This window comes from Accipiter gentilis, chromosome 25 (genome assembly GCF_929443795.1).
Source record: "Accipiter gentilis chromosome 25, bAccGen1.1, whole genome shotgun sequence".
Classification (NCBI taxonomy): domain Eukaryota; kingdom Metazoa; phylum Chordata; class Aves; order Accipitriformes; family Accipitridae; genus Astur; species Astur gentilis.
This window is the reverse complement of record NC_064904.1, coordinates 14,669,613-14,926,549: the sequence shown is the minus strand read 5'-3', so window position 1 is coordinate 14,926,549 and position 256,937 is coordinate 14,669,613. Positions and strand designations below refer to the sequence as shown.

Here is a 256,937-nt window from a genome sequence, read left to right as displayed (position 1 = left end):
GGGAAAGCAGAGAGAGGTGAGTAGCAGGACAATGACTCTGGGTTTAGGAGAGCAGACTTTGGCTTGTTCAGGGAACTAGTAAGCAGCTTCCCTTGGGATATTGCTGTGAAGAGTAAAGGGACAGGGAGTGTTATGCGATCTTTGAGGACCATCTCCTCAAAGCCCAAGAATAGTCCATACTGTTATGCAGGAGGCTAAGCAGGCAGTGCATGAAGCCAGTTTGGGTGTATAGAGAACTACTGACTGAACTCAAACATAAAAAGAAAACATGTAATAGGGGGAAGCAGGGACAGGCAATCAAGGAGCAGTGTAGAACTACGCAGGCATGCAGGGATGGGATTAAGAAAGCCAAAGCTGGGACTGAGCTGATAGCTGGTGATGATGTGAAGAGCAACAGGAAGGGCTTCTACAGGTACGTTAGTAGTGAAAGGAAGACCAAGAATATGTGAATCCACTACTGAATAGGGCAGGTGATCTAATGACGAAGGACACACAAAAGTCTGAGGTTCTCAGCATTTTATTTGCCTCAGTCTTAACTGGCAGAGTCTGCTCCCAGGCATCCACGTCTAATGGCAGAGTTTGGAAGAGAGAGGTACTACCCACAGTTGAAGAGGGTGATGCTGAGATCACTTAAGTAAGTTGGACATGTATAAATCCATGGGACCAGATGTGATGCAGTCCAGATAGGCATAAGGAAGAAGACTCTTCATAGTGAGGGTTGTCAGACACTAGAGCAAGTTGCCCAGAAAGTGTTTGCAATTTCTATTCTTGGAGGCATTCAAAACTTGGCTAGATGAGGCCTTGAGAAACCTTATGCTTCATTAATCAGAAGACTGCATTAGAGTCCTGCAGAAGTCCTTTCCAACACGATTTTTTTCTATGATTCTCAGTAAGCATCTGAATATAAACAGAAGATCCCCTGGAAATGTGCCTTAAATGGTGCAACATTGAATGTAGCATGGCCTAAATGCCACACAGCCCCCAAATGGCCCACGAGACATGGAAATCCAGAGGAGAGGGTAATAGTTGTGGTACAGGGACTACAGCTGCCAGGAAGGTCTCTAACCTGTGGTCGTGAGGATTAGCAGGGTTTAAACAGCACTCTCTGCTGCTCCACTCTAATCTGTCACCCTTTAGGTGTGCTATAGGTACTCCAGGACTTCCCATCCTGAACCTCCTAGTGCTCAAGGTGTTAGTGTCACAGTCTCCAAAGAATTCGTGACTCCCTAACAGATTGTTCTCCAAGAGTCCTAGGTAGGCTGAGACCTCTCTGAGACGGTGTTAACATCAGCGTGAGCAACTGTGGCAGCTGATAGTGGATCTGTTCTTGTTTCACTGAGCTGGAAGAGGTTTCAATAGCAGTAGAGTGCAGTGAAGGTCTTGCCATGGAGTAATCACCAGCAGGCAAGCTCTCTGAGATCCCATGGCACATATTCAAGTTCCTAGGGTGGGCTGGCACCTATGCTACTGTATCTTCACAGGTCTTGGTACCTCCCCTAGGAGCTTGCACTGTGCACACCTCCAGTGCACAGCGCAAACGTCCCCTGAGAGGACCTTGGTTTTCTTGTTATGCTTTTACCTTGTCCCTGAATGGCTGCTGCTTCAGATGTTGCACAGCTGCTGGTTCAGCAGGTTCACACCCACAGAAAGGCTACTGTAAGTACTTCAGGTTTAATTTAGGTTTAATCAGTGTTTTGGACATGTTAACATTCTTTATTTCAACAGTATTTCAAAAGGGCTGCCTTGGAGGTTACTTAATCCTATGGAGACTTCTGGTTGGAAGCATGAGCAGATTTTCCAGGCCTGTAGCAGCAGACTGCGTATCTCGACAAGCGAGACACTCTGTCCCCTGCTGACTGACTACTTGGAGCCATGAACGTCCTGGAGCAAAACTCAGAAAGTTTCTGAAGCCTCTCTGCGGATGATGAAATCTTGGGGAGCAAAATCCTACAAGAATTGAGCTTAACTTTGCAGTAAGGATGTAACTTTAAACAGGACAACATTGCATGTGCCTATTAGCAATTAAGTAGACAATTTATACCATCTCTTTGAACAGTAGTCCTTCTTATTGATGTTGAGTCTGAACTATTGGCTGATGAAAGTCCAAATGTCAGTCCCATGTATAATCTTTCAGCAGAAGTTGTGTGACTGTGGAAATGTGAGAAACCTCGCTGAGGGTGTATCTGAATTAAAATAATAGGTTTCTGTGCAATTCTAAGTGTTAATTTCCAAACAGGGTTTGATTGCTGTGTTACTGTCCACTTGGCATGAGTAGAACTATATTCTTTTTTAGTTTTAGACCTTCTCTCCATGGTCAGGAACACCTGATTGTTGTGACCAGAATACCACTCAAGAGGGGGCATTCTCTTCAAAGAAGGGAAAACTGATGTACAACACTGAGCAGAAGGTTGGTGCCAAAGTAGGGAATTCAGGTAAAAATCCAGGAATCTAGCTTTAATATCAAGAGTCATTTACCGCTTAAATGGGCTTACATGTAATGCAATAAGCACTGCAGTATAAGAGTTGTCTCTGGATTTTTTTTTTTTTTTTTTTTTTGAGCAAAGATCACTGAAAGATTGCTTTTAAATTAAACATCACTGTACCCAGGAGAGCAAAAGAGTTATCGAGTGAGAACAAACAGATGAATTGGCTCTGAGTTTTGGATTTCTTCATAATGTTCTCATTTAAAACAGAATAAGCAAAGAAAAAAGGAAACAGTGGAATAGTAACTTTGTAGCGTAAAAGAACAGAATTCAAGTGTTAAGAGGACATTTACAAACACTATTATTAATGCCAAGACATTGTTTTACCTTTCCAATAAGTTCTAGATGTGAGTCTTTGTCAGTTACATTGAAGATGAGAAAGTTGGCCCTATATTGTATTTTGACAGAATACTTTTCTGTGGTTTCACGTTCTCATCTGAGGTATCATCCAAGCCAAGCTCATCCCTGATGAATTAATATCAATGGAGTGACACGCCAGGAGTGTGGCTCTTGCAGTACCCATTAGTCTGGGATCAAATTTAATTCGTCCAGTTTGCAGAACAGACCCCTGGCTCTCACTCAAGCCACCCACTGCAACAAAACATGGGCATTCTGGACCTGTCGCAGCCTTCTCTCACCTCCCTTTCCCAAGCACCCACAGACCTTCTCACCCAAATTGGTGAGATACATTCAGGCAAAATATGCCACTTGGCTTAGCCCAAATCTTTCTGTCATCCTTCTGCATCTCTATGAGATCAGCCATTTGTATGTTTTAGTTTATTTGTGCTATCCATAAACCTCCTCTGGGGGTACAGAGCATGGCTGAAACCCCCAAATGGGGCCCTGCGAGCGGGAGCTGCTGAAGAGACCCTGTGGCTGAAAGGGAGGGAGAGAGACAGAAGAGACCATACGGGTGCTGGTATTTTGCTTGGGATCTTCACAGCCCTGAGAACGTCGGCAGATTTTGGAGACAGAGCCCTGTTACTTAGAGTCTACTTACAAGTGGGTCCCAGCTTCTCAGTGTCACCAACTTGGAGGGAGAGAAAGGAGCCCCATGGCTTTTGAAGTCACACATGTTTTTTGCCTTTCAGGGAAAGACAAGGACCTTGGCTGGTCACAGCAGGTACACGACAGCCAGTGGAAGGTACTTTCAGTGCACAGCATGGAGTTATTTTGGTCTCACAAAATGCAGTACATTTGCTATTTATCCTTGAGTGTCTTTTACTAGCACTGCTTTATTTATACTCACGCAACTATAGCACCCTCCGTAACAACATCAATAATTCTCAGTGCAATGGCATTTGTAGTGGTGAGCAAAATGCAGGAGCCGGCCCCTGTCAGGGGCAGACTGTCCAGTGACGACGGCAGTATATCACAGAGAACTCGGTAATTCTTGGCTTACTCTCACCTGGAAAAGGAACGGGAAGAGGGAGATGGAGCTCAAAAAGGCAAGTCGCAAAGGCATCTCCATAAAGGCCTAGTGGTTTTGCCACGACAATTACAAATGTTTTTCAAGGAATCCAGTAGGTTTATAGGAAACTTGGAGATCTATGAATGTCAAGAGCTTCTCATCCTTACAAGGCAAAGCACTGTGCTTCTTATAGTTACTTGCTGAGGTATCCCATGCTTAGCAAGTTCCTGAACTCACTCAATTCATGCTCTAGTGACAGTATTCTAGTCTGGCAAAAGGGAAATTTATTGTGTCCAACAACATGCCATTTTACTCTCTTCAGGAAAGAAGTGGTACCTGGAGAGAGCAGTTTCAACATACTCATTAGTTAACATTTACAATAAAAAAATGACCTGGTCTTTTGGCTGACCTCTGAAAAAGGAAGCTAAATTTGTTTGAGCAGGGCATTTTAAAGGTTTTAAAAAGTCCCATTTGATAATATTATGCAATAATTGAGGCACACATAGCAACTGGACCTACATGCTCTGTTGGTAAGTGTGCCTGCCTGTTCAGAGGGCCACAAATTTCCTGGCACTGACAAGAGTGATTCATCAGGGCTTTTTGAGGATTAAGCCTTGGTTCCCTGTGCTGACATTCTCTGTAAAGGTCAGTTAGCCTTTCCCGTGTCCCCTGTCAAACTCACTGACACTGAGCTCCTTTCCTTTGCTAAAGATGATTCAAGCCTTGGAATATGCCCTTGACTAATGAGCTATTTTGGTTTCAGAGCCAGCTGTGTCTCTGGTGCAAATTGGTGTAGCTCTAATTTGAAGTAAAAGGAGACAACTTTGGCTTTGACAACCTCAGCTGCTTTGCCAGTATATCTGTTTTGGCAAACCCTCCAAGCAGAAACACAGCTTATATCCACAAGAGAGTGCTTTGAGAGGTGGGTCTGATTCCAGCTCCCTGCATGAAGGGACGTAGAGCAGCAGAGGCTGCTTGGCTGCTGTAACGGTATCAGTACAAGCGAGGCTTTAGCTGTCATGGCTATGAGCATGATTCTTTTGCAATCATGATGGAAAAGGCTAGTCTGACAAATCTCTTTCAGATTTGAGCGTGAGCCAGGCCTGAGGACCTGGCTGTATATTTAGATGCCCCCTACTGTCATTTTCAGTCTGCTTGCTGAAAGATCTGTGGGCTCCTCCGTTCATCAGCATCTCCTTGATGTGAGGTATCTTAAAAACTTCCCCCTTCTCTCCCTGCCCTCTGTTCCTTCCCAGCATGCCAGCCGCAGGGCCATGCTGTCAGCCGTGGCTTTGCCCAGTGAAACGTGTGCCTTCCTCCCAGGCAGGTCTTTCCTCCCCACAGTGCTAATGCTCCTGACAGCTCAACAACAACCCCTATCCCACCAGCTCACCACCATGCCATCTGTGCGGATGAAGCCTCTCCTTTAGCCCCCAGGCTTGCCAAACCTGTGCTTTGCTTGTTTCTTGGATCAGGTCGCATTCATCTTTGAGGGGATCCTTCCACCTCATCCTTCTCTTCCTTCATGGTCAAAGAAATCTCTCTCTCGGTCTATGTCTCTATGTAAGAACACAGGAGAGCCAACCAAAAAAGAGTAAGGGGCTTTAAGTAACCATATCTCCATTGTATAGGTAGATAACTTGGGGCCAGCAATATCTGATGGTTAGCCCAAGGTCGTAAAGAAAGTCTGTGCCAGAGCCTGCAATTATACCCAGTTTTCCTGAATCCCAGACCCTTATCTTAGTAATCAGAGCACCCACAACAACTCTTTTCTACACTTCTCCTTGCATGTACTAATGAATATTTTTCCTTCCATGTTTAACAATTTCTGTCATGAACTCCTTATTGAGTACTCAGAAGCAGTCTGACAAAACCATGTTTTCCCTTCACTAAAGCGATGGAAGCATATACTTCTGAAGAGATTTGGCTTCTTCAGCTAATGGACCAGCAAAATTTTTTCTGTTGCTGAATTCTCCTTAATTCTTGAAATCGATGCTGAGACAAGTCCCTCTGCATGACATTTATCTTCTGATAAATTGGGATCATGAATATAAAATCCAGACTTCTTACATCAGTCCAAACATACCAGACATTCTCTAGGTCAATATTTGGAAAAAGCTATCACAGGCAGCTTATGGGGCAAGAGTGGATTTTATACATATGACTTATACTCTAGTTTTAGCATAGGAATATCTGAAGCATGTATCAGTGACTCATTTGTTAAAATATTGAATCTTGAAGCAAGGAAATCATCTTGCTGATTGTGTTTCTGTGCTTTCTAGTGTGTGTCATGGAAAAAATTGGCTGTCATGCCAGACTTTCCTCTGAGGAAGGTCATATTCCTTTAGCACCTGTTGATTAACACAATACCTGAAACTCCTCTCCTTGCTTTTAATTATTAAGCATGATTGAAACCTCTGTGGGTATTTCTAATAGTTGCTGGAATGCTGAGATAGTAGATATTTACCTGTTCTGGCCTGCTGAGCTGGAGGAACCCAGAAGTAGTAATTTGTTTACATTAAGATTCCCATTCTGATGAAGTTTGCCCCAGAAGACTCCACAGCTGGAGGGTGCTATATCTGCTAACACCCTGATCAGTGCTGCGCTGCTCTTCCAGACCTCCTTCAGGGTTGGCTAGTTTTTGCAATTTGGGTCTCTCAGGCACCCTTTTTTAGTACAGAGATAATGCAAAGCCTCTTACACCCTGGAGGACATGTCAACTAGGTGGGATTTTGTGACAGTGAAGGGCCAAAGTGGCAGAGTTGTGGACGGTGGGAGACTCTGATGGGTCATGTAACAGGTTGAAAAGAACGTGTGAGATACTCAGTGGAATTGCATGGAGTTAGATGACACCTCCTTAAAGTCACCTAGATGACACCTCTGAGACCCTGTAGGGCAGAGGTAGCCATCCCACGGATCGTGGTGCAGGAGGGCACTCATGCAGAAGGAAAGAGGCCACAGTGCAGTACCATGGGTATGTGCACTATGATCTCGTCTGCAGAGGAGTTTGGCTGAGAAGGCTTCATCTTCACGTCACGGGATTTGATGGATTGGATTGGGCTGATGAAGACATGTGAGGGGCCCAGGGTACGTTACGCCCTTTTACTCACCTTGCAGATGCTGCGTGTTAGCATCCCCCCATGTCACTAAAGGAAAGCAAGAGCTCTGTTGATGTGGAGAATATATATCTCTGAAGCCAGTTACATCAGCTCTGTCCCAGCTGCCAAGCATGTTGTAGCAGAAATGCAGGATTTCAGCAATGCTGTTCAAGGTTCATAGGCTTTTCAAGAGAATTGTCAACCCAGGCCAGTGCTGTTTGCATTACAACTGAGTGAAAAATGGTGTGGAGGGAACCTAAATCAGCAGGTTAGAATTTTATTTCTGGACTGGAAAAAGAACATTTGCCTTGTGATTTCTCAGCTCAAACTCTATGTGGACATTGCTCAATTTTTTTTCATTATTCCTATAATTTAATTGTGGGTTTTACTCTTTGAACAAAACCAAAACACCATAACAACATTTCAGTTCTGTTATTCAAAAGAAAATTTGTTAGCAGGATATGTGCACTTATTAAATTAGAATGCTTATTAGTTGCTCATTTATTCCTTAAACTATGAGAGGAAGTTTTCTCTTTCTCATCTTTCCCAACCTGGTTCTGTCTGGGAAAGCTGATAAAATCTCACTTTTTAACTGTAATTTCTCATCCTGTTTTTAGCAGACATGATGGTTGCAAATGAAAGGTGACCGCAGAGGGAGTGGCTAAAATGTCATTGTTGTACTTGTTGTATGGGCTGATGATTATTAGTCACGGTATATATTGGGAAAGGCTCTTCATAATTTTATATGCCACAAAAATAGTTTGGTTTTGCTCTGAGCCCACTAAATTGCTGTTTCAGCTGGATATTTGTTGCAGCTTGTTTCATTACAAAATCTTTGGTCATCTGGATAGTATTTCTGTATCACGGGTGAGAAGTCACGGTAGGAGCTCTAAAGCTTTATTAGGATGAAAGCTCTACTGTTACTGTTTAGCATAGGATAGACTATGAAGGAAAGATAGGGTATTTGTTAGAAATGCCAACACTATTATTTTATTCTTTTTTGGACATCCTTTCTACTCACATCATATATAAAGCCCCTTTCAGTAGGGGCTCTTTATATGTAAAATATCATAGGCAAAGAATGTATGGGAATATCCTCTTCCAGCTTTCCCTTCCAAAGGAAATCATATAGTAGTTAAGCTTAACATTTTCTGAAATGCTGTGTGCATATGGGTGTGGAATTGGACATGCTTAGAGCTCTCTGAAATGCTTCTCATGCTGCTATTAATATACGCACTTTACTAACAACTTGCATTATTGACAACATTGTTGTCTACTGTACTCATTTCAAAAATATTGGTTTTGTGTAATTCTCAGCAATATGATACAAACATAACTCATGTAATGAAAACTGGTTCAAAAAGGGACTGAAGACCTCATTGTTCAGTGGAATACATAATCTGCTGACTGCTCTGTTCAATTTGGGCTTCAGACTGTAAACTCCTGGGTCAGGTTTTTTATAATCTTGGTGTGAGCTGACTGATTGAAGCACAGACAATGGAAGGGCAAGCCAAAGGCTCCAGATCTTACTGGCATATTGTTATATCAGATTCCCAATTTTAATTTACTGAAAAAAAAAAAAGTGTTTATCCCATGAGATGGGGAAGAATAACTCAAAATTGTGATTTTAATGGTGACAGGTGGTAGTCTGAATCTGCAGCACCTTGAAACAGAGAGCTAAGAGATGTGAACCAACTGATCCTCCCAGGGTACTGCTAATTTCCAAACCTGTCCCTCAGTTAGACCACCAGTGTCTCAGCTCCCAATTCCCATCTAAGAGGGTGCACTGTAAAATACAGGAGAGAGAGATGATCCCAGCCCTTTCCAACTAAAGCAGACTGGCACGGCCATGGTGACAGCATTCCCCCTTTGGATCACTGATGTGGCCTTTTTTCTGAAGAAATGGCAAGATTTACTGCTTTAGGGACAGATCCTGTTTTGCTTCTGGAGGTGTAAAAGAGACTCCCTACCTTGGGGTAAGAGTGGGGAAGGAAAGATGTGGTTTGAACAGTACTAGAATTTTTCTTTTAGACTATTTTTTTAGTAAAAAAAAAAGTTGACACACTCACAGAGACCTGAACTGATTATAAATGTCTCATTTTGAAAATTGTGGCAGATGTTACCCTTTTGATAATGTCACATTTAAAGAAAATATTTAAATTTTTTAAGTGATTTTCTTCTTTTTTTTTTTTTCTTTTTTTTTTTTTTGTAATTTAGGCTAATGCAAATTATTGGTATACCATAGCTTGATTTACTTCAGCATTTTTTATGGCTGCCCTCTGAAAAATGTTAGTCATCCTATTTATTCAACTAATTCAAACTAGGAAATCTGCCAAATTCTTGAAAATTCTCCACCGACAGGAAAGGATTATACTGTGGCTTCTCTAAAGTCTAGTGTTGTTTTCATTTAGCCTGCTCATAGCTTTAGATAGTGGACAACAACTTGTAGTATTGACTGATGGTTTCTTCAGTACTGGGTTAACTTTGGCGTATTTGAAGTACTGGGACTCTCCCAGCAGAAAAGCAGGCAATGACACTCAACTCATTGAAAGGATAATTCTTTGATGTCTTTTACGACCCAAACAGGAGAGAACTGGCCTCACCCACAGGCCAACCCGTACTTATCCAAGCTGCTTGCTTCATCGTACATTTTCCTGGTGTTAACGGGCTGTGTGAAGGAGGACACTGTGTTCCTCACCCTGCTTCCAGCCTTTCTTCTGCATTGGCAAAGGCAGAGGCTGCAGCAAAGTTCTCTCTTATCTCTGCAGGTTTCGGTCTGAAGGGGGCCCCTGGTGACCAAAGGAGTCGTGACATTATCTTAGATAAATACCCATTTTTGACTCTATGTTGACATACAGATGTTTCATGTTCTTAAATAAAACTTGACTGGCATATTCGTCTTTGATGCTAGCACAGTCATTCTGATTATGGCAGACTTCTGCCCATGCAATGCCAATAAAGACAGTTTGGACTATTAATACTGCCTGGTGACAGTAGGATTTTTAATATCCTGCTCTAATGTAGCTAGCAAATTCCTGTTTAAGAGGCTATCTTTTCTCCTAATCCTATTTATGACTTGTTAGGTATAATTTGTAAATGGCCAACACTATCTTAGGCACTTTACAGACATAGTTTATAGCATTATTTTTTAACTGCATTGAATTTACCTTGACGCTAAGGAGATAAGCCACTATTGTGCAACTACTTTTCCAAACTTATTCTTCAAAACTAAAGGAGACTCATATTTATTTTCGATGTGCTTCTACAGCTTCCCACTCGCTGGTCTGAATTTCTGGCTTGTAGTTCCAAATTTGGAAAAAAAATGGGAACTATCAGTAAGATGCATGGTTTCCTGCTGCATTTGAGTGTGCAGATCCATCTAGTGTAATGTCGCTGTTTTTTTCCCTTGCACGCGAATATTAACATTTAGTGAAAGCCTCATTTTCAGTGTATATAGAAAAAGTATTTTCACCAAAATACCCACTCATCCAGTGTGCACACAAAAATGCTGCTTATAACCAGGCATTTGCTCACTTCAGTTCAATTTGTGGGTACACAGACAGTTGCTTAAGTAGGCAGTTAGCTGACTGGAATGGTTCTCTGATGGTGAGTGATGAATTCATTAATGTTTGAACGAACAAGTCTCAGAATACAAGAGCTGCAGACATGCAGAGTTGTGTTTTCACAGGAATATTCACCTGTGCTTACATCCCCAAGTGATGGAGGCCTTTAGTTATTCAGTGCAGAATATAAGCAATGCTCCATTAAAAAGGGTTTCCTCTTCAATGACTTCCCTGAACAGATTATTTTGTGTTCAGACTGTGGCTCATTAGCATTGCACTACCTATCTGGAAGAAGAGTTGCTCTTGTGAAGTGATCCTGATTAAGAGAAGCTGTAAAACAGGCATAAAGAATCCCGACTGACATGAAAGAGGTGCGATGGGGCAACTATTCACCACTGTATAGCACAAGAACTCAGGATTGCCAGCTGAAACGTTCAGGCCATTTTTAAACTTTTTCACTTGCTACCTACCCAACTAAGTTGATACACCCCAAACTACCGGATATTGTGGATCTTGAAAGCATACCCAGATCAGAAACTGATTAAACAAACAGATAAAAAGTCTGCTAGTGTGTATGAACCTTTGGCTGATAAAATCCTTAAGTTGCAGATTGCTGGAAACGAGGAGGGCACATGTATTTTTACCTTGCTTACATCCTTCCTAAAAGCACTCACTGGTCAGCCGTGCATCTTCAAGTGGTGTGTTGGCAGGGGGAGATGTTAAGAACAGAATAGCTGCTCACAGCTTCCAGCGATTTGCTGATGAGAGACTTCCTCAACTGGCGGTGGCTTCTGGATCTTTGTACTCAATATCCTTGGACATCCCCTCCGCTGATTTCTTGGTGGATTTTCTAAGCTACAGTATTTGTGCTTTCTGCTGTCCTCAGGTACTAAGAATCATACCAGGCACAGATCCTGGGAGGGTAACTGGGAAAGCCACGGGGTCTTTGCCACTTGCTCAGGGATCAAGGCTCAGCTGCAAAGTGCTGTCTCTGAGCAGCAGGGATGTGACTGCACAGAGATATAAGTTCAAATGTTTGCTAAACTGGCTTACCACATGATTTAATAGATGCCAAAACCTTTTATTCTCAGAATGTTCTTCCCAAAGATTTTTAAATTACCATTTATTGATGAATGTAATGAAAACAATGTCAGGAAATAATTAGAAAAGACGCAGGCCAAAAAAAAAAAAAAAAAAAAAAAAAAAAAGAGCGAAAACAGATGGAAAATCAGCCTAACCTGTGGGAGCACTGCAGGTCCTCGACAATTTCATTTTCCTTGGGTGCCCCCTCGTGTTCATCACTAGTGTAGCCAAATGCATTTGGACTGGCACAGACAAAAAAAGAAGTATCCACTTGGCATCACCTTATAAGGTTCGTCCATTTCAAAATCCTTCGTTCCCCCCCTCTATTTAGTATCTCTATGACTTTATCTCCAAAGAATCCATGTGCAAATTTGCAGGTTGAATGCATACTTTATGCCCTATCTTGGACAGTCTAAAACCAAAGAAGTCTTCCTCTGCTTCTGTTTTGTCCCAAGTTATGTGCATATTCAAACTTCTTGAGAGACTTCATCAATGCTCTTAGGCCTGATTTTAAGAGGAGAAATTCCAGCTGAAATGCCAGAGAGCTGAAGGTGCTCACGGCAGCTGATCAAATCAAGGGATTAAACTTTGTGCCTCTAACAGAAAATATTTCCCACAGGGGCTGGTGTGTTGTAAGGCTCAGTACCCAGAAGGTTGAGCTATGTCCAAAAAGTCAGAGAGTCTCTGGCTTTTCTGTCATATGACACTTAAGCATCTACTTAAAATAATTTTATTTATAGAAGAGGATTCATCTCTTATGGAAGTATGGTAATGTGTCATCAGCTTGCTCTAGTATATTCCTTGCCGTGCTGATCAGTGTTTGGAGGAGCAGAGTGGGATTCTCTCAAACTCCAGTCTGGATTTGTGCAGTCCATTTGCATTCTTTCTACTGTTGTATGAGCAGTAGGAAAAAAAAAATAAATAAAAATCTAATTTTTAAGCACATGAGAACAGTTCCTCTCTCTGAAACCTCAGCAACCGAATGCCAAATGCGCACACCCACGGGTGGGTTATATTCGGGGCTCCTGGAGACACAGCAGGAAGGAAGTTGGTCGGTCTGGGCTAACAGACATCCTGATCACCACTTTGTGTCACACTTAGGAGTGAAAATAGGAGGTATGCAATATGAGGGTAGGTGAAATGGAGAACAGGTCCTTTCCACCTCTTAACTAAAAGGGCAAAATATTGCGGGGAATGGAGTTTTGTCAATACAATTTTTTGAAATCGATCGGTTCTTACTGTGATGCAGGTTTCAGACCATTTACTGAAAGGTTATTATTTTGTTAGCCTAAGTGAACTGAGTTATGGGTTATTCATTCAGCAGGCTGAATGTTATTGGTCAAAAAGGTTTTAGTTAACCCTCTTGCAAGCAGAAAGGACAAAGTTCTTACAGAGGTGAAAAATGACTGACAATTTGGCTGGTAAAAAACAATCCTACAGAAATGTTTGAAATATTTACAGGGTATTGTGTCAGAAAGCTTTCATGAGTGGGAGGTAAAGGACTTCAGTCTTCAGGACTGGGAACCCATTTTCTTTCATCAGCACTAACCTCACCTTATAAGAAGATAAAAGTTAAAACACACTTCCTTCTTCAGTATGACATTAAATGAGCTTTTTTTTTTTGCAGAGCAGCTGTATATCGTACTCTCACTAGGGCCCTCTGCTGCTCACACTCAAAGTGAAAAACTCCAAACTTGTTTGGGACTCCCAGAAAAGGCTCATAATGCTTAAACCAATCAAAACTCCAATAATTTTGGAAGGGATGTAAAACTTAAGCCCTCATGGATCAGGACTACACTAGTATCTACCTAAGAAGAAACTTTTTAATGGAAAGGTATTCCAAAACTGCTTGCTACAGTTTCTTGTGTTCATGCTGGCCTCTGTCAGAGGCACAGTATACGACGCAGAAGCTGATCTGGGTTGTCTTAATTAAAATATTCTGATATTCAAGGGACTTTGCTGAGAGATGAAAATTATTTATTTCGTTGGCTTTTCTCTTCCTATTATTGCTAAAAATGTTTGTCTATCAGGGATATAATTTTCCCGATACTATCTACTCAGTGTGTAATTTTGTGATACCACACTTGGCTGCTGTGGCAGTCATTACCTCACAAACTCCAGAAGCAGAAGGAACCTGAAGAAACCAAAAGTTCTTATTTTCACAAATACATCTCTGAGAACAGAATAAAAAGGACAGTAAGAAAGAAGCCAAACTGTTTATACAGTGGCATGGTCTCTATTATGATACTGCTATTTTCCTTTTGTAAAAGCCCAGAAACTGCAAATTTTTTAGGCATATGACATAATTTCATGCTTATGAGATGCTCAGCTTTCTGGATAGAAGAATATATCTTTAGTATGTGCCCCAGTGTGCCTCTAAACGTGCTACAGCTAGTCATTTTGTACCACTGTCTGGTCAGTTCATAGAGATCTGTATGTGATACCTGGCTGCATCAGAGTCACTTGGTGGAAGATGAATACTGATAGCAGTGAGTTTGTAAGAAGGTGAAAGTTTCTGCTTCTGCATTAACTGACTTGTGTATTTTGAAGAAAGTCTATACAAACATTCAGCTACTGTACCTATTCTGCTCAGTTTCCTTCCCATTTGTGGCATGGGACCTAATTTACTACATGTGGGTTGAGTGCTAAAGTGAGCAGTAACTTTCTTGGATGAAAACTGAGTTCTTTGATTCAGGAATTAATAACCCGAAGAGTTACAAAGCACGTTATGGCACCTTTGTTAAGCAGAGCTCAAAGTGCTTTACTGAAACTGATTCATTATGCCTCATGAAAGTTTTACCTATGTACTACAGAATGATTGATTAGATTTGATTGATGAATTAATCAATTTTTGAAGCATAACAAGTATTATACTTTTGAAATTCAAATGTGAGTGTTGTAGCCCCAATTTTATTTTCAGGGAACACTGGAATTGGCACACGGAAGAGGAGAACACGAGGCCCGCATTTTTCACTGTATACCATGTGTTTTTACACAACTTTTAATTATAGTCTTCATAGGGTGTCAGAAATAATGTACCACAGAGCAAATTGTGTTAGTGATACTCTTTTCCGTACAAATCAAACCACCTAAATTGGGAGGAAGGACAAGGATTGGCAGGAGGGAAGTGTTACCACCCTTGTTTTATCATACAGAAACCATGACATGAATTTATTGACTTACATAAGGTTAGGTAAGAAGTCTGTGGTGCAATGAATGAATCCTGGGGAAAACTGTAAGGAAACCTCATGATCTGCCTTAAGCACAAGACACATCACTTGATCTGAAACACTGCAGGCCCAGTTTTGCAGTGATAGCATATTTCCATACATTCTGTATGGCATGTCTAAATATTTTGATGATTTTAATATTTTGTACCAGCCGTGGAAACTGATTTGCTGCTAGGTGACTGTAAAAGTGAGATTTGGTAAATAATTGTTAGAAATCTTATACTAACACCATGATGGAAACAATAGACAAAAGTACAGCCAAGCAATTAACTAGTAGAGGTAGTTACTCATAAGTTTTGCAGTTCTTTGCTCTTACAACTAGATGCTCCTGTACGCCAGATGAGAACAATGTTGAAACCGACCACACATGATTGAAACCGCGTTAAGCTTCAAGATCAAAGAACAAGGACAAGAATAAAGAGTTCAAGGACAGCCAACGAGAACTTCAAATGGGTCGGTGGTCGCAAAAGCAGCCCTTCGACTCAAATGGATCCTTCATTGCGCACGATCGGATGTAGGCAGTACTAAGATAATCAGTTGCAATCATTTTTATGCATATGTATACTAATCTGATTAATACGCAAATAGTTATTCTATATAACCTGTTTGTGCTAAAGCTGTGGCGTGTGGAATGTGGAACTATCCCCCGTGCATCCAGCGCTGCAAGAAAGAAACTCCAAAACGAGTCCTAGAGAGTTTCTTCGACCGGCCTTCCGGTATCAGCAGGACTGCGAATACCCAAGCGCGTTGCCTGGTGCTGGCAGACGCTCACCACCGGCAGGAGAACACCCTAAAATGGAGGGCCGCAAACATAATTCCCCTTTTTGAGAGCGGGGCCCGCAGCTGCTCCTCAAGAAGCACCTCCAGAGCCGTCCCTGGCCTCCCCAAGACCTGGCTGGCAGGGCGCCTTCCCGCCGCCTCAGCGAGGCCGCAGGAGCTCAGCGCTGCGCTGACAGACGCCAGCGCCTTCCCGCCCCCGGCCGGGCCGCGGGAGCCGCCTCAGTAACGGCCGCCCGGGCCGCAGGCGCGGTTCGCGGTCGTTTCCCCGGGGATGGCGAAGGGAACCCGCCCCACGGCGCTGAGGGAAGGAGGGAGGGGCGGGGAGCGGCAGGCGAAGTCTCGCGAGAGCGGGCGAGGGCGGCCGCCGCCGCGCTCCTCCCCTTGCCGGTCCCGGCGAGCGAGGCCTGTGCCGAGGCCGGGCCGCGCCGCGGCGGTAGCGGCAGGGAGGAGGCGGCGGCGGCGGCGGCGGACCGGCCGGGGCCGGCGCCCGGGCCCGGCTCCGGGACGGTGGGCAAGATGCCGGGCGGACGGGTGTGCGCCGCTTGCGGCTGCTCGGAGATCGAGGTGGACGCGGCGCGCGGGGACGCGGTGTGCACGGGCTGCGGCTCGGTGCTGGAGGACAACATCATCGTCTCCGAGGTGCAGTTCGTGGAGAACAGCGGCGGCGGATCCTCCGCCGTGGGGCAGTTCGTGTCGCTGGACGGTGAGCGCCGGGGCCGGGCCGGGGCGGCCTCCCTGTGAGGGAGGACAGGGGCAGGGCGGGGGGGGGGGGTGGGTGAGGGTGCTGTGCCGAAGGGTATGGGGGAGCGGGGACTGGGGGGGGTATGGACAACGTATAGGGGAAAAGGTGCTGTGCGAGGGGGGTGCGGGGTCGGTGCGTGGGGGAGAGGGCGCGTGGAGAAGGGTGCTGTGCGAGGGAGGGGCGGGGAGGGTGCGTGGGGGAGCCAGCGCTGCACAGAGTGGAAATGGGAGACGGTGGGGAGGGCAGCGCGCTGTGCAAGGCGAGGCGGGGAGGCCGGGATGAACGGGGAGGGAGATTTGGGGGAGATGCTCTGTGTGTGGTGGGAGCGAGTGCGTGAGGGTCTGGGGCTCTGCGTGGGGTGGGGTGGGGGCAGGAGGGAAGGTTTGGGGCTCTGCGTGGAAGGGCTGGGTGCCCGGGGAGTGGGGAGGGATGGGAAATTGTTTGGGGTGGAGGACGGGGGGGTTGGGTGTGTGATGGGTAGAGGGAGTACAGGGAGCCACAGGGGCGGTGTGGTGGAGGAGAAGGAGGCTGGAAGTGAAAGGATCAAGAGTCTCCTCCTGTAAATGGGTGGGTTGGGGTGTTCGTGTGAATGCCCTGGAGCATGAGGAACTGTGTGCCTGGAAAAAGGCCGTGTGAAGAGGGCATAGTGTTTGGAAGGGGAGAGAAGGAAGACGCGTATGGGGAATGTGTATAAGGAGAAAGAAGCATAGGCAAGAAGCATGGGAAGGAGCTTAGCAGTGAAATAAGGAGGACTGATGGATTGTGTGTCTGTGGTGGAGAGGGCAGCACTTGCATATTGGAGTCTGGGAGTTTACTGTAGACTAGGATTTGTCTGATGCTGTTCCTGTCTTCCAACTCAGGGTACTGGCATTATGTTTTTTTATAGCTCATGAGCAGCTCTTGTATCCTTCACTTTGTCCTGTAGTGATGTGGAGACTACTTTTTTAAGGGCTTGGATTGCTTTTTCCCTCCCACCCAAAATAATGCAGGACAGATGGCATGCAAGCAAGAGCTCATTTTGGGATGCCTTTATCCTATGAAAAAAATATCACAAAGAAAAGAGAGTAGTCTACCATACTAAGGCTTTTTCTTCTGAATGAATGAATTTCACAGTAGTTTCCTAAGTTCCTTTAAGGGACTTTTCCCCTTTTCTGCAAATCCTGAGGTGCTGTTGTTGGCTGATCTTTTTTGATGGATAGTGCATTAACTCCTTGATCTTCTGTAGCTGTCATATGTGACTGAAAAATAATTCTAGCACCCATGAAGACAGATAAACTCTGTGGTGACAGGTGGGTGTGTAAAAGTGAAAATGTAACTGGAGCACATTCTAGCGTGCTTATGGTGGCTTTATCTGGCTGGCACAAGATGTGGTGCAGAGGCATCACTCTGGGTTCATACTGTGATCTTCTAGCAAGTCCCCATGTGCATTAATGTATGTAGTTTGGTGAGGTGTTGTTTGAGGAAACAATAGAACAGGACGTTCAAAACAATGCTGTTTGTAGATTTGCTAAGTTACTGCAAGGATGAGAGCGGGCCCTGTTTCACACAGTAAATACTTTAAGGAAATTTGGATATGGGTTCTTTATGCTGTTATAATTCTTTACGTTCCAAAACAGATGCTTCTGTTGGAAATAATTTTTTTTTGCTTGACTTAAATGGAGTGATGCAAGCTAATCTGAAAAGATGTATTTGTGCTGTAATAACAGTGTCTTCATGATGTGTGCTTGTCTATTATGCTTGTATGACACTGATCTAAGTATTTGGGAATGGGGAGAAAAGTCCCTTCCTGTGTAAGCAAGGTAGAATTTGTATCTCTGAGTGCTGTGCTGGCTGGGGAGCTTCCAATGGAACATACATTTCTTTTAAGTCAGAAAACACGTACTTGCTGAAAGCGACGTTTTTTGGTAAGCTATAGCTTTCAGTGACTTCTCATTACGTGAGCAGATTTCTATCAAAGTTGCCTGTTTTTAACACCTTCTCCTGTTTTTGTTGGCTCTTTAGGTCTGTGGCTCCAAGGGATTCCCTGTGTATGAAATGCCTTGGGCTGAGGCTCCTTGGACTGCAGTCTGGTGTTCACAGGCGGCCCTAATGTGTGGGGCTTTTGCAGTGTCAGAGATGCCTGGGCTACTGTTTTTGAGACCTTGGCTTGTGGTCAGGAGGGCTGTGTGACTCTGAGACTGTTGTCTATGTATGAGGGCTGTCAGGTTCTTTGTTGCAGAGCTGGGAGTTGAATGAGGCTCTTGGTGTCTATGGAGTTCAGAGCTCCTGTTGTACAGTAAGATTCCCCAGACCCTTCCAAGATTCATGAAGGCTTCTGTTTGTGTGCTAATATGTGTCGAATGGTTATAGATGCCTTTATTTGTAATTTATTTTCATTTTCATCATAAAGAAGCAAAAGGGAATGGAAAGCTCTGAGATACTGTTACTGACTTCTCTTTGGTACATCTAGCAAAACCTTTTATTTTTTGCCAAGCTGTTTGTTAAGGTTTCAGAATCTTGCAGTTGTTTGCTGAAGGAGGAAGAAGAGTCCTGCACTTCTCTAATGTTAATATGAAGTGGCCTGTCTAGATCATGCCAAGTCCTTGCTAGTAAGCCCAGCAACCTCACTGTAAAACATGGGAAATCCCCTTTTTTGGTTCTCTCAGGTTTGGAAGAAGGTGTGAGATCACAGTTAGGTTTTCCCAGGCAGTATTTATATTCAGCTATCAATGCGCCTAGTGTAGGAAGCCCCAGCCTCAACACTGATGCCTTTCACAAGGAAGCTTGCTATAGCCAGTGTTTTCCAGTGCAGGTGTGTGAGTGTTTCTTTCCATTGTTTTGACAGTTTTAAAGCTGAGCATTAGTGTGCTGAGAAAGAGTGGGCTTGTGCTTGAATATGACTGAAAGCTCTCGCTTTGCTACTGTAGTGAGGTTTGGGGAAATGCAGTCTAGTAAGTCTGTTGGGCAAAAGGGCAGAAGCAGCGAAGGACGGAATAGATGGATGTGCAGGTAAATATGGGGGAAGAAGGTTTTTTGGCAAAGTGAAGGCATGCCTTGCAGATCTTTTGGAGTTTTCTGAAGAAGTCAGTAAGTGGACAAAGCAGATGGTTGGATTTGAAAAAGGAGGTTGGCAAGATCCTTCACCAGAAGCTTTTTGAGAATCTGAGCTGTCATGGGTAAGGGAAAGTCCTTACAGAGCAGAGTAACTACTCAAATTATAAGAAATGTAGACTAGAAATAAATAATAAGTCTCCTGAAGGAGGTGCCAGTGAGATTCCATAAAATCTGTGCTGATGATCTGGAAAACAGGTGAATGGTGAGTTAATGAGGTTTGCTGGTAATGCCAAATTATTTGGGGTGGTAAAGACTGTAGAAGGACCTGTTGCTCTTGGTAGCTGGATAGTAGGATAGCAGGCGGGATGGAGAGTTGCAGTGAGAGTTGGGATTGTTACTTTCTTCCACCTGTGGGATGGCAGCATCTGGACTGGCTAGTATAACTTGGGAAGGAGATCACTAGGTCTTAACGGAGAGCTCTGTAAAAACATTTAGCTTAGCGTTCATTCGCAGTACAAAAAAACAGAATGGGGAGGGGAATGTTAGAAGTTATCAGGAGACTATGACAGCATATACATACACTGTTACATATTCATAGCACTATCTGCAATTTAAATATTGTGTACAGTTCTGGTGTGTTTCTCTCTTTTCTTCTTCCTCCTCAAGAAAACCTCTAATAGAACTAGAAAAGATACAGAGAGGGAGATGGGCTGATTAAGAGTAGGGCTTCTTGAAGAGCTGCTCAGTTAGAATGGCTGAATAGACTCAGCCTCTTCAGAATGGAAAAGAGATGATTGAATGGGGATATAGTAGAGGTCTGTAAATACAGTAGAATAACATGAACAAGGATGAGCAATTGTTCAGTATCACATAATGCAAAAACTAGGGATTGCTAAGAAATCTAGCAGCTAGCTTATTTTAAAGGTAGCAAGTAGGAGGTTCAGAAGCATTAGGAGGTTTTTTGTTTGTTCATTTTTTTTTTTCAGAAAAAAATTTATTGTGAATCTTAAGTTGTGGATGTTAAAAGTTCACGAGTCAAAAAATGATTGGGCAAACAGAATAAAAAATGTGTCATGGCCATTAAAAAAAAGATACTATTTCTGGCTCAGGAAATCCTTGAGCCACAGGTCTCTAGACTCTGGGAGATTATACGAGAGAAGCATCATGACAAACTTTCCTCCTATGTTTTGTGTTCACTTGTAGGCATGTATATTAATGGACTCTATCATACAGAGGTAGGATACTGGACTAGACAGTCCTTCGATCTGACTTGGCACAGCTGTTCTTGTGAGTCTTCAGGGGAAGATCATGTTCTTAGAGCTCTACAAAGATGCTTTTGAGGGTTTTGGCCATTCTTTTAAAGCTGGTCTAAGAATCAGGGGGCTATGGCTTTGCAGCATGAAGTGTAGGTGTCCCTAGATATTCATACTTGGGTTTTTTTAGCTTGTATTTTGGGAAGTGGTGAGCACAAAACTCCTCTGACTTTGACAGTTATATAGGTATACTGTCTCTTAAAAATGCTTAGCTAATTCTTCTGATCTCCTCGTGAGAAGTGGTGGTAGAGATATTTACAATTGTGAGATTCTGTGATAAGGTGTCCAGGAATCCAGGCTACAAGGTGAAGATTTATTTGGAGTAAGGTTTATGACGTTGCGCATGCAGTACTTTGTAATAAGGACTATGAAATCTTCCCTGATGTTAGCTGGGCAATATAAAAGGAGATAGTGTGCTTATGTAAAGATGCAAAGAGAGAGCTAGGCCATCCCAGTCCTGATGAGATGCCCTTTGGAGATGGGCATGACCTGTCTGTCTCAGCATAATAACGCTGATGCTCTTCATTGCCATGGTCTTGATGGAGGATATGATTGCAGGTTAGCCTGATCCCACAATTCTTACTAATGCTGTCTGTCTTGGGTGGTGACATCATCACTTCTTGTGAGGTACCTGTTGCTTGCTGTGTCATGAGCTGGTAATTTCTTTCACTAGCAAGGGGATACCCTCTTCATACTCTGGAAGGGAGTTATTGTGTATCTAGAAAGATACGATTGATCTTCTGGTAGGAAAGTCCTCACGAAGCACAAGCTAGTGAAAGCATTGATGGTCTCCGTACTGATCCAGTTAATTATAATTCCTAGTTCTGTTGTAAGTGGTCACAGCCAGGTAAGAGTCCATCGTGATGCTTAACCCTGGACATGTTTTACTCTTGGAGCTTGTGAAGGCTGTGTGTTGAAATTGAGTTTCTGAGCTAAACTGATTTGACCCTGGAAAAGTCTGCAGATACTAGTGGGAAGGGGTTGTCATGCACATTTGAGCTCAAGGGAACTCTTGTTATTTGCACAGAAAATGTTTGAGGCATGTGCTTTTCCTGGCTGAGTCTAGTTTTGAGGAATAATTATCCACATTATAATTGATAGCCAGTTCAGACTGTCTCAAACTAGCCAAAAGAGGTTGCTCTCTGTGGCTTCTTGTCAAATTTGGGGAGCATTTGAATTAAAATTCCTCATTTTGCTAATTGGAATGAATGCATCCTACTTTTTTTTTTTCTTCATACCCAAGTTCTTAACAGACTCCTATCAGTCATAACATTTGAACTCATCCCAGCGTGAAGTACAGCAATACAGGGTCTAAGAATGAGCTAAGTTTCTCCCTCTCTGTTGTTATACTGTAATTGCATCCTGGAAAATGGAGCTCCATCGAGCACATCTGCATTGGTTTTATGGCAGCTGCTTTTGCAGAAAGGCAAGTTGCAAGTTGTGTGCCACATTTGAAGGCAGCAAATTGTCTGATCACTCTTTCATTGTGTCTGGTTGGGAGTCCTCTGTCTTGTGGTACTTGTTGGGAGAAACCGTTTTCACAAGTATTTACCCTTAGGCTGACAGGAGAAAAACAGAGTACAAAGCTGAAGAGAGTGAGGGGAGGAAAGCTCAACATGGTGCAAAAACTGATAGTCCAGGTCTCTCATCAGGTTTTTCTTTAAAGAAGCTGAGAAAGTGGAAATCTGAGACTAATTAAAGGAGGAGAAAACAGACCCACCTTAGAGACCTGGTGTGCAGGCAGTGTAGGGGCAAGCTGGAAGACACAACTGAGAAAATACAGCATGAGAAAAGGGCACTGCAAGGCATACTGAGCTTGTGATCCTGAAACATACAGTGTCTGGGGAAGCTCAGCTTCTTTTGTTCCAGAAATCACCTTTAAATGCTTGGTAGTAAGTTGAGAAAAATAGCATCTGATAAGCTTCTTGGGCGCAAACCATAAGGCAGTCTGGAAACCTGCCCTTTAGAAATTCTGGGGATCTCGTGTGTGTGTGCTGTCCAGTGGCAGAAGGGCTGTCTGCTTTGCCAGGTGCTCTTGGCCCTTGCTGTTCCTGACCAGCTTCTCCCTGGGGCTCCCCCAACCCTGTGCACAGCCCCGGACCCCACGTCAGACCCCCAGGGATGTCCGCCCCTGCCCCAGCAACTCCTCAGCAGGGCCGGTCTCCAGCTCCCCACAGCCCTGCCCTGCCTGCCTGTGGGCCCTGCTGAGCCAGGCCCACATCCTGCCTGGCCTTAGCCCGTCCCTACGGTCCTGCCTGGCCATCCCGGGAACATGTCTGACCCTGTTTCCTTCCCCTTGCTGGGCCTGATCCTGATCCCCACATGCAGGCTGACATCCCACCTGGCCTCAGCCCATCCCTGCACCCACAGAGGTGCCTGATGCCCTGGGCCATGGCTGCCCCATGCCTGCTACAGAGTTTGGGGTCACATCTCTAGTAAAAACTTATATCAGAATTATTTTTCAGAAGCTTTTAGCTAGCCCTTAGTGTGTGTCTTCCCCAACCAGCTGCCTATTTTTACAAAACTGACAGAAACCGTGTGGTTTTGAGACCTCTGTCCCCCTCTCAGGTTTGTTTGCAACTGGGCAGGGAGAGGAGAGCAGTGGGCAGGGCTGCTGTGGGCACTGTTTTCCCTGGGGAAAACAGGATAAAAAAATGGAGGTTAGCATAATGAAATGCAGCCTCTGTAGTTGGAGGCAACAGAACTGTGGGATGGAGAAGACAAGTTGGTGGAGCTAAGGGCATTTTCAACTTCAGATAAGACCTACAGGATTGTGGTGGGTTGACTCTGGCTTGACACCAGGTGCCCACCAAAGCTGTACTGTCACTCCCCCTCCTCAGCTGGACAGGGGAGAGAAAAATATAACAAAGGGCTTGTGGGTCGAGATAAGGACAGGTAGAGATCACTCACCAATTACCGTCATGGGCAAAACAGACTCAGCTTGGGGAAAATTAACTCAATTTATTACCAATCAACCAGAGTAGGGTAATGAGAAATGAAACCAAACCTCAAAACACCTTCCCTCCACCCCTCCCTTCTTCCTGGGCACAACTTCACTCCCGGATTCTCTACCTACCCCCTGCAGCGGCACAGGGGGATGGGGAATAGGGTTTACGGTGAGTTCATCACACGTTATTTCTGCTGCTTCATCCTCAGGGGCAGGACTCATCACACTCTTCCCCTGCTCCAGTGTGAGCTTTCCATGGGGTCACAGCCTCCTTTGGGCATCTCCCTGCTCCGGCGTGGGGTCCTCCCCGGCCACAGGTGGATATCTGCTCCACTGTGGACCTCCCTGGGCTGCAGGGGGACAGCCTGCCTCACCCAGGGTCTTCCCCACGGACTGCAGGGAAATCTGTGCTCTGGCACCTGGAGCACCTCCTCTCCCTCCTCCTTCACTGACCCTGGGGGTCTGCAGGGTTTCTCTTACATGTTCTCACTCTCTCTGGCTGCTGTTTGTGTCCCAGCAACTTTTTTTCCTTCTTAAATATGTTATCACAGAGGCACTGCCACTGACGCTGATGGGCTCAGCCTTGGCTGGCAGCAGGTCCATCCTAGAGCCGGCTGGTATTGGCTCTGTCGGACACAGGGGAAACTTCCAGCAGCTTCTTACAGAAGCCACCCCTGTAACTGTCCCCGCTACCAAAAACCTTGCCACACAAAGCCAATACAAGGTTACTACTTCAGTAGGAGGGTTATGGAGTAATTGTTGGCTGGCCACCAAAGTGGGATTCTTGCCACACAGGACTTGCTCTGCCTCTGGGATCTCGGGTGAATGGGCATCACTGGTGTGTCCATGTGAGATTGAACGGTGTGACTGTCTTGACTCAGCTGTACTGTTTTATGGTTGATTGCTTGGAATTTCTATTTGTTTTGGTGGCTTTTGATTAAAAATACATAATAAATTACTAATGCTTGTTCTCTTCTTTAAATGCTAGGTTGGCATTTATTATTTGAGATTTACAATAACTGGTGTGAATTAAAGTCTTTTAACTTACTCTTACATAGTGACTAGGCCAGGAGGTTTTAGGATGGTGACAACTATACAGACATAGTCATAGAAATGGGAGGCTGCAAGGGGCATTGACAGTATTAATCCAACTTCAGCACCGAGTCAGGATCACGCAGAGCTCATGGCTCTTGTGCAGTATACATACACTATGACTCTCCATCTCCAAATGTACATGAGTTTGCAAGATACTAATTTGAGGCTGGTGGGAAGAATGTTGCTTGTGGAAAGATACCTGCTTGCTTTTGCTCATAGGGAGAAAGGAAAGTTGTGAACTAGTAGCCCTTAACACACCAACAAGTGTTCGTTAAAACTTCTAGTGTAGGAGGCTCCACAATGGCTGTTTCAAATATTAGAATATCAAGGAAAAGTTTCTTCCTGCTAATACAATTTTTTTTTTGGTTGCAAGTAAATTATAAGCAACTTACTACAGTGACCCACTTGTACTGCCATAAATGCTGAACGTCTACCCTTACTCTGCAGTGTCCTTTGACAAATCTAATGTAGCTTACCCTTTAGTAAAGCTGTGGTATGTTCAATTTTTCAGGTGTGCCTATGAAAGTTTACTAAAGGGTTTTGCATGTACTATTTTATCCTTAAAAACTTCATGATGGTTTTCCATCTAGGAGTGTGAGCTACATCGACCTCAAATGTAGAACTTGACTGGTGTTTGAATTGATTGAAGTATTTCACTCTTTTGGGGTTTGTGGAAGTGGAAAGTTACAGTCAGCAAACTGGAAAGAAGGGAGAGATTATATACAGGGAGGAAAAGCTTTCATAAAATTCAAGCTAAGCTTACTAGCCATTCATCTTCTATGCCTTTTTTTTCTTCTGATACTTTGTAAGATGGACAATTACTGTCACAGTAAGTGCTAGTGAGACAGTAAAGAGGATGACTCTATGTTTGTATCAGATCATGTGTTTTTTGTCTGGTCAGTTATGTACAATAAAGGATTTTTCTGTATTTTTCAATATTACAAAAGTGGAAGGAGTAGCAGTTTTGTTTTTACTTGGTAGTTGTTAATTGGTTCCCTTGTAGGATATATTGATAGACCAAATCCTGACATAAAATATTTCTTACAGTGCAGCCTCAAACAGTCCTGAAGTGGGTTCCACCAGTAATACACACACTAAACTTGAAATGAAACCGCTGGATACTGAAAAGTGAAAATAATGTTATCAGCAAAATTCCTCTTACTTGTGGTCCAGATTTCTAGAGATGACACTAATTCACAGTTAATTTTAAATTATGTAGAGTGGTCATGATGTAATTTGCAACACAGACGAAAGTATGGATGTGCTGGATTTGCAGGCCTTTTTGGGAAATCCTGAAGAGTATTTACCTGTTACACTTTGTTCTAGGTTTTCTCATTACAAAACCAATTCATAATCATGTTATGTTGTTAAGGAAGAGGGGAAACCTGCATCTACTTCATGCAAAAAATAATTATCTGCTATATGTTTTAGTGAGATAAACTGAATCAATTTTTGCTTCTCTTCTGAAATCCTCCAGGTGGCAATCTTGCATCAGTTAAGTGTATAGTGGGTTTTTTTTCTGGCATTGAGTCTTTTATATGCTGTCCTTGTGATGGCAACAAATGCTTGCTTGGAGTGCTGCAGAGTATAATGCTGTCAGTTGTGAAAATGCTGAATTGTGCACATAACTTGGATGCAGACCGGTTTCATAGACTTGTGCAGCCCTTAACTCGGGTGTTGCGAACATAACAGTATGTTTGGTTGGTAGTTATGAAAATAAGCCCATAGATAGTTAGCTGTGATGGAGTAGATTAAAAGTCTGTCTATGTAAGTTATTCAGCAGTACCATTTCAGCAGGCTGTGGTGCATGCAGGTCCATCAACTTCCCTGTAAAAATGGCTGAGAAAAGAATTATTTTGGTTACAGACTTAAGTAGTTTTCTGTGTTCAGAAAATGTTAATCACATCATTTTGCTATTGTAGGCATGAATTGTGATGGGACATTTACTTGAGTAGGAAGCTCATTAATTTTTCTTAGATTATTTAGTCTACCCTGATTATGAAACTGTTGGTGTGATACAGTCTGCATTCTTTACCAGACCCAGATTTTATGCTGGGTCTGTAAATACGTGGGTTTTAAACTGAAGGTTTTTCTCCTACCTTGTCCTGAAGAAAGGGCTGGTATTTTTTTTGTTTTAATTTCACAGGGAAGGATTTTGGTAGGACTGGTCCTATCAAATAGCAGATACACTTCAGGTCAAGTTGCAAGCAGCTTCATTCTCTGTCTTCGCTTGCTCATTTATGTAGAGGAAACAAAATCCATAATGCTGGGACTGAATCTATTTCTTCCCCAGGTGTTAAATCTGAAACTCAGCATGTCACTAGCTCTCAGAACAATGCCCTTAAAGCTGGAGATGCACGAGTGGCTGCTCTTTGTCCCCTCTGTGTGGAGGGACGTGATAAGTGCTCTTCCTGCTATCTGTCGTCTCTTTATTGCTGTTCAAGGTTACCACAGACTTCAAGCTTTGCTTGCTCCTTTTACTGCTTGAGGAAGATTTTTGTAGAGAAGCAGGGTGACATGTCTTCCTTCGTCAGTGGGTCGGTGGAGCAAAACAGAAACAGCCAAGGTGCCTGGGTTTGACTCTGCGCACAGCAGCTGTGCCCTCAATTGTGCTGCACAGAGCAGACGTGGGGATGGCTTGAGGGATGGTCACTGTAGTTAAGTACTTGAGTAATGCAGGGTTATGGGCTGGGTCTGGACCTGTGTAAGCTTTGACTGAGTATTGTCAAGTTTTCAGGTGTTTCTCCTTCATCTTCAATTTTCTTTTGGTGTCTTGGGGGACTGTAGCCCACTGAGAGGACCACAAAAAAGTTGAGTAGTTGTACTTTTGAGCTGCATAACACATCTCTCCACACCTTCTGTTGTCCAAAATTTCATGTAAACATCCAAAGCTAACTTGGAGAGGAGGCTTCAGTTACGCAAAGCTGAGAATCTGAGTTAGTTTCTAAAAATAATCAGTAGATGACAATGTACCTTGGGAGGTGCCACTTTATGAAGAAGGGTATTTGAGCTGGCTTAGGGAAATATTAGTGTTAATGTTGAAGATTTGAAGATTTGGCAGGCAGTACTTGAAGACACCAAATACTTCTTGGATATATTTTTGTATGTCTTGAAAGCTGAATGTGAAAAACCTAAAGCTTGTTTAATTCGCTTTTGAAGTTGTAGAGGGAAAAATGGAAAAAGGTCAAGAAATGTAAAAATTTCAGTTAAGCTGGGATGTTAATTTGGTTGCGTCTAGTGATTGCTGTTCCTTTCCTTTGTACTTTTTAAATGACTAGCTTTGTAGGGATTTTTGTCTTTAAATGAATTTGATGATTTCACAGTTTTCTTTTTTAAGAGTTTATCTTTTTATTACCCAGCTGAACAGTTACGTTAATGAGTTTGGTTTGCATTCTGCATGTAAAGATGAAAGCTGATGGTGAGACTTCATAGTCAATGGCAACATTAGTTTGCAGTTCTGAGAGTGTAAGTGCTCAACAGACTAGTTTTCTGACAGTTTTCAAAGCCAAATGCTAATTAGAGATGTACAGTCCTTCCAGTTAACTCGCTGAGAAATGGGCACATCAACTCTGATAGCAGAATTTGTCTTTCTGATAGCTCTGCTAGTATCTGCTGCAGACTGTATAGCTTGGAAAGAAATTACTTTTATGTACAATGTTATATCTCGATGTCTAATGAAGAAGAATCTTAAAGAACAAAACCACTGAAGTCTCAGCTTAATTTTATTTTGTTTTTATTCTTTCTGGAGTTTAGCTTCTGAGTAAGTTAAATTATTTTGTTAATAGTATTGCTTATCACTACTCTAAGATTGCTTTTGCGCAGGCTTTTTAGTAGTGACAGGGAAACCTGTAAAAGAGTAAGGTAGCTGTTTTGACAATAATGGTCCAGTAGAGTTCAGTATTTTGGTTTATTCAAAGATAGAGGGGACTGAAAAGTGGAGCCTTTGTTCTCAGGAGAGGGCAACGGTGCCTTTGATGCAAGTGCTGGATGTGCCTGCTACCTCCAGCCTGCCCTGCAGTTTGTTCCTGCTCTTGCCCTACAGCTTATGGCCTCCTCCACTGTACATCATGATACTTGTCTGATTTGCAGCAGGAGAGCACACACTCAAGTGAGGTAGCCTGTGGTAAAGCAAACCCCAAAACAACAAAAAAAAGGAGGGTAGGAGGTAGAATTCCTGAAGTTAGATTTGCTACTGAAGAAAAGGAACATAAAACTATTGCCACTGTTGATATAATTTTTGCCAGGTAATCCATTCTTATTAAATGTACACCAAAAATGTTATGTGCGCTAGGGTAGTTTGGTAACCTCTCTCTGTTTTGCCTCATTGGTTTGTTTCAGAGCATTTGTGGAAATATGAGACTGTACCTATAAGAATAGCAAGGAGACAGTGCTGTCTATAATAGTCTGGAGTAAATAGAGTTGGGAGGGTTACCTCTGTATCTAGTGAGGAGGTCACTTGAATATTTTTCATTTCTAATTAAGATGTTGAACTGAAGTACTTAAGCTGTGGAGCATTTATGTGGGAGCTTCCAATTATTGTTTGTTGAAAGGATCTGTTAATAAAGTGTTGTGGATAGCACCGTGAACCTAATTTAAAGGTTGTATGGAAAATTAAGCTTCGAAGACTTATAGACAATAATTCTGCAGGAATATTAGCTTTTCTGTTTGTTTTTTTTTCTTCAACATGGATGAACATTAAATACAGCTGAGAGGAGACTAGACAAGAAAGTTTACTAAGAGTGAACAATTTATGTCACAGTTTCTCATCATTTGTACCTGCTTTGGAAGTATCTTATTCAGGTGTGTAGGAGAAATGTCCTCAACTGCTTTCAAGTAAAACTTCACTCCTCTATGTTTCTATTCCAAAGCCATTCTAGTTTGTTCTAGAGAACTGGTGTAAGATGAGAAAACGTAGCTACAAGAACTTGAGGAAAAACTGTAGGCATCATAGGCAACAAGATGACTTTTTTCCGTATTCTGAAGAGCAGACTACTTGAATTAAGAAGTCCCATTACTAACAAATTACTTGTTTTAAGTCCTGTGCAATTTAGCTTTTTGGTCTCACTTGCTGTTAGGCTGATAGATTAGAATATCCTGCTTGAGGTAGCCTGATTGTTTTTAAAAAAACTTCCTGCTTTAGTGGCAGACTATTTCTGTCCTTGGTAGTTTAATTACCTGTTCTGTGAGATTGGTTTGCATGAGTAGTTCCATTGACTCCCAGCAGACTCTGCATTCAGGCTTCTCAGCATTGGCATGGATGCATAAACCAGCCTCTAGTTTATGCTAATTTATAACTCAACTTATTTTAGTCTCCAGCCTTTCAGGGTATAAAAGTAGCAGTTCCAGACTTGGATTTTTTGTAGCCTAGGTGTCACTGTGTGTGCCTAATGTTAAACTGAAGTTATTTTAAAGTAAATGTTACATCTGTAGTAGCCAATACAGTCATTATTGAATGCTAAACATGTTTTATGTTCTGTAGTGCCAGTAATTAGCTATTAAAATTCTGTATTGAATATTCTTCAGACCAAAAATATTAACTAGGCAATTGTTTCATCATTTACTTTGAGAAATATTTTACAATATTGATTTTCATGTTCTACCTAAAATAGGGGTTGCGACATTTTTGTACTTTCTTTGGAGCTGAGATTTGGAGGGTTTATGGAGCCATGTAATTCTTATGGTATCCCAAGGAAGAAATAAATTGCACAGGATTTGTACTCAATGACTTAAGCACTTCTGTTGTCCTTCTTAATGTAATCTGGCATGTTGTAGATTATACAGATACTGAATATAGTGCACAATAAGTTTTCTTTTAATACTTGAATTCAGTTACTGCATTTGACATGTCTGTCTGTCTGTTTTTTTGTTTTTTTTTCTTTCTCCCCTAATAGGTGCAGGCAAAACACCAACCTTAGGAGGAGGATTCCATGCCAATCTGGGAAAGGAGTCACGAGCACAAACTCTACAGAATGGTACTTGCAAGCTTTAGTCTTGTTGCCATGACTTTTTTTATCAATATGGTTGATTACAATTAATTTTTAGTTTTGAATGTGACCTCAAAACCTTGGCAGGCCACTCGTTATTCAGTCGACAAGTCTGCCTAGTGCTGATTTTACATTGTGCTCTCATTTGGTTGTTATACCTGATTTATGAGGTCAGGTAGCTGGCTGGCAAAAAGGGTAATGGTACCTGACAATACTATTGTAGTTTAAAGGGGCCTTTTCAAGGTTGACATGCACATTGCACCTTTTCATTATTTGTTAACCTATTGTGGCTTTTTATTTTATCAGTTTTCAGGGTTCTTGAAATGCTTTATGCATGTTTATTTTTAAGTATAATTGTTCAAATGCTTTTGTTTTTATGCAGTAGAAGTGTGAGACAATGCATATATTTACGCACACTTTGTAGTAATTGTGCTTAATATGTGACTGTTGAATAGAGAGGGGGAAAAATGGAAAAGAGATTTTAGCGTCCAGAGGATATTTAAATAAATACTCTCATTACATGCTATACATTCTAATTTAGTTCTATATAATCTACACTCTTTAAAGAGAGTGAATGCAACCAGCTTTTATTCCAGAAATAGAATGGTCTTCCTGTTTCAATTGCTGTTACTCGTATCAATGGACAGGAGTTGTCATTTTTTGGCTAATTAATACTCTTGTCTCATGACTTTTCGAGATGACAGCTGATGGACTGTCATATCAAAGACTCAGAAGCTGACATGTAATTAACCAAGGGACGTAGATGGGATTTACTGATATGGTGCTCATTTTGGGGGAATATTTTAGGCAAAGGTATTTTCTTAAATTAAAGTATTATATGTGCAACTCACAGAAAATCTTATCTGATACTATGCCTGCATAGGTATACAAAGGATAAGATTGATCTGATGATATATCTCCATAGGTACAGAAAGGTTAATATTGATCTGTGTTACTGAAATATAGCCAGGTTGCTTTACTTGGCATTATTCGGCTGATTTATATACAGAATGTTTTATTCAGCTGTTTGTACTGAACAGTATTGAGCCCTGCTTGTTTGGCAGAGTAAAGCTTGCACTTTACGTGAGCTAGTTTTAGAGTCAGGTCCAAAGTTACTATCTTAAAAGTTTTACAAATGCCTGTATAAAGTTAACCTATATAAGCAGTAGAAAAAGACCACTACAATACTTTTTATGGTTAGTGAAGTTTGGTTTTGGATGAAGGCACTTTAATCAAAACTCTAATTTTGCACAGGCACTTTAAAAATAAACTGGCTTGTTGTGCATAAGGACTGCTCAGTTCCTTGTCTTTAATTGTAGAAAAGTAAAATGCTGAGGAGGAAAAATGCTGTCCTATTGCTTCTTGGAGTGTTTGAATTCTTCAAAAGCCCTTTTGGTTATGCTGAAAGGTAATCACAATTAAAGACAGCGTAGGCGTTTTTCTGGAATCTAAACATGGCTTCTTTCTTGTATGAGTGTTTGCTGGGGAATATGTCTGAGCATCTTCCTTCACCACAGCTTTTGTGTGGAGGGGCCCACCTAATCATACACAATGATTCTGACTTGTATATGATGCTGATAGACTGTAGCCAAGAAATTATAGTTGCTTTAAATGAAATTATCTCCCAAACAGTTTTGAAACAGGAACATAATTTGTCTTTTTACCTGTATCTGTCTGAGGCTTTTTACGGGTTTTCTTGTCTTTTTTGTGGCTATCCTTTTGGTCTTTGATTTCTGTAGCCAACCTGCATTTGTCATGCTGCCAATCTGTCTCTGGGAAAGTTCTTTTCAATGAGCTAAGTGATGTTCTTGCTCACTCCCAGGCATGACAACAGCAGCTGATATTTCAGGTAGAGCAATTGGTGTTTGAAAGGCTTTTTCTCTCTGCTGCTGTATAATGAGCTGGTTGTCTGCTGCATTTAATCACACTTTTAGCTTTACATAGTTTTTAATTGCAAATTGAGCTATGGCAGTAAGCTTACAAAATCTCAGCCTGCCACTGTATGCCCATGATCATGGCTGTTTTTTTTGGTGAAACTATGTTAATATCTATTGTATTTAGACTTGAAAGTGTAACAAGGTAAATGAACTTACTGTATATATTTTAAAGAAAAAGTGTGGGGTTGTTCATTGAGTGAGACTGAAGTGCACTGATAGTTGACTGTATTAAAAATGAACAGTTATCCTTGGAGCACTACGCTGTCTGATCAGAAAAAATGCTAAGCTACTTATTTATTTATTTGCTGGTACTACTACGTTTGCATTTCCAAAGTTAACTGAGTTGCAAATGAACTGCTGAAATTAGCTTCCATCAGGATGCTGGTGCAGCACAGCTTGTGAGCACGCTTCAGGAGGCCTACTTGCTGATGGCTCTTACGTCAAGGCTGCCTGCTACCTTCAGTAGTGTAAGCATACGATTTTCTCATATATGGTGCTCTATACACGCTATTGCCAAAGGGAAGAACCAGACTCTGGAAAGCAGGGATGGGTGGCGGAGCCCAGATTGCTCTGGAGGTCGTCCCCAGTGTGTTAGAGAGCAGCTGAGAGCATGTTTGTGTGTGGTCTGAGAGTGCTGGCAGGTCTCGCACAGTGCCTGTTCTGCTTGCCAGCAACCTGCAGGCTTGACATGATGCAGGGAAAAGTCCAGCAACGGAGCAGGGACTTGCTGTTTTTTTAAAAAAAACAACCCAACAACCTTCCTCTGCTTTCCCGTCCCTCCCCCATGTAGTTTGGGCCAAATTCTTCCTTGCTGTAATGTCTGTCTTTTGAGGGGAGGTGAAAGGGAGGTGGTCTGGGCTCGCTGTCTCTTACTTAATCACTAGCTAAGCAGCTGGGGTTGGCTGAATGTATGATGCTGCTATATTTTGAGGCTTTTAATGAAAAGATATTCAGAGTTAGATGAAAAACAGTTTTTTACTAGAATACCTAAGGTAATAATTTTACAATTTTTTTGTTTTCCTCCATTCTAAAGTGAAGAAATGCAGAAGTAAAATCTCCCAACAACTGCTCAACAGTTCTGGACTGTTCTACAAAATCATTATTTTGTGCATTGGTGTTTATATATATATATGTATATGCTCTAAACAAAGCCATGGGCAAACCCTGAAGGTTTTATAGTTTCCAGGTTTGTAAGAATATCTAATACACAGAACTAGTCTCCCTTATCACACATGCCTTTGCTGTATGTTTCCTCGCTATTTATAATGTGGTGGTGCATGGCAGTTCATAGTCTCTGCCTTTCTTTGCTGAACCAGCTGATGTTTGTGGGTGTTCGTTTGGGAATTGGCTGCTTATAAAAACTGGAGTCTTGTTTACACTTGCTAAAATATTTATGCAGAAAAGACTTAATACTGTTGTATTAGTTCATAATCAGTTTCAGTGTGTGGTACTGTGCTAACTGAGCATGCTAAGCTCCACAGGTTCAATGAGCTCAGGTCCACAAAATGCTTCCTATCTCTCCATAGAGCTCATTTTTTGTAGTGAAAACCTGGACATGTATGCAATGATGTGAAGAGGTGTTTTAACTTTGTTTCAAAGGATTAGACAAAAGAGCCAAACAGTACTGTTTTTGTGAGAAAGAATTATGAACACAATACTAGCTCAGAGAGGGGACCCTTTGACAAGACTTCTTCCTCTGTTGTCTGAGCCTCTTCAAATTGCTACAGTATTGCCTAACTTTTATGGTTACTTACAGGGCTGAAATGCAGAGTTCTGTCTCTTTAAATCTCATTTTACAGCTCTGCTGCATTGCATAATCTCTCTAAATAGCCAGTTTATTCTTGTTTCTTTGCAGGCAATCTGCTCTCACTATATCCATGTCGGAGTCGTAGTTACAAGGGAGTTGTTCTTGCCTTGGAGCTCTGATACTTTCAATAGTCTTCAGTGGCCAAAAAGAAAAGGGAGAGGGGAAGGAAGGTCAATGGCATGATTATAACTTGAAAGCTTCAGTTGCAGATATTCAAATTTGGTTTAAACTAAGTTTGAAGATTGCAGCTGCATCTAGCTTAATCCAATTTCTGAACTGTTGTGCTGTGTTTTTAATCATTTCTTTAAATGAATGTGTTTTCCCTCAGTCCTCTTAAATACCAAAACATAGCTAACAGTATTTTAATGCTAAATGGAAGGCATTTCTGAAGATGTTCTCTAATGCATTTTTGACTGTTTACATTTAAACGATTTGCTTAATTCTTTAACCTTCGTTGTCATCACTAATTTCATAGCTGGTTTATTACAAGTGATTGTGGAGGGCTCTACTTCCTGCTAGAACTATACAGCGTGAATTAGACCAGGACAATATATTATACGCTTGAAGAGCACAAGTATCCAAAGAAGAGGAATGGAGAACACTATTTAACAAAACTAAAACAACAAGGGAGGAGAGCATAGTAGAATCCTAGAATAATTTAGGTTGGAAGGGACCTCTGGAGGTCCACAAAGGGGTGGCTTTGAAGTTGCATTAAGCTGCTCAGGGCCTAGAGCAGCTGAGCTTTGGGTATCTCCAAGGAAGGGTATGATACAGTCTCTCTGGACTACCTGTTCTCTAATGCTTGACCACCCTCACCATGAAGAATTTTTTCCTTGTATCTAGTCAGAACTTATTTTGATGAAATGTGACTCTTGCCTCTTGTCCTTTTGCTGTGCGTCTCTGGCAGTTCTGGCTCCATCTTCTCTACAACCTCCCGCTGAGTAGCTGAAGACACCAATGAGACCTTCCCCTTAGCTTTGTTGTCTTAAGACTGAGCAAATTCAGCTCTCAGCCTCACGCCATGTGCTCCAATCTCCTAATCATCTTAGCGGCTCTCTGCTGGACTTGCTCCAATATGTCAATGCCTTGTCTTGTGCAGGGGACTCCTGAACTGGACAAAGTACTCTAAATATAGTCTCACAGGTGCGGAACAGGGGATAATTATCACTTCCCTTGACCTACTGGCGACAGTCTTAATAATGCAGCTCCAGGATGCAGTTAGCCTTCATCACTGCAGTTGGGTGCTGCTAAGTCATGTTTGGTTTTTTGTCCATGAGGAATCTAGATCCTTGTCTGCAAAGCTACTCCCTCCCGAACAGTTCCCAGCCTGTTTTGTTGCCCTGCAGTTCTTCTGTCCCAGGTGCAAAAAAATTGCATTTGCCTTGTTGAACTTCATGAGGTCTCTGTCAGCTCATTTCTGCAGTATCTTAAGATTCTTCTGAATAGCAGCTCTGCCCATCAGTGTATTGGCCATTGTCCCAGTGTGATGACTGCAGGCTGGCAAAGGGAACCTTGTGTCCCATTGTCCATATCGTTAATGACGGCATTAAACAGTATTGACCTCAGTATTAATCCCACTCGTAAGTCTGATGGTTAAAGTGCTGACCACTACCCTTTGAACCTGGCCAGTTTTTCACACAACTTGCAGTTCACCCGTTTAGTCTGTACGTCCTCAATTTGGCTGCCAGGGTGCCTAGGCAGAATGATGAAATGGGACGAAGGAAGAGCAGTGGTTACTATTTACCTTGACTGCAGTGTGGCTTTTATTGCAGTCAGGCATGATCTGCCCTCATTAAATCTGTGCTGGTGGTTCCTGGTAACTTTCTTGCCTTTTGTGTGTTTGGAAATGGTTTCCAGTTAGACTTCTTCCATAGCTTTCCAACAGGCTGAGGGGAGGCTGACTTGCCTATAGTGTCCTACTTCCCCCTCTGGAAGAAAAAGCCTGATGCTTGCTGCCTTCTAGTCATAGACAACTTCCCCCGACTCCTACAACTTTTTAAAGATGGCAAAGATGCGTCTTTTTTCCAGCTCCCTTAGCATCCTCAAATGTATCCCATCCAGTCCAATTGACCTGTGTATGTAGATTTTGCTTAAGTGAGTCCTTGATCAGTCTTTCTCTACCATGGGTAATGCTCCATTTCCTCCAAACTCACATAGAGACACCTGTGAGACCTGAAAACAGACATTGCAACAGAAGGCCAAGGAGACTCATGAGCTGTTATAAAGCCAAGCTGCCATGTGCTCTGCCTGCTCAACTTACTGTACATCAGTATGGAGTGTCCTTCTGCTTTGGGGAGACAGTACTTGAAGACTGAGCAGTCCTCCTGGCCCCTTTGGCCTTCATGGCAGTACTTCAAGGGGTCCTGCTTACCTGCTTACTTCTCTGAACAAACTGAAGCCTGCCCTCTGAAAGCCAGTGTTGTCGTTATGGTACCCATCTTCCTCACACCCCTCAAGATCTCAGGGTTGCTGTAACCAAGCTTGCCATCAAACTTTACATTCTCCACTACTTCTTCCTTTCTAGAGAATGGTAGGTGTATCACAGTGCTTCTCCTACTCGACCTGTTCCTGACATGCTCTAGAAGTCCACTGTATTGCTTGTGCCCCACTATGATTCCCTTCCAGCAGATGCTGGGGCATTCACCATGAGAGCCAGGACATCTTCCTGTTGCCTAAAGAAGGCTTCGTCTTCGAGATCAGGTGGTCTGTAGCAGGTGCTCATGACAGTGTTTCCTTTGGCCTTGCCTCTCATGTAGACCCATTAACTTTTTATTGGCCTGTCACTTGTTTTTCAGCAGAGCTTCACACATTCAAGCTGTTCCTTTGTGTAAAATGAGGCCCCTGTCACCTTCCCTTTTTGTCCTTCTTGTGGAGCCTGTAACCATCCATTTCATGACTCCAGTCACTTGAGCTGTTCCACCATGTCTGTCACCCCCCAGCGAATTTGTAGTTTTGCAGCTGTGCATAGACTTTGAATTCTTCCAGATTGTCTCCTTTGCTGGATGCCACCTTTTCTTTGACCCTTCCTCCTGTATCAACCCCTGTCTCTGGCTTTAATTTCAGTAATGAAACTTCTAGTCTAGTCTCTGCCATTTTCTTGTCCTTCTTGCTTTCATTTCTGTTGGGATAGAAGCTAATCCTAATCCTCCCATCTCCAGTTTCAGTTAGTAGCCCATTGGGTTTTCTCTTGCTGTCCTTTAAACTAACCATTGCTTAAAGTTCTCCTTCTCTGGTTTTGTCTTGTATCCTCCTAAATTTCTTTACTCACTAAGGCTTTGAAAGACGTCCTCTTCTGGTCAGACCATTGCTTCAGTTTTACCCTCTTTGATCTGTCTACTGCCTTGTCCCTTATGAGTCCTTTGTTATCATTAACAATTTCTATCTCATTCATTTCCTTTGTCTTTCTATTTGATGTGTTTACTTTCTCCATCTCTCCTTGAAAGAGAATAAAGGGCATCTTGCACTTTTCATTTGGGATGATCTTGCATGGTTTTTGTGTGGGGGTTTGTGGGTTGTTTTTTTCTGGTGTGTTCTTTTTTGTTGGTTTGGTTTGGTTTTGTTGTTGTTGTTGTTTGAAGTGCAACCTTTTCCTTTGGTAAACTACTTCATTCTCAATATACCTCTTCCATCTAGTCCCATGTCATGGCTTGAGCTAGGGTGGCAAGGTTTAGATGTCTGTGTGAGCTCATCATCCTGAACTCCTTTCAGGGTCCCTGTATAGAGACAGACAGATTTAGGGTGTTATTAATTGAATCTGAAGGGAAATCAAATGACTCATTCTCTTAAGTGTCTGTTTCTCTTCACTTAACGAAAAGAAGTCTAGATTGACTTAAGCTCAGATGCTCATCTCTGAAGATAAGGGTGATGAATCCTAAGCTTTTGTGTCTGTATTTGTGTATCTCCTTGTTGACACAGACTTAACTACCAAAACTGAACTACTGAATTGCATCCTACTGCTCTTCCCTTTTGCATGTTAACAAATTTAAGCTTCCTCCCTTTGAGGCCACTCACAGCTTTCTCTCCTCTTGTCTTATAGATCTGTCCTCTCCAGTGTCTGCTAAAACATGGCTGTGCCATAATGCTTGCATGTTTATTTCTTGCACAAGTGTCTCTTGACTTTCTTTGCTCTTCCTCTCTGATCAGAACATGCTCCAGAGCCAGGAAAGCAGAAAAGTTGTGACCTGGGATGTTAAATCTGGTATCTTAACATGTTCATCAAAGAATTTTAAATGGAATGTTATTTTTCCAACCTGTTTGCCCTTTCACATTTGTGATCACTGTTACTTATCACATAACAGTTCAACAGGGAACTTGTCTGGTGTTACTAGGCTGTTGTGTTTGTGTTCCATCTTGCTGGACCTTTGTCCTTCTGAGGCTTGCTTGAGTGTCAGCAGGTAGAGGCTTTCCTGGTCCTCTGCTTTGATGCAGGTTCTGCTAAGTCGCGGAAGCATAAGGCACAGTTAGATGCTGGAGTCCCTGATGACTGACCTTCAGGGTATCTCAGTAGCTTACACACCTTTCTCAGAACTTCAGCTTTCAGGGTTTGCAGGGAACTTCACTAATCAGCAGAGACTTGAAGAGACAGACAAACAACTTATTTAAGAAAAACAAACAAAAAAACCCCTCAGAGGCAGAAAACCCACTTCTCAGCCAGCATAAGTTATTCCAAGAATTTGGGTAAAAGCAGCAGAAGAATGCATTTCCCTGCCTGTTTCCTTCTTACTCTTGGGGACCCATGGAGTTTGATTTAGAGGCATCTGAGGAAGCTGGGATCCTTCTGGTACTGTGGCTTCTCCTTCAGCACATGGAGAATCTCTTCTTTCTTAGATGGCTAATGAGACCCTGTGCTTCATGATTTCCAGTTATCTTTGTTAAAAGACCAGTCAAGTTCATCAGCTGATTTGGGACAACCTTTTGTTTATGAATTGATTAATTATGTCCTACTTGAGTTCAGATTTAAAAATTTTTATTGTCTTAACCCTTGGCCATCTTTGTGTTTTGATAGGGAATAATGAATAAAGTACCTGTCTCGGGTGCTTTTGATGCACTGCTTGTCCTTACAGTGACGGTATCAGGGGAGAAGAATCCATGTCTCCTATAATGAGGTCTGTTACATTTCTAATGAAGAGGGTCTGGGATCCTTCAAGTAAAGAGTAGTAGATCTGCTGAAGGTAATGTAATGGTAGGACTTTGCCAAGAAACTGACGGGCAACTTAAAATTTTGAGCACAGCATCCCACCTAGTTGAAATACGTGAGTCAAGCTTTGCTGGTCTTCCTTATCCTGTTCCCGTGTTTGCTTATCCAGAAAAGGGAAAAATTAGAAAAGGCACTTCCAAAATTCCTTGGAGGTATTGGTTCAGTCTGTATGTGGACTCAGGACGATCTCTGTTGTTACTTTTAATTTTTAAGATTGCTCTTGAAGTTGAAAAAGTAAAGAAAAGAAAAATTGAAGTCTTAATCAAATGAGTTAACAGATGACTTCTGTTGTCTTAACTAATAACAAAAAATGTTTGCATGTTCCACTGCTTTGAATTGGTCTGTTTGTGACTGGAGATAAAGGCGTCTTTCATGATTCCTTTGCTCTGTCTCCTCTCCTGTCTCTGCTCTGTCTCTTAGTTTATTAATTGGCTGTGGGCAAGTAGACTGTTGTGCCAGGGAAGTGCAAATCTCTGCTTTATGCCTTCTAAAACTCTGCATGCTTGTGAAAATTCTTGCTCTGATATTAAAGTTTTGGCCTCTCATATCTTAAAACTTCTCCCTGTTAACTTTGACAATTTCTGTGTGACATAGAGTAGGACAATATGTATCACGTTCGTGGAATTCACTGACGGAGATTTATCTCCCTACAGCCTAGTGTAGGTAATTGGAACCTGTCATTTCTCTTGAGAGCAATCCTTTACTTAAAGACAGTTTACCTAGCGGGCAAATGTTTTTTAAAACATTCGCTTTTTATAGTGCCATTCACAAGGAGATGAACTTGGATATTAGTAGGTCTACCTTCCCTCTTGTACAGTGGCAGAGAATAGGCAACTGCCTCTCTCCTCCTTCCTCCCCCTCTAGTAATGTCTATAAAATTCTGTGCTAGTAATCTGCCTCTTCCAACAAGCTTCTGGATTAAACCGTTTTAGCTTTGGAATGTTGTTAGACAAGCTTAAAATATACTTCAGGTAACATAGCTTTGCTTTGAGTTCCATTTAGCTGCTGCTCTCTTTTTTTGGTAGTGGAAAATATATATGCCACTTATATGGCGTAGGACTGTCTTTTAAACATTCAAATGTGACCTTTGAAGTGTTTGTGTCATTTCACGTGCACTATGGTTCAAAACCTGGGAGGGACAATATTGTTGCTTTTTAATGCTGTGTTCTCTGATAGTGCCTAGTTATTTTTTCATGTGTTGAAAGTGCCTTCTTTTTTTTGCTCTATGAAATAAATTGGAGAGCTGGTGATGTGACACTGCAGGGAAGCATTCCCTAAGTCTGAGGGTCTGCAAGTGTGATTTGCTGGTGGAGCTATTGCAGTTTTCTTGGAAGATGGCTTCTCTTAAGTAATGGCCACAGCATTAAACTTCTGGGCCCTCAACAGGATTAACAAATAACAGAAAAAATTCAGTGCCTGTATATACTGTTTTTATAAGGAAGACTATGATTTATTTGCTTGCATTCTTGCAGACACACTTGTACTCATTTCACCTACGCTTTGCAGCTGGACACAGTTAACTGTGATCCCAAGCTGCTTTCATCCTGTTGTGGCTGATGGTCTTGGAGGAATCAGCATGCATCTGTTGGTGTGGCATACAGGTGGCATCAGCTCAAGTGTGTCTGCGAAAGGATGTGCAGGCGTTGTATTCCTATTGCAGGGCTGTAAAAACACCTGCCCAGGCACATCTGGCACCGTATCTGTCACAGGCATCCAGCAGTGGCTGAGGGAGCAGTATCAGAGCAGTGCATGTGGTGATGCTTCTCCACAACATTATCACCTCATTCCTTGTGCAGAAGTGCAGGTGTAGCTTTGATTGTTCTCGTTGCCTTCCCAGTTGTGTGATATGTCCTCCCAGATGGACGAGCACTGCTATTGCATATGCTATTCAAAAGTCACTCAGGGAAAGACTTTGGCTCCTGCTCAATGCCATTGCTACTGCAGCCTTTCTCAGGCAAATACAGTGCACTGGTGGAAGACCCAAATGTAAACATAGGTAGTAAATACAAAGGAATAGAAACTACAGCGTTCTGTACCGGATATGAAATGTGTGTTCAGTGGGAGGGTCCTGTGTCCAATACAGCCACACCAGCAAATTTATCAGCAGAATGACCTATGTCAGCCCCCTGCTTAAAAAAAGAAACCAACAAAAACCTCAAAACCTAACCCTGGTCCCAGCCTGAACCAGAACAACTCTGCGCACACAAGCAAGGTATTTTTAACCTGGATGATTGCTGTGCTGGGGTTTGCTGTGCTCCCAGTAGGTAGCTGTGTCAGCCCAGAGAGCTAACATGCTGCAGTGTGCGGGTGGGAATGAGATGTTGTGTAAAGGGTTGGAAACTCCTTTGAGTAGTATTGCCATCAGAGGCCTTTGTCTCGTAGAGCTGCATCTCTGGAGTCCAGTTCCACTATAAGCATCTCGTAACAGCAAAGCCAGTTTGATCCTGGCCTTTCCCATCCCTCAGCTGCCCTTTCCCATTCCCCTCATCCAAATATGCTGGGCCTTAGCTTGGGCAATGCATCTGTTTACGAGGACAGTGAAAAAATCTGGGTTTCAAAAGCAAAATAAATAAATAATAAAAAAGAACCAACCTGTTTCTTTTCTTTTCCTGTTTCTCTTTGATCATTTCACTCCTCCACATGCCACCACAGAGTGGAGGAGGGAATAGATGATGTAGAGATGAGCAGGAGCCTCTTAAACCAGCTTTGCAGCAGGAGAGGCTGAACGCAGAAGTGCATTGTGAGCTTCTCTCCCTTTTTTTTTTTTAAAAAACATATTTTATAACCCACTGTCCTGTTATGTTCAGTCCTGCACAGTCAGAGTGAAGGAAGGTGTTTTCTGTTCTTTTGGCTTGACTTAATATGAGTGGGAAGCTTTTTAGAAACGTTCTGTTCATTGACTGCTGCTAGCAGATGGATGCTCTCTGCTTGAAGTGCCTCAGGCCTTTATATCTTCCGTTTTCTCCCCTTCCCTCCTCCCAGCACACACCCTGGAGTGTGCAGGCTGTGCTAATTTAGTCACAACTTAAAAAGGAGTGATGAAGAAGAAATGTTCAACTCTATTAGAATTCTTGTCGCTTGCGACATCTTTAGGGAGTACTTTTTCATTTTGGGATCCCTAAGGATTTTTGCAGCAACGTGTAGTAGATGTTCCGCAATACTTTGCTGGAACACCAGTAAAATTCTTATTGCATTAGGACCAAAATGCTAATTCTGTTTATGTATTAATCAATTCAGAATGTCCAGCATACATGACATCCAGTTAGATTTTTTTCAAGTGATTTCAATAACCGAGGCTTGACTGTTTCTAATTCTGAGGTGGCCTTTCCATCCGTGGGAACTAGGAACGAAACCTTTAAACAAACAGTTCATTAACCTAGTATGTTAAAACATTTGAACCAATTACTGAATTTTAGTAAACTGTCTGTTGCTATGTCAAGAGCTTTTGCTTCTTACTAGTAGAAGTCGACTGATGCTAGCTCTGAGGAGTTTGATCCATTTTTTAACAGAATCACAAAGTGTTACTATTTACAGGTACAAATTGCACGTATTTTTAACGGAAAAAATGAAAAATTATACACAAGTAGATTTAAAATCTGTTCTATGCCGATTACTATGCCTTAACTTAATGGATGTCTTAAAAATACTGTACAGCTACGATCACCAGGTGGTGCTGTTACACACTGCTTAAAACACTTTTTGACCGTAAGTTTAAATTCTGCCATTGTCATAGTTATTCAACTGTAATTTCATGGGAGGAGTGGTGAGGGAGAGAATTTCTTTCTTCAGTCATGTTTTTAACGTAGAGCTTTTCCTGAAAATTTTGGGTTTGCTCTTCTGCTAGCTGCTCAGTTTGGAATTTGCCACGCATAGTTTATGACCATCTCTGATGTAAAAATGGTATATGGGATAATTTAGGAGGTTGGATGTTGGGTGTGGGACCTTATCTGGGCTGTAGCCTGTGTGATTCCTTCTTGGGTGATGAGTTTATGAAGGCTTGCATTAAGTAATGAAGGAGGATAACATGCAGGTACTGCATGTTTTATCAAAGGTAGAAGGTTGAAGAGTGATGTCTCCTCATAAGCTGAACATAACCTGTTTCGTGAATGACATTTAATTAAACCTTGCATCTTTTGAAAGGCAAGAACTCCAGCCTGCTCTGGAAGGAGGCTTTTTAAAAAAACAACATCCAGGCTCCTAATACAGAACTGCTTTTTAATGTCTTCAATGAATGTAATACTTATTCCTCTTATTTAGAAAAATCTTTACATCATCCGTATAAAATAGTAATTTTTTTCCCACAACAGTTGTACAGCAATTACAGTTGTAAAGAAAGTTGCTTTTTTCCTACTGCTTTACGGAACTGGCTATTTATGGATAAACTGTGGATGGGAAATCATGAGTTTAAAGTCGTAAACTATTCCTTTAGATGAAGATTATTTTTTTCCCCCTCTTTGTACTCAAATAATTGAATCATTTTGGACAATAAGGACAACTAAGTACTAGTCTGCCTAGACTAAACATAAGTACAATCAACCATATAGGTAGAAATGAAGGAAGCTTGAGGAATTGTGGGACTGGGGTAGAGTTGTCAAATGCATACCTCTCCTAAAAGCATTATTATTGCTATAATTTTAGATGTAACTTCCTACACTGAGCATGTAACACTTGAAAAAAGAATTTGTTCCCTACATAGTGATTTTTTTTAAACTTTATTTTCTAATGGAAATTATAAGCAAATGACACTTATAAAGTAGAGACAGAAGTACAGCATGGTGTCCTTGAACACAGGCTCCAGTGTGGGTAAGGACTGCCAGCAGTGTGGCAAGGAGTTGGGTTCAGCATGCTTAAACCTGTTTTTGAGCTATGCTGTTTGGACCTACTCTGGATGTCAGTGGGAGCTGTGTTTGCTTGGCATTATTGTTTGGGGTCCCAAATATGTACCTAGAAATCTGGCTTTAATCACCTAGACTTAAAGCCTTCATGCTGTTATTAACAAAGCTGTCCCAAACAAACACAGCATAAATTAAGTGAAAAGGTAATTGATTGCTTAGCTGTTTAAAGTCAGTTCAGAGGATTCCTGCATTTTCAACCCAAAGAGGCTACTCTTAAGTTTGAACAATAGAAGAATCAAACATGGATCTTTCTTCAAAGAAAGGTTTAGCACTGAATGCAATAAAACAAATGGCTAATTATAGTCAACAGTGTGACTCCCTAAGAAATTATATTATGCTAATGAGCATATAAATAATTTTTTAGTAAAATCAATTAGGAATGGGATTTTTAGAAGAAAGCTGTATGTAATTTCTTTATGTGCTCTAAAACCACACAGTTGATTAGTAGTACTTCTGAGTAGTATATTATGAAATGTATAACATTAAGAAAGCAGTTACAGGATCATAGTTCCAGTTTCTGGAGGTATACACAGAGCTGGGTTCATGTACAGTAATTAGACACACATGTTCTCCTGTATGATTGTCATTCATTAGAGAGAATGTATATGAGTAGTATTTACATTGTACCCTAGATATGCTATTTGATTGCTTTTATAAATCGATATTCAGGGAAAGCATTCCATGCATTTTTACGGTAGGAATCATGAACTTAGTATTGCCACAAAGGGAGCTGTATATGGTTCAGTAGTTTGCACTTTGCTTTGTAGTCCATTTAGGATGAATTTCTGAGAATGGGTTACTCTCCAGACACTGGCCATTAGGTCTGGTCTGAGGGTTGTTTTTGTGTTTTGTTTTTTTTTCTGATAGCATTATAGAACATAGTGAACCCAAAGGCTGCTTGTTTCCTATCCTTGCAAAATTGATGTGTAAGACACAGCCATCTTTGATGTTCTTCCTTTTTAGAAAGCGTCATGTTATCTTCCCTAAAAGGGGGATATAAACACTACAGATTCTCCAGCCACACTCTCATGGGGTATCACGGGTGCTAAAGCCTGGGTGATCATCCTTAGTAGTCATCCTGGTACTTATTTTCAGGGTTTTGCAGAGCCACTTGATGGAGAAAGGCATTTCTGATTCCTTTGGGCATGTGTGTGTATACATGTAAGCTTAGACACATCCATAGAAATCCTTTTACATAGGAAAAGACACTTTCTAAATCAGGTTAGGAGATTGATGTCTTTGCTCATGGAATATGTATACTGTATGTTTTGAGGGAGTGTGTGGACAGGTGTAAACTTCTGCTTCCAAGCTCTTTGTAGCATCTTAGACAAATCAGGAGTTGCATGTTACTGATGAACTGCTCTCAAGGCTTGCTGCTGTACTTCTTGCCAGTGCTTGTCTTCTCTTGCTTGCTCTGGCTGATGATGCCTGTAGAAAACTGACTGCTTTTTCTTTTTGACTTAGTTTGCGGCTCAGCACAAAATCTGAAGAGCACTAGGAGCTGGTGCAAGGGGTGGTGGTGGGATGGATGGGGAATGTTGGATTTCCCGTTTCAACTGTCTCTGGTAACTTTATCCTCTGATATATTACCTGATTTGTTATAAAACAAGAAAGTAGATTTCTTCTAATCAGTAAAAGATTAGGAAAATGCTCTTACAAAATAAAAAAATGTTGAAAAGTACAGCCCCAGCTGCTCCAGTGGTACCTAGTCTTCAGGCTGAGGTTTTTGTGTGTTCACTCCTGCTTCTTACCCTGGGTTTGCTCTGGACTGAAAAGGAAAGCAGACTTTATATGAAAAAGCAATAAATCAGTAATAGCTCTTAGTTTATCATTCATTTCTCTCTAACTACCAGCCTCCATTTTAAATGTGAGATGAATCTTCAGTATTTGCTAATCCAAACTCATCCTCATTTCCAAAGGTGAGCATAGCTATCTTCCTATTGTCAGCAAATTGGCATCTGTAAATGAGGGAGATTTTAGAGGGCTTGCCTTATTATTCTGAGCCCCATACAGCTTGCCAAATCCAAGCAGGTGTTATGTTTGCTTACTTCCCTGGCCATGAAAGCTCTGTGAGCTCAGGGAAATAGCTAGAAATAAAATTATTGAATGTCAGCTGAAATCTTGTAAGTGATTTCGTAGCAGTACAAATGTGGGTGAATAGCTTTGCAAATACACTCCCTTTCCACCTTAAAAAATATATTTCTATATCTAAAGGCTTCTTTCTTTTGGGAGGTGGGGGAATAATCTGACATGAAAACTTTGTTTTTAAGCTTAAATACAAGGAAAATAATTTACAAGCTTGCTTAGTGATACTGTGGGAAAATGTGTATCCTGAGACTATTCAAAATCATCTCAAAGTAGATTTAGAAACTATGGTTCCTAACATGTACTGGGGCGGGGGGGGGGGGGGGGGGGTGGGGGGGGAAGTACTGCTTCTGGTGCAAGCTGAATCAGTCCTTGAGCGTGTCAAGAAAGAATACCACTTTTCAAGTGATTTTTGGAACAAATCCAGGGTGCTTGTGAGGTGACGTTTGTTGTCTGAGTGGTCTGTGTTATTCCAGCTGGCCCTATACTAAAAGTTAACTCTTGCTTGCTGCCAGCTTCTTTCTTGAGAGCAAATGGATATCTGTAACTTTGGTCAAAATAAAGTTGTTAGACATCCTGTGGATCATAAACATACTTCTGTCTCTTTCCATTCTTGGTCCATGGTGAGTCTACCATGCATTGATGGCAGATGGTTGTCTCAAGGGTAGTTTCCACCCTATTTCAGATCTTGGAGAACTGAGAATAGAAATAATGTTCTTTTTGAAGGGTTACAGTGGTGCTCATATGCTCTTTTTGCCATTGACTAGGCAGTTTTCCTACTGTATGTGTGGGTAGTTTTGTTTCCCCCCAATTCTGCTCTTTACTTTTTGATCTGACATATACAACAAATTTCATTCTGAGATCATTGCAGTGTTTGATACCAGCTTTAAGAAGAAAAGGAAACATGATGTTGATCAAGGTCTTTGACACAGAGGAAGAAAAAAGCTTTGAGGTTGTTTTGGATTTCTGAGAAACATTGATTTGTCGTGCCAGGAAAGTCAAGTTGTGGGATTACAGTGACACTGAATATTAAACAGCAAATATAATCCTAAGAAAACGCAGAAGATAAAGATGAGCATAAGGGAGTGTAAGCAGTGACATGGAAACAAAAATCAAGTTCTTCAAAGAGTACATTTGGAGTGGTTTGTCTCCTCTGCATCTCACAGCAGACGTGAAGGATTGCCACCTGCCTCCATGGTTCAATGTGGAGAATTGTGTGTGGTTTTCTATCTTCTCCAGACACACTTGCTCGCTGTTAAGCTAAGAAGAAGGATCCTTATGTCAGATACCCATTCCTGATTTAGTCTGTAGAAAGCTTAAAAGGGAGACAACATAGTAACAGCCACTTGGAACAAAATGTTGTTGAAGTTTGAGTGCTGTGATTTCAAAACGATAAGAGGCACAGCTACCAGAAGCTAAAACCACAATTGATTTGGGGCTCTCAGAAATGTTTGGTTGTGCCAAGTTCAGCTTCCCATCTGTAGGAGCATGGCTTTCAATAGGAATTGAATGCTTATGGTAATTAAAGCTGGATTAAACAAAGTAGCACATATACTTCTTGTTGTATGGTGATGTAGTAGGATAGCGTTTGACCATACAGAAATGCTAACTTCAGTGTGTCCTGTTGCTCCTGTAGCTGCCAGGGCCATGGATATGTGGACTTAAGGTCATCTTGCACAAAGCTAGGCAGAATTTTATCTGCCTATCTGCTTTTCCTAACACTCTTACGGTAAAATACAAAAGGCAGGAAGGAGGAAGGGCCAGATTGTAATTGTTTTGTGGAGGAAAAGCATGGTCCTTGATGTTGATTAATGTAGCTTTAGAACTTCTGAGGCCTTCAGCGAGGAGCTGCTTGTAGCATAAACAGGTCTGAGGCAAGCAGTTGATTCAAGTGTTTGTTTATTGTGATCTTAAGAGGTCAGTAAATAGAATTTACTCTACAGACTCACCGAAGCAATATGTTAGTTGGGTTCGAGATGATGCTGATGTTAAGCGATTCCTTAGGGCAGCTTCCCTGATCGCAGCTCCACAAAGTCAGAGGACAACAGTAAAAACTAATTTTGGTGCTTACAGCACCTGCCTAATTGAAATGCTGAGGCAGGTAGTGTTTTATAACCAATTTACTTTAAAAAAGAGATTTTCCAAACACTGTTACTAATCAGAAAAATGCTATAAAGTTGAGACCTGTCTGTAGTCAAGACTCAGGCAATATTTAGTCAAGATAGATCATTCTCACAACTGGTGTAAGAACTGTTTCTGGGGTATGTTGCAATCAATATTCTTCCTTGTGTTGAACATCAGCATCTGCTCTGTAGGAGCAGTGACTGTATCAAGGGAGAAGAATCCATGTCTCCTTTAATGAGATCTGTTAGGTTGCTGCATAGCAATCATCACATAAATCCACTGATTTCTGTTTAAGTCTTTAGTCAGTATGTTCTCTGGTAGCTATTTTTCACCATGCCATATTACCTAGGGGAAAATGAATTAATAATGCATCTAGTCTTGGATATGTATGTTTAATGGATGATCTCACATCTTATCTTGGAGTCATACTGCACAGAAAAAACCCTGTTGTAATTGATCTTTGAGGTTTAGCACATAGAGAACAGAAAAATGTAATTGTGCTTACCCAAAATTTTCTTTTAACTACTAAGGACTGGCACACTGGAGGCAAGTGGATTGTTTTGAAGAGCAAACAAGTTGGTATCTAAAGATTTGGTTATGGACAGAATTTCTCAGACTTTTAGATGAACAAGTGTTGAGGTTTGGTTGGTTTTTTTTGTGGAGTGTTGTTAATACAATGTTTACTTTAGGAAAACTAGATGGAATGGTGACTATGGAAAAAAATTAAGAGGTGGGAACTTGAGTAGGTGGATCTTTGCTGTACAGGTCAGGTTGGTCTGTCTGGCGTTGGGTCTGTATTGCTCTGCTGCCAAACGGTGAGCAGGCTGGAGGCTGTACGAGTCAGCAGAGATGGCTCTTTGGGGAGGAAAGGGTGAGGGAATTTTTTCCCCTGTTCTGTACACTCAGAATACAGAATGATTCTGTCATGCAAAGCAGCCTCTCTCTTAAGCTTACAGTTTTGCAAAAGCATAAGAACTTACTTTAGCCTAGTAAATCATCTCAGCCCATTTTTCTTATACAGGATCATTTCATATCATGCATTTTTCTTGTGTTTTGCCCTTCCTGGATTCATATGTTCCAAGCAGTGGGAGTTTCCACCAGTACCCTTGGGAAACTATTATGAGGTCCAATGAGTTTGCTGTAAGTTCCCATTAACCATGGTGCTTACATTTTCCTTTAATTTTATGTTTTTAGTCCTTAGGCATGAACTCATGCTTATATCTATTTATGGCTTAAACTTCCATTGTCTTCCAGAAATCTAGTGATCTTCTGCTCTTCTCTTAACAAAGCATGTTTGGTAATTTGGTGAAGGCTGTAAATTCAGTCTCTGTGTCTTTAAACACCCACCCCTTGTTCCCCCTGCTGTGCTCACCATCTTTAATTCTAGGGTGATCAGGGTTCCTGAGGAGAACAAAGTCTAGTGAAAATTCCCTCCTCCCAGAGTAGTTGCTGATGACATCCTGTATGTAAAGAGTAGCTTTTTATAAATGGAAGGGATCACAAACAGACAGATAGAATATATTTGGCATATTCAAATAATATCTAAGAGGGTCACGTTGGCTCTGTAGAAATACATAGATGGCATTGTAATTTTAATTCTTTACTGGACAATCTGTACATCTGACTTATATAAATGTTATTGTTTAAAGAAATATAAGGCTGTTCCTGAAATATGTACGTGCATTCTCTTTTTAAACATAAATCTCCTTTCAACTCCAAGCTGAAGTATATAGCACAAGAGACTGGCTTGATAAATAGCTTCACTGATTCACTACATCATTTAGCTGAGATTTGTGGCAACCTTCACTTATTTTTAGTTTAAAAAGGAAGGAAATGCAAAAGTTGAGGCTCAAGCTCCGTCCATAACTTCTTCCATCGTCCATGGGCAGTGCACAGATAAAACTAAGAGGAACAGTTGTAGCTCTGATCTAAATAGGCCTTTTGTAGTGGTAAAGGAGAGCAGCCCCCTTAGATTCATTCTCCTTGTTATCTGTAGCTGATGGACTCAGCTGCCAGGGACAAACTAAGGGCAGAATTTCATTCTTTAGTTGCAACCTGGATAAAGACTGATGCTGTCTTACCTAACTACCAGGTTTTTTATCCCTTCCATATGAAGGAAGAAGTATTTGACCACTCTTGTCAGCTTCATATAAAAATACCTTAAATAAGTATTAACCTAATACAGTCTTTCTTGCTTTTGTAACGTCTCTGTGCCTTTCCCAGCTTAATTTTGCTGCTTCTGTCTTTCTGCTTCCATTTTTAGATCATGTTTTATCTCTTATCCCTTTGATATCTTTAATAACTGCCTCTTTTTCTTCACCCCCCTCAACTACTTCTCTCTGCATCCTTTTTCCCTTGATGCTTTCTCACCATATTTCCATTTTTTTGAGGTAATTTAAGAGATTTGCCAATTAGTTGATATTTATGAAATGTTTACTTTTGGAATTACTCTGTCATACATCATCTTTGACTGTCAGTTGGGTAAGGTCTGGATGAGGAGAGAGTGCCCTTTGTTAGATTTGCATGTAGAATTAAGGGGGAAGAAAAGAAAAGAAAAAAAAACACCCCACCAACCCACAACCCAGAGCCTGAGACTAGCTTTGGGCTCACAGGCCTTTTTCAGTCCTGAAGAAGAAGCAGCAACCTTAAGTCAAGTACAGGTTGAGAGCAGAGTATTGGTATTAGTCTCTGTCAGTAAGGTCTTTCCTGCCTACACAGTCGGATGATGGAGAGTGGAAATAACGTAGCTCTAACAGTTGTATTTTGACAGAACAACTGGCGTGCAGAGGAGCACGGCTGAACTCTAGGGGAGGAAAATTGTTCTGCATGTGTCTGAGGACAAGTAAATTCTCAGACATGTTATAGAAAGTAAGTATTACAGGTGGACAAGGAAAGTAGGGAAGGTTCGCAGAAGCCTCTTGGCAAAAAAAGGGAAAGGCTGGACTGGTTTGTATAGCAGGGAAGGTGGATTAAACAGGAACATTATTATTTTTTTTTATTATTTTTGAAACAATCTTAGTATGTGTGACCTTAGCTAACAGTCACTGCAGCGCAGCTGAGAAGTGGTAATTGTTCAGCTGTGGTAACTCAATTACTTCTGCTCTTGTCCCTGTCCCCTTGGCCTTAGTGGCAGTTCTGGACAGGGGGATGCCTTCAGCTCCTGCATCCTCCTCATCCATGCGAAGCACCTTGACTCCCAGGGCTCCTGTCTGCTTCAGTGGTGTCTGCAAGACTCTGAAAAATGGCTCCTGTCAGTTTTCACTCTGCCTTGCAAAAGCCCTGATCTGCAGGGAAGGCACTAGAACTTGCTGTCAGCAAGCAGATAACGCTGCACTGATGTCCATGCTGTTTGCATCTGTAAAGTTTTCTATTGCAGCAATGGATCCATTTGTGTTTAGTCTTCATATTTGTTTTGTGTTAAAGATTTTGATAACTTTTACCAATACGCAACAGAATTTTTTTCCTATATTGTGCTGTATTCTTGAATTTTTCTAGCTGTGTAGATTGGTACTTGTTAGTTAAATGCTTTTTGCTTTGTAGGTATGAAACAAATTCTGATCTCTCTCATAATGCTAGAATTATGGGGTTTTAAAACTTAAAAAAAGTGATCTTTTCAAAACTGTCAGATTATGTAATGAGCAAATCTTTTGCCTTTTTTTTTCCCTTGCAGTGATGTAGAAATGATTTTGGATGGTTGAAGGTGGTGTTTGGATCAGCAGTAATGCTGTGTGACAGCAGAAATGTTTCATTTCTTGTTGTGACAAGAGTAACAATTGGTAATTGATAAGTGTGGGGAAAAAGCTTTACGTGTATATAGATACAGAAAAATCTCTAAGAATAACTGTCATTTAAACTGTAATTTAAAAAAAAAAAAAAAAAAAAAATCACTGTCCAAACAAAACAGAGGAAGATTAAAGCAAAGCCTAACTGATGGTGCTTTCAGAAGTAAATCTTGCATTCTCAAAAGCTACCACTACCTAAAAGTTCTTTGTATCTTAAATTTTTCTTTCTAATTCCCTTAATGTCAGATAGGTAAGGGCTGTGCTACATTAATCGTACATGTGCCTACAGTTCTTGCCAGTAGTGCAGTCTTCCAGCTGTTTTGACTTTGAAACAGCTGCAAATCTTATACGGGCAAAAAATTCAGCTGACAAAACTTTGGGATATGAAATAGTCCATATTTGCTTGCTTCCAAAATTAATCTTAAACGACCTGAAGCATTCTAATATGCAAACAACTAATGAACATATTAGCATTTGTTTAAACTGTGATAAGTCAGACTTTTATGTAAGCTTACTTGTATGAGAGGAGTGGCAAGGGCTGGGAGCAGTAGCAGGGAAGCAGGAGGAAGCATAGGGATAGTGTGTATTTTTCTCTTTGACCCATTTAGGCTGCAGTCTCATGTTCGCTTTAAGTTGATTCACATGTACGCTGCTGCTGACAGCATTTCTCCTCGCCCTAGCCACATTCTGCTGCCGTTAGTGCTTGGGAGGCTGCTTGTTGAGTTATATGAGGGAACTGGTCCAAATGAACATTTAACTTCTTGTTGTTTGAGCTGATTTTCAGCAGAGCAAGTTCCCTCATCTGTATCAGCATGCGGCCACGTAAATGTCGTGCCGGAGGTGGGAATGCTGTCTGCAGCAACAGCTTGGGCTTTAGCTTGACTTAAAACAATCATAATCCAATACCTTCAGATGCTAGTGAATCAACAGACTGGGTTTTTTGTTGTTGGCTTTTTTTTTTTTAATGTCAGCATTGGCTGTGGTTTTCCAACTCTTGACACCAGAAGTGAAGTTCAGTAAGGACTTCATTAGCATGAAGTTCTTTAGCTATATTAAGAAGAAAATTAAGCAAGGGTAAGAAGCAAGCAAGCAAACTGCTGCCTAAGGATGACAGGACAAGGTTAGCAATAGTTTAGGTGCAGTGCATGAATAAACTGTATGGCTTCTGTCTGTTGCTGAAGCAGGGGTAGCAGTTAGATGGATAATGGGAATGAAATGGCAGCAGTAGAACTACCACCTGTGAGGGAAGCAGAATTCCAGGAACTGAATGCAAGAAGTCAGAGGAACTGCTCACAATGCCAAATGTTTCAGAGTGGGTAAGGCAAATTAATTCAAATGGCCAGTTGCTGTATATGCAAAGAGGCTGCCCATGTGGGAGTGGTATCATACAATTGGGGAATGGAAAAAATGTTTGGGAGGAGGGAGCGGGAAAGTTATGTGGGCGCTTTATTTTGAGGGAATGAATACTTTCAGAGGTAAAGATAAGTGCTGGGAAGAGATGTTAACAGCAGATTTTCTAGGTGAAAGAAAAGTAGCTTAGTATCAAATATTTAAGAAGTGGTTGGAGTAGTGACCACGGTCTGGATTTTTAAGCTATCAATCTTAAAGATGCATGCAAGTCCTCTTTAGCTGAATGAATGAACATTTGACATGCAATGGAAGGGCTTTACCAGGAGAGACAGGGAGCTGCACCTGGTAATTGGGGCACTCTCATGGGAGGCAAAATGGATGGATTGGATTGTTGTCAGCAGGCAGAGAAATTGAATACAGGTCTCTGTGCTGAGATAGTCTGGTTCTGGCCCTAAGAAGATAAAGTGGAGGCATCAATCCTTCAGTAAACAGGTCTGGATTAAGTCCTTTTTTTTTATTTCACAAGGTTATTTTTAACAAGGATCAGTTTACTGGTTTGATTTTTCTGTGCATCCCCACAAACAGTTGTGCTGGCGCAGCTGGTGGAATATCACAGGGAAAGGGGCAGGAACTGTTTTACTCTGCTGAGATAACAGGAACAGAGCGTACCCTTGGGCTGTCCCCAAAGCAGGTCTGCCAGGTGACGCAGGCACAGGGATGCATCAGCTGGAGGAGGGCTGAGTGTGCACGGACTCGGTTGCTCAGTCCTGGGACTGACACATCCAGTGGAGAAACTGGGGAGTTCTCGTGTGGGACAGCATGGGTCTGGGGACGTGGGGTGCACCCACAATTAGGTGGTGGCAAAGTGGGGGTTTGGGGCTAGGCTGAAGTTAGGCAGGGTATGGGAATGAAGCCAGCATGTTTATCACATTCCTCGTAGGCAATTAGGTGTTACTGGGAATAACTCTTGGCTATGCTTAATAAAATTAAAGTTGGTATTGTGCTGTGTCAGCACTGCTGTAATGTCCTGCCGTGCTTCTACTTTTACTGTTCATCTGCCTTTTTCATTACAGGCTCACGGAGATAAAGCTGCTTCTCATTCACAGTATTGTGCATGTTGCTGGAAATGCTCGGTGTGATCGCTACAGCCATCGCCTTGGTTTCCTCCCTGCCTCCCCCCATTGTTTGGGCTTTAAATGTTTTCTTGTCTTTGATCATGGGACTCTACCCTTGATTAGGCTTCTGGGACCAGCCTTCATAAGAGTAGCCCTACTGATACTCCAGGACTTTCCCTGTTGTGGCTTTGTTTGTTTTACTTATTTGTAATACAAACAACATAGAAGCCTGGCATGGAGCAAAGAGCAGGAAATTCATTCAGGCTTTGAGCTGGGACTTGCTGAAATTGAAAGATATGACAAAGCATGCAGGGATGTCCACACATAAAAACTGCTTTGGGGTGTGGGGGAGGAGGAGTTCTTTTGGGGAGCCTTTTCAAAGAAAGAAAAGGAGTGAAAACCCAAATGCAGAATAAGGTCTGCACATAAAATTTAGTCAGTAAAGTAATTCAAATTCTGGAAATGAATACCCAAGCAAAACCCATCCAAAATGTTTCCTTTAATAGAATCTAGTGTTTGTTACCATAACAATCCTTTTTGCAAAAAAAGGATTAGTGCTGTTAACATGACTCCATTGCCTGATTCAGGTAGTGCTAGCTTCCAGGCCCCCTCGAGCAAATTGCAGAAAGGGGGGAAAATCTGTATGCCTGGATTTTGATGATGCAGTTTAGTATTGTAATAACAATTCATTTAAGCTCTGGCTGTGTACTGCTTGTCATTTCCCTGGAAACTTATGCTTCCTACTGAAAAGTACTACTTTGAAATAGCAGTGTTACAGTCTCTGTCAGTCTGAGGGGAGGGTTGCAGATGAGCAGGCAGAAGCCAGATGAGAGTAATATATAGCTGTAGCTGGTTGACATTACTGACTTTTAAGGGATCCAAAAAAAGGTATGATTCCTCTTGAATAGGGGAAGAGAACAAGATGTTTCTGTAGTAACGAGATCATAAAAGAAAGAAAATTGCTTGTAAAGAATGGGTCTGATTTTCCCCCCTTTTCTATTTTGCTTCTATTATAACTTAAGCTGCAGTTTTGCTATCAACTGCCTGTTGTGTAAGCATTTAATATTACCAAGATTTTCTGCAAATCTATTTTTGTGACAGTGATTGCTAGCCTACGCATTTTTTTTTGTAATAACCACTGTTTCCTCCATCAAAAGAATAGAAATTTTCTGAAATAAAAGGATAGTAGCATTCAGCGGTCTTATGTGCCAGTTCAAAGCATTGAGATTGGCATCGGTTGAGAAGATGATGGTGTTTCTTTCAGCATGCTGGGAGTAGATGGGTAGAAACACTTTTTTTAGTAGGCTTGGAACTAAAAACTGAAAAGCATCTTTTGTTTCTAGATGCAGATTCAGGAGTGTGATAAACTTTACTACTTGGTAGCCTGGGAACTTGATTTTGTGTATTGCTTACACAAGTGCAAGCTCCCCCCCCCCCCCCCCCCCCGCTGCCCCCCTGCCCTTGGTTCCCTCCACCCCAATGGTATGATGAGCCTTTGAGAAATAAATGGAAACTGCCTGGTATGTGTCCTATATGTTGCGAAATTTCTGTAGTTTATAGACTTTTGTTCTTTTGCTTTTTAAAGGAAAAAATTTAATGTTTTACTGGTGAGGGTAGGGGGAGGATTTTTGTAACCTTTCTGATGAGCTTCTGCTGCCTTTTTAAAAAGACATTATTCCTTGTCCTTCTCCCAAAGATACTTAGACACCACTTTAATGCTATCGCTAAATTGCAAGGGCAGCATGAAATGTAAGCTTTGACCTTAAAGGCTCTATTTATTTTGATTTAAAATAAGAATCCCAGGATCTGTCAAAAACCTGTAAGGCCCAAAAGAGGCAACTCTTTTTGCAAGTTACTAATAAAAGATGAACCTACTAAGAGACTTGTTTTACCCCTGTATATTTTGTTTATGTGTTGTACTGTCGCCTAGTAATTTAGAAAAAAATGCAATATTTATTTCTGACTGTTCCACATAATGATATTCTTTTATAGTACTGAGATAGTAGTAAGTTTTTAGAGTATCGTCCCACTCAAACTTTTTAAAAAAACTGTTCTACTGCATAAAATGGATCAGAAAGTCAGAAGGCTGTTGTCCTGAGTTTTGTTTTATAACCCAGAGCACGACAGGGTTTAAAGGTGTGGCAGCTCTTTTCTTTTTATTTTCTTTTCTATCCAGTAGAGCAGTTCAATTCGTTTGAGTTTCTAACACTGTGATGTAATTCGGTGAATACAGAGTTGAGCAGATTACTAATAAATTGCTTTGTAATGTCGGATATTCCCACTGTTTTGGCTGAGATCATAAGGCTTGTTGCATTCTTCCAGATAGCTGGACCAGCTCACTGCACACTGGGACCATATGGTCAAACTGGCGGAAAGGGCATTAGCCAGCCATTGGGGCTGATTGAAGCCATGCTGGTAGTCTAGAGCAAATGATAGAGACAGTCAGGAGATAAACAGCAAATGGAAGGTTATAAAATGCCACCCAGCTAGCAAGGAGCAGTGGGAGTGGGAGTACGTTCAAGGGCTGATAGACACAATGTGGTATTGTAGGTTTGCTGGAGGGAATTGTTCATCTTCCCAGCCCTGTAGCTTGGCAGCTGCTCTGCAGCTTCTCCCTGCACTGGCCATACTGCTGGGGGAGCAGTCACTCACGTAAGAAGGTATCTGAATGCTTAGCAAGGTTTGTGGCTACCATTGCACAGTTAGGAGGACTTTTCATGATGAGGACTGGCAGTATGAATGGGTATTTGGTCTCTGTTCACGTTTGTCAACAGTAACTGGAGCATTGGATAGAGAATTTATTTTGATCAGTTATTTTCTTATGCCCAGTTTCTCCAAGTATGAACATCTGCTTTTCAGATACCAACAGATTAAGTTGCTGTATTTATAGTTAAATATTATGGAGACACATTTTTCAACTCTGGAAATGTCAGATTGGTGAGATTGGCAGAAAAGGTTGGAAGTCACAAAATTACATGCTTTTGATTGTCATCTGACTGGGATGAGGGCACTGTACAATAGTTTGGTACTGAGGTACTGGGCCAGTAGCCATTTAGTCCATACCTGCCTTTTCTTGAAGTTACCTTTTGAATGGAGATGCTTCTTGCATCTGTGAAGGAGCCAGAAGGGCTAGTATCTTCTGTTCCCTGTGGAGAAATCTAGAAGCATGATTGCTAATGCTGGCTTTTCTAGCTTTTTTTTTTTTTTTTTAGTGTTACATAAGATACCAGAAAAAAAGAATTTTGTTGTCATGTTAAATTCAAGGGGCGGGGGTGGTGGTGGAGGAACAACAAAGCTTTTGATCTTTCTTTAGTAAATAGGAAACTGGTTACAGAATGCAAGTATCTTAGATGATGCTATAAACAGTACATTTTTTTCTCTCTCGTAACAGATAAGGACAAAACCAAGTTAGTTATCAAGATGCACATAATTTCTAAGACACTTCTTGTCCTGTGTTAGGTTTTTCATTTTGGGGATCAATGGCAGTGTAACAGTTGCCTTATTTTTCCACAAACTGTATGACTGACGTAATACTACAAAGCAACTTTAAGGGAGTACTAGCACACAGAATTAAAGCCTTCACTGGTCTGCTGAAGGTTGATTAAAACATTCAAAGAAACAGCATTTCCTAAGTGGACAAGCACCTTTCTGTGCTCTTAGATCTCTTTGGTATTTGTCAGTAGACAAAGACTGGTCACCCCTAAAGTAATTGCATTTTAAAATATTGATGCTGGATGAGGAGCTCAGCTAAAAAAGCATATATTACTCAAACAGGCATGCTGTTTACCTAGGATGGATTATGATGAATTGTATTTCAACATTTGAAATTAAGAAAAGGTTAAATACTCAGAGAATATTAATAGTACCTTGTGGATGGGACCAGCTCAGTGGGAAGAATAGCCTGTGAAAGAAATGAATTTCAAATATCTTCCTCAATACGATTTTTTTCTCTTCTGGTGTGTTCTTTGTTTCTGAAGTGCCCTCTGAGGTGCGGAGCCCTGAATGAGAGTGGTGTTCTTGATGGAAGGTTTATCTCATAACGGGGACGGGCCAGGGGAGTGTTTGGGGGGGGGGGGAAGTCCCATGGTTGGTTGTCCTGTTCTTACTTTGCATCTCCAGCTCTTTTGGGCTGTTCTCTTGTGTGTGCCCAGGACCACATCAAATGCTGCTGTGCTGGTGGCATGGGAAGCTTCCTCATCACCTCTTCTTGCTTGGTGGCTTGCACCAACCTGGTCCTTGTGGAGCCAGGTGGGCCCTGCGTACTGGTTCCACCAGTAGCCCAAGAAGCATTCAGGAGCGCATGTAGTTCTTTCTTGGCATAGGAGCCACTGTTCTCTTTATGTTTTCAGAAAAGCTTTACTTAAAAGAAAAATTGAGGCAACACTTAAAACTGTTGAAGTTGTTTCTTGTTACCAGCTGCCTTTGAGGACATTGAATTGGACCATCTTACTTAAAGGGAATGCTGCCCACTTGCTGCTGCAGTGATTCCAGTCTGGATCTCCCTGTAGCTGAGGGAGAGGTAGATGGGCATGATCATGGCTAATTTTTTGATTTTTTTTTTTTTTTTTTTTTAAATGATGGTACATCTGCATGTACTGCCTAAAATCTCTAAAGATGACAGTTCTTTGTGTCCTCAACTCGAGAGCTGTGTGTGGCAAAATACAAGCAGATAAAATAGGAAGCTTAGGTGATAGGAAGAGGCGGCTTTCCATAGCCTTGCTGATCCACGCTGGCCTCTGCGGTGGACTTGTTTGGGGAGGGGTTGATCAGGGAAGCTGCTTTGCTGCCACTGCAAAAATGAGTTTTAGTACTCAAGGCTAAGTGCAATTTCCGCCCCCCCCCCCCCCCCCCCCCCCCCCGCCTCCGATGAGTACAAACTGATTCTTTCTTAGGGACGTAAGTCTTGATCCAGCTTTGGTGTACAGGTTGTAGAGTGTGAAATAAAATTCAGGGGAGGGTGAGTGCTAGTTAGTAGCTTAATTTTGGGGTGATGTAGTATTTTTATTTGAGGCTGGTGAGTGCCAGTCCAGGGCCTGCTGATGGCAGTGGAAAAGCTATTCGCTTAACGGGCTTTGGATTACTCTTGAGTAGCTTATTGTACCCACGCCTCCTGCGGAAGGTGACATATCCTTCCTCTGTCGTTACTTCTTCATCCAGATGTGTTACACCTACAACAAGGAGATCTTGTTGGTGAGTGCACTAATTGCCACTTGTGCAGGAAGGACAAGCTGTTGCTTTGTGACAGCTCCTGTTTGGCCGGAGTCTCGCTGGCCCTGGCTGTGTGTCTGGAGTCACTTTTTATTAAAGCGGAATTGAAGCAGCGTCTTTGGCAGAAGGTTGTTCGGAGGTTAAGCATTTTTACTCTGTTATTAGTGATGATGGTGTAGGGGTTTGCGTAAAATTAAGACGAGCAGTCTGTGCAGGTGTTCTAGTAAGCATCGCGTGGTCGCCATCACTTTTTGTGAGTAATGGTGGCTGAGGCACACGGCAGGTGTCGTCCCCCCTTCAGCAAAGCCACTTGCGGTATCTCTGAAGGGAACAGACGAGCGTTTCCTGTAAATACACGTACTGGAAACATCTGCCCGGCACATTGAATTAAAGGATTTTTCTTGATGTGCCATCTGACCCCGTATGCTGAGGAACTTCAGCGCTCTGTTTTCCTCATGACTTCCCCCACCCATCTTTTTCTTAAGCTGTGTTTTCGGCACACTCTTCCAAAGCTGGAGCTGTGAGGACAGACCGGACCTCGTTTCCCGCATCTGTCCCAGCAGCTGTACCGCTTCCTGCCATGAATCATCTGAAACACACTTTTAAAAAATTGTTTTATTTAAGGGTGAAGGCACATTTGTTTTCCTGAAGCCACAGACTAATCTCAGCAGTCTGGCAGCCAAGCCTTAAATGAAGGCTCGGGTGCGAAAGTGTTCGGAGGAAGGAAGTGCCTCCCGTCGGTGGTGATCACGGGCAAGCCGGAGCAGAGCTGCTTTCCTTGTGGGCTTTGGTTGTGGTCAGAGGAACTGCAAGCTTCATCACTTCTTGGAGAGCTGCAACAAAATGTCTCCTCTGTTTGCACGTCGGTGTCAAATACGCCACGACCTCCAGTTTTCAGAAGTTCATCGCTACAGCTAACCAAATGCTAATTGTCAAGCGATGTTAAGGGAGGCGGGCATAATCTTTTGTCTGAGCAGTCTTGGCTATGTTTTGGATCCTCTCTGGGGCAGATGTTTGTGGCTTTGTTTTCCAGGGCTCATTGATTGCAGGTATTTCAATTCTGACAGTCCGAAACGAGACCTTTTTTTGTCCTGAGGAGCTGAGGATATATAGTTCCTGAAACTTGAGAGGTTATTGTATTTCACACAGAGATGAAATCCAAAATCCACCCCCTCAGTTTTGTCTTTAAAAAAAGAAAAAGAAAAAAAAAACCCCAAAACCAAAAAAATACCCCAAAGCCCCAACCCAAAAGCACATTAACTATAAAGTTGTTAAGCATTTTCTTTTTTTTTTTTTTTTTCCTCCCCCTTGTTAATTTTTCTAGGGAAACGTCAGATTCACCACTTGGGAAACCAGCTTCAACTCAATCAACATTGTCTGGATACTGCCTTTAATTTTTTCAAGATGGCTGTGAGCAAACATCTAACCCGGGGGAGAAAGATGACCCACGTAATTGCTGCATGTCTCTACCTGGTGTGTAGGACAGAAGGAACTCCTCGTATCCTTTTGCATTTAAAAAATAAAAATAAGTAAATAAAAGACATACTTTTAGAAAGTCAACTATCCCAGTTAGACCTTGTTCCAAAATTTGAAAAGGTAAGTGGTTAGGAGCTGACTTTGTCACTGTTGGTTTTATATAATGAAGTGAATAGGAGTTTTTCCTGTGGTTCAAGTAAAATTTTTCCCTTTCGAAATGTACAATACTTAGTATTTACAAGCTATAGAGTCACTCTGCCTCCCATCGATAACTCTGAATTTCTTCTTTCTCAACATTCTCTTGTAGTATAAAATTGCACTTTTCCTGTGCCTTGCTAGGGATTACTTGTTTGTGGTGTATTTTATTTGTTTGGTTTGTTTTTTTTAAAGCAAATGAAAATTAACCCCAAGTCTCCTGCAGTGTCAGCATTAAAGATTAGCATTCAGTGAGTTTTCCATCAAGTTATTTGGATTTCCGTCTTTTAATGATTGCTGGAACGACAGTATCCCTCCTGTTTCAGTTTTGAGGAAGAAGGCATTTGATAAATTCTGAAATTTGCTCAAAGATTATACAGGAAATCAGTGGCTGGAGGTGGGACTGCACACAGGCCAGATTTGCAAATGGGTACTCCTTGCTCTACACCATCCCTATTTTTGTTTAGTAGAACTTCATTAAAATCCATGTAAACTTTAAATACTGATGACCATCCAAATTTATTTGTTGTATATATTTTTATTTCTTTTATGTTGTGTTTCAGTTGCTGGAATTTGGAGTTTAGTATCAAGCAATTACTTCTGTGTCACTTTAGTTCTTTTCTACTTTAAAACAGTATGTGCATATCAGTATTCTATTTGATTTGATGCTTTTTCTAAATTGCTGTTCTCATTCTATATTTTAGCAGTTGAACAGCTTAGCTTTCCTTTTAAGATTGAGGCTATTGGTTTTTTTAGTTTCAGAAACTACATTCATTATTCTAAAATTAGTGCTTTCTGATAGTGTTGTAGTCATTGCATTTGCATGTTTAAAAAACATGGTTTTGCAGGAATAATGGGATTAAAAGGAAGGCATGCCTATTACTCTGGTCTCTTCTAATGTAAAGTCTCTGAACTTTTGAACAGTATAACTCTATCATTACCATAAAGACAGTGTTGATTTAAAAGCATTACCAATATTTCTTTTATGCCTGTGTCACATTTTTAAAGTAATTTATTTACAGTTGTTATTTGATACTACTGAATGGTAGTCTAGCCATAATATGCAAATCTATTTTTCCCCACTGGTAGTGATAAAAAAACATTCGAAGCAGTATAAGCTGTAAGAAGCAAATAGATATGTTGTAATGTAGCAGCCATCTGTGGAGCAAGTGTGGCTAAGTTTTCTAGCAAAAAAAAAAAATAAATCCATTGCTTCTTTTACATCCTCCTTTAAAGTATTGCAGCAGGTATCTTGGTTATATGCAAGATATATTGGTCTAGTTGACACTTCATAAATACCTAAATTCATTCCCCAACTTTTTTTGTTAAATGGAGATAATATCCCATGTGAAACTTCATGTAATATACTAGGAGTAAAGTACGAATAAGACTGCAAAGATGGGCTCTGTCTTTCTATATCAATATCACAAAGCACTCCATCTTCGTTTGCATGGTTACTGTGCTACCTGGGAATCAAGAAGTGGTAGTGCATGACTGTATGGCTCAATTTGTTAGTGTTGACTTTTTTAAAAAATCCATTAGATAAACTTTATTTTGTAGTTGAAAGTAAGAATTTAACTGTGTTACTTTGGGAGAGAGCGTTCAGCTTCTGCCTGGGTTCTGCTGGTTTGTTGTTGGTTTTTGTTTGGGTTTTTTTTGTTTGGTTGGGTTTTTTTGCATTTGAAGTCCAGTGTAGTTGAAAAACAAACCCCAAATAAATTATGGATTCTGAACACTGAAATACAATTTCCTTTTCTGGTATCTTACTCTTTCTTTAGAAACTTGAAAACCTGAGAGCCACAGGTGCCTATTGCTGACCTTTGAAATTAAAATATGTTCGAGCCTCCATAGATTAAGTATTATGATCATTATCAATGTGCGATATTTGTTTCCAGCCTAGATCTGGCAATATAGGAATGTGCTACAGGAGGCAGGCGTGTTCCCAGGGCCTTTGGTCCAGAGGGACCAAGAGCAGGTGTAGAGGATGGCCGTGTGACAAGCTGCTTTGGCGAGAATGAAGATGCACATTCAGGGTAAAAAGCTTGCAGTTGATTTTGGTGTTCTGGAGAAGCCAGCAGAGGATGGCATGCAAAGAGGAGAAATATGCTGTATAATATACTGTACAAAGGACATACAGTATTTGTAACACATGAAGATTTATGTACACTCCTAAGTAGATTTACCGAGTTTAAAGTGTTCACTGTCATTGTGTTGGTTATAGAACTCTTATGAAGAAATCTGGGAGAAATTTAGAAAAGGAAGTTAAAGACTGGAGATCAGTGAACATATTTTAGAGGAAAGAGATAACATGGAAGAAGTAGTGAAGGGCAGCCAGCATACTTAGAGCTCAAAGGCAGCACCTTGGTTTTGGGTTTTGCCCAAATGAATTAGTGGGGTGACTCGGGAGTCATAGAGGCAAGAGATGTTATCTAGGAACAAATTAGTCTCTGAAGTAGAAGGCAACATGTTTCTTAAAAAATTTTATGGTAGAAGGAGCAAAGTATGTATGTGGCCTGGAGAGCTACAGGAGCAGATGTACTGGGATGTAGTAAGGGGCTGAAGCAGCAAGAAATGTTGTATTCTCTCCAGCGGCAGAACCAAAGGAGTGGGAAGCATTTGGAGAGGGAAAACAGGATTTAATTGTGTCTGCATTGAGTTCAGTTTGAGGGAGTGGAATGTATTTATCTGACATGGATATCTGCTTATTCTTCTTTTTTCATAATGTACATGTCGCCAGTGAGCCTCTGTGAAAATGTGAGGAAAATTGTAGCCAAGTCTACTAGTGCAGTCTGAATTATGCCTGAATAAACCTCAGCCTGAAATGGGAAAACATTAAGTTCTACTTGGTTCTTATACGTTGATTCATTAATGAAAAAATGCAAAATAGTTCAGTAACACAATTTTTTTTAATCTGAAGAAATAGTTCTAGAACTTGGAGAACATAAAATGTTATTTATCTAAAGTGCAGGTTTTATTTATAGTTCTTTAGAAAGTGTAATATATTGTTTGAGGTCTGAATTGAATTTACATCAGTTTATGGTTTTTATTAGCTTATTTGACACAAAACCCTACAATGCAGGAACTTTGACATAGCTTTTCATCTGCCTTGCTTATATTACTTGTCAGCATTAATGTTTTAAAGGGAAGATGGCTTACTATCTATTTGCTGAATTTGGGAGGTGTTTCATCCTTTTGATGAGCTAGCTATAAAACCTGAAATTCTCTTTATAAAATGTGTCTATATTATCAGTGTCAGAAGTAAAGGTATAATGCAAAAAATACACCTAAAGAAGATAGTGATTTTTAAATCCTCAGGTTTGATGGAACCAGTTGTCCTCCTTCCAGAGGCTGAGTGATGCTGAGCATTTCCATTGACATCTGACTTTAGCTGGCACTGCCAGCACTCTGGGCATTTCAGACTCTGGCTCCTAATTTATTTCTTGGAATAGTAACAGTCCTTGGTTGTTTCTCTTTAATGTTTTGAACAGCTTTTCCACCCCTACATATGTTTGAATGGAAACAAAGGGCTCTTTAGCTGGTCCTGCCTTCCTGAGAGAGAGAACTTGGGAAGAGCTGGGCAGGGTGTTTGAGTGACTTATGGGCTCGGCTGTAACCTGTGGCTGCGCTAGGGTCACTCGGGAACAATGAGAGCCTGGCCAGGATTTTTCAGGTGGGATATTGGCTTGTTTTAATCAAGGAACATTTCATTCTGTTTGCAATCCTTTTTATTGTACACAACTGTTAGAAAGACGGTACAACTGTCCACTGTTTTGTTTGTAATATTTTCCAATGCTACCACCTGTTGTTTTTTTTTTTTTACAGCAACACTTTACATGGTAAATGTCTTTTATCCCCCATACACTCACCTTTTTTTTTTTTTTTTAATTTATTTATTTTCCTTTGAAGCTCTCTGGAAAATGCACCCTTAGTTGTAAACCAAATCCTGTCTTGTTAAAGCATAGTAAATAAAACCTCTTCCACATGAGAAGAGTCCTTGCAAAGTTCTCTCATCAACTATCTTGTGTAAATATCCCTCTGTTTGCCTCTGGAGGTAAATTCAGGGCAGGTCCGTCCCCCGCCCCGTAAAGCTGATCAGTCTTGATGTCGGGGGGCTTGCTGAGCCCTTTTCACCACCTGGGACTGGGGCAGCCTCCTGAGACTGAGGTTGCCCAAGTTATTCAGGTGGTCTTCAGCAGCTTTGTGTGTAGTCAGAAGAAAGAGATGGGGTCCTCCTGGGGTCAGTCCAAGGCAGCCAAGTGAGGCCTCTCTTCCAAGTTGTTTGCAGAAGAACCTTTCTGCTAAATGTCTAAGAAAAATAACCTCTTCAGTTTGAGCATTGGGAGCAGAAGGATGACGGGAGAAAGTTTGGTGCCTTGGGTGTCTTTTGCATGTAAACTTGTGCTGGCTGGGAAAGCATAAGGCGCTTTTCCTCCCCTGCTTCCTCTGCCCTGTGAACCTCCCTTTTCTTTGAGGAAAGATCACAAAGGCATTGCAGGATCCCAGCAGGCAAGAAAGATTTGGAAAAAAAAAAAGGGCATCTCCTCACTGAATGGGGCAGTACTTTGTTATTTCCTATTTGTCTGCAGTACTTGTACTTTATTGCCAAGCTATTTGAATGCCTCCTGGTTTAATGTGTTTATTTTCATATCACAGTAAGGGAAGTTGAGAGTATTTATCTTCATTTCCAGGTGCAGAACTGAGGCTAAGTGACACATTCAAAGTTACCCAGAAAATCTGTGATGGAGTAAGGAACTGGTCTCTCTAATCCTAGATTAGGCAGCAGCTACTGAGCCTTTCTGCCTTGTTGGTCTTTGCAAGAGAACTTCAGCTAATTTCCTCTCAAGCATTAGCAGGCTCTTGTTGGCTTCCATACTGTATTGGGAAGCTTTGTATAACCTCACCATGAGACCCTTTGATGGATACATTCTTTGTTTCCCTACTAACACTTAAAGGTCTATCTTTGCAAGGAAAAGGCCAATACTTCCTTTTTTATTAGAAATGAAAAAGTAGATCTCCAGCAATCTTTTGACCTCTACTGAAACTTCCTGGAGCCAGCAGGCCCAAGTGTTCCCAATTAAAAAGTTAACTTTTGAAATTAGGCTTTAATCAACAAAATTTTAGACCTCTAGTTAGGGAAGTTAATAAAACCAGTTTCTATTTCTCTTTGGTTAAGGACTTTCTTTTTAGTAACTGACCTTTTACTTTTGATGAAATACAGTTGCATTCAAAATGTGTTTTGTTCAAGGGGTGAGTGTGACAAGGACAGAAGAGATTAGAAATGGATTTTAAATTGCACAGTTAAAAAAAATATATTTACAAAAGCAAATTATTTCATTTCACTAGATTTTTTTTTTTTTTTTTTTTTTTTACATGTGTGGTAAAGGATGCTAAGATCTCATTTCACAGAAAGTTGAGTAGAACCATGTTTTCAGTTGGACGGGAGCTCGACTGGAGGCATTATTGCCTAGTCCAACTGTCTGACCATTTCAGGGCTGACCAAAAGTTAAAGCATGTTATTAAGGGCATTGTCTAAATGCCTCTTAAACGCTGACAGGCATGGGGCATCAACCACCTCTCTAGGAAGCCTGTTCCAGTGTTTGACCACACTCTTGGTAAAGAAATGCTTCCTAATGAAGCATTTGCTTTGACTTGAAGTCTTGGAAAAGCCTTGTCCACTTGATTTCAAAATGAAGTTTTAAAATTAGCATGCTTTTGAGTGGATGGATTTTAGCTGGGAGAGTTTCAATCTATTAATAAAAACCTGCCACCTTAAATAGGGTGCGGCTAATGTTGCCCCATGTTATTTGCATCTATTTCCAAATTGTTTGTGTGTTTTGATAATGCTTGGCTTGTGTGATCATTCCTATTTCGTACCACAGGAGAAAATGCTGGAGATGTAGGGAAGAGGGCAGCCAGGGACAGCAATAGAAATTTAATTTCTGCACCTCAATTTTTTCCTGTCTCCTGCTCCTCCAGCCAGGGTTTGGACTGCTGAATTTCAACAGCAGGGCTCATGACCTGAAGCCAGCATATGCAGTCTCCTTTTTCCATGGAGTGAAGGAGAATCATTATTTTTCACTCACAGTACTGCCTTGCACTTTTTTGCCATACAAAGAGATATGTATAAAGCAATATGTTTCTGGGAGAATGAGGTGTTTCATGTTTCCTGTTGGTGGGAAAGTAAAATTTTCCTCTCCCTGTGCTCGCTGACGTTGTACGCTCCGTTGTGTGGCTCTGTTCTCTTCCCCGCTGCATCCCCTTACTGCAAGGGCTGCTCCTGGCTGCTGCCCTGTGCTCGTGGATGGGTGGCAGTGGGGCAGCAAGGCAGGAGGAGTCGTGTCTATGTCACTCTCTGGTATCTTGCCTGGCCTCCAGCTGTGTTGCAGAAGAGCATGTGTTTCCCTAGGTCCTGTGTCATATCTGTCAGTCCTCTATGGATGTCTTTGTAGTATCTGAAGTGATTCTGGGTCCTTGAATTGTTCCACTTGAATCTGGTGATTTGCAGTGTCTTTTAAAGAGAATTCCCTCTTGAGAAGAAAATAAAACCTGAAGCCTTTCAAACTGGTTGTATGGCCCTGCACCTGGGGGACAGGGCTGGGGAGATGGTTAGTGGCCCTCAGGTTCTCCTTTTGTCCATTGGGGGTAAGTCATAAACCTTACTTGTACGTGACTCAGATGTGGTAGGAAAACAGTGAGTGTGATTGCTGACTAGCATTATCCTGCAGGGTGCCCTGTTGTGGAGAGTCATTGAAGCTTTCCACAGGGAGACCATAATTTTAATGTGGAGATTCTGTACTTGGGTGATTTTCTTTGTTCCTTTAAGATTCTGAAAATACAAAAGGGGAAGGGAACTTTACATTGTGGTGTATGTCAACTCAACATCTTACTGTTTAAATCCTTGTGCTAAATGCCCATTATGGATGCTGCAGGGAGGGAGGGGAAAAGCTGCTCTAAGTGCAGTAGTGATAATTGACCCACTTAAGAGAGCTGCTCTAATTTTGCATGTTACAGCATCCTGGAAATTCAGATAAGAATGTTGATCTCTCCAGCTAATAGGATTTCTAAATATATCATGCAAAAGAAGCAGGAGGACTCTAATTTTGTGCGTGCGTGTGTGTGTTCAGGCTAATGTTTTGTTTAAGAATTGCACACTCTGAAAATCTGCTTTTCTGTTAACCTATTATTAACTCAGGATAAAATAGTATTTGACCTCTGGTGCTGGCAAGGGGAGACCCGGTCCTGCCGCGTTGAATTCGCTGATGAAATTCTCACCAGCTTTTGTGTAGACAAGTGACCAACTTTTTTCCCCTCAGGATGTTGGCACCCAGCAGGTGGCTCAAATTGTCAACTTTTCCATAATGCAGCTTTAAACATAGTATCTGCAGAGATAGAGATGGGGAAAGGGTCACAAGATGGCCTGTTGAGATTACAGATTTTGGCTGGTTTTGATAGCTTTGTTGTATGTTTTCCTCATTTAAGGGAAATTTTTAATAGTAAAGGTCAAAATAACCCTCTTCTGAAATTTGACTGCAGAAATACTTTATTGCTTTACAGAGCAGAGTGTTTCAAGTTCTCTCTAGGCAATTCTTTCTCAATGATGGGTACAGCTGCTGAAAACCATGGGGTTTGTACTGAATAGAGCTATTGCACCTGGATTGTTTTAATTTTGGAGATCCTTTGCCCTTGCCCATCGTACATTTCTGTGTTTGGACAAAACAAGTCATCGCTGTCCCTCTTTGAAAGTAGGGGACAGGCTTTACTCTGTAGGCTTCTGTATTAGGTCCACTAAAGCCCTTGTCACTGTGGGCTTGGATTCCACTGTGGGCAGGTAGAAGTGTTTATTCTTTGGCAGTCCTGTGCTCTGTCACCATGTCGGGCCTTGTGTAATGCAGTAGAACAAAAGCATCTGAGCCAGATTTTTAATGCATATAATAGTGGTCTGTTATTGCATGCATAAAAATAATAAAATTCATTGCATGGTCTGTCCTCTTAGTAATTAAGTTCCAGTTTGGGGTTTCTGAACTGATGAAACATTCTCATGGTAAACGCGAAACAATGAAAGAAACAGAAGCAAGGAACAGGAAAGCTATGAAGGCATCAATAATACTAGGATAAAAATACGAGGGGCAGCCCTTGCTTACCAGCAGCACTGAGAAGGGGTGATGCTTTGAAAGATGGTGGCAGAGACATGGGAACTAATGAGGGGAATGAAGGCAGGATGAGTTCTGGGTGATGGATGAAGGGAGGGAAATGTGATGGCAGAGAGGCCTCCTTCCAGTGAAATAAATACAAAGGAAGGACGATAAGGAAGGGGATCACACCTCTGATGTCTTTGACCTTCAGCGATCCTTGCATGCTTGTGAAAATAAATATTTAACAATCTTCTTAAAGCTTGTTTAAAAGAGGAAATGATTAGGTTGGCTCTCTACTTAAATCTGAAGTTTATCTCTGCATCTGAATTTTGGTGCTTATGTCAGCAAAACCAGCATTATAACTGGGTGGTGTTTTGACCTGATGGGAGCTAATACATTGCAAACACCAGCTAAATAAAAAAAAGTGTGGTTCAGCCGGTCATTGTGTAGCACATTCTTGCTTTTGTTAGAGGATATGCTAGATGTGGTGTGGGATGTGGAGGAGATGCTTCCCCTTCCTTCCCTGCACGCCCACCCTGCTTAAGAAAAGGGGGAAAAAAAAAAAAAAAAAGGTGTGTGTGGGGAGTGTTACCTGATGCTTTGTTTAAATAAATCCTGGCAGCAAACATGATCAATTATGGTCATTGTTTTTGATCCGGTCACTGAAAAAGTTTCCTAGTTGTAGCCATCACTAATGTTTTCTGGATTTTAATACTTCAGAAGTCAATTAGAAAATTAAATGCTCTCCTTCATTAAAATAATTTTGAAGATTGTGTATTTGCATTTTAATGCAGAAAGAATGATGCCTTAGAAGACAAATTCATGTTATTAAATAGTTTAATTAAGATCAGTAGGGCAAAATAAGGTGAATAAAAGCCAGTGCATTGAGACCTATACGCACTTCTGTGCTTGCTATCTGCAAATATTATTTTAGCTTGAGGTCTTCTAAAACTGTGTCCACTTTCATTGTATTCTTAAGTCTTATGCAGCTTTTTTTGTCTTGCACTTTTTGATGTTATAAAAACAAAGTGAAGGTATATCAGAGAAACAATATTACCTTTCAAATTTGTTTTGGAAAAATAAGATTCTCATACCTGGCCTGTCATCATATCTTGAAAGTCATCTTGATGATGATTTCTTGCATCCTAATAAAGTGTAAGTCTTTTAAAAATTGGTAAAAGTACTTTTCAAGAGCTGTCTTATTTCTTCAGATGTTTGTCACTAGGGTTTTGTTTGCATGACAGTCTTCATACATAAACTTCATACTGGAAATGCTTGTCCGTGAAAGATTTTTAGGATTTTGTAATCTTATGCCAAGTAGAATTGTAAGCTGCGCCTTTTCTAACCTTTTCACTGTTAGCCTGCCTTTATAGCAAGTCCATGTCCTTCCTTGAAGGCAAAAGAAAATGTCTTTTAAGTTTAATTGCCAGACTGGCTCAGTATTGTTGTAAGTACGAATGATGTAATACTCAATCACATGGTGGTATGTCTGCTATTTTCCCCCCTTCGAGAGAGAGAGAATAATCTTTCCATCTTATCCCGTTTCAGCAGTTTGGGAAAATAGCAGCTTTAAATGAGACTCAAAACAACCAAAATCTTGATTTCTTCCAGAGCTCTGCTTTTGAAGCCAAATGTTCCCTATGCCTTCTTTATTTTGACTTGCTAATTGGAAATAAGATGTTGAAGATAATGTTTGCTTTGAAGCTTGTGTATTGTGTATTTTATTTAGATTTAATCCTTTAAACATTTGACAATAAAACATAAATTGCAGAGCTCTCATCTTTAGATCAGCTGTAAGTGAATCATTTAAGTTTTCAACATCCTTCCAGTTTGGGAAGAACACAGTAGTCTCAGTGATGTTTTGACTGCATGTTTTGGTGAAGTGCTATGAGATTTTCTAATCAGTATTTTTAAATGGAGATATATAACTGTTTCTTCAATGAAGGAGTGGCTTGTCTGCCAAAAATAAAGTCTTAGATTATGCCTTGACAGGGAGTAGAAATCAGAGTGCTCTTCAGATTCCTTTTGTATTGGTAAGCAGAGAGGAATGGTGAACGATATATTTTATGTTATCATATATGAAACTACTCATGATGGAAAGCAAAGTCTGAAAGAGGGGAACGATATAGACTGAAAAAAAAATCCTTTTAGTGTGGACAAAAAATTGTGCCTAACTTACAGTATGCTAAAACATTTTAATATGAAGAGAAAATTGTGCAGTAAAAATACATATTCAGCAACATGACGTACTAACTGAATTGTGAAAGTCTTTATTACATAAAAAACAGAACTCCAAACAGTGCCTCTGTCTTACTGTCAGGAGAATTTCTCACCTTATCTGTTTTACAGTATTTTTTCCTTCTATAATTGGTCCTTTTAACTTTTTATTGGGCTTGTAGAGAGCCTTTTGGCCTTGCAGTTTCCAAGGGAAAACAAAGTTGTTATTGTCATTTCAGGTACTTTAATGTGTGGCACAATTCTAGGACAAAGAAAGAGCTGGTGTTTCAAGTTAGACTCCAGAAAATTCAGGAGGTTACCTGAACTTGCTAGTTTCTGAGAAAGCACCACATTGTCCTTGCTTTGCAAGGATTTTGTCCCCTTCTAGCTAACTTGCATGAAAAAATACGCTTCCCCCCACCACGCCTAATGAAGCCATGGCTTCAGAGTGATGAAGTTCTGCCTATTCAGCTCCAAAGGCTGTGAGATTATAGGTGATTTTCTGTGACTTTTCCTGTTGGGCAAAAGAGCTGGGCTCTCTGAATTGAGAATATTTCTTTTGAAATTTGCCATTGAAATCACAAGTGGACCATCCTTGATCTCCAGGGAAATGAGGAAAGAAATGTAAAATAATTGTAAGTCATTACTGAAGAAGTCATCTTTTAAAGAAACATCTGGAGGTTTCAGCTGCTGCGTCTCAGTTGATACCTGAAATCAGAGAACACTCTATTCTGTATCTGGAGTTGAAAGTTTGGTTTTCCCACATGAGTACTGTTAACTCTGTAGAATCTAAGTTGAATTTTCTTTTCCATAAGAAAATTTCTGGTCCTTAAAGGATCAGTCTTCTAGAGAATGCAACAGATGGATTGCATCTGTGCTGCTGTCTCTGAGGGACTCCCAAATCACTGCATTCTTGTCACATCTGGAGGACCCAGTTCATTGCCAATAATTATTTCCAGCACATAATCAGATTGTAGTTTTTCAGTTGAAAAACATTTTTGTCAATGTTCAGTTTAATATTTGTTATCTTCCACCTAGACTCTAAGCTCTTACGGTGGCAGAGGAAAGCAACCGAAGTATTAGTTGCTGCTGTACTCATTCCTCAGTGTTTGAACTGGTGGCTTCAGCGTCTCAGCTGTTTCTCATAGTCATTCAATAATGAAACAGGAGAATGCTCCAGCCCTTGGTTTTTGCTGATAACATTGGCAGCCCTCCCAGCAGAGCTGTGAACTGGTAACTTTCCTCCTGTTGCAACTGGAGAAGTTGGGAGCACAATCAGGAGCCAAGAACGTTGGCTGAGAGGTAGTATCCAGAACATGAGGACGGCATCAAAAAAAGAAGCTGCAAAAAAAAGTAGCTTGACAGAAGTGTTTCATCACAACAGTCTTTCCTACTGACAGGTTCTAGGATGGGAGGAGAGAGAATACAGACCATTTTCTACCAGCTCTCCAGCAGTCTCAGAAGGTGTGGTACATACACAGAAATGTTTATATTGGCAATGTATCTGAAGGTGATGAAATATGCAGGAAACAATCCAGAAAGCCTGTGCCCTATGTAGGATTGTAGAACAATTTAGATTAGAAGGGGCCTTTGGAAGTAATTTCTCCAATTCCCTGCTCACATCCTCAGTAGATTGCTGAAGACCTACTCTGGTTGAGTGTTGGTTGTCTCTAGCAATGGAAATGTCATACTCTCTCTGGATTTTATTACCTTCATGGCAAAGATTTTTTTTTTTTCTCTCTAATATCTAATCAGATTTTCTCTTGCTGCAACTTGCATCTGTTACCTTTTATTTTGTCTGTGTGTGTCTGAGAAGAATTTGGCTCCATATTCTCTATACCCCCTCATTAGGTAGTTAAGACAGCATTCGATCTCCTCTAAAGCCTTCTCTTCTCTGGGCTGAGCAAGCCCAGCTCTCTCAGCTTTTCCTTGTATATCACATGCTCCAGCCCCTCAACCATCTCAGTGGCCCTCCACTGTAGTTACTCCAGAGTATTGATGTTGTACTTAAGAACCTAGGCGTGAATATGGCTTTCCAGATGCAGCCTTGTAGGTAGTGAATAGAGAGGAATAACCACTTCCCTCGACTGCTGGCTGCACTTTTGCTAATACAACTCAGTAAGTGTTTGGCCCTTCTTGATGCAAGAGCGTGCTGCTGACTCCTGCTCAACTTGTCCGTGGGGACCTTCAGCTCCTTTTGTGCAAGCAGTTCCTTAGCTGGTTAGTCCCAGCCTGTACTGTAGCAAGGGGTTACTAATCTGTTTTAGGTGTGAGACTTTTCGAGAAATGCAAAACCAGATGCAGCTCCTGTCAGCCTGGTTCTCCAACTTGCTAAGATCCTTCTAAATGGCAACCCCACCTTCTGATGTATTGACTGCTCTCCCAGCTTGGTGTCATCTGCATACTTGCCTAGGGTGCCCTCTGCCTTGGTGTCTGATTGCTAATCAAGACAGTGTTGCCCCCCCCGAGGGATGCTTGTAGTAACTATCTGCTAGTTGGACTTTGTACTATTAATCACAGCCCTTCAAACTTGGCAGTCCAGCCATTTTTATGCTTACCTTCTAGGCCAACTAGCCAAACCACGATGTTTCAGCAATTTAAGAACACCATGGCAGTCCACGTCTTCAGCTTTGCTGAAGTCAAAATAAGCAGCATCCACTGCAGTGCCAGTTTCCCCTGAGCCCTTGTCCGTTAGAGTGCCCTGTAAAACTGATGGGTAGGTGACACTTTGCTAGGGGTGCAGCTGAACTGTCTTTCCACTTGGCAGTTTAAGTATTTGGCTAGTACTCTGTATGGAGAATTTCTCTCTGCTCAGAATCCAGAGCGATCTGTCTTCTGATGGGCGACATAATGACAGGTGCTTACTTATTCCTTTTTTTTTTTTTTTTTTTTTTTTTTTTTTTTTTGAGGCTGGTGACTAAAGCCTCTTCCTGACTTGCAGAAACTCCAGATTTGCTTCTGTAAGGGAAGTTAAAAGCCAAGAGGGTAGTCAGGGCCAAATGCTGCCTGTTCTCCTTTTGAAGCTGCTGTTGCTGTGCAATCTGGAACGCAAGAATTGCGGGGTCAGGAGAACAGCAAACAAAAAGAAGCTTTTGTAGGTGAATGGCCAAGCTTTGAGCGGGTATATACCTACTTCAGCTTCTTTCTCTCAGGTTATTTCTGTTGTTTCTTTATTTTTTTAACTATCGTATTTATTGTATATGATTATATTGACTTAATATGTAAACAGTTCTGGCATCAGGACTGTAACTCCATTTGCTTCCTCCTAGCTGAGAGTCCTGGTGATGGAGCTGTAGAATTTACAGCATTTTATGGAGAAGGTCAGTATTACAATCCCCATCTTCTGGTTGGAGAAGCTGAGGCACAGAAGGGAAACAGAATGACTTCCTCATCAAGGCAGTAATATGATGTAGATATGTTTGTGTCCCATGTGCATCTATACCTCATACTGCTGCCTCCCACGTATAGGAGTCCTGTTCTACATACTACTCTCCTATTTGATTTTGCTAAGACCCTGGAATATACTTTTCCAAATATATTGGCCAAAACCCTTGGAATTTTTAGCTAAAATTGTGAAGAGGAGCAAGTTCTGCAGGCTCACTAGCTCTGGTGTTATACTGAGCTTGTTATCAAAATCCTAGGCTGAATTTGTAAGTCTCAGTGGTGGGGGAAAAAAAGTTATCATTTTTCTTGAAAGCTTTGCAAATATGACACAATCAGTGAGCAGCTGTAAACACGAGACCCACAATAGCATTCTTGGTTCTTGTTCAGAGCAGAGCTGTATTTTAGGAGCTTGCTGTCAGCACAGTAGAATATTTGAAATTACACTTCTAGGTTACAATAAAACTACTGCAAGACTGTGTGAAAGGAGTCTAAGGAGATCTTTCCCAGCATATCACTGGCAGTTTTTATTTTCCCAGAGGCAGATGATATGTACATCATTACTGATTTTTTTTTTCTTTCTCTCATAAAGAATTCCAGCAGCTGAGATAAGTTTACAGCTTCTTAAAAACTGATAATGAAAGAGCAGTCTCTGTGCTGTAAGAGAGACAGGAGATAAGTGCTTGCCATTGCTACAGCATTCAGAAGAAGATAATACAGGGATAAAAGTTTAAAATGACACTTCAGGAAAATATTCCTCATTTTCCATCTCGATTAAAACCATTTAATGAAGGTTGTTAACTTTTAAGAATGTGAGAAATGCCATTTGCAAGTAAATAAACTTCACTGTGTTCGCTAACTGATGCTGTGCAACATCGTCTTGTGATGCTTTGGGAGTTCCTACTTATGTGAAGTAAATATTGACAGTAATACCAACAGAATCGCGGTATCTGTGACAAATGGACAATTGCAGCAGATTGCTTAGCAAAGACCTGAGTTTTCATGAGGATATTGGTATGTGTATTCTGGGCCCTTCCTACCCCCCTCTCCCTGCCCCACACCTTGCCCCAGTAAAGGGTTTTCCTTTTGCTCCTTAAGGATCCCTTCATAAAGATGAGTAACCAATAAACAAGGAGTTGACACTTGCTTTATCTTTTGTAACACTGAGAATTGATATGTGTATTTACAAAGTGATTTTAGAGCAAATTGGTGCAAAATTGAATTAAATATTAAACTGAATAAAGGATTTTAAAGTTACTATAGGAGCTTCTTAGCCATGTGTTTTAGATAATAGAGGCATGAAAGTTAGAACTGGCATACTTGAAAGGAGGGACTGAATCTGTGATATGCATTGCATTTCTTTCTTATAAGGAGCTCAGGATGTCATTTAGCTCTTAAGCCCTTTTTGCAGGTTTTGGTCAGGGGGACAAGTTTCTATGTTGATTTGCATATCATAAACCCACTTGTTGGATCAGGATGTTGCATTAAGACAGGATGTAGCTTGGGCCTTTCAAAGGCAGGGAGATGGTCTGAAAAATAATTGTTGGCCATAAAGTTACCTACTGGGAGATTACAGCTGAAATACATTTGTTTCTCTGACCCTTTAGAAAGACTTGGGAACCCCAGAGTCAAAATGTGTATTATAATAGTAAGATGATCAGAAGATTTCAGAGCATTTTACCAAGGATGGGGAAACTATTGTTTTCATTATAAAAACATGATAAAGAAGGATGAAATGTTTTTTGTGGGACAGTGGCAAAAATGGAAACAGAAACCCAGTGTCCTGAGGCACAGCCTGGAGTCCCTCTGGGCTATGCATTTCAATTTCTTGGGAAAAACTGATTCCCAAAGTGAAGCATTTATTTCCTACCCTTTCGTGTAGCTAAAATACAAAGTGTATCGAATGCCTGTGACTGTATTTTCCCTGCTCAATAGATCATCTCAAAGATTTATTCTCATAATTGAACCCTCAGAAAAGTTAGCTACCTTAAAATCTCAGATAGGTTGTCTTTCTTTCCTGCTGTGTAAACTCTTCCCTCCACCTGCTGTATTATATTGTTCAAGGACCAAATTTAATTTCTTTCTAGGGGCAGCTTTTCAAGATGTAAATTTGTTTTAAATTTAAAAACCAGTGTATTATGTCGTTGAAGGGGAATGTGTCATGTTGAGAATTGCATCCATTTGTCTCTAGCCCTGAAAGGTATTTAAAATTGGTATTTGATATTTTTAAAGTTAAAAAAGCTATTGCAGTTCTCTTTTGTTGTTGTTGCTTGTTTGTTTTTGGTTTTGTTCTTCTTGAGTCCTGTTCAGTTGGGCTCTCAGGAGGTGAAGGTATCTTCTCACCCTGCCAGTGAGAGCTAAAGGTAATCTCTCCTTTGTGCATTGCTGCAAAGTAGAAGTGAAGACATGGTTGCATATTGCATCTTGTCCATGGGCTGGTAAATTCAAATGTGCCAACTCAGTTGATTCTGGGTCTTATTGTATCCCAAGATACCTGCATAACTGTCCAAGGAGGTAATGCAAGTTTTCTACTCCCATACTGCTAAGTAAATCTCCCTTGGTCTTACAGTGGTACTCTAAAGCATAGCCTGTGCAAGATGCATTATTCTATATTTGGTAAAACACTTTATTAGTAACTCATTAGGGATAAGCTGCTATTTATGAACCATAAGGCAAGCCAAGTTTAGAAAATGTAATTCTCTTTAATAAAAAAAAATTCCGTATACCTCTGTGCTCTTATGACTTATGTAGGTTTCTGCTACAATGAACTTGTAGAAATCTTTTTTATATTTAGTGTAGGCATTTCTTAAAGTGAAAGCATGGGTTGAGGATTTTTCAACCCACCAATGTGGTGCATCAGTTTAGCTCTATGTTTTCCTGTTTATTTTATTAAAAATGACTAAACCAGACTGCTTTGAGGAGTTCAGCCAGTTTAAAAGTGGTGTGTTATACTGACTTCCAAGCACTGCTGATAAACTAGTCCTAAGCACCCAGTTTTCAGGCTCCATGCCGCCCTTAAGTTCTGTAACAAAGATAGGTGACTGGGGAAGTTATCGTGAGTTACTGTAATGCCTTTAATCAAACTTGCTTTGGTTACTTCAAGACTAGTAATTAACAGTTTGGTAGCATTTGTGAAAGTGTTGCTCCCTCCGTGTCCCAGGAGAGAGCTGGCCACATCCATGAAGCCGTTACGCCTGGTGTTTTCCAATGGAGTGCTGTAGGTGTGAGGGCGGGTGGGAATGCAGAGAGCTCTCCTGCCTGCCGAGGTGAGGTTTTCTGATCAACAGGAATACACCACGAGGGGGAAAGGTATTCCTGTACTGCCTGCTTTCTGAATACAAGGGCTGCCTTTGGTGCATGGCAGTTAAGTATCCAGTTCCAGTAATGAAAGAGGTTTCTACAGGTATCTGCCTACAGGCAACTGATACAGAAGGGTTTATTCTGTCATTGTGTTATATGACATACGCTGATATGATTCTCTTAAAGGCCTTTGAGAATGGGAAATTTAACACATCCAATTGTTGTACTTCCCACCAAAGGCCATTAAGGAGTCAGCAGCCTCAGAATGGCAGGGATTCAATTCAGTTTTTTCAAGCTATACTTTTTCTGAAAATAAAGGCTCTAGTGTCAGAAATTTTCTGCTAAATGAGTGGCACTGTTTTACATGTAAGATATTAGATAATGCCTATGCACGGATAAATTGAGTTCACTTATACTGACAGGAAAGCAGCATCTGAGCTTCTGTGCAAACTCCGCCATGTCCCAGCGCTGGGTACAGCAGCTGCCATGCTCCCATCCCAGCAATGGTCTGTTGAGATAATTCTCCAAGGAGCACTTAATACCAGTGCATTAGACTCTGTATGGGTATGAAAGCAAAGACGTAACGCTTGGCTTCTAACATGGAAAATGTAAAACATTCTGTATCTGCAGAATTTGGGTTTGTTCTGGTTTAATTGAGCACTGTAATGCTACTTTTTGAAAAGTATAGCTGGGTGTTTACTGTGGGTAAACCAGAGCAGTAGGATGATGAACTTTGGCACAGGAACTGTGTATGTACTTAAAACAAGGAAGGTGTTACCAGTTTTGTAAGGTTTTAGTTTACTATAAAGCAGTTACTCTGCAGTCTTTTGCTCCTTATTTATTTTAAGGTTTCTTTTTCAGATAAGGTAGGTCTTTGTGTTTTGGAGCAAGCTGGGGAGAACTTTGCAAACAGTGTTTCTTTAAAGAGAAATTTGAGAAGGTGGGATGGGTGACTGAGAGATTGTCTCAGGCTCTAGTTTTGATGAGTGCTTTAAGCCAGTGTGAGCTGCCGCAGCTTCAGAAAGAAGTCATCTTGCTCTGCCCTTGCCTGCTCGGTCCTCCCCCAGTCATCCCCTGCCTTCTGTCAGCCCAGGTGTTGGTGCAGTTACATGTGAACTGGGGAGTTAATTCAGCTGAAAGGGGGGGAGAAGAAAATATTTATTTTGGACAGTTCCCTACGCTGGTTTGCCATGTTACTACACAAATAGCAGCCCAGGGAAGGGGGTGGTAGTGGGCCAGAATCAAGCCAGTTTGGGGCAGGCTGGATGAGATTTTTCTGTTTGGGGTGTGGGGTTCTTTTGGGTTGGGTTGTTTTTTTTGGTGTTGTGTTTTTTTTTCCTTTTTTTTTTCATCTTTACCTTTTTCTTTCTTTCTTTTTTTTTTTTTCCCCCATCTTTATTAACTCTTCCATTTGGAGTTTTCTGAAAAGCACAGTGTCAAGCTCATGACAGTGCTGGTTTTCCTTTGCCACCTCTAAGCAGGCAGTGATTTTTCTCTGCTTCTAGTTCCTGTCACTTCTCTCAGCCAGCTGCTTCATGTTTCCAAATGTGCGTGTTGCTGCTGTGCTGAATACCCGATTGTCATCTCAGAATAGTTCTTCCAAATCTGCACCTCTGAGTTCTGTGAAAGTTTTCTTTCACTGTTGGTACAATAGTCATAACCTTTACAGACTTGGACACAGGGAAAAGAGAGCGAACTGAACTCCTTTATGTTTACTTAAATCTTTACTGTTGGTATCCTCCTTCCCAGATGCTTTTTTTTAATGTCCACTTTATCAAATGTTCATTCTGTGCAGATTTTTGGACTGTGCAATTTCGTACCTGCTTATGTGTTTGAACTCTTTTCAGATACAGGATGTTTTCTGCAATGATTTTACTATTTACTCTTGTTTCTTTTTTCCTTGCAGCTTGAGCTTTGCTCCTTTCCGGGTGCCTCTCCCATTCTTGTCTGCCAGCCCCACTCTTCTTTCAAGTTCTTCCTTAAACCTTGCTTCTCCTAGCAACCTCTCTTGTTTTCACTCACCAGCGCTTGTTCAATTTACTGTTCAGGGGACAGGGTCTCTCTTTCTTATTTGGAGACTTTTTGTTGTTTGGATATAGCCAACTGTTATTTATACATGGTCACATCATTGAGGTTGAAGATTAACCTCACAACTCTCAAAACTTTAAAATTAATATTTACATTTTCATTCTATTCCTGAATTTTCTTCTCCCAAAGTAAATATACTAACTAGATTATCTTTCAGTAGCTTAGTATGAATATTCTTTGCATGTTTTATCCATCTGATATCATGAATAATTACGAGTTGACTGTACAAGCACTTTGGGACAAGAAATGTATTAATTTTTTTTACCTTTTTTTTGGTTGTGTTGCGCCGTGTTGTAAATTTACATGTGACTATGTAAATACTTTGCAATATCCCACAAAGCAGTGGGATATTTACTTAAAGTCAGTAACACTAGGAATACAGCCTAGTCCCAATCCTTTGAAGACCATATTCTCTAAGGGCAGTGTTTTCAGAAGTGCTGAACGCTCTCTGCATATTCAGCTAGCCTGACATGCTTTTGAAAATGTTCCTCTAAATGGGAATGACTGTGAAGACAATTATTAAGAAGAGCTACAGCATTAATTTAGTAAAGACTGAACTGTACGTGCATTGGGGAGTCTGAAGGTTAATGTAGCTCTCAGGCTTTGGATCCATCCAGCCTAACCGGCTGTGGCGCCAGTCAGCAGCCCAGTTGCCCTAGATTTTGTCTGCAGTCACTGCAGATGGAGAAAGGGAGGACTGGTGTCAGAGGCTAATTCAGATCTTAGGTGAGCCAGAAAGCTACACTTCTAACCCTTTCAGTTAACAGCATGAAATCAGGCCAGCTGAATGCAGCCCGAAATGCCTGTCTTCTTTTTAATAATCTGCCTAGGTGGTTGTATGATGCTTAATTACTGCCACTGACTTTGTCTTAACTATGAAGATAGTGATGTTCCACATGTTGAAAGGGAACTGCTAGAGAACATCCTGATTTACCTGGGGAAGAAGTGCAGCACTGTTTTTGTCTTTAAGTTGGGGATTTTAGAGTACGGAATATAGAAAAATACAGTTTAACGAAACACAGATATGCAGCTGTGTGCAAAGAAGGAAAAAATTCCCACAGACCAAAATGCAATTCTTTTTTTTATCATGCATTGATCTACACATAAATAAAGATAGCTTTTTATAAAAATGGCATTTGTGCTTACCTGTTTGATTTGTTAAATGCTGTTTTTATTTGTATACTCGAGTGCAGCCTGTGCTATGTGGACTTCTTTGCATAGACAAAATTGCAAATTTAAGAAACTTTGGAAACTGGCTCTGTAGGATTTCAGCCTCAAGGCAAAGCTTTTATCAGAGTTATCAGAAATGAGTTTTCCACAAAAGAATTGGTTTTGGTTATTTTCTAATTGTTTTAGCTCAGTGTCATTGGGAACAGAAATGTTTACTTTAAACAATTAGTGCTCTCAGTTTTAATTAATTGCTAATTAAAATGGTGAAAGTTTGTAAAGCAGCAGAGATATAATCATGATAAATCATAATCAGAAATCATTTGGTATATGAAAGTATGGAAAGGGAAGTTTGTGAATTGGGTGTTGAGCTGAAAGGTGGAAAACTGGGTTCAGGGCCAGCCAAATGCTGTCGCTAGTTTTTCCTCCTGGTATCACTCCACTTCTATATCCACCCTCTCTTTTGTCTATTTCCATATGTTTGTTATTGTAGGTGCTTCTGGGAAATTCCCATCTCTCACAGAGCTTATACAGAACCCTAACATTGAAAGTGAAAATATTTCATTTCATTTAGAACTTGAGAAAAATTTGTTTTAATATTCAGAAATGTTTTTTTGCTTTTCAGTCAGATTTCCTGTTAAGCTTTGCTTTTTTGTTTGCAGCCAACTGAATTGCTCTTGTTGAGTACAGAGAGTGACTTTATGTTTACCTGTTTTGTATATTTAATGGATCTGGTTTTAGTTTTTGTTAGAAAGCATTTTAGCTTCATGAAAAAGGTAATGCTTCATTAGTGGACAGTCTGGCTTTATGGATGTCAGATTTCTGCTGAGTGGCTTGTAGTCATGATTCCTTGGCATTAGTCCTCTTTCTGTGGTACAGCTGATTTTGTAGTAAGCTTGTACAAATAAGTAAAAAAAGTTCTGAGGGTAACTTATGAAAACTAACTAAAATAAATACTAGATTTCTGTATTCTCCATGCTGCTTATATGTGCCTGTATCTCCCACATATGACGTGGTACATAATGGAATAATTTTGAGTCAGTAGCAAGAAATGATCTGTTTGAAGGTTTACTGATTATTGTAGATTATCATACACTAAAATAAAGGTGGGTTGTTTTTTTTTTCTTTAGGAGGGTTAACAACTCTATTGTAAATTATTGTTATTTTAAAAGCATCTTGCACAATTTGTTCCTGCTTCTCTACGTACAACTTTGGCAAACAGCAGTTTTGACTCCTGCTAAATGTTAATATTGAAAACCATGGGGATTTTGCTGCATGTAAGTACTTTATGATTGCTGGAATATGTAAAATGTAGGTTTGTCTGAAGGACAAATGCATGCTTGTTTTGGTATTTTAGGTTTTAGGTTTCCAGTACTATTCATTTCACCATGAACTTTTGTTTCCTCTGGTGCCGAGAATGAGATCATTATTGCTGTGATTCATGGTGCTCTCACATTATCCACAGATTACTAGATTATAAAGGCAGAAAGGGAGCATTCTGGCCACTCGGTCTGACCTCTTGCATCACGTTGGTCAAAGGATTCCCTTGAATTAAATCTTTTGAAGTAAAGCCTTTAGACTCATCTCATTTTGATTTAAAAGTTTTTAGTGATGGAAGTCAATTGCATACCTTGATGAAATCAGTTTAAAAAATGAACAGCAAAGGAAAAACAGTTGAAACTGTTACTGCTTTTTTCTCCGCCCCCCCCCCCCCCCCTTTTTTTAAATTGGGTGTGTTTATAACTTAAGTCCTCTTGTGTTTATGTCCTGTTATTTTGTATATCTACAATATCAGTATCTTTCTATCCCTTTGAGAACTTTTGCATGTGCTAGCAGTCTCCATATGTAAAATTATCATTGTTTTCTTTCAACCTCAAAGAAGACATTTATCTTATGATTGTATAATTTTTGAATACATATTAAGTATTATCTGCTGTTTTCAGCTGTTGTTGTATGTTCTCCTGAACTGTTCCAACTCTGAAAAGGAGTTTGAAAACAACTGCCTGTTTTTACAACTACTTCCTGCTGATAATTGTGCTCACAATATTCACAGTAAAGGCCAACCCATTGCTACTGAATGACTCAAATTTCCCCTTTGCTTTTGCTTTGCTGTAGCAGCTACACATCTAATCAGGGAGAGAGATTGCTGGAGGCTACCTTAAATGAAATCCAGAAATGCCACATTTTTACTGTGACCTTTGCTTACAATTTCAGTGGACACTTGAGCTAACTTCTCTAAGGAGCAAAGCAACCGTATGTTAAAGCATCTATAGTGTAGCTCTAAACTGCTTCACAGTTGCTCAAACCCTGCAAGTGGATTTCCCAGCTTCTTAGCTCTAATCTTGTGTCGTTATAAATGCATGCAGTGCTCTCTATTTCTTCTTACTTGGACAAAGAGGTGTTGATTTTTGTTTTTTGTTGTTTTGAGGTGTTCTTTTTTCCTAGTAATAAAGCCTGAGCATTTGTAATGTGTTATTAAGTTTAGGTCTTCCACCAAAGTGTTTTTAACATTTTGCGGAAGATGAAGAATACTTTGGTGTACAGATTTCATGACTGTAACTGAAATGCCTAGGTAGGAAAAGCAGCATTCTGGCTCACCTAAGATCTGAATTAGCATTTGGGACTGATGCTCTCTTTCTGACTCGTCCTCTGCCTCCAGTGACAGCAGACAGACTCTAGGACCACTCAGTTGCTCCCTTTGGTGCCTCAGGAATCTATGAGCTGCTTTTCTTCTGGTAGTTTGGTGGTGGTGTTTTGGGGTCTTTTTTGGTGTGGCGTTTTTGGTGGGTGTTTTTTTATTTTTTTTTTTTTTTTTCCTAAATTGTGATGAAATCTACTAGATACGAGTGATAATTTTAGTTTATCTCAGTGGTGAAGGTGTCTCAGGGTGGGCATAGAGTAACCAGACACTTCAAGTCAGTATCAAGCTAGGAACATTTTCAGACCTAGAATATTTCTCAAGCATAAAATTAGTGTAGCTATTTCTTCCTAGATCTGTTTGATGAGCTGACAGCTATTATGGTTCCTTGGCAATTGCATTGTTAAAGTCTTCCCAATTTTCTCCTTCCTCACTACTTTGACCAAACAGTTACATTGAATTCAGTATTGTTCTGTGTAGGTTTCTAAACTGTATATTTTACAGACTGTGTTAAAATTTAAGATTACTTTAATGTCTTGCATAATATTATCTATAATGGATTTTGGATTTTTTTCAGAGACATACTGAGTTTTCAGCTAATTAAATATCCAGCTATGCTGTGGTTTTTTTAAATGCTAAAATTAACTATCACCAAATAATATTAACATAATGTATTGAATTTTGTAACAAATTTGGAGTACTAAATTCATACAATTTCAAATGCAAACTAAGGCTAGAAATGCTCAAGGATAAAAATTCTTAGCAAGGCCAATGTTTATGCATAAATGGATTACATTATCTGAATTATTCTCCTTCCATGACTGATAATATTTGGGAGAAACGTAGTGTATTACTCTGGCATACTTATAAGAACATACGCTGATACTTGTCACCACCATGTACCAAACTATACTGACTTCCCTATATGTTTTTTTTTAATACTGGATTTCATAATACATTGCTACTTACACAAATGCACGTACACCCCTGCATACATGTTTTCTTTGCCTGCCTCACTCTGTCTGTCTGTCTGTCTCTCTCTCTCCTTCTCTCACACTTTACTTTGACACTCCTTTTATTGGTAAAACCAGAACCCTTTTACGATGTTTAAGCCACACCTGAGTAGCTGATAGGAGATCCGGCATGTGTTCATTACTTTGATAGCAGTGAGAAGGCTACCTTCGCACCTTAAGCTTAATGGTTTTCGGTGTTTTTTTTCTTTTTCTTTTATTGTTAAGACAATATATTTATAAGTGTGCTCTACGTTCAGTAAAATCTAATGGAAACTTGTAGCGGTTTTGGCTTGTTTTTAGCTATTATGAGTTCCAACTGTGTCCATGACGCGTAGTAGACAGTGACCTAATGTTTTTGTAGCAGCATAGGATGTGATGGAGGGAGTGAAAACTCAAAGGTAACAGCTGATTTTCTTGGTCAGAGAAGAGAGGAGCCAAAGTGGCTTTCTCTTCCGAGCTCTTTGACAGGTCCTTAAAGAAGAGGACAGAAGAAACTTATTGCAGTTTTCTTAGTTTGCTCTTCCATCCGTTTTTCTGGGATCCTGGGCTCCTAAGCTGACATAGGAGACTGATGACGCTTTATGTTCTTAAATGAAGTGTAATAAGAGTATTCTATCTTGCTGCTATTATTGTTCTTTATTATCATTGGGTCTTTCTTAGGCTGTAGTATATGGTGAGTATTCTAAGTCACGCAAGATGTTGGCTTTTTCTTTGAGACCATCACTCCCTATAGACAACTTATACAGTAAATGCAGTTGGTGCTGGCAGGATTTTCTGGGGAGCTGAACTGTTAGGTGGATGCTGGCTGTTAGCAGAAGTGGTGCATCCAAGTACCTAGTCTGTATTTGGTTTCTTTGACAGTTAAACCTGGGTTTATTTCTTCCTTTTATTGTGTTGCTAATGAAGTTAAGAAACAATGTCACATTCAACAAGCATGTGTATTCCTTGACTTCTTCACAGACATGTTACTTGACCTCAGTGACCTTCTTCAGGTATTGTATCTTTTTTGTTTTAAACTTTTGCTGTAATGTTAAACTGTAATTGCAAGGAAAGAGCTGTCATGGGCCATTTGGGATGTTTTAATTTCTCTTTAAAAATTCTGAGTTGGAAAACTACTGGGTTTGTATGTCAGAATAATTGTTTAGTGAAATTAAATGTAAAACAAATACTTTTTGCTTTTAATGTTGCAAATAATGTATCAAGAGTTACATCAGGATTCAGAGTCACTGCAATGGCAGAGGGTCATTTTTAAAACAACAGTTGTTGAAGACAAATAACTTTCTTTGGTAGGTAATACTGTGTAAATGGATTAGTGTACTACAGAGAACTGTTTTATAAAATGTATTTTGAGAGGAATATGTACTTCCTCTCTATGTGGAAATAGAAATCTCTACTGACATATGCTGTCTTACGCTCATTCTCCATGTTACAACTGTTTTACATACAATGCGAGTAGGTTAGTTGCATCTATTTTTGTCCTCCCAGCTGTCCTGGTAAATGGCATCCCCCTGAAGACTATTTATTGCTTGAAGCAATCTGCTGGAATTGCAATAATGAAATGAATCTTTAATTCTTAAAATTAGTAACTTTGTTCTCTTTTCTAAATTCTTATTCAATTACTTTGATTACTTCTAACCAAATACTGCATGTGTAGAATGGAAGGTTTATTTCCTTTAAACATGGGTGGTTTTTCATGGTGATTGTTATGAAATAGAATGATCACACTAATATGAAGAATAGCCACACAATATGAAGAAGAAGAGGTATTGTATCTGTAAAAGAAAAAAAAAAAGTATTGTCAGCAGGAACAGACAAGAAAGGCTGAATGATTTGTCTTTTCCCCTTTATATGTTCCAGCCAGAAAAGGTGTTGAGATGGGGCATGTGAGGACCAAAAGGTTAAAGAGGGGTAACTGAAGAGATGGGAAAGGCAGAAATAGCTTAGTAGTAGGGAAATATTCAACCCTGGAAAGAGGAAAAATTCAAAATTTCAGTAGCAGGATCTGTGTTATGTATTTAATTGTGTGAAGACTTCAGATATGCTCTACTTTAAGGTGAATCTGAGCAAGCAGGAATCTTAAATGTTATTGTTTACTGTAGCTAGCCAGAAAGTTCTGTTTAAGAACAGATATTGAGCTTTTCAGGTCCTAGCTTGATTTCTCACCCACCCTGAGTTTGTTTTTAAAAAAACCCCACCACACAACGAAAAAAAAACCCCAAACCAAACAAAAAAAAACTTGGTGGCAAAACATTTATGGCCCAGGCAGAAACCTTCAGTACATTCTGGTTTAGATCTTCCTTTGCCCACAGATTATGTGCCTAAAAAAGAAAAGCAATTAGTTCATTAGATTGTACTATATTACCTTGAAGTGCTTTTTTTCATGGACAGCTCTCCCATCCTGAAGCTGGGATGTGAATATCATTAAAGAAAGGTGGTTAGCAGTAGTAGTAGCGGCAGTGGTATTATCTTTCCAAAATACATAACTTGTTCAGACTTACCTGTACAAAATATATCATACTGTTTCAGGTAACTGTTTTTCTTGGTAAAATGAGAATGGTGTCAATCTTATGTCAGAAAAAAAAAAAGTCACATCTGAAAGTCTAAAAAATGAGCTACTGCTGACCTTCTCCAACTCTTGCTTAGATGCTAATAGAAAATTTTGAGATTTTTTTCTTCAGAATTTTCTACTTGATGCAGCTCAGTTGCTATGGGAGGTGGAGTGATCTGCAGGGCTGCTAATCATCTGACCACAGGAATTTTTTGAAGAAATTTACCAAATGAAACATCCTTATGGAATGTCTTCGTGGAGGCTACTGAGTTACAGAACACTTTGAAATAGGTTTCAGTACATCTGAGGGGGAAAGAAAAAGGCATAACAGCCTTTTGTGTATTGCTTCATCTAAAAGCAAAACAAAAAGTAAGCTTTCTAACTCCAGCTACCAGCAAAAAAGATAAATGAAAGCCTGTGAAAAAGGCCATCCATTGCTTCCTTTTGCCATCTTGCAGCTAGAAACAATATTAGCTGTACCATTCTGCATCCCACTTAAGGCACCCTCTGCATCAGTGACCTTCAACCAGTGTCTTGCAAGCGCTGGGAGAGCTAACACTCTCTGTAGCTCACAACATAAGAAAGGTGGTAGCTAAAAGTAAGAGTAATATGAAGAAGATTAGAATCTGCTGTTACCTGCAACTCAGTATTTGTTTAATGACCTATCACATTTGTGTACTTTCTCTGTGGTTGCTCTGTTTAGCTTTTTAAAAAAAAATAAAAAAATATGGGGGGTGGAAATCCTAAGTGTGGCCTCTTAGGCTCTGCTCTGTACTTGGACAACCTCTCTTCCTGTCTTTATTGAGTTGCTTTGGGATTTGGTCACTCATTCTCCATAAAAAAAAATAAAAAAGCTGTCCCATGTAGTGTAATATGCTTTTAGAATAGTATTACGCTGCTAAAACTTAGCAATAGAGAAGACTAATTTTCACTGTTAATGGCAGTCTGTTTAAGAAGTCGTATCAGTTTTCCTCTTATACTGCTGACTGAGATGTGGGGGTTTGTCATGTTCCACTGGAGAACTGCTACATTTCTGGAGCTTCAAAATTGCTGTCATCTTGGAAAAACCAAAAATGTCATGGTTGTGGATTGGGTTTTTTCCTCTTTTTTTATTATTTTTGTTTTCGGGTGGTTTTTTTGTTTGTTTAATTGGAAAGGCAATTTCTTTGGTATTTTTTCTCCTGTTTTATCTTCAGGTGAAATAAGTCCTGTGCCTTGGGAACCTCCTGTTGAAAGTTGTGTCAGATTCAGTATGCCTCTGGTACATTTAGACTTTAAAGCATTATCTGAAATGAACTGAAAATGTCCAGACTGCTGCTACAAATCAGGCTCCTTCCTTGTGCAGAGCAGAGTCATGCTGCATGTTGATTGAGTTGGAAGGACGATCAGTCATCAGTCTCTGACAGGGAAAGTACTTGCTTATATTTTCAAATACTGCATTTTACTTGCAAATACAGTCTTTAGAGAGGTCTGTAATCAGGCCTTTTGTTTGCTTTTTTGCTAGTCCAATCTAAGTGACAGGCCTTGCTTGTTTAGGAGAGTTGCGAAGCTTGTCTAGCCTTGGCCCAACTTTTGAACAGTTTAGGTTTGCTCACCTGTTTCAGAGCACCTCATTCCTTGCACCTGGAGAACCATTTGGCTAAAGTTTTGATCTCAGTGTGGTGAAATGTTGCCTTTCTCATCCTTGGAAATCGCAGTTTCTTTTTTAGTCTCTTTTAAATCTCCACTGTCATGGTCTTTGCCATGTGGTCATAATATTTGGGAAGAGGTGTTGGCAGTGCTTTGATCTCCAATTTCAGCCTAGTAGAATACAATTTTTAGTGTGCTTTGTGGTGTGTCCTGCTGTTAAATAAGGCTAATGCTTACTGAAGAGATGTTAGGCAGAGCCAGGCTCTTTACAGGCGTGCGTAGCAGGAGGATTAGCAGCAACAGACGTAATTAATTAAAATGAGATGTTCTGACTTGATAACAAGAAATATTGATATCAGAGCGGTTTTGAAGTCTGTGTCCATCAAGGGTTTTAAGATCCTGAGCAACCTGGTCTTTCTTGTAGCTGACCCTGCTTTGAGCAGGAGGTTGGGCTGGAGACCTGCTGAGATCCATTCCAACCTGAACTATACTACGGTTCTAGACAAGGGAAGAGCGAGCACAAGAAGTGAAAATCAGTAACTAGTACTTGCTTGGTCTAGTCCTCCTTAGGTCTCTTTTCCACTTAAAAACACAACTCTTGCCCCCTATTTCTTTATCTTCAATTTGTCTAGTCAAGTAACAGTACTTTATTGTCCAGGAGGAATTTTACTGTGAGTTATTTTTGGACACTTGTTTTTATTTATTTCTTCTACAGGCAGCACTGGCCTCCTTGATTCCTCTATGCTTGTTGCAAATTACCCTTTGACTTTCTTGTGTAGATGGTACGATAATGGTTTATTGTACTGCTGCGGTGTTGGAGGAAGAATGCTAGGACTACCACATATGTGATTAGCAAAAGTAGACTCTCCCTTCAGAGTCCCCAGACTGAAGGCAATGCTTTAAGCGTAGCATGAGAGGAAGCTGCTTAATTTTGATTTGTGTCTCTTTTTGAACTGCAGTCTGACAAGCTGGGTTTGGTACGTTTGTAGTTTTGTGTATTGTCTTTCGAGGTTAAATGTAATGTTCTGGTTGCAATATGGATCCAAAAAATAAGAAGTTTCAGTTTATTGTGTGGAGAAGGGTAAAACAGTGTGTTTTAAAGACTATGCTTATTTGCCTCAGTTTGTAATACCCTTTATTCATTTAAAGTTATTAACATGTTGACTGCATTTGCCTTTATTGCCCCTATGCAAATTGCTATGTTGATTGAGTTAATTTAAACAACCTGGTTGGGACCTTCAGGCATTACTATACTAGAAGTGTTAATAATGAATCAAATAACCACAGGTGCCTCTTTCCCCAGCAACAGACACTCTCCTTAAAAACTCATTTGCTTTTCATGCTTGCTTAATTATTTAGGCAAGCAGCCATGGATGTTTCACAGTGTGAATTCTCATTGCGTTCCAACTGCCCGGTCTTTGTCTTTCTCAAAGACGGAATACCTTAACCACTGTCACCATTTGTGGTATTTTTCCAGAATGCCACACCATGGTCTTGAAAAGCATTTTTGGAAATTTCTCATGGTGAAAGGGTATTGATTTATAAATTTATGGAACTTATGGTCAAGTAAAAACTTTCATTCAATGATTGCAGCTTTATTTTTTGCTACAGTCCAGAGGTAGAGTGACCTGGTAACTGTAGGAATGGGAGATTCCATTTCCCAAAGAGAGTTTAAAATTCTGGAAGGTGTTAGACTGATGAACAGGTGAATTCCTGTGTTTCTGGAAATGAGGTATTTGTTGTTGTTTCTAGAAGTGGAAGTATATTGGTATTTGTGAATACATCAGGCATGATGTGAAAGCAAGAGGAAATTATGAAAGGGTAAGAGTCCCTATGAAAGTGTCCCTTTGAAATCAGCATCTGATGACTGACAGATGTGAAATGAAAAGACTGTGTCTCCAAAAAATACTGTGAAGGGCAGAGAGTATAACAAGTAGAAGGATCTTTCTGTAAAGATGAAACTGAATAATTGGAAGCCATTCCTTCTCCAAATGCGCCTTTTAGCTAATATAAAGTGTTCTATAACAAGAGCAGAAATTACCTATTGGTAAAGGACAACATCTTAGAGAATCTAAGTTCTCCTGTAAAAACTTAAGGGTAAACCCAGTTGTTTTTGCAGTGCCTTGGTGAGCACATACTTTTTGTCTGAAAGATGTCTTTCTGCTGAAGACTAGTGTTTTGTTTTTTTTAAAAACAGCTCCTCAGTGGCAGGTCCATATGTTTGTAAACTTACTCTGTTAAATGTGAACTGAATGTAAAATAATATGGTAAAAACTATCAGGGTATGCAGATATTTTAAGATATCCCCTCCGACAGAGGTCAACACCACTCTCCGTTGTATTAGGTGTTGATGCTCAAACCGACTGGTTGCATCAAGTTTAGGGAATTTTAGTATCTGATGAAAGTATGCAAACGAAGAGTGCCTGTCTCATGAAAGTCTATAAAACAGTTGTTACACTTTGACAATTTTGATTGGGGAGAGTTTGGAGAAACACTGCTTTTCAGTATGATCCTTTTAAATTAAGAAGGGGGAAAAGAGGCCAAAATTGATGAGGTAAGCTTTAAAGCTGCACCAATTCAAGTCTAAGCCAGAGGCATCCTTTTAGAAGGGCATTTTTGTTTATTCACCATTCTAAGGACTCGTATAAAATTAGGCTTTATGAATGCAAATGTCATATGGTTCTAAATTTGGAGCATTAAGCTTTTGATGGATTGGAGTATATGAATTTTTATAAGAAGTTCTTAATGAAGAAAGAACTAGAAATTAAAGTAGGCCTCTAAATTAATTCTCTTAATTTTCTAAACTTAATGGAGTGCAAAAAAACATACAAATGATGAGAGTAAAGAAAGACTCTATCTATATGCCTATTATATATCGTATCTCATCTGTCACAGGATCTGTGTGTGTGTGTGCATGAGTAATAGTTGAAATTAGTGACAGCAGCATAAAATTTTAGTGAAAGGGCCTTCTTCCACTAAACCCAGAAGTTCTTAAATATCATGTTTCAGCAGTTCAATGCCATTACAGATTTCTGGGTGAGCTTTATGCCATTTTTAATTTCCCATTTATGAGAAACACCCCAGAACCTGTGAATATCTGGCAACTTTTAAAGATGAGAAGCGTATTGTTTGAGAGGGCCTGAAGTCTCTTTTCCTACTGATTTGCCAGGAAAACTGGAAGTAATTAAATATTCCTGATTCTTTTTGTGACTTACCCTGGCATTAAAAATGTATAAGTTTCATGAAGAAAACAATATAGAGCATGTAATCCACTGTATATTATGCTTTTTTTCTAAATTGATAATAACCAGAAACTGCAAAGAAATGCACTTGTGATCAAAAGAAAGAAATTCCCTGATGTATCATTTCGATTTGAATTTATTATTTTGTGTAAATACACTGCCTACACCTTGAAGTTGGTCATAATACACTGATGATGTGGGTGAAGTGGAAAAGCAGGTTAGGTTTAAGTACATTACTTCTCAAATAGACTATGAATCTGGAGACTTTTAGTTAGGCCAAGGAGAGGAGGATAAACAGTCATTGAGCAATTTTATTATGCATTTGTCTTTGCTTTTAGATTTAATTCTGCACCCGCTTTGATTGTTAGAACTTCACTAAAAACCCCTGCTTCATTATGCTTCTTCATACTTACTTGTTCTTTGATGATTGCATTTATGGAAAGTGCTTGGGAGGAGTCTCTTAGAGTGACACGGTTTGATGAGGACAAACATCAAGTATTTGGATGTTGTGACAAAAAAAAGCCAGAAGGAGAAATACTTGTCTGAATTTGAGGGTGATTTTTTTCCTAGACAAAAATGAAAGAACTAGATGAGTTTGTGAAACCTGTGATGGAAACATCATATGTACTTGGCTCCACTGAAGTAACTTTATTGATTTGTGCAGTGAGATTGTCCTTGCAGAACAAGATCTAAGTGATGAGGTTTAAGATTTATAGTAACTTGGTCGGCCAACTTAGAAGGCTGAAACTACAGCCAAACCCCCATTCTTTATGTTAATAATTTTTAGACAAAAGGTCAAAACAAGCTGTTCCAAGCTTGCAGTGAATCTAGAGCATCTAAAGCCAACTGAAACCCTGCAGATACTTCGCTGTAGTAATGTCTGTTCTGTCTCTGTGGCTCATGGAAAGTCACATGCTCTCAAGCTCCTATATGAATTACCAGATTCAGTAGGTGCTTATTTTTCTGTATAAAATTTGGTGACTTACTTCCTAGGAAATATAATTATTCAAAGGGTATATTTCGTTCACTTCCCTTCCTATAGAATAGTATTTCTATGTTGTCTGGTATTTCAGGAAAAAAAGGACAATAAAATGTAAGACTATACTTTCGTATATTCTAGGCCAGTCCAACCATTGGTCAGACACAACATGGAAGATATTCAACACTTTCCACTAAATATGGAATGAATTACCATCATGTCATGTACACTTGATTGCGCAGTCACTTTCAGGATACATGATCATTCTGAGGATTTCTTTGAAATTCTCATTTTAAAAACCTTTTGAATTTGAGAAAAATTCACATTAAGAACACTGTCACATAAAGAAAAAAATTTAAGAGCTAGGTTAAAATGTGTCAGTATTTTTTTTTCCTGTTTAAATATATATTTTTTTGCTAGCTTGGTAGAAGTATCTGGACACATGGGAGGACAGGTTGCTTTTAAACTAATGTTGGTAAAGCTCTTTTGTGAAACTGAAAGAGAATATACTTAGTAACAGGATTTTTTATTTCCATAGGTCTGTACCATAATCAACAACTCAGTTGTGCAACTGACTGCTTAGTAAACACCTTCACTATCGTGGCATAGGAAAGAGGGGGGCAGTTCTGTTACATGAAAGCAACAGAGTATATATTACCCTAAAAAAAAAAAAAAATCTATTTGTTTGGAGTGTAGGAGGATGGAGTTTTTTATACTAACTTTGACCTTTACATACGCCTTGGGGGAGCAAGGTATTCATGGAGCTTCGTGGGAACATTTGGGGCTGATTGGGAACTGAAGTATATCCTGCCTTTCTTGCTGACCACAAAAACACATCTTAAGATAGTGAAAGAAAACTTCCTCAGACTTTTAAAATACAAATGTAGTTGCCTATGCTATAAATTGCAAATCAGAGCATGAAGAGTAACTTCTCCCCTCAGTTTACATCCTCCTGAGCGTGGCAGTGAAGGAGGGGAGGGGAGCAGGGCTCTGTCCCTGGCTCCTTAGCAGGTTTGGGGTAGTTTAGGGTTCTTCTGAATTTATATTTTTTTAATGTAGGGTGATCTGGGGCAATGTCCAAATAGTAAGAAATGACAAATAACCCTGGGGGCATGTAGCACCCCTCCTTGCTTTGGTGGAAAAGTCTTGGTGTGTGCTTGTGCAATACTTAATTATCCCACTTCACATGATCATACAGAGCTGAAATTTGTACTTACTTGTGAGTATTTGCTCAGGTTTTGTTACATTACAAGATAAATGACACATTATATATACTGATACTATATTAAAGTCTACTTAAGGCTTTAAGATGTTAGGTGACAACTGAAAAATTGTCCCAGTACTGCAGAGCAACACTGAGCCCACTGAAGAGCATGACGAACAACTTTTTTTTTTTTTCAGTATAAACTTAGGCTTTGATTTACACTGCTAATTTGTGGAGCTTTTGACAAGCACCACATATTATTCTGTACCTATGAATATTGCTTGTATTACTTCAATTGAATTTTTTTAAAGCAGGTTGTTTAAGATTTCAAAAGTTGGGGTTTTTTTCCTTGCCATATAAATGTTCTATTAAAAACATTTGTGGTTTAAGATTTAAATAATGGTTTTTCGTCTTTTAATAGGTGAATGTCTACGTGCTGGGAAAAACTTTCCTTCTGTTGGCCAGAGAACTCTGCATAAATGCTCCAGCCATAGGTATTTTTTTTTGAGTTGACTTTTGAGTATTTGGGTGGATTTTCTACATGGTTATTTGACAAGAATATGTATGTATGTGTGTATATATACATAGTATTGTGTGCTAAATACCAAAGTGGTAACTTAAAAATGAAGCTGGAATCAATCCAGGCAGAAGAGCATTGTGCTGAATTGCTGACTATGAGAGCCTGTTCTATGTTTTTGGGAGCTAGATGCTATTTTCTTTTACAAATAGTTTTGTTGCTTTTTCCGAGAGTAGTTTAGGCTATTCTCAGACAATGGGCTGCTGTGTAACAAATTTGTGTGTGTCAACAAACTCGCGCAGGCCTGTCTCACTTCAATTCCACAGAGATGCAACATTTGATAAATATTTGCCAAATTTACTATCTGTCTATCACCTGTAGCTGAGATATTCAGTGCTTGAAATACAAGTGGCTTGATGGAAAATGAGGAGCAACTTTCTCCAAGCACGTGAATACCTTATTAATTAGTAAGTCATCACTGAAATCGTAACAGTGATAGGAAGGTGGGTTTTAACCAGTCAGAAGGGTAAAAAAGCTATTGTCTAGGCTGTAGCTTTTAAGGGAAGGGAATTCATGCCAAATCCAGTTAAAAGAGTGTGTTTATAGAGAGGTCTTGTGACTGTTACCCACCTCTGTGCAGGAGTTTTCTTCTGTATCTTTACCCATTGTCACTCCCACTCTCCTTAATCTGTACCGAGAGAATCAGATGCCTTTGTGTTCAAGAACAACACATGCATGCCCCTTCAGATGTACTCAGCTGGGCACATATCTGCCTTCCTTTGCAGCAAGAGACCAGCAGCTCACATGCTGAGCACCACTGTAACGGCATCCAGATAGTATGTGGCAGTGCACAGCTACCAGCCACCGTGGTGTGCTGGCTTCGTTAGCGTAGCTTGATGTCTGGTAGAAAGTTCTTGTTTTCAATAATTCAGTTGCCTTCTTATTTTTCATTACTTTTTTTTTTTTTTTGAGGTGAGAGAGAACAGACAGAATTTGTATTGCAGCTTAGTTTCAAGGTGAAAATTAATGCAGCTTAGGAAAAGAGAAAGCCCTTTTAATTTAAAGGTAGAGGTACTTTATAAACATCAGAAAAAATCCTGGTTTAGACTGCTGGTTGAGTATTCCTTCCAAGGTCGTTATGAGAAGTGAGATTTATAAAAAAAACAGTTAAGTATTTCTAATTGGCTCATCTGTAATGATTGTCAGACACTTGAGAAAAGCCACCTACTTTTCTCAGAGTGATGAAAGTTAAGGGTACTAGCTCTAAAATGACTGCTGATAGTGGATGGGACTCCATTTTTAGAAAAAAAAAAAAAAATTAGAGGGGGAGGAAAGATCCAGCAGCTTTTGTTTAAGGTGGCTTGTTTCTAATTAGTAATTTTGAGTGAACTTAAAGAACATACTACAAGTATTTCTCTCATGTCTGCTCCTAAATGTGATGATGGGATGTATATATAGATAGTGGCTGCCAGTATTACAGCTCCAGGCTAAATCTGTGATGAAGCCTGTCACTGCATTAAGCTTCATCCGTATGTCTTGACTCTGGCCACTCAAGTGGGGTGCAGTTTGACAGGTGCAAGAGTCAGTGTTGCTGTTTGCTGGGAAGGCTAGAGGTTAACACAGATGATGCGTGTGAAGGGGCATTAGAGGCTTTCAAATATAACCACAGGATGATTTTGATCAACTTTGATGACACTCGTTGTTTGTCTATCTTCAGGTTAGGCAACACACAAAAACCCCTGAGCTTCCACATATGTCAGCTCCCTTTTTCGTGAAGGACAATAAAGGCTGCTGATGGATAGTCTCAGTTACCAGGCAAGGGAACCTTCGTATTTGCAATGATAGCTAACGCCCTGCGTCGATGCACACAGTGAACAGACTACAGTATTATCACCCCTGTTAACTGTGCTATAGATGAATTAACAGACACAAGCCACAAGATCAGCAATGATCAAGTACACAGGATTTAGGGCAAGTAAAAATGTTTTATATTTCACAGATTCGTAAACTGCTCTAGTTTAGAACATTCTGTTTAAGTCAGCTGCAGTCTGCAAGTTAGTTATCTATATACAAAATAAATGCACAGTACGTGCAAAATTTAACATTTTTCTGCTTGTTGCAGTCTTAATAATTAAGTCAAATAGCTTATGAATAAATAAAATAAGATTAAATTCAAGAGCATTCCTTCACTTATTTGTATAGCCTGATGTAGCAGATAGGTAAGTAGCGTAACATTCCATACTGCTGCAAAGTTTGTAGTAAAAGTGAAAAATCCCTTAATGTGCATCATCGCAGTATTGGAATACAATCAAGGTGAAATGCATCATGCATAGAAAATGAGCTCAGGTATTTGTCCTCCTTGTACTCCGGTTCCATTAGTACTGTCCGAGGAGCACTGGAACTGGAAGGTCACTTTCCCGCACTGCACTTCAGTCATTCCCTCTTGCCCAAAGTAACTGAGTTCGTTACCGTCAAGAATAGCACTTACATTGTAAAACGTGTCTTGCTCAACCTGCACAGGGTGTTCAAACCACACAGAGAAAGTGTTACTGGAGCCATCAGAGGTAAACTTTGTCAGATTTTGAGCAAGGACAACTCCTAAGCGCTTCAGTTCGATTTTGACGCTGTATTCAGCTTTGCCACAGCTTGACCCATACAATCCCAGTCCTGCTATAAATATCCGTTTGTCTACGGCAAACTGAATACTGTCACATCGCCCTCTGTACCTCCACTGATTGCTGCGGTACGCAGATGACTGAAACCGATGGCATCGCTGAGGTACGAGTCCTTTTCTTTTTGTCAGTGGAAACTCTAGTTTGGGTTTATTTGCAGCTGTGTACCACAGGAATATGTTGTGAGTTTCCTCAAGGGTGAGGATGTCAGACTGGGCAGCTCCGTTGGCAAACTCTTCCAACGTCATGGTCGGAATCCGCACCAAGTACAAAGCTTTTCCTAATACACTCCTCTTGTTGCGTGGTGTAACCGGCAGCCCTTGCCTTTTGCATTCAGCCTCTGCCCAGTTGAGAACGGCCTCGAAAACTACCACTTCCTTGGTGTTGAGTGCCTCCCGGGTTACAATGATCTCTAGTGTTTGTTGATCTATCTCACAGAAGCCCTCTGACTTCAGTGCCATTTCTGCTTGAGCATCAATCACTTCCCAGCAGCGCTGCGTCAGCTCTGGCTCCTCGAAGAGCCTGCTCTGAGACAGCAGGACACAAGCGTTCTTCGCTTCTAAACTGGTCTCCAGAAAATTGACGCAAGCCTTTGCTAGGGCCGGCACGATGTACTTCTTGGCAGCATACAGAGTCGCCAGAACTGTATCAGCTTCCAGGTCTATTTCGTCACTATACATGTATCTAGATGGGGGGGGGGGGGGGGAAATACAGGCCGTGAAAGACTGATCTACAGTCATCTTTGCTGGCAGAGAATTTGACATTCAGTATTTGTCAGAACATGAAGCAGACAGTAATAAGTGCGTATTGCACAATACCAATTAGGAGATGTATATTTTATAAGCTACTTTGATTCTGTCCACCTAATTAGCAGACTTGTAGTGGCCACTTACTTTAATAGGATTAGAAAGGCTGCAGGTTCCACATCTGGTATATGGATTTCAGATTTGACCTCTGCGAGATCGCCATAAAACATAGCATAGAAGACAGAGCTACCAACTGCCAAAACATACTGGAAAATAAAGAGAGAGAGAAGCCTCAGTAATACGTATCGGTAATGGCTGAGTGTGCTGGCTTTTGATAAGAGCTACACTTAGGGAAAGTTAAAAGCTGCAGTGGAGGCAAAAGACTGCCTTGGACTGTTCCCTGTAATTGCACTGTATGTGAACTACTTCTGGGATTAGACGAGAGCCGTAATTGGGGGGGGGGGGGGGGGGGGGAGGAGGAGAGAGGGCAACCTAGTCGGAAGGCAAGGGAAGAGGGCGATACGCACAGCAGTATTAAAAAGCCAAAAATGATCTGCACAAACCTTATGGGCAGGAACTTTCTTGGATGCCCCTGGCGGGCCCACGATGAAGTGAACGTCAGCCATGAGTTCGTTATTGAACATCAGCGCGTTCCTGCAAGCGAGGGGACGGGGACGGGGTTTGGGGAGAAGCCCCGTTAGCCACGGGCAGCCCCTCCCTCACCTGCTGCCCCAGCCCCGCCGGCACGCAGCCCCCCCGAGCCTCCCGCCGGCGTCCCCCGTGGGTCCGTCCCAGCCCTCACGCCTGGCCCCGGCGCAGGTGCCACGGGGCCGGGCACCGCTCCCACCCACCCTCCCGGGGAGGGTCCGGCGGGGCCTGGGCCCTTACCTCTCCCGCAGCGTGGGATGGAAGGACTGCCAGTTGGCGCTCTCCAAGTTGTTGTTGTTGAGGTTTTGGAGCTGGGGCGGCGGGGGCGGCTGGGCGCTCTGCTGGAGCTGCAGGGCGTTCTTCTTGCTGTTGGCAGCGGTGGCGGCGGCGGCGGCGTTACTGTTTGCGATGTTGGTGTTGGTGCTGGCAGGGTAAAGTTCTGCAGCCATCTTCTTCTTCAGGGACAGGGGCACTATCTCATAGCATCCTGGCACCTTGGCGTTTGACCTCACGCTCTTTTTGGACTTCTTTAAGGTCTCTGGAAGCAGAAGAAAAAAAGTCAAACACTTCATGATCCTGCCATTGAGGCAACCATGGGGCAGTGGCATGAGCAAGAGAACTAACAAATCCCAAATGCGAGTCCCACTAGCTCGGTATTTTGTACGCTTCTAGATGCAGGGCGGCTTTTGGTGTGGGTTTTTTTTTTTTGGTGTGTGTGCACGCTCTTTGGTTACAAGCCCGACGCACCTTTCCGGGGGGAAAGGGATGCTGCTGTATCGGATCGGTGCCAGCGCTCACCTTGGCTCGAAGGGGGGGTCCCAGCCTCCACGGCACTGCCACGGTTGCAGTGGGGAACCCGAGCGGGGCTGGCAGGCAGTTCCTTCCCCCAAGGAAAGAGCAGAGAAAAATAATAATAAAAAAAAAATAAGCCAAAAAAAAAAAAAAAAAAGCCAAGCCACAATCCAGCAACAAAACCCCACAAATCCAGCCGAGGCGGTGGGTCAGGAGCGAGAGTCAATCCACAAATCCTCCGAGTGCAGCAGCCCGGCGAGGGTGAAGCGCAGCCAGCCGCCCGATCCCCGCTGCCAGCGACCGCGCTCCGCTCCGTCCTTCCCCGACCGGCGGGGGCACAATCCGCGGCGGCCGCAACCGGGCCGGGCCGAGGCGAGGCGAGGCGGCGGCTCTCTGCAGTCCCGTTCCCGGGGCGGCCCCGCTGCCCTCCGCTCGCACCAACTTTTCTCCTTTCCCCGCGGCGGCGGCCGCCGCCGCCACACGGCGCTGCTCCTCCGCGATACCTCCCGCCCGCGTCGGGGGCGTTGCTGGCCGCGGGGCGCCCCGGCTCCTCCGCGGCGGGCGGGCGGGCGGCGCTGCCCTCGGCGCTCCCCTCACAGCAGCGGCGGCGGGATGCGGCTCGGCGCGGCTCTGCCGGGCCCTGCCTCCGCCTCCCGCCCTAATAGGCAGCCGCCGCGCCGCGCGTCACGGCCTCCCGCGCCAATAGGGAACGCCGGGGCGCGGCCGGGGAGAACCGCCCCCCCCTCCTCAGCGCCCGGCTGTGGTGTCAGTCTTCCGCGGTGTGCTCCGCCCCTCGCCGCGCCCGCCCGGGGGCGCTGCGCCTCGCGGCGGCGGGCACCGGCACGGGGCGGGGGGACGTGCGCAGCGCCGAGCGCCGCTGAGCCCGGCCCGGCCGGCAGCGGGAGCGGAGCGGGGCGAGCGGCCCCGGGCGCCCACCGCCTTTCCCGGCCGGCCCGGGCGGGGGCGCCGCAGCGCCGCGCACCGTCCCCCGCCGCCGCGGAGCTCCGCGGGGGGAAGCCGGGCCGCCGCGCTGCACCGCCGGGGTCGGCGCCTGGGGCGGCTGCGGGCGCTGGGGGCACGGCGGGGGCGGAATTGGTTGAAGTCAGGGAAAGTCGCAGGGAGGTGGGTTTTTTTGCGTCCCCCTGGGGTTTTTTTCGCAGCCCCCAAGCCGCCGCCGCGCCTCGGTTGTGCGGGCCCTCCCGGCCCCGGCCCCCGCCCGCCTTCCGCGGGTGTTTCGGCGGGGACTGACCCCCCCCCACACACCCCTCGGCCGCCCCCCGTCCCCCCCGTGCCCGTTCCTGTTCCCCTGGGGGTGGGCTGGCAGCGGGGCACGGCACCGGGTCCTCTCCTCGGGCCTGCCGTCCCGGTGTGGATGTTCTGGTGGGCAAGTCACTCTTTTAAACAGTTTTCCAAGAATTTTTTCTATATTCTCGTTAATGACTACGTGGTGTCGGGTGTTCTTCCAAAAGTCCGAGTCGTGAGTGGGCTAGGGAGAGAAGGGAAAGGCTTCAGAAAAACAGACGCTCCCTTCTTAAAAACTAAAATAAAGTTTTTCTTCGATCTGCTTCACAGCCCCCGCAGTCGCCGTTCAGGAAAACCGACGGGTTTTGCCCCACTCGAATTTGCTCGCTCCTGTGCAAGGGTTTCAGTCCCAGGTGTCTCCCTGAAGGCAAAGGGGACTCGGTGCAAGGAAGCAACCTGTTTGGGGTTTACAGCTTCTCAAAATCACTATGCTGGTTTTTAAATGTTGGCATCCATGCAGGACATGTCTATGCTAACCTTGGCCCTGCATTTAATTTATATATTGGTAGTATTACTTTCTAGCCATTTATGGCCTCTTTGAGGCTTTTCGCTTAAAACCCACCGGTGTATTCATTTTCTGGCTGTTTGGTAGCTTCAGAATTTAAATTAACGACGTGCAATGTTTTGTCAAATGACCTGTGGGCATGAATGCCAGCAGAAATGTCTGAACAGCTACAATGCGAATGTGTAAATGCTTCCGAAACTGGGCTGAGAAGAAAAAGCTGTGAATTGCCTTGCTCTGCTCCGCTCCAGTGGCCAGAGGAGCTGAACTTGGGCCCTCTCCAGATAAGAAGAGATGGAAAAGCAAACCGGGCATTTCTTTGTAACATCACACACGTTTCTGTAGTGCAAAGAGGAAAGTTTAAATGTCTGTTGAATCCCAGGCTATCACTTGTGAGAAGGTTTTTTTGTTGTTGTTGTGTTTTGGAATTGGTCATTTCTGTTGAGTACAGTTCTATAAAATCATACTTGGAAACGCAGCACAACTGCCCAGAAGAGTCACGGGGATCAGTTAATCTTCCCTAAACCTTTGATTTTTAGCGTCATGTTTAGGAGGTGACTGCGCTCTGGCATTTCTTCAGTTTTGACGGAGACGTCTTTGGAAGTTTTTGCTTGATAAATGCTTTCATTTAAATGCTTCTGCAGGGCTGACAGGCGTAATCACCTACAGTGTGATCTCGGTAATTATGGATAGCAACAGGGCATCATTGTTAGAACTTGGTGCTAAATGAAACTGCTTTGATTAATTGTAAATCTGTAAGATTGTTCCAGTGTTTCGAGCTGAATTTTCATCTTTATCAGTTTAAGTGCCCACATAGGGGATCAGCTAAGGAAATTGAGTTGAGACTAATAGTTAACAATTTACCATACATCATGGATTTCTGGTCCAGTGATAAAAGGCTGGCAGGAAATGAGAAATTGATACCTCAAATAAGAGTAAACATGTGTTAAGTGTAGCTTTTACAAGATGGTTTGATAAATTATAAATTGGTTTAGGAAAAGCACAACGCGTACTGACATATTTCGGTTAGTTTGAAGCTGATAACACCAACACTTGAAATAAGTTTATACATCTGAAGGCAGATCCGTGGCTGATCTAAATTGTCATAGCACTGTTGACGTTAATTAGGTTCCAGCAATTTATGCCGATGGAGAGTATGTCTTAGGATCTGTAATAAACAGTGTTCTGTCTTGTTGGAATACGAGTCTGAGAAGGAGCTGGAATTAACTTTGAAGGTGTAAGTAGACTTTTGTTAGGGACCTGGGATTTTAAGCAAACAAATTTCTTTCAAAGCTTAGTTTGTAGTTAGGTGTGAGATGACACATGCAAGTTAACTTATATGTTACTTTGCAAGAGATGTTAAAAGTTTTGGGTCTAAGTTATGTCCTCATTTTACAAAAGCGTTGTATGTTATGTCCTCATTCTGCAAAAGCCTTGTGCATAATTTCACCGATAGCTGTAACACTGCTCACGTGTCGGAGTCAGCATGTGCAGCCTTCGACCCTGAAAAGCATGTAAGAAAAACTTCGTGCAGTGCTTTAAAGGTCTCTTGTCTCTAAAGCAAGAAAGGATTTTGTTTTAGCTTAACTAAAAAGGTGCTTCTAAAGCCTAGTGATCAGAGGATCTGGCCCAGCAGCACAGTCCATGTTGTTTGCCGAGACATGGACCAAGCCAACGGTGACAGCCCCGCAGTACTGCTGCTCAAGTACTGCGTTTCCTAAATCAAAGGTTAGGATTAGAAATGATTGTATTACTTTCTGTTGCAGATCCGTGTTTATATATTCCTCGTTTTGCACACATGCTTGAGTTTGGGGATAAGAACCACGAGGTGTCCATGACGGCTCTGAGGCTGTTGCAGAGAATGAAGCGGGACTGGATGCACACCGGCCGCCGGCCTTCGGGGCTCTGCGGAGCAGGTATGTCAGACACTGGGTGTACCGCTTCCCCCGCGGGGGGTTGGACGGGAGAGTCTGGGAGTTGGGAACAGATGAGGACTTTCTCATTTCCTGGGGGATGCCGTGTTCTCTGGGTTTCGTGCTGTCAGGCACCTACAGATTATATAGGTCTTCACAGAAATAGTTTCTGAAACTCAAACTTCATTTTTGCCCTTGCTCCTACATTACTTGCTTAGATCCTTTGTATCTTACTTTTTGGATTTTTTAACCTCCTTTCTGGTGCTCTTCTCGCCCACACTCTCTGCAAGCTCTAGCTGCTAAAAGGTTTTTTTGTCAGCTAAAATGACACCATTAGTGCAAGCGCTTTGATTTGTGTCTTTACACAGTGTCTTATGCAAGAAATGCCCTGTTTGACCTGTTCTGTGAAATTATTTTCCTCTCCTTCTTCATCTTTTTCAAGATCCATTGCTGTCATGATGCTTACAAAAAACCTACCGGTTTGGGAGGGCTAGGTTGAAAGGTAGTCAGTACCAGCCAGTGAGGTCAGAGTAATGAAGAGTGTAGATAGTCACAGAGTTCATGTATGCGCTTTATTTTATTTAAAAGATCTTACATGTGCATGCTGGAATGAGAAATAGCGCTCAAACCTTAGGGAACCCAGGCCTATGCAAACTTCTTGAAATTTCTAGCCTCTTTGTTAATAGTACTTGCTTATTGCACCTCGCTAAAAATTTGAGTACAGACTCTGGGAGACCAGCCTGGTCTTTGATTCACTACATAGACTATATCCACACGAGGAAGTCATTTGATTCAACAGACATGGATCAATAGATTGAAGCAGGTGGTGCTGAGTGCCCTACATCCATCCACGCAATATGCAGTTGATGTGGTGTACTGTGGACTGGGTTTAGTTTGGTTCCCTGGCCTAAATGTCTGTGTCACGCGTTGTTTGAAGGACCAGCTGTTAGTTCAACCCCTGATATTCCCATTAGGAACTGGAGCACTTTAAACGTACACCTGAAGTGGAGCTCTGGTTTGGTTTCCTCTGAAAGGAAGCATTTTTGCATGCTTAAAACTGTTCTGCGCACTGAGCCACTGCACCATGAGTGGGCGTGATGCTTCAAAACGGAGCTAGTGCTCTGACTCAACACACTAATGTAAATGCAGCCAGTACTAGTTATCTAGCTGCATAGAGGGTCTTGCAGGAGAGCGTTGGGGCACTAGCAAGACAGTGATAGTGGTGACAGCGGTGAGGATAACAGCTTAAGCAGATTCAGCGTTTCGCTGGAGACCTTTTTATTCAGGACTAGTAAATTCTGCCAAAAAAGATGATAACTTTGAAAATACATGATCAATGAGATGTTCTTGTGCTGTATTTTAAGTAGCTGACCATGGTTTCCCAGATATTAAAGCATAGGATTTTTCAGGGTGCAATTTGCAATCAGCTTTATTGGCTAGGAAGCAAAGTTTCTAAAGTCAAGTTAATTACCTGTATCCAGGGATGCAGCTGAGCTCAAGCATTTACAGGTCTTTAGCTGAAGGCAGGGACAAAGAAAGGGTATAGTTATCCGTTTTCTGCTTTTCTTTGGGAAATTTTCCTCTTTTTGACATTGACTTTCCCTGCTTATTCTCTAGCTCTGCTAGTGGCAGCAAGAATGCATGATTTCCGACGTACTGTTAAAGAGGTCATCAGGGTGGTCAAGGTTTGTGAGTCTACATTAAGGAAAAGGTCAGTGCAGTCTTACTGCTTTTATCTTTCATTTACAATACTGAAAAGTGGTGTAGTCTAAAATGAATGTATATCGGAGAAAACCAGGTTCTTTTCCTTTTCAGAAGTGCCAAGAATAAAATAAGTACAACATGTTTTAGCGGGTCATTTTTAAGTACTAACACCTGCCTCTTATGTAAGGCCTCACATGCTTAGCAGAGATGGTAAGGAGCACTGTGCCCGTTTAACAGGTGAAGAGTTGAAGGCAAAAAACCGTTGTGTCAGAAATGTTAACAGTGTTGTCATGTCCTCAGAAGAAATAATTGATTGATTCTCAAAGCTGAGGGCATACTGTGGCTTTTTTTTTTCATTAATCTAGAATACAGTGCTGAAAAGTCTCGTCCTTTAGCTGTTATTGAACAGAGCTTTTCAAAATATTTTGCTGAAATGTTCATTTTTGATAGTGTTGCACGGCTAATAAATAGAAGACATCTCAGTGAGTCTAATGGTAAGTTCACTGGAGGGGTCCGAAGTGGAATTATCAGCAGAATGTGAGCCTGAAAGTGGGAATTTCCCAAGTACTTTTGACATGTTTGGGTTTTTTTAAAGATCTAGTAGTATTTTCCATATTTTGATGAAGTAAGCAGTCACCCTGTTTCCCTCATTTTAGTTTTGAAAAGTTGTAACATTTTCTTTCCCATAGGTTCAGTAAAAAAATGACCTAACTGTGAAATACCATGCTTTCTGTTGCCCCCAGTTGGAAATTTTTGTACCACCAATATATTCTGAAGTTTGTTCCACCAAGGTCTGTCTTTAGAAAGCTCCCCTGGCGTGTCTCTTTCTCTCCATCTCACTGACACCAGCTTAAGCACATCCAGCCGAGTCTAATACTTGTTAATAATGCTCACTTCTTAATTGTGAAAAATATTTTTGCCCCAGATCTTCATTTGTGGAGCAGGAGTGATGCTATTTCCCTACCATGCGTGTGTGGTATAGGGATAAATTTAAAACGTTTGAAGTGCTTCAAGGTACTACAACTATAAGGATGGAGCAGTACAAATGCCACTTTTTTTAATCTGGTCAACAGGCCATGTGTTTTAGTATGTGTTTTGTATGATTAATGATATATGCCCCCACAATCTACTTCAAGATGCTTTGGTTAAATAGTTAAAGAGTTTGTTCTTACTAAGAAAGTAAGCATAATAAATTAGAGTTGGAAGGAAAATTAATTTGAGCAATTGTTTCAAGCGAAGAAATCTTACTTCAAAATTCATGCTTTGAAATGTTTACTCAAGTCACACACATCAACTAAAATGACAGCGTTATTTACTTTGACAGGGTAAATGTGACAGCTGAATTATTTTCAGGCAGCTATAATTACAACTATTTATCATGAATCTATAAATTTGATTGATGTTTTTCAAATAAGAGCATGTTATATAGTATTTAACGAAGACAAATAAAAAAAATACCTTTGAATAACTCTTTCTGCACTCCATTTTTTTCCCTCTTCCTTCAAGAATTCCTCTCAAAATGCCATCAAGTAGAAGTTGTCTAAATTAACAAGAACTTGTTTCACGTTCTTAAAAATTTCTTTGCTTCTCAGTTTGATGTACAGTTTTATTTCAATTATTGCTATAGTTACTCTGGGTTGTGACGAGCTGTTGCTGCTCTGTGCGTTGTGAAGGTGTTGAGTGCGGTTGGGTGAGCCCTCATTGATGGGTGGCATTGGATGCTGCGCTCACTGGTGATGGCTTTGTCCTGACAGCTCTTGAAGTGAAACCAAACAGGAGTCCAGGCAAAGCTGAAACTTCCAGCCTGCAGGTCGCTGTACGGTTTGATTTAGCTCCCAGTTGGCTACATGGCTCCTGGGGAAGCACAGACCATTGGAAGCTGAATTTGCTTTTGGTGCCGATGGACTTCCGTGGCAGAAATCTGCAAGGGAAGGGACGGCACCGACACGAGGTGCCTCGTGGAGGCAGCCCGGCAGCCTGGGGGGGACGGGGCTGTGTTGATCAGTGGCTTGGCTGAGGATGCGGGAGTGACGCTTTTTAAGAAAGCCCTGCTTGGCTTCCAGTTTTGGGAAGGCCCTCAGCAAAGGGTGGCAGCCCTTCCCTAAGAAGGGCACTATTTCTGATCCTTTGCAATGCAGCTGATGGGGCTGTGTAAGAGGGGATTAGTTCACCCTCTTGTCCATCAGGTGGAGGAGAGCACCAAGCCCTGGGTGCCTGTGGTCTATCGCCTCTTGCGCTGCTGCGTACCGGAGGAGTAGCTCTCAGGAGGAGGTTCACAAAAATGTGACGTACCTTCAGGTCATAAAAATGAATGACCTGATCATCAAGGGAGTCTGTTTAGGAAGGAAAATTGACCAAGCATGGTGCGTGGACCCTGTCACTCATCCCTGAATCAAGAGTTCTTAATTTAGCCATCTGTTTGGTTAAAAATCAGTGTGTGTTTATTTTTAATATGCGTGGGGTTTTGGTAGGATCTTGGCAAGAGAACTTTGTAGTTACTTCACAGGGCCTTCTAGCTTTGTGTTTTGAAGCACACAATTAAAATGTAAAGCTTGTTGCTGTTGTTGAAAGTGAATGTATTAAATATTAATAAATGCACTGATAATTCTATCTCATTTCCAGTCTAATTGAAATGATATTAACTTATATATCACTTTATATATTCAAAGTACTGTACAAATATTAACTAATTAGTCAAATTGTTATTTTCTGTGTAATCATCTGTGGAGATAGCAGAAATTAACTTTTAATAAACCCAAGCCTTTTATTTCATTTAATCCTCACATTTGTGCCTGTGTTCAATGCACCTGTCTTTGCTGCTGCCTTTTTAACCTTTACATACTCTGCCCCCTCATCTGTTTATTCACCTATTGCATATTTTCTCTGCATACTAAATTCTGTCTTATCTGCAGTGAGAATAATTTTTGTGATATTTGTTCATTGTGCATTATATAATACTGTGTGGCCCTTATGCCCGTTTGAAGATCTTAGGCACTTCTTCAATAGAAATAAAAAAACCTCCGCTTATCTTTGTTAACACTTGCATTTTACTTCCTTGGCTTACTCTCTTTATCTTTAAATTGAGCTGCTTTTTACATAAAAAATATTTCTTCTCAGTTCCATAAAGTACTATCTGTTAAAAACCCTATTTGTGATGAACTTCAGAAGAAGTAAAGCTTCATTTAGAAGGAATTGGAATGAAAGACCAGAATGGGTTTAAAGGGCTCGTTTTTGAGGTGGATGTTTTTCCTCACAACAAAATAGTGTTTTGGGGGAAAACAAGAATTGTTACAAAGGAACTCCATTTACCAGTTGGAGATGCTGCAGGGACTTTCATAAATGGGGTCCTTTGCTCGTATCCTGGGGACCCAGCTACAGCTCTTTCAATGACTGCGTTGGTAATTTTCTGGAAAAATTAAAGATTCATGCATAGAGATAAATGTATTGCAAATGTATCACAGCTTTTCTTATTTTCATTTCTTCAATATATCGCTCACATAAACTTCATGTCCAAGCTCCCAGTGCAGTCTCAAGCCGGGTGGATGTCTGTGAGAGCGGGCAAAGTGAGGAGCAAGTCAACAGGAGTCCAGAGCGGGGATGGGACGAGAGGTAACGGGGACATGCGTAGCTGTGAGGTGGCTGTGAGGTTACGTTTTCCAAAATACCAAAGCCGTATCAAGGCTAGGACTGAAGGGAAAGGCGTGAAGAAGTCTGTGTTTGGCTGCGATCCAAGTAAAGCCGTGCTAAAATCCTGTGAAAGGTATCTGCTGAATTAAGTGAGAACTGTTTACCTAAGGCGGTTGAGCATGGAGAAGGGTGGAGGATGCTCAGTACGTCAGAGTTGTGTAAGTGCTCGAGGATGCTCAGTACGTCAGAGCTGTGTAAGTGCTCTTGGTTGAAGTGTGGTACGGAGAGAAGTTTTCAGAAAACTGGGGAAGTTACTTCATGTAAAGGAGCTTGTGGTGGTGTCCGCTCTGATCTCAGCTCAGCAGCCACGAAGCTCCTTCGCTGGCCGCTGTTGTGACAAGCTATGAAAGAAAGTAAATTGAAAAATACTTTATGTCTCCAGTTAAATAATTTCAAGTGGCTTAGAGATGGTTTCTAGAAATCTTTCTAGTATGGCGAGTAAAATGCAACTTGATCCATGTGGGCTGGTATTGCATACCTTTGTAAGTTGGATTGCCTGTTTTAATGAAAAAAGGTTTTATTTTTGAGGAATCCAATTTCACAGGCAGTGTTCCTTTTTATAAATCCGGCTTCTATACAGCTAGTAAGCTAATACATTAATTAGATTCCTGATATATTTTAGTACTTCATACTTATTTAAAAAATGTAATTTCGAACTTACTTGGTGTCTGTTACTTTTGAAACAATAATTAACTTGTTAGCACTAACTCGGGCTTAGATCTTGTAAACAGATTTTTCTGTGTTTGACTTTCCTCATATGAGCGGCTGTTAAGAAATTAAGCAGCGCGCTATTTTTCTTTTCCAGGAGATCATAGAGTGTTTTTGACAGACCACAGTGGAGGAACCATGCTAATGAAACAAAATTTTAAGGAATGCTAAAGCATTTTGTTTCATTAGTGTGGTGTGAACACTTGAATCGGGGTGTCATGGTTTAACCCCAGCTGGCAATTAAGCACCACACAGCCGCTTGCTCACTCCCCCCACCCAGTAGTATGAGGGAGAGAATTAGGGAAAAAAATTAAGTAAAACTCATGGGTTGAGATAAAGACAGTTTAATAGGATGGAAAAGAAAGGGGAAATAATAATAATAGAATATATGAAACAAGTGATGCACAATACAATTGCTCACCACCCGCTGACTGATGCCCAGTCAATCCCTGAGCCGTGGTGCCCCCTGGCCAACTTCCCCCAGTTTATGTACTGGGCATGATGTAATATGGTCTGGAATACCCCTTTGGCTCCTTTGGGTCAGCTGTCCTGGCTGTGTCCCCTCCCAACTTCTCGTGCACTCCCAGCCTCTGCTGGCAGGGCAGTGTGAGAAGCTGGAAAGTCCTTGACATAGTATAATCACAGCTTAGCCACAACTAAAACATCGGTGTGTTATCAACATTATTCTCATCCTAAATCAAAAACACAGCACTATACCAGCTACTAGGAAGAAATTAACTTTATTCCAGCTGAAACCAGGACGCAGGGGAAAAAACCCCCAAGAACAAAAAATTCCAGGTGGTTTAAGCTGTTGGACTTCTGGGATGGCCAGGGAGGTCTGTCAGTGGGATTATTGGTGGGCTAACTGTGTGCGCAAGTGTTAACCTGAGTTAACCCCATGTTTAAGTGTTTGCAGAATCAGGGCTTTAAAATTTATTCTGATAAATTTGTCATAATTTTAAATCTTTGTTTTGGTGTGAGCAAGTAAAAGCAATTAATTCTAAAGGGTGGTTTTATTTAGTACAATAAATCTTTCAAGGTATCTATTCTTCAATACTTAGAAAACGATGGTGAGTTGCCAGCAAATGAGCACCATAAATTGTGTAAAATTATGTATATGTACAGTGATTACATATAAGGAGATTACACTTCTGTTTATTTACATAGTGGTGGATACTGGAGAACTTTTTTTTTTTTTTTTATGTCATGTAGGAAGCATTTAATAACTATTTCTGATACATGTTCTGTATTAAGTATCACTTTTAGGGTATGTGTTTACATACTTCCATGAATAGTTCATGCATAAACATTGTATGGCTTGGAAAAAAACGGATGATGATATAGACTGTTACATTTATAGTGTGAAAAATAGTGATGGTTTGCCACATCAGTGTGAATTCTGAACTTCTCTCCTACGAGTGAGTGCACAGGTTTAGAGTGGCAGGCAGCACTGATGAATGTTAAGTTAAAACAGTGGGAATATACTGCAATATTTTGGTACTTCACTAAGATATGAAAGTAAATCCCTTACTTTCCAGAGTTTGCAAATGTTGGAGTTGTCAAATCAGCTGATCTATTACTAGGATGTTTGTAATTGATATGACAGTTAAGGTTATGTAGATATCATGTAAGTTATTATTTAGGGTTTTAATTATATTGTTAATTTTGGAAAAAATCAGGGGAATTTAATTACCAGCACCACCTTATCTTGCAATAAAGTTTTTTTAATGTATTTCTGCTAACAATACGCCAATATTCAGCTTAGTACTTTTTTTAATCCTTTAATAAAATATTTTAAGTACTTTAGAAAGACCTCTCACAAAAGGCAACTTAAAAGCTGACTGCTCAGGCTAAATTTCATGTTCTCTCTTTAAAAAAACAATTGTCTCTGAACTTGTCATTTGTTACCCCTTCTGTATAGAGGTCCAGCACGAGATACGTCTGCTTTATGCTGCCTGCTTTCTAGAGCTAGATGCTGATTGTGTATACGTAGGAGGACACCATGGCTTTTCCTAATGATCTCTGCTTAGAAGTCCTTCTTGGACTTTGAACGTGGACTCCTGAAGCATTGTGAGTTGGACTCCAGAAGACCTTGTTGTTTTATGTGCTTTGTCGCACCCCACTGCTGCAGAATTTCAGTTAAACATTAAAACTGAGCAACTAGCTGCACACAGGAGTCTCTTTTTTTTTTGCCTTGGCTGTAGACTGGATTCATAAGTCTTCACTGGACAGTGTCCCTGAAACAAAACAAAGTAAAAAAAAACCATTGCTCGTAACTTCAAAATGACTGACCCATTTTCCCTTATTGGGAGCTAAATTAAGTGTGAACAGAATTGGTTTACTGTTTTGTGCACAAAAGTGCTTTATCAGAAGACGAGGTGTGGTTTTGTCCGTAAATGGGTGAAATAAAAGCCATGGAAATTTTTCTTTGAAAAAAAAAAAAAAAGGTTGGGGTTAGGGGCAGATGACACCAAGCTCTGGAACAACTTTTCTTCCCAAAGGAATTTGCTTGAAAGAGTTTGCTGTGAGAAACTGTAAGAGGAGGGTTTGTACTGGAAGTTAAATCTTAGCCTGAGCTGTAGTGGTTGCCTCTGCTTTGGCTATAAATAGAAAATACTTGTCTGCCAAATTTCCATTTTTAGAGCCCTTTTGAATTTGTGCCAAGGAAATATTATCTTAATTTGTATATCTGTTTATTTTCCTCCTTCTGTGCATAACTTGAAATGGCAACTCTTATTAGATTTTTTTAGAGTAACAAAAGTGCAAAATGAACTTGGATATAATTTTTATGTGGGACTTAAAAAATAGCCCATAGCTATTTTTTTTTTTCGTGAGGGCGCTCCCTCGCCCCTGAAAGTATTGTGCTTATAATTACGGTTGCGTCAGTTTTTCTTAGCTGCCAAACTAATGTTACCTTGTTTCATGTGGTGTAGACTGCTGCGTGCATCAGTTTGTTGCCTTGGTGGCATGTGTCCAAACACTGGATAAAATTAAAGATATGTTTAAAAATATGTAGACAGGATATCAGCCAATGTAAAATGTTGAGGCAGGCAAGTGGTTGGCAAATGCAGGTATTTATTTATATCAAGTTAAAGGAAAAAAATGTTGAGTGAACAGCTCGCTCTCCCACAGAGATGATGCTCAAGCTGTGATCCTGACCATCAGGGATGGATGGTTCTTCGTTTCAAGAGGAAGGTTAGAGCCTCGTAGTTAAGACCGTTGAGAAGCGAAGAAATAACGTGCTTCTCTAAATCTGGGCTTGCCACCGGGCTGTACCTACACTGTCACGCTGGCAGCCCTCACTGCCGGCTGGTCAGCCTTTGCCCCGTTCGGCTTGGATCGGGACCGAGGAAGAGGAGGGCACGGGCGTGGGACTGGGTGCTGGCGGCCGGGTCGGACGGTCGAACCGTGCTGTGCTGTGGGTTTGAGCTCCTTGGTAGCACCACCAGCAAACACGACGTAGCTCTGCTCCGTCCTGGTGCAGATGCACTGAAGGTCTTAGGAGAGACCCGTGCTGCTGTTGTAGCTCAGGGCTGAAGCTGGCGTTTGAGCTGAAGCCCGTGCCGGCCGCCGGCACGTTGGCTCACCCGTGGGCTGACGCCTGACGGGTGCAGGGTACGTGACGCTGGTCACGCTACGCGGTGGGCAAGGAGAGGGACAGACAGAGCCTCGGGTGTCCGCAAGGAGACGTGCGTGGGGTTGGGTGCTGAAACCCAAGCATGGTCATCTCGTCCCCGGCCTTGCTTCATGAGGGACTGGTTTTGCCGCTGGTGTTTTCTGCGTTGCTCCACATGCCCAGAGGTGTTGCCGTTTTGGCTGAGCTCTGGGTCTGGCCGCTCATCTCAAACTCGGAGCGAGTGTGGGGTAAACAAACTGGGCGTCTTTGCCAAAGTGCATGTTGGCTTTTTATAGTGGGAGGAGAATAGTATTTTAGCAAGGCGAGGCTGGTTGGGAGGAAAAGTCTTGCTGAAATGAGACTACCTGTGAGTGCATGATTCATACGTGGAGAGATGGATGACTGTAGTTTAATGGTGGTGACTGGGAAGATCCATGCTCCTAAAATGATATATGGCCTTGGCATTAAGTGAATCCTGATTTAAAATAATAACAACAGTGCCATAGCCAGGTTTTCCCTCTAGCCTGATAGATGAGGCTCCCTCCTGGAAGGTGGGTAATGCACGCTGGAAGCCCGTTAACGCTGAGAAAGATTTCTAGTCTGTTAATTAAAAGCTGGGTGCTGCTACTGCCAACAGCATCCTCCTCTCCTTTCCAATTTGATCTGAAAGAGAGGAGGAGGGAGCTGGTCGCTGGTACTCTGAGGGAAGGTTTGGGGCTGTCAGTCACTCTCAAATACATGCCTAATTTTGGGCTTTGTGGAGATGCTTGAACTCCAAAAGCGAGACTAGATTTCAGAGGCTTTCTTCTCCTCAGCAGCACTAATTCTGGCCGGCACAGCCATGCCTGGACTCAGCGTGCTGCTTGCTGTTGGTTTTACGAAGAGGTGCCCAGCTCTCCCTGAGCATTTCACGGCATGAGATGGACTGTGCTCCGGGAGCAGGGTGTCTCCAGGCAAAGTGTCCTGAAGTTGTGGCTTGCTTACATCCCTCTGTATGGCTATCTCGTCTTGCTCCTCAGTTTATAAAGAAAGAAATACAGGTACTGATGAAGATGTAGGGAGCAAGTGTGGCCCTGTGCTCTTGGCGTTGACCCTGGAGTCAGTTGGAAACTGAATTTCTGTCCTAGAGAAAATTCCTTCTTCGGAAGGAGTTCTGTTGCAATTGGAGCTAGAGGAGAAAACCATGACTGTGTTTAGGGGGGGAGAAATGCTGAAAGGTCCTGTGCTGGGAGTACTGAATCACCGTTTTTAGTTTCCTAGCTTTGCAGATGGAAGCTGCTGTCAGCTTTGCTTCCTCTGGAAGATGGGAATATTCCAGTGAAGCAGCTGCAGGCCCATCATTGCCGTTTTCCCATGGAAAATGTTGATATTATTAAAAGGGCACTTTCTGTCAGAAAAGCATTCTGCCAGACATTTCCTGAGCTGGCTTTGTACTTAACCTTTTGTCTCACTTTCTCCATCTGTAAAATGGATGTGCTCATTCTCAACCACCTGTATAAAATGCTGAAATTTGTGGATAAAGTTATGACAACATGGTCTCATTTAAGATTCAGTTCCTTTGTAAGATTCAACTGCTTTCATGGCAATTCCCCATGGAGCTAGCCCTATCTCTCACATAGGTAGAAACTGTTAAAATGTGAGCATTAAACAAATACAAAGTGTATTATTGTAAAATTACATGCATTCATCTATTCCATCTGTGCAATGTGCAGATGATCCCTTTATTTTACTACTGCTTCTGCATGTCCTGGGAAGATTACTTCTTGTCCCTCTTCCAGTCTGCTGAAGATATGTTACTTTAACATTTGCTTTGCATAAATTAATCATGCTAACATATCAGGAATATTTTTTAGCATACTCCTAAACTACGATGGCAGATATTTTAGTTTGGGAATCTGTTTTGTTGTTGCTGTTGATAACAAAAGCAATGAGACAGGAGGAACGAGCTGCGTTTCTCATCTTAGTTTTGTCAATCTATACTTAATTGACTGTAGGGGCTGTGGTATTTCTGTTCAGTCTTTGTTTATCAACAATAAATCAAAAGCTAATTTGTTATATGAAAAGATACTTTCTTTGCAGCAGAAGAAACAATTAGTATCACTTCAGTTTTAATGTAGTCTGTATTTGAGCCAAAGTTTCTAAGGATGACATGTTTATTCTGTAACTTAGCAGTTTGACAAATTTTGTTACTTTTAAAGGAGTTCTTAAAGATGTTATGGTAATGTGCTGTATGCTTTGGTAGGTTGACTGAGTTTGAAGATACTCCAACAAGTCAGCTAACCATAGATGAGTTTATGAAGATTGACTTGGAGGAAGAGTGTGATCCTCCTTCGTTTACAGCTGGTCAAAAAAAATTGAAGATACAGCAGGTGAATTCTGAATCAGATGCTCTCTGTATTACTTTCCTTTCTTCTCCCTCTGTATATTCCTTTTTTAATTAGTTAATACTAAATCCTAACTGACCAGCCTTTGATAAGGTTTAATTACATATATTTTGAGGTTCTTATGAGAAGGGTGAGAATTAGTGCATATGATACCCATTAACTAAAGGAGACTTTTTTGTTTTACTGGCAAAGGGATAGGTTCCCAGTTTAAAAAAAATAATAATAAAAAAAAATATATATATATATACACAATTATATATAGAAGTTTTTCTCCTATATAGTTTTTGTTCACTCCTCCAGAGAGCTGTGCTCTTGCAGATACGTAGCTTCAAATGTAGCTTTAAACATCCTCTGATGAGGGATTGAAGTATGTCTACCATCTTAGCCAGCTGCTGTGGGAAGTATAGAGTCAGGGCTCTTGCTAATGCAGGTCAGGATGTCTGGGTGGCCAAGTAAACAAGCACCAGCTGAGCTGCTGTGTTTTGCAGGCTACCAGTGTTTGGTGCTTAGCCCATGACTGCTGTATGGTAGATGAGGGCTCAGCACACTCTGCCCAGATGCTCCCCCATTTACAAGCTGATGCCGTTACACTAAGCTCCGTTATCTCCTTTATGCTTGCTTTCCTGCTGCATGTGTTTCCCTTCTTGCGCTTCGACCTTTTGCCGAAGCATCAAATCTTTTTGTCCTTACAAAACTGGAGGCTCTCATGTGACAAGTTAAGCTGAGCTTGTGGCATGGAGGTCTTGAGTAGCTGTCCTAATGTCTGCACTTCTCTTTTATATGCTGTATGCGCTCTTCCACCCTGGTTAGCAAGGATCAGGGTTGCAAAGGTATAACCTTTGTAATTGGATCAGAAACCATGCACTGTTTTTAACGTGATACCTGTGGTCAGGAGAAGTGCCATTACGTATAACTTTTTTTTAAACACATATAAAAACAATAACCCAATTACTTTAATGAGACTGCTGTTTTTTTGTGTGGCACAACACCTGCTTCCGCAGAGATTAGTTTCTCATGTGGCTTAATTTCTTTACAAAGCATGCACTAAAGCTGGCACCAGAGGAGAATATTTTACTACTGTCATTGCTGATTCTTACATTATTAGTTTTTAGGGGTTTTGTTTTTACTGTTCTAAATATGCTATCATTTAAAGGTCTGTAGGCGTGTTTGTGATGTTCTCAAGAGCCTACCAGGTGCTGTAGGTCAGTACTTAAGTCTGCCATCACCTGTGTGCTACGTTTGGCCTGGGCACTGCAATTTCAGCCCTGTCCTTGCTCTTGCTCACATCTACAGGCACAGTCATAGAGCCTGACTGCTGAAGAATGGGGCCTTTTATTTGCAGCTTGCCATAGTGAAGGTTGCTTTTGAAGTACAGGAATGGGTGAGAGAACAATTTGAAGTTGGTCGGTATTTTGAAGCTTGTCTGTCTTACCTGTCTTGACGCTATGAAGTAATTTGAGTTGGGATTTGAAATGTGCTTATTGCTTTTAAAGTACCCTATGATTCTGTGTCTCTATATGCTGTTCACAAACAGTACCAAGTTGGGTTCTTTTAGTAATTTAATGTTTGTTTTGTTTATTTTCATTTCAGCTTGAGAAGGCATTATCAAAAAAGCTGGAAGATTTTGAAGGTAGAAGTTGTGTTTAGTGTAACATATCACTCATTTGCTCAGAATCACATCAATGATTCCTGAGTTTTATTTTTATTTCATCACCACAGGTGAAATATCGAGCTATCAAGATGAAATAGAGATTGAATTAGAAAACAGTAGACCGAAAGCAAAAGGCGTATTTGCAAATTTCACTAAAGATGGTAAGTCTGTAAAGTCTTGTGACTACTTAAATAATCATTGGCTCAGATCCTGCAGGCAGTCTCAAGTGTATGAACTTTATTGTGATAAATATGATCATACTAACGGTTGGACTCGATGATCTTAAAGGTCCTTTCCAACCTAAATGATTCTGTGATTCTTTACATATGCTTCTGTAGTACAAGATCTCTATTGTGTTGGGGTTCTCTCAGCCAATTAGTTGGTTCATATATCAGTCTTCAAAACAACTACATTGTTCATCACAATGACAGTTCATTAATGATTTCAGTCGTTTTTCTTTCCTGGTGTAGTATAAACTTGGCACTGGTACCTGAGAGTGTTCCTTTTCATCACTGAAAGTGCAGTGGACCAATATCTAGACTCTTCTGTCACCAAATCCCCCAGTTGACTAAGCAATATGGAAGGGCTTTGTGCAGGTTGAACTGGCTATTTCTAATTTGTAATTATACCAATAAGAAGCCGGCTTCTCTCGCAAAGCCCTTTTACCTGTCATAATTTGATAACACAATACTTCTATTTTAAATGATGGCTGTATTCACAAAAATACATTTTAATAGCCAAGGTAATGAATTTGAAGAGCATCTGGAAACTCCATGTATTCATACAGTGTACTAAAATATTGTGTATTTCTTTCTAAAGTTTTTTATTCTTTAAGTGAGCGCCTTTATTTATTTAGTTTCTGTGAAAGATGGCATGCAGTGATCTCTTGGGGTTTTTTTCCCCTTACAGATTCTATAGAAGATAATACCTCTAGCATACTTGGAGAGGAGGAGGCAGAAGATGAGGAACTGGAAGCAGCTGCTAATCACTTAAACAAGGACTTTTATAATGAACTTCATGAGAAGGATAGAGTCAAAAAAAATGAAGATGGGGAATGCAAAAATGGAAATGAAGCTCTTGTAAGACCACCTGCACTGGAATCCTTGCTTGGCCCACTCCCCACTGCAGCTAGTCTTGGCATAACAGAGTCCATAAAAGAATGCATATCCACTAAGGACCGAGAGCCTGGTGAGTAGGAGATCAGTTCAGCTCAGAGTGAAAACTGAACACATGCAGCCAGTTGTGGGTTTATTGTGTAATTTCCATGTATCTTGATGGTTACAGTGGTAGCAATTCCATGAATCACTGTAATTTCAAGGTACAGGAGCTGTGGGGCGGGATAGGACCAGTGGTCTTGGTTGTTGATGTTGGTCATTGGCATCTGCTCCTCAGGAAGCTGCAGGAAAATCTGGAATGCCTAATTATTTTCTGATGCCTGAGAATGTGTATCTCTTAGTCGAGTAGATTTGCAGTCATATGATAGCTGATGGGCATATTTCAAGCCATGCAGTCTCAATTAGGAAGTTGGAGGAAGCAGATTCCTGTAAATATGACTGGGAATTGAAACCCAAGTATGAGAATTTTAGATCAAGGCAGACTTTCTCAGGAGACATTTTACTGGAGTCAAACATGATGCAGTCTGCGTCTCTGGTTGAGAATCTTTGCAAATGGCAAATATTTAAGACGTTTGTAAGAGGAAATAACTGCTTGTATGCTTTTTTCTTTGACACAGACTTTGGTGTGTGTTCTGGTGGTTTTGCTCCATTTCTCTTAAAACCCCCAGATCTACCTGCATCATGTAGCTCTGTATAGTACAGTGGGAGCAGGACCGATCAACTAAGGAAGCCAATTTTGCTAGAGCCATTAAAGCAGACTGTACTGCAAACAGCCAGTTGTCTAGGCAGGTTTGTTTGCTTTTTCTTATGTGTGCTTGAGCGTTATGGAGATGGCATTTTTTTCAATTCCTTTTGCATCTTAATGTCTCTGAGAATGGAACATATCTAAAGGACATCTTATTCTTTTCTTTATCACAGTTGCTTTTTCCATCCTGAGACACACCTATCCGAATCTTTTGTCAGCTTAGTTGGGGGTTGATGCAGCAGAACATTTTGTTATCCAAACTGCTCTGATGTTAATTTCTGTTCAACAGCACCTGCTTACTGCAAGGTGCTCCCTGCCTCAATAGATGAACTGAATGCATTCAGATTCTTATTATGTTAGCGTTTGCATTCCAGAAATGTAGCAAGATGATCGCATGTTTATATTTTGTACAAATGAAATCATATAGAAACAGTCGAGTGGTTTTGGTTTTGTTTTAATTACAATTAAGAAAATGGATGGCTCGTGGCTCGTCTTTCTCCTGGAAATCAGCAGTTCATGTTGAAGAGAGGTCAGTAATGGCTAGAAGCTGTTGTTGTCTGGCTAGCCAATGACCTGTAAAAATGAGTTCCTAGTGATGGATGTTTCACAGCTGGCATTGCTATTGACCATTCTAATGGACAGGCTGAGGACTGAGTTTAAAGATGAGACTAAGCTGGTATAGCCAGGTACGTTCCTCTGAGTCAGGCTTCAGGCAGGTGGGCAGGAGAGCGCATGGCTGCTCATGCTGTGGCTTGCCTGCATTTGCTGTTTGTGTTCTTTCAAAAGTGGAGGATGTGCCAAATGAACTGAATTTCAAAACCAAATAGGTTTCAGTATGTTCGTTCTCTTTTAATGCGTCTGAGAAACCATTGCGGGTGTTTGAACAAGTACTTATTTTTCTTAACATGTTGTGAAGCTCATATGCCACGTTACTGTTTTGGTTTTATTTTGATTGTAGATCCTGCCCCAAACTCCCTCCCCTCCCCCCCCCCCCCCCCCGCCTCGCCCAGTGACTCTGCTAATTTATTAAGTTTCATATGAACATTTAAAGTTTCACGTGAAGTCAGATTCACTTTGGTGTTGTCTGTACTGCGGGGTAGTTGTGCTGGGGCGCAGTTCCCAGCCTCCGAGCCCTTGCCACGTGGTGCTTGCATGGTGTGGGCGCATCGTGGTGTGCGTCACCCCCCTGAGGACCTGCTTTCCTTCGGAAAGTCATCTGGGTTCAGGAGCAGTAACAGAGACTCAATGTGTTTTCGATGATTGGGAGCCAGGTCTAGCAGACAGGCTGGGAAATACACCTGGCTTGTAGTTGGCATGTTATTATGCAGAATAAAGAAAACCTCTTGTTGAGATGCCTCGCATTGGTCACCTTAGCTCTGAACCCAGATGAAAACCAGTGTAGATGTTTCGGTCACCTCAGGCAAGGATGTCTTGAATTCTGCCGCATAGCTCTGGGAAATCTGGGAAAAGTTTGTACCTGGAGGTGGTATCTTCTTCTATCAGGCCAACTAGTATAGCTGTAAAACTAAACAATTTCCAGGTTTTTGGGCCCTTCTTCATGTCTGAAAAAGAAACGTCGGTTTTCAAAACGAAATACAGGATGAGAGCAGTTGCTCAGAGTTTAATCTGAGATGGGAGAATTATAGATCATCTTGAAACAAAAGTAGTTGGTACCTGTGGAGGGAAGAGGGAAAGATCATAAAATTTTCTAAATTTATCCTGTGTATTTGAATTAGTTCAGTGCAATTTGTATTGTGAATCTCAGCTGGCCATAGGTTTGCTATGGTATTTCATGTTCCAACATGAACATAGAAAGCCCACTGGAGAAGGGAGAGAGTCGTCATAACATTGCACCCTTAAGGTGATGTTTTGGTCCTTCTCCACAGCTGTGTAAGTCATAAACCAGAAACCTTTCCCTTCCTTCAGCCCTCTCCAACCCCGAGTCATCTTCCACTGTGTGGACCATCTGGGTCAGGTTGGGCCGGAGACCTTAGTCGGGATGATTTTGTACCTCTTGCTGGGTTCCACGTGTTGTTGGATGGGTGTATTATGTCTGGTCAGTGCAAGCGGTTGGAAACAGCATCCCTGGTGCTACCTGGTGAGGATTCCCAGCGAACCCTCATGGTGATACACTGTGTGGTTGGGCAGGTGGCTATTAAATAGGAGCTCAGCAAGCAGGTGCAGTATGTGCAATGTTTGGCCTCCTTAAATGCAGGGTATCTCCTCTGCTCTCCTCTCTGTAATGATCTCTCTTCCTCAAAAATAACTCTGCTGTAGGTACCTTCTGCGAAGTCTTTTCATTTGGCTTTTGCATGTGGTAATTCAGTTTATAATTGCCTACATCAGCTGCTTTGGGAAATCTTCCACCTTTGTGCCATGGTGGCTGCAGCAACAGCAGAAGGTTTCTCACAAACTGCTTATGCAGATAAGACTTAGGTGCAGAGCCCAAGTATTAGGAAAAATTTAGTGTATTTTTGGTCTGCTTACAATTGGTATTTGAGCAGTGTGAGCTTGTCTATATGAATGTTTTATGGAAAGCATAGTATTTTAGCAAATTTGCATTACAAAGACGGCATGTAAAGTACTGGGTTAATGAGTCTGAGGCAGTAAAGTGCTTAGAATAAACACTACATTTGACTGTTTTTTTCCTACAAAGTGTATTAATTTGCAGAGACATTTAAGCTGAAATCTGTTTAAGTCTTTGCAAACTGCTTTTTTTCTTATTCTTCACGATGAAAGTGCTTTATAGTGAAATCTCCGTTTCAGAGATGGAGACGGATACATCAGTCTGTCCATTTTCCTGGCTGTGCAGCATCCCAGCATCCTCTCTATGCTCTACGTGCTCTTTCCGATTCTGCAGTTCCTCAAAACAGGGCACCTTTTCATTTAGGAGACTGCCACAGTCAAATATCACGGGCTTTGTTCTCAAGAAATAACACTCTTCCGTGTAAAATTTCCCTTTGCAATTTATTTTTATGTCCCTTTTATACCACTTCAAAAAATTTATCATCTTGGTGTTTCTGTCTATTTGCTGGCTGTCACCCTGTCCTTCCCATATGATGCTGCTAGGTTGTACACTGCCAGTTCATTTCTTCTTGCCACATAAATCAAAAGTTGTAAACTTAATTCTGGCCAGGGCTAAAAGTGAGGAAGGTCTGATAATAACAGAGATAAAGGTAAAATACAGGGTTTAAGTTACTGACTGACTTTTATATAACTTCCTCTTTGTAATCTCTGTGGTGTTTGAGACCCGATTTAGTTTTTGTTTTGAATAAAAATTCACATGCAGTCGTTTAGGGCAGTTTCAAATAATGTATGTGAAGTGGGTGGTAACACGCTCCTGCATGTCCTCATGAAAGTAAGCGGCTTTTGCAGTGAGAAATCACTGTGCGTGTACCATCTTGTGCTTGCTTAGGCACCCAGGTAACTGCATTCGCTGCTAATTTCACCAAGAATACATGAGAAAGGTTTTATGCTTGCTCACAATTAATAGTTTGCTCATTTATTGTTCCTTGTGTTTATGCCTCCATTACTGCTGCAGGCATAATCTGACATGGGCTGAGGTTGAAAGATGTTGCCATTGATTTCCGTGGGTGTTAAAGACCCCATGCAGACAGTGTTCATTGATCGAATAGTTGTTGTCCCTGTGTACCAGCGCTTTTCAACTTCTTACTCAAGGAGGATATGAAAAGTGGCTAAAGATGACGTTATACGAGACTGGGATGAGCTCATCCTCCAGGGTCTTTCTTACTCTTTTTCTCTGGATTTCATCCCCTGCAGCTGCCAGCTCCCACTTCATGCTTTGTCCTGGCCTTGGGGCTTCCCCAATCCCTCCGTGAGCAGACTCAGTTCCCTCACGCAGCAAGGAAAAATGCATGTGTGTGTGATCCCCCCCTCCCTTTTTTTTTTTTTTTTTTTGGCAGCAGACTGGTGCCGGCAGCACTGCGGGCAGGGAAGTTTGCAGAAACATGACATTTCTAGCAGGGTCTGAGCTGCCGCAGGAGGATGCTAAAGGGCCCGCAGGCTGAAAACGGTCGGAGGACGGCTGTCGGCGGCCGTGTGTGCCAAGGAGAGTTGTTTGCCCCATCAGGGATCCCAGCTCGGATTGCGGTGTGGCGTGGGGCAGGCTCTCTGCTCTCGCCATTGCTGCTCCATCGATGGAGGGGTGTTGACCTCCTCTGTGTGCCGATTTGTTCTTCTAGCATCCTGCTTTCTTCCTCAGATTTTGTCTGAGTACATCAGTGCCAACTGTTTGAAAATATATAAATGTATACGTTCATATAAAAGTATACAAAAAGATATAATCAGTAATTAGAGAGAACATTATGAAGCCCTATTAAATCATAATTACTGCACACATGAGAAATAAAGCTGCTGAGTTTAGCACTAATTGTGTTACATATGCAAAGTACACTTGGTCATCAGTGCAAAGCATGTGTGTCCCCATCCTGATTGCTCTTCTGGCTCTGGCTTCAATGTTGCAGTTGTTTTGGTGGTTTTAAGCCCCACCTGTGGAAATGAGCAGCATGTGTGACCTGCTTGGTGCCACCTTCCTTCTGTGATGCCTTCCGAGCACTCTGAGGGTTTGATCTTTGTGTGCCATTTGCTGATTGGAAAATATTTTCTGTGACAGGACTAGCTCCTTCCCAATTTTGAGATCCAAGCAATAAAAAACCTTGGTACAAGCTAATCTTTCTAATCTAGCCTCTATATGCCTATGTTTGGCAGTCTTGATAGACTGTGTCCCTGATTGAGCCTTCATTGTGCTTTTAATGAGATGTGAAGAGCTTGCTGCAGCCAGCATTGTAATAGGAGACCACCAGCTGCTTTGAATGCAGTTGTTTGATACCTGAAGTCTTGGGTATGAATTACAGATGACATGATTTTCTTACTTGACTGTGTATGTCACTCATGCACAAGTATTGCGTGTGCATGTGTAACTCCAAAATCTGTGTACACATTTTTTCCTGCAGGATCTTTGCATTTCATTAAACGATAGGAATGCTATAAATTCATTCCATATTCATGCCGTGAGTAACTAGGAAGGTTAAGGGATGAAAACTAATCATGTAGTTTGGCTGAAAGATTTCCAAACAGATCTAGAGAGGAGTTTTGGAGAGAAACCTGCAGTTTGTTAGAGCCATCAAGGAGAAAAATTTGAGTGAAAACATAAGCTGAATCATGTGAACACATTTTTAGAACATTTGTGAATGTTTAAGGAATTTTCCAGAGGATTGGTTTATCAATACAGATATTCCTTATAGGAAAATGTGTGTCGTTTTTGTCAGAAGTCTTGATCAAAAAGAACTGCCCCAGAGTAGTGGATGCTGTGGTTGGGAGAATGTACTGGAAAGTGGGATTTGGGTTCCTGAGCCGAAAGAAGCAGACCCACCTCTTAAACCTTACTTGGCCACATCCCATGTGAAGGAATGCCCTTAGCCCCTGGCTGGCTGAGCAGCCTGGCTGTCCTGTTATCCCAACTGTTTCAGGGGAGGAAGTCTTATTATGCCCTTCTCCATTCTCCTTCTTTCTTATTTTTTGTTTCATAAAATTCTGGTTTGGAATGGGAGATGTTTTAAAATCTTGAAAGCTTTTCCAGGCTTGAATTTATTTTTTTTGCCTGACTCCAGCCTCATCCCAACTGCTCAGTGCTCAGTGGGCAACATGTCTTTTCTGTCTTGAATTCTTCCAATAAAAGCATGACGGAAAATGAGTTTTATTTTCAATTTGAGTAGTGTCAAAGCCCTACATTGCTCTTTGAGAAGGCTCACCTGCTGCTTAAGGCCTTATCCTTCCTTGCTTTGAGGAGAAAAAGGCAAAAAAGCCTCTTTCTCTTCTTTCGCTGCTTCGGCCATCTGCTGGCGGCAGGCTCTTTGGAGAAGGACGTGGCAGCAGGGCTGTTTCTCTGGTTCGGAGACACGCGACTGGGAGAAGAGGGTAAACGTGCCGGATGGGGGTTCTGGTGTGTCATTCTGCATGTTGATATTTGACATGTGTGTGCTGCTGCATTGACAGTGCTTTTTGATGGAGCAAAGAGAAGCCATCAGCCCCAGCAGATTTTTATGCACTGTTTTCCCTTGTGTTGAGGGGAAAGTCCAGGTCTGCTGTCATCTGCTCTGCCTAGGCTTAGTCTTAGGCTTAAGGAGGTGGAAGTGTCCAGGAGCACAGAGCTGGGCAAGCAGGGAGAAGAGGAGAAGCTCAGCTGGGGCTTTAGGAGTGGTGCTTTTCCCATGCCTAAATAGCAGAATTACGAAAACAGTCATTCCCCAAATACTAAGGGAGGGTTGTGTTTCGTGGTTGACTTTGATGCCTCGGCATTTGTAGGCACCGATCTAAGATTTTCCTTCTTTTGGGACCTCCTTTCAAGGTTTTCTCCTGTCTGCACTCCCTACCATCTGAAAAGATGCTGGTTCTCAGCGTGGGAGATACTTTCAGGGGCATTTATTATTGCTCCTGTCTTTCTGGGATTCTCAGGGAACCTGTGGAAGGGTAACCATCTCGGGGATCATTGCCGCGCTCCTAAGTCTTGGTTGAAATAGGCTGCGCGTTAAAACAAGACTGGGGGTGGTGGTGTTGAGGGGTGACAACACAGGCACCTACAGGCACACAGGAAACCTGGCTAAAAAAACTTAACTCCCTGCTAGTATGAGAATTATGTGATATTTCCTTTTCTGCACCTGCCAGAATTTGAGCCCATTAATGCTCACAGTTATTTGGTTAGGTGGCCAGTTTGCAGAAGAAACGGACATTCCTGCCCTGCCCTTCTGCCAAAAAGGAAGAAAAGTCTGTCACTAAAAAACTCACTGAAAACTGAAATTGTTCATTAGAGAATTGCAGAAGGTGAAATGCATGGAGGCTTACAGAAAGGACGTTAAATTTGCGTGGAAAGCTACCTGCTCAGGAGGATGTTATTTGAACAATTCATCACGGTATCTGAAATGTCAGGAGTGGAGGTCTGGGTTCAGTTCAGGGAGGCTTCATGGTCTCAGTTGTTATTGAGAATAAAGACTTATTAACCTAGGTCAAGGAGCCACAAAACGTTCCCTTGGAAGAAGGAAATGCAATGCAGAGAGATTTGCAAGGCTTAGCTACTTTGAGTTTAATATGATGGGTAATAAATCCACGTGCAGTGCTGTGGTGGATCCTGACCACTTTGTGTTTATCTTGCATCTTCTAAAAAAGCTGAAGTACTTTATTTTCTTGTGGTACAGGTTCAGCTGGTAAAGGCAATACCTGCAAACTGAAAATGCACCAAAGCAAACCCTTTAAATGGAGCGCTGTTTTTGCAAGGTTTTAATATTTTTGTGTAGCCGTTTGTTGTTTTGCTTTTGTTCAGTAGCTTTGAATTTAGTTTGAAAAATGAATTTCTATATCCTCTTAAGGATTAACTTCATCACACCCCTACGCACTTCATCTGTTTTGTTTGTTGGTCTGAAATCTGCGGGACTGTCATAGTAGTCAAGATAAACATGCGTATGCACGGGTTGGACTGTGACTTGCGTAGATGACCCTTGTAATTAGCGATTTCAGATATGGCACTACAGTCTGTTGATGAAAACAGTCATGAGTTTAGCCATGTATAATTGTAGTTTGACATTTTTGATTTGCTAAATGCTTTCATAGCTAAAATGGATGTATTATGCAATAGAGGAATAATATTAATGTTGACACTGTTGGCAATTAAAAACAATTTTGGAAACTGAATTTTACTACTCCTGATTGCTTTTGAAATAATTTGTTTTTCAATGTTACTTTAGGATTGGTTCATTTATTAGGTCTTTTTTCTAGTGTGACAATGAGATAATTGCTATTTATTTTTTATCCTGTAAGCAATTATAATCAAAGCAGCCAAATATAGAGTATTCTTTGACCTGGAATCAGAGTGACCTGGCAACATGAGGCTACTGTAGTCTTCAGCTTTTCAATTTAATTTTTTTCATACTCAGCCACCAGAATGCATTCGGTAGGGCTGATAAAATTGCGTTTAGAGTTTTTGGTGTTCATTAATTACAGTGGTACAAAGGCATAGAAACTGGCAGATAAGACCAGCTTTGGGTTGGTTATTAATAACAAATATCGTGATCTTTTATCTAGGATTGCGTGGACTGATTGGGTCAAGAGTGTCTGAAGCAGCCAGATGAGGAGATGCTGGCAGGCTGTGTGGGGAGGGGGAGTTGCAAATTAGGGGAGGAATTGCAAAGGATTGACTCTAGGGATTTTTTGCAGCCAAGTTTTGCTAGAAGGAAGCAGAAAATACTTTCTTTTACTTTTAAAGTCAGCAGTTTAAGGTAAGGCTCAGCTTTCATATTGAAATGTATGTGTACACCTAAGATTGTAGAAGCTGTTTTCTGTGATGAAAGACCTGGATATTTACAACTGGGTAGCAGAAATAAGGGAATAAATATGAAATGAGAGAGTGTAAATAATGTTGTTAAGTAGTACCTGGAAAGAAATTCAGACCAAGAAACAAGGCTCTTGAGATGGGTGTAAACGCAGAAGCCAGAAGTAAACAGCTGTACAGTGGGTGGAAGGGATACCGTTTTTCAGCAAATTCACTACCTGAATGCCGTGTTTGATTTAGTTACGGTGGGGAAGCCACTGTGTACTCACAGATGGGAGGGAAGTAAAAGAGCGCTCTGTGACCAAATTGTTAACACTTGCATAAGAGCAAGGCAAATGACTGATTTTGGAAGTTACGTTTAATGGCCCTTACCAATTTCCTGCTAACGGTAAAAAATGCAAATCCACATTACCATAGAAGTCATGTATCGAAATGCAGCAACATCCGTATCAACATGAAATTGTGTCACCGGTGGTAGTATTGTATTCTGTCAAAGTTTTTCATTAAATAAAACATACTTCAGTGGGAAGTTGCTTTTCCCTAACGTCTCTCTTCGCGCTTCAAGCCAGAGTTTTTGCACTTAGTGGGAGTGCTGCTTTCCATGCTACCACCATGCCTCATGGCTCTGTAGCTGCTGCAGAACTAGCACGAAGCTCCTGGGCTAAGTTCTTCCCCAAGAGCAAAGATAAAATCCCTGTTTTACACGGGTTGAATTTGGCCTCCGGTTTTAACGTGGAGCGAGCGTGTCAGGATGCGACGTTGCGAGTGCTGCTGGCCGAGGTTAAGCGTCTCGCTTTACTGGCTCATCCCCCTCCTACCTGCTGGCGTTACTGCAGGTGTAGTTGCCTCCCTCGCCCGGGTCTGTCAAAAATGTCACAGGTTCCTGCAGCCGTGTTTAATAACAGGGTCGCTTTGACAGCTGTGTGTTAGGGAGCGATGCCTTGGCCAGCACGGCAGCAGGCGGGACGGGGCACGGGGGTGAGTCCATGACGGCAGAAACCAGCTCCCCCAGTTCAGCTGGGGTTGGGGGGAGCGCTTCAGACCACGTCACTGCGGCAGCAAAGAATGTGTATTTTAGAGGCTGAGAGCGGCGTTCGTGCTTGTGCTGAGGTATCGGTGCTGGAAAGGTTTTACAATCCATCAGTGAACTGGAATGGGCGACTTCAGAGATGCCGTTGCCCGAGTTAATTTTATATGCAGGGTCTTTGTACTGGGAGTAAGGTTGATCTTGAAGTTCAGCTCCAGAAATGCAACACTTAGAAATCTGCGAGCAATGAAGAAGTTTTGGGTTAACAAGGCGGGGAGGGAATTCAAAAAGGTATGCCGAATTCTCTCCTGAAAAAGCCTTCTTTAAATTTAAAAGTTTATTGCTTTATCTCGACTTTCAGAAAGCTCACATGAAACTTTCTTGCCTTTGAAAGCTTGATAAAAACTCTTACAGTACTTTGACTGAAACAGAAATTTTAATAGTGAGGCATTTTGAACGTGGAGTGATGTTTGTGGGCAAGTAATTTAAACAGGTACTAATACGAAACAGTGTTGTACTTGAAAGGATACAATCGGTGTACACACACAAACTGGGTAGAATATCACTGGGAGCAATAAAATCTAGGAATTCTTCATACTCCTTTCATTGCAAACAATTTTTATGGTATGGCTTGTGAAGCGATTGAAATGCAGAGAGCTGGCACATCGCTAGATTGATAATTCCTCCTGCTACTTACAACTTATTCTCGGTACAGATGTCCCCAATTCTTTTTTTTCTACCACATTAAAGTTTCTTGTCTGCTTCAATTTCATGCCTGCCTCAAACGTAGCATTTCTTGAAATTGTCCCTCCAATTCCCCCCCCCCCCCCTTAAAAGTTTATATCAGATGAAATCTAGCTGCTGTTTTTTATCGTAGGGTTTACACTTAAACTTTTAACAAGGTCGTTTTTAAGAACCGTCTTCCTTGAGAGAGCGCTTGGCTGATCCATCAATAATTATGTAGTAATAAAGCAACTGTGTAAAAATGGCACCTACGTGCCAAACAGATTGGTTTGCAGAGCCACTGACAAAGATGAATGTTTATTACATTTTACTACTTTTGGTTCTGCAGATGCAATACAGCTATTTTCTTTTTGGCGTAAGCATCACAAAAAGTAATTTCCAATTGTGGAATGTTTATGATAATAAGGATATATAACTAGGGAGAGCCCGGACTGACTTTCAAATACCAGCATGAGCTTGTGATGCTGGTAATTTAGAAAAAAAATAAACAAAGAACATTTTTATTTTCTTTCTTTGCCTAACAAATTTTTTAAGCAATCACTGGGACAGAATACACAGGGAACCCTACAGTGTTGTGTAGTTACTCTTCTGAATTAATTGCTATTATATTAATTGTTGATTCCCCAAAATTTGGCAAGCTTCCTCATTCTCCTTGCTGCATCCAAAGATTTCTACTTTTAATTTTACTACAATATGGAGAAGAATGTAGTGTCTAAAAATAACATGAAAGCCTGAAATTGTTGTTGTTGTTTCCTTTCTTTTTTTTTAAGTGCCAGTACAATTAAGGCTGTGATTTAGATGACTTTGTACTGTTAAATCTGTCCTCTTCTTTTGGGCAAAATGTGGAATAATGTAGTCTGCAAGTTTTTATGGCTGCTAGATGCGCAGCCATTTCGGTCAGTCAAGCTGGTTGATCACAGTGTCACCGCAGTGATGGAATGGTCTTTTGGAAGCAGCTGAGAAACACCTTAAGAATTAAACTTTTGTGGGTGCAGACATTGGGATCCCTGCATCCGCAGCCTCCGGCACAGCCTCCTCTACTCCTGTGTTGGATTTTCCCAGGGTGATGCCGGTGGGCACGGATGCCTTGGCACAGCCGCGCTGGCTGCCTGTCGGTGGTGTCCTAGCTATAAGGTGCTTTCATCAACTTGCAAACCTCTTCTGGGCAAAGGCCAAAAGTCACGGGTTCTCTGCCGTTGCCGCCAGAAATAGCGACTCGGCCTTATCTTGGGTCTGCGACGCCCAGTTCAGAGTGAGGGGTGCAGTTGGTCCTGCTCCCAAAACGCTCCCGAGTGGCATAGCTCCAGCTTCATCCCCTTGGTCCCTGGGGGCGATGGCAGAGTTGAGGTCCCCGTGCCTGGTTCATCTCGGCAGGAGGTGAGGAGCTATTCCACAGACCGGTTTGCTGCCACAGCCCTCAAGTCTTTGTGGCAACTTGTAGCTACGTCAGCAAACGCTTTCAACCCAGATCATTCATTTCAGTTGGCAGTCGTTGACGGTAATGTTCCTTTGCTTGGCTTTATTTTAGCATTTAAAGATTTTTATGTTGATTTTGATGGCGTGATTGCATGGGAGTGTTTTGTCCAGACTTTAGTATTCTCTGCTTTATCTTGCTAGTAAGATTCAAAATCTTAACTCTTTCAGGAGACAGGGCTTTTGTCTGTGCACCTTGAGAGCTCTTCCCTCATCGGTCCATTCTATCAGCCCGTTATCCTGGGCTTATTTCACTGCACAGTTAATGATGCTTAAGTCTGCTGTGGAGAGAGTACTTAGTTAAGACTAACATAAAGAGCAGTCCATCCCTGTCTTATCTAAAGTAAAAGAAATAAATACAATATAAATAAATGTCTACTCCATAGGAAAGGCCAGTAGGTCTTGACAGTAGGTTCATATTAGTAGTGAAATAGTAAAAAGTTATCCAGAGCTTACTGTCAGAAGATAACTTTGGTTTAGTTAACTCAAAATAAACTTTCCTGATTTCAGAGAAATCAATATTGCATGTAATGCTGAATGTGTTTAAATGAATTGGTACACGATATGCACATCCCTCTCTCCAAGTAGGCTGTGGACATGTAGTCATGTTTCTGAGAATTGGTGCCATAATACAGTATGTTATGGTGAACTTAGATTAAGCCTCATGGGGAGGCATCGTTATTCAGTTAATTAAAGAACAACAACTTTGATACTATGCCATATGCTGTAAAATAAAATGGGAGCATGGCAGAAAGAGCCATGAATCCTTTTAGTGTATGTGAGACTGAGCCGTGATTTGTAACTTTCTTCTTGCCTCTGCAATACCGTGTTAAGTAGAGGCCTAATATATTTAAATAAAGAATTAATTGCATGTGGATGTGAGACCTTATCTTTTCCTGGGCTCTCTTTGAAACGTCTTACCAATCTACCTGGTTTTTGAGACTTACTAAAATCTTTCCAAAGTCTTTGCTCCATTCTGCATCTAATCAACTTTTAAACAGGGTCCTTTGTGTGCCTGTAACCTGGAGAAGACTGGCCGCTTGGTGAGAAACTGTAGAATCAGCAGTACGTAACCTAGCTAAAATGACATATTAAATATAGTCCTGTTACTATATAAACTTTATATACAAGTCAGATGTTGAGATTAATCAGAATGACAGGTTGTACAAGCATATGGCTGGCCTTTCGGATGGCCATTAGCTTGAAAGGCTGGCTTTGAAACCAGCTCCATTATTTATAGGTGAATCATGCTGCTGGGCTTTGTCGGGAAAAGGTTATTTCTCCAGCTCCACCGAAACCTCCTGTGCACGGAAGTGCCTTTTTCCACTGTTCCTGGAGAATAAGACAAATTATTCTCCAGGAACTTCTCCACAACTTTCTTCTTTTGGAAAGTTGTGGTGTCGAAGGGCATTCCAGCGCTGTAATGATGGATCTCGGGCATATGGAGTACACATGCTAATTACGCTGTGCTTACGGTTCACTCTATCCAAATGCCAAGGCATTGGGGCCTCAGAGCTGCTGCAGGCAAAATGTTAAAAGCCTTCAGCACCGTCTACTGCGCATCTGGGAAAAGGTTCGCTGCAGTCCCTAAAACATCTGGGGAGAGGAGGAGGGAACACATGCATGTCCTCCGTGTCCTCTCGAGGAGTTTGCTGCAGTACGGGCTGCCTGCAGCAGGACTGTGCTGCAGTTTGGCCGGATGACCAAGCGAGCTGGCCATGCTCCGCTGTCACCTGGAGCCACCCAAGCAGCGCCTATACTTTGGACTGCAGAGGTCCTTATATGCTTCATATAGCTGCCTGAATGGTCCCAGGGGCAGGGCTGCTATGAGAGCTCTGTTTGGGTCCAGAGCAACACAGAGAAGTACTTTACCACCTACCTGTTTCTCAGCCATTAGGTTTGGTCAGAGACAAAAAGATAGCTCTTCATCTGACAAGAAACAGCGCAACCTCCATGGTTTTTATTTAAAAGCATGGTCTGTCCTGGCCGTGGCCGTCTGTTGCATAATGGACTGATGCTCTTAAATGGATCTGCATTTCTGTAGCCGCCACCTTTTAAGAATTCGAACCCATGTCTGCTCCTTCCAGGTTTGTAAACTCCCAACTGGTGGTCCTGGTCACTGAACCAGAGGCAGGACCTTACATGTGTGATCTCTCTCTGCTCCATGCCTCTCATAGCAGCTACCAGGCGGTGTTTTATGCCTGTGAATCCAGCCCCCAGCCACTGCAGAGGCTTCCTCCTTTGGGCCAGGTTCCCACCTAACTGCTTTGTTTGCAAAGCTTTTGCTTTTTGCAGGGGAGCTTCTGCTTCTGCCGGTTACTCTACTGTAGTAATAATAATAATAAATAATAATAATAATAAACTTTTACCTTCTCTTTTCTCTCTCCATCTCTGTAATTCCCTGCTTGCTATTTCTCATTAGCAAGGAAGGAAGGAAGAAGCTGGGTAACAGAATGAGAAATTTCTTACCTCATAATTTTCTTTCAGTAAACAGCTTCTCACCATTCAGCCTGCCCAGATAGCACGGTAAATGGCCAGGAGACAAATTGATTTTTTTTTTTTCCCCTCTAAATAAAGACTCTGGTATATAATTTAATATGCTATATTGTGATGTTGTCTTAATACTAATAATTGCCTACTGAAGCATTTCTGCAGTCTGGGTGGCTTCTGGTGGCTGGCGCTGAGCTTGTCATCGGATCTACCATAGACAAACTCTGAACCTCAAAGGAGGGGGTAGGAGTTAGCCCACCTTTGCTGAGAGAAGGTAAGGGTGATGATAAGAAAATTATAAGTGGGAAGTTCAGCTTGTTCCTCTTTCTCACTTACCTGGGTGAGTTACTTTGCTAGGCTAATTTTAACCTGGAGCAGCTCTTTGGTCCAGACCACAGCGCTGGGAACAAGAGGAAGACTGCTGCTTTAATGGAGAGCTGACACAGGCCAGGTTAATGTGGATGTGAGTCTGTGGCCTTTGGATGCCCAGCGCTGGCCACTGTGTCTGTTCCGGAGGTGGGGAGTTGTCGGGTGGGAGCGCAAAGGCAAGTGTGGTAACTCTGATGTGGCAAAAGATGTGTCGGAGTGAGGCTGAGCTCTGGTTTGCACTTCCTCGTGACAGTTCGACCATTTCTACTTCTGCTAAAGGAAAATTGCCCTAATTTTTGGGCCATCATTTGAGGCAACTGTGACTTTTCAGTGATGTCCTAGGAAAATAAGTTAGCTTTGCTTTTGAGTTCTGATCGGTCAAATTAGCCTTAAAATGTTGTATTGTAAGTCTCCTTAAATTTTTCCTGTGCCTTTGTAGCTTAAAAACTGTGTGTGTATATATGGCCGTATACATTTAAATTTCTTCCTGGTGGAACAGAAATTGATTCCTGGTTAAAAAAAAATACAGATAAAAATAATCCAAGCAAGATTGTAGGATTTGCTTTCAAGTTCTCAGTAGTGCAGAGCTCCCTGTCTCGTTCTATTTGGTGCAGGGAGTGTGGCACGTTAGAGGAGTAGATTTACTTCTTAGTGAAACATATGTCCTTCTGCTGGGGTGGCTGAGCGCTGGCCAGGCAAGGATCCTGGGCTTGCAGGGACGGACAGCAGAGCATTTAGCTCCCACAGCAAGACCTGGCTACTTAACCTGCGAGCTGCAGTTGCAGAAATGATGCTTCAGCAACGAAACATTAAACCAGCTGTTCCCTTTATGGCTGGCTGGGGTGTAAAGCGCTCTTGCTGTTTTACATAGCGGTCTGGCAACACGGAGAAAGCGAGCTGGAGACTGATCGGAGCCCGGCTGCCTTTGGTGTCGGCTCTCCAGGGCATTGTACGGCCCTCTCCCTCCGCAAGAGATACGGCGGTGCTTTGCACTTGTGGGGTTTGGAGAGGGTAACTGATTAAGATGCTGGTCGGTTCTTCTGCCTCGCCTCTCCCTTTATATAAACTGTTACTGTTGGATACCCCTGCAGAGATTTAAAAAAAAATATGCAGAAAATAGAGGCCAGAAGGCACCAAAAAGAAGGAAGGGTGAGGGAAGGGAAAGGAGAGAAAACATGCCAAGAACAGCATAAAAGGCAAAGGAGGAAAATGCAGCAGGGAATTGGTGATCGGACGGAAAAGAGCAATAAGTAGGGGAAATCTGTCTTTATAGTCTCCATTTTTAAAAAAGTTCACAGCTGCTCAGGCAGGAGGGGGTGAATATGTGGGCGAGCGCTGGGATGTGAGCGGGATGCACCTTTGGCAGGCGCGCTGTGATCGGTCTTGGCGTTGCTAGACGCAGAAGTCACGAGTTGGAGAAGACTTGTGTCTGTGCATGGAAGCTCGTACCGTTTCTGGGCTTTGGAGCTGAAAAATGGCATTCGTGGTAGCTAATTAGTATGTTTCCAGGTGAATATTTGTCAAGTTGATCGTTGATGGTTATTGGTTTGATCAGCAAAAAATAGCTTTTGCTGTATTGTTGAGAACAGCCGTCCTCTGAGCGCTTGGTCATTACAGCAGGGTTGTGAGCTTAAAAAAGAACGATGAGTTGCATCAAGTAGGTTGCGCAAATGATGCTCTTTTTCATTATTTTCAAAAGGTGTTGGGGGGGGCGTGAACATTATTCCAGAAGAGGAACATCTGCTGCTGGTTTTGAGGACAGTGTCAAGATGTTCTTCAGTTCAAAAGCTTAACTTTCAGCTGTATTTATTTTGGGAGGTTGAAAGGATTTTTTCTTAAGGGCCTTTTTATATTGCTATGTAGTTCAATAAGCACGAGCTTACCTCTAAAGAAAAATCTTCAGAATGAGAATAGCATTGTTTATTGCTGGTCTATTTTTGTACTACCTGCTTTAAAAAGCATATGTATTGCAGGGGGGATTTCTGGAAAGAATGGAGTAATTAGCAGTTTTTCTGATGAATTAGTGTTTAAGTTAACAAATTTCCATGTCTGTTAGACTAGTGGCATAACCTTTAACTGGATATAAAATGTGTGGGTGCGGTTTGATTAGATCCTCCGTGGACTGCGAGGTGAAACAATAGCATTTGTTTCAGTGTGGATGTGCTGCCAGAAAAGCAGCAGGGTTGGTGTGGTTTTTTTCTTTTTTTTTTTTTTTTTTTTTTGTTTTTTTAAATTGAAATGTAATTTGTAAAAAATATGTTCGGTATCTAATAAAAGTTCTGTGCGAGATGACTGACTGTAGGAAGAGCTTTTCTCATAATTCATTCTCGTATATCATTAAGCACACAAATTTGAAATTCCGTTCCTGTGATGGGATAATTGTTCTGCGACCGCCGTACGAAGGCGGCTAATGCAGGAAGGCTGTCGGGTGTTAGTCAGCTGCTGCAGGACAGACGTAACACCCGGAGCTTGAGTCTCAGTGTGAGGAAATAGAGATGCAGGCACTTAATAAAGATGAGTTTGTAGTTCTGCGCCAGGTTAAGGCCAAATCTTGTAGGAAAACCTCCTTCTGCCTACAGCGACATGGATGAGCCCGATGCAGCGACAGCAAACCGGTTCCTCTTTGCTCCTTGTTCCTCCTTGCTCTGTGAGAAGGTCCTGTTTTCAGCAGATGGGAAAGAGCTAATGAGCTCGTACATCCCCGCTTTTGGACAGGCTTCCCTTGCACAGCCGCTTTCTCACGCTTGCCGTAGTAGGCTATGTAGCGGAGAGGTGGAATTTCTTTGTTTCCATTCGATCGAGTCTTTTCCCTCTTTGCCCTTCGTTTACACCCTGTTGGGCTTTGCCTTGACGCTTCTTGCGGTCCAAGCGTGAGGAGCCAGCCGGTGGGCGCTTTGCAGTGCCAGGGCTGTGTGTCCTGGTGCCGCCGGGCAGCCCGGCGCCGGCCAGCGATGCCTCCTGCCATCCCTCGTTGGAGGGAACAGACGTTTTTGGGAAGAAGGGGCCTCGCTCTGCGTGGTGCGGTGTGTTTGCTTTCTCTGAAGGAGCTAGCGGGCTGGAAACTTGGCTTCGGCTGGAGAGGACCCCTTAACCTTGCCTTGGCAGAAGGAAATAATAAAGTGACAGACTTCATTTATCTTTATGCTGTATGCGTGGCCTCGTGTGCTCCGTACGCCATCGGACCTAAATCCTGGTGTCAAATTGGCACTCTGAAGGAGTAGACTGTAATTTTCAAGGTGGCTTCAGGTACAATAAAATAAAGAACGTTTTCACTTAAATACGAGCATCCACATCATGCGTTTTGTGACCTTATTTCGTCAGTAACTGCAATTCATTTTGCTCCGTCCTTACGTTTTTTTTGTGGCATGCTTCTGTTATGACGGCGTATGATGACATTGCCAAAGGTGACCGGGGGGAACCAGAGCCCTCGGCAGCCGTGGGGTGCGTGCCGGAGGCACGGCGGGGCTGGCTGGGATTGCACAAAGCAGCGCCTTATCCAGAGCCGCGAGATCGGCGACAGCTTAAAACTGCCAAGAAAGATAACCTCCCAGCCTGCTCCGAGGCTCCTAGCCCCACAGTAATAAAACTCGCAGCGGACCCCGCTCCTACGGCCCCGCGGACTCTGCGCACACCTCGATGCGCCGCGAGTTCATTTGCACACCTGTCGATCCTCGCACGCTGCGCTTCGTGCCGCGCTGCTGCTGCTGCAGCATTTTCACATCCATTTCTCTTCCCTACCTGATTGCTACGGCACTTTGTCTGCCCTGCGCCGCCGCCGCTCCCCTCCCGGTTACCCACGCTTAATGAGTGTTCTCTTCACGCCCCTTGGTAAATCAGTTATCTTCCCCTCCAGATGGGTTCTTGTCCCCTCTGATCAGCTAATCAATTATATTCTGGTGCGGTTGTGCAGTGCCTTTTCTGACACTAAGCTACCGCCTTCCCTTCGTGCTCCTTGCAGCTCCCAAAGTGGCACTGGCACCGCTCATCAGATTTAGCCGCAAAAGCGTTTCTGTCCCGTTGGGTTCCTCCGACGATCTGCGGGAGCTTTCCGTGGCTCCCGTTTGTTTTAGTCCCTCCCTGGAGAGCAACAATCAATCCCAGTATTTCTGACGCCCTGGGCTCAGGTGGTTTGGTTTGTTGCTCAAGGATTTTTGTAGTGAAAAAGCTCCCAACTATTTTCAGATTTTGTCGTGCTCTAGCCCTGAAGTATTTCTTAAATGCTGGGGGGGCTTAGTGTCTGGTTTTCTGCTGAATAGGTGGAAGGGCTCTTTGTTTAAACTCTTTCAGCTCTTTGACTGCAGCGAAATGGTGCGGCGGAGGGTCTATTTGCTGCGTGGGACCAGAGCACCAAGTGCCTTCTATTATATCTGCTCCGGAGGATTTCCTGGGAAGTGTTCAGCCTCCATTTCTGTCTGTAAGGAAATCCTCTTATCTGGGCAGAGCAATAAATAGTGCTGCCTCCTGTAATAGAAACAGAAAAACACATTCTTCACATGGCTGTTTTTAAAAATGTGGAGTTTAAAATATATCAGCTGGAATGATTCTTCTGTAATAAATCCCCATAATAGCGTGCTATGTATACATTTAACTAGCTGCACAGAGGTAGGAAGAGGGGGAGACGGTGCGTTAAAAGAGGGTTTAGCGTGCATTTAGTAATGACAAGTACAGTAAATAATCCTACAGGTTTACAAACCTAATCCCCAGTGTCTGATTGTAGCCCTTGCGTCTACTAGAGTCTGTTGGAAAGACGTTAAAAGGCTGTAAAGAAAGGACTTTTAAGGGTTTTTATTTTTAAACACTGGGGGAGCTGGCTGGGTGAATGATGATTTTTAAGTGGCATGAATGTAGTTGACTGGGGACCTTGATGGGAAGCTCTAGAAGTGCCCGTCCTCCTCCATGTGCTACGGGGACATTAGGTGAGGATGGAGTAGGCTGCTCCTCGCTGCCTTGCTCTGTGCTTTTCCTGACGGTACTTGCATTTAAGAACTGGATTGGGGCAGGGGGTGGGTTTGTTGTTTTTAACCCCCAACTTATTTTTTTGCCTGTGCCCTGCAGTAAAGTTGTTGTTTTTCTTAACAGAAGAAATCCACGATGTCTAAGAGCTGTGCCACGTGATGCTACTGCTTTTAAATAAGCTTTTAAGAGGTTGGACCAGATGTTGGCTACATCTGTGTTTTTATTTTGTCGAACATTTCATTTCGGCCCTTTTAATAAGAGAGAAAATGATCATTTAGAAATTGTTTTGAAAAGTTTAGCAGCTGGGAAGATCTTTCTGGTATATAAAAAAGCAAGGGGTTTACTTTCTGTGCCCTGGAGTGAGCCGTATAACATCGAGCAGACGGATATTTATGGCTGGTGGGGTCTACTCATGTTGGAAACGATTGCCGTGGAAATTTTCAGATCAAAACGGATGTCTTCTGTTTTGAATTGGAATTCTGTAACAAAACAGGTATTTTTTTTCTCAGTGAAAGTGTTAAACTAGGGATTTGAAGGCACCTTCTCTTCTGAAAAAACCCTTGCATTTAATGAATGCCTATCGCCGTGGCAGGAAAAAGGACGACTTGCAGGCAGAGGGATATCCTGCAATTACTCCCTCTACTGCCGTTATGGGGTCTAAGAAATGCTTATTATGTGTAACTTGCTTCTGGATTCTTCTCTGCAATTTACCAGTTGGAGAATGAGTTTTCCGTCCCCGTTGCTAATTGATCCAATGAGAAAAACTGGCACCTAATTCAGTAACAAGTTATATTTAAAATGACATGTGAAATTGTTCATGGTGCCTGAAATTACATCATTTTCAGTCTGGCATATTAGGGCTGTATAAGGGAACAGACACCTACTGTACTGTGACATACTAAATTTTAAACCTCTGATCCAAAAATATAGCAGGGTATAGGAGGAGTGAGGTGTTTAATGATGAATAAAAGCAGTGCCAGCTTGACTTCAGTGGGTATTTTTATTGTTCTTAAGATGCTGTGGCAGTTTATGCAACAAATAATTTTGGGATGCGCAGAATTTTATGTAAAGTTGAGCAGTGACTTGAGTCCAGAATAGTTCTGTCACCACTTCCAAATTTTGATTTTTCTAGCCTGCAATTTTCAGAACTTCCTGGTGGTTTTTGAGGTTGGCTCCCTTTTTCTTTGTCCCTAATTCCAAGCTGATATCTTAGTTTATCCGGTGCAATGAATATGAAAAAAAACAAAGACTCTTCTTTTTGTTCAGATAAACCAAGTTGAAAGTTGGGGGGTTTTCCCCCAAATAACTTGAGGAAACAAAAGGTAGATAACATAAAGAAGGGGGAGACCGTGCCCCCTTCTTTCCTACAGCTCAGTGGTTAAAGTGCTTACCCAGAAAATGGGAGACACAGTTCGAGTCCCATTTCTGTACAAACTCCTTCCAACCTAGGAGACAGGTTATTCTGGCCTGGGCACTTTTACGCTCTGCTGTCGAGCTATTTTATTTTGTGTCATGTAACGTTTCTTGGGCCCAGGTGGACAGTCTCCTGGGAAGGCATCTCAGACACTAGACTACAGTATTTACTCCTTTCCTTGGTGGATATTTAAGCATTTTTCTCCCTGGAAATTTATATCTCGGCTCCAGCAGGAGAGACGTGTAATGCTGTTTTGCAGAATACCCTGGACTCCCGTGGGTGATGTGGCATACAGCGATTCCTCTCTGCGCTTTGTGTGATTACGATTTGCTAAAAAAATTCCAGTGAGTTATATTAAAGAGGCAGCAAACCACCGGGATGCATCTTGTCACCTCGTTTTTCCTCTCCAGCCTCCAGCCAGAGCGTCCTTTGCCATGTCCTTGGGTCGCATCCCCGGCTGCCTGGTCGTGGGGTGCCTGCACGAGGAACTGGTGGCCCTGGTGTGGAAAGTTCTGCTCTTACTGCACTACATAGAGATCGGACCAGAGGAAAAGCACATGTACTGAACAGTGATATAGTTGTTATAAGATCTTTTACACCTCTAAAGTATTGGGGGGAGGGGGGGGGAAGGATGTAAAGTAAATCTGGTGCCTGGGGCTAAAGTACAGTTAGTTTCCAAATGTAACGGCAATGAGAAATGTTCCTTAAGGCCTTTTCAGTCATACTAGCATCAGATTATCTGAATTGGTAAAGTTGATATTATGTTTATGAGAAAATTTCAGAAAAAAGACTCAAAGCACAGTATTATGCTGCTCCTTGTGATGGGACATTTTCTTTGGGGTGAAACCTATTTCGCATATGACTTGGTATGGAAAGTTTAAAACTTTCTGTTGGTTGTTAAGGTGGATTTTGAAAAGACATTTGTAAGCGCTTGGTGTCCGATACCAGTAAATATCTGTTGAGTTGAGCAGCTAGAGCCTTTGCACCACCTCAAGAAGCAGAGCCTTCATTCCTGACCAGGTGTTTTGGTTGGATTCCTGGCCCTGTGATTTCACCCACTTCAGGCAACTGGTTTAAACTCCTGAGTTTTGCCAAGCAGAGCATCGTTTGTATCTTCTGGGAATGCTCGTAATTCCTACCTTTGCTTGTCTTCACCATTTGGTACTCCTCGAGGCTCTGCGTAGCCATAACCTGCCGCTGGATCAAAAAGCTGCAGCTGCCTTCCCCCTCCGCCGGTCCAGCTCTGCTCCGTGAGAAAGCACCAGACTGGGGATCAAACCATTCAAAGGTCTTGGTTTGTGGGGAGGCACATCCCCAGGACTGGGGAGCAGGAATCATGAAGGTGCCAAACTGTTCCGCACCATTTTGGTTTTAATTTGTTATTGCAGATTGTTGAAACTTAATTGTTTTGGTTTTTTCTGCAAGTAAGCTGGTTAGGTCATCACTTGTCTAGTCTTGATTAGATATAATGGAAATGACCAAGAAGATGGTTTCATTTCCCAGCATAAGTCTTTGTTGAATAATTTGTTTCCTTCTCTACCTGGACTACATTAATATTGTATTACTACTGTACATTAATGTGATGTGGAAAATCAGGTTTTGCTGGTGTATGCTGTGCCAGTCCCAAATTAGGACTCAGTTCTGTGCTGTTACGCTTTTTAATGAATAGAATATTAAAAACCTTTGTTTTCAGAAGTCTTAATAAATACAAAACTAGAAAAAATGATAGTGAAATTGTAATTACAGAAAATCATTATTTTCTAGACCCTCCCGTAGCTTTTAAAAGTTACTTTAAAATTTGGAAATATTTTAATAATTCCCATTTTACAGATAGAAAAACTAATACACGTCTTTTTACAGAACTGGTATGAGGTAAGTGGTTCAAATGATGATAGATCAGAATCAAGAAGAAAGCTGTGATATGACTGTTGGCATGATGTGTTATTCACTGGTCCACATTGCTTCCCTGAAAACAGAAAATATTTTCGAAGTCATAATTTACGGATAAATTGTTGACCTATAGGCTCTGACAGAGAAATTCATGTTACGATGAAAGAAAAAGGGCCACCTTTTTAAAATGGTTTCCTCAGCTTCCTGCTGAACATTTGTGGCTGTAAATTAAAATGGGGGAAAAAAAGGCAACTGGAAGTGTCTGACAGATTTTTAGTACTGAAGAAGACTGTGCTGATTCCTGAATGTTAAATGAACACAGTGTGGTGAATTTGTGTGTGCATGTGCGCCCATATTGAAAATACTCAGCAACGCGTTAAACCTCCTGGATGGACGTGGAAGAATGCAAATCTCTGAAGGATGATCGTTAACTTTACCATAGAACTTGAATTGCGATAGATTCTGAAGAAACATCTTCCTGATTAAAATGTGTTCTTTTCTGTAGGTGAGAATACAGGAGATGGTGAATTAGATCTGAGTGGGATCGACGACAGTGAAATAGATCGGGTAAGGTGTCCTCTTATTCTGGGTGTCTCTTCATTTGGATATCTGAGAAAGACAAAATGGTTCTGATCTGGTTTATCCTCTCCCCTCCCTGCCTCTTCACTCTGATCCATAGAGAGGTTTGAGTGATTTCGGTGATCTGAGATCAAAACTAATGTTCATGCAAGCCTGTGAATTTGGTGTTCCTTGCCCAAGTTATACATATATGAGACTGCTGCTGCTGCTCACTCTTACCATGCTGGAATAATTATGTTTTAGAATGTCTTTTATTCTGAAGAAGGACTTTTAAAAGTTTGGTGGAGTTCTAAATTAATTATTTAGTTAAGATATATTCAACATAGAAGGCTGCCATGGAAACCAAACCATAAAACCAGCATGTACAGCTTCTGTGTTCTTTCAAAGATTTCTGTAACGTTTTCTGGATTTATTATTATTTGTGTGGCAGTGAAAGATACCCTTTACCGTATAGCCTGAATATGACAGCCAGCCAGCTGTGGAAGACGGCTTGTTGAAGGCTACACAGCAGGTCAACGCATGAACACGCGACAGAGCCCGGCTCCCCTGACTTTGAGCCTGATGCCCTCTCCAGCCGCCACGCTGGTTTAAAGTGTAATTTGAACAGATAATGCCAATGCTGAAAACTCCTTTTGGGGTAGAAAATCATTGAGAGCGGTGAGGTCGTGTATAAGTTACTGATCTGCAGAACGTTGTTGGCGATGGATGAAGGAGCAGGAAAATGCTGAGCTTGACTTCAGCCATGAAGTGGTTTTTGCTAGGCTGGGCGTTAGGAAGGGTCTTGTGAATCAAGCAGACGTGGTATGGAGGGAGCGGGGAGGCTGAAGGTTTTCAATATAGCTGGTCCATAATTTAAACAATCATGGGGGAAGAGCAAGCACATTTTCTCCTCCTCCTAGGCTCTGTGATGAGGTCATAACTCTGCTTTTATGACCTCATGTTCGTTTCCATTGCAATAGACTGTAATATTGTAAGCCCAAGATTATGAACTCTCTAAAAGTGTAAGAAGGATGGATAACTGAGCTAGGAGGAAGCAAGTTTTACTATTATGGCTCACTTTTAATAGAAGCAGATGAAAGAATAAAAATATTGGTCTGATAAACCAGGACTTGCACAGCTGTTTGCTTGCCTTGTTTGCCCTCGGAGGAAGGACTCCTCCTTGCATTAGTTTCATTTGACTGGAGTTATTTTTCTCATAAAATCCTATATATACATTTTACTTCAGAGAAAATCTCAAATGCCTAAACCCATAAGATGGAGAAATCTCAAATTGTTTTTCTTGCCCTTAAACATCATTTTACAAGTCTTAGGTCTGCTGCTTAAAAATAAAGTGTCTTGTTCATGAAGGATGACCCAATTTGTCTTCTCCGTTCTGCGGAAGTTCTTTAGTCCCAAACAGCATCAGCTGTAGAGAACTTTTGTTTCATGAACAGTTGTGCTGAATACTGGGTTTATTTTTACATTTAAGTAATTGAAGAGGAGAACTATCTACCAACTTGCCAGCCTGCCTGCTACCTGCCTGTTTGTTTAGTTCTGTAATCCATCTGAATAGTTCTAGATGTGTTTTACAGCTCCACACCTACTAATGATGTTACCAAGACTAAGTGGAGTTAACTGAAAAAAGCCTACATGTGGTTACTCCCAACTCTCTGAAATGCAGACGACTAAAGCTCCAGCAATCTAAGCTGGTTTCATTCACACAGATGTGGCCATTGAACTAATAATCTCAGTAACTGTGCCTAAACCTTTGCAGAAACCTACTCGGAAGACACATGTTTCTGTTTTGGTAACACAGGGCAATGGTTCCCATACTGTTTTGAATTACAGACCACCATCAACACACAGAATTACTTGCAGACGATCATGTTGTCATGATACCCTCTTCTATCATCTGAAAAAGATCTTAAACCCAGGATCATTTTAGGTTAATTACAGACCACGTACAATGAGTCCTGGATGGTTTTTGGCCACCCCATCATAGTTTGGAAACCAAGCGCTGTTTTTTGAAAACATGTTGGTTTTTTCCAGCTTCAGAAGTTACTAGAAATGCTCTCTGAGTGTCACATCGCAGTCATGTTTTCTTTTATTAATGTTTTTTTAAAAACGGAATGTGAATTGACCTTGCCAGTGGTTTTTCAATTCAGTTTTGCTCTATGGTTTTCAAGTTGATTTCTGAAAGTAGATAAACTTGTTTTGTCTTTTAGTATATACTTAACGAAACAGAAGCTCAGATAAAAGCAGAACTGTGGATGAAAGAAAATGCAGATTACTTGAAGGAACAAAAAGGTAAGTATATAGGACTGAAATTCTCCTTTTGGCCGGTGTTGCTAAAATATGCAGTCTGTGTAATCTTCATGCTGGTTACCCTTTTGTCATCTTTCAGAAAAGGAAGCAAGAATAGCAAAAGAGAAAGAACTTGGGATTTATAAGGAACACAAGGTATTAAACTGTGTGCTAATTGTGTCTGTTTGAAAATGTCCTGGAAATTCATTACATTTGCTGATCAACTCCATGTAGGATGTATGGGCATAATGGTACAGGTCACCACTAAACGAGCAAAAGCTGTTGTATCTCTACCTGTTATTGAATTACAAGGCTGTAATTTTTCAGGTGGTGAGTAAAACACTTTCTTGCCCAAACTTTTATTTTAAATTACTATTATGAGAAAATTCTGTGCATGGCAAAGTCAGAGCTAGCTCTTTGCATTTATGATTGCTGTCCTAATTGCTTGCTTATTTAAATACAGGTCTTAAGACATGCCTTTTTTTCTTTTTTTTTTTTTTTTTTTTTTTAATGTGTGCATGGGGAATTTGTTTGTACTTGCCATAACTTCAGTAGCTTTCTTTGCTCTTACAATAATGATTTCTTTATGAAGAACTGAATAGATCCTTGTTACAGTCACTTGAAGGAATATTTTGTTCTACCTTTCATAAAGAATGCGACAGTTATGTTAACAAATGGCATGTCCTGTCTCCATGTTTAGCAGTTTAAAGCAGCCTAATTGGCCGTATATTCACGATTTATGGCATTAGTATTTTGTGTAATTGAGCAAGTGACAAGTCAAATCTTCCACACGCAACGAAAATCCATGTTAGTTTTTAGTGCGCATATCCTCTATCTTTTTTTCCGACTAATGCAAAAGACAGAGTTTCCTACTTCCCCTAGGTATTTCAACAATAAAAACAAAACCAGACAATGAAATACTGTTTTATGCTTCAGAGTTTCTCATTCATCCCGCACTTACGCAGACGTGGCAGTCTACCAGCAATTTTCAAAATTGTGTAACTCATTTGCACCGCCAAGTAGCCCAAACACCCGCTTTTTTGTTCGGGCAACACAAGAGTTTTTCTCTAACTCTGTATCGTTTCTGACAGCTCGAATAGAACTTGATTAATCTAGTGCTTTCCAATTTCAAGGTAGCACTTGACCCATGTAGGTAAACAGAGGGGCTATTATCCATTAAAAAATAAATCTCCTGCAGAGCTTGGTGTTAAAACCTTCCTTTGAAAAGGAAAATGTCAAATGAGAAACAGAGGTTGGTGGGGGTTTTTTGTTGGTTTTTTTCCCCGTACCTACCCAGGCATGGGACATGGCTAGAAATGTTCTCCGGTGTCATTTCTCTCTGTCTGGCTCTGCACGGCGTTAGCCTCCGCAGCGCGACGCTGGGCTGGGGCTTGCAGCGTTTGCCTGGGCAGGGCGGTTGCAGGTGACATTGCCGCTGTGCTTGTGTGTCTGCAGCCTCCTGCTTCCTATCCGTCGGCGTTCATGCCGGTCCACGCTTGGAAAGCTGCGGCTAATATTCTTGGCCTTTTTCAGTGTGGAGGAGGAGTTGGGTAGATGCTCTCCCACGCTGCATTCAGACTTGATGTAAAATACCATTGCAGTTTCGATACGGAGTTGTCAGTGCTTAGGGGAGTCGTGACCCAGCTTGACTCTAACTTTAAAGGCCATTTTAGCAGGGGAATTTCTTTATTTCCATGCTGGGTGATGCTATCAGGGTTCTCGTTCCTGTAACAGGAGTTCACTCCCTTCTCTTTTTTTCATGCGTGAGAAACGGCCCGTGTTTCTTCTTTGGCAGCATTGCAAATATTAAGTAAAGAATCTGTAATAAACCGTGTGGGCATTTGGCAAAAAGCGACCACTTACCTCTCGGAGAAAAGAGACCTCTCGGTCCCGTTGAGTGGCAGGAGAGGGAGTGCTGGCTTAGTGCGGCCACATCGCCTGCATCCCCGCATCAGCAGCACCTGAGCCAGGACTGCTGAACTGCAGCTCGCCCTTCTGCTTCACGGAAACTTTGTTTGTATCTACATCACTAATTTTATATTTTAATTAAGCCAAAGAAATCTGCAAAGAAGCGGGAGCCAATTCAAGCCAGCACAGCAGGAGAGGCAATTGAAAAGATGTTAGAACAGAAGAAAATCTCAAGTAAAATTAATTATAATGTGCTAAGGGACCTGAACAGCAAAGGAAGTAACACACCAAAGAAAGAGGATGACAGCACTGATGACAGCACCAACACCAAGAAGCTGTCAAGAAGAAAATCTATTGCCAGTAGGAATATAGCCAACCCTGTAAACAGTGTGGGAAAAAGGTACTGCAATTGTTCATTTATATCTCTGTCTGTGAGACTGTCTATGTATCTTTCTGAGCCAGACAATGTAGGGACTGAAACATTTGTTTGAGGCTAAAATAATGTCGGGGCTCTGTTTTTATTTATTTTGCCTGCAGTGTCGTGGCGACACCTTATTTATAGTTCATGTATCAGAGGTCTGCTTTGGTGCAAGTTAATCATCCTGAAGCAAAAAAAAAGAAAAAAAAAATAAAAATCAATGGAAATTCATAAACGTGAATCTTTCAGCTGGGGACACCTTTTCTTCATGTAATCCTGACATTTGCTGTCCTTCCTTTCTAAGTTGTCTGTATCAGCTGACACGACACTAAACATTCGAAAGCTTTGGCTTTTTGCTTGATTTGAAAAATACAGTTCCCATCTGTTTTGACAGCTAGCTGTTTTGATTAGCTTTTATTTTAGTTTTATTCCAAACTTTTGTTGTTAATTGATGACACAAATATAAAGCTTTACAGTAAATACGCTTGTCGGGTTTTCTGGTCTGCATTTGCAAATGTTTTATAGTGTGATGAAAGCTACTATTTTAATGAGTAAAATATTCGACTTGCTGGGCAGATTTGTAGCGTGCTGTAAAGTATGAAAGGAGATTGATGTGTCCTATCTGCAATATTCAACTATGTTATTCATCTTCAGTTTATGAAATCATTTTGGGTGATCATTTGAATTGTGTCTATATGTAGTAATTTCTTATTTAGGTGTTATTTATTTATTCACTGCCTACAAGACATAGGTTTTTTGCTTCCAGAAGTATAGGCCAAATGCCACAAGTAAATTTAGGTATTTTAATTCTGAAACGCAAGATGATGTCTTTGCATCATAGTTCAGATTTAGGCATGTGTTGCAACTGGGTAAAGGACCAGGGAGGGCAGGAGGGCAGCCAGCCACAAGGTGCAAGAAATCATCCAGTCGTGCAAGAACGGGAGACACAGGATTCCTAAAAACGTGAAGCTGGGAGGGTTAGTAAGCGCACATCCCTCAGAAGCTAAGCAAAATAAGGATGACTAGACCCAACCCCTTATTCTGACTTCATTTGACAGCCAAGCTTTGGCTTTGGCATTTGGCATTTGGCTTCTCAGCCAAAACTGAAGACCGTGCTGCTGGCCCCACTGTCACCGGGATACAGGTTTTGCAATGTACCAAGCATCTTTTCTTTCTCTGCTGTACCTTCTTTATTCTGTATTTTACCAAGATAGCTTCATCCTTGTTCAACTTCTCACCCTTAATATCAACAGCTTTGCTTTCTGGTTCTTGACTTGCTGTGGATTTTAGTCTCCTCTATAAGTTGCTACTTAAGGTGATGTCTAATGACCCAAGCGCATAAGTTTTCCACTAATGAAGGAGAGTGAAGATACACTGAGGATTAACTAACAGCATTTAGCCTATGCTTTATTTGGATTTAACAGGTATTAATGAATCGTATTTCTGGTATTTCTAGTAAAAATATAGCTGATTCAGTTGTCTGAAATGCAATGCTGCGATGGGAAGTAGGGGCCGGTAAGGATCCCAGTTGCATTTCAGAGCTCAGCAGTAACATCCACACTCGAGCTGCTTTGCCGCATCCGAACCTTGTCGCTTCTGAGGTTTGCAGAAATGTTGGGCACTCGGAGCTCCTGTTGAAGTCAGCATATTAAACTCTTAACAGGTGTTAAACTCTTTGGAAAATCATGCCATAAATATTTAATTTAACAGTGGTGCAACTTGAAAAGGTTTCTAAATAAATACAAATCAGTATTTTCCAAAAGCAGCTAATAAAACATGTTTATTTTTCCTCTTGAGAGCCTAAAGTACGTCCTTAAGATGCATAACAAGAGTTTCCTGATGATGATTAGCAGATCTCGGATACAATGAATTTTGCAGCAGAACTTCAGAGGAGGTTGGGGATACATGCAGATATGTGACTTAGGAAGATTTTGCACTCCCAAAGTAGGCAGTGTTCCTGCTTCAATAATATCAAGGACTTGGCAAACCATTAGCTGGGCTTTTTTTTCTTACAATTAAAGATTTATGACATACTTTTGATTTTTTTGCTAGTAGTCTAAATGCCATGCCTTTTAAATCGCATGCATAAATTTCTGTGTTCTGCATTGTTCTTATATGCCATGCATTCATTGCCTTTGTTCAGCATTGTTCCTCTGAGAGGTGAATGGCTAAATACTTACCCAGTGATACAAAAATCATGGTAATTTATATGCAATTAATAATAATAAAAACCCTGAGCACTGCTCATTAGAAAATGAATGAAGCACATAATGTATCTTTCTCCAGGAGGCATTTGCAGAGATCTTGCTAACCATTTGGGTTTGTAGTGATTTACAGTCCTGCGTGTTTATATGTCTTAAATGTTTAGTAAGCTGCGTATGACTGCAGTAGCACCTTGCATAACCATGCTTTGATGAGGTCCTTTAGTTCATCTGAGTTATAGTCAGATTTTAAAGAGCTACTGATTTAGTCTTGATCCCAATTAGAAGATACCACTACCAAGTTACAGGGAGCTTTACAGGCTAGGAAAGGAATACTTGTTCTTGGTGATTAAAGCAGCGCTCCTGTAAAGGTATAAAATTAGGAAAGTAGATTTTATTTTATTTTTTGTAATAAATAAGTATCTTTATTGCTTTCCTTGTGCCAGCCAAGATTTTACATACCTCACCAGGTTTGGACAGATAATGCAGCTGTTTGTCGTGTCATAGAAATCATCTTCATATACAGTATGTAGCACCCTGGAAATAGGAAGTTGATCTTCATCTCCATCTTTCTAATTGCCCCTTGCTATAAAACACTCTGTGCTGTTATTTCTGCATAGAGGACTTCAGATTATCTGTAAAAAAAAATGGTTACCCCAGCCAGACATGGTGCAGTCTCTGCGTGGTTTTTGTTTTTTTAATATGACATAAAGTAGCAGTTACAGTGTTAATCAGTTAAAATATTGAAAAAGCTTTTGTTTACTGATGTGATAATGGTAAGCAAATTTTACAGTCTTGTAAAAAGTTGTTGATTTGCAATAACTTTATAAAGAGCTGGAATGCTAAGCACTGTCCCAGGAGCATGCTTAAACTGGATATTCTTTCAGTTGGTGGCCCTTTATTAATATAGCTTTATTGTTACTATAATGACTTAATGGTTACTTGGATTCTGAAGACGATATAGTTTATCTAGTTTTCATAGAAAATCCTAATTTTGAAATCTCAGAAGTGGTTGGTATTTTCTGAAATACTGTTAGGAAGATACTTTCAAAGAATTCTTCCAAAGATCTTGCAGATCTCTCCTTTTTAGATTAAGTATACATTATATACATCAATATTTTCAGAAGCAAATGGGATTTTTGAGCAGGTTTCTTTACTGTGAATGCTGTGCAACTTTTTGAGTTTTGGAAAAAGACGTTTTTCTCAGACACATCTCCCAGAATTATACTGGGTTTTTTTACTTATTGTATTTGTAAAGATGGTAGAAGACTAGTAATGACAATGTAAGTAATTTTAGGGAATTTTATGTTGTGTAAATGTATTTCATTACATTTCTTAATGCATTTTTGTTCCAGTGGGTATCACGATTGGTGTTTCATACGTAAAAGCCATTTCATTCTCTGTGTGTTCGAGATATGACACAGTGGATGTTACCATAATAGATGTTGCAACTTTAATTTCAATTACCAGTTGCACAGTTTATTTTCACTAATGTCTTCTGTGCATATGAAGCATAAGAATAATATGTCGAACTCCTAGAAAAGAACAATTGCCACTTCGAACTACTTAAAACCTGAACTCCAGTTAGAGCTGTGCTGTGCGCTGGAGATCTTCAAGTCCAATAAAGAGGGTTTTTAGGACTGGAAGCTTTTGGTTAGAAGCTTAATAATTTATTTTATATTTACTTGAGCTAAATCTTACTACATTACTTGTGAAGTGAAATGTGTTGTACCAAGAAAATGTAGGAACAAGAAAGCTTTCAAGTCGCTACTTTTTAAAAATTTTAAGCCTATTTATTGCTATGTGCTTGAAATTGGTAATGATATCAGAAAAGACAGGATATATTATCGGGGGAGTAAATGTGTCAAGTTAATCTCCTGAAGAATTTGCCTTGGAAGAAATGAAGCAGGACTGTGAAACACAGCTGAATCCGTTGTAATGAAACAAGGTTGTTCTGAATGGAAGCATATGAATATATAATAGAAAACCAAATCATGCCTGCTAGGAATATGACAAAAGCCCTTGGCAGAGATCTCGGATTTGATTAGATTTGGAAATTCACCTCCAAATTCTCTCCGCGGTCTCACTTGTATTTATCGACTATCCATTTTGCTAGTAGACGTTGGCATGTGGCTCTACCTGTGCTTTGGAGCCATGGAATCTGGATATTGTGAACGGTGCGTTTGCAGTACCAGGGACTTGTTCTGCTGCTCAAGGTCCTGCCCTGGGATGCCCACTTTCAATTAGCATCTGCTCTGGCTACATTTTTGTTGGCTTTTCAATGGGTGTCATGACCCCAGAAAAATCCCCTTGATTATTAAGGAGAATGTACGTAATACTTTCCTACAGCCTAGCATTTGACATCTCATTTAACCTGATAAATTACTTGGTACTTTCTTGGCTCTATTGGAATCACATTCCCCCAGGGGCGTAAAATACGGGCAGAAGCCTAATTTAGGTGCTTTGGAGGAGCCTGACAATCCCAGCTCCCACCCTCGTTTACAGGCGGCCCTTTCTGGTGTCCAGAATGTGCATGTCACTCTGTAAGGTGGAAGTTTGTTTTGATCTCGTTGGCTTTGCCAGATTATTTTTGGTAAAATTATGGGGGGGAGGGGGCATGGGGTGCTATTTATCACACCCAGCCTGAAGACTTTGTCTTCTCTTGTTGATACTGCTGATGTCCAGCAGAATCTGTATTTCTTTCACCTGGGGCATAAGGAGGGAGGAAGGCCCTAATCACCTGTTTCCCTGTCATCCAGGATTATTGATAACGATAATCCCTTTATTTGTAGTTTTATTGTTTCGGCGGGTGGAGGTGGTGTGCTGAGTGCTGAGCTGCGGGTCTGATTGTCCCGAAGGCTTATTCTACATTGGCCGTGGCTTATAATTTATTTTTATAAACCCAAAGCAAACAGATTTTTTAATGTACAATATTTTTAGTTTATTTTACATTATGAGACTGGTATTTGTGGCAGGGAGGAGCATGAGCTCATGTTTTCCAGATTAATTAGATCAATCCAAAACGGCATGAAACAAAGCTCAGTTTAAATAATCCGAGGGATTCCTGGGTGTCTGAAGTCCCCGTGTTTGGCAGATACAAAGCTTTTGAGAGAGCATCTTTTCCATGCTAACCTTAGTGGTATGCATTCTCTGTACAAATCAGCCCTTTGAGATGGGATCTTAAGAGTGATTTTATATGCTTTAATTTTTCCACCATGTATTTTTATTTTTCAGAATTGCCTTCAGCTCTTTGTCTAATTTACTTTTGATATCCTGGTTTTCTCTCTCTACTTTGGAGTATGTTACATGGCTTGGAATTCAAGTGTATTTACTCAAAGTGAGGTATTAAATTTTATTTCTCGTCTTGTGCTGCTTCAGGTCCTCTTTTTATATGTGACTAAAGTACTAGCACCGATTTCCTGCCTGGGATAAAATTCCTTGCAGAAGATACTGGGAGTACTTATTGAGGTGGTAGTTAGGAGTTTCTTCTATAGCTTTATTATTATTTGGTTGGTATTTTTGGTGTTTCCTCTGGAAGCAATCTCATGTTGGCTACGGGATTAACTAGGCTGTGATTCCTGGGTATGAATGTACACGTGGTGGGAGCCTTCCCGTTGAGCATGTGGAGTCAGCTTTTGGTTTGAATACTGCGTACGTGGTAAATACATTCTCTAACCGCTTTGACATAACTGTTTTCTTATGTGATCTGCGCTTTGAGAATTTCTTTGGAGTGTAATTTTATGTATGTTTGTGCTTTGCTGTGGTATATAATCATTTAAATCAAAGGTTAATCAGAATGATTAGTCATTTTGAACAGGAAAACGGTGACATTTGATAAGTACCTCCACTTAAAATAAATCTTACCAGTATTTTCCAGTCTTGTAACTTTTAGAGGGACAAGCTTATACAAATTATGCTTAGTATTTTATTTACAAAAAGCAAAGCCAAGAAAAAATGAATTCAAGACTTCCAAAGTTCTGCTTTTCAGGGCATGCATCTCCTTATTAAAGTTAGCTGGACAGGGAAGAGCTTTACGAATGACCTTGAAAGGAGCTGACACATGCATTTACTTGTTCACAGTTGATTTGAGGAGTTGATCTAGTAAAGCCTGTAGTAATGTTGTAACCTGGCTAATGCTGCAGGTTACTGCTGTTCATATGAGCTAAGAAGCCTTTTATAATAAGGAGATAAATCAGAGGCAAGAACTGGAAAGAAATGTATCTGACCCAACATGTTTTAAAATGAGTGTGTGTTTTTAACTTCTGAACACTGAAATGTGATGACCAGCAGTCTTTCCTTCTTCATTAAGCGAGGACACAGGAGGAAAAATGTGTTTCTTGTGTGTGTAGTACCATGCTCCTGAGCAGACACGGAGTTAAGCAAATGCCACCGAAAGATTTGGGAGGCAGGAGCTAGCACGTTGTCCAAGGAATGGTGCGGCAGGTTATCCCTTAACCCTCAAATTCATTTCTCTTGGCACTGAGATAGAACAGAGGGATGGGGAAAGAATTATTTTTTTCCCAAAAAAAACAACAAAAAAAAGAAAAAACAGCTCCCCAAACCCATCCTTCCAGAAGCTGGCAGGTGATTGTCAGTATTTGATGTTTATTCTGATTACTCAGGCTATTTTGAAGATCAATTCCCCCTGATACCAATGACAGCATTTTTCTTCCACATCTGATGGGCTCGATACCCCTGAAAATATGGGCATATTAAACGCTGAAACATGTATGGATAGTGTTTCTCACGGCTGTGCTCCGCACCACTGAGTAAGGAGCTCCTTTCCAGCCATCGCCCGGCACAGCTCGCAGCCCCAGCCCGCAGAGTCTGGCCGTACGGGTGCTGCTGCTGCAGGACCTGCTGCTGCCGCTGACTCCCAAGTCATTTCGGCAGCTATTCCAGCAGCTCTGCGCTCTTCTGTCACGCAGCATTGGTTTGTTAGGGTGAGGTTACCGAAAAGCTCATTCCTTCAGCCCTCAATCCTTTCCTTCCTCCTGCAGGAGGAGAGTTACAGAATCGTTTCCCCCTTTCACGCCTGTTCTGCCAGTGAGTTAAGAGAAATGAAGTTAAAGGTATTGTGGTTTAACCCCAGCCGGCCACTAAGCACCAGGCAGCTGCTTGCTCACTCCCCCCTACCCCGTGGGATGGGGGAGAGAATCAGGGAAAAAAAAGTAAAACTCGTGGGTTGAGATAAGAACACTTTAATAGAACAGAAAGGAAGAAACTAATAACGACAATAATAATAATAAAAGGATTGGAATATACAAAACAAGTGACGCACAATACAAGTCACTGACTGATGCCCAGTTAGTTCCCAAGCAGCAATCCCTGCCCCCGGCCAACTGCCCCCAGTTTATATACTGGGCATGACGTCACACGGTATGGAATACCCCTTTGGCCAGTTTGGGTCAGCTGCCCTGGCTGTGTCCCCTCCCAACTTCTTGCGCCCCTCCAGCCTTCTTGCTGGCTGGGCATGAGAAGCTGAAAAATCCTTCAGTTAGTATAAACACTGCTTAGCAACAACTGAAAACATCAGTGTGTTATCAACATTCTTCTCATACTAAATCCAAAACATAACACCATACCACCTACTAGAAAGAAAATTAACTCTATCTCAGCTGAAACCAGGACAAAGTTTTTCTAGCTTGTTATGTTACTAAAATGGAGTATTTTTCCTAAGAATCCCAGTTTCAGATTTGTTAGTTTTTGAGTACTGGAATAAATTGCCAACATTTCAATATAGCAACTAACCTACCTGTATTTTCAATCTGTAAAATATAATTGGACAAAAATGCCCCTGGAATAGCTTAATAGTAGGAGAATAATAGAAAGAAGCCTTCTCAATGTGAACTGTACCAATTTCTGTAAGTTCAGTGATGCTGCAAATCATCTCTAGTTGTACGCCATTCATTAAGAGCATTCAGATTTTACAGTACAGACATTTAATGTCAAAATTTGGTTTAGTGTAAGGATAAGGGAACATGGTCTGCTGGGACTACAGAGGAGTGTTCCTGAGCTGTCATTTACTTGGACTTACGAGAACCTTTGAGAAATATTCATAAATAACCCCTTCAAGATTGGGTGAGGACACATTGAGGCTTGTGCGACTGTTTCAGCAGTCACAAGCATCTGCCAAATCCAGTGCTTGGTTCCATTTACCCCAGATTATTAGAATGCCTTCAATTCAAAACCGAAAAGGCATTGATCTGGCTCGACCTCTTGGCCCAGACCCAGGTCAAGTCTCCTTATTTTTACAGCAACCTTCTTGTTTGTTTAATATAAATTGGATATTGCTTTTCCGCCTCCCACTAAAGAAAATCGTCTCCTTATCGGATTCCAGGGGAGGTCAGCTGGGCAGCGCAAAAATGCGGAGGGGATTTTTGTGACTGTCTGAAATAATTTCATCTTGTGTTTTAAGACCAAATAGGAGCAATTTTAGCCCAGAAGATAATTTCATATGACAGCTGGATTGCGAGCGCCTTGTTTATCTATGTTCTCATTTTCAGGTTGGTTATAAGAAAATGCTCTGCGAGCTTTTTTCTTGCAAATTACACTCAGTAGGTCTAATGGGAGCTTAATATAAATATGTATGCGCAGTCTGTTGAACTTTAATAGCGTGTTAGCAAAAATAGTTGTATGTGACGTGGGGGGTGAGAGGAGTGGGAAGAAACAAAGAGATCGAAGTGTTATGGTTCTTGTTATCAAACCCTAGAGGTGCATGTCCTGCTGTCACGGCTGAGAGTGCTTCAGCGCTGTGAAATGCTCGTTCTCAGTCTGGAGATTTTTCTGATTTATTTCTTTGTGTTTTCATGGGTGGAAAATGGTTGGTTTCTGAATTGATTTTCCTTTGACCCTAGTCCAGCAGGGTCTGCTTGTTGATCTTTGCAGTATATGTCTGCTCATTTTTTTTTGTATAAACCAAGGGAAGTGTGTGTCTGATGTGTTTTAGATGTGCAAACAAAGTTGAGTCTTCAGTGAATATTTATTAAATGTTGAAGGAAAAGGAACAAAACAAACAAAAAGTTAACTTTTCCTCACTAAATATGGCATCAGTTATTTTTATCAAGACTAATAACCAAACTAGGAGAGAAGGCACATGAAGCTTCTTGAATCTTGATGTTTGCACGGATTGCCAGACCGGATAGCTGGCAGTCATTATGTGGTTATGACTGCAGTTCTTTCACCATGGCTGGGTAAAGTATTGAAAAGTTATAGCAGTTTGTTGCAAAACTTGAAGTACTGTTTTTGTTCACATAATATTGAAGAACATCTACATAATTAGTTTTAAATTGGCCGGTGTGCTGTAACTTAGTCATTTATGCAAGTGCTGTTCCATTACCCAGCGATGCTTCTGGTGTGCTGACTGATTTCAGTTTTACCTTGCTGCAGTTGTTACTAAATATAGGATGAAACATACTGAGATAAGTTCTAAATGTGGTCTTGGAAGATATATGTAGCAAATTTAACTTTTTCTTCTGTTGTTGAATTTCCAATTTACTGTTAGTCAGAAATTTCTGCACAGCGTTTTCCCCTTCCTCCAATGCAACACAACGATAGATTGAACAAACCCATTGCCATGTTTAGGATATGCAGAAACCAAGGAAACTTCCCCACCCGCTCTAGATCAGCCCATCTCCTTCTCTTCTCTCATACAGACCCCTTCTCAGCAGCTGTCAAAAACTGTAGATGATGGGAAACCTTTCCGTTAAAGCAGGACTGTGATAGCTGGCAGGGAAAGGATACATACAACGAGGCTAATATAGCCCCCAGCGTGACATGGCGTGGTAGATTTGAAATCTGTATCGATACTCAGAATTGAGTGCAGCCTTGCTGAATTGGAGCACTAGAAGATGCTTGGACGCTGAGAGCACTCTCAGGCCCCGTACAGAATAGAAGTGTTGGGCATGTATTTAATAGTCTGTTGTCTCTTTATTCAGAAACGGTTTTAGATGCGGTATTTATCTGAAAGAAATATATGCTACTTTACAGCATAGTGTTCTTTTAAGAAATTATCAACATATTTAATCTGAGTGTTTTGAGGTCTGAAGTATGAAGGACACGCATACAAATCTGGAAGTGGAATGAAGTGGCTGGCATATTTATTTTGTAAGGTTATCTTTGCCTGTCTAGAGTGGTGACATGGTATTTTTAATAGAAAAAAGGCTTTGCACACTTCTGCATGAATTTTATCCTGCAGCAACAAAGAAACAAAATAATTTGGAGTCCTAACTAAAACGACAGCTGCTGAAGTTGACCGAGACAATCGTCAGATTAACGCTGTAGTTGAATCAATCAGTCATCTGATGAATTAATAATGGAGATTAAAGTCAACAGTGAATCAAATGATGAGGTGAGGAGAAGCAAGACAGAAATCAGGGTGCTTTAAAACACGTGACTGGTTATTACAAGGCAGCATTGCCTGCTGCCCGGCTCCTGGAGGCAGGGACGAGCCCTTCCAGTTTGGGCTTTAGTAAGTCGATTTAAGGGTTAATCCTGTGCCTAAAGGTGCTACTTAATTGAAGCTGGTTTAGACACTTGTTCTTTTTCCTGCCAAATGAACTGTGTGCAAACAATATTGGCTTAAAAAATTGATATGCAAATCTGGCACATATTAAACGTGTTTGCACTTTATTCACACCTTTTGAAATAATACAGAAAAAAATGCTGGGAACAGAGTAGAAGAAAGGTGAACTCCTTTGTGTAGGTTGTTTGTGGAACAAGGTGGGTAGGAGAGCAGCTCGGGTTGCTCGTATTGCTGAGGGATGCCTGCCATGGGCTTTCTTTGGGTATTCCTATGTCAGGCTGTACCCTCTGGGGTCTCTCCTCCTGCTCTTCCTCCTGCTCCTGCTCCTCCTCTGGACAGTGTCCAGGAGATCAGGATCATTAATGGCTCTCAGTGATGTGGCGGTGCAAAAAACCCCACCTTTTGCTGATGTGTTAATTCGTGATACCCCCTCTGCCACACCTCTTCAAATCTTCTAAATGCTTTGGTAAAATAAGAGCTTTCTTTGCTTACAGCCTGGTCCAGTCCAAATGTGATTTTGACCTTTAGGCAATCTGGAATGTAAAAAAAATTATTGGACCTTACTGTCAGGCTTTATATAACTTATTTTTATTTTTAAAGTCAGAATGTATATATTCCAAAAGTATAAGAGAGAAGCTTGCTGAAAAAGCTTCAGTCTTATCATGGGAAAAGTTCAGAGTACATTTACCTTAAATTTCCTTAAATCCCTGTAGGAATAGAACTACTTTTTATCCATGCATCCATATTTTCATATTCCTAATGTTTCTTAAGATATTCTTGGTCCTTTTCACCAGCAAAGCATTGGGGTGATGAAATAAATTGGTTTAACTGGATTACATATGTTGATCTTGTATGGCTCCGATAGGCTGTGTCATACATTTCATGAAAATAAACCTAAATTCTGATTCATCAACTCTAAAAGCATAAAATGACAGTACTTAATTCTGTTCAATTAAAAAAAAACCCCAAAAACAAACAACCAGAGGGAGGGGAAGCCATGAAGGGAAGAGAAGACAAAGTAAAGGGCTAATTAAGGATTTAAAGCCACAGAGGTTTGGGGTTTTTTTGCAACCAGTGAACTGAGTCCAAAGTAAAGTGTGGTGTGTGTAAGCCGTAAGAAATCATAAATTCTGTATAACGCAAAATAACTTGGTAGCACGTGACTGACTAGCTAGAGAGGTCTTGGTTGGAAGGGAAAGGTTTCCTTAAAAATAAACCTCATCTCGCTGACCTTTGCCACGACCCTGGCTGCCTCTCTCTTAATCTAACCTGCAGAGATTAGAAAAAACCCTTAACATCAAAAGGAACCATAGACACTATTGTCTCCCCAGTCCCATTGTGTTGAGCAGTGATTTATCGGGAGGCAGCAGCCTGCTCCTGCTCCGGAGCCTTCACCCGCTGGCACCAACAATGGAGCCGTGGCTGTAGGTCAGGCTCCCGATCTCCAACCCTGCCTTGGAAAAACAACGCACGGCTCTTAACGTGATGGATGGGAAACCCGACTCCGGGATTCGTTTGCCCAAACTTGTTTGGAAGATTTGTTGGTTTTACTGAATCAACATTTTTCAGGTGCTTCCTGTAGTTTGTCCAGGAGTGGATAAATAAGTCCTGTTTTGTTCAACTGCAGAAAACACGAATGTAATTAAATCACATTGAAAGCTTGTCTTTCAGCACATAGTAATTTCAGGTTCTGGATTTTTTTTTAATATATATATGTATGTGTGTGTGCGCGTGTGTGTATGTATATATAAACACAAGTTTCACAGGAAAAGTTCTTTAAATAGCCGTTGGAGGAAAATGCAGTGTTTATGCATTTATTTGTATCTCGTCAGGAGAACTGGCAGAGAACATTTCTAAGATCCGATGATTAGTAGGCTGTATTTTTCTTTTAGCTTTGGGTTGCAATTTAAAATTACTCCTTAAAACATAAGGAGGTCTTAAATTATGAAGCAGTAGGAAATCCTGAGATCCAAGGCATTGAGTGGGCTTGCAGTATGGTATATATTCATTATTTTGTTGCTACTTCAGTAGCTCACAGGTATTAAGCACAGCATTATATTAACTTTCTGGTGAAGACCAGACACTAGAAAACCCAAGTTTATGGTTCAGCATTTGCTGATAGGATTTGCAGCTCAGGGAAGCCCAGATTTAAGATGGTTTTTACAGAGTACTTGTGAGAGGCCAGCCACAGTAACAGATGCATTTTTGTCTAAATTACTTTCCCTCTCTTTTCAATTTCAGTATCTGCTGATTTCATTTTAAAACCCATTTTAAAGCAAATGAAATAGCTAAGATTTTTTCTAGCACAGTAATCAAGACCTTTAATACCCTACCTCTCTACAGACCAGTTTTAAGAGCTGATGTTTGTGTTGCTGTTGCCTGTGCTGGGGGCAGGGTGCTGGGCGTACGCTGCGGGACTCGTAGTGGAGCTGACGGTACCTGTATTAGGCTCTACTGTCAAGTAATTGTAAAGGTTAATCAAGATTTTCAGTCTTTTATTGGAAGACTTCTCTTTTACTAAAGCACTCGACAGCGGAGCTCCTCTCGCCTATGCACTGTGCTCCACATCACAGCTCCAGAGATATCTGGCCAGCTTCCAGTCTAAATTCACTTAATAGGGTGAATCTGAAATGATTTAAACACTCTCAATTTACCACCATAACCAAAGGGGCAAAGCCAGGAGCTGTAGAAGCACTAATATTCAAGAGAGTTTTAAAGAGGAATTTAAACGTAACTGCTTTAAAAACGTCATTAAGATGAGATAGGGAATGCTTTGGGTAAGTGATTTCAATCACCCAAATCTTCTATTAATGGATCACCTTAAGATTTTCTGTACTGTAATATACATAGGGCTGGATTTTGTCCCACTGACCTCGATGGACTTTGGTTCATGCTGTCAAACAGTGGAGCAATGTGTGTTTTGGTATGTATACAGGCACCACAAAGAACTGTGAGACTCGGTCTCTAACGAGGCAGGTCATTGACTGAATGGATGTTCTCAGGCTTTGTGCACGCTTTTGGAAAGAAATGGTAAAACAATCTACTTAAGAACATCTGGATTTTTGCCAATTTGTACTACAGCTTTCCCTGATAAGTTACTGAACATGCTGTCTATTACTCTTGCTGCAAATATTTTCCTTTCTTTTCTTTTGTGAGACATTTTTAGAATGGGCATCACCCTTGTGTTTAATGATCTTGCTTTTCTTCAGCTCTTATCAAGTGTATCTCAGTGTTATTTATTGTCTTTCTGTCTAACTTAGGCTCTTAGGTACTGTTTTGACTGCAGTCTTTCTCAAAATCTAGAAAGAAGAACCTTTCGTTTTGCATTAAAAGGAAGAAATAGCTGTGTTTTTCTTTTCCTTAGAACTTCAAAAGCACAAAAAAAGATTAAATAGGAAAATGGGGAAAAAATAATTCAGAAACATTGAAAGGTGCTCACTGATTAAACTGTAGGGAACATTCACATATCTGCCATTCGGTCTCCTGAAGATCAATACTATGAGACTAATCTATGATGCTGCAGCAGTCTATAATAACTCTAACGTATTATCTTTCAGAGTATTATTACTGGAATAAAAATTGCTGTGTTTAAATTTCGAAGATATTGGGATACTCATCCTGGCATTCATTATTTCATAAAATGGATCAACAGTGTTCTCTGTGTGCACACACAGTTCGATATTCTTTCAAAATTATATTGGAGGGTGATCATGCTGTTCCAGTGATCCTGTCCAGCACAGTTACACTTGGATGGATGCCAAAAAAACCAAGCAAAAAAAGGAAGCAAAAAACCAGCAAAATGTGACTGCTTTGTATCTGATGCTCAGTATTACAAAAGTGTCATCTGTCTCCATTGGGTGATGAAGGGAAGGCAAAGGAGTTGGCATGATTTTGTCCAGTGAGGGTTGCAAAACCAGCTTGAAAGTTTTTTGTGTTGACTTGTGGTCTTCGTAAGTTAGATACTGCAAGTTTGTGATTTGGTGAGGAGGGAGAAGCATCTTTAGTAATGTATTTATTGCTGTACTGATAGACAAGTTATGAAGTTTGGGCTAATTATAGTTTCCTGTGTCTCTGTAAGTGGATTCGAAATGACTCGTTTGTTCTTGTGCTGTAGTAACTTCTGTCATTTATTCTTTTTTCTTTCAAGCAACTGAATGCCATATTGCCTCTAAATTGGGAAGATATTAGATTTCCTTAGCCTAATCGTAGAGTCTTGTTTTTGCAATTATATTTCGAAACACTGGTGGACAATAATCAGTGAAAGCAAAAAGACACAATGCTTACTGAGCCCGAATTTGGAAGCTTCTGTTAAAAATAAGGTTGTAAAGCAACTTGTGCCATGAGCAGTGGAAGTAGCGAAGTCTAGTTTTCTACTAGCTGCCATCTTTCTTTCCCTTGGTCATTCCCTGCCTCCCCTGGAACAAGAGCCCCAGCTCTCCTCTGTGAACCTTTCCTGCAGGCAGAGATGGGTTTTCTGGTGCGAGGCAAGTAGCTGTCGGCCAGCTGATACCTGCGTGGGACGTGGTCAACTCTTTCCTCTTTGGTGGGGGAACTCTTTTGGGTCTGCTCTGCCAACTTCTGATTTCCACAAAGGGTGTAGGAACTTGGTTATTTCTGTGACTTTTACCTCTGTTGGATTTTGTGGTCCCCAGACGTTTGGAGGGGTTGGAATGGAGTGAAAGAGAGATGGATGGACTTTCAGCATGTTGAGTAGTTATCCTTCTATAATTATATTTTCCGTGCAGTGGAGAATGCACCTTGTGTGTGTAGACAAAGACTTGAAAATAAAGGGTGAATTTCTATTACATAGTAGCTATTTTAATAGGACTTTTGGAGCTTTTAGGGATGGGGTTTTTTGGTTTGGTTTGTTTTATTCCCAACTGAGCTACTATATAAATATAAATAATCTTCTAACATTTAGTAACTGTTGTTCTTTTGAGCAATTTTCAGGGTGAATCCAAAATCACACCATTGCTAGGGTAAGAATACTCTTTGACCCTTAAAAATGTTTGCATTAAAGTTGCCCAATATCGGCAATGAATACATCGGTGTGATGTGTTTTATCAGCTTTGCTTGTCGTGAACCAAAGGGAGTTTGTCATAACATGAGTCGCTTATTGATGACACAGTTGTCTGTGATTGATTAAAAGTGGCAGATTTATTTCAGCTTCAACTCTTTCCATTAGCATTCCTATCGACCATCTGGCAGTGGAAAACCTCACTTGTGAGATAGACTACGATCTTGTTAAAAAAATTACAAGATTTCTTGGGGCCTTTTTTTTTTGCCAGTGTCCTGATGAGCCAGAGAGTTGTCACTTTTAGTGACAGTTCTTGATGCCTGAAAGGTTTGAGACTGATGCTGGGTCAGTTTGTGACTTGTTTTTAATGGGTTTTAATTATTGCCTTGATCACAGCAAACATTTAGTTAATGGTTATGCAAGTATCATTTTGTGGGCTTTGTAGCTCTTTCATAGCATTCAGTTGTTGGTTAGAATGAGAAGGAACATGTTGCTGTTTCAGTGGAACAGAGCAAACGACCTTTTTTAAAATGGTACCTACAGAAAACCAGAACTTTTCCTGAATTGGTTGATTATGAAAACGTAATATCATAATCAAAATCATTTGACTGTGCTTAAGATGCCCTAATCAAAATCATTTAGAGATCACATACCAAGGAGGGATGCTTAAGAGGCAAAACATGAATTCTAAATGAATTGTGATGTTCCAAAATGTGGAGTTGCCTGTATGTCCATTAAATGGGAGATATATGCACTGATATGAGAGAAATATGGAGCTGGCGTACAATGGGCGATGAAACCTCGGGACATTTAGTGGAGCTCCTGCAACATTACTATGAATTACATCATGATCTGAAATGCAGCAGCTGCTCTGGCCCTACCATCCCCTGATGAGTAATAGTGTATCAGGGCTATCTTTGGTAAACAGCTTTATGGGGCTTTTCTGCTGCAGTGTTTGGCACTTGGAATTGTAATGCTGTCTCTGGCTTCCCACCTGCAGCATTCTCTGCTCCCCAGAAATACAGCAATTCAAAAGAAAGGTATGAAATCTTGTGGTTAGGACCCCTTACATCTAGATTTTATAGGGGACATTGTAAAGATTAACATTATCTGTGTGTTGCAGAGAGGTGAGGTATGGACAGAGAAAACATATTCTCTATTAGTTTCCCTGTATCTGCAGGGTTTGCTTAAAACAGTGCTTTTAAGTCTTTGTTAAACATACTTTTTTGAAGGGGGGAGGCTTGAAAGACATACTTCCATTTCTCAGAGTGTGATAGATTTCTGTCCAGGATCTCCATAGCTTGACCTTGGTGGCTGTAAATATTTTAAACGGTTCCATGGATATTTCAAGCTTGTGGCTTGTCGAGGCGTAATGCACAAGGGATTTCTTCCTAAATGGGCTCCTCATTGCACTTAGACTCACACAAACATTGCAGCAAGTGAAGGTGTTAAAAAATATGCATGAAGGTCAAAGTGACAGGTCTTATTAGGAGATTACTGCCAATAGTTCTTTTGAAGAGTAATCTCCTAACAATTTATTCTCAATTTTGTATTTGATTTTGGAAATTGTGATGAGGCAGCATTAAGATTACATAGATGGTAGTTACTTGTGTAATATTTAGCATTAAACAGGAGATGAATCCCTTCTGGTTTAATTTTGCGTCATTAGTGATGTTTATGCTGGGGGAGTATGCAATTTCTGAAAATGAAATGTTTTTAGAAAGTTAGCAGGGATTATCTGAAACACATACATAATGTAGAGTGTAATTGATTTCAAGGTCTCCTATGTTACCCTTTTTTTGCTCTGAAGTAAGAGAATATTGGAGTAAAAATTGGGAGGAAATTTATTCAGCCACTTGAAGGCATTTTGTGGAGGATTAAGATTTGTTTGGTTTTAAGTGTTTCTCAAAAAGTGCTTCTCTTGTCCGCTATTTTAATTGTGCCATCACATCTGTGAAAGGTCATTATCGTATTCTTTTATACAGGCACGTGTCAAAGCGTTACTCACTTCCAACCATCCGTAGACTATTTGATACAAATGCTTCAAAAATGGAGCTAATAGACAAGGTGCCATCCTTGTATCAGAAAGTTTCTTAAATTTCCTCACCTACAGGTTTTTTTTGTCCTACTTACTACGTTTTCTTTCAGAAACAATGCCTTTTGGCAGCTCCTGTTGTATTCATACCAGTTTTTGGATAACTGGCCAGACTTACGCACACCACCATCTCAGTGCACTCTTCTAGATCCCTTGCCAGTTGTCTGCTTGAACACCATCTGTTCCTGGCAGGAGTTACCTTCAAATACCTAACAAAACAGGTCATGGGAAAAACCAAAATCTTCCAGGACCTAATGGTGTTAACATACCCCGCTACTCTAACGCTATTGGTATTTTCCTTGTAGCACTTCAGGAAACTTGGTCTATTGAGGCAGATTCTCTTACCCCAAGATCTTTCCTTCTGAGGGGTACCATGTCTGCCCAAGCAAACAGTGAGGACGGTGCTAACTTGCAAGAAGATATTTTGTGGAAAGCTCGAACAATGTGTGAAATCCAGCCCTACTTCATAATGAGATGGAGAACTGTGCTAATGAAATCTGCAGGAGACAATAAAGTGAGTCATACAGCAAAGATGACTGAAAACGGCCGTGCAAATCAGTGCCCCTAAGAAAAAAATATAACTGAGAGGAGGAAATAAAAAAGAGCATCTTGGAAAAAATCCAGGCTAATGCATCCAAAGAAATATAATCTGAAATGCAGACATACATGGGAGCAGAAGCTGGAAAAGCCATAAGGCTGAAAGAGATAGAGAGATAGTGGACTGCAAATTAGATATGAGGCTCTACAAAAGGACCAATTTGGGCCACGCATTGGAGAAGCAGCACGTGACAGATCAGGGAGGCATTAGGCCTCTCTTGGAGAACCATTCGCTTCCGTGGATGAGAGAATTGGAGTCATGAGGGTGATTTCAGCAAGAAACAAAATAGCGATGATCTGGAGGAAACGGTGAAACGCTATCCGTAGTGTGATGATAGGAGCCTACGCATACGTAAGCGTGCAAGCATTTAGAGCGTAGATGAGGGAAACAGTGGCATATGGCATGGCAACACTAGGCTGCAACCGAGGAAAAGGCTAATTTCAGTGGGATGGCAGAAGGAAAGTCTCAGTGGCGGTAAGGTAGAGTGCCATGTTTGAAGACAGCGTAGTCAAAATACAAGTTGAGGGCCAAATACTGAAGTGACATAAGAAAATCCTTGTCTCTTTTTGGATTTGTATCTGATTAGATTAAGTCTGAATTTGTTCCTTAAGGCACTTACAGACTTGGAGAAAGAGATAAATGGTGATGGTGAAGCATGCACACACTCCTTGTGGGTCTTCTGGAGCTGGAGGTGCAATCAAACCAACTGTGTGAAAGCAGAGGGTGCTGCACGTCCCGCTCTGGAATGGGCAGGAGGGGAGGATGCCAAGCTGGCCCAGTTTCATCTCCCTGCATGGGAGTCGGCACCCTCAGACTTTTTTTATCCAGCTAATAACAGCAGTAGAAGTGCGAAAGGGCTTGAAGACATCCTAAAAGAAGTTTGTAAATCACCGGGGCAGGTTTGTTTCTCCTGCGGGAGTTTAGCTGTCGCACGCTCCTTGGGGTGGGGAGAGCCAACAGCTCCTGCCTGTGATGGAGGGGAAGTGGTGGTGCGAAGGGGAGTTGTCTTGACCTCTCTCCACCATTGCTTCTGTTGACCCCGTTAAAGTGGGTTTAGTCCTAAAGAAACAAATCTTCAGTTAATTATTTCCCCACTCCGGTTGCTGTTCTCATAGGCGTTTTACCATTTTAAGTAGGAACAGTTACTTGGACCATCATTTTTTAGTGCGGCAAGCAGAAGGGGAAACTAAAATTTGGTTTACTGTGATCCTGGATGCAGGTCAGTTGTTCGTGTCAAAAAGGTTATATATGGAAACAGGTTACTTGGTAATTTTGAAAGTGGTCCAGCTTGCTGCTTAGTAGGACTGCATTTTGGAGTGCCTGATTATTCAAACTTCTTTTTCTAATATTAGCATTAATTCCCTTATAGCAGTATTATAAAGTTGCTTATTTCTCAGTCCTTTTATATGTGGGAGCCTGTCTGTAAGCACAGCAGACAGCTTATCAGCCCAGCAGCCACTGCCGCTTGCCAATATTGTGTGTTTCGTAAATGCTTGCAGTCAACCTTGAGAGTTTTTGGACATTGGCTTGTGTTTCTCTCTGTATTTCACTGCACTGTTTAAATCAGGAGTATTAAAAACCCTGCTAAATTTAGATAGAAGAGGGAATCTGCAAATACACCAGTCCTGCCTCCTCCCACAAAAAATACATCTCCTGGCCAACGAGAGCTGGAGCCAGCCAAGGTGCAAGGGGGCTCGGGGTTTTGGAGGGGCTCTGCAGACAGATCGCTAACAGCGGTTCTGTGGGTGCGAAATGAGCCCAAAGGTAATTTATGACCTTGTCAGAGGAACGGAGAGGGAGTATAAGAGCCTCCAAAACAGCGCTTTTAATAGCTCAGGCTGTGGTGGTTTTGTCTCCTTTCAAATGTTTTTATTTTATTATATCTGACACCAGTCAAGGAGAGAGGAAGCTCTTTAACCTTAATGCAAATAAAACAGTAGTGCTTTAGAAAAAAAATCTGTTCACTTTATACCTCTAGGCTGACGGTTCTGACAGACCAGAGAATTTAAAAATAAAATTACTCATTAGCTGGGTTTTTTTTCTTAATCTGTTTAGCTGTATCAATCCATTTGAAGCCTGATTTTTGCTTAGGAGGAGTAAATAATTACCTATAGCAATAAATCTGTCTGTCTGTCATGCTGTTTATCTGTCTATCTATCTATCCCCTAAAGACTTCAAAATGTTGTTTTTTATTTCTGTATCGTTGCTGAAAATCAATTGTGACATTTTCTGTTTAGGCTGCTAAAGGTTTTGGCAGATAGAACATGGATTTTGTCTTTTGATGGTGAATTCAATTCAGCATTTATTGCGAAGTCCTCAAGTGTTTAAACGTGTGGTGATAGACAACTAAAACTCCTGCTGTGCTAAATTCCACCAGGTCTCTCAGTAGTTCTGCTATTCAAAAAGAATTGGGACTTGTTTCATCTGTTTTTAATAAATGTGAGGCTTGCACGCTCTTTATGTCAGAACGAAAGCCAACTTTGTGTTGCAGTTTGACATGTAGAGTCTTAACTTTTTATTGTTCCTAAAGACACCTACTCAACTTAGGTTGTTGTTATCCTTTAAAAATGGTGAGGGGCTTGCGCATCATCGTATCTGAACTGCGATGTTGAAATGTATACGTGAAAGGAAAGCAAAAGCTGGTCTGCAAAAATGCTGGTCGTGTGAGTGGGTACCCACCTGGACTTGCTTACTGGCCAAGGTGGATACCAGCGTTTGGGAGCAATCGGCTTTGGTTGGGTCTGTCATGCTGTTGCTAAAGCTGGGAAGAGTCCAATGGAGTCCTTTTTTGAATATTGGAAAATGAGAGGGGCACAGAGCTGGGTTCGGTGGGTCAGGCGTCAGCATCAGCCTGGCATCTCCCACATCATCTTGGAGAAATTGCTTAGGTGATGCCTCTACGGGGAAGGGTTTGGTGATGCCAAGCTCCTGAGCTTCCTGGGAGCTGTAACACCCTGTAGGCATAATTTTGTGACTGAGCTAACGTGCATTAAATACTGTCAGCTCTTAATGGGTGCCATGGAGGTATCTCAGGGATCGGTGTATGGCAGATGAGGGGAGGGCTGTTCCAACGTGGTTTGGCCAAACACACTTGTTGTGCCACCAGGAGGACTGATGGGCCAGAAGCCCAGGGTGCGACCGCTGGGGCAGCACTCGCTCAATGACTTCCACGTATTTCTTGTGTCAAGAGATGAGAGCAATCTGTTCCAGGGCTCTCTGCGTGGTGCTGCCATTTGGTGAAAACACCACATCCCTCGTATGCCGTTTCTGAAGTGTATTTTTTCACTTTTGTCCGGTGAGACGGATGGGGAATTTGAATGTTTGGACTGCTTGCATGGACATCGTAATTCAATGGGAAGAGCTGGAGGCAATAAATAAGTTCAGTATTGATTGGGTGGATCAACTTTTGCCAGTGTTGGCAGTTGTTTTAGCACCTTTGTGTAAAGTGGGTTCATGGCAGAAGCATGTATTTTGTTTATGAGGTTTATGCTGCTTTCTTGCTCGTCTTTTAAGATTTTCAAATAAGGTATTAATACTCAGAAGCGTAGAGGTAACAAAAACCTTAAAAGAGCTTTAGCTGTAATTTCCCCACTGAGGCCAGGCAAAACGTAACACTTCCGAACTAATACATTCTTGATCTAAGAATGACTGTGAAGGTTCATGTCAAAGGGTCATAAATTGCTACCAAATTAATTTCCAAATGTAAGTCTATCGTGCATGTGTTTAAATTTGATTCAGTTCCTTTAAAACAGTTTACTGTGAAAAGATTTTTCCATAAAAATATGCACAGTGAAAGTGTTTACGTTACAATATGGCACTTACATTGCATTAAAAAAAACCCAACCTTTATACATCTATTTGCTGTAACATTTTACTAACCAACTGAGCAAAGTAACACAGAGATCTGTGGTATCCTGCTAAAAACTCAAGTGTTAAGTTGCCAAATATTGATATTCCCACGATACTTTGTAGACACAAAAAAAACTAAGGCAAACTGGAATGATGCTGTAGTGCTGGTAAAGGAAATACAGTGTATGGAGATTAAACAGCTGAAAGGCAGACATTTATTACAAGTGAGTCTGTGCAGACTGTTGTCTCGCTGGGGCCAAGCACTTCTTAGGCATTTGCTGCATATTTTGACCAAGTACAGAATGTAGGAAATCTAAACTTAATGCTCAAGACTAATGTTTCTTAAAAAACAGGGGGAGGGTGTCACTGTTTTTTTAAATTAGAAGGTTTTTTTTTTTTATCTGATGCTTCAGAAATGCCTTTAGAGAGCAAAATGAGCATAGTGATGAAACAGAACGTAAGCAAACATGCTCATTAGATTTAGTTAAATCTAAGTTGATCATTGAAACAAATTTGCATTATTTTCCCAGCATGGCATTCGGTAACAACTTTCCTCGGTGTGCTTTTGTTTCAGTTTACATTTGCTTGAATGGCCAAGTAAGTTGGCAAATTTTGTGCTACTGGTCTTTGAAGTTGTGACTTCAGCCCAAACAGCCTTCTCTTTGTGTACGGCGGGGAGCCCCTTTGCTTTGGAGAGGGATGTGTGCGACACAAAGCCTGGAAAGGGTCCGTACATACCAAGTCTCACAATACTTCTTAGCACTTAACTCTAAGTAGCTCAGGTCTTGTAGGAATATTGGTTTATTGTCTGTGAATTTTTAATGCAAGGAGCTAAAGTTCAAAATAAAAAAAAAAAAGCAGAAGATTAACCTGAAAGTACATTGCTTTTATTGATCTTCAAACATAGGTTAGTATTTAGAAGGATTTAAACTACAGTGGGAATTTACTGTCTTTACTGTTAAATACAATTGTTATTTCATGATGGGGTTCGAGTGCAAGCTCTCCTAGGTACAAAGAAAGAAGTAGGGATTTGCCTGAGACAGATAGTGTTTGTTTCATGTTTTACTCATTCTCACTAGAGTTGTACTAAAATCTGTTGCATGTCAAAAATTGTCTGAAAAACTTGACAGAATGCGGTGACAAAAGGTGACTGATAATGGGAAGGAGGAATTTTATATAAATAAGACAGTGTATAAGTATCTATTTATTGCAGTATTTGCACATTTCATGGTCAGCTGAACTCCTTTGACTGTTGACAGTTCATATCTTAATAATTGTGATAGGATATCTTAATAATTGTGATAGGAATAGAGCTTGCACAGCATATATGTGACACCTTCTCAGATGGCCTGATTTCATCCGTAGCTGTATATATCCAAGGGAGCAGCACAGTACTGAAAGGCAACCGCAACCGTTAGAGCTGTTCAGTATTTCCATGTACACAAAGTTGAGGATGTGCATGAGCAATTTTCAGATGGAGCCTTGCAGCTGCAGTAATTTTCTTTTTAATGCATCTTCTGTAGCCGCTGCAAAGTGGAGGAAACGCCGTTGTTCAGCAATAGGAATAGCTCGCCTTGCTTTTATGCCGACCTTTCTCAGAAGCTGGATTTTTGATGGCCGAAGAACTAAGCACCGCAGGCCACAATTTCATGGAAGGGATGGGTAAAAAAAAAATGAGGTGGAGTAAGGATTTTTAAACAGATATTGTCACGTGGGTTTTGCTGTGTTTTGCTTTGAGGAGGAGTGACAAATTCCCAGTCACAGCAGTTTTGGCCATCTGAATGTTTAAGACTGGGGTCAACCTTCTGGCGGTCCAGGTGAGGGCTTGGTAAGAGGAGATGTTGGTAGCCATCTGAGTGGGCTGTAAGCCAAGGTCAGGGAAACGTCTGCCCGGCCGAACGCAGCTGCTGCTTACCGTCCCTCAGATCTGCCGGCTGACCTGCTTTTGCCAAGTGCCCTTTAACTGATTTTGAAAATTTCAAAGGGTAATAGTTAGCAAAGGTCTCTTTAGGCTGACCTGGCTTGTTTTGACTGAGCCAAATGAGGGACTGGTGGCCCAAGCAGGGCTGCCCCGTTCACCGGCCCCATGCACCGGCTGCAGGCACCACAGGCTTCACCTGGAGAGATTTTCTAATTGATCCGGTTAAACCAGCACAAGAGGCTGTGAGTCTGAATGAGGTTTCTATTGGTTAATTTGTATCTCTTAATGCTAGTATTAGGCTGTATTAAAGCAAACCACTATTAAATAAGTCTGCTTTACAGGTAGGATCCCCTACAATAGCTAACCCTAACTTAATTAGAGATGTGCAACGTGGAACTTACACAAGACATCGGAGAAGATGGTGCTGTCTGCTCCCCACATCAGAAGTAGTGTCCTCCTTTCTTGAAAGGAGTTGCACATATTGCACACAGATTTTAAAACAGCAGTTAATTTTGTTTTCCTTCCTAACATTTCCATTTGGAATTTTCTTTCCATAAGAAAATGTGGCTGCATTCTTACACTCATCTATTTATCTGTACTAAATGTATTGCAAAGGAGATAGGCTTTTTATAACATGAAGGGCTTCTGCGACCCGCTTCAGTGATTCATTGGTACATAACAGTATGTGTGAGCAAGCGCCCATAGTGAGTAGCAATGCATCTTTTAAACTCGTGTCGTATTTGATGGTAAATAGCCATTTTCCCAGTGATTTGTACTGGTTTTGCACTTTATTATCCATGCATACTTATACCCAAGTAGAGATTGCCATGCAGGCAGCTTCTAAGGTTGGAATAAAAGGGTGCAGTTTATTTTCTGGACCTTTCTTTTGTCGGTAGAGGTTGCATCCAAAGTTGTGAGAGGGCTGTATGAACTTGCCGTTTTACAGGAACTTTGACTTGGAGGGATATTCTTCCAGTAGAGTATCCTATTGGGTTTTTGGGATGGGATGTGGGATCAACTTAATTTTAATTTGAAAAAGCCTGTACAGGTTAATGTATACATGTTCACGGTGTACGCTGTCATTTGACCTTTTCACGCATCGGATGCAGTCTGTTCTTGCCTGTTGCTGAAATGGTGCAATTTCAGCTCGCTCTGTCAGGTTCCCTGGCCCCTTTGGTACAGCATCTCCTGGTGAGGTGATGTCCTGGTTTTGGCTGGGATAGAGTTAGTTGTCTTCCTACTAGCTGGTACAGTGCTATGTTTTGGGTTCAGTATGAGAAGAATGTTGATAACACTGACGTTTTCAGTTGTTGCTACGTAGTGTTCAGACTAAGTCAAGGTTAAACCTCAACAGGTGAGACCAGCGTACTCGTAAGGAGCAGGGAAGCCAGATGCAGGCACACAGGGCATCACAGCATCCTTGGCAGGGAAGCCTGGCTTACCCTGTAAGGCAGAGCTGGGAGGAAGACCCGACAGACCGGTCCTACAGGCTTCATTAGGGAGCCCAGTTTACACAAGACGGTTCTCAGGTGGTTAGACAGCAATCACATGCCAGCCTGACTTCAGCCGTCAACAGAGCATTGCTATGGTTATTAGCAAAGTATTTCCATAATGTGTGTCTCTACAAGTTATAATTAGAGCCAAGCCTGCCCCTAGCTAATGACAAGCTTGCTTAGAAGTATAGTTTATATAAAGCTTTTAAAACTTTGTATGGGGAAGATATACATCCACGGGCATAGTAAGAATGATGCCTCATTTTCAAAATGAAATTCGGTGTCTGTTTCTCCCTCCCTTTACAGTTTTGTACAGGCTTTTTTCTTGCATCCTCATCCAAAGGTTTTGCCAGAAATATTGCTCAAGTTTCACCAGCATCAAGCGAGCAATTTTTGCGTTTTCTTCTGAGCGTTTCGTTCTCACTGCTGAGAGAGTAAACCAGATGTTAAGATGTCTTTGAGCTTTGTCTTTTGAGAAGACTAATAAATAATATTTAGATCTCTCATAAAAAGAAGATAAAGAGTCTTGAAAGTGGTGAACCTTTTTGTTGAACGCATCACTACAAGGTCTACATAAATAATGATCCATCTATGGAGACTTGCGATATGTTTGCTTAGGTGGTCCCGCACCTGTACGTCTTCAGCTCTGTCTCTCAGGAGTAAAGCGATGTTGGCAGCATAACCCCCCTAGACCCTGAAGCAACAATACGGGCAAGGCTCGGTGATGAGACAGGGTGTGAATATCACACACGGTTGTAAGGTGGACTGGCGTGGCTGTGGGTCTAACGCGGCATTACCCGCGCCCGGGTGGTTGTTGCAGCACCGTGCCGGCCAAGGCCTTTCTCTGGGATGACTCTGGGTAACTGTATGGCAAAGGCAAGGCTGGATGGTACTGACATGGTCGCTGCTGCCCTTCCAAGGTGTTCTCTTTGGATTTTCTTATTTACTTGCTCTATGTTCCATTCCCCGCTTCCAAGGGCTGCTTTCTCAGGAACGAATGGTGTCTGAAAAGGAAAGGGAACGCAGTGGAGCCTGCAGCACTCATGCATTTGGGTTTTGGCGCTTTTCGTACAAGGGTATACTCGCACAGCCTCCATCACCACTGCTCTTCGGGAAGAAAAAAGTGGGGTGCGTAACCCTCATGTACAGCTGAGGAAAGGAGACTCGTGAGATAACTCCTGCAGCTGATGAATTCCCGCTCCTCGCTTCTGTCTAGCCATTTTTGAATTTGGTATTTAGTTTGATTATTCAGGTCATATCAGATTTAGGTCAGTTGTGATGGATTTTTTCCAAATCCAGTTCCCTTGATTCCTACTGTAAACGCTTACCAGATGACACGATGTGAAGCTGGAACAGACTTGAGCTGTGTGATGACCGAATAAAATCTCAGTGGGAACCACTTCCACGTTCCTGAGATCAGTTTCTCATGTAATAAATTCTGTATCCAAAATTGTATCAAATACTTTTCTGACAAGAGTGAGGGTTTTTTTCTAACGGACAAATCCCAGCAGAGCTATTTATAAGAAGCCTCTCTCTTGTGTTTGTGCTCTCATGCCTGTTATTCAGACCTACACTGAAGAACAAATATTAAGTAAAGACTTTTCCACGTCCTTGCCAGTGCTTTTGGACCCACCCTGTTTGGTCTTGTCTGACATCCTCCACTCCGTGTCTTTGATATTGTTCTGTTGGTAAAAGTTGCCGTAAGAAACCACCGTTAAAGACTTCTCCCCAAAGGAATAATCTGGATTTATTTGGTGACACCTTTTCTTTGCAGATTGTTTCACTGCTTTGTTCTGCCTGATCCTCTCCTGGCTGTGAGGGATGGGGAGGAGTGATCCGAGCGAGTGCCATGCTCGTGCCAAGTGCCGTGCTATGTGCTAACACCTCCAAAACCTCGTGCGACAGAGAGTAGCCAGGATGGCGAGTGCTTGGGTGGTGCGTGGCGGTGTCCTTCGCCTGGGGAGGAGGAGGAGGAGGCCAGTCCGTTTCTCGAACGCAAATCCAGGCATGGGAAAAGCTGCTTGAGTTGTGGGTTTTTTTAAGTATTAAATTTAGAGCTGCGTTCTCTCACCGTTGGTTCCTAAAATGAAATTAGAAAACATCCAGAACTTCTTAGGAGACCAACCTACAGCTGCTTCTTCTGTTACAGCCTCTTTATTCATTTCCTGATATGGTGAAGGGAAACCTTGACACCAGACTTCTCTGAGTTGTGTCCTGGCTCACATATCGCTACGTGTCAATCTCTTCTGCATTAAATCAGACAGATGAGACCTGTGCTTTCAGTTTTGAAAAGTCCTGGTGTACACGGGGCACAGGGGAGAGCGGGTTCTTCCACGTGTGTCTCCTCACTGGCTGCAAAAGTCACATTAAATCATCGTTCTACCATTCGACTGCTTGATTAGATGTTCTGTGCATGCCTCAAAATATGTGATGTTTTAAAGCTAGATTTGCTATTTAAATAAGAGGTTTGCCTTAATTGGCTGTTATAAATTACAAGCAAGAAGGAATGATTTATTGCTTATAATTAGAAATGAGTTACGAAGGGGAATGTTGGTAATCATAAAATAAAGCTTGGAATACATTGATTTCCAGATGGCTGGCAGTGAAATTGCTCTTTAATGTATAATAGACCAGACACAAGGAAAAAAAAAAATCTGTCATCCATCTTTATTCCTTGATGGATTACTTGTATGAATCTATAGTTAACTTGAATTTTGAAATATTAGTTTTGCCTGCATAATCGAATGAGAGAAACTTAATTTGCACAGTGGTGTATGCTGTCAGAGGTGGTGGAAGAGGTGAGTTAGTATTTTGCCTAGCATGATTTTTGTCCTTGTAATGTCAACGGGGAAGATCTAACGATAAATCTGGCATCACCTTTGGGTATAACAATCTCAGTGGATTGTTCTCAGAGACTGCAGGTTACTAAGATGTTTTTCTTTTCATCTTTTGCCTCATTAGCTGTTTTTATGAGGTTGAGATTGATCAAAACACCTGTCCAAAAGAAAATATCTGTAATTCTCCTTGCTCGAGTCTAGAAAAATATATTTGCACCAGAAACAGCAATGGCAGTGCTGCTGCTGAGACCTGTTCAATAGAATAATCTTTCTGTTCAGATGATAATGTGTTCATATAACTTTTAAAATCTCATTTCTATTACTATAGTTCCAAGCATGATTTTAAAATTATTTATATTTGCCTTATCTGCTAATAATGGTGCTTTCTGCCATAACAGATGCGTTCTGCACTGTTACCATTTGAAAGACCGTGCTACAAGATAGTTAGACCTATTTGGATTGTCACCACATGAGTTGTCTCACGCCCATGTTTTAAAAATGACACTGTCATTAGACTTGCTTAACTGAGACCATCATGATTACTCATTTACCTTCATTAAATGCTTCATAGCTTCCTTATTTTAAGTAGCTTTTCCCAGCAAGGTGCAGATTTGCCTTGCTGCCATCATTTCATGTGGAAAAATTTCCATGGTGAAAAGAATAACATATTTTCAACTAATATTTTCCTGACCTGTGGAGAGATGAGCTCATCAGTATCTTTATTGACAAACCCAGGAAGAAGGTGTGTCAACCAGAAATATTAGATCAGTCAGCCTTTCTTGTCCTGGAGCAATTGTAATTTCCCATGGTCTGCAGCAATTTCCTTTAGAAGCAGATATGTGCAGAGATTGTTTTGGATCTGCTGCAGTAGCATAATTTCATTTGGTCCCAATAAGGTGGCCTTAGATTTCATTCTTTTCATTTTTGTTGAAAATGTTTTGGTTTAGTCAGTGGAAAGAACAGCAAGTTGCCATTTTACAGCGCCTAATTGAGGAATGAGCGCTGCAGCTATGCAGAAAAATATTGTCCGCTCTGAGTTGGGTTATTGAAGACAGATATCGTGACCTCTGCCTCTCTCGGAAAAGCCTGAAATAGGTGTTTAGTTCACTATCCATTAGCAAAGTTCCCGCTTTTCAAAAGCACATCGATGACTGACATAGGTGCTTAGTTCCTCGCTGATAAATATATCCTTTAGTGAGTGGCAGAGGTTCTTATTTTTTGCCAGTTTACTGCTGCGAGCTTTGGTCCCTAGATACTTAAGCCTGGGCATTTGCTAGAAGAGGCCAATCTCATTAGCGCTGAAGATGTTCTCAGCGCTGCGTTGTCTGATGCTGTGCTGATGAAAGCGAAGCTCCTCTGATCCAGCATGAAAGAGGGCTGAGTGGGAATCAGAAGTGGGAACAATTTCTCATTTCGCTCTGGTTTTTGTTGTCACTTCAGCTTTGCTTTTTTTTTCCTGCTTGAAATGGCTCTTTCTGTAGCGTTGCTTGCTCGGAAACAGGAGGAAAACAGGAGCTGGCTGTGTTGGTGTAGCTGGTGGAGTTCACGCTCGATGCATCCAAGTCTTGCTGCCCACGTGTCTGACAGTTTCTAGGAGGGTTCAGACCATGCCGCCTGCTCCGTCAGTCACATTTGTACAGCTGGCAGCGCTGGGGGTAGCCAATTCCAAGGGACCTCGCTAGGCGTGAGCTGAGCTCATCGCCGTGCGGACGCGCCTTTCGCTTGGTGTCTTGTGGTCGTTGGTCGGGGTCCCTGCAGCCCTGTCGCTGGGGACGGTGATTCAGGGAAACTCCGTGGGGCTTGCACGCCGGTGGTGAGCTGGGCCGGGCGAAGGGCTGGTCAGCCTGGCCTTCAGAAAGCCAAAAATACTTGCCTGCCTCACGTTGAGGCACGCGAGTTTCAAGGTATGAGCATCAGAGATGCTCCGTCTTTCTGCAGAGCCTGTCTGTGGTTGTATCTGGGCTGCTTCTGGTGTGCCACAGTGCACCCTCACACCCCAGCCCCTGTCCTCACGGCATCATGCGGCCGTTCGTTGGTGTCACAACCAGCCGTGGCCTTGGCCCCGTGCCTCGGTTTCCCCTCCAGGAGAGGGAACGGCTCTTGTGAGCACCCGGCTCTCGGCCAGAAGCAGACGTAGAAGACGGTGGGATCTGCAGCTGGATGCGCAAACCCCAAAGTGCTCCGGGGTCACGGTCACGACGGCAGTCTCTGTTTCGCCCTCCGGAAAAGAGCAGTGGTCTGAGTCCGGGAGGATCGCCCCTTTGTCCTGACCTGATGGCAGAATGGGGGGTTGGTATCTCCTGACGCTGTTGTGTTTTCAACAAGAGCATTAAATCCTTGCAGAGAGGTAATTCCCAGCTTTCCGGTAAGGATAACATTGACGGTACTTAATTAAAGGGCACTCTTAGCTGGGGTAAACATTTATATTAATTTCCTTCTCACACAGATGTCTGGTAAACTGAGCTCCTGAGGCAAAACCATCTGGCCTCAGGTGGGAGGAGGATCTCAGCCAGCGTGGAGAACCTGACCGGTCTCTCGCCAAATCGTTTCTCAGTACCTTTTTCTGTCACTGAAGTGGCATACGTATGAAGGACCTGTGGTATGGATATATAGCTTTTATGGGCATTTGTCTTAGCTGACCTGCATAATTACACTGCAGGCTTGTGGCTGCGGGCTCTGTTGTATCTCTGCTTTCCATCGCGTATTCTGGGATCATCCGCATATAAAATTAGTATGGGCGGTAAGCAGCAATAAGATGTTCCCTACTTGGATGGATTAAATTAAAATTCAGTAAGAAACAGAGCTTTGGGTGAGTTTCCAAATTACTTGCAGGATTGCACTGAGGAGATTGTTATGGTATCGTAAACCTTTTTAGTGGGCGAACAGCCTGATGCAAGTGAGGTGGTTTTATTACTTCGCAGTGCTCTTTTCTATTTTATGTACTGTGCTGTGTAATCTTTTGTTATTAAATAATAAGCAAAATAAAAACAGTTGTTTGTCACAGCCAGCTTGTTTTTCAGAGAATTTGCTCACTTTGAAAGTTCAGTCTGTGTGATCTCCAGCACTGTCAGGAGCTATTATATTGAATCTTCTTTTAAATTGTTAAGCTGGAGGACAAGCCTAGATGTTATCGTGCACATCTCAACTGAGAGCGGAGCAGATTCAGCAGGGAGCAGCCTCTGATGCCATGTACCGTGCCATTAGTTTTTGTTGCGAACACGTCAAGATTATCTGCTTCCAGTGTTACGTGTGTTGGCTGACACGAGCGTTTGTAGATCTGCATAATTTTTGAAGTAGTTTGAAATGTGGATATAACACTTGGGGCTGTGTGAAATCTTTTTTTCCCCCCTTTTTACAGATCACATTGCTGTTCAGAAAGTTGCTTGTTTTGTTACTCCCTCCTACAAGGTGCCGTATTAATTTGCAAAGTTCATAAAGAAAGCGCCCCAAACTAGAAGTCATCATAGTGAACAACTACTGAAACATTTGGGAAGACCAGTTGCAACATTACATTTTCAGTAGAGACTGTTGGCGCTTTAGCATATATGGGATCATATCTTAATATAGGATATTATTGTTATTTATGGAACTTGGCAACCCTGAATTCAAACTGGACTGTGATGGACAGGATTTTTCCCATATAGCGAATATGTGCATGTGTGTGCCTTGGTAGCCTTTTACAGATGAGGTTGAGTCATGCACATTGAAAGTTGGGCAAGATACTTGTTACTTGTTTTTTCAAGGTGCTTTTTTGATCATTAATACTCAGGCCTATCCCAGCCTCAAAAGCAGTCATACTTTTTCATGAAGACACTTTTTTCTCCCCTCTGTGGTGCAGCCAGACAGCAGAAGGAGCCCGTTATCTGTAGCCATGGCAGCCAGTAATTTATTGCTCCATATGGCTGGTGTGGCAGCAGCTGCTCTGGTTTAAGGAGGTCAGGGCATCTGAGCATTTAAGAAACAAACCAAAACCCCACTATAAAACCTTCCTAAATGGTTTTGTACAGTAATAGTAGGGTTCGCCATAGCCATAAGGAGAGCCAAGGGAGAGAAATTAACTTCTCCTTTTATATATTTATAACTTTTATAACTTTTATATAATTTTAATCAAGGACATTATTTCAGGGGGGAAATAAGTTTTTGTCTCTCTTTGCGATGGTTTTACCTTTTTTTTCAGTTTTCATTGGTAGTGTTTGTAGGTAGCACATAGTACCCAGGTGCAGCGAGCTGGGCTTTGCAGCCCACAGGGTGAGTGACCCCTTCAGATCTGCACTGCAGCAGGTAACGAACAGCCAGAGCAGGAGCAGAATCCAACCCGCTGCTTTTGGATACATTAGATGTTATGCTGAGAGAGAAACTGTATTGCTCAAATTGAATGGCAGCGCTATATTTCTAGTAATGAGGGGAAGATGTACACTTTGTGAGCAATTATCATGGAACAGAAATAAAGCTTTAATTTCAGCTTGTGTGTGAGAATCACTCGCTGCTGAAAAATGGTGTAGAAGGGCTCTTGGATTTAGCACTAAAGTTTGCAAATAGGCTTTTCATAAGCATGAATTTTTATTTTCATTAGGGGACCATTTTAATTAAAATGAAACTGGAATGTTTACTCTTTGCTTCCTATAGCTGTGATTGTTTTCTTCACTGTGTGAGCGCATGTATAATTTTCTCTAAAAGAAATGTCAGCAGTTTCTGATTACCTTGTGAGTCTTATTCAACAGCTTGATTTTAATTGGGGGCAGGAAAGATTTCAGGGTGCTCCAGGGAGGTCTGATGTCTTTTGGTAGCAGTAGGAAATAGGTGCTATCTTTGGTACAATGTTAATTGCAATAATCACTACTACTGGTTTAAAATAAAAGTCCTTCATTTCTTACCCCTGTTGGGTTTTTTCAGTCATGTCAATGAAATACAACCTGTTTGGTAATTAGCATCCTTCGGCTACATAACCTTTTGACATTGCTGCATTCATGTGTTTGTAAGCACCTAATCAGGGTGTTTTGGAAAACAGTGATTGACAGTAGGTAGGTAAGTCTCAAATTTTAGGAAATAAGAAATTTTTCACAATGAGGGTGATGAAACACTGGCACGGGTTGCCCAGAGAGATGGTAGATACCCCATCCCTGAAAACATTCAAGGTCAGGCTGGCTGGGGCTTTGGGCAACCTGCTCTAGTTGAAGATGTCCCTGCTCAATGCAGGGGAGGTTGGACTAGTTGACCTTCAAGGGTCCCTTCCAACCCCAACCATTCCATGTTTCTATGATTCTGTGAAAACTCTACAATTCAGGTTAGATAAAGGAAAGAGAAGGCCAGGCATATAGGGAGGAATGTGTCCATGCCTTCAAATGCATTCTCTCTAAGCCCAGAAGGCCACCAGGATTTGTAAGTAATAGATAGTTTATGTGGGTCAAGAGTATCTCTTTCTTGAAATTTTTGAAAAGTTATGACGTATGACAAGAAGTATCTGCAGCAGAATAATGTGTTCTGGATCCTTCAGTGGTACTGCTCCTAAAGCATTCCCATGGCTTCTTTTTGTTTAGATCTACTGTAAGGAGGCACCTTGGACTACTTCGGTTGCTGAAATGCATTTTGGTTCTTGAAAAGCATTTCAGAGATGACCAGTTTCTGAACCTTTTTGGAGCTCAGCCAATATCTTGTGTTTTAATATTGTCTTCTCCATCAGAGATAATGATCTGAATCTCTGCTGCTCATTCTCTGGGGTTTTGTTTCCTCCTGCTGATTATTTGAAATAAATAAATAAGTAGGAAAACAACCTGTATCTGTGTGTTAACAGGGAGGAATGGCTAATAGAAAAATGAGAGGAAAGATACTGCTTATCATAAAAGACTATATCTCTGGAGACATAAATTGGTATTCATTAAGTTGTTTGCCTAGACTTAGTTAAAAGACATGCTTGAGAAGCTGTCTGAGCAGTGTTTCAGTAGAAAACAAGTCATCCTCTTCCTGACTAGATACATCTAGATGAGGAGAGACCAGAAAGCTACACTAAATGATGGATTGAGAACAGCCTTCATGGCAGTAAGTAGACAACAGGCTGTGAAATGTTTTTCAGAAAGAACAATATTTAACACTTAGCTGTAAAGTAATACTGATCCATCTTTTTTCCCCAAATATGCAGGTCTTTTTCTTATCTGATGCAGAATTTAAAAACATGTTTATGTTCAGTTTCTGTCATTTCTCATTCAAGGTATGCAGGGTCCCCTTGGTTTTGATGATGATTTCTGTAGCTGGAGGTTAGAATTTCGCCTCTGATGATTATGATATCCTGTGTGTCTAATATTACTGGTATCCTGTATATATCATCAAATACAGGGAAGCAGTTGCAGAGTGGTGCTTAGTAATTCAGTGTGGCTCGGTTTTGTCATGTCTGCATTCTTCCAAAAAATCAGTTGTGTTTTGACTTCTGTAATACGTGACAAACTCCTCTATTTCACAGACCTTTGGGATGGGCTGGGGCTGCCATTTGAGATGAGGTTTTGCTGCCGTGCTTGTTGACTGGCATCTTTTTTTATTATCCTGAACTGGGGCAGACGCTTACAAGGGAATGTGTGTATTAATTATTGTGGAGTCGATGGCTCTCCGCTCTTTATCTTGTATCTTTAAAAAAGTAATTACACAACATAACACTAGCAAAGTGCTTTTACTGTTTGGGGACTGAATACTCTGTGTCAAACTCTTGTGTGTGGTGTAACTTTTCTGATGTTCACCATTTCTTCTTTCCTTCTTTGCAGATTAAGACCCTTGATTTCAACACAGCTTGCTAAAAAGGCTGCCACTGAAGAGGTATGTAAAGTCCAGCACTTCTCCTAGTGCAACAGTTTGAGTTTGGAAATTCCCACAAGCCTTTCTCAGCCCAGCTCTGGTTATGTGGTAGACAGTGGGCAAAACAAATGAGAGTCTTGTCTCTCTGATCAGACCGCGAGCTGGTTACTGCAAACACTACAAAGCTAAAGTTGCCTGTTTTCCAACCGAGATTTGCCCTTACTTATCCGTCAGTACCATTAGCACAGCCTCATAATGCCTGGTTAGAGAGCAGAAAGAGAAAACTCCCTGCAAGCATCTGAAAAGCTACATATCACACAAGGGGGTAGGAGAGGGCAGAACTCGTGCCTGTTTCTCAGCATTTGGACCATCCCCATGAAAAAGGGGGATGATGCAAAATGCTGCTTCCGTGCAGCCAACACTGACCCAAGGGAAGGGCTGGGCTTCTGCGGGAGACCAGCGAGGAAACACAAAGTGACAGCTTACCCTATATAGCATGGATTCCTCTTTGGTTCGTTTGTTTGTTTAGTTTGAAAATATAGTAGTGCCATAGAAAAGTTAGTGCTAGTAACTGGCCAACACCAGAAACCCTCCTTGGGTGGCTTTGTGCACCTGCATTTTCTGCCAAAGGGGTTGTGATTATTAGCAGAGTCACAGAGATAACTGCTTTATTTTGCTATTATTTTCACACTGTACAGAGTAGACATATGCATTTTGTGTATGATAAAATAACTGTCTACTGCATATCTAAAAAGTCTGTTCCTAATACTCCCAACGGTATTTGTCCTCCTTCTTTTTCCCATGAATGTGTGACACTGACACTCTTTAGAAAGTGAACCAATTACCTTGGGTAGTTTAACATGCTTTGACAGTTGTCCATCCATACATAAAGATACGTGCCAAACTCAAGTCCGGAATGTCTGGAAGTGAATTCGGGAAGTTCTGTTTAAAGGCGTTGTTTGACTGCCTTATTTTTAAAATGACTAAAACCCATTGATTTTCAGAAACGGTTTGATATCCTGCCTGAGGAAGTACATTTTCACTTCTTTTGCTATGCTCATTAGAAAACTCTGCACATTTTTAGAAGTATAGCAGTCTGGAAGTGGACATGATAATTAGAAGAAGGTCACATTTTAATTAGCATGGTGCAATTTTAAAAAATAATGACTCAATTGTAGCTTCTTTATATTCACCCACTTTTTCAGAGCAGATGGATACTTTTAAGCATATAAATTGGTATATATTATGATGCTGATTTGTCTCAAACTGTTGTGTCTTTTTTTCTGCTTATACTGAAAACCTAGATGGACTCAGTTTGATCACTCTAGAGGCAAAAGCAGTGGTAGGAAATATGAAATAAACTGGAGGGAAGTTCCTCTAAATAATGTAATTAATTTGAGCATTAAAAAATCATGAAAACCTGTCTTTGAGTGATCCGAATATCTAAATACTTGATTTTCTATTAAAATTAATGGGTGTCTTGCCCTATTAATGAGCTATTGGAGCAAACCCTTAGGTGACTTTGAAAAACTCAGGCAGATTCTTTGGGTTGACTGTCATGGTATATGACAAGTTCAGGAACAGCTTTGATGTTTGAATAATTAGACTATCAACTTTCTGGTACAGGGATTTTCTCTTATGGTGCATCTCTAAAGTGCCTGGAGTTACAGGGATTCTGGGAGTTACTGCATCCCAAGTAAATACATTTATAAATAAATAAATAAAAATAAATTAATAACGCTGAATCAGAACTTACTGCCAATGGAACTGGAAAAGATGCAGCAGTACGTGGTTGTATACTGAAATTTAAAAGCTAGAGCACTATAGGACTTTTCTTGTGGTAGGGACCAGAGGAGTTGGGTTTTCCTGGTCTCCTTTGGACCAGTCATTGTTAGGAGCACCTCACCGCTGTCCTTCCCAAAGAAGCGGTCCCAGTCTTTTCTGTCTTTCCCAAAAGGGGAGATGACGCTCAGTGCTGATAACTGCTGACTAGTGACAGGTACTGTTAAGTATTGCCTTCTCAAAATTGCTTACATGGCAAAGCGGCATTAATGGTTGATCTTTAATGTTCTTCAGGTTGCCACTAATGGGATGTCTTTTGGGGCCATAGGCTGTAGTGTACAAACCCCAAACTGTCCAAGTACAGAACAGAGGTGAAAAGTGCCCTGTTACAAAGCTGGTGGAGATAAAGCTCCTGGGATGTTTCTTCCCTGGATGAGAGAGGGGGGTAGAGCCCTGGACTGAGCACACCATGGAAGTGGGAGCTCCGGAGAGACCGGAGCCTGGGCTGCGCTGGGGCAGACCACGTTGCTGGTTCCTGCCCCTTTCCCAGATCTATCGTTAGTGAACCGGGGACAATATTACCTTCTCCAAATTCGTCTCTTGTCTCCTTGTGGTGATGGCCTTTCTCTCCCTCCCTGCTGGGTCCTGCCTAACCTTGGAGCAACTGGGAAGGTGCAGGTACGGAATGGGTCCTGTCAGTGATCAATTCCCAAATTAGTGTTTGGAGGGCATTATTCCGATAAACGTCATAAGTAATGTTACAGGTGCTGGCGTGCATTATCAACCTAGTGCTCTGCCATCACATTAAGTGCTGTCTAAAGAGTGCTGTTTGTTCCACAGCTCATTGTCCCTCTAAATAAATCCAACCACAGCTGTCAAAACTAATACATGTTGGGTTTTTTCTGATTTGAAGGATACATTTTTGCTGTCATTAAAGTGTCAATAACATTGCTATTGTGTCATAGGCCTGATGTGAGTCCAGCGCAACGAGGAAAAGGTTGTTAAGTTTTCCTGCAGAGCTCTGCTGAGGAGCCTTCACTCCCAAATTTCTCCTTACCTTGTGCTTGCAAGAGGATCCTTGTTCTGCTGTTACTGTCTCTGGATATTTCACTTACCTGGCTATGAATTATGTGAAAACTGTGGATATTTGTGCCTGACTTTCATTCGGGCAACATTTTACTGAGCAACCTTCATGTGCCCTGGAAGAGCTAAGCCTCTAGCCCCAGATGTGGGCTTCCCTGTGTGGAATCTGCCAATGTTGCGTACAAATACTGAACAAAAGGAAGGGCTGCTCTACTTTCCCCTCTTCTTTTTTGCAGGTCACCTTTCCAAATGCACAAGCAGAAGCCCCTGACTTAGAAAAACCAGCAGCTGTGCTAGTGGAGAGTGGCCCAGTAGCTTATAACCCCGACGAAGAGGTAGAAGAGGAAGAAATAGAAGAAGATGATGATCACTGCATGAGCGCCTTGCAGTTAATGGGAGGAAACGGTAAGCTGGGATGCTGTCTAAATTGCCGTCTGCTGGTGCTGTGGGCTTCGTTGCTGCAGGGCTGAGGACAGACAGGCTTGCCCTGCTTGTCCCTGTCCCCTGGCAGCTCGTCCCATGCGGAGCTCCTGCCGCCTTCCCGGCAGTGCCCATTCCTGTGGGAAAGCCGGGAGTCCGAAACCTTGTTTGAAACCTGGCCTTCTTAGGGACTTCTCCTGAGAAAACTCTGCATCTCGAGCTTTAGGCTAAGAGGGCTTCTCAAGAGCAAGCTGATGGTGTGCCTTCTTCAGAATTAGGTTTCTTAATGTGGATCTGAGGGATTAGGGGGTCAGTGACCCCTCCATCAGCAATGCTCGGGGCTCGTTGCCTCCCGAGCCGAGCTGCCCTGCTCCTGCCTGCCTCCTCAGTGATGTCCAGGTTGTCCGTGAGCCCTGGGGACGTGGCTGTCCAGCTCAAAACAAAACGAATCGTCACACTCCATTTCTGGGGAAAGTGTTAGGAGGAAAGAGATCTTCACCAAGTACAGAAATTGCCTTGATAGCGTGCGACGTGCTGTATGGTACGCAGATGTGTACTAATTTCTATGGGTTACCCAGCAAAGCCACTCATTTAATTAGGTTTCTTTGCTGGCAGGAAAAGGCAGTATCCTCTCCGCTGTGGTTTTTCCTAACTGGACACATCCACATTTATCCTTTATTAAAAACTTCCCCTTAGAAGTTAAGCTTTGAAAATATACAAAAATATTTCTAAAATGAGAGCTGCTAATTATGGGTTGTGAACAAGCAAGATGGGAATAAGTTTCCTACTGAAATGATATTTACTGCAAAAATCTTTCCAGTACTGTTAATTTAGCTTTCATGGACAGTATGTATACATTTCACAGAAGTGTCTGTTGCTTTTAAATTATTTCTCCACTGGAAAATAATTGCTGAACTGTAGGAAAAACAGTTTGTTGCCTGCATTTATTATTAGAATAATGTTCCCAAGAAAAAGCACCCATGTGGGGGAGGGTGGGTCTATGTTTATTAATAAACCCCCCACAAAAATAGAATAAAGGTCACTGAGCTTTTTTTCTTTGTAAATGTTACTATTTTTAAACCATTCTGAGAACATTCCACTACTCCCTGTCTGGTCTGGACGACAGCTGAAAAATCAGAGTTTAAAAAAAAAAATAAAAAAGAAAGGAGTATTCCCAGAATTCAAACGCAGGTGTGCAGAGCCACTCAGCAGAACAAATAACTCCTTTCTAACTGCTTTCTTCATGGATTTTAGACCTGTCTGTCTGGAATGACTGCAGGAATTACAGATGGTGAACTTCACCCATTCTACACAAATTATTATAGATTACGCTTAATTCTGCTTCTGAGCATTTGCTTGACTCTTTGGATGAAGTGTTGCACTGTATTGAATTTGGAATATAAAGGTTAACTTTACTGAATGCTCATATGTAATAGTTATCCATAGGTTCAACTATGCAACAGAAAATACCTGTTTCACTACATTCAGAAGCACACAGAAGAGAAATTGGTGTGTTAGAAAGCCACAGATTCACCTTCTGACGCACACATCGCACAGTCTTTGCACTTGGCATTGTTTAAGAAAACAAGACGGGATAAAAAAATCTGGGCAAAATTTTAAGTTGTTCCTCTAGGATTAAGTAGATACAGGAGATCCGAGTCAAATGCGTTGCTCAGGATTTGTTGCACGACTCCTTTGATGTTGATAGGATCTGTGAGCTATCCCCGAACCCTTGCATTTCAGCCTATAAATCCATGAATAATATAAACAAGCCAGCCTTTTTTTTTGGTGGCTACATCTAGTGAGAACCGTGCCTACTTGTAAATGTATGCTGCTGCTTATCAGCCACCGTGTTCCAAATTACTTGTGACAATCAGGGTTGATCACCTTAACCTCTAAATTAAACCAAGTCTTTCACATATCCATGTGACAGGTATTCCTGAATGAGGGTCCAGTGACAAGTGAGAAGAGATATTTACACCTACTTGCTTACAAATAATTTTATTTCACTGAGGAAAGTACATGCAAGAACTTTTCATTTAGCCCTAAGAAAATACATGATTTTTAAAACGCTTGCTTAAGGCAAAACTTACCATCTAGTTACACAGCAGGAAAACGACCTGAAAGTAGCGATACTTTTGTTGTATCTTCCATCTACCTGGAATATATGCATTTTTATATGCCTTTGTCTTTATGTGTTTCAGATTATGGCTGTGATATGGATGATGATGATGGCTATTAGTTCCATTTACGTCCAAAGGACATAGACTGTGTCGTGTTCCCAGCAAATCTTCAGTCTTCAAACTGTATGAATAGTGAAAGAAGCTGTCTGTGGTCAGCAAATGTAATTGAACAATCCTTACTTTTGTAAAGCGAATTTTAGGTTGGCATTGACTCTGGTCAGTTTACATTGACCCATAACCCAGCAATAAAGTTTGGGTTTGTACTTGAATTTTTTTTTATTTTGGTGGATCATAGTTTGAGGATGAAATTAATGGGAGTCATGTTTCCAGAGAACAAAAGAAAAGAGACAAAATAGACTGTGTATAAAGTAGGTGTGGCTGAAAGCAACACATCTCTTATTTATGTGAGCTGCTTTTAGGCATGCTGTTGAAAGGGAGCAGATAGAAGGACGGATAGGAGGACAGGTGAAAATGAGAAGTGTGCCTGTTGATTATTTGAGTACAGAAGCATTAGTTGTCTCATAATGCTACAACTGAAAGAAAGAAAACATTTCCAACCTGTATTGTAAACATGACCCTGTTACTGTACACAAGCTTCCTTACCCAAGCCTATCAAAAATTAATGACAAGTTACATATTTGCAGGGCGGTAACGGTTTCTCTGAAATGAAGTAAATACTTCTTTATATTAATAAATTCATAGATCTCTTAAAAGATAGGACAGTAGAAGACAATGTTGGCAGCGAAGGATCATCTTCCACCACGAGTCCAATGCGGTCTACGTGGAAAGAAGGAGAAGACCTGGCTGAGGCAAGAAGTGCAGAGGCAAGCCGGCAACAATGCTGTGCTCACATGCCTTTGCTGGGCGTCCCAAGGGACAGTCGGGTCTTGTTGCAGCTGGAATTGCTGCAGGAGAGTCACTCTGGTCATCTCCGTGGAGCTGCTCTTGTCTGACTGAGTTAGAGTGAAGGTCTGCTCCCAAGAGCTGCCTGTCTCTAAAACCAGTTGAAGGAAAGAGAAAGCTGAGCTTTTTAATAAATAAGCTAGCATCTGCTTTGGCTGAATTTAATTTAATGTAATTTATTTAACTTTCTGTGGGTAAATAAAAGGTCACCGTGCAGCAGTCTGACTTTCATGGCTCAAATCCCACGCTTGAACAGTCGCTGCTACGTGAATAATGCTGGAGCTCCGGCCCTGTGCGCCCCAAAACGTCAACAGGCAGCTCCTTCTCTTCCAGATACATCGGCTCTCGCAATGCTGTGAGAGCAGGGGTCAGGGATGGAGCCCCTATTGCCAGATCCCACCCCGTTGCCTCTGACCTTCCTTTCCCTGGCACTGCTGGGTCCGAGGCTCTCGGCTCGGTGGGAAACGCACTGCGCTCTGGATCACGCTCTTGACGACTGCAGCTGCAGGACCCAAGATATTTTCATTTCTCTCCCTTGTCTGGTGACAATCATGAAAACTGCAGCGCTGCAGGCTCGTCTTGCACCAGGGAAAGATGGACGTTGATCTTGCCAACGTGGTTTCTGTTAGGCTGTCTCTCCTGGTCCGCTCGTCCTTCCTACCCTTTTTTGAGCAGTGCCCATCACTAAAGCGCCGTCCATCCTCCCGCTGCGGAGGGTGGATCGTGGCAGGAGAAGAAGCTGCCTTAGGAAGCTTGCTAGCTACTGCCAGCCAGAGCGACGGTGATGCTCATAGCCGTGGTCGTCACCAAAGAGGGGAAGGGCCATATGGCTTTGCATACTTCTTCTGTCCCTCTCAGCAGCATGCCTAAGAGGGATCATATAAGTAAAGCAAGAGCGAGTGCTTTTTTTAGGAGCAGACTTAACATTATTTGGCTGGTAAATGTAGTTTGTTGGGTAGGTTGTATCTGCTAGATATTTTTGAGCCCTGTATAGGAGTATTTCTGCAATGACTTCTTAAAAGCAGAATTTGGTAACAAATAAGATGCGGTGAAGCTAATGGGAAGAAGAGCTCTTCTGAACCAGAATCCAGTTACTTAGTTTGCAGCACTTCAGTGGAAAGAAGAGATTCCATGTAATTCTTAGGGGAAAAGCTGGCATTTTCACCAAAAAACTATGGATTTTTTTCTGATACTTTATAAATACTGCACAGAAAATGATATTGAGGAGATAAACCTTACTACCTCTCTTTTATCTACACCGTAAATTAAAAATCATGCTAGAAGTGGACAATTTTTAAAAAAGTATTTTGTTTTATCAAAGTTCATGCTCTGCAAGTCTTTGAGACAGTTGAGTTTGAGCATTTGGGGCTTGATTTAATCTGCCAATAGGATTATTACAAATACCCATACTCTCAGTATATTCTCAAAGCTTGGGTTTTATTCCAAGGTACACATTATTCTCTATGCAGGAAATAAACATGCATAAATAAACGTGTATGACTCATGTAGGTCGAGTGCTTTTCTCAAATGCAAGATGTTGGCTCTTAAAGAAACCGCCAGGACGAATTCTTTATTGCTAAGGGTCTTTCCTCCAGTCTTCTGTGTAGATTTTCATTGGTTTGTTCCCCCAAAGGATACTAAACCTGCTGCCAATGTAGGGATGTTATGTGCGGGAGCTGAGAGTCTGCTCAAATAACTGCTGCTAGTAAATTTGAATTTCAGTAGCACATTGCATTTCTGAGAACATTGTTTCCTGCACTGGAAGTAGAGAATTGCAGTTTTTGAACGCTCTCATATGATTTGATTAGGAAAGGCTATTGCATAGTCTGCTAGAAGGGCACTTGGAGAGCAGGAAAAAAAAAAGACCTACAATTCTATAGGATCTCAGTGAAGTTAATGGCATGGTTCCTGTATAGGAGGCCTAAAGGAAACGCCATGGTATTGGATAGGCAGACTTCACTCTGAGCACTGTAAGACTTCTTACGCTATAGTGGTTATGTACATTTTTAATTTATTGGTGACTTATCGGGATTTTTATAATGTTCATTCCTTCTTGATTTAACTAAGCTCAGGAAATGTAAACAGATTAGAACATGCTAGTTTCTGTTTTTTATAGCTAGTCATTAAAATGTAAAAAGATTAACACTGCATTAACTCTGTTTACTACTGTTGATGTATCTGGACAATTTTGTTGTGTAAGCGAGCCTAAATTCACTTGGAGTAATTTGGACCCTGCTTTTCTCAGGATTCTGATTATAATGAAGAGAGCTTAAAAGGCTTCAACATTTGTTGTTCTTAGATCTTCTTATTTGAACCCACACAAGCTGTATATCATCGGGTTTGTTGCATAAAGCATGTCTCTTGCTGCAAGTCGCTTTGCTTGACAGGCAAAACCCTCCAGCTGTTGCATCCAGCTTGTCTGCCATGCAGCCTTTTAACACTCTTGTATCGTGGGAGTAAAAAATGAAATCATGAAAATAATGGGATTCTTCACTGTGGTGAGTGCATTTTCAGTGTCTTAATCATCTATGACATTTCTTTAAAATTACTGTGTTCAGTACAGCAACTTTTAAATGGTGCCAGACAGCCTTGTCTTGAGGGTTAAACGTGTCCATTGAAAAAGTTCTTGCCATCCTGATGGCTTGTTTGTATTCTTTGGATTGCATTGAAACTCCAGTCGCAGATGTGTACAGTTATTGTAGTTTGCCTAATAAATGTTCTGTTTCTTATTTTTGTGTTAAATCCTAGCATTTGGTTCAGTTAGTGCCAGGGAAATTAAACCTGTTTGATGTAAGCGTATGTATCATCCTTACACAACCATGATATGAGCCATGTTAAGCTTTTTTACTGTAATATATTTGCTGTAAATAAAAAGTAAAACCCTTGCATAACCCATCTTTTATGATGCTGTCTTGCTAATTTCTGATTCTTCTGTCTTCATTCTTACAAATGTTCATTTTTGATCGGTTGAGAGTGGTCAAAATTTGAAATTCAGAGCTTTATTTCGTCTGTAAAAGGGAAGACATGTCTAATCAGGCAAGAGTTTTTTACAAGATATTGTTCCACTGATAAATGTAGATACTTTCTCTAAACTGGATAACATTAACGAGGTTTTTCCTCTAAGCTATATAATTAACTGACTGTGGGAACAATATATAGTGCGTGTGCTTAGTGGAACTGTTCCAGTGCTTATTTCTGAAAGTTGTATCTTGATAAATAAGGTGTGTGCTGAGTTAAAAATCATGTTATTTTATCAACATCTGGTCGCCACAGTTTGGAGGCCAAAATTCACATCTACTCCTGGTGCACATGGGTATTTGCTCCTTGTATTTTTTTCTGGAAGTGAAGCTACTACTAGATCCTCAGGAGTCCCTACTGCAAAGTTTTAGCATTTAATAGGACAATTAACAGTAGTTTTGATAAGGCAGTAAGTATGTGTCATTCCAGCATTTCACTGGCTTCCCATACTCTCATGTAAGTGCACGTCTGCTTTCATCGACATCAGGATGCTTGTATCTTAGTTTCTTTTCAGCTGTTCCAACCCTGTCCACTGGCAGTTGGGAACTTCTCCAGTGATGTCCGTCACTGATGCTTTCTCGCTCGTAACATCTAAGCTGTTAAAAAGTATTGGGCACCTTGCCCTCGTGTTTTCTGCTTTCCCCAAGCTATAGAGTTATTGGCTTTGACCTGTAATTTTTCTCTTCCCTATCACACCAGGCTTTCATAACCAGAACAATTCTGTCCACCCAGCCGTGTTCATCAAATACGCCTCCTTTAAGGGTCTGAGAAGTGAAGTAACGGTAATAAAGCTGAAATCTTGTAAAGCTTTGTATTAACTTAATTTGTCAGCAGTAGATCATAGCACGCTCATTGTTAGGTTCACGTTTTGTAACACAGAAGAGGCCATTGTAATTTTCTATTCCTGTCACACGTGTAAGAAGACTTACAGCATATTATTCAGTATTTTTTATGTCCACCCCCATACCTGGCAGCGGTCTTGGTGAGTGGTGGTTGTTTAGTGAAAGGGGTTAAGCACACGAGAAATGAGGCTGGGTGAAAATTCATAACTTGCAGCATAACAAATTTACTTGATGAGTTCCTGCATTGTAATTTTTTTTTTTTTTCTTATGGGACTGTTGTGCGTTTTCATGGAAATGAAAGAGATGCATACATTTCATAAAAATGCAAAAATGAAATTCCCATCTTGCCATGTGACTCTAGGAGCACAGGATTTTATGACTTTTAGTGTGAATCTTAACATTTGTTATTGTATGGGTTGGCAGTAAGTGGCATTGTACTGGACACCGGGATGGCAATCATTGTATTATCTATTTCTATTGCAAAATTGCAACAAGAATGCTTTCCTATTGCTCTTAGTGTTCTTAGTAAAGTTTCTCCATTCTTCAAAAGCAGAAAAATACAGCAAATTAAAGGAATTTGAACAAAGCAATGAAAAGAAACAGCACCAACACTGTTCTTGCCAGGTAGTTTTTATTCAGTGCTTTTCTGTGGGAAAGGTAGAAGGTATTTATACACAGAGACTAAAAGGGGCAAAAGTTGCATCTTGGCAGCAGCAGAGGTGAGTCAGCATTGTTGTACATTTTGCGCACAAACCTTCCAGACCTCTCCTGTTTCATGGTATATCCTGCACCATCTTCATCATTTGTAGACTGGGCAGTCGGCTGGAGGATGTTGGGAAGAGGTAGGGCACCTAGCCAGGTAAGGAAGAGGAGATGGTGAGGTTTCTTTGTTTCACTGAGTAAGAACAAAGGAGATTAATTATTTAGAGTGGCTTTAAGGGGTATAGTTTGATGTTAAGGAGAAAAACAAGCTGCATTAAGAAAACCAGAAAGGTTAGGGAATATGTGTTTGCAGTGATGTGCGTTGGACTGTGCAACAGGCAGTGAGCATAGGAATGGACTAAGGATAATATTCACATCTCTGGAAACCCAATTGGTCTCACAGCTGCATTAAAAATCGAAGCCTTTGGCCATGCCACTGTTTCTGACATGCCTCTGCTTTTGTCAGGCTGAGGTGTGATTTGTAACTGTGCCCTGAGATGCCAGCTGCCCCTGCGCTGGTGGATGGACGGCAGTGTTCCCCACCCGTGGGCTGGTGGATGCGTTTCATGTTTCCTGCCCATAGCTGCTTCTTCCCAGAGAAGAATCTGCGAGGGTTTGGGAGAGAAAAAAAAAACCAAAAAGTCACACGCTCATTTTTCAACTCTGCCTTTTTATAGCCATGACAAAAAATAGGCCAAACCACTGACCGCACAGCCCAAGCTGGCCTTGCGTACCACCTTGCTGCGGAGCAGTAGCAGACGTTGGAGGACAGCACTCGTGGCTGGTCCAGCCATCTGTCCTCAAGCGGCTCGGCAGGTAGCGTAGCTGGCAAGAGTTTGTTTTCTGGCTCCTATCTGCCTTTTCGATGAGCGTCTCCTAAGTCTGCCATTCTTGCAGAGGTGCTAATCCCGGTCCTTGTTAAATACCCTTGGGCACGTAAAGATTTCAGAGCAAAGGTTTTTGAGTAGAAGTCCTGTGTGAAGAGTGTGATCTGTGCCCTGAGCAGATGTCTGTTGGCAGTGAGGGATCGCAAGTTCCTAAAACTGGAACCAACTAATAGGAAGGTGACATGAAAATATCCATGATAGTTGTTCACAGTTGCTGTAAATTGGTACAGTTCCTGTGACTTTGCATCAGGCAGTAAGAGCTTCGCTCGTTCACATCAGCTGAGGATCTGTGCCATTAGCAACAGTCTGTAGAGGTGGTAGCGGTAGTGAAGGAAGGGAGGAAAAAATGCTCTGGGGTGAAAACAGTTTGTGATATTGTGGTATGTTGCCCAAAGCCACTTCTTACTCCCTTTGTCAAGCACAACTTACTGCCTTGCCTAATTAACCAGCAAAATGGAGTTACCTCTTCTGCTGATTTTAAAATAAATGAGAAAAGAGAACTTCAGCAGTGATACAGCCGTAGTGCGCAGCACGTAGTGCATCCCTGTTCAGCTCCGCATGGGGATGGCTGTGGCTGTCAAAACTTTTTCTAGGTGGTCATAGACTAACATGGATCTATTGTAATTGAATAATGGTTCTTGAGAGCAGGATCGTGTCTGGGAAATAGGCTAAATCCTTGTATCTGCTTTGATTCCTGACCGTACTCTGGGAGCTCACCAAAGGAGAGTCCGCACACATACCAGCACAATTCAAGTAAGATTCATGGGCTGACACAGGGTAAAATATAGCTAAAGCAGATGTTTTCAAAACTCCAGACACTGTTTTCAAGCAAACTCTTACACAAGGCCACTGGGAAATTGTTTGGTACTGCTGCATGCTGCATTGAATCAGTAGAACCTACCATAAGCTCTGACGTTTCCAACAGCAAATCAGTGCAACGTGAATCATCACGTCTCCTTTCTGGACCACCAAGCGCCATGAGGAAGAATCTGAGTGGATTTTGCTGCCTGCGGTAAGATGAAGGATCTTTCATCTTGTTCATCTTCCCTGTGTGTTTTATGTTGGTTCAGAGGAGCTGGCTGCACTGCATTAATAAAATGCCATCTAAACCACTTTGGGACAGTGTTCCTGGCACACATGCAAGCGTAGACTTTCTCGTCTCCCCGGCTACCTGGTAAGCAAAAGGACTCTATCAACAAGGGTAGTGCCAACCCTTGTAAAGCTGCCCAGCATAGACCCCAAGTATTGCCATTGCTTGTGGGTGTAATACTGGTGTGAAAAGGGCTACATCTCAGATGAGAGATGATAGTAATCAATGAGGAGATTATATTTGTCCCAGCCTGCTGCACACAGGAGTGGGGAGAAGCAGTTGTACTAATACCACTGTGCAGAGAGGTAGTTTGGGGCGTCCCAAGGGCTGTGTTCAGCCCACGGATTGGTCCCATCCGTTAATCCACCTTGACTACTACAGCACATATGGTGCTCAGAAGGACATACGCAATTGAGGCCATCTGTGACACCTCGACTGGAGATCAGAAGTAGGCAGGATGAAGACACAGCTATTACAGGACTTAGCTGAGGTTTTGAAGGAAGGCTCTGGCTCTTCCAGTGTCGTTTCAAGCCTGCTTTCCCAGCCAAGCTTAGCTATCATTAAATTCTTGGGTAGATCTCAGGTTGATTGGGGCATAGGGTGGCTTGCCATCCAAGAAAGTGCTTTTGGGTGTGTGTGGGGGGTGTGTGGAATGTGTGGGTGCGTGTGTGGCTGTGTTTAAGTTACTCCCTCTGTTGCCATAAATTGCAAAGACATTGCTGGGGATTGCAGCTTTCATTCTAGGCGGAGTGCTCAGCAGGAGTAAGCAGTCACTACTGAAGAGCAGAGATGTTAAATGAGGCAAAAAGGGTGAAAAAACCAGCACAGATGGATAATTGTGGCAAAACTCGGAGCGTGAAAACATCAGTTGCTCCAGGTGTCAGAGCCAGGGATGCCCCACATCGGAGGTGGAAGAGCAAGCAGCGAACATATGTGGAGGAGACCTGGCCTGGTATGCTGTGACCTGAAATTCCTACTCATTTCACCTCCGAGACAGGCTCTGTGTTTCCTAATACTGCAAAGGCGGATAGTGAAACCATCTCAGATGGCTTCCCATGACATCCCTTATTCTTCACTGTTAACCGCTCACATGGGCATGACGCCTAACTTGCTCTCCCCCTGCTAGTGACTGTAGCCCGCTCACCGCCAGATCCTGCCCAGCTCCGCGACTCAGCAGGCAAAGGGACTGGGACATCACAGCAACAGCTCCTTTCCCTGGGAAGAGAGCAGTGCTGTTACTCAGGGTTTGACCCGTGCCTTTGCTCTGAGTCTGGCTGCTTTGCTGTCTCTGATGATCTCACCTAGATAATTCCTTGTTTCTTGCTCTATTTCTTTTGGGTAGCTTAAGGAAATGAACGTGGGAGCTGAGGGCATCTAGAACCACCGAGGGCTTTTGGCAAATTGGTATGGGGCTGCTAAGTCCTCTTTACACCTAGACCCTTAGCACCTATGTTGTCTGCCCTTCTCTGTAACATACCAATCACTGGTATTTTTGGAAGAGAAGGATATTGTGAAATAGTTCCTAGAAGTGCTGCTCTCGGTCGCTCTGTGTAGGCACCGTTGCAAATACTGTGAGATCAGCGCAGAAAGCAGCAACGTCCCAGCCACAGCAGCATCCAGGAATCCCCAAAAAAGAAGAAAAGAGTCCTCGTGTCTGAGGGTGCAACATGTGAGAAAGGCCTGAGCTGGGAGCATGGCACAGATAGTCTTGTTTAACTGAAAGGCGGGATTGACAGCTACTTCCCAACCGACACCAGAGGAGAGCTTTAGGGACAGGAGTGGGCTTTGCTTCTGGATGGCAGCTCATCAAAACCTTGGGCTGCATCCTCGGCTGGTGCAGCCATTGGTGCTCGGCGAGACTCCGTCCAGTGCCAGAGAGTCACCCCTATGGCTGGGTGGAAGCCCTACCTCACGGTCACCCCATCTACCAGCAAAAATGGAATATGTCTCTAGGGGAAGCAAAAATTACACACTGGAATCCCTGCAATCTGTAATACATATTTGAGGTGTAAAAAGCTAACAAAATGGAATGGAGTCAGACATGAAAGTGAAATCTGCCTTTTTTTAACTTGAAAACAGTGTGATATCAGCAATGCTGCAGTGTCTGGGAGCAGTCTGAATAAAAATGTGGATGCATTTAGGAATTATGGTATTTGTACGAAAAATGTTCAAAGGGCTGAAGTCTTCAGTCTCTTTAATTAGTCATGGGAGTGAACATCATTGGCTTTCTGTGAAAGAACAGCAGATTGTTGCCGTTCTGTCTTTTCTAAATACATGTCCTGTTTTCCTCTTAGTATATTTCATTATAAAATACAATATTAAAGCTTTAAAAAAATCTTTATTAGCTAGCAGATGGTTTTGCAAGTCATTTTAATGACATGAAGAAAACTTTAATGGCAGACATTTAAAGTTGTGCTTACACAGACTATTGCCTTTGGAAAAATCTCGGGAATGTTTTCTCCTTGTTTTTGCCGGAGCTTGGCACCAGATTATGTACTAGGAAATAGAAGGGGATGATTTATGCCGACTGGTTCCCTCCCGAGAGTGGTTTTACATCAGTGTAACATCGCTGAGTTCCACAGTCACGCTGTGATATACAGAGGTGCAAAGGGAGAGGGAAATGTCATTAACTTGATGTGGTTCAGGAGAAATATTACATTTCTCGTATACTTGCCTCATTCCATTGCTGCGGTCAAGAAATTTTCTGGGCAGTTTATAGACATCCCCCTTGCAGGCAGGGCAGCAGTGTGCCAACTCCTTCTGGAATTCTTTTTCTGGATATCAGCATCAGCAGCATGTGGGGATATGAAAAAAGGAGATGGGTTGAGACCCTGTTCATGTGGAACAGCTTTGTGAATCTTGGCTTTCTTCTTCCACCCTTGCTAAATTTCCTGAGGTATAAGATGCTTGTGCTGAAAACAGGTAGGAACATGGTTGCCAAAAAAAACCTTTCAAGGCCTCGATGGTTCTTCCAGGCCTGTATTTCTCTCTTGAGCAACCAATGCCACAATCTTTGGAGGTGTGAGCTGTCTCATAATGAATATACTCACATCTGGAACACCCAATCCATGACAAGGAGGGTTTATATTCCTTTGAATATGCGAGTTCCTGTTTGTGTTTTTTTTTAATGTGAACGATTGCTGACTTTCAGACCCGCTTCCTCCAAGGGTTTGTTTTGGCTGTGCAGGGTCTTGGCCTCAGAGGAGCAGGGAGTGGGGACCGTGTGGTGATTCATTTGCACAGCCAGAGGATTGACTGTCCCTGCACATATTAAGAGATGAATCATGCTTCACAAAAGCAATATAAAATGCCTACTAAATGAATAATTGCCTGGCTACCTTCTTAGTCTGTCCAACCTTTTGTTCCTCCTCTGGACTACTGACCCTGTTACACCTGCCCAAGCTTCAGCGTCAGCTTTTTGCACTGTTGGAGACCTTTGTCCTTCTCGTTTTTCTAGATGTAGCTGATCTAATCTCAAAAGCCATTTTTCAGCTTCGAAACAAGCCTTGCAGCTATATGCGCTACACAGGTCACTAAGGAAAGCCTTCCCCTTTCACTCCAGATAGAGTGTGTAGGATCACCTACACATCAACAAGCAGTAACATGGTGTAATGTATCTGGGAGCTATAGTGATGGACTTAGAAAAACCCTCACCAAGGTACAGAAGGGCAAATGAGAAAGTTTGCTGGGACATTAACGCTCAGCAGAGGAGAATTGTTCTACTTGTGAGCCCCGAGGACCCTAACAGTTGCTCTGTCAGCACCAAAGACTTGCCATGAAGAAGTTTCCTTCCTCTAATGGTGTTTCCATGCCCCGCTGCTCAGGAAAGAGGTCAGGGTGAACTACTCCTGAGGTTAGGAGCCCTTCAGGATCCCAACAGCAAAGGTGCCTTCCCTGTATCAAGGAAAGTACCAGCTCTTCCTCTTCTCCCCTCCTTTGCAATACTAATATTAAGTAACAAATTGGGACCACCCTTTGCCATTTTGTCACCATCCCTACAGTCATCTCCATTAGCTCCTGGGCTACTCTGTGGTAGTAAAGACCCTTGCCACCTTCTGCTGTTTTCTCTGTCCAACAGGTATTTCTATTGAGGCCTGTCCTGAAACAAAGGGTGCTTGCCAAGAGAAAAACAATTTCTCCATTTGCCAGGGACAGACGAGAAGCATCTGTGCCCCCAGTGGCAGATGCACTGCATGATGAGAACATCTCTTCAGCCCTGACGCGTGCCCTTCTTGGGGCTGATAAGTAGCAAATTGCCATCCTCAGTGTTGTGACTTTTGCAGAATGAAAGTCAGCCCACTCCTGTCGGCTCTGCCAGGCTCGTAATTGTAGAGGTTGCAGTACCGAACTCCTCTCAAATTAGAGCGTTGACTTGTGTGGTGGCCAAGGGAACAAAAGGGCGAGACGGGTCTCTGCCATTTCAGGTAGGTGAAGAAAGGCCATTGCAGTTGGGCAAGTTTCCATGCCAGGTTGTTCTGGGAACAAACAGACCTGCCTCTCCATGGTCGTGCAAAAGTGTACAGAGACTCGCTTATCTTCTTGCTCTGTTTTGACTATGCACCTTTGCTGTGGCCTATTTATCCCGCTGACTCCCAAATTCACCACTCCATGCTCTATAGTGTAGCAGTGCCAGCCATGTCTGCATAAATACATGTGGACATCCACTCTGTAGAGCTCTGGACTCTCTAGGAACGTTTTGCTTCATTTAAAGCCATCACCTTTGCTTGGTGACTCCCTGAGCTGCCTGCTTCTTTCCACTGAATATGAAGGAGCTGCTGGTGAGTTGTTGGGACAGACTGTCTGCCTTGTAGGCACCAGGAGTGAGGTGAGGAAATCCCATTCCCATCTGTCTCAGCCTTCACGTAAAGTCCTAATTCTAAAGAGCAAGAGGCTTGAGTGCCGCCCTTCTGCTATTAACCAGCCATCATGTGCCACAAGCCAAAACAAAAGAGATTTTAATATATAGCTAGGCTGACTAGGCATTGTAAAATGTTGCACCATAAATGTCTTACATTAATAATTTGTTTATTTGCTACTTCAAAATAGGCAGGGGGAGCGTTTGTGAGGCTGCTAAGCAATGCACATTGCAGCTAAATTTGGCATTTAAAACATGCTCGTGTGACAGGCATCACAAAAACTTTGTGAGGAATGAAGACAATTTAAAATGTCTGAAGCACATGCAGAATAAATTGCAGCTGGCCTATTTGCCCCGCACATTAATTGCTGCTGCTGCTGGCTTCTTTCTTTGGCATTTTCCACAACTGCAGTTTTATTACTAAAGTTGTGTCGTGTCCTGGTACATGTGCATGTTTAATTTGGGCTCCCTCAATGAAATCTGAAGTTCATGTGAACCAAATTAAGCCGCATCCTGACTGCTACAAATCTCCTCCTGTCCCTGGCCCACTGCTGCAGTACCTGTGTCTGTGTGCTCTGGCTTGGACTCATCAGAAACAATCTCAGGGTGCTCTGATCCCTCCAGAAGTAACTGCTCTAACTGCCTCTGGAGCTCTTTTGATCCAGAGTCACAGTGACTGGGAACTTTCTCCACCCTCTACAATTAAATTATGTTTTGGATCGAATCTCTTCTCAAGAGAGCACATGGGTTACAGCATCGTATGGAGCTGGCGATGAAACTCTTGCTGCCACTGCCCGGGCAGGGATTTGTGGGGTGAAGAGCCATGCTGGATCTGTCACCCCATGTACAAGCCATGGAAATCTGAAGCTGTCCCTGAAAGCTGCCTCTGCTTCGCGGTGCTGACGTCCATCGTGGGGTATCCCCAGCAGTGGAGGCTCCTGATGCGTCACTGAGGATGGGGACTCGGAGGGTGGAGGTGGGAAGGCAGGAGCTCATTAGGTCCAGGGCCGGTTGCCCTCATGCCTGGACTCAGGAGCAACATGTGTGTGTCCATGTCGATGTTTGTGCCAACCTCATCTGTTGGAGAAATGCTGCATGGAGAAGATCGTGTATAAATGAAGTTTCACCTAAACGATCTCATTGTTTTCAGGTACCCCAGCGAGCTGGGGAAGGGAAAGGGGAATTTGTGCTCTTCCCTGGGGCAGGGAGTCATTAAGGGGCTGGGAGATACATGAGGCTCTAGGAGACACTTGCATCCCACAGAGGGCAAGCTCTGCTTAATTTAGTTGAGCAAAATGGAAGGTCATCTCCTGGCAGCAGGAATGAGCTGAGTTTCTGGGGAAAAGATTGAATTTGTCACCTTCCCTGAAAGGCTGTAAAGGTGGGCTATGGGTGCATGTGGAGAGTGTTCCTTCTCACCAGCGAAGTGAGTTGTGGGGTCAGCTGGCTAGGGCGGCTTAAGGTGTGGGGTAGCCACGTGGCCAGGAATATGGGAAACAGTTCCTATGCCACCCTAGGGATGTTAGGTGTGAATATTTTTTTACTTAATTTCTCCCTAGCTTTTACAAACACTTTTGATGGTGGTGCCTTTTGTGTAGGCTCTGACTAAAGAAGAGCTGCTATTGACATTTTACCCTCACCAAGCATGAATTAAGGCAGCTGTGTAGCCCTATTGCTGTTCTCTTTCAAGAGCTGGGCAAGCTTGTGAGCAGGGCACTGGGGCATCAATCCATGTGGCACCTTCCCAGTGCCTTGGTCCAGGAGTAATGGAGGGACCCTGCGGGTCAGGGCCGAGCTCTCACTGCAGGCTTGGGAGAGGCCATCAGCAAAGCCAAGGAAACCAAACAAAAAGAGTTCAATTCCTCCCCAGACAGCTCTTTGGAAGGGCTGCATGCGTGACGGTGAGTTTGAGCTGCCGTGTGTCTGTGCCTGTGGAAAGCGGAGGTAGGTGTGAGCTGCCCCGGGACGTGGCACATGGGTGTTCCTGGGGGAGCCCCAGCCGTGGATAGATGGGCAGCATCCAAGTTAACCAAGGGCAGCATCCTGCCGGCCCTGCCAGCCCCCCCTGGAAATCTGTGGGGGAGCACACCTCAGACCTTTGAGTCACGTGGGAGCTATCATCATCTTGTGCTTTGGTTTTTACACGGCTGTTGGGGTTTCAGACGTTTCCCTGTTGTTTATGACTGCTCAGTAATGTTCATTTTTGTAGTGGGCAAAAGGGACTCTATTCTCTCAGGAAAGATAAGCAGCCCCATCCAAGTTGTACAGTGTGTTAATATTTCATTTAAAATTCATGTGTGCATTTGTTTATGAAGTGAAGCGAACACGTTAGAGCCTTGTCAAGACTGTCATCTGGGTCTCCCTTGACATGCAGCCCCGTACTTTGCCCCAGCAACCAATGACCCTATTTCCAACATCCCCTGTCCTCCCTCTTCGCCTCCCCACACCTCCACATAGGGAACATTTTCGCTTTTGCTTCCTTCTGGTTATTTAAAATACAATATGCAGCATGCCAGGATTGACCCTGGGGCCCATCACTGGTGCTGCAAACCTGGGGCCGTGGATGTGCTGCCATGGGAGAAGACCCCCAATTTGCCAGGGCAGCTCCTGCCCCAGGAGAGCCGAGCTGGGGAGGCAGCTGGAGAGGGATGCAGAAGTCCGGGGACATTGCCTACTGCTGGGTATGAAGGTGTGCAGAAAGGCAGCCAGTGTGTTCACTGCTCCCAGCTAAACTTTTTTTGGATAGATATGGGCTGCATTTCTAAATGGGCAGTTTTTATCCACTCTTTAACACTAAACTCAGGCCCAGGGTGAAGCTGCGGTAGAAATTCCCATGGGAATTAGTGCAGAGCCAAAATGGGAGAGTCTTAAAGCTCCTTTCACTATTTTCGAGAGCAGCACTGGAGGAGAATGGTATGTCAGCCTTAAACTGGAATTTCCTGTAATTTGTCAGTTTTCACAATTCTACAATTATTAAAATGAGAATTTTCTTTTTTCTTTTTTTTCCTTTGCATTTGCTGGATGCCATGAATCAGAAAGTGTCTGGAACGGTTATCTTGCTCCAATGTAATTTGATTCTCTCTCCCCCCCGCCTTAGTATTTGATGAGAAACCTTTGTATTTTCATGCTTTAATACAATCTGGCACATAATTACAAATGACTCATAGATAATCTTGGTCATGGAGCTCTCTGAAATTAGATGATAATTTAGCCTGGAATTTCTGTAGAAAGAACGAAGGAAAAGACAATTATAATTATTCTAATCAAGATATCTTTTTCTTTGCCTGGGGTATTGCTCTGTGAACTGCCAGAGGCCTGAAAGTATTTAGACCATTTCTGCTGCTCGCTGTTTCCCAGGCAAACACTGCTGATCACTGCGTAGCTTCATCACCATGAAATTCCTGTAAGGGCTACTGATGGAGAGGAGAAGACGAAATGTGCAGGGGCAGAACCGCAGAGCTGCGTGCTGGTGGGGTGCGAGCAGAGCAGCCGCCGAAAAGCGACGGGTCCGGGAGCTTTCTGCAACCCCCCGGTGCTTCTCACCAGGAGAGACCGAATCTTGCAGAACAGCACAAGGATGTTTTGTGACAACCGCCACCGATTCCCACCCAATGGATGGCATTGCAGCTGGCAGAAAGGAGGGCTGGGTGCTCCCGTTCACATCACTGGATCTTGTGGATCTTCCCTTCCTCGGCTTTGACGCCGGTTTCGGTGCTTCCAGTCAAGGGCTGGGCTGCAGGGAGCTGGGCTGCCGGGACAGTGCCACCTCGCACAACAGAAATCACATCCTTGTCCGCACTGTCAAAGCTTGGGGCCCATTTACAGAAGGGATATCTGGTCCATGGGACATTGAGCAAGAGAGAGGTCATCATGAGGTATGGCCCTAAAGGGAAGGAGTTGGTTGTGTGAGGCTGTCCCTGGCCTGGTGCGTGTGGCTACTAGAGCTCATGTCCTGGCCACTCCTATAAAGTGGATGGAAATACAAGCAGATTGGTAGGAAAATAGAGCATTTATCTTAGGAAAGACTCAGAAGAGTGTGGCTTGTCTCACCCAGCAAAGGCAAAGAGGGGATCTGAGTTCAATCTATAAATACTTCAAAGGGGCAAGCACCAGGGAAAGGAAAAAGCAAAGAAAACAAGGTTGCATAAGAATAAATAAGAATAAATTAACCATGAAGTAATCTAGGCTGAAAACTGGAAGGTTTGTTGGTATTCTTGGGACTCTCTCCTGGTTTTATGTTCTGTTTATTCGAGAGAGGGAGATAAAGGCTGCTCCCTTCATCCCAGAGGATGAGTCTGAAAAGTAATGACCAACCAGGTCCACGCCAACATTGCTGACTGTCCTGCTGCTGATTGCTTCTGGCAGCAGCATAAAATGAATGTGCTTATGAGTGATCCCGAGCCCTGCCCTGCACCCCTGATGGGCAGCATCCTCCTCCCCATCCCACCTCTGGGGCTGCCTGGGGCCAGCTCCTGGCACTGTCTTGAATAGGTTCAAGCACTGGTGATGGAAAACCTCTCCTGGTTAGAAACTGAGAGATGTTAGGCCAATAGAAAAGTCAATTAAACTGAACAGAAAGATGTCATGGGAAGAGGGATGGGATTGTGCTGATTTGCATGATCACTCTTGGCATTTAATTGAACAAAATATAGTTTCCAATCTGTGGTGGGTGCGGGTTTCTCAGTCAGCTGCCCTTGCATGCAGCAGCATCCAGACTCCACAGGACCCGGCACACCAGGTGAGTGGGACCTGAGATGGCTCCAACCTTCTGGGAGCTGAAGGTTTCTGGCACACAGATCCCTTGCAGCAACCCTCCCGCAGGTTATACGTGAGCTTTACCTCGGTTGTCTGCCTGATGGAGGGGTGAGGGCTGGTGAGGTGACCTGTGAATGCAATGAGCGTGTCTCTTTCCCCTCGCACGGTGGGTGCCAAGTGCTGCTTGCACAGATGAAGCTATGTGTTAACAGCTGAAATCTCACCTCAGTTTTTTTCCCTTGCACCTTTATAGCTCCTGGCTTTTCCCCTGCCAGCACTTTTCCCACCTAACACTTCCTAGCACACATCATATTGCAGCATCACACCCCAATCGCTTGGTGAATGGACCCACTGACAGGGACTGGGCAAAAGTCCCCTTAAAAAGAACTTGACCAATTTTGCATTTATTTCTAAGTAAAAACTCTCCCTTGCTTCCCCAGCTACGACGGCATTTCCAGCCCGGTACGTGCTGGGATGCCTTGTCAGCAGAGCTGGCAAACAAAGGCAAGGTGAGATGCTGTGGCTGAGCGAGGATGAAAGTCAGGAGTGCTAATGTGCTGCAAAAGCCACTCTGAGGCCAGGGAAGGTGATAACATTTAGTTAATTCTGCTTGCCAAGCCACCATCAGGTTTTGCAGATGTGTCCCTAGCTTTGGTTCAAACCCTGCCGGCAGCTACATCCCGGCCAGCAGTCTGCCCCCACCCCGTGCTGCTGCAGGCTCTGCGAGGGATGAGGGCGAAGGGGGTTTGCTACAATGAATGAAACAGGAGTTTCCCAACTTGCATTAAGGGCTTCCATCTGAAATGGGCTTATCTGCCTTTCCCAGGAGCTGACGTCTGCAGGTTCTTGGGGATGAGCCCTCCCATCTCCAGTCTTGATGCACTGGGGTAGCATCTTCCCTCTGTGCTGGCTCAGTTCGTGTTTGCAAAACAGTTAAGTATGAGTGTTAACTGTTGCTGTAGGATTATGCAGGCAGCACTATTATCCTGATGGAGCTCATCCCTTCACCAGCCAGGAAATCAGCCAGCAGAAACTCAGATGGCCAGGGGAGACATTTTATCCTTACTTTGCTAGGATGCTGTGCTGCCGACAAGCGGGATGAGCTGGCCTCAGGCTGGGCCAGCACAGAAGCTAAAGGAAGCAAAACAGCGGCAGGTTTCACGTTTCCCCCTTTTATTTATTAATTGCACACTCAGGGCAGGCTGTGAGGATGGGAGGGTGATCAGCTCCACCATATGAATGAGCCGCGGCTCCGGGGCCGTGAGTGAGCTGGGGTCCCCGCAGGACGCTGCTCTGCTGTGGGGTTGTTTGCAGCACACCTGAGAGCACGGCAAAGCAGGGTGCTGGCAGGGCTGCTGGGCAATGCTGCCACGTACACGGTGCAAAATAAACACCTTCTCCATCCCTGATGCAAAATAAACACCTTCTTGTAGGAGGAGCAAAATGCAACAGGGCTGGGAGACTCCCTGGGGCTGTAGGTCCAGGTTCCCACCCTGTGACCCACAAAGCTCAAGGGGGGTTTTTTGGTGCAGTTTTCAACAGAAGCGGACAAGAGCACCCTGTTCCTCGTTGCCCCAGCCCTAGACAGCAGTATAGCGGGGGTGCCGCTGATGCCGCACCAGTTTTTGAGCACTGGAGGGGTGCTGACCCTGTGCCGTGGGGAGGAGCAGGACAGGCAAAGCTGGAAACCTTGTCCTCTGTTTCACCTGCCCCGGCTTGGCCGAACCGTGCCGGAGCAGGCATGTGAGCAAACCCTGGTGGTTCCCGCTTTCAGGGAGATGATATACTTTTTTTTATGTGCCTGCAAACCTTCATTATCTCAGCAACAGTGTGAACAAACTGCTTTGCTGGAAAGCAGCTTGCGAGAGGAGGGCCTGCTCTGCCAGGTGTTTCTCAGGGCTGCCCTGCTTCCCGAAGCCTGTCAGAGTCGGGTTTTAAGACGCTGTAGAAGTAGCAGGAGACTAAAGTCTCTGATAGATGCAAAAATAGCAAGATCAGAGAAAAATGAGATTGGATTCAGAGCAGCTGCTGAGAAACAGACTCTTTGCAATAAACTGAAATGCTCTTAGCACTTGATGTTTGTGCACTACAATGAAAACATCTCTGGTACAGTAGGTTTATTTTAACTACAGAGGACAGAACCTGTCAAATGAATGCACAGCCTCTGATTTGATCTAGTTCATTTTCATGTGTGTGTTTTTTCTGCTCTTTGGCAGCTCTTGTAGGGCTTGTTGAGGCTGATTTACTTGTGCAGTTTGGAAGGTGGGCTTTATGGGAAGCCACCGCCTCTGATCCCCGTGTGGAGATGCATTATCTGTGAGCTCAGACAGGATGGAAGAATAAGCAGGGTGATGATGGATGTTTGGATTTGCCAGCTGAGCTGAAACACTGAAGGGGAAAAAAAATACAGTTCTAAACATTCTGCTTGATCTAAATCCAGATATCTTATTTCACTTCAGATAAACTGTATTTTGTAATATTTATTCCCCCCACCCACTTAAATATAAGTTACATTCAATGTACATTTGCTCTAACATTTATAGTAAGGGGCTGTATGTAAACTTTTGAAACACTGCTTCAAAAAGGAAAGTTAATTAAAAAAAAAATATATATTGTTATCAAACTTCCCCCCATCAGACAATCCTTTGGGCTCCCTTTTGCTTCAACTAGTCTGACGTGGATCTGTGAACTCTTCAGGTCCATCTGAATCTGCATTTTCAATTGCATAAACTCTGAACAAAGAGGTTTCCTTGCTGCATTGGAGAGAGCTGCTTTGCTTCCTTACCTCCAACGCAATCACCTGCCCTTGCTCCTCTCCTGCCTTTTGTTCTCTGCTGGGAAGTGTTCCTTTGGTCCAGCAGCAATTTCAGAGTGTAAAATAAGAAAGCGCTGTTCTGTATTGATGCGCTTGGTTTTTTCAGGGGTGCGGCTGGGGCCTTACAGTGCTCCTCACTCCTGGTTGTGCTCTTGTCTCTGTGGGGATAGTTTCTGCCTGTCCTCCTGCTGATTTCTGAAGGAGAAAATTAATAGGCATGAAGCCAACAGCTTTATAGAGGTGGGACTTTGTGACAGAAAGGGACTTTGGCTGTGCTGTGAAAGGAAAATTATTTCTATACAATTTAACATGAATGAATGTCTCCTGAAGATTTTAAACCCCCCCCCCACCACCACCAGAGGAACAAAAAAAGAAAATGCATTTGCTTTTAGCACCTGGTGGTTGTGCTCCTCGGTGGTGGATGCTGGAGACTGATGTCTTCTTTGTCCAGGCAGCAAGGACGGTAGGGTTGGAAGCAACTCACATCTTCGCTGGTGGAGGGATCTCAGCAGGAACAAGGCTAGCAGGGCTTCTGTAGGCACGGCTGAGGTAGGTGTGAGGCCTGCTTGGACCCAGAGTCGTTTGGTTTGAGATGCTTTCTAGAGCACTAACTGCCACAGAGGTGGGAAAAGGGGGGGTAGGCAGTCATTTGTTCCCTCTTTGTCTGAAGGCAGCACCAGCTCTTCTTCAGACACCCCAAGAAGCCTTGTCCTATGTGTAACTCTTCCCTCTGTGGCTGCTCAGAAAAATGTACAGAGGAAACCCACTAGCCACGGATTTGGGAATGAACTTCAGAAGCTTGTTGGCAGGGAAAAAGTTTTGCAACAGTGTGGACCCAGCTCCATAATGTTCAGCGGGCAAATCCACCAGGTGTCTGTCTTGCTCAGCCCTTCTGACGTTACCCTCGGATTCCTGTAATTAATCAGCTTTTCCTATGAAAAAACCTACCCAGAACGTTGCAAGCCAGGAACGAGAAAGTGATTGCTCATAGATATGTATCTAAATTGCTGAACTGGTACCAACCAAATAACAAATGTGATTTTGACAAATGTTCCTACCACAGGCAGAAGCTACAAGGCTTTGAGGAGCAGAATAACTGAGCCAGCAGGTTCCCGACTGCAAAATTAATGTTTGATTCTCGATTCCGCATTTATTTTGAGCCATCACCTTCATTTTACTTTCCCCCGTACCTACCTGCTTGGGGATGGTTGGGTACAGGGGAGCTGATTCTCACTCAGCACGCACATCGGTAACAGCCTGTTGCAGCATCATCCATGGACCTCAGGAAGCATGGCGGTGGTGGCACAGCATCCTTGGACCCCAGGACCAGCTGCTGAGGGACGAATTTCAGAGGGAAGAGATCGTGGCTGGGCAGATACAGTATGTTCACAGACAGAGCAAGATTTTCTTTTAAATTTGATTTATGCTAAGTGGAGAAAGGGCGGGACTTCCCAAAGCAGCTAAGGGAATTAGGTGCCTGATTCCCATTGATTTCCCTCTGACAGAGATTAATGTACTGTTTTCCACTTTGCGATGTGCCCAGATGCGTTGGCAGGGGAGGATAATATATCAATCAGTGAGTAATATGTCTGCTTGCTAACTTCAATGAACGGTAGAAAGATATTTTACATTAGGCTCTGAATCGGGCTTTTGGCTGCTTATCATATTTTGGATTGTGTTGGGTTCGTTGTTTTTCTTTTTGGAGATTGCAAGATGTGTTTGCAGGGGTTTGTGGGATACTGCACCAACAATGGGTAAGGCTGAACCGTGGAGTGTTTTTTTTCATAGGGTGAGGTAACAGCAGCTTTTAGAAAGGGGAAAAACTCTGTTTCATTTTCATTTCCCCAAATTCACAAGCAAATGCAGGAAAAATAATTTGACTAAATGATATTTTCCGACCACCTTAGGCGTTTTGCTGAGGCTGCATTTGCATGACAGAGCTTTTCATTTTCCACCTTCTGATACTCAGCAGGAGAGGGACATTATTGTCACTAGAATATTCCCAATTCAGTGAAATTTGAGTGGGCTAATTAAATAATGTAAAAACCTTGCCAAAGCCCAACAGTTTTGTGTGAAAAGAAACGGCATGGCGTCCCCTCTCTTTATTTAAATGGGAGGAGAGGAAATATGTGAGTCTAATGAACTCTATAAGTTCCCGTGGCTTATTGTGAGCAAAGCAACCTTTAGCACTATTTGCATTATTAATATCCCAGATGGGCAAATTGACTGACACTTGACACCAGATAAAAATCTCATGGAAAAACTTTATTAACGTCTTCCTGCTGTCTTCTTGGGATTTCTCCTCAGTCTTGGGGAGCGAACACCACTCCTTGGAAATGTGCTGGAAATGGTGAGCACTTTCTGTCTGTATTAATTTCATATTCTGTTTATTTAAAGACTGGAAGTTTTGGCCTTGGCAGTCAATACCAGGCTCCCATTCATGACAGTTGACTTTGGATGAGGCATGCGTTGCTCCAGGTCTTTTTAGAGAGGGATGTGAACTTCCACCTCGGCAGAAGGAGGGAGCCAGGCCTCTGTTTCTACCAAAGCACCACACTTTCTTGTTTCTAGAGAAATTCAAAGTGTTTGCACACTCCTCAGTGTGTCTACTACGTCCGCAAACCCACCCTGCTCACCTGGTGCCACCGTGGGACTGATGGTCTAACCAGGGTCCCTGGGGGCTCAGCGGCACTGCTAGGTCACATCTAGATGTGACAGAAACACGGACATGTCAGGGACAGGTCACCGTGCCCTTCCCTGCCCCGGCAATGGATGAGGGTTTTTCTGAGTCCCTGAATACTGAATCCTTGAAATGATCCAAGTTAAAAATACCCTTCTTTGACACATGCCCTTTTAACCACAGGTTAAAACCAACCCAAATCTGAGATTATTTCAGTGGTCCCATTTGCAACTGTGGGGCTGTAGTGCCAGCTGGGAAAGAGGAACTTTGGAAAGCAGATTTGCCACCAAAACTGGGGGGTCCTGAATCTTCCCCCCCTCAGCTGTAGCAGAGCTGCTTCCTCGGCAGAGCAGGCGCGGGAGGCCCAAAGCACACCTTGTCTGGGGTGCTGCGCTTCTGTCTGCAACCTGAGGATGCTGCTGCTCTCCTTGCCCATGCTTCATCTGTCCACGCAACTGAGATGCTAAACCCAGGAGTTAGGCAGCATTTCTGGTGTGTGGTATCACATGAGATGCCTATGGTCTTGTGTGGAGTATCTAAGAACACTGTGCTATGTCCAGGCAGGAACTATAAGAGAAACCTCAAGCGCAAACTTGCAAATAGCTAACAGGGATCCCAGGCTTTCCAGGATGGGAGCTGTGGGAGGATCCCACCTCTTAGTGTGTCAGGTAACCCTGTGGAGAAATGATGTCTCTTGCTCTCCAGAGCTTTGGATTAGGAGTCCGACAGGTTAGATTTGCACTAGGAAGATGTCTCATGGTTTGGTGGTTTGGTTTTTTTCCTGTATAACATCGGAGATGTGGTGAGAAGAAATGCTCAAATTGTTTTGTGCCCAGATTGCTGTTACAAGTGAGCGCCTAAGGCTAAATGTTTCTGAATGATTTCACTGTCCGGTCAGGACTGTTGATTCTGCTCCATCAGGTGCTGGCAGCTTGCTGGATGTGTTAAGAATTGTTGGGCTTTTAAAAGGCCTTTAATAAAAAGTCTGCCTTTGCCAGTGCTCTGAGAAGCTTTGTAAGGTCCCCGAAAGGTCAGATAGACCTTGGAAATGTCCCAAAATATTTGTCCCCACACGTTTGCTGGAATAAGAGCTGCTCTTCTGGTTTTTCTGTCCTGTGCAAGAAGGTACCGCACTCGCCTGCCTGCCTCAAAAGCTGCAAAGTGCAGAAGTGTGTGCTTGTTTCTCAACGAGTGAATAATATTGTTAAAGCCAATAAGACATTCACGTGCCTGGCATTTGGAGTGTTTTATGCTCTGCTTTCAGTTAGGGTTTGATGTTTTATCAGCCTGCCTTTGTGCTTCTGCAAACTCGTCCTTGCTCCCGTGTCTGCTCCAAGCCCCCGTCCTCGGCGTGGCCATCCCCCAGCCAGCTGTACATCCCTCCCCGCATCACTCCATCGCTCCGGCATCGGCGTGGACCCCCTCCACCTGCCTTGCTGCAGGAGCGTTTTGTGCGACACGAGGGGAGAGCGAGCATGAGCGCTGCTGTTCCCCAGCTCCAGTCAGTGGCCACATAATTCAGAGGCCAGAGAATGGACGATACTGCAAACGCAATCAGGTGGGAGGCGATGAACTGAAGAGAAGCATTATTAAAACTGCAGCGGCTGCAGGTTGAGCTGTACATAAAAGTTAGCTGCAGTCCTGCTTCTAGCCTCCTCCTGAAACAGGCAACAGCTCTGTGGTTTGTGTACAAATGCACAGCAGATGATACGCAGTCCTTGCCATGGCTGCTGCCCCCTCCTTGGTGCCCAGCAGGGAATTCAGAAGGGCCCTTTCTGCTCTGCGGGGAGTGGTATGAAACCACGCTGGTATTTCTTCCACCTAAAAGGCTTGTCCGCTTGCAGGGTGCCTCTTCCTTTCTTCTGGGGTGGAAGAGCAGCACGTGGCCCGCGCCGTGTCCGCCTGGGACTGTGCTCATCATGCTTGTGAATTGCCGTCTTTCTCCAAGCTCTCTGCCTGAGCCAAAATCTGCAGACCTCAAGAGCCTCTGGTGCTCCTGTGGGATGTGAGCCAGTGCTGTGGGGTGGGGGAGACCCCCCGTACTGGGCTGCATGGGGACGCATGGTCCCCGGCGAGCACAGAGCAGCGGCCGCTTGTGCGCCGAGGATGGCTGCCAGCCTGGGTGGAGGGCACGCGAGCCAGCTGGGTGCACTTCGTGCTTGATGGATGAGGTTTCGCGGGGCTGGATCTGGCTCTTGGGCACCACCAAATGACGCCAAGGCACGTGGGATGACGGAGACCACCGTGGCTCTGGAGATGAGCTTCTGCGGTCATGAGCAAGAGGTGGCAGGCTGAGGAGAAGTCATGAAAAGTCCTTCCATAGGTTACGGGTGCTTCTTGGCATCCTGTAACACCCAAGACTTTTTGTTTTCTTTTTTTGAAAAGAAGACCAAACACAGCAGGAAAGGTGCAGAGGAAGCTGAGAAGATGGGCAATGCCTAAGTCCCTGCAATAATGATTTCTTGCCCAGGGGAAGCTGCCTGTGCTCCCACGCTACAGAGGGGGCAAGAAAGTCCTTGCAGTCCCTGCCAGTCTGACCACTTGACTCTGGTGACAGGTTTAACTCCAACACACTTGGAGGCTGAAGGAAAACTTTGTGTCCTAAAGCTGCCTTCTCTGCTGGGCCAGTTCTCGACCTCCCATTTTGTGTGCTTTCTGCTTTCTATTTTTATCTGGTGCACAGGTTTGCTGAGCAAGAGTGCCCTCAGTCACTCCTAATCAGCTGCCTCCCCAGTCATGTCTGGATAAATAGAAGTGTAACATATGCCCCAAATGACAGAAGAACTGAAAAACTTCAGTGACTAATCACTGCGAAAGGGTGCATCACAGTCACCAGAGCCATTTCTGCTAAGCTCAGGCTAAAAATCCCAGGGCAGATGCTATTTATGTTGTACAGCACTTCAGAGGCAGCACTGCAAGAAAGCAGATAGACAGAAATGAAGGTCAGTCCAGGCCTTTTAAACACTACATTACTTAAATGGCTTTTCCTGCCTCAGCTGTCTTGCTCTGAGATTAGCCCAACTCCAAATGAGGGTGGTTTTTTTCCCTGCCGCAGTAAATCACATGCATATTTCTCTGCTAGTTCTGAGGCTGGAAGATACAGAGCGATCCTACACATTTGCAAATAATTGCTCAAGCTTAATGTCTGGCTGGGAGATCCCTTCTAAAATAGTTAACAATTACAACATATCCCCAAATTGCATCAAACCTTTGATCTGCTTGGTGTTTAAAAAACCCCAGCAACTCATTTTCTAAATTGCTGTCAAGTCTTTAATTTTTTAGATACATAAAGCTGACATATGAACACACCCATGTCTATAGCATAACCTTGGCTTCTGTGAATTTATGAGAAGCTTGGCAAAATTTGAATGATTGAGTTACTAAAATAACTTTCGATGTAATTAACATGCATTGCCTTTCCAGGTACCAGGGAAATTGGATAATTGAAGTTCAGGTGATGGAGGTTGCACGGCTCTCTGTAAAAGCACAGAGTGTCCGCTGTACCTCTTTGAAGCGACCTCATTAAAATAATAGAGCAGCATATTAAACACTGTGTAGTTTATGTTTTGGGAATACTCCTGCTCTTTTGTCATCATTTTTTTCTGATAGACTGGCTGGAAAACTGGTCGGGTGCTCACAAATGAGGGTTGTGTCGTGGAGGATGCTGCATTCAGCGAGGTCCGGAGATGCTGCGATGACTGTCTCAAGTGTTTGTGCCTTCTGACACTTTACAGGGGCAAAGGCCAGACTCTGCATTTTCAAAGCAAGTGTAAATCCAGATTTAGCACCCCATGGGTTACAGATTTAATCCAGTATAACAGAGAGCAGCATGTGGCCCATACTTGAGAGCTATGAGTGGTTCTCGAGTAATAAAGCAGTGGCGCAGAACTGGATGCCTCAGAAACCATCTTTTCCTGACTACGACCCCACCCCGACAACTGCGTGCTGCAAGAATGCCTGTGCCGTGGATTAAAATTGCATTTACCAACATAGAAGTTAACTCAGCACTTTCATAACGTTTGTAATTCGAGTGGCTTGTAAAGGCCTCTGTGGATCAAAATGAGTATGTCCTTGACCTATTGCTATTTAGGTAGATTGTCAGATTATAAATCTAGCTATTTTTTCCGATGTTGCCTTGAAGATCTGTAGAGCAGTGCGGCTCTTGATCAGCTGAGCGAGGTAACCCGGAGACTTTTGTTCCAGGCTCTCAGCAAACTCAAGAAAATATCTCTGCATCAGCTGCATTTGTTCCACACTTAGTAGCTTTCCTTTGGAAACAGAATTTCTAAGGTTTTTTTAAGATGTTTGGGACACTTGCCTGTGCCCAGCTTCCATATCCTGAGAGGACTTGGGCAAGGCAGGAGGTACCGGTGCTCCCTTTCGGCAGGTGTCAGAGGAATGAAAGATCTTTTTTGAGTCATAACAAAATAGAACGTCCATTTGGACACAAGGGAACCGTGCAAATGCCGGATTTCTTGTTTTGTTCATTGACCACTCTGAAAAGGAAGCTCAAGTTAAATCAATTCAAACTAGATTTTTTGAAAGTATTTTTGAAAGGTGAAATATTAAGCAAAATGTTTTGTTTTACCAGGAACATAAAGTCTAACTGCTCGGATACTTAACTTTGTTATTTTTTCATTATGAAGTTTGAAACAAAGCCATATATTTCATGCCTGATTTTCCAAGAATTCCACTCCTCTAAGTTGTTTTTTTTTTATTTGGAACATACCCAAGAAGTTCAGTCCAAGCTAATAAAATCTGACCATCTTGAAAACTTCATTTTTTAGTAAATTCTTGTTTCACCTTAATCTTTCTGGCTGGTTTTCCTACACAGAGCACCCAATCTAATGCCAAGTCTTGCCTCCCCATGTGAACGCTCTGGGTGAACTGACATTTGTGTTGTCAAGCGTGACTTTGGCTTGAAGCACTGTGGGTCCTTCAGGATGGTCTCCAGTGACAACTCAGGGCAGCTTCCCAGAGACTGGGAGTTTTCTGAGCAACAGAAGGACTAAAAAATGTTAGGAGGGACAAACTTTTAGGCTCTGATCTACACAACCATCATAGCGAAAAGTCTGTTGCATGGCATCCAAGCTGTAGCAGGGCATTTTATTTTGCTAGCTGAGTGTGATATCAGATCCAACTTAAAATTAAAAAAAAATAATAAAAAAAAAAGAGCTTAAGCCCTGGGTCAGAAAACAGTTATGAAATTGATTCAGCTCAGCCCTAGGTAGGACAGCACTTAAATATGTTCCCAGCCTGAAGCATGTACTTACACTTACTTAAACTGGACCTAAGCATGCCCTTGAAAATGCTTACGTGCTTTCCAGAGCTCAGTTCATTGCTGTCTAAGAGATCCCTACGGAAGCTGTTGCCTCCTTGGGTAAAGCGGATGATCCTATTGCACAATTTTCAAAAATGTAAAAACTATAATTAAATAAAATGGCAATAATCTGATTTATCTCATCTAAATATTCTTTGGTGTGAAATCTCCTGTCTGTCTATAGGTGAAAGGATTTCTTTCATCTCTGCGTAAAACCCAAGAAGTTAAAAAAGTGAGAAGTTATAAACATATCCTTCAGCTACAAGTGTTGTACTGAACTGGCAATTCTTCTGCAGCTGAAGTGAAAAGATGTTGAATATTACTATATTGTAGTGAGCACATTAGTAGAATATTATACAAAACCAGTGTTCACTGTTCTCCATTAAATAGAGGTATATATGCATTTAAATAGGCACGTCATGACTTGGGTTTATTGCACCAATATTTTATTTATTTATTGCAAGCTTATTTTTACAGCTGACAAATATTTTCTGTGTAGTTTGAAATTCAAAAGAAATAGTCACAAACAGTCATTAATGTTTAAAGTCACAGGTTATTATTTAGTGTAGTGCTAGTTATATTATACATTATGCATTAAATAGTTTTTGGTGGTACACTTATTAAATACAAATTGAGGCAAACAAATCCCTCAGTGGGAACAGACGTGCCAAATAACTATTTTCTTCTTACTTTCAATCTGACATACAAATGAAGATCTTTTGGATTTCAAAGCCGGTGCTGTTCCCCCCCCCTCCACCTTGCTCTGTTTTCAGTGTGGATTTCCTGGGCTATGGGGACTTGTTAAGGAAAGATCAAACATAATATATATATATGTATTAATGCATGAAACAGATACATTTACCTCACAGGGGCATTGAGAATTAATTAGTCGCTGATTAGAAAGCGGTGGAAAAGGAAAACCACTACCTAAGCACTCGATGCTATTTTTTCCCTTGAATCCGCAGCCGAAAATGAAGACAACCAGAGACGGCGTCGTGGGACACGTCTGCACCGCTCAGGGTCTGGGCGAAGCCAGGCTGCAGCCTCAGCGCAGCCCGGCAGCAGCGGGTTAATCTGACTGAACTGGTGAGATGATAGCTTGCTGAGGCTGCTCAGGTGTGAATACTTTTAGTGGAGTCGGTCGGTGCCTTGAGCCGCTGGCCGTGCTGCTGGTGTCCCCAGCTGTGCTTGGCGGTGGAGCGGCTTCTCCACGTTCCGTCCGTGGGGTCGCTTGGTTTGGCCGAGCATGGGAACAGCCCAGGGACCCCGCAGGCTGACGGCGTGCCCGGATCCTGGCCATGCAGGCAAGAGGGTAAGAGCAGAGCAAACGTGCGATAATCGTTCCCCTCAACAGCCCCCAGTCCATACTGGTGTTCGGCTCAGGGACTTCCCAAGCCTGATGTGGTGTCCGTGTGCTTAACCATCCCCAGCAGATTTGTTTTCTGTGGACGTGTTCATTCTTCCCTCGAAGCTGGGTAAACCCTCAGCGTCCCTGAGGCAATGCTACAAAGAGATTCCAGAGGGTTTTTTGGATAAACCCCTCTTTTTTGTTTGTTTGGATAAACCCCTCTTTTTTGTTTGTTTTTTTTAACCTGCCATCCACTAGTTTGATGCCACCTCGTTCTTGTGCGATGGAAGGCAGTGAGACGTCATTCCCTGCTCACCCTGTCCGTATTACTCCTGAGTTTATAGACCCTTATCACATCTCCCCTGTCATTTCTCTCCCAACGGGAGAAGCAAGTCAAAGCCTATGTTTTGCTGTTTCTTGTATGGGTTAATTTTCCTGAACTCTCCTCTGAGGATAAGGCCCATTGAGCCAGTGCCGAGGGATGGAGATCTTGGTAAAAATGAAGTTACAAACCACGAGTTTTTCTGCAACGCCTCTGGGAAAGGAAGGGCTTTCATCACACTGGGAGGAGAAGGGGAGGCATGAGGAAATGGGCTTAGAAAAGAGATTTTCATACCTAGCTTAGTGTGTTGAATTACTCTTCCTGTGTGAATTTTTGTTTCTGAATGCTGTGGCAGGTATTAGTATATTGGGATTATAATTAGGAGGCAGGACAACAAGGGGCTTTATGTAAGTGTCTTTTGTTATTTAAATCTTCTACATATAGTCAAAGTGAGCTTCAGAGCTGTCTGTGCTGGCTGTCCAGCTCACATCTAACCCCAGTGAAACCCATTTAAATCATGGAGACTGAGTCGGGTCTCCCAGCTGTCACCGCCCCCTGCTACAACAAGGGAAGCAAAAAAGCCTCTTTACCGCCTCTGGGACCAAGTTCAGTGAATGTGATTTGGGTTTTTGTGTGTTGGAGGACAGGGCCGTGATGGGTGGGGGGGTTACTGGTGTCCAGTGCAGCCCCCGCGTGCACAGGCAGCATGTCTTGGACCATCTCTGGAGAGCACAGAATGCTGCAAAAGCTGAAAAAATTCAAAGACGTGAAAAGAAAGAAAAAGAATAGATTGTGATGGTTTTGTGGGATTACAAACACAGTTTTTAGGCAGCCTTTAACCTTTTAATTCACTGCCAGTGCCCTCAGGCATAGTACTTGGATGTGAACCAAAAGCAGGGCTTTGAGAAACGGGGCACGAGGGGATAACCTGTGGTCCCTTCCTGCCTGTAAGACTTCAGCCGAAACACAGGGATGTTGCCATCAGCCCCTCAGCAGCTGTATCTTTCAGCCCTTGCAGAAGCAGCCATGCACCGTGGCGGTGGCCGGCCTCGGCTACAGCCTTGTTTCTTCTTGCCGGTGTGCTGAAAACACAGCACGCTAAAAAGGAATTTTACAGGCCCGTGTTGAGGCGTGCTCTGAACTCCACTGGAGTTCCTTGACATGACATTTTCCCTTCCCTTGGGGACATATAAAAGCATCCATCCGCTCCTGCCACGTGGGCTGAGGATCGCCGTGGGAGAGCCTGTGCATGTGTGCGGCTCCAGGCGTGGGCTGTCAGGGTACTCACATGCTGTCATTTGCACGGGGCTCCATTAATTTTAGCTGGGACCCCCTTGGATACACATCTTGAAGCACACAAGCAGCATCGCCCAATATTGGTCCTTCTGCTTTGGCAGTAGACGGATTGAGCGGTGACTAAGTCCTTTTTTCTTGAAAGCAGACTGAGCCGCAGAGCCTGAATCTCTCATTAAACAAGCAGAATTACTGCCTTCTACCTTCCTATAGATTTTGCCTTAGCCTCTTACCTGCTGTGCCTCCTACCCTGTCCGCTCCCCATCCGGGTAGCAAATAGCAGCAGACTTAAAGCAGGTTTACTGGGCACGATGCCTGCTGCTTGATGGGCTGGTGCACGTGTACTGCGTGCCACCAACCACTGCCTTTAACAATAAGTAAGGAGCCGAGTCGTAGCAAACATTCTCTCACCATAAAGGCATACCTTCAGGCCCTAGGCTCGTTTTATCCAAATCTTTTAGGGACTTAATGTCTTTGGCTGCATGTAACTAAAATGCCGCAAGAGAAGACAGGCCGGTAAGTGGATAGGCGGCAGCAGAGGCCAACGGGGGGACTGTTGAGACAACCAAGATGAAAATTGGAAAAATAGGGAACAATACTAAAAATAGGTCCAATTTTTGGAGCTACAGCTTTCTCGCGAGCTCTGTAGAAACTGAAGGACATTATACCCCCGCAGGGAGGGTCGTAAATCCATTAGAACTACTTCCAACTGTATGAAAACGGGGGCAAAAAGGCACTATAATGTTTTTACCCACCACCTCAACCCCCCGTCAAGAGGAAAGGGGCCGGACGGTGAATGGCTTCTGCCAGACAGCGGGTGAGGTGCTGGGAGGGAGCCCAGGAGAGGTGGGTTTGCTGGGCCGGCTCCCAATTAAAACATTGCCGCGGATCAGTCCAGCATCGGTGGGAGCAGCAGCACACCCGGCCGCCCGCGGTGGGCCGGGCGGTGGGGCAGTGAAGGCAGCCCGGGCTGGCGCCGGCTTCTCTCCCGGGAGAGGCTTCGGCAGGGTATGGATAAGGTGGTGGTTCCTCCCTGCTGGCCTGGCAGCTGCTTCCTCTGCCTGCAGCCCCGTTTGACCCAGCAAGGGAGAGCCAAAATCCGTCCTCTGGTTGTCCAGCAGGAAGAAACCATGAGAAAACAGCAACGTCACGAGTCAGAAAAGAGCCTGTTTACATCTTTGGTAGAGTGGATGAAAGCAGCTAACCGGCCCTGTTTATTTTAGCAAACGTTTCATGGATCATCAGGAATTTTCATTAAAGGGATATTTTTAATTTTTCTTCTCGTCCGTCTGAATCAGGGGAGAGTGCAAAGCCAAGGAGACCCTCTTGAGACCCAGTGCGGAGCGCCTTACAGGGTAATTAATCCACGTTCTCTAAGAAACTCTCCTTCAAGTCTCACAACTTCAAAGAAAAAAACTCCCACAGTACCTCTGGCTGCAGGGTGTCCGTGTCTTGCTGTCTGACATTTGATGCAAAGGGGATTCATTCTCCCACATCCAAGCTGAAATTCCCCAGGTACTAATCAGCAATTTCACATTTTCAGCTTGAAATGATTTGTGTGAAAGCCATTAGATGCTAGGAAGTGGGGTGTATGAGAGATGTTCTCGCTCAGTCTTTCCAAAGAGGAAGCAATTTTTTATTTGTATTCCTTGACTGGTGACATTTAAGATGTTTGCCCCCAAATTTTAAGCTGTAGAAGGAACTGGACCACCCTGTGCTTCGGCATTGATAGAAACAAAATCTGGCTGTTGAGTATTTGTATGTTGTCTTAAACCTGAGCTTCCTTGCTGAGATATCTTCTTTAGTGGAAATTAAATAACATACAGTTGCCCCTGTCTACAAGGCTCATTACTGTCTGTCAGTTCTGACCATTATATCCACTTAAAATACCACAGGGAGAGCTTATTGGGATTCTTCTGATATACTATTCCTCCAAAAGTCAATCAAAAACCAATCTAGTGCACTTAAGGCTTTTACTGCTTTGCTGAAGACAATCTCCCAGTATCGGCTAACCTGCACAGTCTGCTCTGATAGCACAATGATTTTTAAGGGCATGTGAGAAGAGATTACCTACCTGTTTGTAAATGAGAATAATGGCTCACTTTCAGTGGGTTGTGGGTGTATGATCAGAGGTGACAAATGCAATTACTCCTCCTTCTCCAACTGGAGGGGGAAAAAAACCCAAGCGCAATGTGCTTGTTTGGACTGTGTCGTAAAATCAGCGGAGAGTTGCTTGGTGGGAGGAAATCATCGTTGGTCGGGGAGGTGAACGGCAGGCAATGGAGCTGAGTTATTTCCCTGAGGTGCTGGTATGCGAAACAGACTCTAGCGTGGGAGGGAAAAGGTTTGTTTTCAGAGCAGCTAATAGTCCCCAAGGGTTCCGAGGCCTGTGCATCGGTTTGCTCTGCAGTACGGGCAGGGCAATGGGGAAACAGAGGCACAACTGTGCTGCAGAGTTTATGGAGAGCCTGCAAAAGCAGGGGGGCAGGGACAAGCTCTCCGAGCAGACTGCACGCAATGCTTTCTGCAGATGGAGGGATGGATGGACAGATGGACAGGCACAGCACCGTCCAGTTAGAGTGCTAGAAGGGTTAAGAAAATATTGTGTCCCTAAAGAGGGTCTGTGTACTCCTCGAATGCTTCTCAGGGGTGGAGCAGCATCCTCCCCATCCCAAAGATGGGGAAACTGAGGCACAAAGCACTTCAGCAATTAGCACAGATAGTTTATAGTAAACCAAGGAACCAAGCAGAGGTATCCTTGCTCCCTGTCCTGCTTTAATGGAAAAAGGTGTCTCTTTGATCCCTCAATTTAAAAGTAAGTTTCATTTCTACATTTTTCAAGACATGCAGTATCTCTGAGGGTTGTTGTACTGGGAGTTAGTGTCAGTCTGGCTTCCAGATGGCACAGAAAGCCCCCGTGTGTCCTCCCACCATCCATAACCCGGGTACTCACTGCACTGCTGGTGCTCTCACCCGCCCTGATGGGCTCACTGACTCTGAGGAGAGGCAGCACATGATCTGTGCTCTTTCCCTCTTTCCCTCTCACAAAGCCAGAGCCCTCCTTCTGTGCCAAAGCTCCCAACTCAGGTGTCAATTTATGCGTATTTCGTGCACAGTGGAGGTCTCCTCTGCACAGCTGTACTGGGCATCTGAACAGAGAGGCAGATTGCCCCATCATAGCTCACCCTGGGGCAAAGAAGTGCAGTGGTGGGGCTTAGGGCAACCGAAGCATCGGTCTTCTACGGGTATAGCCATAGTGCGTAGTCCTTTGCTTGTTAGAAATGACTCGTGGTCTTTACAAACTCCTTGGGGTTCAGGTATGCTCTTCCTTGCTGCACTCCATGCCAGTTTTCCTGATCAGGCTGAACAATGAAAGTCACTGCTTCCTTTCCTGAACCCTGTTATGACAATTTTCATGCCAAGTTGTGCATTTGCTCTGTTAGCACATTGAGTGCTCTTTGAATGGCCGCCTTGTTGTGTGTTAGGGAGCTGGACAATTGCTATGATGTTCCAGGACACCATTTTTAATACCCAGGGCTTAATCTTCCAGTTTCTGTTTCTCTTTCCGTTAGGGGAATCTGGAATCACCCCCTGTTAACTCAAGCTGGAGTTTCCTTGCGTAAGGGGTTTACCTGGAGGAGTTGAAGGCACGGAACAAATGCTATGCCATCTGAAGCTAAAATGCCCCAGAGCTGCCTGTGCCCTCCTTCAGAGCCCTTCCTTCATTGCTTGCAGAGTTGGGGGTGCATGAGGCCACATGATACTCAGAGACCAGAGAGGGACAGACTCATCTTACCTGCTCCTTGCCTTCCCCAGGGGTTTGTTGAGTAATTCTTTTTTATGCTTTAAATAACAGTCTGAACGTTAGGCTACTTGTTTCTCTGATTCCATTCCGGGCATACTCCTGTAAAGCCTCTTACATCATATTACAAAGATATTAAATGCACAGTCTTTTGTGATATTTACGTGTACTACTATTCTGGAAGCACAAGAAAGAGGTCATTGTACCACAGATGGTTAAATGAGAAATGTGGTTCCTAATTTGAATAACATCTTTCAGCACTTGTAGAGATTTGCACTCACAGGCCTGTGCTCTGGGATGCGCCATCGCAGCAGTCCTGACAGCAATCGCGGGTGAACAGATGCAGCCCAGTCTGCACTTGCAGTTCATCGCTGGGGCTCTGTTGCCTTCAGTGGAGAAAACAGAGCAACGGTGATTCCTCCCTTCCTCCCCAGCCTGGAGGAAAGAGTCTGTTTCTGAAGCTAGCAAAGGGGGAGACGTAATCACTCCTGTCCTGCTGATTACTCAAAAGCAGAGGCTGACTTTCTAAGCTTGCGATTTTTTGCATGTCCCTGCACAGACACAGCATCTGACAGCACGGCAGAGCTTGATGTGTTTATCCTCAGCTCCCTGGGACGCAGAGAAGCGTGTTCCCCTCTTCTCCCTCTGTTTTATGGATGAGGAGTGCAGCAGAGATGTTAAAGCTCAGCCTGACTGTCTTGCCCACAGCCATCAAAGAAATCCACAGTAGAGAAAGGAGCCTGTCACCAAGTATTTCTCCTCCACGCAGAAAAGCTCAGTGGCATGGCATCGGCCAACAGGGCCACTGCAAGCACCAGGCAGGCCCCGGCTGGCTCTGGGGGAGCATCTCCCTGCCTGGGAGATCCCCCCAGCCTGAGCCCGCTCCACAGCCACGCTCGGAGGTGACCTGCCTAGAGTTCACGTCCCCATTGCTCCCATCCTGGTCCCTCCATCTGGGATAGATAATGACCTCGTTACCTCCTTTCTAGCATCTTAAGCACATGCTGCAGAGGAAAGCGATCCCACCGCTCTGTGCACGATATAGCGAAGTCCACATGCTGTAAGTGCTTAACTAGGCTTAGCTGGGTGGTTACGTGTTGGGTTTGAGCTGCTAAGGCCTGCATTTGCGGTTGAAAACACAAATGGTGTAAAAATTGTAAAGTGACTCATAAAATGACTAACACGACATCTATATAGACTTCAGCAGACATTTTCTACCCTTTTCGTACCCAATCACAGATTAATTCATCGGTTTGATAAAATAAAAAGTAATTAATATATTTCTGTCATGTATCTTCTTGCAGTCAGAATGATAAAATATTCACAAGAGAGGTGGCTTGGAAACATGAATTTGATGAAGATGATTTAAAAAGAAAGAAACTTTAATTAAAGTCTAGAAAGGTCATTGAGTCCTACCATCAGATAATGGTGAAATTATAAAACAGATGGCAAATGTCCCCAAGAAGAAGAAAAGCAGTGGTCTGGAAAAAAAAAAAAAGAGATACTGTTAACAAAGTAAAACTCCACTTAGCAGAGGCATTGCTCTAACAGCCTAGAAAGCAAGGATAAGTGGTCAGACAATTTGGATTTGCAGAACTAGACTTTTGGACAGCTACTAAAAAAATTAAACTTTTGGAGAAGGACATTGTATTTAGGTTTGTCTCAGTCATTTCACTAATTTCTTTTTTCAGGTGCATTGTGGTAGAGGAAGACCCTCTGGTGTCTCCAGAGAGAGTCAACCTGAGCTGATTTGAAACCTCATTCTTGAGGCAAGCTAAAGGTGAGGACCAACTGACCCTGCTATTCCTGGATAACTGTTCAGAGCTGAAACTCAGAGTCAAAAGGTCCTGTTGACAACAGACATCTGTATGTCTTAATCCCACTGGCTGAATGAACTGTGTGCGCTTGGGAAGGGTTGTGGACCGGGTTGTGGCAAGCTCATCCCAGGGTTAGACCCCCATTGTATTAGAAGCTGTAAACACACACAGAGCACTCCCATGCTCTTGCTATGACCATTCAATCTAGCTACAGCTGGAAATGCAAACAGTAAAGATGCAGTGGCAGAAGTTCTAAATCTAGCTGGCAATTTGGCTGCATATTTTGGTGGACCTGCACTGTTTCCTGGCCTAGCCTGCCATGTCATTGCCGGTAGGGAAGAGAATAAAAACTGGCAGCATCATTCTGCAATGGTATCAACGTGTGCAGCTATGACTGGACCCAACTCAAAAAAGATACACAGATCTAGAAACACTGCAGTGATGAGGGGAGGTGACTTCCTTGTGACATGCCCCTGGCTAGAGAGGGGTCTTCAGCTTGGGTGAGGGTCTGGAAGACAGAGGCCATCAGCTGTCCTCCAAGGATGGGACAGAGTGCTCACAACATCAGGAGCATATGAATAAGGAATAATTCATCATTCAGCCACTTTTTTCTCTCTAATTCTGTAGGAAAAACTATGGGACTTCACTAGACGGGTACAGGTTCAAAGTAAACCACAGCAGGTGGTTTCTCACATGGCTCATAGCTTCACTGGAACTCATCACTAGGCATTTCCAAAAGGGATAGAGAAACACTTGGAAGAGAGTCAATTGGAGTTTATTAACATCAAAGACAATGGTTTTGGCTCAGGAAGTTTTCAAATTGCAAATTTTGGGGGCTAGGAGAGCTTTCTGAGGAGGTATTAACATACACTTGCCCCATCTTCCTACTCTTCTCTGGGTGTCTGCTCTTGGCTGATTGATTTTGGAGACAGGACATCAGGTGAGATACACTCATGGTATAACCCAATAAGGCTGTTCTTATAATCTTATTGTTATGTCTTCAGCTAGGTTAAAGCTACCCATGTTGCTACTTCTGTGATTCCTCCCTGACCGCAAGGCCTTAACGGTGGCCACAAATCACAGGAGCAAAGGCTAGAAGGACCTGCAGGAGCTCATCTGTCCACTCTCTTAGTCCTTGGCAGAGTCACCTCAGCCTGACTTGTTCCTGGCAGATGTCTTTGTCTATCCTGAGAAATCAGGACCATCTCTTCAAGAGCTGTCATTAGAGCTTTGTTGTCCTGAGCATTAGTAAAGGTTTCATACTGTCAGGGCTGAACCCATCATGCTACAGTCTTAATCTATTCTCTTTATTCTGTTCCCAGGGGGCATGAAGACAGGGCATGACACTTCCAACTAACCTTCACCTATGACCAGAAACCTTTGGTTTTTTTGGAAGACCATGGTCAGAGACAAGAATAGGAAAATCAAGCAGATGAGGAAGCCATGAGATCATAGCAAATGCGTAATTTTTGGTCCAAGAAGCAGAGGTGTCCACTTTGCCCCATGGCTTAGCTGTTATCTTCCATGTTGTAGGACTAGGTGATCTGTTGCAACGCAATATTTGTGGGGAGGAATTGTGTTTCCCATCTGTGGAAACATGGTGCTATGAAGGTCCTATATCCTTTCTGTCTGTTTTTGAGGAAAACAGGGAGGTTTCAAAAAAACTCTGAAAACCTGGAGTATTTTCAGTTCTCTTATCCACATCACTGTGATTACTGTCCTGTTCAGTGTGGGCTGTTACATGCTGCTTCCCCAGAAATCCCACTGCTGCTCCCAGAGCGTTGTTCAGGTCTCAGTGTTAGGGAAGGAGAGGCTCAGGTTTGCTCATGCAACCCTAATTCACCATGATCTCATCTCACTTACCCTGCCACAATCTATTTTTTCCACTAAAGCCTGTCTCAGTTAATGCAGTGAAGGGATGGCTCTCACTTACTGAGCAGCTATTGGAGACCCTTTACTCCTTATTGTTCGATGCACAGCCCCAGGCGTCAGCTATTGTGCTCACTTTAAGCTCTCTTGGGGTTTTCTTGTACCCATTTCTGCCAGGTGAGTGAATGAAGGGCTGAAGAGATCTTAAGAGCAAAGGTCTGCAAGGAGGCTGAGTACCTGTCTTCGGTGTACTTGATTTGCTGGAGCACCTCACCTCTTGCACCAGCACCTGCACGTCCTGTGGCACCCAGGAGGGTTCAGCCCGCATCACCAGCAGACCTCTGGGGACCGAGCCATGCTGAGCACTTCGGAAGTGGTGGGAGAGTGAAGTGGGGAGATCACGCTGTGATTCCCAGCTAAAACAATTGGATTTCTCTTCTCTTCCCAACCTTTATGCACCTCTCTAACCTTTTAGACAGAGGAGGCAGTGAATGCTCTCTTTTGCTACCTGGCATTGGCTCACGCCTCAAGCACATTCATTGTGGTGAGGAGTGCCATGGTGGAAAAAATGTCAAGTGGCTATGTGATGAAACATGCCGACAAAAAAATATATCTACCAAATGATTTCCCAGGGTCTCATGCTTCACAAACCAACTTCCAGCAGAGGATGAGTTTCTCTCGTAATCTGAGTCAGCCTTGATGTTGCTGACTACCAAGCAGCATCCTTGGCATCTGTCTCGGGCTCTCAGCAGGGATACATGCGATTTGAAGTGATGGGCTCAGACATTTAAATCACAGATCCTTGTCCCACATCGTAGATAAAAGCAGGTGAAGACAGGCAAAACGAAGCTGTGACACATGCTACCTGGCAGGGTGGGCTGAGGGAGACAAACCAGGTTCTGCCCACAGTTATCCACACCGCTCCTCTGCCCAGTGTGACCCTTCCTGGAGCAGGGCTGGCTGAAAAGGGTGCTAATCCCTGAGCAACCATATTTCTCAGGGTTTTCCTTAATACTTAAAAGCATTAACAAAGATAACCAGCAATTTTCAAGGATATGATGGACTGTAAACTGGCAGATGAGCCCTACACCCCATGCAGGACTCCTGCTAACTGGCTGGGTGGACCACACGAGTGGGTATGTCTACCTCCACCACCACAGTGAAATTGGTCTGTGAACCTCAGCTGGGGTCTGGTTAATAAAATGGACTCCAAGTGTCACCAGTCGAGCTCTGCATCCTCCGACCCAGCACCCGCTTTCCTTTTCAGTCATCTCTGTGCTTCAGTATTGCCTCTTTATCATAGTGAACTCAAAGACCAAGCCAATTTTAATGATGTGCAGTGTTTTATTCACATAGCTCACATATGAAAGATCAAAGGTGGGCTAATAGGGCTGCTCTTTTCCCTAACATCTTCAGCAACCCTTTGGCTAGTTGAGATATTAAAGATGGATGACAGCATAGACCAAACTCTCTTGGTTATCTTTTGGGCACACATTGAATGAACTGAGGCAGAGAAAAACCAGATCTACATGTCTCTTTCTTTTCTCTTTTTGAAGGAAAATCCTGCACCGAGGGAACAGGGATCTAACAGACCAGAGTTTGAACATATATTTTTTGTTGTTTTCTGTAGCAAGTAATTGAGTTTCTTTGCATTTGTCTTTTATCTGTTATTGCATATCTACTAAGTTTTCCAGAAAGTTTCTTTGATTTACAGTGCATTATAGATTCTAAAGGAAATAACTTCCCTTCCTTTTGCCTATTTAAATTGGTTAATGTGTTTAAACATTTTCTCCTCCTGCCAAAGGCAGTATAAAAGAAGGGCTTTTGCAGTGGTGTCCTTGGGGCAACACACTGCTTTCATGTACGTACCCAAGTTTACACAGCTTCCCTCCATCACTTATAACGTTCCGTCATCAGAAATAGGGTGATTTAGGTATACTTCTTTACAAAAAAGAAATTTGAAGGCTGTTGCTTAAGGGATATTTTTGTCATTTTAACCCATGGCTAATGCTCTTAAAACAAAGCAAAACAAAACTTACTGTTATATTACTGAAATCTAAAACAAAACTCTCATTTCAGAATTAGAGCTAAGGGGGATATGCCAGAAGTTTTGAGATTTCGAGGAAGTGAAGTTGAAAATGAGCACATTTTTTGCAAATTGACATCCTTCATTTGAGGGGAGGAATGGAAACATTATAAGTTGCATGTTTCAGACCACTCCAAGTACACTTTAACTTTTAAAAAGCTTAAAACAATTGTTTCACTGTAAATGAACAACAAATGCTGTTTATGATAGATACCCAAAGAAAATATAGGGTGACACCCTTCTGCAGGTGTTCCCATCTGCAGCAAGTTTCTCGGTGGTCTTCAAGTGATTCATCTCCAGCAGAGCAGGGGAATGTCACAGTATTTCTCCCAGAAAGGAGTGTGTATGGGGGTGTCAGTCTCCCCAAAGGTCTTTTGCATTCTAAAATGACTGCAGTTGGGTCCGGTCTCAACCAAGAGGCCTTTGTGAGCACCCTGTATTAACATATGTGCATGCCGGGAGACAGAGTTGAGCCTGTAATTTGCATGTCCATGTGACAAAGTAGGCAGAAAGGCTTCATGCTGAGGGCTGCATAGCACCTGCCCCAGGTAGAAAAGATTAGCTTATCCTTTAGTAGTTGAATAATTTGCTAATGGCTTTCAAGCACAGGAGATGACTGCACCTGGCCACCCAACTGCATATTTGCATTTTCAGAGAGGAGAGCTCTCCCTAGCCCAGAGGGGAAAATCGGTGGAATTGTCTCCTGTTGGAGGGGGGTCAGTGCACCTTTATTGCAATGACTAAAGGGATCTTTGAATTTAAGGAGGAGAAGCAATGGGCTGCACCAATCCTGATTTTTTATTTTTTTTTTTTTCCTGTGTATGCAGACTGAGATTGTAGAAAGGGCATCCTATGAGCTAAGCCCCTGGTGAGGTAAGTGTCTCCAAACTGTTGAATCACCACGGTGGAGGAAGTTTTCTGTTGGTTTTGACCTTGCAACAACCACATGAAATGCTCTTTTCTTTCCTTTCTGCGATGTATGTCTTTATGAACCTTTGAAATGTTATGGTCCACTTTGGAATATTTTTTTGTTGTCGTTAGGCTTTAGCTTAACCTGGCTCATACTAAGTATGATTTCAAGGTGATGGCCTAAAATCAGGGTATTCATTTCTATGGTGTGGTGATCCCTCACGCTGTGCACCAATCTGGTCTGGCAGTGCTCTGACCCCAACATATTTGGAGAAACATGCAGGTGAGCTTTTAGGCAGGTGGAGGAGGGCATGTTTGAATAAGTCTGTAACAGGGATACAAACACAGGTGTTCAAGAGGAAAGTGAATGAAATGTAATCATTGTCACACACACATACACAGAGTGTATACCAAATAAATACCAAGTAAATACACTATACTGTTTCTGGACATAAGTGTATTGCCAAAAGCAGCAAAGCATTTATATCTGGATGTATGGGATGTATAGCTATGTCGCTACAATGTACTTATCGCCAGCTGGATGTGATAGATAGCCATATAAGTACATCTTGTTTATTAACTCATACTTATGGTATAAGACCATAAAACACAATGTATTCATAGACACATAAAATCTCTCCTGCTTATCAGCTCATCATCTCACTTCCTATCTCAGCAGAAAATGTCTTCTCTCTTACTGAATCTTCTTGGCTTACACTTCTTATTTAGATGAATGATTCTGCCCTTTAGCTTCCCAGATGCAATGGGGGTTAGAGCTTGTATGAAAATGCTTGGCATAAAACAGATCACAGAAAACAAGGCTGGGACAGCCTTTGTGGAGTTACATTGTTGATTCCTTGGCTATGAGCAAGGACTGGCAGCACCTGCATCATACTTGTGGAAATTTCATGGCTACCCTGACAACTGCTCCATAAAAGAAGGGGAGCAGAGCATCCCAGAGCCATCCCACCACCCTCAGTGAGGGAGTGGGGTGAGGGTAATGCCCAGCCCAGGGCATCAGGCACCTCTGTGCCTGCAACTGCAAGACAGCACTGTTAAAGGGTGAGTAGAAGTCCATTTTTTGCTCTTTATTTTGATCCCTTCTTGCTTCTGGTAGTGCCTAGAGTGCCTAAAGGACAGCTTGTCCACACCTGTATGTGGAGCTGTACTGAAGTGTTATTTTTTTTTATTGCAATAGCAAGTCGACAAAGTGCTAAGACTGAAGGCTATGTGACAGCAGGAGGTTTGATGTAGTTCACAGTAACCTTTTAATATCAGTGTCTGTTTTGAAGGCCTTTCTGGAGTTGGGTTGAGGCTAATATCCTCATTTCATAGTGGGGAAACTGAGGCAGTGGAGCTTGCTAAGGTCTCAGACCAATCACAGAATTAGAATGAAGGTTTCTGAGTCACTGTACTACCAAATAAACAGCATACAGAATAGCTGATTCAGATGAAAGATGCTTGTCTACTTTATTGATTTACACAATTATCTATGACCCTGATGCTGTAGGACAGATGATGATATTACTACCTCATAGTAAGGAGACATTACAAAGGCTTTGTCAGGTTCATTTTGGTCTGATTCCTTACTCAGGAGCATCCAAGACAGAAGTAATTCATAACTTCTTCCTCCTAGGCAAATTACTATTAAAATTTTTTCATCTTGTCCTTTCCTGTGAGGAGTTGCGGTTATGCAGTGTATTTCTTAGAAAAGCTGTTCTGAAGCATTTTCAGATAATTTAATCCCTTCCACCCCATATTTAACCTGCTTTCCTAAAAGAATGAGGCATATACAATTGCAGGAGCTATCTACCTGCAGTCTCTCCATCTTCCTCTTGACCTTTAACAGGGGTGAGCCCCTCAGTTGATTCCAACTACAGTTGACAGAGGGACAGAGATCTTGATGATACTCAGTTCTTGGGAGTTTTGTGAAACTGGCAGCAGGAGGAAGCGCTGGGGGGGCCACCACTGGAGACTCCAACATGACCTTCCCAGGTGTGGGCAGACCTGGGTGGTAGATAGGGGAGCACCTGAAGCATTGCCGGTGTGGAAAGGGATGTGGACGGCTGCAAAGCGATAAACCAAAATCCAGAGCACACAAGAAAACTAACGAGCAGTAGTTCTGCTCTCTTGGACCACTTTGTTCCCTCTCTAAATTCTCCTGTGGAACCTCTCTGGGAATCATGAAATCCAGTTGTCTGAGGAAGGAGGTGGGGAATGCCAAACAAACCAGAAACCTGCTCCAAGTTGCTGGCCATCCTTTGGGATTTTGCTGTGCCACATTGGAGGGATGGGAACGTGGCTCAAAAACTGCATGCTCTGAGGATTCAGGATTTTCCTTCCTAGTGATGTCATGTCTCTTCCATGGTGCAAATCACTGGGACTTTGCTGGCTTCAACAGAGCCATGCCAGCTTCCTCTGGGTGAGGACCTGGCCTTGCATCTTCAGCCCAGAGGGCTTGTGTGATACTGGCTGTTAATTCTCTCACTGGTCCAGGACTGATTGCAGCTCCTGGGAAGGGGTCACCTGGAGGAGTGAGATAACACGACACACCCCCCAACTACAGGGAGCCGTGGTCCCAAAGGAGATGCTCTGGAGTGCAAATGTCTATCTTGTCCCACTTTATGTTCAGCACCATGGTTCCCTGTGAGATATTGACAGGTAGCTACCCCTTGGCATGCAGGTTGTTCACTCCTGGGTGAGGGTGGACAATTGCTTGCAGGTCACACAGTGTTTTGGTTTTGTTTAAAAAAATAGGAGGAGCAGCAGGGAGAGGCTCTTGGTCAGACTCCCAATCTTGGGCTGTTCCTTGAGCAGCTTAAGGCGGCAGCTGTCTTTTACTAACGAAAGCACTTGTCAAGTCTGGAAAGAGCCCAGTGCAGCTTGAGATGGCCTAGGCTCATAAGGAGCTGTGGGGGAGCTCGCAGCTCATCCCGTGGTCACTACAGCATGTGTGTGGTGCATTACTCGGAGCTGAGAAGCTAATGCTCCCAGAGAGAAGCCTGTATGTCTGCTGAGCAAAGGTGCTGTGCTCTTAAATGACTGGTAAAGCAGTGAGGTGCTGCTTGAATTACACTGACTCGGCGTCCCAATTTTGCCCTTTTTTTTTTTTTTTTTTTTTTCCCCCCCCCCCAGTGCACTTCCATGACATAAAAAGCCCAGTAAGTGACACTCGGCTGCTATCAACTGGTTTAATATGGACTTTTCTGAGGGAGAAAAAAACCACAAAAAGAGCTTCTTCCAAGGTCATTAGCTGACAATTGCAGCCTGTTTGAAAATGGCTTGCACTCTCTGCTAATTGGTCTACCAGACCTGTTCATTTGTTAATTTGATGCCATTAGGTGACTGGCACATCTCTGCTGCAGACAGAATAAGGCAAGGGCTGAGGATGCTGTTTTGGTGTTTTTCTTTGGATACTTTGAGAGGACCTGACACAGAGCAAGTCTGCTCTGTGCCTGCCAGGGGTACCGTCCTCAGGGGCAGTAGGACAGTGTACAAACGCCTTGGGCTGGGTGTCATCCCTGCTGGGTGGTATAAAACCTGGACTCTGGGGTGAAGGGGATAGGCTGAATGAATAAATTGCTTTAGGTGGAGTGAAGAGCTCAACCTTAAAGCAATTATTGCAATTACTTAGATTGGCCCCAAATTGACCAGTTTGGGATTTGCAAAGTGAAAGAAAAAAGATGTTTCAGGGTTAAATGAATGCTTTATTTGACTGAAAATGTGTATCATAAGTAAGAGTGAAAAGTTGGACCCACAGAACAGGTACCACTACCTGCCATGACCCTCTCCTTGGTTATGAGACCATAATCTGGGATGAGGACTTGTGCCTCAGTCATCAACCTTCCAGGAGGGTGCCTTGGGCATGGGCAGCCAGCCAGCTCTCCTGCTGCTTGTGTGAAACATGAATGGACAGAGGGGAGAAGAGGCAGACCAGCTCTTCTCTCAGTCTGGTGAGGCCAAGCCCAGGAGGGAAGCATAGATCCCAGTATGTGGGAATACTCCGCTGTGCCCACCCTTGGATATGCCCTATACTTGGATGGGTAGGCTATTTTTGGAGGAAAAAGACCTTGAATTCAAGAGGGATGGGATCTGAACTGAGATAAATGCCTGAGATGCTGCAACAGAAGAGACATCAGCTGTGTCTCTCAATCTGTGAAAGGTGCCAAATGCCCTGAAACTATTTATACATTTAAGAGTACTCAATGAATGCAACCCAAACTGTTTCAGGTTGGCTGAAACAGGATCTTTTAGCAGCTTCTTTTAAAGCTGTATGCTTTAAAAGAAATTGCTCTTCCCCATGTAAGGTCTGCCTCCTCCAGCCTGCTGCACCACTGTGCCAAGCAGAAATGCAGCCCATCTGCAAACCAGAGTCACTGGCCGATGATATCTCTGTGTTAAGGACCTGCTTTTTTGGCAAATGGCACCTGTAATTCCTTTGGTGTGGAGAAGGAAAATTAATTAGCTCGGTCGGTGCATGGGGCTGCTGGGTGCCACCAGGAAAGGCCTCAGCTTTAGCTCCCTGGGGTGTCCTGAATGTGTGGGGAACTTGTGTCATGGTCAGAGCCAGACATCAGCCTGGACTTTGTCCCCCACTGTCCAGCAGCTTTGCCTCAGTCTGGTACCAACCCCTTACCTCTGTGCCCTAAAACCAGACCTAGGGCCAAGTACTATGTTGCTCAACCCATGGGGCCACCTACCAATGCCCTTGTATCCTTCGCTTGTATCCTTCATCCTCGTCCTTCCCTCATATCCTTCATCCCAAAGAGGCCAGGAACATCTCAGACTCAAAACTTATTGCCCTAAAAGCACCTGCTACTTTCCAAAGAGTGTGCCTGTACCCTGCAATTTACCACCACACACATGAGTTTTTGCTGCCCCTGCCCCATTGCAACAGCAGCAGAGTGTGAGATCAAGGGTTGCATCCAGGTGTGGGAGTGCAAACCTCTCCTTCGTCATCTCCATGAAGGGCTTTACTGATGGCAGCATGAGCAGAAAAGTGTGTCTTGTCAGCAAGAGCAATGGTAACAACTTATGAATCCAACTTTAGAGCAGTTTTTCTGCTTTTAAATTAGGTAGAAATATTATCCCTGTTGTTACAGGTCATTCTCAGTTCCTGGCTCTCACTCGCTGAACTTTGCTATGTAACATTTTTTTTTTTTACCCCATGAACCAAAGCGAAGAAAACACTATTTTTGTGTGTGATCTAGGTGTTGGGCACAGTGGTTGAAGCAGATCCCAGGAGAACCAGTCCAGGGTGGGAAGTGAAGGGGACACTGGGTCCTACCTTGGACCTGCCCTTGTGTCAGGGCTAAGCCCAGGTCCACGTTCAGAAAGCTGGGAGTGGGGAACCTGGGGATGACTGGGATTTCAGTGGGTAACCTGTATTTTGGTGATGTTGAAGGAAAACAAGCAAAAGCCCACGTAATTCTCCCTAGACTGGAGCTCTCGCCAGCCCAGCTATGTTAGTCACAAATTGCACCTCATCGCACTCGACAGTCACAGCTAGGCTGGAAAAAACTTGTCGTCTTGACCCGGCATCAGGAGCCGGAGGATTTAGTGGGCTCTTCCTTGCTGCGTTTTGAGAATTTCTTAAGAAAACACTTTCCTTCCGTGGGTGATTTCACAAGTTGGCAGAAAAGCAGCTGTTGGTGGTTCACAGCTCAGATTTCCCTGAGAAGTGTAAAGTCTCAGCTGGACACCACGATGATAGATTTTATAGATTTCCACCCCCCCCTCCCTCCACATCCACCAGGCAGCTAAACCCAACAGTAAGCTACAGTGCATTTCTCTGTGTTTAACTTCTCCTTGAGATAATCCATTTGCCTCTGTTCTTTGAAAACTTACTGAATAAGCCACTTGTTTCACACTGGTGGGGAAATAACACTTTGGGGGCCCCTTTTGTGCCTGTCTTATGTATAACAGAAGCGTGGAGTTTTATAAAGTCTAATAAATACCCAGCTCTGCCAGATGTTAGCTTTCCTTTTTTTTCCCCCCTTTTTTCTTTCTTTTTTTTTTTTTCCTACTAGAAAGGAGGTCAGAATTTGAGTTCCAGACTTTAGCTGACTGCAAATAAAATGGGAATGTTTCTAAGAGACATGTTGTGACAGTGTAAATTATCACATTTTAGATGGTGTTAAATATAGAAATGCCACTTAAGAGGGGATGCATTTTGTTCGGCGTCTGATATTTGTCTCGTCAAGACATCCTTGTGAGATGGTGTCTGTTTATTATCTTCCCACCTTTTTACTCTATTATTCTGCTCTGTCTGCTGACAATGGTTAATGAAGAAGTTATAGCCTTTTCTGTGTTTCATGGTGCTTGAGAAGATGGGGGCAGGTCACTGCAGAGCTTGTAGGGGCTGACTCCAAATTAGTGTGCGGTGGAGAAATTCCCATTTGCAAGATCTTTCCCTTGCTCCCCAGGAGAAACTTCTGGGTTAAATTCAGGGAGCAGAGGCAGGTGAAAGATGCAAAAAGGCCATGCTAATACATAGCCCCATGGCTACAGCGAAGGCAGAGGTGCTGGAGGGTCCACAGGAGGCAGGCGGAGAGGCTGGAGAGACAGACCCAGCGAGGAGATGTGATACAGCCCAAGTCAGGAAAGCCAAGATGAGGAAGAAAAACATTTCCCTTAGGCTGGAACAGACAAAATTCACTGGACTGAAGGTTTTGAAGCTTCTCAGTTATTTTGGCTAAACCTAGCTCATTGATGGCTGTATTTCCTTCTCCCATTGGAAAGGCATGTGTTCAGTCTCATTTATAAAATTAAAAAGTGCCATTTTCTTTATGGTGTATGCTCTCTGCTGCTTCTCAAGAGTGGTAATTGCATGGAAACTTGCATGGTTTATACCTAAAGGAATCTTAATTTTAATACATACAAAATTACACCTATTTAAGCCTCATTTAGTTAGAAGCAGTGCAGTTTTCCATCAAACGCCTCTCCAAACAGAAGCTGGTTTTGCACTTAAAGTAGATTCTCAGTTGTAACTTTATCTTCCCCACCTTGGTCTCAGCTCCATTAAACTTAATCACCATCATATACTATTACCTGTTCAGTTAATGAAAAATAGTTTTCTCCAAAGGTAAAATGTTATAATTAAGGGCTCTGTATAGCCACAATAGCTTTTGTGCCTTCAATCTTTTTTCATTTTTAAAATTGGTTCATTCTGTACAGAGCGAAAGGCCAGAAATGCTTATGAGACAAAATAATTCTGCTCAGATGATGGGAAAAATAATCATGTAGGATTACATAGCCACAGATAAAATTTTGCAACAGGTTCTTGTCCCTGCCACGGATCATCAGACAGATCTGATAAAACTCCTAAGTAGGCCAGTGTTGCCCAATAAGTTAATAGCAGTGTTGCTTTTATTTAGAATGATACCAAGCTGCTTTTAAAGCAGTAATGAGACTTACGCACGATGGGACATGTGGTCCGGCCAGGGAGCCCAGCCTGTGAAGAACAACAGGTCCATCCCTCCATCCACAGCACCTGGGGGCTTGCCAGCAGTTCAGAGAGGTGATGGTTCAGGTCCAGCTGAGCTAAAGTGAAATAATTTGTTTGAATATTCACAATATCAAATTGTTTTGTCAAAGTTACTATTTTTTAGTCCATGCACTAAATTCATTTTGTACTCTCTTCCTCATCCCCCAAATTAAAAAAAGTCCTGCATGGAAAATTCCTGATCCATGCTAATAAAAATGTGTTCTTGTGTATGTTCTTATGATGCACATCCAGCTATATAAATATAGATGATTTGTAGCTATACACAAATAGAGCGGGATTTTCAAAAGCAGTCTAACTACTCCCAGCCTAAACTACTTGGAGTAAAAGCAGGGAGAGTTTATAATTAAATTCACTGGGAGTTGTGCTAGTCCCCTGCTGAGTGCTTTTAAGCATTCCTCTACTTAGACTCTACTGGGAGAGAAATATACTGTATTTATAGCCATCTTGTTTCAATATAAACATATCTAACTGTAAATCTCAGACACAGAGATGGGCTCAAGCTGAAAAATTCAGATCCAGATTTCTGACGTTCTCTATTTCAGATCAACTCCGTTGTGGGCTTCAGGTTTGAGGGTCTGGGACTGGTTTCTCATTTAGGTCCAGCTTTCTTCCTCCCATTTGGAGAGGGTTGGCTCTTGGACCCCGTGTCCCACCGAGCTCCAGTTATACTGCGTGTACTGAATTAGCTCCCAATTTCTCTCAACTCCAAGGTGCTTTCCTGGAGTGAAATGCCCTTTTGTGTTTCAGCACGTATGTCCCTAATAACCTTGCTCCCGTTCAGAAGATGATTACGCATTTCCTCCATAATTGGAGCAACGTGTACCTGTCTTTGGTTTCGTATTTTTGTTCTGTGTGTCCCCGTGTCTTTCCTTCCATGCCCTGTGCTGAAAAGAGCCTAATAATACAACAGGAACAACAAAAATAGCATCGTGGTTATTATTAGCATCAGACAGGTTTCTTGCTGGGAACTGATCAAGTCTGTGAAATGGGCCGTGTGCCGCAGGACAGGGCCCTTCTCCTGCCTCCTCGGGCTCCTCCGATGGGAGGCGGAGGTTGGAGAAACACAAAGCAAAATGCAGTGAACTTTGGCTAATTTGGGAAATGACAGCAGCTATTGGTGTGTTGACAATCCCAAGCTTGTTTAAGCAGTAGATCCAAGGGAGAAAGGAGGGGAAAAGAAAATGTTTCCATAACGACTGACACGTGAATGCTGTTAAGGTTCCCGCGAGGTGCCGGCGTGTGTTCACGGCACACGCATCTCCTAAAAAGGTGTGCGTGCTCTGCAGATGTTTTCTCCGAGCGGGAGATGTCCTAATAAGCAGGTACATTGTTCCACATGCTTAATCGTGAACGGCAGTGAATGGCTGCTTCAATTCTCCTGACCCTTTTTTCTTCCCTCTTGACCTTTTCCTTTCCTAGCCTGTCACAAATGAAGAATGATTATTAACAGAAATAAAAAAAAATTAAAAAAGAAAAAAAAAAAGAAAGTAAGAAGATTATGCTTGAGGGAGAAGGGGGACTTGGGAACATAAAGGAGAGTGGAAGTGTGTTATGTAGCATTTGTTTTCTCTGCTGCCATTTTATTGCTTTTCTGGGAGCCCTGCCAGAAAAATGGTGAGTAGCACTTTAATTAAAGAAGGCTCTGTGTGCGCTCCAGCTGTTCCTCATGTGACTGGCCTGTCTACGGGTAAAGCAAAGGATGCTCCCGCCAGCTCGCCCAAATCAATGCTAACCTAATTCCCGACCACACACTGTCAAGCGTTCGTGCAAACCTGCAGCATTTAGGGCACTGTCTGTGAGCCAGACGCTCAGCGCCCTGTCCTGTTCCTGGTATCCTCACGTATCTGAAGGCAGAATCTGGCAGCGGCATTGCTGGGGGTGCACGGGTGCGTGAGGGGAGGTGGGGCTTCCCTTAAAACATTTTCTCTGCCTGCAGCAGTATTTGTTACCCATGAACAGACCATGCTGCCTGGAAGGAAGGGCATTTTGGGGTTGGTGGTGGAAGATTGGGCCCCCAATGAAGTTTCTGGGAAAGCAGAAATTGGCCCTGAATAAGTATGACTAATTTTTCAGCAGTAACCTAGATCTGAGATGCCCTAGGCTCAGGGAAGGCCAGTGCATTGTTGTTTTTTTTGTTTTTTTTTTTTTTTTTTTTTTTTTTTGTTGGTTTTTTTTTCCTGGCTTTGGAGAAAAACAAATTCAGCTGGAAAAGAAGAGGCCAGCTATGTCAATGCACCTAAGCTGAAAATCCAGCTGTGCACCTGGAAGGCGCTGTACAGATTCATTAGCAATGTTAAAAAGATACTAATAAAGCAAAGCTGCATAACGGGATGGAAATTTTTGTGATGACCCTATGAGAAAACTGACATAGCATCTTACAGCTTATACATATTAAATTTGCTTTTCTTGTGAAACTGTCCTCTGAACCTAGTTTCTTGTGGAAGAAAGTATTTACTGTGATGATGCAGGCCATATAGTCCCTTAAGACAATAGGTTGGACCGGGTTCTTGTTTATGCTACAGGGCCCCTTTGCAGACCTCTGCCAGCGTGAAGGGCACGAAGATGAATGTGATGTTGTTTGTGCCCACTGTAAGGCCATTCTTCAGTGCCAGACAGGCGTAAAGGGGCCTCTCTGTAAGCGAGCGTGTAACAAAACCCTGTGTAATAAAACCCCTGTGCTTTTGTTGCAGCAGCTCAGTGCCATTACTGCCATCGTGAATGTCACTTCTGACGTACTAATTTAGGTGCGACATGAAACGTCCAAGTGTAACCTAAAGTGTCCCACAGCTGAAGCGTTTTATTGTACTTTCACACACCTCACCTACTAGTAAGTAACATGAAGCCGCTTCCTCCCACAGCAGTATGGAGCCGAGCCTCCTGTATTGACCCGTGTGAGACCTTTTTTGGGAGCTTTCCAACCCTTTTCCTTTCATAACCTGAGAATTGTTCCTTCTGTATTTGTCTATCCTCCTGCACACCTAGGTCTATTCACATGGTTTACAGCAGTGGAGATGAATTGACATAATACGTTGAGGACATTCAAGACCGAGTGATAGTATTTCTGAAAGTCAACTTTGGAGTAGTGGAGACAGGCTGGACTACCTCCCTCTTCCAGCAAAAAGGCGAAATGGAGGCAAAACCTGATAAAGGGGAGATGTTATCGGGATGTGGCAGAAGCACAGAGGTTTGGATGGAGTCTTGGTGTGCAGGTGGGAGGTTAGAGCTCTACCTTGCATGCTTTGTCCAGCCTTAACATATTTGCAGAAGGCCTCACGGTAGCGGAACAACTGTTGATGCACGTCGATAATATTTTAAAAAGGGTCAGCTCAGTCCTTTCTGGTGTAGAAACTGCGTTGCCAGCTGTGGATAGTTTCTGAGCAGTAGCTGGAGGCTCTGGAGACTTTTGTGCGATGTTTCCTTTGTACATTTACTGTTTACTGTGAAACCCAAGCGATGCTCTGGGTCCTGTCTTTGCACACCCACCAAGTTGTCATTGTCAGATTTTGGGTTCCATCAAACATAGCAGTGTGTTTTCCTCAGATATGGAAATACGCGTGTGTGCCGCATGTATGCAGGCCCTGCTGTTAGTGGCCCAGAGTCTGGCCATGGTCATCTCTGCTTGTGAGCTGGCTGCATGCTCTCCTCTTGGCTGGAAAACCGAGGGCTGCAGGGCCTTTTTCTTTTACACTCAAATGCCAATCTCGTTTCAGTGACACCATCTGTTCATTTGCACCCCAGCTCATTTCTCTGAAGTGATTTATCTGTTTTCCGCAGTCCAGTTTCTCTTTGGATGACGCAGTTACAGGAGTCTTTCATTTCTCTGTTGCTGCCTTTCAGCTCAATACTAGATTGTTTCCTCCATCCATGCAAGTTTCTTTTACAAGAAAACTCATGAATTATTTTCTTTTCCCTACACTTTATTTTTTGGCTTGCTAGGCAGTTTACCTTCTCTTCACGTACATCTGAGTGAACTTTGTTTGTCCCGGCTGCTTTGAAGTACCGGCTCAGAAGCAGCAACAACTTTATGAGCTAAAAATGATCTGGGCAGACTTTGTGCTTATACAGGAGGCCCTTTGCTGTTCTGTGCATCAGGTGCTGGGGGATAATAAGACACAGACTATCCCGTACAATGACATGGGTTCCTTATTAGCAGAATTATTTCCAAAACGTACCCGGAGATGGCGTTTGTACTGCCCTGGTTTACTTCTGATGCTTTTCACGAGGTTTTTCCCTTCTGCGATTTGAATAACTCTCTCCCAGTTACAGGCAGGCTACTGTGTCTTTTATTATTATTTATTTATTTATTTTTGGTACAAGTGTTTGTTGATTTGCTGGAGCCAGCGTTTGCCTGTGTGCTGGCCACCGTAAAGGCACAGCTTTTACTATCATTCTGTTATGGTCTAGCCGGTGCCCTTACCCTTCAGGTGTGCCGGGCTTTGAACCAGGGTTGTGCTATCTTTGCGTAATCGCTATTGGCAGGAGATCTGCTCCGGGTGTCTGAATGCCTCTGTTGGGTGAGGTTGTCTCCCAGTGTTCCTCCTTTGACTCCCTGACATCTAGACAGCAGCAGCTGAGGGTTTTTCTTGGTCTAAGCCCTGCTCCTGTTGCCATTCTTGTGGGCTTTGCCCACTGCTGTGTGGTTATTGACAGCCCCATCTCCATTCTGTCCTGAGTTGTACCTAATTTGTTTGATGTGAGGTTCCCAGCACAAGCTGGGCTGCTCCCTTTTGCCATTTCTTCATAGAGCATTTGATGACCAGATGCAGACATGCCCATCTAAGCACAGCAGTCTCTGGCCTGTGGCATTTATTATAGCTGGCTGCTCGTCTTGGCACTCTCTTAACTCTTTTTCCTTAATCTGTTGGGCTAAGGCAAACTACCCCGCATAGGAAACACAAGCTTGGGGTTTGGACTTGAAAATCAATTTTCCATGCCTGGATGTTTTTCCTCTGGAAACATGGGTGTTGTAGGAAGTTGGATAAATAGGTTTCATTCCAACACAAGGTCAGGATGTGGCCAAGGTATGTACCCAGCCTGGTAGTTCCAGCAGTCCCTGTCCTGCTCAAACATAACTATGGTTTCTCCACTTTATGTCTCTCCAGACAGATCGTGGCCATCATGTTTCATGTGCTTGTGAAGAATGATGGTGCAAAAGGATCCAGGTCTAAACCTGGATTAGTTTGGTATTGACAAACCTAGAAATGCTGCAGCCGAAGATGATGTTCCAGCAGTGTACAAACGCATCTGGAGCTGAAGCAGTCTCTGTCCTTGGCAAGGATCCCAAGGGAAAGACTAGCAAGAAAATAAGTGGTCTACAGTATAGTCAGACATCTTGGAGACATCAGGGTGGGACACAGAGGAGAGCTCAGGAGTGGGTAAGGGTGTGCTACATGGTGAACTACCCATCGCAGGCAGAGGGAGAGGGACAGGCTCTGGGACTGACAGAGGGAGGGAAGAAGGGCATTGGGGGGGGGGTGGGGGTGGGAGGGGGGAGGAAGGAGGCAGAGGCATCCCAAATTCAACTCTGTTTGTCTGGCTGATGCCATTTAAAGCCCTTCCAAGCAGGATCATGGCTGTAGCTGGCCAAGGGCATGTCTGCATCAGATGAATGGAGCTCATCCAGCTGCCTCTAAGCAGGCTGGCATGGCAGTTCAGCATAGGGCTGCACAGAGACACTAGCCTGGTCCTGGAAGCAGGATAGCTGGGTCATGCCGAGAGCCAGGACACGGTCAGCAGGGGAAATGTTCTGCCTGGTGCAGCTCTGTGCTGCTGTGCCTGCTAGTTTTTTCCCATGAGGGTCAGGGATCTCGGTATGAGGCTGTGCTCTACTGCACAGTGTAGCCCTGACACCCACCCCACTGATCCTCCAGACCAGCTCCTACCACTGTGGGTCCTACAGAGACCAAACTGACAATGTCTGATGACGAGTATACGGAGCAGAAACCAGCTGGGATGACCACATAAAACAGAATGAGCAGCTACCTCTGGTCTTCCTGGGCCCAAAATGAGAGACAGCCACTGGTCAACCATGGCCTTGAACAGCTTGGCAAAACAGAAATCAGATCTAGTGCCAGCGCTAAACAAGATCAGTTTAGAACTTGGTCTCTGTTCAATTCTGTGTGCATTGAAACATGCCTGACATTATGGTACTAACGCACTGAGTATCATAAACACTAGTAGGACTGTTTTGGACACAACCTACTGCAGAATGACTTCCCACTCAGGCATGGTGATGCTGTAAGTGTGGTGAAGTGGCTCATAAAACCCCATGCGTGGCACGCCATCAAAGCCCATAAAATGTCACTTTAGCTCTAGGACAATAATACCTTTCTCAAGCAGGACAAGGCAGCTGGCTGGATTCCCATGTAGAAACTGTCTTGGATACTTGGGAAGTGCTAATGGGATACAGGATTTTTGCTGGCCTGTCAGTGTTTCGAGAGCAGTGCAGGTGAGTATGACCCCACTTTCTGCTGTGGTACCAAGATGGACTCAGGGAAGCTGCACTGGGAGAAGAGCAATAGGGAACAGTGGTATGTGCAGGCTGAAGTGCTTCGGGGAGTGGATGGAGCTAACTGATAAAATACAAGGTGCATTAAAGCTTTTTAAAAAACTGAATTAAGTCCACTAGTCTGGATAGATGTATTATGCTATTAGTATTATCAGTTGTTTTTCTTAACACCGTCAGGACTTGGTGGTGCCAGGTGCTGTACTAACAAAGAGCAAAGCTCAGGCCCTGCCCTACAGAGTTTGCAGTCTAAATATAGGATTAGCAACAGCAGGCGGGTACAGACAGACGAGGCAGCACAAGGAAGCAGTGCTGTGATGCCAGCCAGCAGAGTAGGCTGTGGTGGCACCTTAGCAGAAGCTTATGAAGGATCCAGGTTTTTGGAGGTGTTGCTGCAAAGGGGAATCTGAAGGATCAGCTCAGCTTGCAGAGCAAGATGTGGAAAGCATCAGGGTGCCTGTCTGAAAGTGTGGCCGTGGAAAATTGCATCACAGGCTGAGATCTTGGAGGTGGCCTCTGGGCTCAGAGGTAATGGGTGGTGGGGAGAGTGGATGGAAAAGAAAAGGAAGCGGCCTGTGTTGGAGTCAGTGTTCTGGGGGGAGTTTTAGGGGGCATATAGGAGCAAACTGTGAGCTTGAGTCTCTGCAGCATCATTTAGAACAGCTCTGAAGGGGTGAGGATTCTGTCTGTGAGTGGCAGAAGAGATGATGCTGCAGTAACCGGGAAGCTGAGAATTTGGCCAGGCTTTTGGCTGTGCAGAATGACAGAAAAGGCCATGTCTGAGTAGTGGTATTTGGACTGAACCTCAAAGGTTTAGCTTGGAGGTGCTGATTCTGGGGAAGGCTATAGCTGGAAATGACCCCTGGAAAGGTGATCTTGTTGGGCTCTGGCATGGAAAGAAGAGGGAAGCTAAAGTCTGTCTCAGGAGCTTGGTCTAGGCTCACAGTTGAGGCACAGTGCAGGGCTTTGTTTGAGCAGGTCTGGAGTCGGGATTGAACCAGGAACCACTCACTTGGAAGGGATGGCTGAACTTGTGTCTGGGATGGGAATAGTCTTGGAGGCAGTGGGATAAGGCAGCATCAAGAGCAGAACCCAGCAGGGTCTTCTTATCAGGAGACAAGGGAGGTGAGGAAGATCTTCAGAGAGAATGTGAGGGAGGTTTGAGTAGAAACAGGACAGAAGAGTATCACGGAAGCCAAAGGAAAATAAACCCTCAGGAAGGTGAGATGCCTGAGTGAGGATGTGGGGAGTGCAAGGAGGCTGGAGGTAGAAAGCTGGATCTGAGATCACAAAGACAGTTGTCTGGAAACCAGGCAGTCTGTTTGGCCAGAAATTTTGGTTTCTGTATGTCTGCTTTTGATCTCACTATGAGCGTAAGTAAAATATTTCCAGTTTTCTGGCAAAGTGGATGTCCCTAGACCATGCAGCTGCTCGGTGAAAGCAGCTTTGTTATCAGGATGGTAGCCAACATTGCAATGACATTATACAGTTGTTTGGGGCCCTGCGGTCTTGCCTGCATTCATCACCTGCCTTCAGACCGGTCCCAGCTCTCGTTGCTGACCCACTGGAAACCTCTGCCTTGCGCTGGGCTAATGTTTATCAGACTTGAGAGGCTTTGAATAAAACAATTCCTGTTCCAGGGGACTTGAATGTTTTGACAAAACTTTGGTCGCATCCCGAAATCTCCAAGCAGCTCCAGCCATTGATGACTTTGACATCTGTGATCTGAGCTGAGCGCAAGGAGAAGATGCAGTATTTCTTTAGTTGGTGCCAGGCTGTTGTGATGGCTGATGCAATGTTTTGGCAGCTAAGCCATAGCAATGGAGGTTTGTGTCGTAGGACCCAGTTCTAACAGGATTTTTAAGGCCTTAATCTTAAAAAAAAAAAATAAAAAAAAATAAAAAAATTCTTACTGAATTGGCAAACAGCCAAACCATAGTACATAACCTCTGAGCACTCCAGGAGGTTTTTTTCCATAGCAGCTGGATGAGGAATGAGTTGATAGAGACAGAGCAGGGGGAGTTCAAAGTGTAACCCTTCTGATGATTTTTCACCACGCTGGATTGTCGCTGCACTCCCTTGGCAAGATACCGAAACCGTGCTGCACCGTCTCTCCTTGGCCACCTCCACAGTGGAGCTGCCAGTCTCGGTGTGGTGGGTGTGAGGGAGAGGTGGTTTTGCTTTTCATCCAGTGGGAAAGCGGGGAGCACGAGCACAGACACTTCAGTGTAATATGATAACAGCTTTGCCCCCATCACTCACTTCTACTGCTACTAATAGAGCAAGAGAGGGAAATTCCTCTGGCACGTGGGATCTCTCAGCTGTGGAAGAAACCACAGTTCTGGCCTTCCCCACTTCGTTGTCCAAGTCAGCAACTGAACCACTGCTCCAGTACAGACTAATGCCACAAAGCTAACATAGAAAACAGAGAGGATACGGTGAATATATCAGATCCAGGTTTCCCAGGAAGGTTAAAAAGAGAGGACTGCAAAGTCTCACCCCTCTGTTAGCACTGTCTAGAGTGGCTCCATGGCCTGGGACACAGAAGGGTAACAAGGTGCAAAATCCCTGTCCCCAGCAGAACCACATTTCCTCAGCAGCAGGGAAATAACCTCCTAAATGCAAGTTGCACAGGCCATAGTGGGTGTGTTAATTAGCCTCCTACTTTTCTGGCAGTCAAGAAGCTTATTTTCATAGTTTCTGATTTGGCTTTGGGAGGTGGTGCTGCAGAGAGGTGGGCTGTGTGATGGGGTTGGATGATGTAATTGTGTGGTACCTTCCTCCTTACTAGATGCACTGGCAGAGGAATTTCCTGAACCAGTAAATTCACGTGAGCACCTGTCCTTATAGGTTGCCCCAGCTGAGGTCAGGCCCAGCTTCCAGCAAGACAGTGTACACGCACAGCCCTGCTACGGTGAGCTGGGTTGGAGGAGGCTGGAAATAGGATTGACTTATCACAAGTTGTTTGGTACAACGGTGCTGGAGCCACAGCAGAAAGCGGCTGTCCCCAAGTGCCTCCATGTCCTCTGCTTGCCCACGCCATCTCCCGTACCTGACTTTGACAGATGCAGATGTTCCAGTTATGTTCCAGTTTGTCATCCAAAAGCTTTGAGATTTGCTTACTCCTCTGAGGTCAGCAGGCACACGTGGCAGTTGAAGGCTATCCTTTTGCTGGCCATTTTCGCTATGTGAATTTACTTGGGAGACTCTCCTTGCTGTAAAAACATCCTCATGATTTCCCCTTGCCCTTTCTAGGTTTTTGGTCTCATTGATGCACTCGAAGGACTGCTTTGGTAGGCTGGGGAGATGTTGCTGTGCTGGTAAGGTGAAGCAGGAGATGTGACCCTACATGGAGAGAGAGACTGTCATTTTGGCAAGTCCTGCTTTCCTGTGTGCTTGGGGGTCCATGAAGCTCCCCAGACCAGCCCATCTGGGTGCAAGGGCCCTGCTGATAGGGGGAGACACCCCTCTGTGGGACTTTTGGCTGCAACACCCCAAGGAGAAATGCTGAATAAATGTGCATCCACTTTAATCACTTTTAAAATGTGCATCTCCTCTCCTTTCTAGCAAAGTATCGTAAAAGAGTAAAGGGGTGCCCCCAATTCCTCTTTTGCTCCTGCAAAACCAGCTTATATCCTCTCTCGTGCCTGAGAAACTACTGTAGAAGAGACTGTCCTTCTCTCTCTCTCTCTTTTCCCCTTTGTAATGAGAAGAACAATCTTTCATTGTTAGATTTTAAATTAATTCTCTTCTGCCAGAGTCCGACTCCTACATCAAGCAGCACTGGCTGGACTGTAGCAGAAAACTGTGTTAAGGAGGTGATGCATGTCCAGCTGCCGGTTGCTTTTCCTCTTAGTTTCCCAGGAACTGCTGTAAAGCTGTTCCCTACCGCCATGGTCAGTAGAGTAATGTAAAGGAAGGGGTGGCTCCAAGGTCACTGAATGGTGTGCAGTCCCCAAACTATGGAGGATTTTGGACAAAGTCTTAAAGGAAAAGGCTCAGGAGGGATTTTCAGGGAAGAGTCCCGCTGCCAAGGGGAGCGGCAGCAGCCCGAAGCCGGGGCTGTCCCCCAGCCCTTTGTTCCTCCGGGTGGTCGGCTTCCTCCGCCTGGCGCGGCACAAAGAGACTTTGGGAGCTGGCCCAAAACCGAGGAGTGGCAAAACGCGTTTAGTTCCCCTGCTTTTGTAAAAGGCACGTCTGGCTGCCAAGGGAAGTTTCCGTATCCTGCTGCCTTCTGTTCGCTGGGACTCAGCTGGGCCCCGCTGTGCTCCCGAGTCCTCGGGCTGCGACCGGAGTCTGGGAACTTTGCTCCTTCCTTTGTACACGGCTGGAGAAAACAGTCAAGTGTTTTCAGCTTTTCTGACTGATTCGTGCTTATTACAAAGCTGGCTGCCTAGGCCAGCTTCCTGACATGGGTTGGGTGTCCTGGGGACATTTTCTTTTTTTCTGCCGGGGCTGAGCTTGTTCTGCAGACGGAGGGCCTGGTTGGAAACTTGGGGAAAATGCTGAAAAGATGGCTGTGGGCTTGAGGGTGCCCTCCAAGAAAGACCCAGCCCTTGGCAGAGGGTGTATGAGCTGCCTTGCTCAGGAAGCAAATGTAGTGTGGGGAAACCAACAACTCCTAAAGACGCTGGAAACAACTGTCTCCCTCAGTGCACTCCAGCTTGAATAAATTGTGAAGGTTGTCAATAAATAACCTTTTTATCAGGCGAGATGGGTTCTTTGGTCCAGATCCTTTTCTTGTGGTTAATCTTGTGGTGAAGAGGGAGTTTTGCCAACATGCAGGGTGCAGTATTAGGAAAAACCATAGCACAAGCTTTGTAAAAGGGAACTAAAGGAAAAGACTTGAGACACATGAGATCAAATGACAGTGTTTGTTGGGAATTACTGTCATGTGGAGAAACTTTGCACTGATTGGTGCAATTAGCTGATATCAAGATGGTGTTTAAGCTGTAAAAAGCATCTGTAATGGTGCGATGGGCAGAGGATTGTGAGGATGGAAGCAGGCTGTCATTAAAACGAAGATGCAATTACAGGAAGCATTTTAATTTGAGTTTATACAGTGTGACAGTTTGGAGAGAAAAGTTTCCTACTTTGGGAAAATTTGGGGCTTTTGCTTTTGTTAATTTTCTGGCAAGACAGGGTGTCTGGTGTGAGTTCAAGTACTGGAGCATTATAGCCTAAGGGCTGTCTTCTACAAACACACCTTTCAGGCCATGCAGACAGGGCTTGGGTCCATTAGATTGGAGCCGCTGCAGGCAGCTATCATACTGGATCAGCCATCGTACTGGATCAGCCAAAGATAGCACAAGCATACTTAATCTTGCATGCGTGCATAATATGAAAAAAAGGAATAAGTGAAAATCTGCCATTTGTTTGACAGGAGCATCCTCCAGTCTGGGGAGCACTCCGCTCAACAGCCACATTTCCTGCAGAAGAGAAGCCAGAGCATGCAGAGAAACTCTGAAATGTGTTATGTGTTTGATATGAAAAGCATGTGAGACTTTTTTCCATTTTCTGGGGGGAATTAATATAATAGAGCTGTCGTCTTTCATCAGTCAAATTTGGTGGCAGCTAAGCTCAGAGATGGTAGCGGAGAGGAGGGCGTGTGAAAGGTGTGGAGAGAGCTGGAATTTGCATCATGGAGAGGAAAGGATTTTTCTGTGCATCTTGAGGAGAAGTGAAGGGCTGTTCTTTGGGCTTTTCTTCTGTCAGAGACCTTGACAGATTTTGGGCTGGGCTGAGCCTGCTGGGGTGGGCACTGAAAGCATCTGGGTGTGAAGCAGAAGTTGCTGCCAAAGGAAACCAAATCCTTTTTTTGGAGAGACTGTCAGGGTTATTTAGAGGCAGGTTTAAAATGTGCTGCTGTTTTCCCTGCAGTGAGGAATACCTCTCTCTGAACTCTTCCCAGAGGATAGGCTACGCTGCCGAGTAGGAGGGAAACATCCCTGCCTGAGCTTGCATCTGAGTACGTCCGAAACACAGTGGAGCTGATACAGTACAGCAATCTAAGGGGCACTCTAGTGCAGAATTTAGTATTCTATGTATTTAATGTCCTATATAAATTTTTACAACCTATATATTCAGAATTTTGTATTAAATATGTATATGTACAGTGTCTAGCACGCTAACATTTGCTCTTCTGCAGTTGTAATTTTGCTAGATGCTGTATGCTTCTGCTAGCCCAAGTCTTGACCTTACCAGTGTACAAACAACTCCTGGGCAGAGATGAATACCATGAGTTTTTACAAGTGGCCATACAGGTAAAAGACTCTCAGCAGCTCACCAGAGATTCCTTTTCCTTAGGTTTTGGCCATGGCACTGCCTGGCAGTCCCAGCAGAGCATTTGGAGGGGTCATGCAGGGGATTTTGGACTTGGTTGCTGTCCTACTTGCTCCTGTGGAGCTCATAGTACTGGAGATGCTGCTCTGAGATACATTTCTCTTGGGCAGATTTTATATTGGCTCAGTCTTGGCATCTCTGAGACTCCTGGGGTGGAACTGCCACAGCTTGCTGCGGGCATAAACCTGTGGTCCTCCTAATTGCTAACCCCAAGGTTTTCAGCTGTGCTTGGCAATTTGGAAACTGCCCGCAGTTCTCAGGATATGTCAAGCATCTTTTTGTCCCTTTACTAGAGCCTCTCTTACCCATGCAGCAGCAGAGCTGAGTGACCTCAGAAGAGCATGTGACCGATTGGAATTAATAAGAAATTGGAGAGAGCAAATGTGCTGTTTTCTTCCTAAATTTTTTGGGGGAAGTGTCTGAAACTTTGGGACATTCCTCCAGTGAATGACGTAATTAACAAGAGGTGAGCTCAGCTCTTGATATCAGTGTATGCCTTGAGAAGAAGGAGCTGTGAACAATCCTGCTAAAGCTGCACAACTGCAGATAGGGCTTAAGGTAGAGAACTGGATCTGCCCATCTGTAGGTGCCACAGGTTTCTGTCATCCCTGGGACACATCCTAAAGTCCTTGGGTTTTTTCAAGGAAACATTAACCTATGCCAAGTCTGAAATGTTTTCCAGAGGAGGTTGTACAGGGATAACCAGAATGAAATTTGGTTGCAGACCTGGGGATCTGTTTTCTCTTTCCCAAGCACCTTGAGTGATGTGATATGATGAGCAAAGGGTCTCTGTGCCAGCCTTAGATAGGCTAACTGGTTTCATCCAGCATGTGGGGCTGAAGAAGGGAAAGAGGTGGGAGACAAATATTTTGGTGTGGGCATGACTGGATGGAGCGGTCTCATTCGTGGAGGAAACTGAAGATACTGACCCCTGTCTTTGTCTTCCCCCCCTTTTCCCCTCTTGCTTCACTTAATCGTAGCATCTTAAACACTGCAGGTTGCTTGGGACATGGGCTGCTTTTATGTATGTTATGTGTACATGCGGCTGCACAGTGCCCATGACAGAAGGGCTCTGATCCCAACTGAAGCCCTTGGGCCCCCAGGGTGGATGTCCGAGATGTCCTCCTTTGGTGTGCGGACAGTCGTAGTGGCAGGAACCACTTGTATCAGGCAGAAAGCGCTGCCTGTTTTTTTGCTGTTGAATCCCTGGGCCCTGCATTTTTGACTGTTCATTCACTTGGACAGTACAAGAATGAGAAGAGGCTCCCATTTCCCCCCTCCCACAGCAAGGCATCGTCTGCAAAACAGCGAGCACTGCAATAATCTAACTTCCCACCTCTAAAACAACCGGTTTTGACTGAGTATTTGCTTGGCACTCACACACTGAGCAAGAAGATACCATGGTTCGGAAGCTGCTTGTTTGCACGAATCACCTTGTAAGCAAAGGACAGCTGCTGGGTCTGAGACTGCAGCTGGGAATACTCCTGGTGGAAAATCTCCTTGCTTTAGTGAAAACCACGAAATATGGGGATCTCTTTATTTGAAGCATATCGCCATCCCATCCTTCCACCCCTGCAATCTTCAGCTGAGATAACCAAAGTCTCTGGAGTATATTGTGTTCAGAGTGACCTTCAGTAAACTCGTGTTGTGACCTTAGCGCCATGCCCAAAACAGATCTCTCGGTGCCTGCCAATATAACCGGGAGTCTGTTACACAGAGCAGAAGGTGTTGCTTCTTGGTAGACCTGGCAATTGGCTTGAAACCTCCTGTTCAGTTCAAATTTCAATCTGGTGCTGAATGTTTTTTTTGCCTTGTTTCTAAATGGGTAATGTGTTTCAGTTTCTTATTTTGTCTGGTAGGCATTTTTATACAGTGTGCATTTGCAAAGACTGACTTTCTTATAGATTGGCCCTATCCTGCTATCTCATCACCACAGTTACTGCAGGCCTAGTAGGTATTTTTTCTTGGTGATTGCATAAGAAAAGTATGTTATTCAGGACAGGACACCGGCAGAACTTGTGACATGATTTGCAAAGTTAAGGCGAAGCATTTGATGATCTCTTAGTTATTTAACCTGAAGAAGGTGTCAAGCCTGTCCTCCCACCGCTGCACATGACATAAATGAAAAACTGGGGTAAAAACCAGCTATAGATCCACTCTTCTGCAGATGGCTAATGTACATAAAAAAGATTTTGTATTATGTATTTGCATAAATAAAGGAAAGACAGCATTACTGGTAGGTAGTACCTGGCTGGCATTTACATCTGTCAAGCCTAAATGAGAGCAGGGTGTTTATGAAGTGGAATGACTTAACATGCCAGTCTTCTCTCAGCTGTCATCTATTTCAGGAATTTCAAATCTTTCTAAATTAAGCTTATTTCTCCTTCTTGCCTGGCTCCAGAGTGGGAAAAACTTTACTGGAATAAACAAATAATTCATTTTCGTTAAATCATACCGGTGGTAGGGGGGAAAAGGCGAAGATGGAACAGAGTAACTACTTTAACTCAATAAAATATTGACATGGATAAGTGAGAGAGGGAATAAAAGGGAGGGAGAACATGTGATTATCCAGCATCCCATCCCAAATATGCAATGTAAACAAAACTTTTGTGGTGAGGGATGGCTAGTGATCGGCTCAGCATGTCAGGATGAAAAGCAATTGCTCAGCCTGCTGGGAAGCCTCATTGCTCAGGTGATGGACCGAGTATTCTGTATTTATTCAACAGCCTTGCTGTGAGCTAGGGAATCAGGTCCTAGTGTCAGGCTTGCACAGGGAAGCTGGCAAGTTACCTCTCCTAATCCTGAAAGAGAGTTTCTTCTAACAGCTGATCCTGCATGGTGGAAGCCAGGGCGAGGGCTGCCCTTACACACAGTTACTTTATCATATGCTCCTCAGCAGGGAATTGCACCTCCCAGCCAGTTGGACGAATCATCTCATGACTATTCCAGATTTTTCCCTTTCACATCTAGATCTTATCAGTTCCTATTACTCTCCACTTGTTTTCTCCTTGTCTTCCTTCCCTTGTCGGCCTTGTCCTGGCTTAGATCTTCCTCCATGTCACGCCTGACTGGTGCTGGCACAGGTTCTTTCTCCAGGGAAGCTGGATGCACCTGGTAAGATAAATCCTGCTGCTAAAAGCTGTGGATAGTGAACATGAAGCAGCAATTAGTGTGACCTGAGCTCTTTGCAGTGGCACAATACCAGGAAACTGGATAGCACGCAATTCCCTTTAGTGGATTTACTACAGTCACTTGATGTGGGCGAAACGAGGATGAGAGCGAGCTGTTGGTGACTACTTGTACTTCCTCAAGGGCCTGGACTTTCTTGGAGGTCTTTCTCAATGCTAGACTTCTCCAAGGAACTCCTGATAGTTTCTTGCCAGCTCACCTGTCTGGCTTCTTATCAGCCTGCTGAGCCATGAATCCCAGATGGGTGTTTTAGCACCCCAGGTACCCAACAAGGTGCTGGCTGGTTGCACCACAGTTCGGAAGACCTTGATTCACACTTGCGGATTGTGATGTGCTTTTCAGGGGTGCAGGCCTTTGAAGCAGCAGCAACAATGGATTTTAAACTTATTGCAAGGAATAGGTGTGAGAGAAACCATGCCAGTTTTAATCTGAAGCAGCTATGGTTTCATTGCTGTGTGCCAGACTAGCAGCTGGAGAATGCTGGGGAGCATGTTGTGCTTTGATGTTTCCAAAATGCGGTCCTGGGGGATTTCAGTGTAACCAAAAATGTTTGAAGTGCTGGCCTCTTGCCACAGTTTGGGATAAAGAATGTTTCTGAAAACCTTCGCAGTTCTTTATCGAACTGGAGTGCTTTTTTCCCATGCAGCCCCAGGCAGGACTGAAATGGATGTACTGTGGAATTGTCTTAGGGCACCTCTAATTCATAACCCCAGGGCAACAGCAAAATGCTAAGGACCAGATTTTCAGGACTTAACTCTAACTGAAGATCTCATTCTCATTATCTTGGAGAAAAGGAATATCCAGTAGTTCACATTCCTTAAGCACAATGTGATTTCTGATCCCTAGATTTTTATGAAGTGGAAGAGTGATAAAAATTCAGTTTGTGTATATACATCTCCACTTCTATACATGCAAAAAAGCCCTACAGAAAGCAATGCTTTTATTATTTTTTTTTTAATTAAGGCAGTAATGTGTCTCCTCTGTTGAAGTGGCTGTAAGAGATAAAATACAGAATGTAAGCCATTAGATTTATTGTATTTAGCATGTTTCTAATTCTGGCCTGAAAGGAATTAGTGTCACAGCTGAGGGAAAAATAACTGTGCTGTTTTGTTGTTCTTCAGTGAAGATTCAAATATAAATTACTCACCTATCCCTTAGCAAATGTGAGTTCTGGAACTCATTAAATATTAGCAGAGAAGGGACTTTGTCATCCATTGCTGTTAGTGTGGCTTTAATCAGCAAGGCTCAGTGGGACCCTGTCCATGTACTTTATAGAGAAGCTCTATGAATGGAAGGCTTTTCCCTCTCTCTCTTCGCAGCCCCTTACTATGCTTTTCCTTCTCACCTTCCTTCTAGGTCTATGCCTGCATTTGGCTCGCTGAGCTCTCACACAAGGCACTGAGAAGCTTTCAGCCAAGAAATGGGTTAAAGAGTCAGCCTCGCAGTAGACAATTAGTCTCTTCTGGCAATATCCTAATTAATCCTGTTATTAGGCTTTGCCACTAATTGCTACAGGTGAGGTCTGACCCTAATAAAAGCCACCCCCTTTGGCATGGTGCCTCCACCGTGCCACAACCCAGGTGACGGAGCGGCAGGCGCTCTGGATGGAGTTATGTGCGTAGGAATTTGCCTTTGCACCGCTTGACCAGCCACCACCGCAGATGGCAGCCTGCAAGGAGTAATGTAGCGCGAAGCCTCCTTCCTTGGATGTCTAGGTAATTTGATTTAGGGGCTGGTACCGTGCCGTGTTTGCTCAGTGGGGCATCCCAGTCTTCAGGTGCACAACGTGCCGCCAAAGCCTGCTGTCGATAAAAGGCTTTAGATTAAAAGCCTTGATCACCTCCCATTAATGCTTCACACCAATGGTGCTTTTAAAAGATTGTCTCGATGATAAAATGAGTGACCTTCACATCCAAGAGTTTCAGAAGTGCCAGCTATGCCCTCCCATTAGATTATTATTACTGGTTGTAATGTCGTGCTATAAATTGCATTAAGACTAGGTGTAGCACTGAGACAGAGCTATCCGTTCTCCCCAGTCTGCATCTCACTGGGAGCATGTTTCTCTTTATGCTCATTCAACAACAGTTCACACCTTCACAGTTTCCTGCACTTCACCCTGAATTTTGCTCCTCAGCATTTTTTTAAACTGGGTAGAGCGCTTCATCCTCCAAAGCAGCGTCAATTTTCATGACAAAAGCAACCACTCGCCTCATGTAGGTGGTGTCAGGTGCTTCTGACCCATCAGCCAGATGTGGAGCATTTTCCCTGATGCTGCAAAAAATGGGAGAGAATTCTCTCAACAAGGGTGGGGGAAAGGAAGAGGACAAACTCGAAATAAGTGACTGTAACAGCGCTTTTGTGTTTTAAAGGGCCCTTGCATGCCAAACAGGAACCTCTTGTTTTTCAGGCACTGCATGTGCTTGAATTGGCTGGTGCTTACCTCTCTTGCTGAATTCTTAAAGCGGCTTCCTGCTGAATCACGAAACCTCATCTCGCCGTGCCTGTGCATATAACGCAGCAGGGAGGGACAGCGCTGGGTTCAAGAGAGGCTCTGCAGCTTCAGAGAAACTGAACTAATGAACTGAACTAATGCCTCCAAACTAAGCAGGTTTTGTGCGCCAGGCTTGTTTGAAAAGCCCTTTTGCTGCTTACGTCATTGTTTGAAAGAACCACTGGTATTTCTGTCCCGGGCAGTCATTCATTCTTCCTTCCCTGGCTGTTCTGTACAGGCTTCGGAGTATTTTTGCTGCCATTCAGTCATCTGCCAGAGCGTGCTTCTGCAGTCCTTCCTCGGAGGGCTACCTCTGATTTGGTGGGTGCTGCAGCAAGCAGTGGTGACCACTGGCAGTGGCTGTGTTCAGGTTACTTCACTGTGCATGAAGCCCTTCGTGCTTTTCAGGGTGTGCATATCAGACTCTGCTTTGCTGGGTGGTTTTGGAGCAGTCACAAGCTTTACATTTTCAGCAGCCTCAGAAGGGCGCTCGGTATGTCTCTGAAAGCTGTGAGCACCATGCAGTGTTGGGCAATCTCGTTACTCCTCTTCTGCCACCAGTGTTAGATTAAAATCAGTAAGGCTTCCCCCTTACCTTCAGGAACAGCATCCCAAACGGCTGTAGCAGGAATAAAAACCCTGTGCTAGGTCCAGTTGGCCGTTTATAGCCCAGGATTTGCCTTGGACATGGTATTTCCAGCAGGGGGTTAATCCTGTGGTCCTTATTCCATGCCAGTTGAAT

At 42.7% G+C, this 256,937-nt stretch overlaps 2 protein-coding genes across 4 annotated transcripts; one reads left to right on the top strand and one right to left on the bottom strand.

Annotated features, from left to right (window-relative positions):
- The first annotated feature begins 16,114 nt into the window (after window positions 1–16,114).
- BRF1 (BRF1 RNA polymerase III transcription initiation factor subunit) lies at window positions 16,115–192,651 on the top strand. 2 transcript variants are annotated; one of them, XM_049828830.1, is made up of 18 exons: window positions 16,115–16,351; window positions 30,670–30,750; window positions 61,587–61,760; window positions 86,830–86,861; window positions 95,893–95,965; window positions 104,417–104,566; window positions 106,181–106,274; window positions 116,521–116,647; window positions 118,253–118,292; window positions 118,382–118,474; window positions 119,223–119,501; window positions 143,383–143,444; window positions 145,661–145,742; window positions 145,840–145,895; window positions 147,791–148,047; window positions 183,350–183,401; window positions 186,482–186,650; window positions 188,870–192,651. In XM_049828830.1, the coding sequence occupies exons 1-18, from the start codon at window positions 16,165–16,167 to the stop codon at window positions 188,905–188,907; spliced, it is 2,046 nt and encodes a 681-aa protein (XP_049684787.1). In that variant the 5' UTR covers window positions 16,115–16,164; the 3' UTR covers window positions 188,908–192,651. The 2 variants fall into 2 exon arrangements, with proteins under 2 accessions (XP_049684787.1, XP_049684788.1); XM_049828831.1 differs by lacking the exons at window positions 16,115–16,351; window positions 30,670–30,750; window positions 61,587–61,760; window positions 86,830–86,861 and adding an exon at window positions 61,777–61,858.
- Window positions 97,648–101,451, bottom strand: BTBD6 (BTB domain containing 6). Of its 2 annotated transcripts, XM_049828840.1 has the most exons (5): window positions 100,853–101,451; window positions 100,295–100,592; window positions 99,970–100,060; window positions 99,554–99,672; window positions 97,648–99,344 (listed from the first exon to the last, which is right to left on the bottom strand). In XM_049828840.1, the coding sequence occupies exons 2-5, from the start codon at window positions 100,501–100,503 to the stop codon at window positions 98,312–98,314; spliced, it is 1,452 nt and encodes a 483-aa protein (XP_049684797.1). In that variant the 5' UTR covers window positions 100,504–100,592; window positions 100,853–101,451; the 3' UTR covers window positions 97,648–98,311. The 2 variants fall into 2 exon arrangements, with proteins under 2 accessions (XP_049684797.1, XP_049684796.1); XM_049828839.1 differs by having other exon boundaries at window positions 100,295–101,451.
- Window positions 192,652–256,937: the final 64,286 nt, after the last annotated feature.

Bases quoted from the DNA above. Each gene is read 5' to 3' on its own strand.
- BRF1 (XM_049828830.1), top strand. From the start codon at position 16,165: ATGCCGGGCGGACGGGTGTGCGCCGCTTGCGGCTGCTCGGAGATCGAG. The intron at 118,293-118,381 runs GTAGAAGTTGTG...TCATCACCACAG, and splicing joins AAAGCTGGAAGATTTTGAAG to GTGAAATATCGAGCTATCAA. The intron at 143,445-145,660 runs GTAAGGTGTCCT...TTTGTCTTTTAG, and splicing joins ACGACAGTGAAATAGATCGG to TATATACTTAACGAAACAGA.
- BTBD6 (XM_049828839.1), bottom strand. From the start codon at position 100,662: ATGCCACTGCCCCATGGTTGCCTCAATGGCAGGATCATGAAGTGTTTG. The intron at 99,673-99,969 runs GTTTGTGCAGAT...TTTATTTTCCAG, and splicing joins AGAAAGTTCCTGCCCATAAG to TATGTTTTGGCAGTTGGTAG. The intron at 99,345-99,553 runs GTAAGTGGCCAC...CCCCCCATCTAG, and splicing joins GCCTTTCTAATCCTATTAAA to ATACATGTATAGTGACGAAA.